The sequence below is a fragment of the Homo sapiens genome, chromosome 5, assembly GCF_000001405.40.
Source record: "Homo sapiens chromosome 5, GRCh38.p14 Primary Assembly".
NCBI classification, from domain to species: Eukaryota; Metazoa; Chordata; class Mammalia; order Primates; family Hominidae; genus Homo; species Homo sapiens.
The window spans coordinates 37,957,805-38,201,597 of NC_000005.10; the positions used below are offsets into that span (position 1 = coordinate 37,957,805).

The 243,793-nt window shown below is 40.6% G+C and overlaps 3 long non-coding RNA genes and 1 pseudogene across 3 annotated transcripts, besides 2 other annotated features; 3 read left to right on the forward strand and 1 right to left on the reverse strand.

Moving 5' to 3' along the window:
* The first annotated feature begins 67,892 nt into the window (after nt 1–67,892).
* LINC02107 (long intergenic non-protein coding RNA 2107) lies at nt 67,893–226,128 on the forward strand. Its single transcript, NR_147009.1, has 3 exons — nt 67,893–67,955; nt 71,083–71,252; nt 225,900–226,128. It is a non-coding gene; the product is annotated as a long intergenic non-protein coding RNA 2107 (long non-coding RNA).
* Nucleotides 81,666–82,167: an enhancer, noted in NCBI's record as "NANOG hESC enhancer chr5:38039572-38040073 (GRCh37/hg19 assembly coordinates)". NCBI's record gives its function as "activates a minimal SCP1, AML or CMV promoter by ChIP-STARR-seq in primed H9 embryonic stem cells {active_cell/tissue: H9 hESC(primed)}" and the evidence as "EXISTENCE:reporter gene assay evidence [ECO:0000049][PMID:30033119]".
* LOC105374730 (uncharacterized) lies at nt 118,456–126,544 on the reverse strand. The gene is made up of 3 exons (XR_925927.3): nt 126,386–126,544; nt 121,719–121,919; nt 118,456–118,558 (listed from the first exon to the last, which is right to left on the reverse strand). It is a non-coding gene; the product is annotated as an uncharacterized LOC105374730 (long non-coding RNA).
* Nucleotides 190,263–190,557: a silencer, noted in NCBI's record as "tiled region #2046; K562 Repressive non-DNase unmatched - State 24:Quies". NCBI's record gives its function as "represses a minimal TATA promoter and a strong SV40 promoter by Sharpr-MPRA in K562 cells {active_cell/tissue: K562}" and the evidence as "EXISTENCE:reporter gene assay evidence [ECO:0000049][PMID:27701403]".
* Nucleotides 190,676–195,911, forward strand: LINC02119 (long intergenic non-protein coding RNA 2119). The gene is made up of 2 exons (NR_134272.1): nt 190,676–190,797; nt 193,461–195,911. It is a non-coding gene; the product is annotated as a long intergenic non-protein coding RNA 2119 (long non-coding RNA).
* Nucleotides 239,813–240,341, forward strand: PRDX4P2 (peroxiredoxin 4 pseudogene 2; annotated as a pseudogene).

Here is a 243,793-nt window from a genome sequence, read left to right on the forward strand (position 1 = left end):
AGAATTAGTAAGCAAGGACATTCATTATAACTATATTCCACATGTTCAAAAAATAAAGTAGAGACATGGAAGATATTAAAAAGAGAAAAAAGTTCACATCAAGCTTCTGGAGGTGAAAGCTATAATGTCAAAGGTGAAAAATATGTTACATGAGATTAATGGTAAATTAGACATTGCAGAAGAAAAGATTAGTGAATTTGAAGACATAGCAATAGAAACTACCAAAAATGAAACACACAGAGAAAAAAGAATTTTAAAAAATATGCAGAGGATCAGTGAGCTATGGGACAACTTGGAGGCCTCATATATATGTAATTGGAGTATTATTAGAGGAGAAAAGAGAGAAGAACAAAAAATATTTGAAGAAATAATGGCTGAAAAATTTCCATATTTGATACAAACTATAAACCCACATGTATTAGTTTCCTTTTGTTGCTATACCAAAAAATGTAGTGGCTTAAAACAACACAAATTTATTATTGTATAGTTCTGGAGTTCAGAAGTCTGATACGGTTCTTACAAGCTAAAGTCAATATGTAAGTTCAGCATAGCTACATTCCTTTTACAGGCTCTAGAGGAGAATCTGTCCTTTGCCTGTCCTAGCCTTTCAAGGCTGCGTGCAGTCCTTGGCTTGTGTCTGCATTGCTCTAATTTCTTTTCCCACTGTCACATGTCCTTTTCAGACTCTGACCTTTTGCCACCCTCTTACAAGGACCCTTGTGATTACACTGGGTTCACTATATAAGGCTGGATACTCTTCTCATCTCAAGATCCTTAACCTAATCACACCCACAAAACTCCCTTTTGTGATGTATAGTAATGTGTTCTTAGATATTATGGGTTGAAATGTGTCTCACAAAAAGATATGTTGAAGCCCTAACCTGTGGCCCTTGTGAATGTAACCTTATTTGGAAATAGGTTCTTTGCAGATATAACTAACATAAATTAAGATGAGGCCAACCTGGAGTAAAGTGAGTCCTTAATCCAAAATGACTGGTGTCCTTATGAGAGAGAAGGGAAACATAAAGAGAGGAGAATACCATGTGAAATCACAGACACAGATGGGAAAATGGCAGTGTGGCAGAAGTTGGAGTTACGCTGCCAAAAGTCAAGGAATACCAAGGGCCACCAGAAGCTGGATGAGGCAAAGAAGGATCATACCCTAGAGGTTTCAGTGGGAGCCTAGCCCCACCAGCACCCTTGATGTTGGTAGTTCTAGCCTCCAGAACTACGAGAGAATAAATTTGAAAAAAAATACACAAAGGCACATCAGAATTGTCAAAAATCATTGATAAAGAGAAAAATCATAAAAGCAGCCAGAGAAAAGAGGCTTAAATACAGAGGAACAAAGAAGAATAACAGCTGATTTCTAGTCAGAAACAATGCAAGTGAGAAGACAGTGGAACATTTTTAAAGTACTGAGAAAAAAGCTGTCAACCTTGAATTCTATACCTAGTAAAAATGCCCTTTGAAGATTGTTGGGAATAGGCCTCCAAAATCTGGCCATAAACTGGCCCCAAAACTGGCCATAAACAAAATCTCTGCAGCACTGTGACATGTTTGTGATGGCTGTGAGGCCCACACTGGAAAGTTGTGGGTTTACCAGAATGAGGGCAAGGAACACCTGGCCCACCCAGGGCAGAAAAACCACTTAAAGGTATTCTTAAACCACAAACAATAGCATGAGCAATCTGTGTCTTAAAGACATACTCCTGCTGCAGATAACTAGCCAAACCCATCCCTTTATTTAGGCTCATCCCTTTGTTTCCCATAAGGAATACTTTTAGTTAATCTATAATCTATAGAAACAATGCTTATCACTGGCTTACTGTCAGTAAATATGTGGGTAAATCTCTGTTCGAGGCTCTCAGCTCTGAAGGTTCTGAGACCCCTGATTTCCCACTCCATACCTCTATATTTCTGTGTGTGTGTCTTTAATTCCTCTAGCGCCACTGGGTTAGGGTCTCCCTGACCGAGCTGGTCTCGGCAGAAAATAAAAACAAATAGGCATCTTCAGACAGAAGCTGAAAGCATTCATTACCAGCAGAACTTCACAACAAGAAATGTTAAAGTCCTTCAGACAGAGAGAAAGTGATACCAGATGGATCTACACCAAGGAATGAAGAGCACCAATGGTAATTACATGAATATATATGGAAGAATTTATCCTTTATTGTTAATCTTTTCAAAAGAAAATTGACTGTGAAAAATAATAATGCCATTACACGTAAAATATGTAAAGGTAACGTGACAGCAGTAGCTCAAAGGCCAAAAGTGAAACATGGAAATATGTCATTGTTAAGGTTCTTATACAATACTTAAGATGGTATAATATCACTTGAAGGTAGATTATGATAAAGAAGTATACTATATCCTAAAGCAACCACTAAAATAATAAACCAAAGATTTATAGCTAAAAAATCCAATGAAGAAGATCAAATGGAATCATGAAAAATAATTAATCCAAGATGATGGCTGTATAATAGTTGCATAGGAGAATGATCTTAGAAGATATTGCTGGAGTGTTTGAGATTGAAACTTAAGGGTACATGAAACTTACTCTCAGAGAGTTAAGGAAAATATATATGTAAAGAGAGCTCACAAATTACAAAACAAATCAAGCAAAATGTGGATAGTAAGTCAATCTGAGTAAAGGATATATGGGTGTTTTTTGTCCATTCTGGCAAGTTTTCTGTAAGTTTGAAATTCTTAAAAAGAAATCACCCATTCTGGGCAAAGAGCTTGGAGAAGGATTTCTCAAAAGATGATACAAATAGCCAACGAGCATATGAAAAGATGCTCAACATTGTTAATCATCAGAGAAATAAGCCATAGTGAGATATTGTCTCACACCGAATATGACTACTATCAAAAAAACCAGAAACTAACAAGCGTTGGTGAGGATATGGAGAAATTGGAACACTTGTGCCTTGTTTGTGGGATTGTAAAATGGTGCAACTACTATGGAAAATGGTATAGAGGTTCCTCAAAAAATTAAAAATGTAATTACCATATGATCCATCAATTCCACTTCTGGGAATATATTCAAAAGAGTTGACAGTAGAGTCTTGAAGAGATATTTGCACAGCCATGTTTATAGCAACATTATTCACAATAGCCAAGAGATGAAGAAACCTAAATAGCCATTGATAAATGAATAGATAAACAGAATGTGGCATACACATATATTAGAATATTATTCAGCCTTAAAAAGGAAGGAAATCCTGTCACATGCTGCAACATGGATGAACCTTTAGGACATTGTGCCAAGTGAAATAAGCCAGTCATAAAAGGACAAATATTGTATGATTCTACTTATATGAGGCACTAAAATCATCAAATTATAAAAACAGAAGGTAAAATCATGGTCACCAGGGTCAGAAACAAAAGGGAGATTGTTGTTTAATGGGTTTAGAATTTCACATTTGCAAGATGAAGTTCTGGAGATCTATTTCACAACAATATAAATATACTTAAGAATACTGAGCTGTACACTTAAAAATGTTTAAGATGGTGAATTTTATGTGTTTTTTACCACAATAAAAATTTTTAAATAAAAAAGAAATGAACCTAAGTCAGAGAAAGAAGAGTTAGTAGATAGACTGTGGTATATCCTTACAATAAAATACTACTCATCAATAAGCAGGAATAACAATTGATACGTGCAACAACATGGATAAATTTCAAAACAATCATGCTGAGTGAAAGACCAGAAAAATAGTGTATATACTGTATTATTTAATTTATATAAAATTCTAGGAAGTACAAATTATTCAACAGTGACACAAATTAAATCAATGGTTACCTAGAAATTGACAGAGTGAGGCAGGGAGGGGTGGGAGGGAGGAACTGTAAAAGGATGTAAGGAAACTTGTAGGATTATTGAATATGTTAACTCTCTTGGTTGTGCTGAGGATTTCACAGGTGTAAACATATGTCAAAACTTATCAAGTCATATACTTTAAATAGGTACAGTTTGTTATATTTCAATTATACCTTTATAAAACTGTTCAAAAAAACCTTTTACCATTAGTCTACTTGAAATATAACTTCTCTTTCTGTTCTAAACAATGAGCAAAATTTCTAATGAGGGAACTGCTGATAGTGTTGTAAATTATTATAATCCTGTAGAAAGGAATATGGCAATATGTATCAAGATCTCTGAAAATGTTTATATGCTTTGCCCCAGAATCTCATTTTTGGTAATCTGGCCTAAAGAAATTATTGAGAAGACAAAACAAGTATTATAGGTAGCCTTACAACCTCTCCCTCTCACCCCAAATCCCTAGAAATTGGGAAAATACTGTGTTTAAAATCATGTTGGAAAACAATAAAGGAGTCTCAGTTGGCCAAAAATTTGATGAATTTCAGAAAGCTGGAAAATAGTTGGGATCAGATTGAAGAAGGAAATCACAACCCAATACTCATACAGGACAGAACATCTACAAAAGTGGGCAGGGCTCTAAGGATGCTTCTAGTTCAGAGATCTGTGGCTCCCAGAGGTCTGGCAAGAAGTCCCCTGGAGCAACTGACTGAGTGATTAGTTGGTGTTCTGCAGTAGAAGAATCTAGGTTCACTGACCATCTGCACCCTCCCTCTCCTCTATTTCTTTCTTGCCCAGCAATCAGCAACCAATGTGTCTGCTTTTAGGCAGGAACAGTCAGTGAGCAGAGGCTAGATGGGGCCTTTGGTGGCTGTGACACCAGGTGAAACAATGAGCCCAACATCAGGAGACTGACTGAATGCCTGCTTTGAGGAATAGCACATTCTGTTCCTCACCCAAATCACAGTAGACAGGCTAGGGGTCACACTGCCCCGAACAGCATGTCCTGCTGTCTCCAAGTAGGCTGAAGCCATACAGAGGTTGAAATGAAAGGAATGGAAAAATATATAAAAGGAAAATGCTAACCAAAATAGAATAAATTTGGCAATACTATTATCAGACAAAAGGAAATTCAAGGCAGATATTATTAAGAAGGCCAAAGAAAAATGTTTCAGGGTGATAGAAGGTTATGCCAATCAAACGAGCCTTCATTACTCTGACAACATAGCTTCTAAATATAGACAGCAAAACCAAATAGAAAATATAAGGATAAATGGGTCACTCCACTATCACAATGAACTTTAACATACATGTTTTAAAAATTAATAAATCAAGTAGGCTAAAGATAAATACAGATGTGTGGGATTTGAATACACAATGGATAAATTTGACATACATACATAGTCAACAAACAGCATCCATTTTTTTTTCAAAAGCACATTAAACATTCAGAAAACAATCGATCATATATTATAAAATGTTAACAAATTAAAAAAAAAGAAATCATGTAGGCAACATTCACTGCTCATGATTAATTAAAATTAGAAATAAGAAAAACAGCAAAAACAAAACAAAAGTCAACTATACTCTTCGAAATTAAAAAAAAATCACTTTTTTGTAATACTTGTGTTAAAGAGGAAATAAAAAACAATTTAGAAAGCACACCATGGTAGAACCAATGATATGACCAGGACAGTACTTGTAGAAATATTTATTATCATAATTATATTTATTAGGAAAAACAAGGAAGACAAAAAATAAATGAACTAATCTTTGAAATCAAGACACTGGAATACATCCGAGAAAAATAAACTAAAAGAATGTGGGGTGATGGAATTAATAAAGATAAAAGCAAGAATTAATAATGCAGAAATTTAAAAATAAGTAACAGTGGAATTACTCTGTAAAACCAAGAGCTGTTTTTTTTTTTTTTTTGCAAAGGCCTTTGCATTCTGGTTTGTATTCCAGGCCTTTCCCTCTGTGTCCATCCTTCCTCCTTCCAACCCCACCCCATCAACCTCAGTTACTAATGCTGAAACCCAGTGGACATCCTTTACATCTCTGCTCAGAGTCCCTGCCTCTTGTACTTAACATATTTCATATACTTGTAGCAGGTGGCATTTATTGGTTTATTCTATTAAACGCTACACATGCCACGTTAGGAAATGTGAATACAGCCTGTGGAACTGTACACACTAGAGATTGTGTACAAATCTCAGCAATCTGGACCCTTTCTGAACCTACTGTCAAAAATCCAGTACTTATAAACACAGAGGAATTCCATGGACTTTCCCATTTCTTTTTTTTTTTTTTTTGGGACGGAGTCTTGCTCTGTCACCCAGGCTGGAGTGCAGTGGCATGATCTCAGCTCACTGCAGCCTCCACCTCTCAGGTTCAAGCGATTCTCCTGCCTCAGCCTCCTGAGTAGCTGGGACTACAGACATGTGCCACCACACCTGGATAATTTTTTGTATTTTTAATAGAGGCGGGGTTTTATCGTGTTAGCCAAGATGGTCTCGATCTCCTGACTTCATGATCTGCCAGCCTCAGCCTCCCAAAGTTCCCCATTTCTTTTGTGGGGGAGGCCCGAAGGAGGAATGTGCATTGCTTCAGTCTGAGAAGCCCTGCCAGTGTGGCCATACTTACTGAGGTGAGGTGGGCACTCTTGCTTTTATTTTTTTCCTAGGTATGTTGTGTTTCACCTCCACTTTTTGCTCTACAAAACAATAGGCCCTAGGAACATTTGCAAAGGTCACTGTTGCATATGTGGTCACATTCCCAGCCCTTCTAGTACCAGTGAAGTACCTAGTACTTCCCACTTTGATCCCACTGATGTAGGATGGAACCTTAAATTCTAACCACTTTCTCCCCCATCTGAATTAATAGTCTCATGACCTTGTATCTCCAAGGTTCTGGTAACTAATTAGCTAAAATGATTTTAATGTAGAATTCCTGGGTCTTAAAGGAGCCTGAAAAATAATCAATTTCACTGTCCTCAACTACTTTAAATCTTTGCACTAAATTTAAACAGGGACCTTTCTCACCTCCATCTTTGGAACAGTCCTACTAGTCAGGAGGCTTTTGTATAATTTTATTTTTTGTAGTGTTTGTGAATAAAACAATGGGATGTAGGAATGCTCCTAACCTGATACCGAAGTGCTTTTCTCAGGAGGTCTGTTCTCCTGGGGGGAAATCACTGATACCCAGTGCAGTATTGGGGATTGTATTTTAGTATGTAATAGAAGCACAAATGCAGTGGCTTAACCAAATAAGGCTTCACTAAAAGGCTAGGTAATAAGCAGTCTGGAGGCAGAGAAGTTGGGGGAACAACTAACCTTCCCCTTCTAACTACAGCCTGCTACTGAGAACTACCAAAAAGGACATAATAGTTGTGTGTGCAAAATGGTTTAGGCCAACTTACAATGCCTTTGATAAATATTTGTTTAATAAATACATGTTTCCAATCTTTGGAAATCAGCACTATGGTTACAGATGATCTCTTAGACCTCAGTAGGCCACTATACTGCGGATACTCTGGGAACATTTTACTATGTGGTTGGGCGTGATCTGGATACCAGATTCTCATCCTGAGTAACTTTATGTAACAGAGAATTGCTTAGAGCAGGTGTTTTACTTTAGATTCCCCTGTGAAGCAACTCTGAGACAAGGACTTGGGTGTCATTAGTTTATTTGGGAGGTGATCCCAAGAGGATAGGGAGTGGGAAGAGACAAAGAAGGGAGAAATGCAAATAAAAGGAACATTCATTAATGGTGCATTACCACTTATGCAGTTAGTCTTCTTGCAGGCTTTCTGAGAGTTTGGGTGGAACACACCAAGGATTGAGTTTTTCCACCAAGGAATAAGAACACCAAGGTATTCATTCACCAGCCTCCATGCCTCACTGGTTGTGAAAGCCAAGTGTGCTCCTGAGTCCAGAGAAAAACCTTACACCGAGAGAAATGCAGGGGCTTGAGGAAGGAAGGCTTGGGCCTGTCTGGGAACTGTCCAATGAAGCTTCAAATGACCTTCAAATGGGCTGAAGGAATACAGGCAGGGCCTGACCCACAGCGAGAAAGACTTGTCTGCTTGCAGTAGCAGAGCCTTTCCAAGATCATAGCAAGCCCAAGGGCTCCCCTCTTGGCAGGGCTGTACTGGAGGGAATGAGGAGGAGCTTGGCACCCCACTCCACCCTGCTCCGTGGTAACCAGCCTGTACTGAGATGGGTGGGAATTGGACCCTAATGTGGGGGAGACTGAAGGGAAATAGTAGTGAACCTCTTGGCTAGTTCATTCCCATTCCTTTCTGATTATGCTCCCAGTGGATTTGGGAGAGAATGTCTGCCTGTTGGGTCCTCACCACCACCACTTGCGCTTTGCAGTAAAGAGCAATTCAAGTGTGGTCTCAGAAATCTCCTGACTCTCACATGTTCTTTGAAACAGGGACGCCTGTGGCTTCACTAAATCCCAAGTGCTGCCACTGTAACTCCTTCCTCACACCTTGTGTCAGCCACAGTGAAGAGTGTCAAACTTTATGGACAGCAGTGATGCAGTCCACGTGTTCAGCCTTTCCTCTCTTCAAGGAAAACCTGCTAGCTTTTTATCTTAGCCTGCAATGGCCCCAGGCTATGGAAGGGCAAGACACCATCTTCAAAAAATACAAAATAGAAGAAATACCTTGGCAAACCCAGAAAGCTTTAGCAGTTAGCTGAGTCAATTTATTTAAATGAATATCAGCTTCTCCATCATGAGGAAGAACTGAAAATTAAATCAGCCTAATAATAACCGTTTGTTTCTCCCTCTGCACATACTGGTTGGCAAAACTTCCGTCTGCTTCCAACCAGGACATTTTATTCATTTCTGGTTGCATTCTTGTCATCCCAGTTCAATATGGATTTTTTTTTGTCCTGGAGCTAATTAGTTGCAGCTGATATTTACTCAGCATCAAACTTTTTGGAGATAAATACAAGTTGAATAGCCAGTTGGTGGGATGGAGTCTATTTTTTTTCTGTGTAAGTTTGTGCCATCTTTACTCTCTTCTCTTTTACATTTTTCTGCAGAGGCTGATAAAGAAAAGAAAACTCAAATCTTACAAAAATCTATCAGCATAAAAGGACAAGAGCTTTACAAGATAGATAAGAGAAAAAAATCATTTGCCAAACCTCGGGGCAGGTTCTGAGGGAGAATGTACAACTTTATTTTGATGGCAGGAATATATTTGCTGGATGAAAAAAAAAATCCTGCCTTGGCATCATGGGTACTGTTTGTAGCCTACAACTTGAGGTTTTTGCACTGGGGACTGAAAAAGTTATCAGTGTTAATAAAAAGAAGTTTTCCTGAGAATGGCTTTGGTGCACTGTGTGCAAGCATGTACTAGTCCTAGTGTTTGGTTAAAAAGAGACTATAATATGGAATGCATTACACAGAAGAGCCAAAAATAACATCTGTCTCACAAAGAAGGGGAACGATCTCATTTCATATCTCTTCTTATTTGACAGCCTCTTTTTTCTTCACTGGAAAATTATAGTTTTGTATAGTTTACAGAAATAACATTTAAACATTGCATGTGATTTTAGACTCAAATGGGATCTACTTAATACAACACACAAGCAATTAGAGAACTTCATTGTAATCACTTCTGAAACCCCAGAAGGTTCACATCTACAGGCTGAGATGCTGCCTTCCCAGCCTCTCCCATTTCAGAAGCTTAATAAAGGAAATCACCGCTGCCCACATTATATATACAGATCATCTTTACCTAGCAGTGCAGAGGTTTTTGAACTTTATGCTGCTACTGGTTGGGTGGATTTCTTGTTTCTCGAATAAAAATTATATTCACCAGGGATTCAAGTTTGGTGGACACAGAGGTTAAGCACATTTGGCAGCTTATCCCACAGATCTTTTTAGAGAAGAAAGAATGATTAGAAAGAAATTCCAGTTTTCTGTTTCTAATTTTAGGTAACAGAGGAGTTACCTGTTTCAGCTGTAAGCTAAGCCCACCTACTTACTTTCTTTTTTAATGCTTCCAAGTATATAAACTCTTCTTCAGGTCCAAATGTGCATATGTAAAGGCAGCTATTTTTGCAAATGTCTCCTGATAGCGTGGGTATTTTCATTAGGATTTGTCTTGCTCTTGGATCCTATTCTGTGCTTCAGCTGTTTTGATCAAATGGGCCTCCATATTTCAGAAGGAGCTGGTGCTCCCTAGTATTATGACTGCTTGATAAACTACCAACCTTCAGTTATTATAATCATTATTGTTTGATTGGGGATCAAAGTCTTTGATTTCAGTGTCCACATCCATTGGTTGAATCATCTCTTGAATGCCAAGAAAGAGTCTATTTGAAAAAGTAACAAATCTATTGCTTAAGTAATTCTGATGGTCTACAGTGGACAATTTTGAGTTTAGAGATGGTAGTGGTCTGGTGGTGTTGATGATGGTGTTGAAGTTGGTGGTAGAAGTGTTGATGATGGTGTGGATATAGGTGGCAATGACAGTGGTAGTCATGGGGATGGTAGTGATAGTTGAAAGGCTGGTGGTAGAAAAGGTGGTGATGGGGTGGTGAGACTAATTTTCCAGGCTCAGTTTTTAGAGGGAGTTACATGTAAGAGGCACTGAAGGCCTGCTATTAGTGGTGATGGTCAAAATCTTACTATTTAAAGTGTTGCCCACAGACCAGTGGCATTGGCCACCACCCAAGATTTGGTTAGAAATATAAAAGCTCAGGCTCCATCTCTGACCAACTGAATAAGAATATGTATTTTAACAACATTCTCAGGTGATTTGTATGCACATTAAAGTTCCCAAAGCACTGGTCTAAAGGAGAAATAGCCACAAACTTACCTGTCACCTTTGTGGCCCCATATTCCTGCCCTGACTCCTCCCATGAGGGAATCTCAGCCCTTACCTGTATATAAGATAAAAGAGGTCAGTTTTTAGTTGACCGGTGATGGTTATGTGGTCTAAACTCCAGGGTCTAGACTCAGCTTTAAGTATGGATCCAACAGAAAGCTGTTCATGCCCTGAGACTTAAGATTTCCCAAGTAAAATAAACATATCTTTTCTAAAGATTGCCATCATGACTGAAGCTCTCATTGGCTTCACTTTTTAAAAGAAGCATAGCTTTTTAACAGGAATAAGACATTTAGGTGTCACACTGAGGCACTGATTGTTATCTGATTAATAAATTGGCATACAGTGAATCTTGAGACTGCGACATATGGGCTCTTTAGGGAAGTCTGCAAAGGGCTTGCTGATCTTACCTGATATACAGTGGCAACCTATGGCACCATGCACACACACACACACACACACACATGCACGCATGCAAGCACATCCACCCAGAATAAGCACATTAGCAGAAATTTCGGGATAGTTAGTGGTTTGTGTATAAATTGTGTGAGGGTAGCCAAAGTTGATTTCACACATATATTATGGTTATGTGTTGCTATATATCAAACTACCACAGGACTTGGTGACTTAAAACAACAATCACTTATTTTTACTCATAAGTCTATTGTCTGGGTTGAGCTTGGTGAGGAAAGCTTGTCTCTGCTCATCATATAGTGTCAGCTAGGTTGGCCCAACTGAGACTGGAGAATATGCTTCCAAAATTGCTCTCTGACATGGCTGGCAGGTTGGTGCTTGGCTGGGGCTGTTCACGGTCCTTGGTTCCTCTCCAAATGGGCCCTTTGACTTGGGCTTCCTCAGAGCATGGTGGGTGAGTTCCCAGAGCAGATGTTCTAAGAGGCCTGGGTAGAATGGTAAAGCTTCTGAGGATCTAGCTTCTGAAGTCCCAGATGTCACTTCTTTGTGATTAACCTTCTTCTGGGTAGCTGTCCTTTTATCCCAGTGGCTGGCACATTTTTTGGACAGCACTAGTGTGTTAATAGCTAAGGAATCTTCTCATAGCTGCATGAGAATTTTTAACCTGGACTTCATCTATTTGCCCAGGTACTGTAAAATGAGAAAAAAAAAATCCTGCACAAATAATGAATATGTAGGTTAAGCTGTGGAGTGCTCTAAAAATTACATTGGACTGTGTGGAATAGGTTAGTCTGGAGGTCAAGAGGAGAGAAAGGTCAATACGGTCTCTGGCTCAGGTTGAGCTTACAAAGATCAGAACCCTGACAGATCAAACTACACTTGCTCTCACAAGAAAACTGCATATGAAAATGTGAGCAATATTAGAGGTGAAGTTGCAGTTCCTCATGTCTGGGAATATTCCCCAAATAACACTTTCATTAGGGCTTTCCACAACATGAAAATCTATAATGTCTTCCTATTCCCATGTCTGGCTTTCAAAGCTCCCCATAAATAGATCTCATGATCTCTGTCCCACCGTATTTCCCAAAATTTTTCAACATTTTTGGCCTAAGCCAACTCCATTCTCTTCAAGATCTTGATTTATCAGAACTCCATCCACCATTCTTCCTTGTCTTGCTTGGCTATGCTGTTCTCCCAACAACAACAACAACAGCAAACTCTCTTTGACTTGTCCACCTAATCAGATCACATTTCCTCAAGGTTTAGCTTCCATTTTCCTCCTTCCACAAAGCCTTTTCTGGCCATTCTAGCTGTTAAGGAGCAATTTGTTCTCTGAACTCTGATAGTCCTACAATCAGTGCAAAGAACACTCCCAACCTTCTTCAACTTTCCATTTCCCCCACTTGGGGAAGGGTTCCCTTTTTCCCTACCACCCCTTCTCAGTATTGAATTTTCTTCTTGGTCTTTTCTATGTTAGTCCTAATCCAAACATCATAACAAGAAACACCATTCACATGCAGGTATTCAATGATGTGAAAGGTATATAGCATTTTCTTTCTCAGGAATGTTTGCCTTATAACTAGTGACTATATTCTTATTTCAACTAAGTCAAACCAACATATATTTATTGAGTACCTATTATGTGCAAGGCAGCAAGGAGGGCTATAGAAATGTGAAATCAGCAGTAGACATGACTTGTCCCCAAGGAACTTACATTTTAGCTGAATAGAAGAACCTAATATTTGAATGCCCTGTGTTCAAAATCAACAGTTTAGTTTTAAACTTGTATTTTGTTGCTGCATGGAGCTTCACCAGATCTCATGTCTTTTCTTCTTGAGGGCACACAGCTAGACTAACTTTCCCTACCTCTTTTGCTCCGTGGAGCAACAAAATACAAGTTTAAAACTAAACTATTGATTTTCAACAGAAGGCTTCTCATGAAGCATGGTAGACTCACCACCAGGAAAAAACATAAGGGGCAGCTGGAAGGTTATTCTTCTGCCACCAGCCTTGACCTTTCAAGGTGCTTAGTTCTGCTTGTGTAGTGGGAATGTTTGCAAGATCTCAGGGAAGCTGTGACTGAGAGATGTTTAGGGTGGAAGTGGCAGTGGTGGTGAAGGGGGAAAACTGGTAAAACTTCTAACTCATTATGCTTGCAGATGCAATCAGGTGACTGAGGACATTATAAAGGAGCTGTGAGGACATGGCAGATGTCATTGTACTTCATTTTATTTAAATAGCCAGGTTTCTTTACCATGATCATATACTTTCTTTTGACACAATGCTGCTGGTGTTTGGAGGAAACAACAATTCTGATTTTCAGAGAATGACAATCTGGATTGAGCCATGCTTAGAAACTGCTAGCAGGCATTTCTTCCCTTCTGTTCAGTAGAGGGCAACAGAATATATGGTGATAGGTCAGGAACTGAGGCAAGAAAAATAGTAGCACAGAGAATGGAAATAAGGGAAAACAGATTTACAGAAAATAGAAGAGAATTAATAAGCAGGGAGGCATGTGGCATACATTTAAATGAGACAGTTTCCTAGCTTTTAAGACAAATTCTACCAACTTTTTATATATACAAGGAGACCACACAGTGTTTGTTATAAAATTCAACTAGAATGTATTTCTGGAGATCCCCACTTCCTCCTGTTCCAACCCTCTCCAAGAAACAAAAAGGAAGCCAAATTTGGGGGCTGGTAGGTAACATGACTACAGAAGAATACCACTAACTGAACATGGAACTGGAACTGTGACATTTAATTCTAGGCCAGGCTGGCTGCCAAGTCCCACAGAAAGCAAATGCACACCCAATATTTTAGCCACAAGTTAACACTGAAACAGCCCATTAGTGATTTGTAAATCAGTATTTCTACTGGTATGGTTACTATCTCATCTGGAGCTAGGTAGAGGCAATTTTAAGGGGGTTTGAATCAGTAGTTAACTGCTGATTCATTCATTCATTCATTCATTCATTCATTCCTCCAGTCACAGTCTTTTCTTTGTGCTAGAGCTGCATTCTGTATACATTATTCTTACAGTATTTATCACATTATATTGTTAGCTTCACCAGATCTCGTTTCTTTTCTTCTTGAGGGCACACAGCTAGACTAACTTTCCCTACCTCTTTTGCTAGAGTTCTGTCAAAAGGAATATGAGTGGATGTAGTGTATCCCACATACAGCCTGGCCCATAAGAAAACCTCTCACATAAAACTATATATGCACTTTTCTTCCAGCTGGCTGGAATGGATATAATGCCTGATGAAATTTTTTAATTTTCTTTTTTTATAATGTCTTTATTTAGTTTTGGTATTAAGGTTAGGCTGGTCTCATAAAATGAGGTGGGAAGTATTCCCTTCCCCTCTATTTTCTAAAAGAGTTTGTGTGAGACTGGAATTATTTATTCCATAAATATCTGATAGAATTCACCAGTGAAACCCTCTGGGCCTGGAGTTTTGTTTGTGAGAAGGGCTTAAATAACAGATTTAATTTACTTAATAGCTACAAGGCTATTCAAAATTTTTACTTCATTTTGTGTTTTTTGATGTTTGTAGAATCTGTGGTAATAATCCTTCTTCCGTCCCTGATACTGGTTGTGTTCTTAATGTAACTTTGGAAACCAAGTGCAGAAGATGTTGAAGCCACAAGACACAATGAACCTAGGTCCTTGGATAACCTTTTGGCAAAAACCTACCAACTGATCAGAAACACCTGCATCATTTTGTTACATACACTAGAAATCAACATTAATTACATTAAGTCACTGAGATCTGATGGGGGTTGGTTTGTTATAGCAGCCAGCATAACCTGACTTATTGCAGATCGTCATTATTGCTTTATGTGTTTATATTCCCCACTGGTGAGGGCTCTTGGAGGGCAAGGGGCCTGATAATCCTGCTCTTGGTTTTTGTTTCAGTGCTTAGCACAATACTTGGTGAATATTAGGTTCTCAATAAATGTTACTTGAATATAAATTAATGACTAAAATGTTTCCTATATATTTGGAGTTAGAAGTTTTATTTTCCTGGAATGGGTGACTCAACTCCAGTGGAAAGCTCTGAACACTCAGTATTGAATTACTTAATCTTTTTCTTTCTCCATTTCCTTTCCCTGCTTTTCTCCTCCCTTCTCACTACTTTCTTTGTTTTTCCTTTATTCAGAACTACATCTCTGCATTATTGTCAAATACCTTTTACTAAGGTAAAATCTCTTCAATTCAGATCCCACTGAAAAGGAATTCAGGATAATAGACATGAGCTGGGCTTATGTTTGCTTTTGCTTTCTTATCAAAACATACAGACAAAAATGTCAAACAACCAAACTATAACCATGACACTCAGAACTCTATGTAAATGCTGTATAAAAATGGATCCCAGGGAGAGACATTGAGATTATTTGAAAGAATAAACTTTTAAAGGACTCTTCCAGTGACATCAGTTTAATCTTGTTGCATATAAACAATAGACTAATTACAAATTACATTTAAAGTAGGTATCAGGTCCATATTTTGCTACACCTTAGTATATATTCCTATAAAATTATTCCTTAAATAGTATTTTCTAATTCAGACAGTCACTGAATTGGATCAGTCCTCTTAAACAACAAGATAGCATTGGTGAGGGGCTCCCTGCACTAAGTGGGATGTTAACAAAAGTGGTGTAAATCATGCACTCTGGATTCAGTCTTTTGCCACCATTGCTTCTTTGCCATAACCTAAAAAACATGACCAGCCTAGCTGCTAAAAGACTGTTCTGAAAGACCCATAGAAAAGATTCAGGTTCTTTGAGGCCATCCAAGAAGAGTCAGCCTCCAGCCACCCTGCCAGCTGACCCCAGACACAAAAGTGAGCCAAGACATGGTGGAGTTGAGCATGGCCCACATCAGCAGAACTACCCAGCTGACCCACAGACTAATGAGAAATAGTAAATTGTTGTTGTTTTAAGCCACTATGCTTTGGGATGTTTTGTTACATAGCAATAGCTAAGTGATACAACTTCAATTGTAACAATAACTTTCACTACTTGTGATTCTCCATTTGAGTGCGCATTCAAGATTTTCAGCATAGTGGTTTAGGTTCTAGGCTCTGGAGCCAAACTACCTGAGATTCAAATCCCAGTTTTGAGCTCACTTAACTTAATAATAGTGCTTGGCAACTAGGAAGCACTGTAAGCACGTTAAATAAAATGCTATGTTGCCAGTTCTGTGGCAAGCGTATACACAAGTGATCTCTCTCTAGCCCTTCAATAACTCAGTGAAGTAGATCGTATGACCCGTATTATTTAGTAGATATGAATACCAAGGCTCAGAGAAGCTAAATAACTTGCATAATATCACAGTTAGTAAGTGACAGAGCCAAGTTTATGAATCCAGAGCTGACCATATTTATAATCACTCTATTACACGGCCATAGCATCTTTGCCATTTTGGTCTTCTTTTGGAAATTTGGTCCCAAGTTGAGCTTTTGCCTCAAGTAAAATTTTAAAAAGTAAATTCAGAAATATAAATAATATTAGCAGGGGAGGAGAGGATGTAATGGAGAAAAAAAATGTGGGCTGCATCAAGTCCTAGGTATCTCCTGTTACCTGCTAAAGGTACTTTGACATAAAAATCCTGTGTATATGCATCAGTTTGGTCAGGAGAAATGAAGATAAAGGGAAACCGTAATGGCTAAATCTCATTTATTTGATACAGTAAACATGTTATTAAATCAGACTTATTATTGGGTATGAGGTTAAAGTTGGGGAATAAACCTAACTGAACTTACAACATTTGTTATGGATTTATTTTTCAAACAAATGCAGTTTTATTAGGTAAAGAATATTTCCATGGCAAAAATTGTTGTTTGTAAATCCTACTGAGCAAATATAAGATAATAACTTATATTTAGCCTTTACCTCTTCCTTTTCCCCTGCTAAAGCATATGGAATTATAATGTAATACATTGCTTAAACACAGCCTCTAGATTTTTTCATTGTTAAGTTCCTTGGAAAGACAACAATGATAGAATGAATCCTAAATTCTGAATTCTAGGATCTGTTTTACTGAGATTTTACAATTCCTTCATTAATCCAGATTTTCCCATCCAACTGTTGATCATTGTCACCAACAAGCAACAAAATGAACATGTTAAGCTTGCCGCTTTCTTATACACATGCTAACGAGTCATTAAAAAGCCCCAAAACCCACTGAAGTCAATTCTTTGGGAGCAGACTTTGGAAAAAGTGGCCTGCATAACATGCCTCTACACTTTGGATTCTGTTCTGGATGTTCTTTTCAAAGTGTTCAGTTTCTGTTTTCTTTTACTCTATCCAGTAAAGGAGAACCAAACTGCCATTTAACAGTTCATGCCTGGAACCAATCTTAAATGACCCAGGTTTTTCTGTTTTTTATCATGTACATCAGAATCATATTGTGCCTCCACCAAACGTTTGAGAGTTGTAATCCACTGCAGGAGCACAAGACCAGTAACTTCATGTGTACAGTGACAAACGTCTCTGCTAAGATTGATGGACAGCCTTCTATGTTGGGAGCTTCCTTGCTGAGAATCAGCTGTTGTTGCATGCACCCAAAGCCTCATCCTTGGGGATAGGCTAGTGGCCAAGTCCAGACTCATGGACAAATAATTATTATCATAGTAAAGTAACTTCAAAGATAGAGTGGAATTCTGTGGCTGTGAGATCACGGTAGATCTGAGTGCAACTTTTGCAGCATTTCATTAGTTTTCTCCTGGAATAGTCCAGGAAGTGGCATGCATGAGGCTTTCTGGCTCACAGATTTGCTATGCTTCTGGCTGAAAAAAATATTGAAATCTTAAGAAATATGTTTATTGTGCCCATATCTTAAGAAGCTTTTACTTGATCTTGGCAGGGCAAGCCGCTGTTTGAACAATTGAAAACATCTTTTTTAACTGTTTCCGGAAAGCATTTGCAAACACCCTGAAGTAAGGTTACATACTTACAGTTCAGCTCTAAGCCTCAATTAAGGCTGTTGTTGTATAGCGTTTGCTGCCTTTAACAGCCTGACACCATAATAATATTATACAGTATCCTGAGATAATGAGAAGAATGCCTAACATCTGCTTATACTCAGAGAACAAAGCAGAAATGGAAGGATGCGTCCAGCAACATTTGCAAAGCATTGCCTCTGCTTGCTGGAGATACAGGGTGGATTTTCCCAAGGATTATTTTTCTGCCATCCAAGGACAATGGCATAATGTTCAGAAAAAGCTTAACATAGGCCACTTGGGCTGGGGGCTCAGCAAGACTGACGTCATGAAGGGAACCATTTCTGAACTCCTCCAGAATAGTTAAAGATTATATTTTTTAGTTAGTTTATTAAAATAAGAGGAGCTTATTTTAAGACAGTGGAGAATACTCACTTGGATCTTTGTTCCAGTCTTCCCTAACCTCTAATGCTGTCCTCTGCAACCAAGTGATGGGGAATGATGGTGTTATGCCCTTCTGATACTTTCAGCAACAGTCTCACTTGGAAAGAAGTTTAAGGTGGACTTACTTTTTGCCATGCTCTGCTCTCCTGGGGTCATACATTTTAGGAACAAGGGTCATCATTCCCATTATTCCTTAAGTAGGAACTTGAGATATAGTGACGATAAATAACCTGCAAATGGAAACACAGCAGGTAGGAGAAGGAGCAGCAGAAATGAAACTCAATGTGTATGCTTCCTGGCTTGTTAGGCAATTCTGTGTTCCTGTCGGTTTAACAACGCTATAGGAAAAAAACACGATTGGCTTATCCAACTGAGAAAGAGGGAACAGTAATTGACTGTAGTGGACACTCATTGGTTGACTTTACAGTACTTTCTAGTTTTACCCTTTCTCTTTCCTAACAGAACTCTGAATTTCCTTCCCTGCAACTTACTAGGTCTTGTCCTGATCTGGATACTTCTGGAAGCAAATCTGACACATGGATTCAAGTAAAAGTAGTTTATTCGGCAGAATTACTGGTGGGGATTAGGGAAGCGAGATAAGGAGAGGAGAAAGTCAGTAAAGAGTGCGTGCTATGGCCTGAATATTTGTGTACTTCCAAAATCCATACATCAAAATCCTAACTCCCGAGGGGTTGGTGTTAAGAGGTAGGCCTTTGGGAGGTGACTAGGTCATGATGGTGGAGTCCTAACAAATGGGGTTAGTGCCCTTATAAAAGAGGCCCCAGAGAGCTCTCTTGCTCATTCCACCATGTGAGGACACAGCAAGAGGATGGCTGTCTATGAGGAAGCAGGTCCTCACCAGACACTGGATCCACCCGTGCCTTGGTCTTCTCAGACTCTAGAACTTTGAAAAATAAATTTCTATTGTTTAGAATCCACCCAGTCTTTGATATTTTGATCTAGCAGTCTGAACAGACTTAGTGTGTTAACAAACCTCCATGAGCAACTGGAACTCAGAACCCCTGGGGAAACTCTGGAATACTCTGTAGAACACACCTCAGAGTTATCCCAGCTGAAGAGTGAGATTGCTGAGATATTTATCTGCCTGTTAAGCATTAGTTGAGGGCTGCCTCAGAGGGTCTTGGCTCTGGAACTTCTAGCTTGTCCTGTGCATGGGCCAAACATGTTGCTTGGGTGAGCAACCCAAGCCAGGATGTGTGTGTGCAGCCAGGATGTGTGTGGGCACCAGCAGCTGCTGCTGCAGTACTTGACTCCTCCCCCATCCCAAGGGGCTGACCTTGATTGGCTTAAAGCAATCAGCTCAGTCCATCCCCTTGAACACCGCCATTGATTTGTTATTTGGGCATGTGACTCAAATCAGTCTCTATCAGGAAGGACGCTCAAATCCCAGACTTTAAGTGGTCTTGCAAAAGTCATCTCTGTCTTCCCCATTAGATATGAAGATGCATGGAGCCTTGGAAATTGCTAGTGGCCATCTTGGAAGCACATCAGAAGCACCACGTGAGCCTGCTGACTCGTAGCCAAAACTGGAGATACAGAAATGGTCCCAATCATAGAATTTGAGCTTTGTTTCCCAGGACTTTTGTAACACAGTACCCAACACTAGGTAGTTTAAAACAATAGGCATTTATTGTCTTACGGTTATGGAGGCAGGGGGTTGTCAGGACCATGCTCTCTCTGGTGGCCTAGGAGAGACCTTCCTGCCTCTTCCAGCTTCTGGTGCTTGCTGGTGATGCTTGGAGTTTCTTGGCTTGTAGATGCATCTTTCTAATCATATGCTGTCTTCTGCTGGTGTGTCTTCAAGTTGTCTTCCCTCTGTGTCTGTCTGTCTCTGTATCCATGTTTCCACTTTTTTTTTTTTTTTTAGAGACAGAGTCTTGCTCCGTCACCCAGGCTGGGGTGCAGTGGCACGATCTCGGCTCACTGCAACCTCTGCCTCCTGGGTTCAAGTGATTCTCATGCCACAGCCTCCTGAGTAGCTGGGATTACAGGCGCATGCCACCACGCCCAGCTAATTTATTTTGTATTTTACTAGAGATGGGGTTTCACCGTGTTGTCCAGGCTGGTCTCGATCTCCTGAGCTCAGCAATCTACCTGCCTCGGCCTCCCAAAATGTTAGGATTACAGACGTGAGCCACCGTGCCCGGCCTCATGCTTCCACTTTTTATAAGGACACCAATCAGATTGAATTAGGGTCCACCCTAATGACTTCATTTTACCTTGATTACCTCCATGGAGACCTCACTTCCAGAAAAGGTCACCTTATGAAGTATTAAAAGTTAGGACTTCAACAAATGTATTTTGGGGACAAAATTCAACCCATCACGAAGCCAAAACTATTTAACCATGATAGGAAAGCAAATTTTTTTGGTTTAAAGGCATTTGGGTTGAGACTTCCCATTGCCTGCAGTGACATCTTACATACCAATTCCTTGACCTTTGCTTATGAATGAAGCAAAACAGAAAAACCCAAAGCAAGTGAGGTACTTTTTTGCTGAGAGCTCCCATGGCTGGCATCATCAGAATGTGGGAGCAAGCACCAGAGTCAGCATAAGTATTGCTAAGGTACTCAGTAAAGGTTTTAAAAAGGGCCTCCTTTCATTCATTGACTCAACAAGTATTTCCTGAAATCCTCTCCTCCCCATGTGTCAGGTACTGTTCTAGGCACTGGGGATATAACACTAATCAAAAAAGACACATTGCCCTTCCCTCAGGAAACTTACATTCTGGTAGGGGAGACAGGTAACAGACAGGAGAAATCAGTGAAATGTAGAGTATATTAGATAATGCTACAGGAATAGGAAATATCAGGGAGACTTGGAATTTTAAGTAGTGTGGGCAAAGTAGGCCTCACTGGGAAGATGAAATTGCTTTCGAATGTCATCCCAAAGGAAGTGATGTAGTTATTCATGTAGGTGAGTCTTAATGGAAACATGGTATCCATTCTGGGTCTAACTGGATGCATAAAATGGGTGAAAAGCAAGAAAAGCTTATTCGTAGAGGAGAGGCTCTCTGTCTCTTCTACGGGCTTATAGGTAGCAGCTTTTATGTTTGGAAGGGAATTTGGTTTATTTTCACCTGGCCCATCTGGGCCACCTAGAAAACTCTACAAATCACTGCATCTACAGAAAACTAGTCATGGTAAAGGTTGAGTCCAATTCATAGCCAATGACAGGCTAAATGTGGCTTTAAAAGCTGAGACAATCCTTGCCAGCTGTTACGAGTATTCTCTCTGGCTTCAGAGTTTCAGTACTATGAAAATGAATGAGAAGGACCAAGTCTGTAATGTCCCCTGAGGTTAATTATTTTTAACAGCAAAATATTGACTTTCTAAAACACTCAAATATACAAGATGTGACTTGTATGAAATGTGTGAAGGCCCAAGACTGATCCTGTAAGTACCCCATGAAAATAAATTGTACTGCTTCTAGTTGTAGCCTCACAAGTTCTTAGGGATGGACAACTGATATTGCACAATGTTTAGACCTAGTTGAATATGCTATTTACAGTAAGGACTCTTCATGCTCCAAAATGATGTTGAGAAGAACAATTTGTCACTTTGCCAGTTTGCACTATGTAGCACAAATTTTTTATACAATTCCAAATTAAAACAGCAGCCATTAGTTAAGTAAAACGAACCATTTACTCCAGTGCAGTTGGTAAACATGGTTATATTCTACTACATTATTGCTGCTGGATAGTAGCTATTTGAATTGTAAGTGTAAGTTTCCTACATACATTGTGGTAGTAATGATAAATGCTCGGACACTTGAATAGGAAATTTAAAAATGTCCCCTCTGTAGGCAAAGTTAAGTTAGAGGAATTTATAATTGATGTAAGTTGTTAGGTAGGGTTTAAGTTCATACTTAAAAAAAAAGGTGAGAGAGGACCCCAAACTCAGAGGCATAAACGAGAGACAAATGTGTGTTTTTTCTTTTTTGTTTTTGTTTTTTTTTGAGACAGGGTCTCATGTCTCATTCTGTCACCAAAGCTGGAGTGCAGTGATGCCATCTTGGCTCACTGCAACCTCCACTTCCTGGGCTAAAGCCATCCTCCCACCTCAGTCTCCTGAGTAGCTGGGACTACAGGCACGTACAATACACCCAGCAAATTTTTGTATTTTTTGTAGAGACAGGGTTTTGTCATGTTGGTCAGCCTCTTCTCCAATTTCTGGGCTCAAGTGATCTGCCAGGCTTGGCTTCCCAAAGTGCTGGGATTATAGGCATGAGCCACTGTGCCCAGTGACAAAGGTGTTTCTGATGTAACAGTCTATAGACAGATGAGCAGTCCAGAGTGGAGAGGTGGCTCTGCTCTCTAAGTTTAGCCAGGAACTAGATTTCTTTTGTTTTGTGGTTCTGCCATGCCTTAGGTTGTTGTCCTTATCTCCCTTGTTGAAGCTGGCTCACCATTTTGTTTACTTTGCAGCCTTTAGGAAGGGGGAAACAGCAAGTGGAGAAGAAGCTTCCTTTTTAATGACATGACCTGGAAGTTGCAAATATGTCTTCAACTCATATCCAATTGGCGAGAGCCTAGCTGCAAGAGAAGCTGGAAACATCTCTAGCTGTGTGGCCATATTCTGGGGCTTCTGCACTTTCTTTTATGAGAAGGAATGAGATTGGAACTATAAGGCCTGATAAAATTTGGAAGTTATCATTTATTTAACAATCACCAGGTACCGAGGGCCTGCTGTTTTCCTCATAGTCTTATAGTCCAGTTGGAAAGATAGACAATTAAATAGAAATTTAAAATAAAGTGTGAAGATGTTGTATTGGGGAAACAAAGTACTGTAAGAACACAGGGCAGGAGAACCTAACCTAGTCTAGCGACAAAAGGATCTGCAAGACCTTCCTGGGGGCATTGATGCTACGCTGAGAATTCTGTGGAAGGTATTGTTTGGGTAAACAGTGGAAATTTTCAAAGGGTGGGGATCAGAGACAATGTGTTTTCTAAGAAATCTTCCAAAGACAGAAGTCATTTTACATGGCTGCTGCAAGAAATCTTACCCCAAGGCAGGAGCAAAGGGAAAGCTATGTAGAATTTATCGAGAAAGGAAGAAGGATTACTGAGCTGGAAAGAAATTTTCTTGGCACCAGTCTTATAGCAAAGTATAGAGTCATGATGAGCCCCAGATTCTGGTCATCTACAGTGATTTGAAACATGGACGTGGTTATTGTTTGGCCACAAGCACCAATAAATCGATCAAGCTTTTCAACAAGAATTAGAATATTCCTATAATTATCCATTAATCACGTCTTTTGGAAAGGTAGGAAGTGGTAGGGATCACATCTGTTTGGTTGTTTGGCAACAAAGTATTAGCTCTCCTAGTGTTTATCTGGTGTTTACTAAAAAAAATGTTGTAAGTTTGAGTCATGATGAAATCTATTTTATTTGGAGAGTTGCTTTTGAGAATGGATAGCAAATTGTCCCAGGGAAAAAACATGATCAGGAAAAAAATATCGTAAGATAATGTTTGGGTAGGAGTAGAGGAACTTACTTGAATGTTTCTTGCTAGTTTGGAACAAAACATCTAATCTTTTCCTACTTTGAAACAGGATATCTCCCTTTTGGTGTAAATATTTTATTAGGTTTTGGTTAAAGGATGGATTCTGAGCTACCACATAATTTTAATTTGACTTTTCTTTCTTTCTTTTTTTTTTTTTGAGACGGAGTCTCTCTCTGTCACCCAGGCTGGAGTGCAGTGGCGCGATCTTGGCTTGCTGCAAGCTCCGCCTCCCGGGTTCACGCCATTCTCCTGCCTCAGCCTCCTGAGTAGCTGGGACTACAGGCACCCGCCACTGCGCCCAACTAATTTTTTGTATTTTTAGTAGAGACGGGGTTTCACCGTGGTCTCGATCTCCTGACCTTTCTTAAGATTATTCATGTACAAGCACTTATTGAGTACCTGTCATGGTTAAGTGCTGCTAGGTATTGCTGGGAGTGGCAGGCCCTGGGTGTTGCTAGACACTAGGTGTTAAGGCTCTGATGTTGAAAAATGTAAGCCCGGTTCAGACAAAATAGAGACAGTGCTGGAAATTGAAGCACATTACACTTCAGCTTTACTTCTGAAATGCTGTATGTCTTTGGCTAGTTATTCATCTTTTCTCCTGTAAAATTCCTTCTGTATAATAAGAATGATCATAGTATTGTCCTTTCCCTTTTCCCGCTTCATTTCTACCCTGTGGCCAAATTCCACCATTTCCAGTTCTATCACTGTAGCTAGGATATCTTTCATATTGGACAAAACCAAGTATAAAACACCAAGAGTTTCCATTCTAAGACTGTTTTGAGAAGAATGACTCAAAGTATTTAATGGAAGGAGAGGTAGCTTCTTCATCACAGACCTTTTATAATTTTTTTTTTTTTGAGACGGAGACTTACTCTGTTGCCCAGGCTGGAGTGTGTAGTGGCGTGATCGTGGCTAACTGCAAACTTCACCTCCTGGGTTCAAGCAATTCTCCTGCCTCAGCCTCTGGAGTAGCTGGGACTACAGGCGCCCGCCATCATGCCTGGCTAATTTTTGTATTTTTGGTAGGGACAAGGTTTCACTATGTTGGCCAGGCTGGCCTTGAACTCCTGACCTCAGATGATCTACCTGCCTTGGCCTCCCAAAGTGCTGGGATTACAGGCGTGAGCCACCACACCCTGCTGGTTACTGTGTTTTTTTGTTTGTTTGTTTGTTTGAACGGAGTTTCGCTGCGTTGCCCAGGCTGGAGTGCAGTGGCGTGATCTTGGCTCACTGCAGCCTCTGCCCACTGGGTTCAAGCAATTCTCCTACCTCAGCCTCCCAAGTAGCTGGAATTACAGGTGCCCACCACCACACCCAGCTAGACCCTTCACGTTTTTACTCAAAAGATATCAACTTAGGTATCTCTTGGAGTTCAGTGTCAAACTGAGGCCATTTCCATTGTCACACACATCAGACACATACTAAGTAGAAGAATGGAATGTAGGAAGGTAATTTCTCCCAGCATCTGACAGGAGTAGTGACATGGAGTGGGTCTTAATGTTCATGATGATTATATGCTAGGCACTGTGTTGCATCTATTACCCAATTTTGTATAATGAACCACCCAACAGTCAAGCATTATTATTCCTATTATGTGGATGAGGAGGTTGAGGGCCAGAGAGTCTATGTACCAGCTGATCAAGTGCAGAGCAGGATCCAAACCCACATTTCCACATCTCCCAACTCCAATGACCATGCTGCCTCTCCTTAAAGTGTTTGTCCTCGAACCATTGAAATTCAGACACCTCATTAGCTTGGTTGGGTTAGCCCTGTTCCTTTTAGGAATTCAGGGTGGGTAAATTTAGGAATTTGGATGAGTAAACTTCTCCAAGGCTGGGGCAAAAAGAGACAGATTGAGCTGAGAAAGGAAGTTGGCTGGAATACTATTGCTTAAGCTGCCGTCTTACTGGCAAGAACAGACCACTTTTGTTTAGCAAAATGATTGGAGTTCACCACCCTGTCTTTTCTTTAGATGGGACTTAAAGACACTAATAAAACATTTTGTTTTTAAAAATTTTCTGGGGTTTTAAAAACTTGTTCCAAATTTATGTCCTGACCAGGTGTCCAGAGAACGTGTGTGATCACCTTACACAAACAGAAGTTGTTCTTGCCCTGTACCCTGTGTTGTAGTAGTCTTTCTCATTAACTGTGGGCTTCCAGAGGGCAGGGAGTGGAACTTATTCCCTGAGAAATTCCCAGAACTCAGTGCAGTACTTGGCACATGGCTCAGTAAATGTCCACGGAAATTAACTAGTATCCCAATGTTTTTTGTTCATAACGAAAGGAATCTGTTTTAAATTCAAATGGACAAATGCCAATCAAGTCATTTCCAACTGTTTCTGTTCCCGGGGTAGTAGTGTGAGTTTAGTTACGTTTTAGTTTTACCTGTAGGGCTGGCATTGTCTTTGTGCCATATCCTGCCTTCTTTAGGGGAAAGCCCTCCAGCTGTGAACACTGATTCCACAGGTACAATCCCTGGTGGTCCACCAAAGAATCTGACAAATGGGTAGTAACATTTGTAACATGTCCATTTTATCTGTGAATATAACTGTCAACTTTTTCAAGCGAGAAAGGAAATTTGGAGAGAAATTAGGGGAAGCCTGTAATAATCTTGAAATAGATTAAGTTTGGAGAGCTGTTTGGAAAATGGTTAAGTTCTCACTAGCACAGGAAGAGCAGAAAGCAGCACATGAATGAGGACAGCTGCTCTGTGGTCTGAGTGGGTCTATTTGCATTTTTACTGTTAGGGTAGCCATGGCCTTTTTACTGATGTTGGTAATGCTCTGGTGGTTAGCTTCAATGATTTTCTTTATTGTGACTTGCAGATCAATCTCCTACATGGTTGTTCCATTTAACCTGTATTCCCTAGGTTATTTCTTAAAGCAATTTATTGAACATTATCTTAAATTGAACTGCATTTACTATCCCTTGGCCCAATTACTTAAATGGTCCACATCCATTTGATTTTGATTGCCTGCTCTCTTGCCATTTGCTTTCCCTCTAATTTTACTATCAGTTGCAAAAGAGACTATTTAGTTCCACAGCCCCTTCTTTCCCAAACCACTCTATTTGAGCAGTGTAACTCATAAAGGCAGCTCTTCTAATTTGAAAAGTCCTAGTTCTTCCATATGAATATGGTTTATTTCAACAATTCAATTCTACAAAGATTTATGGAGTGCCTACTTTGTGATAGAACTTAGCTAAGAGCTATCTGCTTGCTCCATGTCCCCTTTGGAGTGAGTTTGTGAGGCAAAGGTCTCTGATCTCTGATCAGGGTGTCTCAACTCTGGATCCTGTCAGATGGTTTTTCAACACCAGTTTTGACTCCTCTGGGTTCCTTTCAACACTCCTCTCACAGTGCACAGCAAATGTCCCCCAGGTTAGTTGACTGTAATCTTTGTGTGTTCATATATTTGTTAACTTCCAATTAATAAGCAAGCCTGCTCCTCCAGGTGTTTCCCCTGTCCATAGAATGGTTTCTACACTTTGTCTAATAACGTTTGTATAATATGCATGGTCCTGGTTCGTGTCTTGAATTATTTAAAAAAATTAGCATCAATACAATTTGTCATTTCCCATTCTTAGGATTTTCTCTTTAAACTTCTGAACTCAGGCAAGATCCACCATCTTCTTACATTTCTCCTAACCCTTGTAAACCAGCACTGTGTTTTTATTGGCCTTCAAACTTGTTTAAGTAGAACTAGTGGTGAGAATGGAAATGATTTTCTCTGAGAAACCTGATTATTTATACTGCTTGAGTAAAGACATCTTTAAACAGGGCTCCCTTTTGGTCTTTTACAATTTCCACCCTGGTGTGAAAGTGACATTGTATTAAGCTTTCCCATTATTTGCTAATTCCCTTCTCCATCTTCTGAGGTCAGTGCTGCTGTCCCCATTTTCCAGGGAGCCCATGGAGAGCCCAGTTGCAGGTAGAGTTCTCTCTTGAGGTGTTCGGCTCTACCCAGTCCCAATCAGCACAGACAGGATTTGACCTGTTCTCATGAGGTGGAGGAAAGATCTAGTCTAAAGCCACTTAGTCATTCAGTGGCTGAAAACCCAGAAATTCCAGATTTGGGGATATTTGCCCTGATTACTCAACCATACCCTCTTTTGAGTGACTCTATTACTCAACCATACCCTATTTTGAGTGACAGTGATTTGATTCAACCATGACATTGAACAGCAGATTGAATTACCAGGGTGTTGAGTTTACTGAAGGGAAAGACAAAACAAGGTAGAAAAATAGTGGCAATGGAAAGAGGCAGAATTTGGTGGCAAATGGAAGGTAATGGAATTAGTCTGCTATCTGAAAGAGCTGAGAGGGTGAGGATTATTCTCATGAGCCCATGAAGTGTTTTTTTAAAAACCATGTACAATTCGAGTTCTCTGTGAAATGCTTTCTGTGTCACGGCAAAAATAAGGCCCTGTTTCTTAGCCAAAAAGAAAAACAAAGACACATTAAAAAAGAAACAAACTTGTATGTTTGAAAATATGACTTTTGGTCTTAGAAATCCTTTTCCTTTTCTTTCTTTTTGGATTTGTTCTATGGTAAATGGAAGAGCAGGGTTCGATTACCTTCCTTCTATCTCTGCTCCCTTTTCTGGTGGTGTCTGGATTCCACTAGACTCTCTTACTGGAGTGAGGATACAGCCATTTGACACATAACTGGAGGAAATATGACTTTTTTTTTTGTTTGCAGCTGTATTGTATTCCAAAAGGAAATGTGGTTCTATTAAAAGTTTGCTATAATCTTAAGTGTCTGGGCTCTGATACAACTGTGCACTCATAAAGAACGGGTCAAACAGTCTTTTGAACATTAGGTGCTAAATGGTCTCTTTCTGGAATATGCTGATTTTCTCCATTTGAGATTCAAAACTTTGTGTAAAAATTTGCTTCTCCACCAAAAGACGGCTTTTTTCTCTCTCAAGAATTAAAGAGGAATGTCTAATGTAAACACTTAGTCCAGTGTGAATAATTTTATCTTGGCTGTAAGACACTTTTGAAATAGGTTCATATGAAGGTTCAAAGTTAAGTTTGTATGTAAAATACATTTCAGAACTTCCCAACCCTCATGTCAGGTACAGTATATTTGACAATAAGAGATCAATTTTCTCTATTCACTCTGTCAACTAAATACATTTCCCCTTCATTCTATTTGTTTCAATAGAATGAGACTGGCTACTTTTGGCATTTGGCATTTGTTATAGTAGCTTGTATTTTTTCCAGATGACTTTAGTGTATATGTCAGCACAGTGTTCATAGAGCTATATTTTTTAAAGCAGAATTTAGTCTAACTCTTTTATATAGAAGAAAATAAAGCCATATGGAAAGATTTCATTTTTCAAATGTACTTTTAGAGGACAGAAATTTTAAATTCTGCTTTTGTAGAAAGCAGGTTGAGTTTGTTTCATGTCATTTTCACTGTTGATTCTGAGTTTGCACTCAGAGCATTGCACTGACTCTTGGCTTCACTTGCTCAACATGTCTCTTGCCCTTGTGTTTAGGCAGATATGAAGAGGAAGGGGGACTTGGGCAGATATTTCGGACAGCCAGGCAAAGTCAGACATTCTTGGAAACTGATGCAATCTAGGTTTCAGAAGAGATTGTAAAGCCCCAAAGACCTTTATCTGTTCCACAGTGATGCACTGGGGAGGACTCCAGCCAAACAATGGCATCTGTGGCCCCTGGTGGATTGACACTTAAAGGCCAGCTAAAGTGGGAAACACTTTCCCAAGATAGCTGGACTGCCTTCACTTGGAGATCTGACCACTTTGTAGAATTTCAAGAAAATTCTCATGGAATCATGGAATAAAGATGTCAGCCAAAAGCCCTATATATGTGTGCAACAATCTGCTGTTTGAAAAAGAAAAATCCTATGCAGTGTGGCTTGTAAACTACACTTTGCTTGAGAAAGATAATGATTATGACTAGAAATACATCCAGGTCTCTTTAAAATACCAAGCACCAAGCACCGCACTCATTTATGAATGTGTGAATGTTGATTGCAATTAACCATGATTGGGTAATATGTCTTCTCACTTCCAGCATGGGCTGGAGCAGGTTGGAGATTTTGAGAACACCTGTGATAGATGGAAGCCCCAAGGGGAAAAACAGGTTCTAATGGGAAAGGCCAGTTTTAAAAACACAGCTGAAAAAGGGGAACTTTAGGGGGTATTTTCTTTACCAGTAAGCTGCTCCTGGCTATTCCAATGAGAAGAGACCAGTGGCTTGAATACTATGGAAAAAGCTGGGTAAGCATATTCAAAATTGTGCATTTCTTAACAAAGTGATTGGCAACAAATATAGATTAAAATGAAAGATTCAATAAAAATTGAAAGCAGCTGTAAAGTTATTAAAAATCAAATGAGAAAGGACAGTATATACTTGTTTTTAGCTGTTTCATTTTTTTTTGTTCTGGATTCTTTTAATTTTGGTAATATCTAATGGCTTCTAAATAAGACTTGAGCTTTCCATCTTATTGTTGTAAATAAAATTAAAATATTTTGATATGTCATAGCGTGTCTTCCTTTGGTATTTTTAGTGTCTAATGTAGTATATTTCAAATTGCAGGTTGCAAGTGATTAGTAAGTAGAAGAATCTAACTTGGCTTGTGACCAATATTTTTTCTTAACATTTTATTGAAGTATAACATACATACAGAAAAGTGCACATGCAATTTGATGCATTTTCATGAATTGAACACATCCCTGTAACCAGCATCCAGATCAAGAAACACCACTTCCCTAGAAGCCCCCTCATGACTCCTTTAAATCACTATCTCTCCCAAAATAACTCACTGGCCTGACTTCTAACAGGATAGATTAGTTTTGGCTGCTTTTGAACTTTATATAAATAGAATCATACAGTATGAACTCCTTTGTGTCTGACATGATGCATGGGATTCATCCATATTATTGCAAACAATTGTAGCACTCCACTGTGTGAACATACCAACATTTATTTATCTATTCTACTGTTGATGAGCCTTTGGATAGTTTCCAATATTTGGCCTCATGAACATTGCTTCTGTTCATATTGCTTCCGTAAACATTCTAAAGTCCAGTGGTGGACACATGCACTTATTTCTCTTGAGTATGTACCTAAGAGTGAAATTGCTGGGTCATAGGATGTGGTATGTTCAGCTTTAGTAGATGCTGGAAAAGAATTTCCCAAAGTGATTGTATCAATTCAGAGTAAAATATGATAGAATAAATAGAAATATAATAGAATTGAATGAAATGGAAAAGAAAACGGAATGTCACACACTGTAGTGGTGACTGTTGTTTCTTCAAACCTTTGTTTCATTTATAGATACTTATGTTTGTTGATCTTAGTATGAAATATACTCCTTTTAGGAGCTTTCTTTGTGTCCAGTGTATTACACTTTTCTTCCTCTTACTCCTTCCTTTCAGTTTCCCCTGGAAAATGTCCTGGAAATGTATGGAATAAAAAATGGATGATTGGGTAATGGTTATCCAACAATGTTAAAAAAGAAAGAAAGAAAGAAAGAAATATACCCCTTTTTCTGAGTTGCCATAAAAAAAGCTTTAAAAATACTTGTCTAATCTTAAGGCTCAAGTCCAGACAATTATATTGACTGTATTGCTTTAATGAGCAAATTGTCCTCGTGTCAGTGAGTAATAGAAAAAGCATAGTCAAGAGTGGGGAAATTATAAGCTCTTTTAGGATCTGGACCAACTTTCAACATTAATAATATTTTAAAACATGCTGTGATAAGAGCTACACAAAGAAATGAAAGCATAAGGTTAAATAGTCATTTGATATTTTGAGACAGTCAGAACAGCAACCTGGATAATCTCATGCTGATATTTCCCATCCTGGGTATGGAGAATGCTTGTGGAGGGTGCCTTAAAAAGCCTTTCCTCACACTTAGCACGGTTCCAGCTCTGCTAGTTCCCCAACCAGGGAAATCAACCCCTCCTCAAGTCCAAGGCAAAGGGACAGTTCTTTCATAATAAGGAAAATGGATACATCACATACAAAACATATATGTCCAAGTTTCCTGATTGATCACCTGAAATGGTTGGGACTCAATAAAGAATGTAACAGACATCATAAGACAGGCTATAGTAGAGCTGTCTGTCTGAGATCATATCCTGGCCCTCACTACTTACTACCAATGTTTCCTGAATTCCCCTCCCTCCCCTTCTCCTGCTGTCTTTCTTTTCCTTCCTTCCTTCCTTCCTTCCTTCCTTCCCTCTCTTCCTCACTCCTTCCTTCCTTCCCCTCTTCCTTCCCCCTTGCTTCTCTCCCTCCCAAACTAACTAACTTAGTTCCTTCCTTCCTTCCTTCCCTCCCTCGTTCCTTCCTTCTTTCCTCCCTTTCTTCCCTCCCTCCCAATCTTCCTTCCTTCCTTCCTTCTTCCCTCCCTTTTCTTTTCTTTCTTTCTGTTCTGATTATAAGGGTGGCACCTATTCCATAGTATAGTTCTATCTTTTAGGCTTATAGTTCTATTAAAAGTGTAAATCGGATCATGTCATTCCCTTCCTTAATAACCTTCAATGTTCCCATTGCGCTTATGAAGACATCTTCCTGTGGCTTACAAGGCCATGTGCCTTCTGGCTCCTCCTTACCCCTCCAGGCCTGTTTACTGCCATTGCCCTTACTTTGAGCCATATTGAACTCCCTTTGGTTCTCTGAATGTGCCAGTCTCACTTTACTTTTATGGACTTACCATGGGCTGTTCCCTTTCTGTATTTCGTACGTGGCCAATTTCTGCTCATTTTTCAGGATGACATGTTCTCCAGAAGGCTTTTGCAAAGTGTGACTCATTTGCCCTCGCTCCCATGGATTCCTGTTCTTTTCTAAATATGCTGTCTTGTATTTGCTTGTTTAATTTTCTTCCCCACTGGATATAGGCTCTGAAGGAGCAAAGACAATGTCTTTTTCATTCATCTTTGAATCTTTAAAACAGTGTTCATCAAGACAATCATGAAACCCAGGAGTAGTCTCTGAAGGGCAAAATTGCAGAAGGCTTTTTATTTTCATCTTTCTACTTATCTATTGTTATCAATTTTGCTACAATGAGCATGCATTACCAGTATTATAAAATTATGAAAGTTTAAAATGAGTTAAGTATCAAAATGTAAAATAAAAAAACTCAGATAACTGTAGGAAAAGGATAAAGGGCGGCAACACATTAGTGAATCTGTTATCTGTGGCTGGTGTTTAAAGAGTGGTAGAATTCAGGGCCCCTGTCTGCCCCCATTTCCAATCCCATATTTGTTAATAGGACTTAGGGCGTGGTATTATAGGGTCCAGCCTTAAGGGCAGGTGGAATCAGAGAGGAAATGAATTTAGTTCAAGAGGAACAGGATCATTTAGAAGAGACAGATGGGACCAGCTGTGAAAGTTCTTTGGAAAACTGGGAGAAAAATAAAAGGTTTCCAAGTAGAATAAATATAAGAGCTGCAGAACCAGGAAATATGAGAAAAGGCAGGAGGAATAAGAAGCACAAAGCATATTAGAGAGAGAAAAAGGGCTAAAAGAAAGAGAAAGAAAGTAAGAAAGGAATTGGGCTTAGTAGGGGAAAATATATATCAGGAAGATATTTTAGGGGGTAGATCAGGAAGGAACAGAAAGCAGGAATGTCCACACACCCTACTCAGAGAAGCCTATCTGGCCTCCTGCTGGCAGTAGATCTGCCTCATGCAGCCCTCCAGGTGCAGTCATCATAGCCACAGGGTCCTGCAGGGGACTCTGAAAAGTCTCCTTGGGTCCCTCTTTTCTTCGGGAGGTTTTGTCTTCCTAACTTAAGTGCACTGGGCCTCTGGTGTGAGCCATTTATTTATGTTTTGAAATGTGAGTGTTCAGTGTGAACTTTCCCTCGCCTGCTGTATCTGTGTGCCTGGGACAAAAGACATGACTGAGCTGTCAGTGCTCTGAAGTATGCAGCCTGCCTGGAGGTCAGGTCACAAAGCAAAACTGCTTAAAACGTACGGGGCTCCTCTCGGGAGACAGCTCAGAGTCCATGCAGCATTTGTCAGCTGGGCTGAAGATGGAATTGAGGACAAAAAGAAACATCCAAAAGAGCACTCTATGAATGGAAGGACTCCATAACGTGTTTTAAACTGGTGTGAAGTCAGGTTTGAAGTGTGGAGGTTGGAGGGTAAGCTCTCTTTCCCCTGGAGCCTAAGTCATTCTCTGGCAGATTTTCAGAAAACGAGTTGTGGTAGGTACAAAATGGCTGCAATGAGACTCACTGGCCATGAGTCTTCCTGCTAGTTTACCCAGGTGAAGACTATAGATCAGGGTTTGAAGGTTGGTTTTAACTCAAGTACTGACTCCGACCGATTGACAGAGGCTCTCTGGGGCTCTGTTTTGAGAACGATTCTAGGCCAAAGTCCAGTAGTGATCATGTTTCCTTGGGCTTAAGAGGGGCTAGTGGTCATACTGTATCACTTATTTTCTAATCCTGCCATAGATTATACTTTTAACCATGAATAATTGCTCTTAGAAATGTATAATCTTGGCCATTGTCTAGTGAGTCCATCTAATAAAACTGATCTTGAAGTTGAAAGGGCTAAGGCAGGAGGTAGTTAAATAGCCTCCATGATGCCTGGGGAAGAACTTAGCCTTCATGAGATCAGGAAATTCAATATGTGGAACAACATGGGCTGAAGGATGGGAACTTGCTTTACGTTGCGGACTTGAATTTATTTATGAGGCCACAGAGATTATTATTGAAGTTGGTTGTTAAATTTGTAAACAATTATAGAAAGTAGGGTTAGGCAGAGCTAGTTTGGCCCCTTGGCTTCAAGAACTCATCTTTTTTGGCTCTGGCATGGATTTCAGAGAACTTTTCACTTTTTGGTGTTGTTCTTTCATTGGAATAATTCACACACAGTGTTACATTCTCCAGTTCAGAATTCGAGTGTGATGTTTGATGACCCGTTGTGGAAACTATTCATTTTGCAGATCCACATGTTCAGATGATAAATATGGAGGGCTATTCAATCTCTGTCTTTGGGAAACTGTTATGATCTTGTAGAAATTGCACTGGTTTCAGAGTGAGATAGTTCTAGCCTCAAGTTTGGGCTCTGCCACACTAGGACATCTTTGACAAGTTATTTAACCTCATAGTTTTAGATCTATTTTAAACCTATAAAATGAGGATAATAATGACTTCTCATGCAATTGTGAATGTTATCTGTTGGGGTTCTTAGCTGCAGATAACAGAATTTGCTTTAGCTAATTTAAGCAGAAAGAGATACATGCTCATAGATCATTGGAAATGCAGAAAGAATGGTCTCTAGGCTTGGCTTCCAAAATTTACACTGCAGAACTGGCCTGCTAGGCAAGTTGCTGCCACAGCGGGCCCCATAGCAGGTTGCCTCTGCCCTGATGAGAAACTGATAAATCAAAAGCTGTCTTTGCTGTTGCCAGTCCTGGAAGAGCCCAATGCCTCCATCTTCATGCTTATCAAAACATTTGGACTCACCTGAGTGGCCTCCACTTCTTATTGGGCACTTCCTTCCTTCTCCCACCCTCAGTCCTGATATGCTCCTCTTCAAAAAGTTATGGTCAGTTCTACGAAGATGACCTCCAGATGCCTTGCACCTGGTCCTTTTTTCTTTTACTGCTACTTTGCTTTCCTCCTGCTCCTACTCATTACAATTTTTTAACCTTAAAGACACAACTCAAGTTTTACTGTTCCAAGCTTCATAGAATTAAGTTATCTCTCTCTCCTTTACATTTTAAAATAATAAATTGTCTGATTACCTTTATTTCTTCTGGTATTGTCTTTGCCTATTATCTTAAAATTTTATTCTGTGGTTTTTAAATGTGTTTTTGATCTGCTCTCCTCAACTAAACTGTAAGTTTCTTGATAGTAAGGATATACATAAAATTTGGTGGTCTCTATGGTACTTAGCACATGGTATGTACTCAACAAATATTGGTTGCTAACAAGCCAACTGGAAGGTTAGCTGTTAGCATACTTGGAGCTGGCTCCATTTGGAACTGTAGTGGATGCTGTGATGAGCTATCCAGGTTTCCCTTTGGGATTTATTCCTCCAGCTATTTGATCTCAAGTTGGGACAACTCTGAAAGGATCAACCCAGATTCAGAGGCCCCTCTGGGGTTGGCTAAGGTGTTTGCTGAGACTGCATCAGCTCAACTTCTTCTTCTCAATCCTGCTTCTGTTTCTTTCCTTCATCAGGTGCTAATCTCAACAGCACTTCCTAGTAAACTTTCTTCATGCTAATCTAAGGGTGCTTTCTTGGGAATTCAACCTGCAACAGGAACCTTGTGATAAGATAAAAAGCAATGAATAATTTTAAGGTTATGAACTTGGTTAGATATGTTTGGGAAAATTAAAAGAAGCAGTTCCAGTTCTAGCAAGGTTTTTTTACGCCTTGTATTTAAAATCAGAGCCATGTAATTATTATTATCATTTGCAAATGAGGATCCTAAACCAAATTAATGATTAAAGTGTGTCTTTGCATGCAGGTAGGATTTATCACCTTATTCAGAGAGTGATGTGTGAATCCACAAATAGATCTGTGTTAATATGTATATCTTATTTATTATATGCAGAAACCTTATCTAAAAGAATTGGTGATTTGTCTTGCATGATGGAAAACTGAATAAATCATAATGTTAATAAAAGACTATTACCTGAGTTTTCCAAATGAGCATAAAAACAAATGAGTTGAACTAAAAATAAAAATAGAACAAATTTGTTTAAAAGTTGAATTTTTGAAGACTTATTACCAATTTAATATATAAATTGCTTTATTAATTTATTGTTTTACAGTGAGGATTATGCATTTTGGAAGATATTAACTGTTATTTTGTAACAATTCTATTTACAAATGAGACTACATTTATTATGGAATTTGTAATTATACTACATGTATAACATGGCTGTCTTTCCTCTTCTCCTCCCCTAAATCAGTCATATAGTTAAAAGCAATTCTAGATTTCATCCAGTGAGTCTATGTCTCTTAGTTTACATACAAGGATAAAAGAGATGAAAAATCATGTCTAGAGTCAAGATCCATCTATTAGCCAAGGCAGGCACCTAATCCAGGATCTTCTAATTCCTCTCATTGTGTGTGGTAGTCTCTTCCCTGCTGGGGATTATCTATGTAAATCATCTCTCACTCAGTGCTGAAGGATGGTTTTTCTTACTCACTTTTTTTTTTTTACACTATGCTAAACAATTTGGAGCATTCACAGATCAGAGCATCTGAATTCCATAAAAATTACAAAAATCCAAGCAAGTTTAATTCGGTCAAGAGATTGATTTTTTTGGTTTCCCTGGTGCCCAGCAGGTGAGTGGACAGAAATATTTACTTCTCAAATTACGATTCTACCTACTATGATGGCACATGGCTGCTTGATAGGAACACATATGTAGAAGATGAGGGCGGGGGCATATTCTTCTCTACCTTAAAGATAATTAAGTCCAACTCAAAGGCTCAAGAATGAAGGGAAGTCTACTTCCCATAAATCAGCTTTATACGTCATCCTTCCTTGCCTACAGAAATACCAGAACCTTAGGCTTATTCCTCTCACTTGAGGTTGGGAAAATGTTGATTGGCCTTGGGCTTGTGGGGCTGTGTTTCTATATTTATTTACAAACTTGGAATCATTCTTAGACTTCCAGTAGGACAGAAGTAAAGTATGTCTATCAAGTTAGCCTGGACCGAAGACTGAGCCAGTGTTAAGCACTGTGAGTGGTGATTTAGCTTTTACTTGGCTAATTTGCTTCTCTTAGATAACCAAATGATCATACAAAGCAGAGTAAATGTTTTGGCTATATTTGGTTGCCTTTATGAATCAAATCTACCAGGACAGAAGGAACTTGTTCTGCTACTTCTAGAAAGGTGAGGGCTCGCCAGAGCTGTTTTCCTACAATCTGTGTACCACAACGAAAACAAACAAAATGAATAAACCTGATCTATAACCATGAAAAGAAAAGGAAAAAAATGGAAGTAACGTATGTGAAATCCATTGTAAGAATAAATCTGATATTCGGCTTCAATGGAGTTTAAGGTATCAGTACCTAAATTTCTTTGTCGGGGTTATAACACAATTTGGAAAAGTAGTTTTCCAGCTCTCTGTGACTTCCTCAACCCCAAACAGATAATGCTTAAAATTGTTATGCATTAGATGATAGAAGTTTGGTTTCCAGATCCTGATCCTCTAGCAATAACTACCTTATTAAGCACAATTATTTCTTTTAGGTGAAATAAAATGTCAGCTTGAAATTGTGCAGTTGCAACCTGTCTTGGGAAGAGCTCATTCCCTAGTTCTCACACAGTGATGTTTATAGTTCTTCTCATTTCCCAACAGTTATTGATTACTGGCAGATAGCTTCTTCCTGACATGCCAGCCAGAGTATATATGTGTCTACGTATTCTTTCTGCCAGATGCAGTCTTCAAAGTTCTAATTTTTACCACTAATAGTCCATTATATTCAAGGATTATCAATATACATGGTGGGGTTTTGTGCTTATACTTATAAACCTCAATGTTGTACAAATTCCTTTTTTCTGAGGCCAGTTCTATATTAGTACCACTACTATTACTACAATGGCCATTCATTGAATGTTAGCCATTGGCTAGACTCTGTGATAGAGGCTTTGCACATACCATATTTAATCCTTTCTGTACCAATGCAAGTTAGGTATATTATACCCATTTTGTATATGAACAAATTGAGGCTAAGAGAAGTGAAATAACTTACCTGGGGTCCTGCAGCTGGTTTCTAACAGACTTGGGATTCAAAGCCAGTTCTGTCTGGGTTCAAAGCTCCTGATTTTTCTTTTTTTTTTCACTAGGGAAATATGTTCATGTGATGCAAATAATTTGGAGATGAATTAACCTGCCCATTTTCCATATAATAGCTTAATACAGAAACATCCTACTTTTTTCCCTTTATTATAAATGCGAAGTCACCCCGTTTGTCCGTAGAACCTAACATGGTAGTCGTAATGCTTAAATTGCAAGCCGTCTATGGTAGTGATACAGAGTGCCTGGGTTTGAATCCCCTCTCAGCCACTTAGGAGTCATGTGGCCCAGGTAAGTCATTCATCTTGGTCCCACAGGGAGCTCTGCAGCAGAAATCCCATGTTAGATTTGTCCTGCCAAGAAGCAAGGGGTTTGGGCATTCATGCTCTCTCCTGACTCAGTCACTGGCTAACAGTCAGGAGATGGGGTGGAGAAGAGAGGATGCAAACACCTGGCACTTTCAGCTCTCTGCACATGTGGCAGAGTGATGCACTTGTGTTAGCCACAAAAGCACCAAGACACTGAGGAAGGCGGGTCACACTGAACTGGTAAACCAGGTCTGAGGGTTCTGGCCAGAGTCTAGGCAGAGTTCTTGCAGTGCGGGAACCATTTCACTCTTCATCTACTGCACTGCACACATGTCCTGTGCTGTTGGGATGGCTGTTCTGTGCCCAGTTCCTGCCATGCTTCAGGGCACCTGGGATCCCTTTCTCCCTGCCTCCTTTTTCTCCTCTTGAAGCCCGGTGCTGGGACACTGAGTATTGAAAGAGGGGTATGGTAAAGTCCCTGCCATTTGTAGGGCTCACCATCTTGTGAAGATACAATTGTACACAATTAGCTAAAATAATTCCTAAAGACAATGAAATTGGGGCCATAAAGAAGTAAAAACTCTGTGCTATGGGAGCACAACAGAAGTAGAGGATTCAGCTGAGGGCTGTAAGGAAAGGCTTCCTGGAAGTGGTGGCATGTCTGCTAAGCCTTGAAGGATAAATATCACCGAGATTTTGAGACGAGAAAGAAAAGGGGAGGGCATTGCAGATTGAAGGAACAGCATGAGCAAATACTGTAAAGCGTGCAGTTTGCTCAGGGGCTAATGGATGTTCCATTGGTTAGCTGGGATACCTTGGAGGGACACAGGAGAAGCAGGGCCTTGGCACTATGGTGGCTTTTCCATCAGGACGGTTCTGCCCATAGTGGCCAGGTTCAGCAGCATGGTGCTGTTAATGCTGTGGCTTTGTCTCCTCACCCCAAATGTGTATTTTGGTAAAGTGTCCTCCTGAATGACTGTATGTAACAGGAGGTTCAAATGAAAGTTTCTATTGAGGCCCAGCGACAATGGAAATAACATTCTAAACTGAAGCATAACACCATGATTTACAAAACAGGTAGTAAAAAAACTTAGACCCCTTAGTCCTTCACCTATATTGAGTGTGTAAAAGGATTGAGGAGAGGAAAACCTAGGAGGATTTGTGCGGAGCATTTTGGGGAGAGTAGATTCCAACCCAAAGGTGCTCCCCCTGGAGGAGTTCTTCCTCATTGACTTCAAGCGAAGAGAGAGGGGCTTCCAGGACACTACTTTGGAGCTGTGTGTCTCTTGAGCTTAGGGGATGCAGTCAATACTCATGTCTGACTTCACCTGGAAAGTCCAAAAGGTGAGAGGTGGACTGGCTAGTTGCTCTGAGCTGAGGCATGAAGGGGAGACGGCCATGGGGGCGGGCTTATCGGGCACTTCGAGGGCTGTCAGGTGGATGACTGGTGTTGCAGCAAGAGATAGATGGCACTGGGTATCCTTATCTGGCAGGGCCTCATAGAAAGACCCCTGCAGAGGGAAGCTGGAGGTACAGTGGGAGTTCTCAGGGCTGAAGAGGGAACAGGCTGCCAGCTGGAAGAGAAAGGCATTCTTCTGGTAGCAGATCTGTAGTTTGTAGAGCATCTCCAAAGAACCCAGAAGAGTGCCCATGACACAGGTGTCTTTCTTAGACATCTACTCGGCCCATAGAGTGACAACGCTGAAGTATCACAATAATATCCATGAAGTAGGAATGTACCTGCTCTACTTCCTTTACTTCTGCAGGAGTTCTAATTCAGAGGGCTTGGGATGCACATTTAGCAAGCTAAGAAAGGAAGAAGAAAAGTACTGGGCTATGCAAGAGGGAAGAAATTGTCTTTAGTCCATGTCCTAACCTTAGGTTTCTTGACTATAGCAGGTCCTAGCTTGGTAAGGTAGGGGTAAAGGGTAGAGGGAAGAAGTCTTAACTTTGTAGCAAGACAGAAGTTCACATGGGATTGGACATTGAAAATAATCGATTGAAACCAGGCACGGTGGCTCACACCTGTAATCCCAGCACTTTGGGAGGCTGAGACGGGAGGATTGCTTGAGGTCAGGAGTTTGAGACCAGCCTGGCCAATATGGTGAAACCCCATCTCTACTAAAAATACAAAAATTAGCCAGGCATGATGGTGCATGCCTGTAATTCCAGCTACTTGGGAGGCTGAGGCATGAGAATTGTTTGAACCTGGAAGCGAAGGCTGCAGCAAGCCAAGATCGAGCCACTGCACTCCAGCCTGGGTGACAGAGTGAGACTCTGTTTCACAAAAAAAGAAAAAAAAGAAGATAATGGATTGAGTGCATTCATATTTTCTAAAGGTAATCATAAGGTCATGGGACTGCCCAAATTTTCATCCAGGAGTATCTACCAATTAAACCCCATTGAGCAAATTGTTTTATGGCTAAATACCATGAGTTATGCTTGTTTAATGTAATGGTTACATTACTAATTAGTCTTAAAATTGTTTCCATGGGAAAAACTCATCCAGTTTCCCAAAGATGGAATACAGCACATGGACACTCCCTCATCTGCCCATGTTAGGTAATACCATGATGGTTACATGTATGCCAGACAATGAGTTAATGATTTTGATTTAAGAACCAAGTAAGTGACTTCCAGACTCTTAGGATCTCCCCTAATGTAAAGTGAAATGAGATACTGTTTTCAGTGGTCTGCTTAAAGTGACACCAGCATCAGATCTGTGGAATCTTGCCCCTAAGGTCCAGACCCTCACCTTTTTGTCTTCATGGCAAGCCACAGACCCTCAGTTGGGTTCCATAACAGAGACATGATTTTTTCCCCCAGTGGGGTTTTGCTGGCCCTCTAAGACTTCAATAAAAGGAAACCCAGATGCTAATGCTCAGGGAGTGACTGCATTGGCTGAGCTCTTCAGAGAACTATGTGCTAAGCATTTCTCAAAGAACCTGCATATTCAGTTCTGCATAAGTTTTGTGGAACAAGTTTTCTTTTAAACTGGGGTTGACAAACTTCCGTACATGGGCCAAATCCAGCCATCTGTGTTTTTCTGTGGCCTGTGAGCTAGTAATGGTTTATTAAAATTTTAAATGTTTAGGGGAAAAATCAAAAAAAAGAATAATACTCTGTGACATGTGAAAACTATATGAAATTCACATTTCAGAGTCCATGAATAAAGTTTTATTGGAACACAGCCACACTTATTCGTTTATATCTTGTCTGTGGCTACAATGAGAGTTAAATACTGGCGACAGAGACCAAATGGCCTGCAAAGTATAAACTGTTTACTCTCTGGCTGTTTATGGAAAAAGGTTTGCCAATTCCTGATCTAAACTATTATACTACCTTCTATTTATGACTTTATTTTGATCCAAGAAGGTTCTCTTTTCCATATATTCACCATTTTACTATGAACTCATACATTATATAGTGATGGGGTTGCTGGTTTAGAAAATGAATCTTCCCCTGCTAGTTGATTTCAGTGTAATGTAATGGGCAAAGCATTCGACAGAGTTAGGACACCTGGGGTTTAGGCTTGGTTCTGTCATTAGCTAAGAGACCCTAGGCAAGTCATTTCATCTTTTTGGGCTTTGAGAAATGAACTATTTCACAGGTTTTCAACCTGTGCTTGGAGGAGTCCTAGTTTACCGTTAAGTCCTTTCAGGATCAAATGGACAGAGGGCTCCCACCACCCCACTATTGATCTTCAACCAGAGTCCCCCCAGTTATGTGGATTTTACATATTGGGCATTTGCATAAGATTTTAAAGGATACAAAGAATTGACAGCTAAGAATTTTTTGAAAAGCCACAAAAACAGATCAGACCCAAGGTCCCTCATAGTCCCATGAGACGAAAAGGAAGGAAGAGCTTTTGGGATATGATACTACTCAGAGGTTTAAGCCATGGGCAGGAGATGCTGACCTTCAAATTCTAAATTCAGCTTGTTGGCATATTATGTAATAGTCCACCTGTTTTGCTTTTCCCATCTGGATAACAGAAGTAGTACATAACTGGTTTCTCTAAAACATATGGTAGTTATAGCAATATACACTATTTGAAAAAGAAATGGTGGCCTAGCTAGCTTATTTCAGTTTTCGCCTTACTGAAAACTCACAGATGTAGATTCGGCCAAGAAAGCTGAAAGGTAAGGAGCATCTTATTTATTTTATGTTAACCCTGGGGATTGACAGGGCTAAAAACAATTTGAAATCTGTGTTGATTTTATATGCTCGAGTGTAGACCATTATGGTTTTGACTGGTGAAGTTCATTAGAAAGCCTAAAAAGGGTAAATATAATAAGCCATCATTTTCCTTACTCCCTAATGTAGACAAGACTGGATATTTTTAGATGCATTATCTTTGAGTTGATAAACATTTTCAGTTATTATCTTAAGAAGGCAAGTTTAACGGAATTTTCAGCCCACATTCCGTGTTTTATGCCCATTTGCAAATGACCATTCACCCGCCCACTTGAAATGATTAATGATAGAAGGCAAGCAAATTGCTTAAGATACAGATTTGATTTATTTTTTACTAAATATTGCCTAATGGCTGGTACACTGGGGAATGATGCTGAAAGTTTTTCTTCAGTCAAATTTTGGAAGTACAAGTGAGCGAAAAGAGGTAAAGAGATGTTCAAAAGAACAATAGGAGAGTCCATTAAATTTTATTTAGATAGCCACACTCAATTTATTCAATAAAAGTTTATTGACCACCACCATCTCTCACGCACAGTGGAGGGTATGACAATGAATTAGACGGAGACCTGCTTTCAGGGCACCTACTATCTGGAGAGGAGGTCAGAGGCAAAGAGGAGATCCTCTCTACTTAACTCAGACAATCGACCAACTATTAGTGATTTGAAGCCCATCTGGTGGAACTGGACTTAACTAAATGGAACTTAACTTAATGGAAACATTGCATGAGATGGTAATTCTTTCCCATCTTTTCTAATTTTCTTCCCCAATTTCTAGTTTTGACAGCTTGATTTATGTTTCAAATCTTCAGATAGTAGATTTGAAGAGGCTCTATAGGCTTACAATCCCATCCGTTCAGCATGAGGTTTGGAACAGTGTCTGCAATGTAACATTTGGGAATAGAATTGTGGAAGTTCTGAATCCAAATCTTCTAACTCTGAGCTTTTACTGTGAGGGTTCCCAGGGAAAGCCTGGAATCCTACCCTTTGTCTGCAGTTGAGGCTGAACTGCTGGCTCTGCCCCCAATCACTCTGTCACTCTTGGCCAATCACTTAAGTTCCTTCTCAGGTTTGTGGAGGGGGTTGGGGGTAGTGCTTTTTCTATCCACTCTTCCTCACAGCAATGTTGTGGTAATTCCCTGGCAGGTAGCTCTTAACCACTTGACTTTCAATGGACACTTCCATGAAGCAGGTGATCAAGATCGAAAAGGCATGGTGGAATGAAGTATCCCAAGATTTACAGTCACAATGGGGTGGCTGGAGGGATGTAGGGTGTATTTCAAAGCCTGTTCAATCTCCTGAGTTGGGAACTTTGAAAGGAACTTGGACTTCGAAGGGTTCGAATTTGTTAGTTCTTGGCCAAGCACAACTTTCCATTCCTAAGAAAGACGTCTATAAAAAGGCCATTTGGACTTCAAAGAGATGATATTTTGATGCATTAAGTGTACATATGAATCAGAAACATGTGGATTAAATTTCCCACTCAAACACGTGGCCTTGAAAATTTCAGGGGAAAATGTTTGGCAAAGTGTGCCTGGGATTTGACTAAAGATGGAGCTTTTTTATGTTTGGGAAGTTTTATCTTCTTCCACATGCCGCCCTGTGACGTGACTGACATAGTCCTAATGTAAACCCAGAGGGTGGCAGGGAAAAAATGGCCTCTGACAAATACATATTGAGTTTACTAAAGGGATGGAGGATATAGACCTTCATTAAAAGGGTCACTGAAGTTTACAAAAACCCCAAACCCAATCAAATAATGTTTTCCTGGAATAAGGGCATGGGAAAGCAAGACACCAATTACACTGGCGGCAAGTGCTGTGGGACAGTTGACTCTGTTTTAATGACTAGTGTCCTGCCCTTTCAGTCTAAGGCCACCATCAATATTAGTGGGACCTTTGCTAGACACCCCTTAAAGAGCTCAAGAGGAAAACCAGCCCTTCTGAGCTTGGCTACCTTATCAGCTTGGCACTGGTTTCTGCACAAACTTTGGTTGTAGTGTTTATCTAGAGTTCACTATAGGATTCACTATCTAAAGTTCACTATCTATAGCATGCCTCCCTGGGTTCCTCTAGAAGAGACTGTGCGTGCAAGAGAGGCTAGAACACTGCACCAATCAGTGTTAGTGGAGCTCTCCAAAGTGAATGAATGATCACCTTCCATTCAAATACAAAAGGGTCCCCCATCTGTCCTTGAGATCAGTATGGAGCCCAAATCATTGCTTGGTTGAAGATTAGGCACAACATTTTTTCTTTCTTTTTGTTCTACAATAATGTATTTTTTCCTCTGAATATAACTAATTCTTGCTAATTGTGGAAAACTTGAAAAAACACAGGACTATATAAAAATCATGATACTCCAATAACTCAGGCACTATTAACATGGATATTTTTTCATGCCATTAAATATTTTTCGAAACATGACTTTTAACAGCGCTTTCCAATTCCACGATGCAGCTGTCTCAGAATCTATTCAACCAATCTCCTATTGTCAATGTTTAGTTTGTTTCCTTTATTTTTTTGTTATGATAATGTGGCGATAAACATTCCTGAATATAAATCTGTGTTCCCATCTCTGATTATTTCCTTAAGGTAGATTCCTGGCAGGAAGATTTCTGATTTAGCATGAGTGAACGTTTTTATACATTATGCCAAGTAGGGTTCCAGGAAGGTTGCATTAATTTATACTCCCACCTGCAGAGTACTTCAGGGTCTCATCCATTCTTTGAAGCCATTACTGTGTTAGGGGGCACTGTCTTTATTCATGAACAGCCTCACAGATGGGGATATTTGTAAATCTTTGCCCTGCCGAGCCCTCCAGTAAGCACGGCAGTGACCATGGATACTACCCACTGAGTCATGGAGGAGGTGAGAGGCTTGAAGAGCATTTAGAAGGACCATGGTGGCTTTAGGACATATTGGCTAAGTTTTTCTTCTCCCCTAGCCCATCAGAGGTCAGATTATCCCCTCTCTGAGTTGTCTAAGAACATGCATGGCTGCTTCCCTGGGGGCTTCCTCGGTTGCGGGCATGATGGAGGCTCTCTTCTAAGTGTATTATAGGGTTTATCTCCCAAAGACAAGAGAATCATACCCTTAACTTCCCAATCCAAAGGGCCCAAATGAGAGCTAAGATCTGGGACAATTAGGCAGGATATAACCCAAAGCCAAGATGTTGTTCTCCGCATTGGCCAGGGAGGATTACCCACTCACTGATTACCAGTTTAGACCTGACCAAACTGTGTTATCTCACCAATTTTTCCTGGCTGCAAAAACCAGTGGGTCTTAGCATCAGGGGATTGGCACTCCATAGGTATTATCCTGTCTCCCCAATTAAGTGGGGGCTGCCTTCGGGGATCTGTGATCCCAGCCCAGCGGCTCTCTCCCTATACCATTTAGGCTCCTGTGTCATCTTCTCTCTTCTCTTATCGCTACTGTATGTTAGGAATGCCAATTAGCACTAATATTAGGTTAAGTAACATGTACTTTGGGAAAGTAAATTTTCTGTTAAGCAAACCAACAACAAGTTTCAAAGTCAAACACACAGATTTCACAGTCATTTTGTTGAATTATCCAGGACCAAAATAATAATAATAATAATAAATCCACTCTCTTTGTTAATTTAGTACTTACAGTGTAATAGGAGAGTCTGTGGAAACATAAAAACAATATTTTTAAAACATTTTAAAAACTAAAAATGAAACAAAAGAAAAAAGAAACACTAAGTAAGACATTTTCATTTACTTTAGGCCACATAGCATCCTGACAGGCATAATTAATGATATAATTTCCTGAGTGTCCATAGGACCTGTTTAAAAAAAAAAAATAACACATATAACAAAAAACCAAACAGGTAATTAAAGTGCTTCCCATTTTTAATGAATAGACCCTTCAGAAACCTGGCAGGCAGCATCCGGGCCCCACCTCCCACTCTTTATTAACTGACATGTCAAAGAAAAAAGCCATATCATTTTTATGTTCCCATAGCGCAGAAACTAATTTTGGGTATTTTAGGCCAGGGAGATTTATAGATCAGCATCAGAAACTTCTCTTGGGTTCCTGAGAGAGTAGTAACATTCCAGAGTAGGATGGATTTAGTAGCCGCCCTGTTTAAAATACGGGGTCCTGTCAAGCCTATGGGTATCCCTGAGTAACCTTCTATTACGGCCCAGCTGTTCCTTAAAAGAAGTCATGGAAAATGTCAGGGCACTGTGGCAGGTCTCCCCTCCTTTGTGGGATCACCTTGAGGAGTGAAGTTTGAGCAGCAATTCTGCAGGAGGGTTTCTGAGGCTCACAGGAACATTGCCTGCCAAATGCTATTGAAGATGGCCCTTGAGGTTGAACATTTAGTAGAAAGGAAGAGAAAGAGGACCTGGAAATCAGCCTTTTCAGGGAGACTTGGGAAGGAGGAAGTTGATGTTTCAGAGCACAAGTGAAAAGATGATATAAGGTTAAATCAAGAATTCATTTGTTTAAATTTTTGGTGTTAAGAACAAATATTTGTTGTTCATTTATTGGCCAAGGAGAAATAAAGGTATAATTGTCATTTGGCTGGGTTAACTACTTTTTGATAGCCACAGAAGGAAGCTTTTTTATTTTATTTTTCCATTAGTTATTGGGGTACAGGTGGTATTTGGTTACATGAGTAAGTTCTTTAGTGGTGATTTATGAGATCCTGGTGCCCCCATCACCTGAGCAGTATATACTGCACTATATCTGTAGCCTTTTATCCCTTGCCCCATTGTATCATTCTTTTGCCTTTGTATCCTCATAGCTTAGCTCCCACATATCAGTGAGAACATAGGGTGTTTAGTTTTCCATTCCTGAGTTACTTCACTTAGAGTAATAGTCTCTAATCTCATCTAGGTCACTGGAAGTGCTGTTAATTCATTCCTTTTTATGGCTGAGTAGTATTCCATTTTATATATATATATATATATATATCACAGTTTCTTTATCCTTTTATTGATTGATGGGCATTTGGATTGGTTCCATGATTTTGCAATTGTGAATTGTGCTGCTATAAACAGCATGTGCAAGTATCTTTTTCGAATAATGACTTCTTTTCCTCTGGGTAGATACCTAGCAGTGGGATTGCTGGATCAAATGGTAGTTCTATTTTTAGTTCTTTAAGGAATCCCCACACTGTTTTCCATAGTGGCTGTACTAGTTTACATTCCCACCAGCAGTGTAGAAGTGTTCCCTGTTCGCTGCATCCATGGCAACATCTACGGTCTTTTGATGCTTTGATTGTGGCCATTCTTGCAGGAGTAAGGTTAGTATCGCATTGTGGTTAAAACGAAGTTTTTAAAACCTTATATCCACCTGCACCATTTCCTCTTTATTCTGAGGAAGGTGATAACAACATATTTGTTCCATGAGGTCCTTAAGCTGTACAACTAGATCTTTAAGGAATACTTCATAGAGTAGGTTGCTTTAGAATCTGAGAGGCTTGCATCTGAATTCTTCTAAACTGTGTGACTTGGGTCAAGTTTAAACCTCTCTGGGCCTGAACCCTAAGCTGAAAGTGAGGATAAGCACATTGACTATATAACATTGGTTCAGACCAGGCGTGGTGGCTCATGCCTGTAATCCCAGCACTTCGGGAGACCGAGGTGGGCAGATCATGAGGTCAAGAGATCGAGACCATCCTGGCCAACATGGTGAAACCCCATCTCTACTAAAAATACAAAAATTAGCTGGGCATGGTAGTGCGCGCCTGTAGTCCCATCTACCCGGGAGGCTGAGGCAGGAGAATCGCTTGAACCTGGGAGGCAGAGGTTGCAGTGAGCCGAGATTGTGCCGCTGTACTCCAAACGAGTGACAGAGTAAGACTCCGTCTGAAAAAAACAAAAAACAAACAACAACAACTACAACAACAACAATTGGTTCAAGGATTCAATGCAAGAATGCATGTAAAGTTTCTAGCAGTGTCTCACACATGATAAGCCATCAATAAATGGGAGCCTTTAGGAAGATTCTTGGAGAAGCACCAGGAACAATGGAAATGGATGACTAACTGGATGGACTACAAGAAGGGTGAAAGCAAGGATGTGGAAACTGCCACTATTGGCTCTACAAAGAGATGTGATGGAAGTCTGGTCATCTCTTAGAAAGCACCGTGAGAACAAGTACTGTGCCTTGTTTTGCTTACCACATTTCCAGTGCCTGGAACATTGTGGTACATAGGGTGTGACTATTTGGTGAACGAGTAAATGAATGAATGAACACTAAGTCCAAGTTCACATCCCGGTTTGTGTTAGTGCGTTCTCATGCTGCTAATAAGGACATACCCAAGACTAAGTAGTTTATAAAAGAAAGAGGTTTAACTGACTCACAGTTCAGCATGGCTAGGGAGGCCTCAGGAAACTTACAATCATGGTGAAAGAGGGAAGCAAACACGTCCTTCTTCTCATGGTGGCAGCAAGAAGTGCAGAGCGAAGTTGGGGAAAAGCCCTTTATAAAACTGTCAGATCTTGTGAGAACTCACTCACGACCACAAGAAGAGCATGGAGGTAACCGCCCCCATGATTCAATTACCTCCCACTAGGGCTCTCCCATGACACATGGGGATTATGGGAACTACAATTCAAGATGAGATTTGGGTGGGGACACAGCCAAACCATATCACTGTTCTCCATGGAGATTTGTCTAATCCATTCTGATTCCTCTCTTTGTGTGTGTATGTTGGGTGTGTGTGTGTGTTGGGGGTGTGTGGGTGTAGGTGTGTACAGTTTGCTATCTACAGATAGTAGAGGCAGGAGTTATGACTTACACTTCTCTGGAGTCTTTCCCTGCCCTCCTCTCACCACTTCTGACATTTCAAACAAACGCCATCCTTAGACACACATTAGTGACTAAACACATACACATTAAATTGGAATTGAAAACAGTGCAGTGCCTTCGTGGAGCAGAGTAAGCAGATGGAGTTATAGATTTGTGGAAATTCACCCTGTCCACAGTTGGGCTGAATTTTCTGTGCTCCCCTAATCATTTCAGGAGTCTCAGGGCTTGGCAGAGACTGGCTTGTCCTTTTCTGTAGAATGTCTGCACCAACTTAAGCACGGTTGTCATGTGTTTAAAGTTCCCTTGTTGCCTTCCATGAGACATATATTCTCCCCAGTTTAACTTTGGTTGAAGCAGTTTACAAATCTCTGCCAACAGAGAAAATCCTTGAGCTTTCCCCACTTTTTGAATGGGCAACCTGAAGATAAATTCAGTTGTTTCTCCAGACTTTGTTTTCAAAGTTGAACAGGTATCAGAAATATGACTCCAGCCTGATCATATTTCATGGCCACCACAAGTGGCTGCTAAGAGATTTCGCTTAAGTCTGCAGCTGGGGCTAGTTGGGTGCTTGCCAAGAATAAGGGCATGATATATTTGTGTGGTGTATATGAAAGTCTGTTTTTATAGGTATAATATTCATATATATTGCTTTGGGATTAAGGGAAGGGTGTAAATACCTTGTGGGTTTATTCTCCTTTCTGTCTACTTGGCCTTCAGCTGGGTCCTAGAGATGACATATCCCCAGAAAAAGCCAGAACTTGATAGTGATGCCTTCAAAGAGGGAAATTCTGATGCCATATATAAGGCTAGGTTAGGTATTAGGCAGCGTGATATTAAGATTTGTCAATGCACAGTTAAATCAGAAATAACCATCAATGTTCCTACATTTTTGTTGGGAGCTTCAGGTACTATTTTCACTCCTGTCATCACTCATCATATGGCCTAATGCCTTAGTCTGGGTATCTCCACTAAGGAAATGGCTCATGGAAGATTTCCAACAGCACTCCCTCCCCTTCTTATTTAACAAAATTTCTATAAAGAAGATAGAATTTCAGGAACTGTTTGAAAAAGAAAAAGAGAGGCCTTTGTGACTTAAGTTTTCTATCTAACTCCATTTCCCAATTCTTTAACACAAATTTGCATCCACCTTTAAAGCGCCTGACATGGTATCTAGCTCAGTACGTTGCATATAGAGAGCACTCATTAAATATTTTTGAGCCTGCCTAGGTTTAAAATATCTTCTATTGCAAGAGTTTGTACTTTGTGTGTGTGTCTGTGCGTGCGTGCGATGGAGTCTCATTCTGTCGCCCAGGCTGGAGTGTAGTGGCACGAACTTAGCTCACTGCAACCTCCGCCTCCTGGGTTCAAGCAATTTTTCTGCCTCAGCATTTGGAGTAGCTGGGACTATAGGCACCCGCCACCATGCCTGACTAATTTTTGTATTTTTGTAGAGACTGCTTTTTCCCTGTTGGCCAGGCTGGTCTCAAACCCCTGATCTTAGGTGATCCACCTGCTTCGGCCTCCCAAAGTGCTGGGACTACATGTGTGAGCCACTGTGCTTGGCCAGAATTTGTACTTTTCAGAGAACAGAGGTTAGAGGACAGTGGAGGGAGACCGAGTGTATGTATGTGTGTGTGTTTCTGTGTGTGACTTAGGCGCTGAGAAAACTGTGTGGCTACAGGGGACAATAATAACCATGGTGCCCTGAGCTCTTACTGTGTGACAGGCACTGTCCCATGCATGGGCTTTGCCAGCATTATCAAATCTACTGCTCAAAAGTTTACAATGGCCGCAAGGTAGGCGCTGTTTTGCAGATGAGGAATTGATATTTTAAAAGGTGAGGCGACTTGTTCAAGGTCAAACAGCTAATAAGTGGCAAAGTTGGGATTAGAACTCAGGTTTCTCCTGCCTCTGGAGCTGGAGTTCTTTGTAACATTACTCTTCTTGGAGTCCCTGAGAGGTTAACACACAAACAACAACAGCTCTGAGGACTTGGGACCTTTCTCAGCTGTGGAAATGTTCAATGAACACCAGCTCCTTGAAAGCCTGAGTGAAACATGACTGTGGGCTGGACTCAGAGGTTCAGGCTTTGTTAGTGGAGTGAACTTGTGAACTCCATCAGAGCTGGCCAGCGTGCTGCTCCTCAGGAGGTTGGGAATGACTTATGAAGAGGTCTGTGAGCCCAAAAGATGTGGTTTTTCTGGTGCTGCTCTCCTGACCCATCTGCAGGGACCAGTCCCATATCAGATTCTCAGACCTGGCCTAGGGGCCTCCCCGCTGTAAGCCTGGGCTTTCTGGATATACCCTTGTCTGTGGATCTGCCTCCTCCTAAAGCTGCTCTAATTCCTTGTTGATGGAGTGGCTGTTTACTATTGAACACTCTGTTGGCAGGATGCCTCCTGAGTGTTTTGGAAAGAGGTATCTCATCTGTTGTGGATGAAGGGCTATTTGCCCAACAATGTCTGTTCTCTTTCTCATCCTCTTTCAGTTTCCCCTCACAATGTCTACAGAGCATCTTGATCTGCTTTTGAGGACTGGGTCTGTAACCCTTGGACTACTAATTTAGCTACCTCTGGCCCTAATCATCTTAGAAATGAACCTGGGATCTGGATATTCAGCCTAGGGGCAGGAAGCCAGTTTAAATACCTCAAAGAATAACCAATCAAGTGATTAAAGAAACACTTTGCAAACTGAGATCGATATCCTAAGCTCAACCCTCACTTAAAGTCGTAACACCAATATAATCAATTTCAGGAGGCATTAGCTTGCTCCATCAAGGAGAATCAAGCCATGTTATCTTCATGTGGGCTGCATACATGATGCATAATAGGAATTTAAGTGAGTGAAATCTCAAAGAGAAGAGGAATTCCATGAATAGCTCATCAGTCAAAGATGACAATAAAATGTCTACCTGCTTAATGGAATGGGTCACTTGCTGCTTCCAGGAAGCTGGTTAATTCAATTTGTCAGGCCAGGCAGACGCTAGGGACCCAGGCTCCTCTCTAGAACTCATAAGGAACTATATTGCATTCTGATGCCTTTAGTTTCTCACTTCCTTTCAGCAGCATGTACAACAGGATCCATTGGCCCCAAAAGTGGTATTAGGAGGAGGCTCCTCTGAACTGGCAAAGAATAAACTTAGTGCTGAAGAAATTTGGCTAAACTATGACCTCACATGTAGTCACCTTCCTACCATCCTGGAACTCCTTGCTTGCTGCTAGGAGACCTTTGAGATGTCCCTGTATGGTGAAGCCACCAAGGAGTGATATCTGACTCTGACTCTGATGGTTACTTTCTTTTTTTTCTTTTTTTCTTCTTTTTTTTTTGAGATGGAGTCTCGCTGTGTTGCCAGGCTGGAGTGCAGTGGCGTGATCTTGGCTCACTGCAAGATGGTTACTTTCTTATGTAGAATTAAGATTCATTTTGCCCCAAATTGAAACACATTTTCTTTTTGCGTACCTAACTTCCTTACTAAGTCTTCCTTGATTGTGGAAGAAAAGGTAGTAAATTTCCCATGATCCTACCCATTCTCAACAATAAAACACTCCCCTTGCTCTTCATGAATACATTATCCCACAATAATATTTACTTAGATATTTGCCTCTGCAGGATGTTTAGTTTGGGTGAATATTGCTCAGAGACATTTAGAAGATGCAGAAATAAAAAATCAGGCAATGACTTGGTTTGGCATGTAGATGTAAGAAATGTAGTATAAGCATGGTGCTTTTTAGAGGGCAGACATGTGCAGGCATAGCCTGACTTTCTGACCCAAAAAAGTAAAAGTTCAGGACAGCAGGATGACTTTTGGGAATGCTCAGATTATTTGAGAGCATTTGTGTTTCGTGAACGACCTAGTTATTATTCTTGAGGCTGCACAGCTACAGGCAATGGTCTCCAAAAGGTAGCTCTGAGTGCTTACAACAAGCAGGGTTATTTAAGAACTTTCCTGGGGCCCTGGGGCACTATTGAATATCAATAGCCAGTTCCAGGTTGGGAGTGAGAGCAGTGTACAGTTACAGGAATGAGTGCCGACATTTTTCATGCCTGGCCTGCCATCCTAGCAAGCTGCTTGGGTAAACAACATCTAAATTTTACAGGCTTTGAACATGTGGCACTCCACTTATACAGCAGGACATTTGAATTGATTGGTAATTTTGAATAAGCAAGATTTCTTGTTGAGTTCACTAGAATTTCTTTGTCATATGTTTTAGATTTTCAAAGCAGTGAACCAGGAGGCTTAGAGCTTCCAGTATTAGTGGAACCAGATCTGAACAATGCCAAAGACCAAGATCTTAGAAAATTAAATAATCTTTGCAACATGGGTAATGCTTATCACTTCAGAAGGCAGAAGGCTTGATGGAGGACTTTTGCGCAAAGTTAATTGAATCCAGCTGCTGCCCTCCTCAGTTTGGATTGGACATGATCTTGGTAGTGGTTTCATTTCTTACCATTTTGCTGCAAGTTTTTTTTGTTTGTTTGTTTGTTTTTAGAAAATACCGTGTTGCTTTTATCTTGTTCCTATCCTCATGCTCTCCATTGCAAGTGAAAGGAAAGAAGGAAGGAAGGAAGGAAGAAAGGAAAGAAAGAATCTCCAATCCTTTCTAGATTAGCGATAATGGGACCCCTGTAGGTTTGACTTTATTTAGAGTTGGCATTACTTCAAACTAGAAGGCAAATCCCAAGGTCTGGAGATCAGGTCAATGGAAATGTGGAGGACTTAGAATTTTCCCACAGTAAATGAAATGAGCAATCAGCTTAGACAACTCCCAAAGGCACTGTAGAATATGTGTTGTACAAGTGAATCTATACATCTTTGCACACAAAACGCATCCTAGGCTGCCCTGTTGAGTGCTGTTCCCAACCTCTCCTTTCCTTACACAAACTTAATTTACCCAGCGATTCCAGTTCCCTCCTCCTCTGGATTCAAGTCATGCTTCTGTAATCTGTGCAGTTTAGAACTCATGCCATCCCTGCATTGTTTTACCCATGTCTCTCTTCTTCATCAGGATCAGAAACTCGTCTCTGGGGCTAGTTGTCTGGAATGAGACGGGCACCATATTTTAGCCTACTTTTCTAAATCCCACAGAATCAAACACACTGCTGGGCACATAATTATGTACAATAAATCCTTACTGATTAATTTAATCACTATAGTATATAGTGGAAAGGAACTAGAACCAAAAGAGCCAAGAGTTCTGGTCCTCATGCTTCAGTTTTCTCACCAATAGGCTGAGGGAGATGGATAAGATTCAGTGGTTTTCAAACTTTTTTTTTTAACCTTGGAATTTTTTTTCAAGAGAAGTCTTATTTTATCTAAAGCACCGGTAGGCAAGCATTTATTTTAAATGTTCTCTTTTGAAAGTTTACATTTATCCTGGTAACCGATTAGTCAATCAGTGTGTGTAAAGAGGCTTTCTTTATAAACAAAACATTGGAAATCAGAGGTTATGGTGGCAGCTGGTGTCTTACATCAGCCTCAGCACCTGATGTGTTTGGTTTAGGTTATACAATCCTAAGAAAACCCAGATTCACACAGAGGCTATTTGCAAATAAAGTTTTTCTTTTTTAAACAGGTCATCCTGTTATTTAAAGAAACCCACCAGTTAAACCTTTCCAGACATTACAAGAAGGATGGGAGGACATTTTCAATTAACGTTTTAATTGCTGTTGGCTTCTAACACCAGACAATATTTATTATCTCATGAACATCAGATGAAAAAGTATCCATGTTTTATTATGTGAAAACGATAAGATGTTTTTAACACGTCCCACTGTGTCTGCTTATTTCTTGTTAAACAGCTGATAAAAACACTGCGGCGAGACACACACTTAGGACATGCCAATTAATTAATGTGAGTTTTATTAAAATATAAATATAAGCCTAAGGTGACTGGAAACTCATAGAATGGTACACTTAAGATTTGCACATTTTATTCAGTGTAAATTTAACCTAAAAAAGGAACAATATTGAACTCTAGTTTAAATATGCATATTGATGTGTTTAGGGGTGAAGTATACTGATGTTTGCAACTTTGAATATATCAAAGAAATTAAATGGACTACAGCGTGGATAGAGCTGGGTAGTTGGACAGATATATGGTAAAGCAATATAGGAAAATGTTCTTGCTCACTGTACAATTCTTTCAACTTTTCTGTTTGACAATTTTTATGATAAAATATTGAGGAAAATGTAACTCAAAAGACAAATCTTTATCTGAAGTGTATTTCAAACATATGTCATCTTACATGATTTTAATTTTGCATCCAACATGGAAGTCTTCCTGGTAAATGGAATTTCTCAAAACCGGGATGATTTTAAGCCATTCTTGAGAGTGACAACCAGCCAACTGGTTCTAATGATGGCAGTGGGAGAGATTTCATATCACTGATGTGATATCAGCCAAGAGAAAAAGCTGTAAGTTTTGTTTTGTGATGCCTGGCGCTTCAGGCTGTGTGACTGCCAGCACAAAAATCACAACCTGTGAGCAGGCAGAGAATTCTACACTATTGCAGTTATTTCTGGTCCAGCTTGGGAAACGGCACTCAGAGCAGGCAGGATCTCCCCGGACCATGAACCTGATTCCTCCTCTGTTTATTTCCTAGAGAATGACTTACCTCGTCCTCATCACCATAAGGGAATTCGTGAGGCTTTGCATTGCTGGAAACTAACACTCCAGTGAAGAGACACTGGGTGGAACCTCAGGCACCTGGGAGAGTGGAGGTTGAAGCAGCTTTTCTGAGTCCCACTTCCAAGCAGGATTAGCCCAGTGTCTACTTGATGAAGCTTCCTATTCCTCAGCATCACAGAGAATATTTCAGATGCTGAGGAAGGACACCAGAATGTATGTGCAGTCTCCAAATTTGTCTCCTTGCACCTTCCTTCTCCTTTCCCCTCAATCTACCCAATTTACACATCTAGTTTAATCATCTAAAATATCACTTTTGCTCTTTTCCCCCTTAAAACTGTTCTCTTCCAAATGCTTTAGTGGCTTGCCATTACTTACAGGATAATGTATTATTAATATCTTTAATCTCTCACTCAAGGTCCTAATGAATATGGCTCTAATCTGTGTTTTTAGATTTAGTTTTCTCAACTCTTTAGAAACTTCTTCTGCTGCCGCTAGATTGGCACCCCACTGCCCCCCTCCACTCCTCTCACTTCCTACATATACTGTAAAAATTCTATTCTATATGAGAGGTTTGCATGCTTTGCTCCCTTCCACCTCATCCATCCAAATCCTGTCAGCTGAGGTCATTCTTTTTCCCTCCGAGTTTCTGTATCAGTTAGGATGCTTTGGACTGCAAGTAACAGAACACAAGAAGCCAAGTATCAACCATTGGTTTTTAAGCTGTAGCATGCATTAAAATACGAGGAGGGCTTGTGAAACCACAAATTGCTGCTCCCAACTCCCCAATTTTCTGATTAGGCAGCACAGGGGTAAAGCCGAAAAATTTGTATTTCGAACAAGTTCCTAGGTAAGGCTAATGCTGTTGGTCAGGGGGAACACACTTTATGAACCACTGGCTTACACAATGGGAAATTTATTGTCTCACTCAACAAGACATCTAGAACGGTGGTTCTCAAACTCGGCTGCACAACATAACCACCTGGAAGTATTTTTAAAATCCTGATGATCACACCTCATCACTTACCAATGAAATGAGATCCTCTAGGGGTGAGATCCATGCATCCATATTTTAAAAAACACTCCAGGTGTTTACAGTATGCAACCAAGTTTTGAGTCCACTGGTCTAGAGGCATGGAGGTTGCAGTTCTAGTTACTTCATTGGTCCAGCAGTGTCATCATGGACCCATTTCCTTCCATCTTTCTTTTCTGCCTTCCTCTGGGTATTAGCCCTTGTTGACTTTTTCTTTCTCCATCACACATTGCTTGCACCTGTTCAAACCTTCCTCCTTTAAAAACAGCATCCAAAGCTTGGAAAAGGAAAAAGCACATACACCTTCCTTTCGTCTTTTTAAACCTATAGAAAATGTTCCTGGAAGCCTCCCGACACCTCCACATATCTGTGACCTGAACTGAATCACATGACCGACCCTAGGCCAATCACTGAGAAGGGAATGAAATGTTGACTTAGACCATCGATTCCCAGAATTAGCAGTACATTACAATCACCCAGAGAAGTTTGAAAACGATTGGATTTTGGATTTTATGTCTGACCCACTAAATCAGAGTCTAGAGATGGGGCCCAGTTATGGAAGTTTTAAACTACCCTCCAGGTGATTATAATGTGCAGGCAGAATTTAGAACCGGAGGCGGAGCTTGCAGTGAGCCGAGATCGCTCCACTGTATTCCAGCCCGGGTGACAGAGCAAGACTCTGTCTCAAAAAAAAAAAAAAAAAAAAAAGAACAATCAAGATTCATCCCTGGCCGGGTGTGATGGCTCACGCCTGGTAATCCCAGCACTATGGGAGGCCCAGGCAGGCAGATCACTTGAGGTCAGAGTTTGAGACCAGCATGGCCAACATGGCAAAACCCCGTCTTTACTAAAAATACAAAAATTAGCTAGATGTGGTGGCACACGCCTATAATCCCAGCTACTCAGGAGGCTGAGGCACGATAATTGCTTGAATCTGGGAGGTGAAGATTGCAGTGAGCTGAGATGGCATCATTGCACTCCAGCCTGAGTGACAGAGCGAGACTGTCTTAAAAAATAATAATTAAAAATAAATAAATTCATCCCCTAGAGCTGTGAAGCAGCTCACTCAGCCCCTTAGGAAAACGCATAGCCACTTGGTGCTTGAACAAAATCAACGTTCTCTTAGCCGGGAGAAGGGGTATTGGCTATTGGAGAGACAACTGTCACTCACGGGACATCCATATGCTGTCATGTATAGCTAATCAGCAGTGTCTGGGCTTTCACCCCCATTGAGAGCAGAACTCTGCTGCATTTCTCTATGCTCCTAACAAGTTCTTATCTTAGTGCCTTGCACAGAATAGGTATTCAGTACATATTTGTTTATTATTTATTGCTTTGTGGATCTGCCGGCAGATTCACTGGTGGACTGAAGTTACTTTGCTTGGACATTTCATTCCATTGAAGCCTGCCAGAAGGACTGCTTCATCTCCCCTATCTTTGAAGCTGGAGAGGAGACATTGAAAGCTCCTGCTCTGCTCCTCGATTAGTGTATCTGCCTCTTGACCCAGCTGTGGTTTTATGTGACAGTGAAATTCCACACTCTCGGCATGAATGCGTGGCCCGACCGGGGCCATGCCAGGAGCTGTCGTGGCATTTATGTGTGCCTGCTTTTGTCTTCAGGGTGGTGAGGGCCAAAGTTTACCCCTCAAAGCAGTTTGGCAAATCAGCACTGGGGCTCTTTTGTGCAAGTACATTCAGATGCATGATTGAAGCACTTCTTCCTCCTCTGCAGAGAACTTGACATTCCCCTATCACGGTTAGAGGAAAAGGAAACGTATTTGAAACTTGACAGGGTGAAGAAACAAGCCGTCAACTTTAAATTAAAGAGGTTGATGGGGAGAGGGGAAGGCTGGTTGTGACTTTAGAAGTACATACTCTCTTTTATTCAGCAAAATCCCATGCACAGCTCCTTATTTACAACTCCTACAGCAGGGAATGCTGAGGAGGGCCCGGCCTGGCGGAGGCTTAATGGGCACGTTAACCTGCAAACTGTTTCATGTTGGGCTGAAGAGAAAGGCGGCTCTAGGAGCAAGACCTGTGAGATAGACATTTGGAAATTTTTATTTCAGGATGGGGGAGATGCTGTTTGATAATTAATCATTCCCTTCCCTGTCATAAAGTCTGCAATAAAGACTTTATATTCTGTTACACAAAACCCTACTCACAAGGAATGTTGCTCCTACTCATTTCTTCCCTTTCCAATCTCATAATTAGCCTGGCCACCCCCAATTAATGACTTGGTTCTAGGTAACCCAAGCCATATGTGAAGAGCTTCCTTGCATATGCTTACTTGTGTGGCTGTCTCTGCCTAACAGACATTGGTATCAAATTCACCTTCTGACATGCAAAAAATGACCATTTCTTTCCTATCATTTTGCCCTGATTTGAAAATCCTCATGTCACTACCATCTTGTAGGGGAGAGATTTTACAAGCCTTTTATTTCAGGGACAAAACTCTTTTCTTTTGGGAAGCAGGTGAACCCCCATTGATAAACTTTAGAGGCCCCTGGCTAGCAGTGAACTGAATGGTGTTGATTTCAGTTTGTTTTCCATCTCATTTTTTGGAGAGCTTTACAAAGCCAATAGCATAGCTTTATGGGGCCGGAGCAGGAGCTAACGTTTTCTCTGCCAATGCCGTTTCCTATAAATCTTGCAAAGCCCCTTGCCACACTGTTTACAAAGATGCAGCATCAGAGCGCCAGAGCAAGGCTCGGATTTCTTTCCTGAAACTTCATTAAGTTGTAAGAAAAGCTCAGTGCAATTTTCATCCTTCTCCCATGAAGAGTTATTGTAAAAAGTGAAAACTACCACATGTGGCTAAGGAAAGGAGTAGTGGAGAGTGTGTGTGTTCCTGAGCCCGACACAAGTGCCTTTAATTTGCCAAGTGACAGTCATCCAAGCTCCCAAATAAATGGAATATTTCAGCCCCAATTCTCATCATTTCTTCCCTAAAAAATTCTATTCAAGTGTAAAACGAATATAAATCTTTCTCGACGATTAAAAAACGACAACAAACAGCTTCAGTTTTTCTTCCCCCAGCAAATGTTCCACTGGCACCTACGAAGAGGTGGGGACAGTCTCCAGAATGGAGAATTTTCTGGTTCTTGGCCATACCTGTCTGGTGGATGGGGTGGCAAAGAGGGGAGACTTGTGTTACTACTCCATTACTTCTTGGGAGGCAAAAGGAAGAGGAAGCGGCCAAGTGACTCTTCCATCCCCGAGCCAAACAGCTTCCCTGCCTGCCTGTCCAATTCCTCAGGCTTTAAGGGATGGAGGAGGTGGTTAAAATAGTACCTTGAAAATTTAAGGAACTCTTAGGGGATTTGCAAGCACTTCAATCCTTGTGTTCTCTTAGAGATGGGAGTAGAAGAGACCTTCCTGGTGAGTCTCTTAGTGTGGGGCAGGGAGCAGCAGGGACAGACAGTGGAGGTGAGTCTACATTGAGTGAAGCTGGAGTAGTTTCTGGAATCTTGAGCGAGTGTCTAGGAGCCTTGACAGGCAGCAGGCTGGTTGATGTGGCTGTGGGAGACAAGGCTGAGGCCTGATTCCAGCACTCCCTGACGCTGCAGGTGGTGGTTGGATACCTTCCTTAGTCAACTTCTATCCTCACCTCTGATCTGGAAAATAGGGATGACACCATCAAACTACTCAGGATTTCCACCACTAATGACTACCTAGGACTTGCAATAGGAAACGTTGACTGTTTTGACCATTTGTAAGCCTGACTTCCCAGATCTGGGGGCTCGCCCAAATGTCTCCATTTACTAAGCTTTTTGCAGGCCCTTCCAGGCCTTAGGGTCTAAAGCCTGACAATGCTCTGACAAGACTTTCTGCAGGCTTGGCTAGTTCTTGTGGGACTATGAACACACAAAGTGAAGGCCAATTGTATATGTGCAGTTTTGCTCCTTATAGAGAAGCCTGAGTTATTAACTAGGAAAGAAATGGAAGAAATGTCTTAATTTTTTAGAAACTTGGCTTTTTCCCTGGTTGTTTCTTCCCTTTGGGTGTCAGTTGTCTTTTGGCTTTGTCAACCAAAAGAAAAGATTCAATGTGTTAATTTGAAAAAATCTTTAATAAGAAAAAAAGACAATTTTTATACATCGTTATTTGCCTGTGAGTCAGATATTGTCTCTTGGCTGACTGCAATATTTACTGTTTCTACAGCAAATGTCCTGCTGCCTTGTGTGATTTTGTTAGCAACCGACTTCAAATCTATTTGAGCATATTCTTTGCTGCTCTTTAACCATTGTCCTAAGAACCAAGCCCTCTATTTGTCATTTGCATTTTTTTTTTTGAGATGGAGTTTCGCTTTTGTTGCCCAGGCTGGAGTGCAATGGGGCTGTTTCAGCTCACTGCAACCTCCACTTCCTGAGTTCAAGTGATTCTCCTGCCTCAGCCTCCCTAGTAGCTGGGATTACAGGCACGCACCCCTACGTCTGGTTAATTTTTGTATTTTCAGTAGAGACAGGGTTTCAGCATGTTGGCCAGGCTGGCCACAAACTCCTGACCTCAGGTGATCTGCCCGCCTCAGCTTCCCAAAGTGCTGGGATTACAGGCGTGAGCCACGGTGCCTGGCCAGTCATTTGCATTTTGGAGCACATTCTCTGTGAATATGGGCTCCCTTCCTCTTTCGCTCTCAATTTCTGCTGGTCCTGCCTCACTTGACCTGTTGGGCAGAAACCAACCTCATAAAGGAAATCAACAGCAGACATTTAATACAACCTTCTTATGATGCTTGGAGCAGGATTAACATCTCCTGCATAGATGACTGAAGAGTGATTTTGCAAAACTGTGCTTTGTGTAGCTGCTGTTTGAACGCACATGGCTTCCCATGAAGTGAGGGACACATGCACCAAGATGGGCTCCTGCTGCATTTCTGGATGTGTCCTCTCTAATGCTCAGTCTACTCCTAGCAGTGTGACCTTTGCTGCCTCTGCCATTCCACCCCCAGCTCGGTTGGGGGAGCTAGATGAGGGTTCAGAATAAGAAAATGTCTCATTGTGGCATCTTCCTATCTTGTGTCTCTCCAAATAACAGGGTGCTAAAAATGTGGCAGTTCCCAGAAGTCAGAGTGTGGGAATGATGCTAACGGTGGAAATGCTCTGAGATTCCTTGATTTCTCTCATTTTATCCAACCCCTGCCTCCCTACTCCCATCCATCCCCACATCCTGGTATAGCAAGGCTGAATTACAACATGGCAAGACACGTCCTTCTGGGACTGTTTACAAGGCTGCACTACTAGGAGGATATTCAACATAGATCTAACCCAAGTGAGTACTCATTTTAATGAGTAATTTTACAGAGGAGGGAATGGGCTCTTAAGGGGTTAAATGGCTTGTCCAGGGTAGACACTGTCAGTTGTAGGCAGGACTGCGCCCATTTGACTCCCAGGCTTGTGTTCTTTTTTACAAAAAGTGTTCTTTTATCCTACCTCCTAACAAGTTAGGCTCTGTGCAACAGTTACCATGAGGCAAATTCAATTCCACTTGAGGGAAGTCCATTTTGTTTGGGTATCAGCAAAACTCGCAATATTAAGAAAAGCCTAGAAATGTAAGTCTGCATTAATTTAAAATGTTAAGCACTTTGGAAGGCCGAGGCAGGCAGATCACTTGAGGTCAGGAGTTGGAGACCAGCCTGGCCAACATGGAGAAACCCTGTCTCTACTAAAAATTCAAAAATTAGCTGGGTGTGGTGGTGCACACCTGTAATCCCAGCTCTCAGGAGGCTGAGGCAGGAGAATCGCTTGAGCCTGGGAGGCAGAAGTTGCAGTGAGCCTAGATGGTGTCACTGCACTCCAGCCTGGGCGGCAGAGCAAGACTCTGTCCCAAAAATAAATAAATAAATAGTAAATAAAATGTTAAGCAACACTGACACTTCTGAGGAGCTCTGTGGTGCTCTTTGTGTTCATTACCATGTCTGTAAGCCTTGTATTTGAGTGGGATGGTTGTTTCATGCCTGAAGGGTGGTGTAACTTTGTGCGTCTATACTTCTAAAAAGAATGTACTGAGAGTTTAAAGCCTTTCTGGGATAAAGTTGAAGCCTTTATACCCAATGCATTATTTTCTTTCAGATACTATGGCCAATGATGCCCATTCACCCTTTGTTTCTCCCTCCCTCATTCCTTCCTTCCCTCCCTCCCTCTCTTCCTTCCTTCCTTCCTTCTTCCTTCCTTCCCTCCTTCCTTCCTTCCCTCCTTCCTTCCTTCCTTCTTTCCTACCTTTTTTATTTTCCTTCTTCCTTTCTATTCTCCTTCCCCTTCCTTCTCCTCTATCTCTTCTACTTCTTATCTTTCCTTTCTTTGATAAAAGAATGGTTGAGAGTGAATTGTCAAGACAAAGCCATAGAGTATGATTCAATCAATGCTAACCACCCTCAAATAAAACGCTATTTACTAATCTCCTAGATTAAATGAACAAAGAAACAAACAAAAAAACCCAACCTTGGAAAAAGAAGGTATGTAGCAAAGATATAAATAGGCATCTACCTAAGATTATAACATTCTGACTTCTTAAAGGCATTCTTATGAAGAAAACATGAGCTTGGATGACATGATGATGAAGTAGACAAGATTTATATCTACTTTATTCCTACATCCCCTCAATTTTGAGTCCAGATCTGAGACTCCCATGGGTATAAAAATGTGCAGGGGAGTAATCTAGCTTCCCAAAATTCAAAAAACACAATAGCCAATCTAGCATGACATCTTTCCTAACTTTCCTTAAGAGTCTAGACATGGTCTCATAGGAGTGACACCAGTTGTTATAGGCCAGAGGGCAAAACCCCATTTGGATTTTATTGCTAAGATGCCTCAGGACAGAATTTGTTCTGGTCAGGCTGAAATAAGAAAAGGAATTAATATTAAGGAGTTGGAAGTGTGAAACTGAGCTCGCGTCTAAGGAACACAAATACATTCCAGAGAGACTGAAAGATGCTAATTTTCTCATGAAATGTGGCGTGGGACCTATCCCCTTTTCAGCTAGGTTTATCATATAGAAGTAGGTGTGTGGCGGGGGTTGGGGGGGTGTATGTGTTGTCTTTTCTAGAAACCTCTTTCTTGTTTTTTTGAGGTTAATTAAAACCATATTTGATAATATGAAAATAGCTCTAACCATGATGGTTTTCATCAATTCAGGGCCTTTCAAGTATTCTCCTGGCATTCTGAGACTAAAGGTGTCATGATCACCCTAAGCCATTTGGAAATTGTCATGGCAAATTGTGCAGTAAGTACTTCCTTGTGAATTTATGAATCTCATCAGATTTCGGAATGTGCTGATCTCAGAGGTGAGGGCAGGGATCCGAGCCTGACTGCTTCACTGCTCATCCGTGGCTTCCTTTTATCTTCCTTTCCAGTGCAGAGCTCCAAAGAGTTTTTCAAAGCCCATTAGACTGCCCGATGACATTCTTAACAGAAGAAGGAACAGTGTTTGTTTAGTTGAATTAGGGGAAGTCTCCTGTGGCCAGTGAAGTTTTATTGAGCCATTTCTAGAAGAACTAAAAAAATCAAGTGGGCTTCTTTGTTTTGTGCTTTATTGTTTATTTACATTTGCTTGAAAAGGTAATCTGCACAGGTTTGATGTCAGCTGGGAAGTGGGACACCATTCGTAAGACAGACAGGAGGACTCTGGGGGAGAAAATATTTGGATAGACAGACCACTTGGTTGAAATGGAAAGAGGGAGTCAGAGAATTTCATTATGTCAGTAATGGGCTTTAGTGGCACTTTCTGAGTGTATAATGTGTTGGGTAGTGAAGGTTTGCTGGGGGGTCGAAGAAGCAATTGCCAGCAAAAGCAAGATGTGCCAGATGGAAAAAAAAAAAAAACATAGGGAGAAGATTAGTTAGCTTTATCAATAAGGAAAAGTTGGGATAGAACAAAAGCACAATAGCACTGTATCACATAGCCAAAATTATCATAGAGGTATAGATGTGTGTGTGCACATGTGTGTGTGTGGGTGAGTGCATGTATGCATGTGTGCAAATGCGTATTCACTATATATGTGTGTGTGTGTGTGTGTGTTGAACCTAACTTACTGAATACTTGCCATGCACCGGGCACTGTTCTGGAGTGGTTCAAATCTCATGACTCTTTGTCCTCCGAGTGGCACTTTGCTTTAGGTAAACATGTTTGAGCCTCAGGTGCAGGATTTCCCTTGCTTGCCTTCAGGGGAATTTAAAGAAATAATAAAGCAGAAAGTCTACAACTCTACCTGGTATGGGATTTAATGAAACTACTCTCATCGATCTCATTTTATAGAAACACAGAGAAGTTAAGTTTGTCCAAAGTCACATGGTTAGTAAGTGGAATTGGTAGGATTTGCCCCAGAAAGTGCGGGGCCAGAACAGTGCTGCTTTGCTGCCATAGTAGCACTTTCCCTCTCTACAGGCACTCCTTAGTTTTCTCTGTTTGTCAATATGCCAAAAGTGCACGTAAAATGATGTTCGTGGAAGTATAATTTATATAGCACATTATTGGAAAATACCTGAATGTTCCACTAGAGGGAATTGGTTAAATACATTTTGGTATGTTCGTGTGAGAGGGCACTATACAGCTGTTAAAAATAATATTCTCAAAGAATATATGTGACTACTAGGCTTAACTAGGTTATGTTACATGGAAAAAGCAGGCAGCAAATCTGTATGTATAATTTGATGCTAATTTTGTTTTTTAAAACTACTGTGAAGGGAAAAATGGAGACAATCTAACTGTATATGAGAAGAATGAGTAATAAACTGTGGCTTAGTCATTCAATGGAATACTACATCTAGTTCAACTGAATGAAAATAATCTCCATGGATCAACTTGGGTAAGTCTTAAAACATAATGCTGACTGAAAAAAGCAAGGTACAAAAGAATACATATGGCATTGTATCACTTATGCAAAAATCTAAAATGTACAAAAGTAATATACATTTTATGAATCTAATTGCATAGTAAAGGTCAGGTGCAGTGGCTCACACCTGTAGTCCCAGAACTTTGGGGGTCCGAGGTGGGCGGATCACTTGAGGCCAGGAGTTTGAGACCAGCCTGGTCAACATGGCAAAACCCCATCTCTACTAAAAATATTAAAAAATTACCCAGGCAGGGTGGCCCACGGCTGTAAGCCCAGCTACTCAGGTGGCTGAGACAGGAGAATTGCTGGAACCCAGGAGGTGCAGGTTGCAGTGAGCCGAGATTACACCACTGCACTCCAGCCTGGGCAACAGAGTGAGACTCTCTCTCTCTCTCTCTATATATATATATATAGATAGATAGATAGATAGATAGATAGATAGATAGATAGAAACATTTTTGTACTTTTACTGTATATATATATATATGTATATATATATAACAGAATGAGACTGTCTCTGTATATATATATATATAGAAACGTTTTTGTACTTTTACTGTATATATATACAGTACTTTTTGTAATATATATACAGTATATATATTCGTATCTATATACAGTATATATATTCGTATCTATATATATACAGTATATATATTCGTATCTATATATATACAGTATATATATTTGTATCTATATATATACAGTAAAAGTACAAAAACGTTTCTATCTATATATATAGAGTAAAAGTACGGAAACATTCACAGGATCTATACACACCAGCTTTAGGATAGCACTTCTTCATTTCCTTTAGGAATGAGAAAGAATTAGATGAGTTTCAGCTGGATCCATTTTATTTCTAAAGGAGAGAACTGAGCAAATGTGGTAAAATGTTAACATTTGTTAAATCTGAGTGGCGCATCCCTAGGTTTCTTTTATACTGCTTTCTGTATGTTTGGAACATTTTATAATTAAAATTTGTCTGTGTGATATATAATAAGGGTACACACGTGGAAGAGGTTAGCGGGCATCAAAACATAAAGAGCGACTATGTTGGAAAAGTATAGTGCAAACTTATTTTCTTTAAGTTTTTCTGTATTTTTTAAATCTATATAGTAAGTGTGATATAAGAAATAAAAGCAAGACACGTCTTTTTAGGAAGCATCAATGTTGTAGGCAAAGAGTGCTGCAGTGGAATATGGAATCTGCTTCTATGTGACACTGGTTGATTCGCGTAGGCACTTTGTAGCAGTAGATACTTTGCAGCAGTTTCCTCACCTGCACGGTGGTTTTATGGGCCGAATGCTCACTAAACTGACTTATTCTTCCCGGTAACCTGCATACAGACCTCCCAGGCCCTGGCGTGAAGGTGGCACTGTGACTAGCTCTTGCCGATGGAATGGGAGGAGTCAGTTAGAAGTAAGTATGCCTGCTCTGACGTTTCTCTCTGCCTTCTGTCTGCTGTGTGGATGAAGTCTGGGGCATCCTGAAACCCTTTGTTGAGATGGGGGAGCCACAGCAGGGGAGGACCTGGATCCCCACGTATCACCACAGGTGTGACAGAGGCCCAACCAGAAACGTACCCCTTGAATTTTGTGAGAGCAAGAAGTAAACGTTTGGGCTTGTTTGTTATAGCAGGTAGACTACTCTGACCAATACAGGCTCCATCTGTCAGATCCCTTCAAGTTCTGATACTCTATGAATGCCAGAGGCCCTTGGTTTAAAGCTGTCTCTCCATTCATTTATCTCTTGATGAAGTTCACTTGTCTCAGGGACAGACTTATCTAAACCAGAAATTTGGACATGTCCAAAAGAAATAAACTGCTGTAATAACAAGTGAGTTGAAAAGATAAAGGACAGTAGCCAGAAGACCAGGGGAAAATCCAGAACTGAGTAAGTCTGGGCTGTACATGGCTTGAGACTAAGGACAAGAACTTGAACATTTTTTGATCTCTTTATAACCCCCCAGTCTTATATATTGTAATCACTTAATCAATACCTGTTGGATAAATGAATACATGTGTAGGAAGCTGCTATCAGTGATAACCACATACCTTGAAAAGCCACTGCTGCATAATTTCTAGAATTATTAACCTTTTAGTTTTGTGAAGGGGGTAAGAGCACATGATCTGGACTCGGAGGGGTCAGGCAGGCTGGGTGAGAATCCTGGCTCTGCCTCTTCCTTAGCCTTTCCAAGCCTGTTTTCTTAGGCATAAAATAGGGATAAAAATGCTATAAAGCCCATAGTCATTTTGAGGATTAAAGGAGTTAGGTAATGCAGGTGAAGCACAGGCCTGCCCCACAGTTGAGTAACTTGGATTTATGACATAAATTCACGGTGATCCTAAGTTAAATCAAGATAAGACTCTTGCTGGGCGCAGTGGCTCATGCCTGTAAACCCAGCACTTTGGGAGACTGAGACAGAAGGATTGTCTGAAGCCAGGAGTTTGAGACCATCCTGGGCAACATAGCGAGACCCTGTCTGTACAAAAAAAAATGTAAAAATTAATCAGGCATTATGGTGTGTACCTGTAATCCCAGCTACTTGGGAGGCTGAGGTGGGAGAATCACTTGAGCTCAGGAGTTTGAGGCTGCAGTGAGCTATGATTGTGCCACTGCACTCCAGCCAGGGTAACAAAGCAAGACCTCTGTCTCTAAAACAAAACAAAAACAAAAACAAAAACAAAAACAAAAACAAAAACAAAAAATATGACTCTCTACCTCTCCTTACCTAGTTCTCCCATAGGCACTATCTAAGTCAGCACAGGTGTTGGCCTTGACAAGATTAGCATTGCATTGGTAGAATGCTCCAAAATGGCCTCATTAAAGCATCATTACATCATACTTGCTGAAGTAATCAATGATTCTCATGGAACAAGAGCACAGGAGGTGAGAGAGCACTGTTTCCTAATGCAGACGGCCTTCAGGATCACTTCCTGGCTGAATGACCTAGAGAAGGGGACGCGAGTACACCCGTTTCATTTTCTCATCTCTGAAGTCGGGGGAGAACACCTGCCAGCCGTGCCGTTTATTGTGGGGGTGAAACCAGTGTTCCTGAAGCTCATGGCCTGGCACAGAAGGGTGCTCCTGGGTGTCATTTCTCCCTCTTCATGTCACCTCTTTGAAACCCAGCCCTAGTTGAAGCTCAGATGATATTTCTCTAGTTTTTATACAGAACACTGTGGTTTTGGTAAAATTCACATTTTGGGAAGCATTCCCACCACCTCCCCGTCTCCAACCTCCATTTACTTGAAGGGAAATGGAATCTATCTGGTTTTGATTCATTTACACTCCACTTGTTAGCATTGGTTTGTAAGCATCAGCCAACATCCGAGTAACTCTTGGAACCTTGTTCTAAAGGCTGCATTTTCAAGTCTAGGAAGTTTATTTTTCTTTCTTCTTTTTAAAAAAATGCTAAAAGGAAACTGGACTTCAGTACTAGTTTGAGTTTGGGTTTATTTTCTGTGTATGACTGGCTTCCAACAAATTTGGTTAAAAAATACACTTTGCCATTGCAGGTTTTACAATTTCAGCTCAATTGAATTTACTCTTGAAAAAAGTTTTCATATTCTAACCCAAGGGAAAGCTTTTGTGTTCTGTTGCTGTTTTGCTGGATCATGGAATTGTTAACTTTTCAAGATTTTTGGTTTGCCACTCAAATGAAAAAAAAAAAAAATGAAGACCTTTACTGCGTATTTGCATGGTATTGGCTTTCTGTTGACCATTTGCATGGTATTGGCTTTCTGTTGACCTTATCTTTATTTGATTTGGTAGAGGGTTTTGGTAGAAATTGGTAAGAAGTTTCATTCATGAAGACAGACTTGGGAAATTACATGTAATTATCCAAGCCTATACTCAACAAGAGGAAAAACAGAAAGAAGTTGGATGCTTCCCTTGGAGTGGAGGGTTTCTCAGAGGTTTCTACTGAGCAGGACACTCACTCTCTACCGTATCATTTTACCCACCAGGCCTGTATAATAAACACAACCTTAAGACAGTGCAGTCTACTTTCCGTCGTGTAGTAATAGGCTTCATCTGCTATTTCTAGCTAACAATTGTTCATTGTTCATGTTGCCTCAAGGTTTAGAAACCGGAACTTCTCCCTGGTTCCCAGGAAATTGAAAACAAAGAAGGAGGTAATTTCCACGTGTATAGCAGCCACTCCATTTGCTAAAGGTCTCAAGTCGGTTATCTGTGTTTTTTAGATGAGTCTGTAACAGATTTGATTTTTGTGTAAATCTCAGACAGGAGATAAAGTCTTCTCTTGAATTTCCATTTAGGTTGTTTGTTTGAGGCTCAAATGAGCTTTCTGGACAGACTTGGTAAGTATTGTTAAGTTTGACTAAAGTACCCATTTGTGATTTCATAAGGGGATCAGTAAATCTTAATCTTCTAGTCCTCTACCTTGCTACTGTCTAGAGCCAGTGCATAAAATGTCACAGTGATAATTTTTACCTCCATCTTAATTATGAACATTTTAAGCTAAGGGAGCTAAGGGAGACAGACTCATAAGTATCAAATTGGTTTTCTTTGTTCCTATACCCAGATTTTCATATGGTCAAAATACCCATGGAATATATGAGTGGCAGCAGTAAACAATCCTTGAAGTTCTTGCTTGTTTAACTTGACTGTTGGTGATGCCCAATGAGGCCCTGTCTGCTCCAAGCAAATTACATAAAAAAGATGTGAATAAAAACTCATCAAATACTAACAGAGGTGAGATCTGGGAGGAGTGGAATTACATTTATGGTCTGTTTGTTTTCTTTTTCTTACTTTTCTGAATTTTTATACAGTGAGTATATGTGTGTATGTGTGTGTGTATTTTAAGTTTTTGTTTACAAAAGAGATAAGTACATATGTTTGTTTTTTTAAAAAATCAAGCTATAAAGAAGTGTATAGAGTAAAATACATAAGTTTTTTTTATTCATCCTCTAACCACACTCTGCTTTCTAGAGATCATAATTGGTTTGTGTGTAAATTTCCAGACCTTTTCTCTGTTTTACCTGTGTAATTGTTAACATCATATTGAAAGCATGAGATTCCATACAGTACAGGTAGAAAACAGTTTCCCCTTGCTGTCTCTATAACTATAATATGCAGATTCATTCTCACACTCTTGGACAATCATGTAGAATAACAACTCTTCCAGTCCCTTCAAGTCCCACCCATCACCCCAGGCACTCTGGCTCTTGGTGCATCTAGTGGGTTCCCGCGGCTTGTGGGCAGCCGCTGACAGATGCAGGTGCTGGCTGGGGAGAGTAAAAGCTTGCCCTCCACCCAGTAGGTGTGTGTGTGTGAATGTGATCAAGAGATAGGAAGGTTATGGGTGGAGTGTTGTCAACCTCTCTACAGGTGGGGCCCTTTTCAAGACCATCCTGGCTGGCTCCCTTGCATATGGCCTAAGGGCAAGACTGATGCACTCTGGCTCCTGCTGCTGGGAGATGTGCAGTCTGCTGCACTGCAGCTCTCTCAGTACCTGGGCCTGTCTGCTGCACTGCAGCTCTCTCAGTGCCTGGGCCTCCGCACGCAATTTGCAGCCTCTTGCTAGTAGACGATCTTTGGTCTTGAATCAAGTGCCAGTCTACACTTGGCAGACTCCAGCATTCAGGGAGATCTCCTTGAAACCTCTCTTACTTAGAAAGAGGTAAAGGTGGAAACACCACCACACCCTGAAAAATCATTCCAAAGGAATTCTTTCAGCATTTTCAGTTTCAGTCCTTTTATAGCCTTGAGGCGAGTGATGGGCTAATGGTTGCAGTTGTCTCCTTTGCAAGTCCTGTCTAGGTGGTCTAGAAACTCATTTTAAAATGTGAGACCACTAATTGCCTCTTGCTTTGTTCTGGGTCTTCTGGGGCCTTAGACAAAGCTGAAAAAGAGTCTCCTTTTCACATTTTGTTATAGACCTAGGTAAATCATTGTTTTTCCATAAGTTGGAACATATTAATATTCTGTAAGTTGCTGTCTTAATTGTCAATATATCAGTCTTTTCATATCGGAAGATGTTGAACTGTCTCATTCTTTTTAATGGCAGTGTATTGGGTAGATAAACTAGTCCATTGGGTAGGTAAACCAGAGTTTATGTAACCATTTCTCTTTTGATAGGCTAATTCTAATTTTTGGCTTTTACAAGTAATGCCACTATAAATAATTTTTAAATTCACATGAGTGTGTCTGTGTGTGTGTCTGTGTGTGTGTGTGTGTGTGTGTGTATATACATGAAGTGTAGCCAAAGGTAGGTACTAGAAAAATTTTGCTAGATACTACCAAAGTGACTCCAGGAGAGTTGTATGAATTTCTGCTTTCTTCAGCAGTGCTTAAGAGTGAACATTTCCCCACACCCTCACTACATATTTTCATTGTTTTTAATCTTTGCCGTTTTAGAGGCTAACAGTGACCTTGTTATTTTATTCTATTATTTTCTTGATTACTAATAAGGTGAGATATTTTTTCTCACTTTTGTCCATTTGTATCTGTGCTCCGTGAATTGCCTATCACATATCCTTCATCCAGTTTGGGGTTCTGGGTCTTTCTCAGCACCTTGTAGTTTAAATAAGGAGAAGATGTCAAAATAATGAAGCAAAGACAGATTGTAGTGACTTGCTGAGAACCCTGGTCCCACTCCATGGGGACAAGAAATGGTGGAAGTTCTACGGCTCAGACTATATCACTTGTTCCCCTCAAAACTGTTTGCAAGTCTGAATCTGAAACATAGGCTAAGTCTTCTCTTCCTTCAAACTGACAAATATACTTTTATTAATAAAATTTTAGCCAATTCCTTGTATTTGACTGAGAGCGTGTACAAACTTATTTTGAATCTGAAGCCTAATGGGTTGTATTTATGCCTCTTTGTCTCTTCTTAATTCTACACATATTAAAAATTACTAAAGCCATATTGGATTTCAAGAAAAAAACCAAAGGAGATTTTTCAGAGCACCTAGCAGCCATGGCAACATGCCTTTACAAGGGGCATGTACTCTGTTAAAAAATATTCCACTTACAGGTAATGACAGACATTTGCCAAACAGCCCCAAGCTAACCCAAGAAAGAATGGGCAGATGGTTTGAGGTGTGTCAGGAATAGGATTTACAAAATAAGATTATGGTTATGCTGGAAAGTAACAGCAATGGTTGTAAACAAATGGAACAGACCTACTTTTTGCCACGGGGCAGAGGAAGAAAGGGGTTTTGCATTGCTGCTTGTGAACTAGTGTTGGCTCACTTAGATACACAGCTCTCTGGGATTTTATGTATGTTGTTAGGCACTTGTATAAGACACATGACTGGGCCTCCAATTGAGTTTCTTCTGATCTGAAGCAGGGAAACTTCATTCTAGTTCTAGAAGCCCCTGCTGGTGTTGGCCCTGTCTTGGTTGTGTCTGGCAAATGAATCTGCATCCTTCTCCACGTGAATTTAACTATCATACCAGTTACGAACTATCAGTTGAGAAGACACTGGAGAGAACCAGCCTGTTTATTCCTGAATGTATATTTTTGACTGTGGGAATTAGAGTTATAACAGAGGAAGGTACAGAACACCTCCCAATATGATTGATCTATTTGCTCATCAGCCCAAATCCTGGACCTTGAAGTGGTAATGAATGAGTCTGCCTCTGCCCTGAATTTAAAAATCTCAGCTCTCTCTTTTCCAATTAAATTAAGATTTAGAAAGATAGTGCTTCCTCTCTTGGGAGAATTTGGGCATTTTCCAAGGGAAAAGAGAGAGGGTTGTCAAAGGGGATTTGTTGACAATGACATGAGAAGAAGGTGATGACAAAGAAAGACTGAAGGTCTCAGACTTTGGGATGGGGTCGAAGCTCTCTCACCTGGTTAGGAACTGTCACCATGCAAGTGAAGGGTGGAATTTGGCTTTTAGAATATATTTCCATTAGCTCTGGAGTTTGACAGCTAGCTCCCAATGGCAGCAAAGCATGTGAGGCCTCCAAGTTGGCAAGGCTGATCTCTGACTAATGGGGAAAAATTACCCAATTAGAATTAGCAATCTTGCATCACTGATCAGAATCCTTACATTACCCTTCATGTGGGGGAAAAGAACGAGACCTTCAAAAGGAGTTGGACTGGTTTTAACATGGCCTGTTGGTCACTGAGACAGGAAATATTTAACATGGATTAGATGCATTTGGAATTTGTTTGACTTGTCTTGAGCCTAAGGTTTCCAGGTATTAGTGGTATTGAGCACTCATTTAGTGCTTTTATGTATTTTTTAAAAAGTGCCCTCTCATTATTTCTAGGTAGATACAATTGGCCCTGTTTGATCTTGTTTATTTGTACTGGATTTTTCAACTTAACACTTTTGGAGAAGTGGAATCTCTTGAGTCTTAAGCTAGGAAAACCAGTCTTGGATGAGTGTCCCAAAAGAGAACGGTGTTCTTATCATGAATTGATCCCAGATGGATTCTGGAATGAAAGGATTAACAATGATGTAAAAATGGCCTAAGCACGTGATAGTATACAACAGTGAGTCTTTGAAAGTAGGCTTGGCCACAGCCACGTATGTCTTCAGAGCTGGAGGTTAGATACCATTTACTTTGGACTTTGGATGGCATATGGTGGTCGGAATGATTTAAAAATGTTAAATTAGGCTGTTGTTGAAAGATGGCATAATTTGAGAACAGATGCAGCAAAACGAAACAATGAACTTGCCTTCCTCATAAATGATGTCAGAAATGAGAAGCTGAGGGCCATAGGCCAGGACAGAGGAGACTTAGCTTCTTTATCTTGTCTTCTTAGATTGTGTTGAGAAATCCTGTTCTTGAGCATGTGCTACTGTGTCTTTTGGAAGACAATAATAGCTGGGCAGAGGAAAATGTTGTGGCTTTTTGACCCCTCTCTGACCAGGACAACAAATATAATGACAATAATAAAAATACCCAGAGCACATCTTTATTTATCTCTTCATGGGAAGTTGTAAGACTGAAAGGGGCTTTTATTTAGTGGGTTCTACCAGTGGGAAGATATTCAGACAACACTGAACCCACACATTTGACTCTGGACCAGAGGCCGCATGTCTGACCCCAGGTAACTGGGGTATCCTGAGCAGACTGCAGGGTTAGATGGAATGATCTCTTCTCTATTGTCTATTGTGATCTGTATACTTACAATGAATTTTTCAAGACTCAGGCTACAAAATGCATTGGCTAAGAAATGACTAGGAACCAAGGGCAGAATGGGGGTAAAGTGAATTCCAGCAAAATGCTGTCCCTTCAATGAGTCTTACTGGAAAGACCAAGTGGCCAACTGGAACACCTCCATGGGATACAGGAAGTATGGGGCTTTGGGAAAACACACACACACACACACACAGCCTACTTTAGCACAGACCCAGCCATTTGTGAATCCAGATTTCATGGGGGAGATTCTGAGTCTGAGACCACTGGTTCATTATGCTAACCAGGCTGCACACTAGAATAATCTGGGAATATTTTGGCAAAAAAAAAAAAAAAAGACCATTTTCCCAGACCCTATCCCAGACCAATTCAATCAGAATCTCAGGATTTCAGGGCACTGATAATTTTTTTTTTTTTTTCTGAGACAGAGTCTCACTCTGTCATCCAGGCTGGAGTGCAGGGGTGTGATCTCCACTCACTGCAACCTCCACCTCCTGGGTTCAAGTGATTCTCTTGCCTCAGCCTCCCGAGTAGCTGGGATTACAGGTGCATGCCACCATGTGTGGCTGATTTTTTTGTATTTTTAGTAGAGATGGGGTTTCACCATGTTAGCCAGGCTGGTCTGGAATTCCTGACCTCAAGTGATCCACCTGCCTAGGCCTCCCAAAGTGATGAGATTATAGGTGTGAGCCACTGATTATTTTTAAAGCTCCCAAAGTGATTTTAATATGTGACCAGGAGTGAGAACCATTTTCTTGGTTAGCAGTTTGCTGAGATGGTTACAGACAGTCTCTCTTCTCTTCCAGATTCACTAGAAATTGCCATTAGACTCTAGGCTTCCTGAGGGGTGGGATCACCTTACATAGCATTTGGTTTTCCACAGCATCTAATTTTCAAGGGATAATTGTGAATGTATTTGCATCAGAAAGAGGAACCTATTCATTGCTAGTAGTTTTCCGGGCTGTCAGTCAGGGCACCGGGTTCTATCATCAGCTTTCCCATTCATTAGGTAGAGGACCTAGGGGTAGGTCCAGATAAAACACAGGATGCCCAGCAAAAATTTGAATTTTAGATAAACAATCAATAATTGTTTTGTATGCATATGTCTCATGCAATGTTTGAATATGTATTTTTATTTGCTCAATCTGGCAACCCTACCCCGGGATATCTTCTTAGTCTGAGATTATTCACTTGTAAACTAAGGAATGCAGTTGTCAGAGATTAAACAATTTCATTTGAAAGGAAAAAAACTTAAAGAAATTATAATCACTTTTAAATAAGGTAAACTTAAATTGAAGTTTGACAAATTCCTTGTTTGCACTCCATTTAGGATTTCCGAAAGCAGGTTCTTAAATGGAGTGTCTAGGTATTCATAATGGTGACCAGACAGGCATACCCTAGAGTTATTATAAAAGCACTTATTTTTCTCCATTTAATGGTGTTTGTTTAGATTTTAAGGGAGTCTTTCAGGTTATTTGCTTAACACTGAAATGTGGTCTTTTCAGTTTCTTTAGAGATTGGAGACATTTGATTTTGAAAAGCCCCTCTCTCATCAATTAGTATCTTCATTTCTAAGCATACAAGAGGGTCTCTAGTTAGCTGAAGATATGTTTTTTGTCACAAGCAAATGGAAATTTTTTTTGTCTTTCAGACCCAAACTTAAATATTATTGTGTATGTGTGTCTGCACTTGTGTGTGTGACATTTGTCCCATTTTATTGAATGCCCCCATATGCAGCAGTTCTAGAGTTCTAAGACCTTATTACAAAGTATATGCATATATACAATTGTCCAGTGCTAAGATGAAGGGAATAGAGTCTCTCTGTAAATTAGAGAATCATTAAAATTGGAATTTCCAAATGAGTTTTTCCATGTCTGAAATTTCAGGGAATGGAATGAGTCAGATGTCCAAGGAAGGTAATTAGCAGTTTACCTATTCTTTTAAAAACAGTCACACAACTTTTGTAAGACAAAGACATTCCTAGTTTCACTCCACATTTAATAACCTGGGGTTAGGAAAGCTTTCAAGGACTGTTGGGGGTATGTTTTATATGGCTACCAGAGGGAAATTTTGGGACTTTTTAGACCAAAGTGAGTTATATAACTTGGTTGCTATGGTTTGAATATGATTGTTTCTACCAAAAACCATACTGAGGCTTGGTTCCCAATGTGGCAGTGTTGGGAGGTGGTGCCTTAAAGAGGTGATTAGGTCTTTAAGATGCATTAATGTCTTTCTCTGGAGATGGAGTTAGTTGTCTTGGGAATGGATTACTTCCCTCAAGAGCACATTGTTATAAATTGAGGTTGCCACATGTGTCTTGCCCTTTTTTCCATTCACCTGGTTCCCCTTCTATTTCTCTGCTATGTTTGAGGCAGCATGAGGCCCTCATCAGAAGCCACCAGATGCAGCTGCCAAATCTTGAACTTCTCCGCTTCTAGAACTGTGGGCTAAATAAACCTCTTTTTAAAAAATAAATTACCCTATCTCAGGTCTTCTTTTAGAACAACACAAAATGAACTAAAACAATGTCAACATTAAAAATGAGAGAAATGTTAAAATATATTTTAAAAATGACTTCTATAATACCTATGAGAATCTGCCATTTTCTGTTATTTTAAGAGCCAGGCCAAAGGAAAAATAAAGGTCACTGAATCCACTGGATTGGAATGCCTTTACTGTCCTCCAGTCTCTCTTCCCTTCCATATGCAGAAACATTTAGGGAGTGTGCACTTTTTGATTACTCTCTTCTTCCCAATTAGGACGCTTAATGGACAGTGTTATATATCCCAACCTCTTCCTTGCCGTTTCCCCTCCCTGATGTTTCTTGGGACCAGATACCACAATCTGGCATAGCCTGCTCTTGTGACTGGTTAACAAACCTCTCAAAATATTCTACTCCTTGCTGTTTGTTTCTACTTTAATACCTGCACTTCTAGCAAATTCTACTTCAAAAACATTATACAATACTATGTGCTAAGCCTTATGCCAAACATTTTATATGCATGATCTCATTTAATCTTCACAACAATCCTGTGAAGTAGATATAACTGTCTTCAATTAATGGATGGGAATTCTGTAGCCTATAGAAGTTGAATACCTTCCTCAAGGCCACACAGGTCCTAAATGTCACCAGTAGAATTTGAACCCAGGGCTCTGGAGCTTTTGATCACTATGTTATACTAAGATAAACTAGGGGCGATGGCTCATGCCTGCAATATCAGTAATTTGGGAGGCTGAGGCAGGGGGATTACTTGAGGCCAGGAGTTCGAGACCAGCCTGGACAACATAGTAAGACCTTGGTTTCTACAACAGTAACAACAAAATTATCCAGATATGGTGGTGTGTGGCTGTAATACCAGCTACTTGGGAGGCTGAGGTGGGAGGATCACTCAAGCTCAGGAGTTCGAGGCTGCAGTGAGCTGTAATTGTGCCACTGCACTCCAGCCTGGGCAACAGGTGAAACCCTGTCTACAAAAAACCCAAAACAAAACAAAACAAAACAAAACAAAATCCGAACTAAGATACTAGTTCTTTAATGAAAGTGACATCATTTATTAATGACTAGTGATTATTATTTTTATGCAACATTTATCGAGTACTTACTATGTGTCAGTCACTGTGATAGGTGCTTTATCGATCATCTCATTTGTAGCAGGGTTAAGCAGAATTATAACATATTCTACAGAATTATAATGTATTGATAAGGGATGAGACTCAAAATGTAACTTTTTCAAAGTCACACAGTTGAAAAAAAGCAGACCTAGGAGCCCAGACCATAAGTATTTATCTCAGACTTTTATGGTATTCCCTCTCTAACCCTCTTCTTTGAGAGTCTTCCAGTTATTTCCAGTTACAGTGTAGAAGAATTTCAATCCAAGAGGCTGTTCTTCCACCAATGGCTTTCTGTCTGCCTTTCATCTCCTCCAGGGCTGGAGTAGAATCATTGCAGAGGTATCTGCGCATGCTGTTAAATGTGGCACTAATGCTGCCTGTCCTGAAATAAACTTGGATTGGCTATCCAAGATGGCATTAGCTACCCTTGAAATGAAACGACCTTTCCCTTGGGTTCATTGAGTGAGGCCGTTGTTATCAATGAAGACATGCTTGAGGCTGTGCTAAAGGAAGAATGCTCCACCTTCTTGGAGTCTGATGTGACCAACATGGTTCTACAAAAATATCAAGTCAAAGATTTGATCTTGAAGAGAAGGAGTCTGATCTTAGCAAAACGAAAATGGTTCAGCATGTGGCATCTAAAGATATTGTGAATCTTGTGAACTTGTTTGTTAAATGGGACATTTAGGAGCAGATGTGGTGTATGGTGATCATATGTCCTGGCTGTTGCCTGTTTTATCTCAATATAATTAACAATGGTTATTCAATTTCATCCTCAAAAGTGTCCTGGTTTGGATGATAAGCTATATGGTTCCCTGTCTAACAGAAGCAAAAAACTAAATGCTAGTTTGTTCATCCATTCATTTATTCATTCAACAAATATTTATTGAGTTTCTACCTACTCTGTACCAGACACTGCTATGAAAGTTAAACAGATGAGGTGCCTGTCTTCATTGGAGATTAAAATTTAGTAGTGGAGGTTGAAAAGTAACAAGTAAACGATGGAATAAATCGATTATTAGAAGCCGTGATAGGAATTATGATGGAAATAGCTCTGAAGGAGAAAAGAGTGGCAGAGGTGGCCCCTCTCGAGAAATCTCGACCTGGGGAATTTGGAGGATGAGGAGGAGCCAGCCATGGGATATGTGGGTGGAGTTAGACTGAAGAGCCTGCATGACAATCTGGAGTGGGATAGAGCTAGGTATGTTCCCAGGATGGAAAGGATTGAGAATCTAGATCCATTTGAGGGAGTAAGGGAAGGCTTCAAGGAGAAGGCAGAAGGAAGCTTATCCACAGACTCTTGAAAGATGACTACTGGGCAGGTATTTCACTGAGCAGGGGCAGCATGAGTGAGGTGCAGAGTGGGTGGTTGAGTAGCAGGTGTTCTAGCCGGACTGCTCTGTGTGATCCCGTGGAAAGCAGTGGGAGAACATGCTAGAAGCTGAATTGAGCTGGCTGGGGAGTTGCAATGTATAGTTTCTAGTTAGATGCTTCTAAGAAGATGGCCTGGATTCAAAGTTATGCCTATGCTGAATCTTAAATTCTGCTTCTTGGTTTTTATGTCAGTGTTCCAGTTGTTTAATTAACAAAGTAAACAATCTGCTGGTTTTGTGATAGATGAATCTTCCAGATGGAAGAAATGTCTTTGTTTCATTTTAGACTTAAGGTCAGACTTGGGCATTATGGAAGGACTTACAAGGCACAGTCTATTTTAATGACCATAATTCTAGTTTGGGCATACTTTAAGATACGAGAAAAATATTACTTGAATTGCAGGTGCTCAATTCTGACACTCCTTCTCCCTCCATCTACTCCCTTATCCCCTAGCTCTCATCTTCAAATTTCATGGGGAATCTCTGAACGAATTCAACAGGCTTTAGCAGGGCTTTAGAACTGCATTTCAGATATATCATGACTTCATGTAAAGTTAGGTTAAGGCTCAGATTTCTGAATTAAAATATGAATTTATTCCATGGGTTAAGTTGATATGTAGGAAGAATTAAGAGTGATTTGCAATTTATCTGAACTATTATAGAGCTATTGACTATTTCATTCCCTCTCTCACCACTCAGATTGGCCCTTGTTCACTAACCCTTATGATGCCTTGGTTCAATCTTCAAAAGGCATCTCTGCTTCCCACCCCACACTACACTGCACATTGGGCAAGAGGAATGTGGGCTGGATCTCAGTCTCCAGTCATCCTTCTGGCTGGGTGTCCTTGTGCAGTGAACAACCCGTACAGCAATATATAGCAGCCCTGACCATTTACTGTTGTAATTCCAAACATTTGGAAGATCTCAGCTTCTAGCAGAGGGTGGCAGTGGGCCTGAATATATTTCCCTAAGGCAATATTTCTGAAAACACACACTAACTTGAAAAAACATCGAGTAAACTTTGTTCTGCTTACAACAACTCAATTTGTGTTTTATTAGTGTGTATAGAGCCACTGGAGAAAGTCCACTTCTAAGAAAGTCTTTAGAAAACCCCAAATTTTCCATTACTATGTTTTGGTGGGTAATTCTTGACCAGTCCTCATTCTACGGAACTCACAAAATCAAAGAGCTCATCAGTATGTTAAGTGACAAAATGTTCAACTTCTTTGTAATTCCAATATAAACTCATTCAGTGATCTGTGTGATTCAATTCACATCTCCCTTGAGAGACACTTCATGCATAGCAAAGTACTCAAGGAATGTGCAACTAAAGAGCCACACATCTTATTTCTCCCTGGGCTCTCAAGTGAATGACAGATTCAGCTCCAAAAGGTGAGGAAAACTGTCACACCAATGTAGCATTCTGATTGGCTGTGCTATTTGGATCTGTAGAGACTTGCAAAACAAAAGTCAGGGTATTTTCCCTCTTAAACCGGGTTTATAAATAGTTGCCTAACGCCCTGGGCAGGGTTGTTGCATGAAAGGATTATTGCACTTTTTGTAGAGGCTCTTGGTCACTCTAATTTTGGATACATACCTTACTACATACAGGAGGCATGCAGGAATCAGCTCTCAGAAATGCCCTGGTTGATATGTCTCATAGCATAATTATAGCAAAGCGCATTTACAGCACTAATGGCTTAAATATCAGCAATATCTATAATACAGGCTGATAAGCCTTAGGTTTCTAGGCAATTCAGCCCACAGATATGTACTGATATACTGCACAGTAATTACCACTTGGGTTCAGTTGTCCTACCAGTAGAGTTAGTCAAACTCTGGATTCTCAGTGAAATTATCTAGAAGTCTTATACCTTATCTGTTAACCCAGTGTTTTTTGGACTGTGGGTTGCAACCCACTAGTAGATTATGCAGTCAATTTAATGGGTCATGGCCAGTGTTTGGGGAATCTATGATATTAAATAGAATAGAGTCAGCAGAATAACGTAGAATACTAAATATCAAAGTGGATTATTCATAATAAAGGTTAGTATTGATTGAAATTTTACTCCATATTTTATCCACTCTAAGACATACTTTTTTTTACTATAGATCTTTGAAATCAGGATATCTTATAATTATAATAGGTAGTTTTTCTTTCTCAGTCAGTGATAAAACAATGGTATATCTTGCAATCATGGCAACTTAGATTTGGTATATGAGCACATTGGGTTTTGATGTAAAATATATCTCTTTTTGTGGTCATGGTCAAAAGAGCTTGAAGAAGACAGATTTGATTCAGTCTTTCCAGGTTTCCCTCTCCGCTGGAAGTTGGGTGGTTGGTCCCTTGCTGCCTGGAATCTTTGTGCAGAGTTTCTGACCCTCAATATCACCCCATTTCCCGATGAGGAATGGCTGGGCTCCCTCAACAGGGAATTACACATTCAAAAACTGTCATCTCTCTGCAGCCTGTCTTGGATGTTGAAGATGATTCAACCAGGATGGCAATAATGTCAGAGATCTCAGGTAATGAGTTTCCCTTGTGTGACCCTCCAGTTTGCTGTTCATACCAGTGCCTCCTGGAAGGGATTTCTTGGTGATGTAGAGCTTGGTAGGTGGCAGAGAGGGATGCTTTTAGATTTTGGTTTTATGGGCACTATCTCATAAGCCTTCTTGTGGTTTTTCCCATTAGCCAGGGCTTCCTGTGGCTACTATCACCAGTGAGGTTCACAAGAATAGTGGTCATTTAAGGATCTTGATGTTTTTAATGTCTCAGTTGGCTTCTGCTTCTTTTTTAAGGCTGACCACTCAGTGGGACTCCCAGCACCCTCCACCCCCAGAAGGTAAATCACGGGTCTCTGCTGAACCCTCACACTCAGATAACTTTATATAAATATATAAGGGAAACAGGTCTGTATTACACCAGGGTATCATACTCCTACTTTTCTTCTGCTCTGTTCAGAAAAGGAAAGTTTTAACCCAAAGGAATGAGCCACTTACTGGAAATTTTAGATTCTGTGGCAATTGAGAAGAGGAGTTATATTTCCCTGCCATTTTTTGGGCCCTGTTCCTACCTTAAATCTTCTTTAAATGCTCATCTTATTAATTCCCCAAATACTACCAGCTAGCAACTTGAATGCTGCATAAAACCTTAAAAACATCTTCTGTCAGACTCAGAATTTAAATGTATTTTGTATATAAATCCTGCCTGCTTTCCTTGAGTTAAACTGTTACCCTTCCTAAGAGTAAACTCTATCCTGACTTCTAAGACCATAGAATAATTTTGCCTGGTTTTGTACTGTACATAAGTGGAATTATACAAAATGTACTCTTTTGTGTCTGGCTTCTTCTACACGCCATCACGTTTATGAGATTCAGCTATATTTTTCATGCTTTTATAAATAATTTATTCTCTTTGCTTAAGAGTATATCACAATTTATTCCTCATCTCAACTATTGAGGGTACTTGGGTAGTTTCTAGTGTTTGGCTATTACAAATAGTGTTGTTATGAACATTGTAGTACCTTCTGGGATGTATATCTAGGAGCAGAATTCATGAATCAGAGGGAACGTATATTCAGTTTTAGTACACTGTGCAAATGAACTTTTTCATTTCAGCCATTCTGGTAGGTGCATAGCAGTATTTCACATGGTTTTATCTTGTGTTTCCCTGATGCCTAATAGAGTTGAGAGCCTTTTCATATGCTCTTTTGTTATTTGGATAGCTTATTTTGTGAATTGTCTACACATCTTTTTGTTGGGTTGTCTGTAATTTTCTTATTGATTTATAAGAGTTTTTCTGAACATGAGTCCTTTATTAGATGCATGCATTGCAAGTACCATTACCATTGTATAGGATGCCTTAATGATGTCTGTTGATGAAAAGGTGTTTTTAATTTTAGTATTGTTTATCAACATTGTATAATTAATGTTTTTGTGTACTCTTGATAAAATCTTTGTCTGTTTCAAAATCATGAAAATAATCTCCTATATTTTAGCAAGTTTTTTTTTTTTAAAAGGATCCTATTCTTCTCTTCCTTCTCTTCTTTCTTTACTTTTCTTGCTTTCCATTGACTCCCCTTTTTTGGTTTCTCCCTTCCTTACTTTGTTTTTCTTTTTGGTTCCATCCAAAGAAGCAGCATAAGAAAACCTTTCATCTTTTCATTATTAAAATCACATTACTCCTCTGTTTGAAATATGTCTATGGACTTCCAAAGGTTTCTGAATAAAATTAAAATTTCTTGACTTGGGAAGCAAGGTCTCTAACGATCCCTCCCTGCCAACCTATCTCTGTAGGCTTCCCTATTTTCCGTTTTCCCTACAAACACACTGTTTATTCCAATCACATGGCAAAGCTGAACTTACTAAAGGTATCTGCTTTTATATGAATCCATGCCTCTGCATGTGCTGTTCTGTAGGCCTGGAATTCCTTTCCTCCTTTTCCATTTAACTAATTCCCATTCATCTTTCAAAACTCAGCTCAGTCAACTTTTCTCTGGCAATCTTTCAGCTCCACATATCTGAGTGAGCTGTGTTTTCATTGCTCCCAAGGCACTTTGGGTACATCTAGATTATGGCACTCCTCACACTCAACTGTAATTATTCATTTAGCTGTTCTTCTCCCCAACTAGAGTTGCAAGATGCTTGAGAGCTAAGCATGTGTCTTATTTGACTTTATGTGTCCAATGTCTACCAGGCATATAGAAGGTGTTCAACACATTGAATAAGTACATTAAGGAGCAATGCTTCCCCATTTTATGGATGAGGAAAAAGAGGCTCTGAAGTAATAAGCTCACCAAACTATATGAAGAGATGTCACTTACTGAGGATACAATGCACTAGCATTTTCTGTTATTAGGACCCCTTAATTGTGAGTTCTGTGTAAAGCTTTCCCATAGCATATTTGATTTGCTAGTAAGCTTTGCACTAGTCCTTTCTTTTATCTCTTCTTTCTGGAAGTTTATGGCTCTTTTTAAAGACAACTGACAAATGTTTAAATGCCTTGGAAACATCGTCATGTTGGTTCCCTTTCTGTACTCAATACTGGGAGAGTCTCCTAGCCATTCATCTATATTCAGGAAAGATAAATGAAATAACTTATGCCAGCATGTGATTTTCATTTTTGTTACATTTTCATATAATATTTTATGTATTTGATTATGAATATGCAATATATATATATACAATTTAAAATCAAAAGATACAGTAGGATATATAGTGAAAAGATTCTTGCTAAAAGTCTTCCTTTGACAATACCAAATGTTAGCAAAGATGTTGGGCAACTAACTGGAGCTCTCATACACAGATGAGGGGAGTGTAAATTGGTACAAACACTTGGAAAAACCGCTGGGAAATATCTACTAAAACTAAACATATCTTTACCTTATAATCTAGCGATTTCTCAGAAGTGACTACTTGTAGTTCCATCAAAAGACTTCTTCTGGGAAACCACTAGAGTACTCCTTGCGCTTTTATTCATGACATCCCCTAACTGAAAACAACTCAATGTCCTTCAACAGTAGGTATGTACACAAACTGTGGTACATTCATACAATGTAGTACCACACGGTAATAGAAAAGAACTGCCATTTGCAATAACAGGGATGAATCTCATAGATGTAACATCCAGGGAAAGAAGCCAGACTTGCAAAATTACACACTGTGTGAATCCATTTATATAAAGTAAAGAACAGAAAAAAAATCTATTGCAATCTAGGTTAAAAGGAAGGTTATCTTTGGGGTTTGGGTACTTGACTGAGTGAGAGTAGTGTGTAATCTTCTGGGGTTCTGGGAATGTTCTGCATTTTTATCAGAGTGGTGGTTACATGGGTGAATGTGTATGTAAAAATTCATTGAGCTGCTCACTTAAGACTTGAGTACTTTACCTCAATAATATACTAAATTATAAGGAAAAAAAACCTACACAAAACATTTTTTAAAGTTTCTCTCCTCTTCTTCTCCCCAGCCTCTAAGTTATTCTTCCTAGAGAAATCAATATTATCCGGTTTTTTGGTGAATCCTTCAAGGATATTTTATGCTTATTCAGGCAAATACATACATTTATACGTGCCTGAATACAAACACGTGTGTGTAGTTTTTTCCATTTATTAATACATGGTAACTTTTCATATACATCATTTTGTACCTTTCCTTCCCACCCCCCCTCCCCCAGCCCTGCCAATCTTGGAGATTTTTGTCTTAGGTACATAAACATTGTGTATTATCACATAAATCACAGCCTGACTTATTATTTACCCTGACTAAAGGAGAATGTGATAAAAATAAATTGAATGATTATAGAAGTTATAAACCAGTGAAGTCTGCTTTTTGTTCATTTTCTCAGTGTTAATGGCAGTACCACCCTGGAACTAAAATCAGAGAAAGTTTAGACTTCAAATTGATTGACAATTTAAAAAATAACCATTTCAGAAAGTTGTAATTTTTCAGTGCTAGTTAAATGATTTATACTGTCATTCTTCAAATTGAAGTATGGAGTGACATCTTTCTTTAGTAACAGGAGATTAAAAATGATTTCCACACTTCCTAAGCCCAGAGACCAGAGGTTCAAGTTCACTCTGTAGGTCCAGATGAAAGTCATGAACCCATCAAAGAAATTTCTTGAGCACGTGCTATGCTAGGCACTGCCTCATTGTGAAGAGCTTGTTTCAAGGTTTCCCTATTGGAACTGCTGGAGTTTTAGTGTGGGGAGGCTGTGTGGCCCTACACAGTGGTCTCCCGACCTCTGAAAAATATGCAAATTTCCAGACCCCATCCACAGAGATTTTGATTTTGAGAGGGTCTGAGGTGTGGTCTGGGAGTATGTATTTTTAAGGAGCACTTCCAGGTAATTATGATAGAAGTGATTTGATACAAGGACTGGCTTAGGAAGCAGGAATAACATAAATAACAGAACCAGTATAGGTTCCAGTTGGATCTACCTCTATCTGCCCTACAATGTGATTTGGAGTTCATTTCTGTCTTCATCGTCTAGGACTGCCATAACAAAGTACCATAGACTGGGTGGCTTAAACAACAGACATTTATTTCTCACAGTTCTGGAGAAGTCCCAGATCAAGGTGCCAGCCAGTTTGGTTTCTGGTGAGGCCTCTTTTCTTGGTTTGCAGATGGTCGCCTTCTCACTGTATCCTCACATGGCCTTCCTTCTGTACACATGTGGGGAAAGAGAGAGAGAGAGAGCACTCACTTCCTCTTCTTATAAGGTTACTATTCCTACTGGATTAGGGCCCCACCCTTACAGCCTTATTTGACCTTAATTACCTCCTAAAGATCCTATCTCCAAATAAGTCACACTAGGGGTTAGGGAGTCAACATATGCAGTGCAGGGGAAGACAGTTCAGTTCATAGCAGTTACTAAATCTCTCTGAAACCTTGTTTCCTCACCTGTAAAATGAGGATAATAACACTTGGGTTAGTGGGAGAAGGATTGAATGATTATACCGGCATATGAAAGGTATCTGATGTTTTTTTTCTCTTTTAAACTTCTTTTGGAGAGAAATAATGAAAGTGAGGGACGTCATGACCCCGTGGCAATGTGTTGGTCCTATTGATAGCAACCTAAAGCCAGAAGGTCTACAGAATTAAAATGACTTGTCCAAGTTTGCCTAGTAAGTGAGAAACTTAATAGGTTTACCTATTAAGTAAGAAACTGGACTGAACACTAGGCCTCAGGGCTGTGAGGCCTGTGTTATTCTACACTGTATGACTTATTTTGCTTGGAGTTGACAAGAGTGGGTGTACCGCTCAACAGGCTTAGATTTGTCTTGGGTATTTAAGAGCAATGCCGCCCCCAGACACATGCGGGCATTATGGGCTGAGTGGAACACTATGTGCCCTGTGTAAAGCTATCCTTTCTTTGGATTAGTGAGCTGGGGCGGCCTCCTTTGCTATGCACTAGTCTGGCCTCACAATATCTAGTTTCAGAAGAGCATGATTGGCCAGCACGCAGGTCAGGGAGAAAAGGTTCTGTGGGGGTCACCAATGTCCTTGGGGAGAGGGGATCGTGCCTCTCGCTGGGCAGGAGGCTCTGCACCAACTGCATTGTAAAGTGCACCAGCTCAAGCAGCTGAAATAATTTGCCCTCTCAGGGATTTGAGTTTTGAGGGGCAGTATCTTCGATTGAATGACTGTCTCCAGCTGAACTCTGAGAGGCTCCAGTTACCCCAATCATTCCAGCCTGCATAAACATTCTCTATCTAGCCGTGGGTGGCTGGGTTCATAATGCCAGGCTGGCTGGTGAGAGGGTGGAGAATGTGCTGTTTCCCAATTGATAGGATTTCAGGGGCAATGGCTGGGGCCCATCTTCCTTAAAGATCTCTCCAGTGGAGTAGCTCTATACCTGAACTCCCATTAGCAATGAATTCCTTTGTGTGCTTGAAGGCTTTGGAGTCATTATAGTTCCTCTTTTAAGACTTCAGAACCCATACTTGGGATGAAAGAAAGCCCCTCTGTGAGTCTTGGTTATTAGGAAGATGACAAGGAGGCCCATGGAGAGTGACACAGAATAGCTAAGAAATGTTATAGCTGAAAGGCAACCCACAAGGAGCTCATTGGACCCCTTGATTTACAGTCAAGGATATCAAAGGAACAAAGCTTGTCCGAGGTCACACAGCTGGTTATGGCAGAACCAAATCAGATGCCAGACTATTGGCTTCCACTTCTTTCCTATTTGTTTAGTATAAGCAATGATGAAGAAAGCAGATCGGCTACAGAAGGGCAAGCCCTGGAGCACAGGGAATGGGAAGGAGACCAAAGACAAACTCTGCCTCCCAGCTGTGCCTAAGACAGGCCCTGGTGTCAGCACTTGTGCAGGAAATCCCCTCTTATAAACAGAGGCATATTCCAAAAGTTCTTTCATATGTTTATTTCTTGAATCATGGAACTTGTTTTCTCATAGAAATAATATTTTAAATATTTTAAATGGTGAGTTAAATTTCCCAAGATCCATCCACAAAAAACCTATGTAACTGATGGAAGACACAGAAAGTAGTATCCATGGGTGTATTTCAGTGAATCTTACCCAATGCTCATCACATTTATTATTTCTATGGAGTATAATATACAGTGAGTTTTAAGTCAGGTTGGAAGAAAGGCTTCTCCTGCACAGGGCAGGGCAGCTCTCCTAGTTCAGAGTCCGGAGGATGGGAGAGGGTAGGGATTGGAAGGCTGGGTGGGAGGGCAGGCACCCTCTCTGAACCTCAGCTCTAAAATGAGAACAGGGGGAATAATTCTGCCCTGCCCACTTCATAGAGTTGTGAGGACTGAGTGAGGTACTAGGTGGCAAAATGCTTTGAAAAGAAATAAAAGTAAGAAAAGCCCTTTAAACATTAATCACTCCCTAGATGTTTTGATGGGGTGGCTATGACAGACACGTGGATGGTAGCAGTGCTATGGTATTGTGTCCAGGCCTTAGTTAGTACTAGTAGTGATAACAATAGGAGTGACAATAAACTAATATTTATAGAGAGCTTTCTAGGTGTCAGGCATGGTCCTCAATGCTTTATAATACTAATTTATCATACCCATTGTGACGATTATTGTGTCAGGTTGGCTAGACCACAGTTCTCAGATAATCGGTAAAACACTAGTCTAGATGTTCTGTGAAGGTATTTTTTAGATGAGATTAGCATTAAAATCAGTAGACTTCGAGTAAAGCAGATTACCCTCCATAGTATGCATAGGCCTCATTCAATCAGTTGACAGTCTTAAGAGAAAAAACTGAAGTCACTCGAGGAGGAAGGAAGTTGGCCTTTAGAGCCAAGCTGCAACATCAACTCTTCCCTGAGTCTCCAGTTTTCTGGTCTGCACTGCAGATTTCAAACTTGCCAACCTCAATAATTATGTGAACCAATTCCTTAAGAGCTCTCTCTCTATACACACACACACACACACACACACACACACACACACACACACACAGATGCTATTGGTTCTGTTTCTTGGGAGAACTCTGAAAAGTATACAGGGGAAGAAGCTAAAATACAGGTTGGGTAAGTAATTTTTTCAAGTAAGCAGCTATGGCAGAAAGAGACTGGTTAGTTTTTCACCAAACGGTTTGCCTTTACCCCTGTGTGCTTTGGGCATACAGCTAGACTACATTTCCCAGCCTCCCTTGCAGATAGGTGTGACTGTGTAACTGAGGGCTGGTCCCTAGGATAGTGGGTAAAAGTGATACACATACCTCCAAATCATGCTTACTCTCCCCCGTCCTGCTGACTCCAGGTCTTTGGGGGTTGACAGGGCCATGAGATGGGAGGAGCTTGAGTAACTGAATGACCTCGTGGAGCAGAGCCTGTCAGCCTCAAACACACTGTACAATGACCTGAGTGAGCAGAAAACCTGTATTATGTTTAGTCTCTGAGATTTGGAGGTTTGTGCTTTTAATTATAACACTTTCCCTGACAAATACAGTGATGCAGCTAGATTCAAATCCAGGCCACCAGCCTCCAAAGTTTGAATGCTTCATCTCTATACTGCTCAAATGTCCTTTGCATGCACTAATTAAGAGGAAATGTCTCCTTCACCTTTCCCTGCCTGCTCCTGAAAACCAAGGATACAAAGCACCCCATCTTAGAGCAGCATCGTAAACATCATATTTTAGGATGCCTGAAACTATGCTGAGGAGCATGAGCCTTGGGTATGCAGGGGAGTGGGAGAGGAGTGGGTGGAAGAGGATGAAGATGGGTCCAAGTAGGTACTCAGTGTTTCCCCATTTCCCTGGATGTGGCCTTTGTCTTCCCCAAGCAGAGGAGTCCTGGCTCTTTACTAAATAGCAAGTGTGGTCTGTTTATGCTGGAGCAGACTGTGGAAATACACAGCCCGTTCTGCCCAGTGCCAACCATTCCTCACTCAGCAGTGCTTTCCCCAAGCTAAGTTCAACAAAGGAGGAAAGTGTGGCTGCAGCTCTGGAGAAGGCTGGCGCAAAGGCAGCTTTCCACATAAAGGCTGCTATCTATAAACAAAATCAAGGTTCAGGGGAGAGGGGGCTGCTTCATTTTTCTTTTTCTGTGCATTTTGGACTGCTCAGCCGCCTTAACCTATGCCCAACACTCTGTCCAGTCCAGGGCAGAGATATGCCTGGATTTGTCTATGGTCAGAAAAGCCTAGTTGGAAGGTGACAGATGGGCTGTTGTGACCAGATTCAAAGGAGATGACCAAGTCTCTCTACCCTGCAGAACAAAGGAATTCCTGGGAGGAAGCTTTGGATGAGAAAGGGATATGTTGATATGTATATGTGTCTATCACGGCCAACGCAGAAACTCTGTCCATGTTAGCTTTTGTATTGAAAGGTGACCTTGTATGCAAAGTTAGATACAAAATTCGAAACTTGAGGCATGTGTAGTCTAGCTGAGTGTGCAGGAAGAATTTGTTTGGTTTAGGAAAACATGAAATTAAATACAGTATTACGACTATATGAAGTCAAAAGACTTTTTTGACAGATTTTTTTTTGGCTTTTAAACTGGTGTTTGTTTAACTTTAGCTTCTGTCTAGTCTATTAGTTTGAAATAAAAAAATTAAGATGCATTTTTATTTACATTGACTGGTTAATTTTTATCATATAGAACACTGACTACCTTTGTTTAAATAAAACAATGGTTGATTTCTCATGGAGTAGTTGAACTGAAGTATTTCGAGCCAGCATGTTAGAATTTTTGGGATGGGGATATGTGACTTGACAAAGCTTCCCAGGTGCTTCTGAGCTTTCCTGCTTTACCACAGCACCCCCTCAGCCACATCCACAAGAATCCCTGTTTTGTGATGAATTGATAGACATTTATTAGAGCTTGAGGCAATCAGGTTTCTTGATTGCAAGCAACAGAATCATGCTCTGGCTAACATTAGGTAAATGGAGTTTTATTTATTTATATCAGGAGTCACCAGGTTTGATGAGAGGCTGGGGGGCCAAGCTTAGGAATGAGAGGAACCAAGGACATACCATAGGCCCAGGAAGCAGGAAGTGGGAAACGCAGCAACTGTCTCTGTCTCCTAGCAGGAACAGAATGGCTAAGGTGTCCCCACCACTCTGCAGTGAAGATGACCTCCAGGTGTTCCCTGCCTGTGACAGACAGAATACTGTAGAAGGCCCAAGATTCGAGTCCCCTGGTTATTCAGTAAAACATTGATCTAGGTACTGATGTGAAAGGATTTTGCAGATGTAATTAAAGACCAAAGTCAGTTGACCTTAAGATACAGAGATGATCCGATGGGCCGGATCTAATCGCATGAGCCCTTTAAATGCAGAAGAGGAAGGCAGAAGGGAAGGAAGAGAGGTGGAGCATCTGAAGGATGCTAGATGCTCCTGCTGGCTTTGAAGATGGAGGCCGTGTGCGCAGACCAGGGAATGGTTATAAGGAGCTGAGAGTAACCCTGGACAACAGCCAACAAAAAGAGGGGGACTTCAGTCCTTAATCTGCAAGAAACTGAATTCTGCCAATAATGGGAATGAGCTTGGAAGAGGGGCCTGAGCTCAGATAAGAATGTTGCCGGCTAACATCAGGTGAGACTCTGAGCAAAGAATCCAGCTGCCACATCCCAGAATCTCACCCACACAACTAGGAGCAAACAAATGTGTGTGGTTTTAAGATACTAAGTGTGTGGTAAATTGTTATGCAGCAATGGGTAACACTGTGTCACTTGGGAGATAGAAAGTCTGGGAGACAGTGTCCCATTGAGTGAGTGCAGGCCACATATTGTCCCCTGATCTTACCTGTGGGCAGGTGCTGTGAGGATTGGTCTTTCTCTTCTTTTGTATCTGGAAAGTAGCTCTAAGAATTACCTCCTGCCACAGATATACATCAGCAGAGCTGATTTCCCAACATTAATTTGGGATTTGATTACAAAAAGGGATGGGTGCAAGGTAGCCCTGGTAAGTGTCTGCTGGAAAGATTTCCTCAGTAAATGTTCTGGTGTGTCACCTGCCCTCCCTGCCTGTGGCTGGCTCCTTGGCAAGGTGCTAACCACATTTAAGTTTCTAGCACATCCCTTCTGATTTGCAGACCTCCCTATGTAAAAATGTGGATAATGTGCTGTGTCGTAAGTTCCAGTGCTTCAAGATAGGCTTAGGCATTTTTAAGAGGGAGAGTGACACAATGAAAGGTTCTAAGTTTGGGAGTCTGGATGTGCAGATTTTAATCCTGGGTTTTCTGCTGTGTGACTTTGGGCAGTCACTGCATCTCTGTGGCTTTAAGTTGCCCTCTCTGAAAACTGAAGGGCCCAAGATTTGTGAAATCTAAGGCCTCTTCCAGCCAAAAGAACCCTGACTATCCATCCAAAAATCACTCATTCATTGAATAATTGACAGTCGAGGCCTGTGTGGTTCTGAGGATGTAGCAGTGAGCAAGGCTGACAAGGCCCCAAACTCATGCACCTGCCATTGTAGTGAGCATGACGTGACAAGGAAATAAGTTTTGAAAGGTGCTACAAGGAAAATAAAAGTCCAGAGTCAGCATTATGTAGAGGTTAGGGGAAATCTCTCTACGGAGGTAACATGTGAGTGGGACTGACGACTCAAGACTGGGTCTCCTATGAGATGATGATCGCCAAGACGTTGAGCCACTGTGGTCAGGTGTAGTCTAGGCGTGGCCTGGCCCTCTGCCTGCCTGTTTTTATATGGCCCTTGAGCTGAGAATTGGTTTTACGTTTGTAAATAGCATATTCCTCTCCCAGGGCTGCCATAAAGCACCACAAACTTTATGGCTTAAACAACAGATTTATGGCCTCGCAGTTCTGGAGGCTAAAAATCCAAAATCTGGGTGTGAGCAGGGTTGGTTTCTCTGAGGGGTAGGAGGGAGAAAGGTTTTCAGGCCTCTCTCCCGGCTTCCGCTGACCTCAGGCATTCCTGAGCTTGTTGATGATGTCATCCCTGTCTTCACATTGTCTTCCCTCTATGTGTTTCTCTCTGTTTCCAATCACCCCTTTTATAAGGACATCGATCATACTGGATTAGGGCCCACTCTAATGACCTCCTTTGAATTTGATTACCTCTGCAGACTCTATTCCCAAACAAGGCCACATTCTGAGGTACTGGGGATTATTATTAGTACATTAACATTTCTTCTCTGGGGAGGGATGCCACTGAACCCACAACAAATGGCTACATTTTAAACAGTTATGTAAGTACTCAAGCAATATCCTCGGTTTTGCCTTTGGACCCACAATGCCTCAAATATTTGCTCTCTAATGCTTTAATAAAATGTTGGTCAACCCTGATCTACATCAGTGGCTCTGAAACTTTAGGGCTCCTCTGTCACTTAGAGAGCCTTACTTCCAGGATTGGAAGAATTTGCGTCATGCTAAAGCTGCTGATCTAGATAGTGGTTCCCAAATTCCGGTCCTTGGGTGTAGCACATCCCCAAGGGAGCTTGTTAATGGTACAGATGTCTGGTGCCCTGGACTTGCTCAGAATCTCCAGGGATGAGGCCACTATTTCCGACATGCAGCCAGATGTAGGAAATATTGGTCTAGTTTAATTATTTCGGTCAGGAAGAGCAAATGATTAGATTACTCCTTTGTGATTGGATTGATTTCTTGGGCCTCACCTGTCTGTGGGCGAGATCAAGGTAATTGGGGAACCCTGTTTTTCTTGTCAAGACTTGCATTGGAGGAAAACACCCTCAAAAAATGTATGGTCTGAATTCATCCAAGGCCAGAGATCTTTGTTTAGGCTGTTCCATAATATTATGATCATTAGGTGGCTTGTCAGCAGTTCATGGGAAAAAATATTGACTACAAACTCAATGGGAGCCAACAACGAGAGACATCTGCTAAGAGACCTCAGGCCCTGTGGGCTGCCTGGAGAGCCGTTTAATATCCAGACCCCAGAAGGTCACAGTCCCTGGTAGTCTGGGCCCCACGTTCTGTGACTGCTGGCCAATTAAGCAGACTTTAAGAGAGACATTGAGAAACTGGAATATTTCCAGGATAGAGGGATGAGGACCTGGAAATGATGTTCAAGGAAGAAGGATCAAGGGAGAGCTTATAAAATGGTGGGTTTCAGGCCCTACCCAACCACATGTGTTATGTTCAACAGTCCTAATGGTCAAAACCATGCTGAATTTGAGTGCCGTTGGGCAAAGCCTTTACTCTCTCCAGTTCCACACCTTTCTACTTCTTATCTATTGCTTCTCAATATCCATAAGGGATTAGTTCCAGGACCCCTGAGGACACCAAAATCCGAGGACGCTCAACTCCCTTATATAAACTGTGTAGCATTTGTATAAAACCTACGCACATCCTCCTTTATGCTTTACAACATCTCTAGGTTACATATACAATGTAAATGCTATTAGTTATTACACTGTGTTCTTTTAATTTGCATTTTTTAAACTGTTGCATTGTTACTTTTCATTTTTATTTTTCGAATATTTTCGATCCATTTGCAGAACCTGCGGATACAGAGGGCTGACTGTCTTTGTACCAGCCCAGTTCAAAGAGATTTGTTATCTGCTTGTTCTCTGGGACTTTACAGTCTGAAACTCTCAGAAGGAATAAAGATATATAATCAGGTCACACAAGGCTAAGAAGAGAATACTGGTTATTTTTAAATATCTAAAAGCATGCACTCCTGTATTAATTGGTTACATTTTTAACCGCTAGGGTTGTTGAGTGTGAAATAATTAGAAATATATCGACTGGTCTCTGCACTCGATTCCGGACACAGAGCTCCTAAAACCCTTGTAGACAGGCATGCCAGGAGAATCTTTTGTTCTAATATTTGGTCTTTGATGCTGGTTCTTGACACAGAGCTCCTAAGACCTTTGTAGTTTCCCATGTGATGGGAGCACCTGACATAGAGCAGCTATATTCCTTGGGATTTTCTGGGTGATGGAGGCATCTTTTTTTCTAATGAGGTGACTCTTGGTGGGCTCCTGGATGGCTTCAGGATGGGCAGTGGATACCACCAGATAGACCAAGCCATGGTTAGAAGCTTGGAACCTTCAACTCCACCCCCCATCCTCTGGGGAGGGGAGAAATGGAATTAATAAATTATACCTATGTGATGAAGCCTCCATAAAAATCCCAATACTATGGAGTTCAGAGAACTTCCATTTGGTGAACACATTCATGGGCCCAGAGGGTGGTGCACCCAAACTCCATGGGGTAGAAGCTCCTGCACTCGGGATCCTTCCAGACCTCACTCTATGTGTTCCTTTATCCGGCTGTTGATTTATATCCTTTAAAACATCCTTTGGAAGAAATCAGCAATAGTAAGTAAACAGTTTTCCTGGGTTCTATGATCCGCTCTAGCAAATTATCAAACCTGAAAAAGGGATCATGGGAACTTTTGATTTGTAGCCAAACAGGAAAAAAGTTGTGGTTCCCCAGAGACTTCCTGCTTGTGACTGGTGTCTGAAGTAGGGCACAGTCTTGTAGGACTGAGCCTTTAACCTATAGGATCTGCAGTAACTCCGGATGGTATCAGAATTGAATTGAATTGAAGCTGGTGTCTGTCGGAGAATTGGTCAGTGTGGGAAAAAATCCCACACATTGGTGTCAGAAGTGAAGTATTGAGAGTGGTGGGAATATACAGGAAAATGTTTGCTTTTCCTACCTCACACTTGTAGAACATGTCTGTGGCTGGATTGGGCCTGCAGTGGCTGCTGCGTACCCAGAATGTGCCAGGGGCTGAGGCCACAGGCATAAATAAGATCACTCGGCGTGGCCCCTCTTACAATTAACATTCTTTTATGAAAAAGACATACATGACACAATTCCAAATTGTGGTAGGCATTTCGAAGGAAACAGCAATGGCTTCAGTAGAGGATAATGAGGAGCGGCTCTGTTTGGATGGTGTTGTCAGGGAAGTTGCTGGCAATGTTCAAGGTTGGGGAAGACCTGTCACATGAGGGGGAAATGTGTTAATTCTGGCTTTCTTCAAAAGATAGATAAGGAATATTGAATGGATATTTGAAAAGAAGATTTTAGTTCAGTATAAGAAAGAACTTTTCAATTTATATTCACCAGCTATGTGTTAAGGGGCTTGGTGAGATTCAAGACAGTGGAAGTGACAGAGCTAAGCACAGATTTTCAGTAGATATAGTCGTGAAGGTGGCATGAGAGGATCCTGTCATCTCCAGAGAGATCACTTGCAATTCTGAGATTCTCTGAAGTGATATGTTGATAGCAGTGTAAAACCAGAAAAATCCTATTTGGGGCCCAGATTAAAGGTAATCTCTAATGAGATTATCTTCAAACTTCAAGGGAAACCAAATGCAAACAAAAGGAAAGAAATATGCCTGTTAGACACAGAACAGAGTATGCAGAGGATGCAAACAGGACCTTGATGTGGAAAATCCCTGAGGTACCAAACCAGTGTTTAGAAAAGTGGTCAGCAGTTCCATATATCCATTGTTACAGTCATTATGGTTCTTCTGAAGGAATGGAAAAGGAAGGGATTGGGTGGTACAGTTTCTATTACCCTTTAAAAAAGCCACATATTGAACCACGTCCAGATTATGGAAAATCCAAGTAGTGATTCCGAGTTGTTGTTTGCTTGTTTGTTTGTGTTGTGGATATGAAGGGGCATCTTAGAATGAGACCTCTGAAGCCATCCAGTAAAATAGGATATGGTGGTTTCGTTAATAGAAAAAAGTCCTCTCAGGTTAAAACTTTTAGCAAAGGTGACCCTGGAGATGATTATCTGCCTCCTAATCACCTCAGCTCATGCCTCCTTCCACTGCTTCCCCTCAGGTTGTGGCCTCTCCATTAAGAACAACTACAGCAACTAATTTTTGAGAGTTGCTTATGTGCCAGGCACTAAGTGCTTCCCACATGTTATCTTCTTTGATGTTTTATAACAATCCTTTCTCCATTTTACTGATGAGAAAATTGAGTCCAGTAGAATCAGGGATTACAGCCCAAGTCAAGGAGCAACGCAGGCACAGATAGGCCTTTTTAAAAGGTTTTTTTTGTTTGTTTGTTTGGAATAGAGACAGGGTATCACTACGTTGCCCAGGCTGGTCTCAAATTCCTGGGCTCAAGTCATCCTCCTGCCTCGGCCTCCCAAAGTGCTAGGATTACAGATAGCTTAGAATGTAAGCTTGCCTGACTCTTTCCATCAAGCTGCCCCTAATTATCTTTGAGGAAGATCACTGAAAACAGTTTTCACTAGGATAAAAATGTTAAGAAATTCTGCTTAGGTTGGTTCTACCAGTCAACAAACGTACTCCATTGCTAGAAAGGGAATATCTTAGGTTGTGTAAAGATTTATCTCTGGAGGAGTCATGTTCTCTGTGTGTGTGTGTCTGTTTTTAAAGTAAAACTTTGATAGTTTGCTTAATTTTAGGTTACTTGAACTCTTCCATTGTATTGCAAAGTCATGTTTTTATAATACCATATTCTGCACGGAGAATAGAATCTACAGCTGATGGTGTATGTTTATTCATGTGGTTAAGTATGTTTGATTTTTTGATTTTTTTCCTCTTTCCTTTATTAAGGTATAATTTACATACAGCAAAATACATAGATCTAAGTATACAGTGGAATGGGTTTTGACAAATGTGTAGGTACTTCTGTGTTGCCATTAATTTCCATTAGCCAGAAAGATCCCTGGTGCCACTTTCTAGTACATTCTCTCATTCCCCCAGGAGTAACCCCTGTTCTCATTTCTATCACCATGTATCAGTTTTGCTTGTCCTTGACCTTAATGTAAATGGAATCATATAGTATGTACTCTTTCATGTCTAGCTTTTGTCTCTCAGCATTGTTGTACATATCTCTGGTTCTTTTTTATTGCTGACTAGAATTCCATTATATGAATATATCACAATTGATGTATTCATTATCCTTTTGATGGACACGTGGTTTTATAATTTTTGGCTGTTATGAATAAAACTGCTATGAACATTTGTACACAAGCCTTTTTGTAGGCATATGCTTTCGTTCCTCTGAAGTATATTCCCAGGAGGGAATTGCTGTGTTGTAAGGGAGGGTATTCTAACTTTATAAAAATCTGTTAGACTATTTTCGAAAGTGATATACCTTTCTACATTCTCATCAGTGATGTCTGGCAGTTCCAGTTGCTCCACATCCTCCTTAACACTTGATATGATCAGTCTTTAATTTCAGCCAGATCTCATCATGGTTTTAATTTATATCTGTCTTCCTGATAACCTATAATGTTAACCACCTTTTCATGAGCTTATTGGATAATCCTTTAGTCCTGAGAAAAATCTGTTCAAATCTTTTGCCCCTTTTTAATTGAGATATTTTCTAAATGTATTTATTAATTATAAAACTATGTATTCTGGAAATGAAGCTATCTATCTATCTATCTGGTTAATATTTTCTCATGGTCTGCAGCTTGTTTTTTTCACTTTCTTAGTGGTATCTTTAATGAGCAGAAGCTTTTAATTTTGATGAAAGTAAACATTATTTTTCTCTCTGTTAGTGCTTTTGGTATTCTGACTAAAAAAAATCTTTGACTATCCCAGTCATAATGATATTCTTTTGGTTTTTTTCTAGAAGCTTTAGACTTATTTTTGGCATTTAGATCTATAATCATCCCAAAATAATTTCTTGCATGCTATAATGTAGGATACTAACATCAGTTTTTTTTCTATACAGACGTACATTTGTTCCAGCACCATTTGCTGTTATAGCACTATTGGTATTTTTGCGATGAATTACACTGAATTTTGTTGAAAATCAATTGATTATATGTAAATGAGTCTATTCATGGATGCTATTTTTTTTTCATTGATCTATTTGCTTTTCCTTGTGCCAACACATTATCTTAATTGATGCAACACTACAAGTTTCAAAATCTGCAAAGAAACCTGCTAGGGGTTTGATTGATATTATGTATAATCTATAGAGTAATTTGGAAATATGAATATCTTATCAATAATGAATTCTTTAATCTTTGCATGTGGTATATTTCTCCACTTATTTAGGTCTTTTAAAATTTCTCTCAGCAATAATTTTGTAGTTTACAAGCATAGAGGACTTGCGTATATTTTTAAAATTTTATTCTTAGATGTTTGAATCATTTCGAGCTATTATAAATGACTTAAAAACTTTCTCATTTTCCAATTTATTTTTGTTGCTAGGGTACAAAAGAAGTACAATGGGGCAGGTGTGGTGGTTCACACCTGTGATTCCCATGCTTTGGGAGGCTGAGGAGGGAGGATCATTTGAGGCAGGAGTTTGAGATCAGACTGGGCAACACAACTAGATCCCATCTCTACAGAAAAATGTCCAGTTGATTTTCGTATATTGCCATCGTATCCCATGACCTGGCTAAATTCACTCAGTAATCCTGGTAGTCCCAGTAGTTTGTCGTTTCCTTTAGATTTTCAACATATATAGTTATACTGTTTGCAAAAAGCTACTATTATTTCTCCCTCATCAATCTTGATACCTTTTATTCTTGGTTTTACATAATTCTTCTTTCCTGGTATATGCATTTAAAGCTATCACTTTTCCTCTAAGTACTGCTTCAGCTATATCCCACAAATTTTGATATGTTCTGGTTTCATTATTACTCAGTACAAATTATTTTATAAATTTTGTTGTCATTTCTTCTTTGATCCAAGGCTTATTTAGAAGTATACGACTTAATTTCTAAATAATTGAGGATTTTCTAGTCATCATTTTATTTTTAATTTCTAATTGAATTCCATTTTGAAGGGAAAATATATTCTGAGAGTTTCAGTTACATATTTATTTATGGTAGTTCTTTTGCCATTAACCCATGTGTCTTTGACACTGTGTTCAATATTTTAATTCTTTTTTCCTTTTGTACTTAACTTTGGTTATTTTTTATTGAGTTCCTCATCCTTCATGTTTCTAATCCTTCTTTTGCTTCCAGTCTGTTCTCAAGTTTATTCCCTGCATTCTTTGTTTCAGAAAAATTCTTCTATTCTATAATTTCTCTTTGGGTCTTCTTTAGAGCTTCAGTTTCTCCAATAAAATTCTTCTCTGTTCACCTATTGTGTCCAACTTTATTTCTAAATTCTGTAACATATTTAAGATATTTATTTTAGAGACCTACTGACTGCAATATCCAGTCATCAGTGGGCCTGCCTCTATTGACTGTTTTCTTTTTTTGATTATGGGTCATATTTTCATTCTTCTTTACATGTCTCATCGTGTGTGTGTGTGTGTGTGTGTGTGTGTGTGTGTGACATTTTAAATGAGAGACCAATAGGGACTAGATTCTTTATTTTTGTTTTATTTTTCCTAGAGAGAACCTTCCCTTTCTTCAGTGCAAAAGCTTGGGAAAGATATTTTTATCCATATCCTATCATGGAGTTTAGCAGAGCTGAGACTGGGAGAAAAGATTAATTAATTTCAGTTTACTTCTTGCTAGTGAGATTATGAAGATTTCTCTTGGCCTTTCAGCGTAACCCCCCAACTTCTTGTTTCACATCTGTCTACAGGGCTAATCTCTTTGGTCCTTTCAAGATTAGAACTAGAAGGGTATTTGGTATAGCGCTAGTGAGTTTAATTTCACCTCTGGATTCAACTTCAGAAACGCTCTGGAATGTAAGCAGCACAAGGGTTGGGGAGCTCTCTCTACTTTCCAGCTCTGCCCCAACTGCCACTGATTCCGCAAAATTCCCACGGGGGAGAACTGTTGTTCCGAGAGATTTATTTTTGTGTTTGGGAGTCTTTCAGATTCCAGTATTTCACATTAGCCCACACCATTGTTGAAAGTTTGGCTGATTTCTCCTCATTCCAGCAAACTTTATCTCATGTCAGGGCTGCTCTTCCTCCTGCCTGTACTCAAGCAAGGCAACTTGCCCTGAGTATGAAAAGAGTTACCACTTTTTGCTCGTCTTTGAAGGGTATGCTCATTACTGGAATTCGTTTATTTAAACTTTGTGTGTGTGTCTATTGCTGTTTGATGACTTTAAAGAAATATATAATTTTTAGCTTATTGTTTTCTTTTTTTATGATGAAAATGACAATGTTTATGTCTTTCTATAGCTTAACCAGAAAGAGGACTTCCATAGTTTCTTAGAATTTTGTCTTAGATTAGCTCTGGGAGGCAAGTGTGAGGCCTCAGAGCAACATAAAATATTCACAATTCTGTCTTTAGACTTATTTACACTTAGAATGCCAGTTGCCTGAGTCATGAGCAGTATTTGGCCTTGTGGAGTATTGCGGTTGTTTTAATCCCCCCGCCCCAACAAGCAGTTACTTTTACTGCATAAGCCTATTCCATATACCCTTTTCTTTCTTCAAATCCAGTTCAAGTCATGATCATTTTTCCTTTGATCCATCTCCACTGGCACCATCCTGATCTAAACTCCCATCATTGCCAAGTAAAAGCAGTAGCTTATTCCTGACATACTGTGAGTTTCTCCATAACCCCTCTCGGCTCTATCTCATCCAGTCCCCACACTACATCCAGACTGATGGTTACAAAACTATAATTCTGATCATTTCACCCTCCTGCTTACAAACTCAGTGGCTTCTCATTGCTTATAAGGTGCAGACAAAATTCAACAATTGTGTGCTCTCCAGCCCTGTCTTGCATCTAGCTCCTGTTAACAATGGTCCGTTAGTTTTCTTTTAATCTCTACACTCTTTGCTTTCTCTTGCCGTATGGTCTTTGTACATGCAGTTACCTCTACCTGGAATATCATTTCTCCTCTTTACCTAGTTAATGCCTGTGCTATTCCTTTTCAAACCTAACCTATGCATCACTTCTTAGAGAAGACTTTCCTGATCTCCGTAGCTATTTCAGATCCTCCTATCTGGTTTTATACCATTTGTAGTCACTTGACCCAGTGATGAATTTTGTATTATTTATAAGATTATCTAATTATTGGCAATCTCTTCCATGAGACTAGAAGCTCCAATGAGAGCACAGAAAAGTCTTCGTTTTCTGGGTCATCACTTCATTCCAAATGCCTACAACAGTGACTAGCATTTAATAAAATGTATGGAATGACTTAATAAACAAATTAATGAATTTGGAAAAAGACAAATGTATTTCATTTCTTTAACCTGGGATCTAATCTTTAGATAGTTCCTGCATGCATGCATTTATTCTAACTATCTATGTATCTTTATCACCATTTATTTATTTGATTTTCTAAAATCTTTAGAAGAAGGCTCTTGGACATTAAATCTTATCTAAGGAGTTTGTCTTAAATCAGATTTAACACATAAGGCTACATACTAAGTAGGAAATTTGACTACTTTTAAACTCTGAGAGTTGAGCGTGATAAGTATGCTATTTAGTTCACCATAGCAAAGGAATATGTTTCATAGAGCAATAAAGGACTTCTCTAATTCTTTCTCTGCTGGTTGCATTGACATGTTTATTTCTCCTGACCTAGATAACTGGACTGAATGGGAATTGAACATTTGCCAATTAATTAGCAACTTAAATCACTTGTGAAAATGGCTGTAAAAAAAATCGATTCAAGCTGACATAGTTGACTTTTCAGATGTCATGTAAACCTAAGTGGTGTTTTCTTTTTCTGTGGTGGTGTCCAAGGACTTAAGATTATTAAAGACCTTTCCCATAGAGTTCTTCTTCAAAGACTGGGTCTAGTTATCTAAGTTATTCTTAAATTATCTCCAGGTTTCCAATTCTATTTCTCATCAGTCTCTTGATCCAGTGTGCAATTACTGGCAATGAAAATGGTAGAATTGTAAAAGAAGCATCTCTCCTTCAAAAGTTAAGAAGATTGAATTTTACGCTCACATGGGATCAATTTTAATATTTTGGTTCCTAATAATTCTTTGGCACAACATCTCAAATGCTACTGGCACCCCCTAGACGACTCAGGGTTGAGAGACTCACAAGTGTCTCGATCAGTGGCCTTGTCCTAGCACTTTAAATCTCAGGGATAGCACACGTGGCCACACCTTCTCACCATAGGTTTGAGATCCTCTGCTGACCCCTCTTCTTATTCATGGTAGAGGTATTGCTTGAGCAAAAGCAAGAAGACATAATTATACTGTCTGCTGACAGGAAGGAAGAGTCAGCTACACCCTGCCATATCTTCCTCTTCTTCTTCTTCTTCTTTTTTTTAAGAACAAGTAAGTAAGTTCAAGAAAGACCAGACTGTATCCTTAATACTTAATTTTCTTGGCATCTTAATATGATTAACTGGAATTGAGCCAATCTGGAATGGCTTAAAATGTCAAGAAATGCCTGTTTGTGGTTTGTATAAGTGTGTGTGTGTGCACATGAATCCATGTGACATATGTTGTAAAAGAGAATAATTACTCTGTGCTAGAACATGTTTCCAAAGAACACAGGTCTTAAGAAAATGGAATTATTTTTCTGATGGTCTACTAATTCCTAAGCATTTCCCCTCCTTTTAACATCTCTCTCTTCTACATTTGTGTAAACATTTGTGTTCTAGAACATGTTTCTTGTTCAAGAAACCATGAACAAAAATTTTAATACTATTTTATTAATTATATTCTTAAGGAATATTATTAGTGAGGTTTTTATTCACTGCATATGAAATCCTGAGCCCTGCATAGACAGAAAGACAATATAATTTCTTAATATTCACTAGTTCAGCAATTTCTTGAGCACCTAATATGTTCAAGGTATTATATTAGGTGCTATTAATTATCCATTAACATGGAGAAAAAAATTATAATTTTTGTTGAAAAATACCACTGGCCTCCTTTTTTCTGGGTCCCTCATGTCTTGATTACTTAGGTTAGGCCCCTCAATGAAGGAGAGATTTTTGTGCCTTATGATATTCCAAAGGTAATAATTAAAATAAAGTGTCAACAGTTATTTGGGATTATGTTCACTGTAGTAAGTGCTATATATATATATATATATATATATATAATGTAATCCTCACGGCAGCATTATGAGGACATAGCTATTATTATTCCCACTTTACAAATGAAGCAACTGAGGCAGAGAGATCAGGTAACTTGCCCAAGGTTCTATACCTAGTAAGTGGCTGAGCTGAGACTGGACAGGCCAAAGAACCACCAGATGATATCTCTAGAGCTTGGTGATAAGACCTAATGTGTGCAACATTGACACGAGATGCATAGGAAAGAAATGACTCCTAGTACCTTTAAGGGCAAGGAACCAAGGGATCTTATGAAGTCACAAGTTCATTCTGCTTATTCCAGAAATATTTATATGAACCCTTTAAAAAGCAGAGAGGTTAAAGTAAACAGATTGATCAATAGAAGAAAACAAAAGTTCTGGGAACAGACCAACATATAGATCTTTATTTGATACTTCACAAAGGTAATATCTCAAGAAGAGAAATGATAGGTCAATCAGGAAATAGTAGTAATACCAATGCCTAACATCTGCTATACTCTGGACAATATTTTGTTAAAATTTTTTTTTAACTTTTAAGTTCAGGGGTACATGTGCAGGTTTGTTATATAAGTAAACTTGTGTCATGAGGGTTTGTTGTACAGATTATTTTGTCACCCAGGTATTAAGCCTAGTACCCATTTGTTATTTTTCCTGATTCTCTCCCTCCTCCCACCCTCCACCCTCAAGTAGGGCCCAGTGTGCGTTGTTCCCTTCTATGTGTCCATATGTTCTCATCATTTAGCTCCCACTTATATGTGACAACACGCAGTATTCGGGTTTCTGTTACTGTGTTAGTTTACCAAGGATAATGGCTTCTAGCTCTATCCACATTCCTGCAAAGGATATGATTGCATTCTTTTTTGTGGCTGCATAGTATTTCATGGTGTGTATGTACCACAATCCAGTCTGTCATTGATGGGTATTTAGCTTGATTTCATGTCTTTGCTATTGTGAATAATGCTGCAATGGACATACCTGTGGATGTGTCTTTATAATAGAACAAGTTATATTCCTTTGAGTATATACCCAGTAATGAGATTGCTGGGTCAAATGGTATTTCCGTTTTTAGGTCTTTGAGAAATCACCACACTGTCTCCCACAATGGTTGAACTAATTTACTCTCCCACCAACAGTGTAAAAGCATTCCTTTTTCTCCATAAACTCACCAGCATCTGTTATTTTTGACTTTTAGTAATAGCCATTCTGACTGGTGTGAGGTGGTATCTCGTTGTGGTTTTGATTTGTATTTCTCTAATGACCAGTGATGTTGATCTTTTTTTCGTATGATTGTTGGCCACATGTATGTCTTCTTTTGAAAAGTGTCTGTTCATGTCCTTTGCCCACTTTTTGATGTTTTTTTTTTCCTGTAAATTTGTTTCATTCCTTATAGTGCTGAATATTAGACCTTTGTCAGATGCATAGTTTGCAAAAATTTTATCTCATTCTGTAGGTTGTCTATTCACGCTGTTGATAGTTTCTTTTGCTGTACAGAACTGCTTTAGTTTATTTAGATCTCATTTGTCAATTTTTGCTTTTGTTGTGATTGCTTTTGGCATCTTTGTCTTGAAATCTTTGCCTGTTTCTATGTGCAGGATGGTATTGCCTAGATTGTCTTCCAGGGTTTTTAGTTTTGGGTTTTATATTCAAGTCTTTAATTCATCTTGAGTTAATTTTTGTATATGGTATAAGGAAGGGGTCCAATTTCAGTCTTCTACATATGGCTAGCCAGTTATCCCAGCACCATTTTTTGAATAGGAAATACTTTCCTCATTCCTTGTTTTTGTCAGGTTTGTTGAAGATCAGATAGTTGTAGCTGTGTGGCCTTATTTCTGGGTTCTCTATTCTGTTCCATTGGTCTATGTGTCTGTTCCTGTACCACACCATGCTGTTTTGGTTACTGTAGCCAGGTAGTATACTTTGAAGTCAGGTAATTTTTTTTTGTTGTTTTTGAGAAGGAGTCTCACTCTGTTGCCAGGCTGGAGTGCAGTGGTGTGATCTTGGCTAACTGCAACCTCTGCCCCCTGGTTTCAAGTGATTCTCCTGCCTCAGCCTCCCAAGTAGCTGGGATTACTGGCACCTGCCACCCTGCCCGGCTAATTTTTGTATTTTTAGTAGAGATGGTGTTTCACCATTTTGGCCAGGCTGGTCTTGAACTCCTGACCTCATGATCCACCTGCCTTGGCCTCCCAAAGTACTGGGATTACAGGTGTCAGCCACCATGCCCAGCCGAAGTCAGGTAATTTTTTTTGTATGTGTGTATTAACAAAGCTGTGATGCCTCCAGCTTTGTTCTTTTTGCCTACGATTGTCTTGCCTATTCAGGCTTTTTGTTGTTATTGTTCCATAAGAACTTTAAAATAGTTTTTTTCTAGTTCTGTGAAGAATGTCAATGGTAGTTTAATAGGAATAGCACTGAATCTATAAATTGCTTTAGGCTGTATAGCTATTTTAATGATATTGATTCTTCCTATCCATGAGCATGGAATGTTTTTCCATTTGTGTCATCTCCGATTTCTTTGAGCAGTGTTTTGTAATTCACCTTGTAGAGATCTTCACCTTCCTGGTTAGCTGTATTCCTAGGTATTTTATTCTTTTTGTGGCTTTTTGTGGCAATTGTGAATGGTATTGCGTTCCTGATTTGGCTCTTGGCTTGACTGTTGTTGGTATATAAGAAGATTAGTGATTTTTGCACATCGACTTTGTATTCTGAGACTTTGCTGAAGTTGTTTATCAGCTTAAGAAGTTTTTGGGCTGAGAATATAGGGTTTTCTAGATACAGGATCATGTCATCTGCAAACAGGGATAGTTTGACCTCTTCTCTTCCTGTGTGGATGTCCTTTATTTCTTTCTCCTGCATCCTTATCTTGTGCCAGTTTTCAAGGAGAATGCTTTATTCTTTATGTATTTTAACACATTTCACCCTCAAAGCCACCCTACAGGGTAGGTACCCCTTATTTTCATCCCTATTTTTTTAGATGAGACATGAAAAAGAGGCCTAACTTTCAAAGGTAAAAATCAACGAGTTCTGGCTCCAGAGCGAGGGATCTTAGTTACCAGGATATATGAAATCTATATTAGACATCTTACTTGGCCATTTAGTAAAAGGTAAAGTTATAGCCTAACCTCGTATCTTATTTTAAAATTCTAGATAACTCAAGGGTTTAAAAATAAAATATGAAACAATAAATATACTAAAAGAAAACTATTGAAATTGAAATAATTGAGATGGGAAGGTTATTTCTAAAAAGAGCATTTAAGATAGCAATCCAAAAAGAAATACTTTATAATTTTGATAAAATTTAGAATATCTCTATAGAAAAACAACAACTAAAGGACAAATGAAAGCAAATGGAAAATGACAAATGAGAAAAAAAATGATGACACATGACAAACAAAATTTTACTATCTTTAATATGTGAAAATGTACAGTCAATTAAGAAATGAGCCAGGGATAGAAATGGATGACTATATAGTAATAGATTTAAAAGTTAAATATCAGTTGGGTATGGTGGCTCAGGCTTGTAATCCCAGCACTTTGGGAGACTGAGGTGCATGGATTATTTGAGCCCAAGAGTTCAAGATCAGCTGGGCAATATGGCTAAACTCTGTCTCTACTAAAAAATGCAAAAATTAGCTGGATGCGGTGATGTGCACATGTAGTCCCAGCTACTCCAGAGGCTGAGGTGGGAGGATTGCATGAGCCCAGGAGGTGGAGGTTGCAGTGAGTCGAGATCATGCCACTGCACTCCAGCCTGGGCGATAGACTGAGACCCTGTCTCAAAAAAGAAAAAAAAAATATCAGTGGATAATTGATGTGAGAATAATTTTACCTTTACTAGTGCTCAAAAAGATATATATTTAAACAATGAGAAATTATTTTTGCCCATTGAACTGGTGAATTACCTTATTTATTGGTGTGATAGGTTATGAGAAACTGACATTACTGTATACTGCTGCTTGAAGTATAACTTCTTACAAGGGCAATTTGGCAAGATGTGTAAAAACCTTAAATTGTGTATTTTTTCAGCTCAGCAAGTCAATTTTTAGGAATTTATTCTAGGATCATCTTACATATAAGAATGTATGTACAATTGTGCCAGTTGAAGTATTGTTTCTAATAGTGGAATGGTGCAAACAACCAAAAAAACAGTAAAAATGAGATAGTTAAATAAATGAATCAAAAGATATTTGCACTGAAATCTATGCATCAAAATTTGGATATGCTCAATGTGTCATTTCATAGTCATATTTTCTTTAACAATGATAAACATGGTTCCATGTTATGGTGAACATCTATTTTTGGACAACCGCATCTTGGCAATGACATCTTACAGCTCCTTTGGGAAATCACCACTTCTTCATATGGTTTAGGTGGAATTGACATTTACCCACCTCCAGTGACAGAAGCTGTTTGATTTAGGCAAATAATCCTGTAATATCCTCCTGGCCACAGTGATAGGTACAGAGGTGGACACATCATGTGAGAATCCTCCTATCAGGGTGTACTTCATGACTTGCTGGGAACTGCTGGGACAAAGATTATCTTGCTTGTTTTATGAATGTTAATGTGGGAGCAGTTGGTTTCAAAACCATTGGCAGACATATTCATAAGAAGAGAGCCTGAGAATGAAGCTAATGGTGCTAAGTGGTAGTGCTGGAAAACAATGAGAGAGAAACCTCTTTACACCGTTGAGCCCTCATAAAGCCTTGTCTGAAGCAAATATTCTGTACCATCTCAGACTCTTCAGTATATGAACCAATAAATGCTCTTCTCCTTCCCACTTTTCAAAGGCCAATTTCGGTAGGGATGTCTGTTTCATGCAATTGAAAGCATCCTAACAGATACACATTTCTCTGTCTTGACATGTAATACATATACATTGGGAACACGCTGATTCAATTCTGGCTAAAAAGCAAATGGTTTAGGATTAAAACTGAAGATTAAAGTTCAGCATTCTGCCGAAGCAGAGGCTATAGCCAGAGATTACAATCATTGAAAGAACTGCTGGAGTATATGAATAAATCTGAAATTCTATGCAAGTGTTTATTATTATGGTTTCATTGTTAATATTTAATAGTCACATTTTAAAATGTTGTCATTATAACATTGGAACAAAACAGTAGTTTCTCAGAGCTGTCAACTGCTAGACAGCTTTTGCAGCCACTCTTCTGCACATCTCAATACTAAAGAGAGGGTCACTTTCAACTGGCACATTTAATAATGTCACCAACCATTTGTGCACAAGAGACTATGATTCAGAAAAAGGTTTCAACAGTGTGTTTTCTAAAAGGAACTTCATACTTAAGATTCATAGCTCTAGCAAATCTCAAAATTCCTTTATCTTTGACTGCCAAAAATGAGTGGTAGCTATAGCAATAATTTCAATGAGCTTTTCGTTTAAAATGATAGCTTCTATAAAGAATTGTCTTTGTAGAGAGTTCTTATGAAGTCTGTAATTTTGAAATTATATTAGTTAAAACAAATTGTGTAACATGTGCCCATTTTTATCTAACAATTCAGTCTATGATTTATACTCTTTATATTTCTCATTACTTCCGGATAAAAGATGGTTTATTAGGAATGTAATCATCCATAATTTGGTAAATTTTTTCTCTTGTGAGATTTTAAGATAGTAAAGTTTACATGATAATTTTAATTTACCCTCAAAAAGGGTAAAAAATTCCCCAAAAAGAATTTTTTCTTAAAAACTCATGGTTAAAGAGAATTAAATAACTAAATATGAGTTTTATATTATTATTTAACTTTTTTATAAGTCCATTTTGGTTCAAAAAGATATCATGATCTTCCAAAGTTATCTAGTTAATTCATTCTCTATTAATATTTGCATTAATTCATTATTAATATAGTATTAATAATTAATGCTGGTAAATGATTCCCTTTTTATTTAACCTTTTGAAAGCTTAAAACTTTTTAGTACATAAAATTAATAACTTTGGTAATCATTTAAAATTATTGTAGCATTTTATTCTCATATATACTTGGAATATTTCTACTAAAACTGTTAGAATTTAAATATAAAAAGCACATAAAGAGATTTTCACTTCAGATTACATCTAAATGCTTATGTATATTTTTGGATGAGTATTCAGATTATGTCTTGTTCACATTACTGACATTATTGCTGGTTGGATGTGATGGTGATCTGTTCCAGCAGCACAATCAATGGACGAGTTCAAGGTTGCCAGATGGCGAGGAAGTTGGCATTCAGCTATTCAGCTCTTATGCTTGCCAAGGCCAAGGCCAGAGATGAAACCAAAGAGCAGATTTTGGACAAACACAGAGGCCAAGGCCCAAAGTCTGTGTGTCACATATGTATCATTCTTAGTAGCTAAATCTTATGACTGGAGCAGCAGTTACTTAACCAATCTCCCAGAGAAAAGTGTCTGAAAACACATGCCCTGGCGTGACTCACCTCCAGGTGGTGAAATTACAGATAATTTTCCTCATTGCTTATCAGTATTTTCCATGTTTTTCTATAATAAACATGCATTACTTGGGTAATGAAGAAAAAACAGGAAAGTTTAAATCGTCTATAATTTACGATGAATAACAACAGCAACAACAAAAAGCAAATTTACAAAAACATCACATTAAAAAATAAAAATCCTCAGAGAGGTACACTGGGCAATCCCCTTTGGTGAAACATTGCCAGGCCTTATGCGAGTCAGGAAGTTTTCCCCAAGATGTATCCTCAATTCCTCTTGCCGTTAGTTAAGCCCTTTCATCAAAGGAGAAGGGACAGCTGCTAATCCTAGTCTAAATCTACCTCCAGGTCAGTGTTTACTTCCTTCCCTCTGTCTTCTCATTTTTAGGCCAAACTTTCCTTGTAGTGTCCATTCACCACACCCTCATTCTGAACAATTATAGAATTAAGAGGAAAGGCCCAAATTTCTCCTTCAAGAATGTGCCCCTGTGCTGTGTGATTGCTTCAAGCCTCATTGGCAGAATAATTAAAAAAAAAAAAAAAGAAGCTTATTAGTTGGAGATAAGCCCTGAAGCCCCAATTTATAGGGAAATCCTAGAACCTAGCAAATAAATAGCACCAGAATGGTTAGTACTACTCAATCCTACTCTATACTGGAAAGCTTAGAGGTAGAAAAATCACAGGAGGAAAAAAAGACTACTACATGCACGCCCACACACACACGCACACACATGCACACACACATGCACACACATGCACACACATGCATACACACATGCACACATGCATACACACATGCACATACACACATGCACACACATGAACATACACACATGCATACACATGCACACACACGCACACACACATGCACAGACATACACACATACACACATGCACACACACATGCAATACACACACGCACACATACACACACATGCACACATACATTATTTTCCATATATATTCCTTTCCATATTCTCTGCCAAAAAATGCAGGAAAAGTCATTGCCAAATTGTGTTAGGCTGTTCATTGGAAGGAAGCACAGCCTTTCTTGGGGTGGAAGCAGACAGGGGATGAGGCTCTTGGGGTCTGGCAAATCTTTCCAGTTAAGGCAGTTAGTTATTCATGGTCTGATCCAGGCAGTGCAAGTTCAAATTCTGGCCATGTCTGTACAGTTTCAAAAACAAAGCAAAGCAAAGCGAAAATGGTGATCAACTCCTTGTTTTCCAAAATTGTTCCTAGTGAGCGTGGATCTGAGCTTTGAGTATGCAGTTGGGCTTCAGGAAAGAATTGTTGAGATGTTGCTGGATCAGTTCTGCAAGCCAGTTGCCACTAGAGGAGTCTTTGTGATAACCTCTAGGAACATACAGCTTGGAAGAAACTTAATAAATATCGTCTGTGTTTACTTGAAGTTTACCCCTTTGTTTAGTCCCTAACCGTATGGAGACAGGTGAAAGTTTGGGCAGGACATAGGAGGCTGAACATAGACATGGTGTTGCTATGTTCCTGGCTTAACTCATAAATGGATAAAATAATGAAGTGAACAACTAGTTGAATCAGTTACTCCATAACTGTGAAAGTGCATTGAATTATGACAATACATGATATTATGCTTCTGCTGATGGAGTTATGGAATGGCTGTGGATTGAAATCCAAGTTATAACTTTATTTGAAGCATTAAGGGTAAATAATTTTAATTGGAAAAATTCGGAGCACAAATACTATCCAGTGAATTTGTTCGGCATACACACTCAGTAACTTTAGACCGAGATCCTTTCCTTCTTTGAAATTAGTATTAGAAACCTTTGGGCACAATTTAAAAGAACTCAGAAACCTTCTTTCCAGTTCTTTGGTACATTGTTATTTTTCTTAATTTATGTGGGGAGTATAGAGTATATTAATTAAAAGCTGCAATTGACTAGATCTAGACCAGCTGTCAGATCTTGGGAAAAGGTCACATCCAAAGCATTCTCCTTTGCTTTAAGCTTTAGACTCAATGCAGAAGCATGCAGGAGTGGGAAGGAAGATGAATCCATTCAAATCATCGAAATTTGAGTACCATTCTGCTCAGAATGTTTTAGCCAAATGAATGCATCTGGTTGTCATTGGCCAATGGGTTTGGTCCCAAGATAGGCTATACCCAAAAATAAGGCTATGCCACCAATGGCTGTTATACCAAAACACAGTGGGATTGTGTCCAGGAACTGAGCTCCTGGTGCCCCTCAAGCCAGCTTTGAAATGGCTCTGTGGTAACTGCTGTTGTCTAGGGCCCTTAGCTTATTAATGTTACAGGGTTGAGCACAACAAAGTCTCTATGCCTTTGCCAAGAGCAAGACGGTTGCTATGGGAGAGGCAGTCTGAGGAGAGGCTCCTAGCTCCTGCAGAATCTTCCAAGGGAAGGCTGATTAGATTTGACGTACCATTGTCCTCTAGAAACCTAATAAGATGCACATTTTTTTCCAGTAAGTGAGACAACTGTAGAATCCACATTTCATAGTTGTTCAAAAGGAGATTTCACACACACGAGTGAGTAAATTCATAACTAATAGCCCTTTGGGGGGAAAATTATATTTTCAATTACCATACTCACATGGTCTTTCACTTAATCTTGGACACTGTTGTTGGAACTGGGCTAGACGCCAGTTCTCAAAATAGCATAAATTGGAAATATTTAGGCAAGCCTTGTGATATACACTAGGTGTGTTTGGTTATTGTAACACATTTTCCTTTAGTGCTTTCAAAGTATGTATGATGGATTACGGGGTTTGAGATTATTATAGTAGGTGTCACTTCCCTTATACGACATAGCTGGGCTGGAGGTCACAGGAATCGGAACTCACTACTAGCAAAATCAGGTTATATATGACTAATTTGGGGATTGTGCTCAAAAATAACAAAACCTTTAAGTGGCCTAGAACGCATAAACATTTACTTCATCTGTAAAAGGGGGAGGGTTGATCTTTAAAGTTATTTGCAGCTCTAATATTGTATAACAGATAATTTTCAGCCCGTTAATTTCAGATTGTCTGTGAAACAGGGAAACTAATGACCACTACCTTGGGCATCAACCTGAGCATTGACATGAGGATTAAATGAATTAATGTATGAAAATTACCTACGTTGGTGCCTGGCTCAGGAAGTATTAGAGGCTGCGATTACTGTTTTTATTGGTATGTATTTTGAGACTTCCTTGAAACCAACACTACAGATCCTGCACTGTGTATTCTATCTGTAGTGCTTTACGTGCAGCCTGATAGAAAGCATACATTTCTTCCAATAATGTTGCTATTGCTCAGTTATCTCTGATTTGTCTCTAAAATGAAGACAATTGCAGATAGAATTAAATCAATTGAGAAGGGGTATATGAAATACTTTGTAAATAAAACAGGACAATTCAAATACAACAAAAAGTTTTGCGTTGGCTGTTGCTAGCACAGATACCCCCACATTGAAATCTCTCCAATATTCACTTGTTATAAAATGTAGGTTTTATTATTATTCAGGTATGGTGAGGCCAGCAGATCAGGAGACAAATGCCATTGAAAAGATAATTCGTGGCCAGGTGCGGTGGCTCACACCTGTAATCCTGGCACTTTGGGAGGCTGAGGTGGGCAGATCACCTGAGGTCAGGAGTTTGAGACCAGCCTGGCTAACATGGTGAAACCCATCTCTACTAAAAGTACAAAAATTAGCTGGGCGTGGTGGTGGGTGCCTGTAATTCCAGCTACTCAGGAGGCTAAGGCAAGAGAATCGCTTGAACCCAGGAGGCAGAGGTTGCAGTGAGCCGAGATCACACCATTGCACTCCAGCCTGGGCAACAAGAGTGAGACTCCGTCTCAAAAAAAGAAAAAAGGAAAGATAGTTTGTTACAGTTCCAAGAGGAGAGGGCACACCATATCACGCAGGGCCCCATGGGGCAGATGGAACAGGGGAAAGCATGGGTCAGAGCCTCTTCCGTGTTTTTTCTGGAAGGGATGGGCAAGGCAGGGTAAGCAGACTAGGTGGGTTTAGGATTTGCTAGTTTGAATGATTTCTGTGTGCTCTGAGGTACAGGGCCTGCCACTAGCTGCCCAGTATCTGGCCTGGGGTAATTAGGGCAGAGGATAGGCTTAACCTGCCAGAGCTCAGTAAAGGAGGCAGTTGGTAGGTGTGGGCTCTGGATTGGTTGGTTTGTGTGTGAGAGATGCACTCCCAGGGGAGTCATCTGCTTTCTCCAGGAATTAGGTACCCCTGGGAGGAGTAGTCTCTCCAGGATTAGCAAGGCCCCAGATGCTGGGCACCAAGAATATAAATAATAAGAAAAGAATACAGAAAAATTTAAAATATAGTTAATATGCTATTTCATATTTATAGCTTATATATATATATAGAAATTTAATATATAATTTTTAATATTGAGATGGGATTTTGCCATGTTACCCAGGCTGGACTCGAACTCTGAGGCTCAAGTGATCCTCTCATCTTGGCCTCCCAAAGTACTGAGATTACAGGCATGGGCCACCATGCCCAGCCAGCTTCTTTAAATTTTTTTTTTTTTTTTTTGGTTTATTACCTAGAGAAGGCCAAGGGAGTTTGAGTAAGGTTGGAAACTGAGACATTTAGCTGGGGTAAAAGGCACCTGTCCTTACCAGTCCCCTGGGCTGATTTTAAGTTCCTTGTGCATAAAAAGGATGAGTATCAGAATCAGATGAAACCTTTCTTATCTAGTCACAAGAGATGCTTCCAATTAGGTTGGAGTGAAAACTGTCACATGGAGTTGGAGAGGAAACCATCCTCCTCCATCATGTCCCCTGGCCATATGGCTTGGCCCCCATTCAGCTTCAAGAGGAATTAAAAAATCAGGAGCATCTTCAAGTGGCCCCTGTGGCACAGTTGGGCTTTGGCGTTCTCAGGATGGGCAGTGGGAGCCATAAGACTTCTTCAGTGGCCTTCCAGGCAGGTGTGAAGAAGTGGGAGCCAGGGTGAATTGCAAACAAGAGAGCCACATGTGAGGAATCTCTTTGCAGACTCCCAGGGACACTTAGAGGTGTACCTGAAGCCTCTGACTATGCCTCTGAATGAGTAGACGTTTCGGCCACACTGTAGGAGATGGCATTATTTTATTTCAGGACCATTTTCACTCATTTGATAGTTACCCGATATTTGTCTATGGCCATACCACGTTGAAAGTGCCTGATTTCATCTGATAGTTAACCAATATTCACTGAACTCTTCTTATCAGTTACACAAGAAAATTCATCTTATTCATTTTACAGCCAGTTGTAGCTTTTGCCTTGAACATGTATTAGATTGACCAGTCCCCTCTTTCACCAGATCTGGTGCTATTGTCTAGATCTGCTGAGACAGACACCAAGATGGGATTAGATGTGCAAGGAAAAGCAGGAAGGAAGAAAGGCGAGAAGAGACTGTATCACAGGTCTGGCATCTGTGGAAGGAGAGAGGGAAGGAAGGAAGGGTGGATGGGATGACTCTCAGACTGCAACACTGTTCCAAGAAATGTTCAGCCAAGGAGCCCTTGCATCCTATGTCTTGCTGGAAGGAGGCTGTCTTCAGACCTCTCCATGCTCAGTCATTGGTTGGAAGCCACACTGTGGAAGTGTGGTGGATCCCAGTGGGCAGCAGCTGTGGCCATCAGTTAATTATGCTCTAGCAGCAGGAGATCTGTGTGGTACACTTTCATTTGGTAACATCTGGGATCAAAATAATTTTGGCTACTTTGAACATCAAATTTAGGTTGAACATTTGAACATTTGCTACAATTGGGAATAGTGAATAAATGCCTGGAAGAAGTCTTATGAAAGGAGTTAACTATGAGTTAATATAAATCCAGTGGGGCCACTGAGGATGGTTGAGCAGGTTGTGCACTACACAAGGGCATCTGCTAGATGGGGCTAAGGTCTATCCCCAGTTTGCTCATTAGTCTATGTGACCTGGGCAGAGCTGCTTGTGCCCAAAGAGGTTGTTTTTTCTTATTTGCACAAATGTCAGCCCCAGGAGCTGGTTGTATTGCATTTATTCAATTACGTGTACTATAGAGTGACTTGTAGAAAGAGGGGCATCTATGTCCACTTCATGGAAATCTATAAAAAAAAAACTTCTTCATTTACCCATAGGACCAAAGACCTAGTCACATCTATGAAAGAACCACCAGCCTCCACCCACTTCTTACTTCAGAGCTTTCTCCAGCCTGGTGGAACCTCTCCGCCACCCCACAGCCCCCACTCCTACCTTGGAGTCCCTCTTCTATTGGTTCCACTTAGGGCTGCCCTGGTGTGCTACCCCTTCTGCACCAAGACTTACTTATGTGTGTCTCATCCTGCACCGTCCTGCCAGCTAGCTCTCCAATAGAAAAATTGTACCAAATAGCTCCACATGGGATGAAAGACTGACATCTCCCAAGGGAAGAGTAATAGATGATATTTATCCAACTTACTTTGTGCTACTGGCTTCATTTGCAGGACAGTGGGGAAGGGGTATTTTCATCCTCATTTTTCAGGAGGAAACCAAGGCTCCAGGGGTTAAACGACTCTGCTGGGGTCACACAGTTACTGAGTGGCTGAGCCAGATTTTGAATCCAGGCCTTTTTGCTACAGATTCCTTGCTCTTCACCACTGTTCAAGATTACTTCAGCTACAGTCTTCTCACATGGCCCCCTCTGTAAATCTGAAAGTAGGGAAAGCTTCTGGAAAAGAGAAGGGATTTTGCTCAGTGCTTCTTACATTATGCCACGTAAGTCAGTGTTTCTCAAGACAGTTGTTCAAACAATATTTTTAAATCAACTTAATTGGTCATGAGCAGCATTTCAAACAATGAAAATACAATACAATGAAAAATGAAGGATCTGAAATAAGAAGTAAAAAAGACAACGCAATTGAAGAAGAAATACCAGAGGGCATTGCATGTAGAAAATGTGTTGTTTCAGGTGCTGGAGAGGATGTGGAGAAATAGGAACACTTTCACACTGTTGGTGGGACTGTAAACTAGTTCAACCATTGTGGAAGTCAGTGTGGCGATTCCTCAGGGATCTAGAACTAGAAATACCATTTGACCCAGCCATCCCATTACTGGGGATATATCCAAAGGATTATAAATCATGCTGCTATAAAGACACATGCACACGTATGTTTATAGCGGCACTATTCACAATAGCAAAGACTTGGAACCAACCTAAATGTCCAACAATAATAGACTGGATTAAGAAAATGTGGCACGTATACACCATGGAATACTATGCAGCCATAAAAAATGATGAGTTCATGTCCTTTGCAGGGACATGGATGAAACTGGAAACCATCATTCTCAGCGAACTATCGCAAGGACAAAAAACCAAACACCACATGTTCTCATTCATAGGTGGGAATTGAACAATGAGAACACATGGACACAGGAAGGGGAGCATCACACACCGGGGTCTGTTGTGGGGTGGGGGGAGGGGTGAGGGATAGTATTAGGAGATATACCTAATGTAAATGATGAGTTAATGGGTGCAGCACACCAACATGGCACATGTATACATATGTAACAAACCTGCACGTTGTGCACATGTACCCTAGAACTTAAAGTATAATAATAATAAATTTAAAAAAAAGAAAGTGTGTTGTTTCATGAAATTTTTGCTTCAGTTTAACGTATGTACATATTTATGCATATACTTACTAATGTATATGCATATGTGTATTCATTTGTATGTGAGTGAGTTTTGTAAAACTGCACAAGCAATGTACTTTCTTTTAAGATTCTGCTACTTGCTTTTTATTAAATCAGGACTTATTTTCACGTGTTTTGTGTTTTATCATTTCATGCTTCTTTTAAAAATCCTTTTTTTTCTCCTTCCTTGCCTTCTGTTGGATTAATAGAGCGTTAGCTATTCTGCCTACACCACGACCTGTTCTACAATTGGCTTCTGGTTTAGAAACTATATTGTGTTTCTTTTATTGTAACGGTTACTGAAAATTTTTTAGATATACATACATATACTGTCAGGTATCACTTGACAACAGGGATATGTTTTGAGAAATGTTTCATTAGGTAATTTTGTCACTGCACAAACATCATAGAGTGCACTCACACAACCCTAGATGGTATAGCCTACAACATACCTAGGCTATGTGGTATAGCCTGTTGCTCCTACACTACAAACCTAGCAATGTACTTTTAACTATGGGCCAAAGTCCAGTGAGTTTGTCTCACATTGACGTGGGTGCTGGATTCATTTGCTTCTTAGCTTATCTGGCCCTAGTGAAACAGAGAGCCAAGTAGAGAGCTACATTGGCCTAAGCCCACCCCAGCTGTCTGCTCCTGGCCTTTGCCCTGACTTTTAGGGAAGAAGAGACCCTGCAGTCAAAGCTGGACTCCCAGGGAATATTCTCTTCCTTCTCTGTCCTTCTCTCTCCTTTCATCACACCCTGAAGGCAGTGTAGCCACTTAGGCCAGCCTAACCAGGTCTTACCCCTGGGGAGTGGGTAGTCCATAAATTTACAGGGTATAAAAAATGTGAAATAATTTCTTTTAGAAAGGCTGTGTGACTTAAATATTAGTAGCCTTCACATGAGTTTTTCAGTAGATAGGAACAACTGAGATGCTAGTTAACAAGAAGAATTTGTTCAATTAGAACACAAGATAACATTTTCATTAAGACCAATCTGTGAGCAGTATTGTGAATTGCAAAGTGAATTTAAGAAAATGTGAGGGTAAGATCACACTCTGTCCTAACCATCAACATTCCTTAGTTATGACTCGGTCCGTAAGTTTTTTTTTTTTTTATACAGAGTCTCACTCTATTGACCAGGCTGGAGTGCAGTGGCACGATCTTGGCTTACTGCAACCTCTGCCTCCCAGGATCAAGTGATTCTCCTGCCTCAGCTTCCCCAGTAGCTGAGATTACAGGCACACACCACCATGCCCAGCTAATTTTTGTATTTTTTTTTAGTAGAGATGGGGTTTTGTCATGTTGGCCAGGCTGGTCTCAAACTCCTGATCTCAGGTGATCTGCCCGCCTTAGCCTCCCAAAGTGCTGGGATTACAGGTGTGAGCCACTGCCCCTGGCCCTTAAGATATTTAGGACTATTGCTGCTGTATTTGGTCATTGGTCGATAATCATGAAAGCTAACATTGATTAATACATGGTAACTTATCAAATGAAGACATTCTGGTAAACTCTTTGACATAGATCAATACATAGATAATCCTAACAACCCTATAAGTTAGATTTTATTATTATCTCCATTTTTTTCAGATGGAGAAATTGAGGCTCAGAGGTTAAGTAACTTGTTCATGGTCATATATTTAAGAGCCTACAGCAAGTTCTATTGGTTGGTGTGATAGATTGTGAAAATGGCCTCAGTTCTTTCTCAGCTGGATCCACACCCCCTGCAATGTGACTCTGTCACTCCTTCTATAGAGGGGAGGAGTCTATTTCCCCTCCCTTTGTGTCAGGGCTGGCCTTGTGACTTTCTATGGCTAATAGATGTGGTGGAAGTGACTGTGTGTGCTGTCTAGGCTTCAGGAGACCGTGATGTCTTCTGCTTTCCAGCCCCTGCCTCCTTCATGGGAACAAGCCTGGGCTGCTCTGCTGGAGGATGATAGGTCACATGGAGCCAAGGTGAGCCATCCCAGCTGAGGCCATTCGAGACCAGCCAGCCCCCAGCCAACCCACCAACCAACTGACTGCAGACGTATAAGCAAGCCCAGCCACAACTGGCTGAACCTGGCCCAGATCAGTAGAACTGTCCAGCCAATTCACAGATTAATGAAAAATGATCAATTGGTTTTTTGGCCACTGAGTTTTGGGGTGATATTCTGCTCCATTACAGTGGCAATAGATAACAGAGAAAGTTGCCTACCCACAGTCATTTCTTCTCTTTTCTTTGAGGCCAAGTAGGCTTCCCATGATGGAGGTTTAAATGACATACGTTCACTTTTCCATCTTTCTTTGCAATTAGGGTGATGTAGTTCTGGCAGATGTACAGGAAAGTCAGCTTTATGTGGTGGAGGGTTGGGGGGTGATGGGCCAGAGGGTCATGGTTCTGAGAAACATTTTCCTTCTGAAAAGAAAGAGCCATGAGACAGAGGACTTCCCCTTTCCTCCCTGTCTGCTTTGGATGCTATCATTAAAAATGGACACTTGAGCAATAGCAGCTGTCTTGTGACCATGAGGCAACAAGCCTATAAACAACAATTTAACACATCAGGGATGGCAGAATGAAAAGCTAAAAAGAGCCTAGCTTCCTGACATTATTCGGCTGTGGGAACAATCCTAGAACTGCCTTGCCTTCTGACTTCTTCACTATTTAAGCTACTATGTGTTGATTATTCTGAGTGACACAGTGCAGGAACCTAGTCCAACCCTAGGAGCCTAGTTTGTAATCATGATGCTGTACTCAGAAGCATTGAGCACTGTTAAGATTAAGAGAACCCTGGGCTTTAGAAGCCCAAGTGAGTGTGAATGTGGGCATTGACAAGGCTTAGCGTTAGTAAATACTGGAGTAGAGTCTGGATCCAAACCAGGGGTGGGCTGGCACAGTCCCTGGCAAGGATCCTCAGCCTCTTGGCTGGACAGCACCACTGAGGCCAGAGCACAAGCTTTCATGCGAGGAGCCAGGAGGATCACAAAGTCTTTCTAAAGAGTCAAAAGCAGCAGAGTGACAGGAGAAACCACAAACTCAGCTTTAATACTCTGCCCTGCCCTTGTCTCTGAGTCTGAACCCCAATGTCAACAGAAACCTTTCTAAATTTAAAATTTCCTTCATATTGTTTTGATCCATTAAATTGCCATATTTTGTAATGTTTTTTATCTCAAAATTTTTTGTTATGAATCAAATATCTTGAATCATACAGATCCAATGAATTATGAAAGACAGACTTTCTATACACAGAGGAGCCCATATCAGACTTGGCCCTGGGTCCCACGTTTACTGGTTGTACCATCTCTACAAAGCTAAGCTCAGGGACATTTCTGCCCCTGGCATTCTGTCTGACTTTCTCGCTATTTTCTACAGGCATACCTCGTTTATTGCACTTCATTTTATTGCACATTGCAGATACTGTGTTTCAGACAAATTGTGGCAACCCTGTGTTAAACAACTCTATTGACACCATTTTTCCAACAGCGTGTGCTCACTTTGTGCATGTCACATTTTGGTAATTCTCACAACATTTCAAACTTTTTCATTATTATCATATCTGTTATAGCGATATGTGATCAGTGATCTTCAATGTTAGTATTGTAATCGTCTTGGAGTGCCATGAACTGCACCTGTATAAGATGGTGCACTTAATTGAAACATGTTATGTGTGTTTTGACTGCTCCACCCATCAGCTGTTTTCCCATCTTTCTCCCTCTCCTTGGGCCTCCCTATTCCCTGAGGCACAACAATATTGAAATTTGGTCATTTAATAACCCTAGAATGGCCGCTAAGTGTTCAAGTGAAAGGAAAAGTCGCATGACTCTCTCTTTCAATCAAAAGCTAGAAATGATTAAGCTTATGAGAAAGGCACATCAAAAACTGAGCTGGACTGAAAGGAAGGCCTCTTGCACCAAAGAGTTAGACAAATGGTGAATGCAAAGGAAAATTTCTTGAAGGAAGTTAAAAGTGCTACTCCAGAACATATAAGTAAGAAACTGAAACAGACTTATTGCTGTTATGGAGAAAGTTCAGTAATCTAAGTAAAGGATCAAACCAGCCACAATATTCCCTTACGCCAAAGCCAAATCCAAAGCAAGCCCTCAACTCTTTTCAGTTATCTGAAGGCTGAGAGAGGGGAGGAACCTGCAGAAGAAAAGTTGGAAGCTAGCAAAGTTTAGTTCATGACGTTTAAAGAAAGAGGTCATCTCCATAAGATAAAAGCACATGATAAAACAGCAGGTTCTGATGTAGAAGCTGCAGCAAGTTATCCAGAAGACCTAGCTAAGATAATTGATGAATTATCAATTCATCAATCACTCAACAACAGATTTTCAACGTAGATGGAAGAGGCTTACATTGGAAGGAGATGCCATCTAGGACTTTCATAGCTAGAGAGAAGTCAATGCCTGACTTCAAAGCTTCAAAGGACAGGCTGACTCTCTTGTTAGAGGCTAATGAAGCAGGTGAATTAAAGTCGAAGCCAGTGCTCAATGATCATTCAAATATCCTAGGGCCCTTAAGAAGTATGCAACATCTACACTGCCTGTGCTTTATAAATGGAACAACAAAGCCTGAATGACAGCACATCTGTTAATAACATGGTTTTATTGAATATTTTAAGCCCACTGTTAAGACTCACTGCTCAGAAAAAAAAAGATTCCTTTAAAATTTTTACTGCTCATTGACAATGCACCCAGTAATCCATGAGCTCTGATGGAGATGTACAAAGAGATTCATGTTTCCATGCCTGCTAACACAGCATTCATTCTGTAGCCCATGGATCCAGGAGTCATTTTGACTTTCAAGTCTTATTATTTAAGAAATATGTTTCATAAGGCTATAGTTGTCATAGATAGTGATTCCTCTGATGGATCTGGGTAAAGTAAATTGAAAATCCTCTGGAAAAGTTTCACCATTTCTAGATGCCATTAAAACATTTGTGATTTAGATGAGGAGGTCAAATTATTAACATTAATAGGAATTTGAAGAAGTTGATTCCAACCCTCATGGATGACTTTGAGGGATTCAAGACCAGTGGCAGAAGTCACTGCAGATGTGGTGGAAATAACATAAGAACTAAAACTAGAAGTGGAGCCTGAAGATGTGACTGAATTGCTGCAATCCCATGATGAAAATTTAATGGATGAGGAGTTGCCACTTATGGATGAGTAAAGAAACAGTTTTGTGAGATGGAATCTACTCCTGGTAAAGATGCTGTGAACATGGTTGAAATGACAACAAAGGATTTAGAATATTACATCAATTCAGTTGATAAAACAGAGGCAGGGTTTGAGAGGGCTGACTCCAATTTTGAAAGAAGTTTTACTGTGGGTAAAATGCTGGCAAACAGCATTGCATTCTACGGAGAAATCTTTTGTGAAACGGAGAATCAATTGATGTGGCAAACTTCATTTTCGTCTTTCTTTTAGAAATTGCCAGAGCCACCCAGCCATCAGCAACCACCACCCTGATCAGTCAGCAGCCATGAACGCTGAGGCAAGACCCTCTACCAGCAAAAACCCTCCACCTCAGTGGCAAAAAAACCTTGCCTCTGAGGCAAGACCCTCCACCACTTGCCAAAAGCTCAGATGATTATTAGGATGTTTACAAAATAAAGTATTATAAGTCAAAGTATGTACACTTTTTTGTCATGACAGCCTACTATTACATACATCAATTTTGTTAGACATAATGCTATTGTATACTTAATAGATTAAAGTATAGGGTAAACATAACTTTTATATGCACTAGGAAATCAAAAATTTTGTGTGACTTGCTTTATCTCAATATTTGCTCAATATTTGCAATGGTCTGGAATGGGACCTGCAATATCTCAGAGGTCTACCTGTCTCTTCCCAGGTGTGGTCAGGTCTTTTGATCTAGCCTCCGTTCTTGTTTCCCTGGAATCTAATTTTTATTGACTTTCTCCTGGGAGCAATGAGTCTCTCAGCCTCCAGCTTTTCATGTGTTATAGACCCTGATCTGCCTCACACACACCTGTGTAATCCCAACTCCTTGTATCGGTCCCTCTGGCCAACCCTGTCTTTTTCCACCCACAAGTATTTCCATTGATGTACTCATTTATCCCTTTTCTTCTTATATAGCTGGAGAAAAGCTTGGGTAGATCAAGCATTGTTTTTGTGTTTAAAAAAATATAGTCCTTCCATCCCCCTTCCTTCCCACATCTGACTCCACAACTTACATAAGAACTCCAGCATGAAAGTTGGAGGGGGAAAAAATTGAGAGGATGTCCAGATGGATACAAATTTTTGGAAAACACTGAACACTCTGTGTTTATCTTCTTGCAGGGCAAAGGACTCAGAGAGACCTGTCATGCACGTTGATATCAGCACTCAGGATTAAAATCTAAACCCCTTCCTCCAAGACATTCCCCTGCCTGACAAACTGTTGTTATTTTTAAGCAGGAAAAGCTTCCTTGATCCTGAAGATAAATTCATAGCTTGTGGTTGGAAGTACTTGTAGGAACACAGTTTGTGTAGGCATTTTGAGGAAATGGCTTCCCTTTTATGTATTACCTGTGAAATGCCAACTGGACTCTTGCAGAGATAAAAATGCTCAGAGCTATCAGCTAGAATTTTACTAAAAAAGAGAAACAAAAAGGTGAGAGGAACATTAAACTGCAGACTACTGGCTTCTCAAAGGCTGTACACAATGATATTGTCCTGATTCGGGCATTGTAATTGCCCCACCAACCACAGGTATTTTCCCTTGCAATAAGAGACTCTACCTTCCTGGGCCATCTGGAGGGCATGCAAAGGACATCCGTATGGCAAGTGAGGTGAAACACACCAGACTCTTCCAATCTGCTACATACCATTTTTTTGTTTCAAAATGGAAAAAGCTATGTAGATGTAGATGCTCACCAGGAGAAGGCCAGCTTGATGTCTCCCATGGGACCTGCTTTGGTGAATTTCATGTATGGTGTTCTCAGCCTGCAGGTTCAGATACCCATAATCAGTTCCCCCGAGAGATGTGGCTTTCAGAGGTGGACTCAGGTTAGGCAAGTTCATATGACTGACATGTAAAACTGGTCACTAGTTAACATATTTACAATGAAAAATAATTGTCATGGTGACCGGAATACTCATATCAGCAGGTCTTCCATATTATCTCCCAATAGGAAGACCTACAATACAAGGAAGCCAAGGTATGATGAGCACATCTCTAGGTCAGCACCAAACCAGCTGATTGAATGCTTGAATAGCAGGAGGCAAAGGTGGCCCATCATACCTCACTCCATTTCAGGGATGATCTTGCCAATGGGACCAGAAATCTCAAAGTCCATAGGAAAGGTGCCCTTCTCCTTGGATAGTGCTCTCTTTTGCTCTGTTTCTTAGGCTGGTTGACACTTTCCTTAGTTACATTCATATCCATAGTCAGATCACATCATCTCATCAGGTAGACCTGAGAGCCACTCTGATCATGAAGGTGGCAAAGCATGTTTCAGTTCTGATCTATTGTATAATGATTTCAAAATGTAAAATGTTAGAGACACTGATTTCTCTCCTTTTCAAGTTCTTAGGGGATACCTTGTCATACCATCAAGTACTTCTAACAGGTCATCCCCTTGTCTGGAGGTAGATGTGTGGTCCCCACTGTCCCCTGGCTCTCTGATTTTGATTATCTGTGTTTTTGTTGTATTCTTGGGTCTTTCCACAATTCTGTAGCTTCACAGAAATACCAGTGTCCCTAATATTTCAATGGCTGTTAGAGATTCTCTACACCCAGATTTAGCTAGAGAAGTTCTAAGAATTCTGCTAATTGGATCCACTGGTATTTCATTTGTATTCTTACTGTTGCTCAATAATAATTATTTTATTCAACTCTTGATGCTTCTGCATAGCCTTCTCCTCTGAAGAGTTTCCAAGCATGTTTCATTTTCCTCTAGCCCTCAAACTAGCATCTCTGCCTTTGTGTCTCAATGGAATATTAAAGGTATCTGAATATAAACTTTCATGCCCTAAAATTTTCATCATCTGCTTCCTCTTGTTTTTCTTAGAGGAAGAAGCTTCCATCCTCTTTCCAAACACCAGTCCCACACTTATGTGCCTTTGATCCCATGTTTTCTTAGTTTTTCCAAGATTTTTTCCCCTTTTCTTATTCCCCGTTTCTTACAAACAAAGGAAGTCCTCTCCATTAAAAATGTTTTTCTAACCCCATTGCCCTCTTAAGTTAGCATCCATTCTCCAGGTCCTGTCATTGAATCCTAGCATTTTGAAGTGGAGTCGACATCACCTGATTCCATGTCCTCATTGCTACTTTCTTCCTAATCCTTTTTAGTCTGTCATACCCATTGCTCTGCTAAAACTGCCCTCTTGAGGGGAGCAAGATCAAGAAAACAAATAAATGAGCTTCATAATGTGTTGAGAAGTAAATCTGTTAGATCACAAATTTATTTTTAAAAATAGGTTTTTGAAGAGAAAAGTAAGACAGAAGGTTCTGTCCCATAGATAGTAGTGAGTTAGAATACATAATTCATAAGTTCATAGTCAGTCACCTTCAACAACTGGTGTATACATTGTAATGTAGAAGAGTAAATTCCCCATTTACTACAACAAACATATTCTAGCAAAAATTATTTTTATAATAAACATAAAGTGTCCAAATATAATTTTTACAACAATCGTGTAGAGGAAGATTTGCAGTGATCATAGCTTTGTAGTCAAGGTTTACATTCCATGGGAGATAACTATAAAACATTTGTGGTTAAGAGCAAAAAAAAAAAAAAAAAAAAAATCACAGGAGAGCTTCTTGCCTTTTTCAATAAACAATTCAATTTTATGAAGACAAGATACAGAGTATGTATAGATTTAACTTAAACAGGAACTTTCCCGCACCTGCCTAATACTTATTTGTTATGCCTGGTGGTAACTGGTATGTTAAATTCTCTGACTGACTTTCTTATTTTTACAACCAAAGACAATTCTAATCCAGAACCTTGATATCTTTAAAGTGCTTTTGTCAACATTCTTTTTCTGTTCAAATTGTTCTTTCTTTATTAGTTCCTACTTCTTATCTTACACACAAACTCAGGTCTCTAACTCCTAAAAAGACAGAAAATCTTATCTCAACCGTCTTGGATTAGCATCTTACGCCTGCCTTTCCTGGTAGAAATCTTGAAGGTCAAGCTACACTGTTTACCTCTACCCAGAGGTTTCTTAGTAACCATTGTGATCCATGACGTATGGATTCAACAATGGTTTTAAATGAGGCTGAATTGAAGTTTTAGGGGCTTATAATATTTTTATTTTCCTAGAACTAAATTTCTTCAGCACCAGTCACACATCAATTAGGTACTTTGCATATGCTGTCATATTTAATAATCACAACTGTACTGAGGTGGGTACTATTGCTTTCATTTAACAGTTGAGGAAAAAAATGTTGAAGAACATTGTACGACCTGGTCACAGTCACCCACTGAGTGTGGAGCTTGGATTCAACAGTCAGGGCTCCTAGTTACAAGCAGCAGAGATTAAGGCTGGCTGATTTCGGCAGAGAATGAATTGATTATATTGTTAGTTCACAGAATCCCAGGCCAGTCTAGAGAAATAGATTAAGGCTGTATTGCTAGGTGTGATCCTCAACAAGAAGTGGATGGGTGAGGACACTTCTGGAAGCTCTGGACATTGTAAATTTTATTGCTGACACGCCAGATGGACACTGGATACCCACACCAGCACTATTCTCCTCACTGCCCCCAAAGACTTAATATTTCAGCAACTCTCCCCACCATCAGAGAGTTCTTGTGGTCCCTTGATATGAGGTCGGTGTGTCTGATTGGCAGAACGAGGGTCATGAACATGTACCCAAGCTGCAAGATTTCTTGGGAGAATGAGTTTCTGGAAGTTTCCATGTCTCTAGTCGGAGATAGGTTTTGTCTCTCTTCAAGAATCATAATGTGTTTATTTGTGTATGTGTTAGGAATTGGGGGCAGTGAGAATTCTCAAATAAGGGAAATTGGTTTCATATATTGGATGGTCAAAAAGAATAGCAAATTCCATTACCATAACTCAATGTGTCTGACCTCAAATCTTTATACCGTGAAGCCTCTTGAAAGTCACCAATAACCTCCTATTTGCAAATTTTAATGACTTTACCTTCATCCTTTTTGTTAACAGGTATAAAGATTTGACACGATTAAACATCTCTCTTGCCTTCCTTTCCTCATTCATTTGTTCATTCTTTCCTAAAAAGAAATCGACGTACTGTTTTTGCAAAACCAAAAAAGTAGAAGGAAGGAAATAATAAAGATAAGAGCAAAATTCAACAGAATAGAAAATAGGCAAACAAATAGAGAATGTCAACTGGTTCTTTAGAAAATATTAACAAAATTAATAAACCCACAGGAAGACTGATGAAAAAAACAGAGAAACACAAATGAAGTGACATCTATATACATCCTATGACATTAAGAGGATAAGAGGGATATTATAATCAACTTTATGTTAATATATTTGACAACTTAGAACAATGGACAATTTTCTTGAAAAAGACAACTTTCTAAAGTTATCACAAGAAAAACTGAAAATGTAAATGTTCCTGTATTTGTTAAATAAGTCAAATCCATAATTAGAAATCTTCCCACAAAGGAAAGCCCAGACCCAAGTGACTTCATTTGTTAATATTACCAAACACTGAAGTAAGAAATAATACAAATATTAAAATATTTTCAGAGAATAAAAGAAGAGGAAATGCTTTCTTATGCATTTTATGAGGCCAGTAAAACCGTGCTACCAAAACTCAACAAGGAAAATACACAAAAGAGAAAAATAGACCAATATCCCTCATGTTAATTTAAAAAATTTAACAATTATGAGCAAAAGCAATATCTAAAAAAGATAAAACATCATGACCAAGTAGGGTAATGCAAGTTTGGTACAGCCTTCAAAAGTCAATCAATGTAATTTAACACATTAAAAATAAAGAGTAAAAATGATGTTATATTGATAGATGCAGAAAAAGAATTTGATAAAACTCAACACTTGTTCATGGCAAAAACTCTCAGCAAACTAGGAATAGAAGAGGACTTCCCCAACTTGATGAAAGCATTTACAAAAAAAATCTAGAGCTAACCTAGGACCTGGTGGAGAATTATTAAGAATTTCCATTTAAAGCAAAAATGTTTCCTCTCATCACTTCAATTTAACATTGTACTGGAGGTTATAGCCAGCACAATAAGGCAAGAATAAGAAATATAAAGTATAATCACAAGAAGGAAGGAGTAGAATGATCTTAATTCACAGATGACACACTGATGTACATAGAAAAATCCAATGTGGGCCAGGCGCAGTGGCTCATGCCTGTAATCCCAGCACTTTGGGAGGCCGAGGTGGGCAGATCAAGAGGTCAGGAGTTTGAGCCCAGCCTGGCCAACATGGTGAAACCCTGTCTCTACTAAAAAAAAAAAAAAAAAAAAATTAGCCAGGCGTGGTGGTGGGTGCCTGTAGTCCCAGCTGCTCAGGAGGCTGAAACAGGAGAATCGCTTGAACCCGGGAGGCTGAGGTTGCAGTGAGCCAAGACCGTGCCACTGCACTCCAGCTGGGTGACAGAGTGAGACTCTGTCTCCAAAAGAAAAAAAAAAAAGAAAATCCAATGTGATCTACAAAAAATTTAAAACCACTGCAACTAAAAAGCAAATTGATGAAGTTCAAGAAATACAAAAGTCAATATATAAAAACTACTTACACCTTTGTATACTTGTAATAAATAATTGGAAATTTTTAAAAATACCGTTTATAAATACCTAGGAATACATTTAGTGAAATTTGTGCAAGACCTGTATATTGGAAATGACAGTACATTGCTGATAGAAATTTTAAAAGATAATTGGAAAGGTATATGATTGGAATCCTAATATCGGATTGAAAAGCTCAATATTGTTAAGTTGTTAATTCTCCTTAAACTGATCTATTGACTGAATGCAATTTCAATCAAAATCCCAGCAGGCATTCTGGAGAAATTGACAAGCTGATTCTAAAATGTATTTGAAAATGCAAGGACTTATAATAGTCCTTGAAAAGGAAGAACAAAATGGAAGGATTCACACTATCAATGTTCAAGACTTACTGAAAGCTATAGTAATTAAGACAGTATAGTTGGTGTAAGGGTAGACAAACTAATGAAATAGAAAAGAGAATCTGAAATAGATCTACACATATAAAGTTTATTAGTTTTTTAAACAGGGCAAATTAAAGCCAATGGGGGAAACAAAAGTCTTTTCAATAAATGATAATGGAACAACTGGACATCTATATGGAAAAAAATGAACTTTGACTCTTACTTTATATAATGCATGACAATTCAACTGTGAAAGCTAAATTTATAAAGCTTGCTAAAGAAAATGTAGGAAAAAAATATTTTTACAATCTTGTGGCAGAGAAAGATTTCACAAGACACGTAAAGCACCAATCATATAAAAATAATAATAAATAAAACTTCATAACATTAAAACTTATGTTCATCAAAAGTCATTGTTAAGAAAGTGAAAAGTGAAGCCGTAGTCTGGAAGAAAATATTTCATAAACATATAGCTGATAAAGGACTGATATCCTAGGTATAGATGAATTCCTATGAATCACATTTTAAAGACAATTGACATAAGAAATGAGGAGATACTTGAACAGGCGCCTCACAAAGAAGATATATGAATGCCTAATAACATATGAAAAGGTGCTCAACATCATTAGTCATCAGGGAAATGCCAACTCAACTATGATGAGATATAGAATGTTTAAAACTAAACAGACTGCTGTTGTGCGTGTGGAGAAATTGAAATTCTCATACATTGCTTGTGGGAGTATAAAATAATAAAACCACTTTGGAAAACTGTTTCTCACTCTTCAGTAAAGTTAAACATAGATCTATCCTGTGACCAAGTATTTCCATTCCTAACTGTATTGCCAGAAGAAAGGAATGTATCTATCTTACAAAAAGACTCATAACTCATATGAATGTTCATAACAGTTTTATTTATAAGAGTCCTAAACTGGAAACAACCCAAATGTCCATCAACACGAAAATGGAAAAGGTGTAGTATACTACTGAGCAATAAAAAAGAACTACTGACACATATCACAATATGAATAAAACACAAAAACATTATTTTGAACTAATGAAGCTAGATAAAATAGTAATAGCATATGATTTCATTTATATGAATTTTTAGAACAGGCAAAATTAATCTATGGTGATAGAGGTCAGAAAAGGGTATGGGAATATTTACTGGAAAGGGATGCCAGGACACTTTTTTAAGTGATCGAAATAGTCTTAATCTTGATCAGGTTGATGGTTACACAGGTCACAATTCATTAAGCAGTACACTAAAATTTATGAAATTTATGAATACAAATGTATCTTATTAATACCACAAATTGTGAGGGAATCTCACTGAGAAGTTAACTCTACAAATAGGAAGTCATAGAAACTGTTGGAACACAGTGGAAATGATCAATGGGCTATATATTTTCTAATGGCATTGAAGGCTCCAAGACTGAACATGAAATTGAGGAATAAATTAAAAGTTTGAAGATATTCTCCTATAGGACTAGAATGCAATCTATTCTGTATAGATTACATCAGAATCATGTATTCTGAGCATGTATTCTTCACATTCAAAAATCAAAATAGGGAAAATTCGTAAGAGCCCCATTGTAATGGTTTTTTAAACATCTGTATTAAGATATAATTGACAAAAATTGTATATATTTACAGTATACAACTTGATATTTGTAAATTTGTTTTACATTTGAAAATGTCTGGCTATTACTCAAGGTTTTGCCTAGTTCTGATCTTGTTGAGACACACTATTGTTTTTCTCAGAATCTTGGAGACATTTTTAAATTATCTTCTGGCATCAATGTTGCTGTGGGGAAGACTGCAGTGAATTTCGTATTTCCTGTCTCTACCCTTGAGGTGATTGGTTTTTATCCTGTCTAGATATCTGAGAATTACATTCTTTATCCTTGAAATTCATTATCTTAGCAGTATAAGTGGTTTCCATTATTTTTTTCATTCCAGTGGTTGTATTATTTTTTTCATTCCAGTGGTTGCATTATTTTTTTCATTCCAGTAAAATTTGCTTATATTATAGCATTTGTTGCTTTTTGTTATTCCATTTGTTGAATACTTTCAGGAACACTAATTAGGGATTTTGACTTTCAAGAACACTAATTATTGACTTTGTTCTATAAATTAATTAGCTCTTTATAACTGCATTTTTCTCTTTGTGTTTCTTTTATTATTTTTGAATTTGTACTCCCTTTCCTATATATTGGTAAGTTTAAAGGTGAGTCTAATCTGTTTGTTAAAGTCTCAAATTTAATCATAGACATATACCGATTTTTCTCCCTCCATCTGTTTTCCAAGTTTGTAACTTTCCTGTTTATTTTCTGTTATTTAATCATCTTGACTATGGGCCCTTATGTTATTAAATTTATCTTATTAATTAATTAATTAATTTTTTTTTACCATAGCTCAGGGCACTTGTGAAGAACTTCCTTCTGATTTTCAGTTGTTTTGCACCTAAGTTGGTTTATCTTTTGCATTCTAGGGCATGTGTGTGTGTGTGTGCGTGTGTGTGTGTACATGCACACACGCGCGCGCGCACACACACACACACACACGGTTGCCAGGGTGGTAATTTTTATCTTTCTCAACTGTCCTCTTGATACAGACCTATTATTTGCCCTAATGTTGTATAGGTGTCTTCTCATCTCTCTTGCTATTTGAGACCCATTTGTTTTCCTGACAAACCACAATTTTAGAGTTTGTTTTTTCATGTTCTTTCCACCTACCCTATAGTCTGAAAGAATGGCAGGGAAGGACAGAGGTTGAGGTATTGTGCAGACTTTGGTAGAGTATCAGGACTTGGCAGACATTTCTGAAGTGTTTATTAACTGCTTATTCAATGCATGAGGGCTTTCTTTAATGAGTTGAGGGATTGTATTCAAGTCCTATGGGAGAATACTCTCAAACTTTGAATCTATTCTTCAATTATCAATGCCATGAGAGAAGATATAACTCACTGTTCATTTCCACTGTCTTCCGACAGTTTCTCTGACTCCCTATTTGTAGAGTTAGCATCTCAGTAAGGTTCTCTCTCAATTTTGAGATATGAAAAAGATATCCCTGGATTTGGTTGATGACACCTGTGTGGCTCCTGGGAATGGTAGAGCTAGGAGCCTTGCCATGGTGAGCTATGCTACTCCACTGTGGAATTTGCTTTTTCATCAGCCAATACTTTTTTGGAAGTTTATGGCATGGGGTGGTGCCCTTCTCTGGTTTGGTGGCTGCTGTGGGATTTAGGGGGCATGCTTTTTCAACATCTCACTGTTGTGATTTCATGATGTATTGGGAGAAGGAGATTGTTCCCAGGTGGCTGCCTTCTGCCTGGGCAATCTTGTTCCTCTCGGCTTCCTTTAAAAGCTGTTGTCCTGCTTCTCACTTCCCTTTCTCACTGCCCTCAAGTCTCCTTTCTGGCTTCTTTGTCATTATCCACTTAATAAGGTATTTTCAAAGATCATTTTACACCCTTCTTCTCTTTCTCATTCTTTCATTTAAATTTCCATCCCATCTATTCTTTCAATATACTCTTTTATAACCTCCTAATTCACATCCATGCTCATTAGTAATGGCTAGGCAGATATTGTCCAAATTGCTATTTTATGCCCTGACCCATCTTCCATGAGCTGGTCTCATTTTTGCTGGATGTTATACTGTATGACACTTTGCTGGATGTTATACTGTATGACAATCCTAAGACAACCTTAAACTTAAAATATCCAAAAACAAGCTTATGGTGTTCTGTTTCAACCCAAAGTTTCCCCCTGTCTTCTGTATCCTCTCAGTCTTTGAGACACAGAAGCCTGGAGCCTTTTTAATTCTTTCCTTTTTTGGCCCCCTTTATCCAATGAGTTAATAAATTCTTTCAAGTAGACTTTTCCTTCTCTTTGTTTCCACTGCCATTACCCTAAAATAAATTTGTATTTTTCTCACTTGAGCTTTGTAATAGCCCTTACCTGGTCTCTCTCCTCTAATCTCTTCTTCCTCTAATCAGTGCTCCACATAGCTCCTGAGACATCTTGCTCTAAAATCTGCCGTGGGGACCTAATACCTTTTCGTGGTATTCAAGGACCTCCATAACCTGAACTCAATTTATAACTTGAGGCTTATTTTCCACTGTGCCCCACTGCATGCCCTAAATTTCAACTGCAGCCCCTTGTTAAGCATGCCCTGTTCATTCTTATGTAGAAAACCCTTTGTTGAATTCCCCTTATCCCATCTTTATCTCACCAAATTTTATCAGTTTTTCAAAATCCTGACCAAATTTTACCTCCTCCACGAACGCTTCCTAACCAACTGCTTTAGAAGTGACTGATCCCTCCCCACTCGGAACTCCTGTTTTTCCTTATTACTCGTCACATCACCTTTCAATCATTGCACACATGTGTTAGCTTGCCCCAAAGTTGTCAATTCCTTGTGGAGATGGGGGAGCAAGGTTATGGGAAGCTGTGATGCTTAAGGAAAGTTGTAATATAGTAAACTTGGACTTAGTACCATAGAGCTGAATTCAAGCTCAGTTTTAACCGCTGTGGGTGGTTGGGCAAGTCACTTACCCTCTCCGAGATTTATTTTTGTCATGTTTAAAGAGGTTATTGTAAATGTTAAATGAAATAGCATGTGTGAAAGTGCTTTATAAGTGTAGATTTATGTATACACACACGCAGGCATATATACATATGCATGCATACATAGATAGGTAAATAAAATGTAGATTAAGATATTGCTGGTTTCTTCAAAATCCCCACAGTACCATGCCTAATATAATAGTTTACACATAAAATGTTAATAAATGTTTATTTCTAGTTGCAATTATACCTACCTGCAGAACACCAACGAGATGCTAATGGGTAAGGGCAAATGTGCAGAAAGTTGATAGTTTGTGTGGTTATGCCAGCAATTTGCCAAGCTGGAGAACTACTTAACTGCATCATCTAAGATTTCATGCGTAGTGCAGAGGACCTGCCTAAATGGAGGCAAATGATTGGGCAGTTTGTTTCAGTCCTTCTAGCCCTTGATGAATAGTTTTTCACAGAACGACACATAATAGATATCATATGTAGAAGTGAAATGTTTGCTTATCAGTAGCTATTCCATATACACATTTCAGATGTGAGTTTATGTTAAATGCATTTCATGTAAACATAGACATTTATCTCCATAAATGTTTCCTTATATAGTTTTTGTTGCCATTCATTCAGTCACCACCGTTACTCTTTTCCAAACTCCCAATTTTCCAGTAGTGCTTCATCTATAATCACAGGCACCAAACTGGTATAGCTACATCAAAGTTGAATAGAGGGTAACAACAAGGACATGCGAATGAACATTAAGTAATTCCCTTAATAGTTGAAATCATCTGGGTTGGATCTTGTGCATGTTCAGATTTTCCATGACAGCTTTTTCTGTTTTTCCTCCAGAGCCACATGTCCCATGTTTAAAAAATACTGTAATTTTATGGGGTTTTAAAAAATCATTTTGCCAAAAACTATCCTTTTAAAAGGGGTCATAACAGAAGTCAAATATGTATTCTGAGACTCTGCTTGTGACATGATAGATTTAAGACTGTGTTTGCAATGCTTGACTGAATGTTCACATTCATTTTGCACCTGAATTGGGCAAAAATGTGGGTAAACTTTCTTGTCCCAGGCTGAGCCTAAGGTAAATTCCTGAATCAAATACTTTGAACAGTGCCTCCAGCAGCGCACTTGCAGGAGCCCACATGCATGGGGGATGGGGATACTTTCTAAGAAATAATTTAGTCTAAGGGGAGAATAGCACAACCTTGGCCTTGGAGAAGCCTGGTTCTTTAAGCAGTGGCAGCTATCTGCCAGTTGCTCCGTGAAATCATGTCTAAGTCCTAGGAAGAGAAGACACTGGGTGTCAAAACTCCGGGAGACACAGGGGCAAAGCCATATTGTGTGGGAAGGCAATGTTTCCACCTCACCACAGCAGAAACCCTGCCACCTCCTAAACCTCAGCACATCAGCGTCAGTGGAAATAGAAGTATCCAGTGGGAGTGGTAGCAGCACCTGTGGTGGGAGCAGCTCCAGCAGAGGCCGTGGTGCATAGGGAGGTGGTGGAGGCAGCCTAACTCAGCAGACACCAGTGTGCGCAGTGGTGGGGATGTGTCTTTGGGCTCTGGAGACAGTGGCAAGTTACCTTTATACTGCTTAGCAGTCTTGGCAGGGATGTCAACCACAGAGCCAGAGTGGTAGAAGAGAAAAAGTTGTTTAAATATATATATTCATTTGAAAAGTGTCCATGATGTATAACATGTTTGTGAAAGTTTATTCGGGGACAGAGAGAGAAAAGACCATGATGAATCTTTGAAGATGTTTACCAAACGTTTAACAATTTCTGCTTTATTCGTTCTTTTTCAAAAAGTACTTATTGAAATTATTGTCTCAAATGAGATACAACCTGAACCTCTACACGTAGTTTAGGTAATTAAATGCATCGCAAATACTGTATTGAGTGTTTTCAAAGAAAATATTAATTGCGCATGACAAGTCAAGTACATGACTTTCAATTTCTTCATGAGTAAAAACAGATTTTATTCACCAAATAGCTATTAAAGACATCTTAACTGATTGCAAATTTTAAAGAGAAGATTTTTACTGTTGTTATAGATTATCAGACTATGGGGCTGAGTATCCTACCAAGGGCAAGGAGAGGTGGCATCATTTATGATGAAAATGGAAGAAAAAGTGAAAACAAGGAGTAGAAATCTTACAAAGATGGAGACAAGACAAAGAAGAGGATTGCTGAATAGAGTTCTTAAAAACATGAATCAATTAGCCAAGCTTAGTCCTCTAAAGAGATGCTGCTTATCTGAGTTACCACAACTAGTGATAGCCTATATTCTCATGATCTGACCACCAACTGTTTGTCACTAAGGACTAGTGAAAATCCTTAACCAACTGCATTCTGCTTCACTAGACAGAGGATGTAAACTGGTAACGTGAATGAAATGTGCTGAAGGTTAGGATAGAGGGGTGCACAGGACTTGGAAAGATAAAAGGGAAGGGCACTATTCAAACTAGGAGTTCAGGGAAAGCCCTCAGAGATAAAGCTTGCATCTTACAGGAGAAGTCACGTGTACTCAGGCAAACAGAGGTAGGAAGGGTATTCTAACTAGAACTAGCAAGAGCAAAGGCACAGCAGCATGGAATCATGTGGCGAGTGTGTGCGTGTGTGCATGCATGTGTGTGCTGGGGTGAGGCAGAAGGTAGTACAATAGTGCAGCCATTACAATCAATAAGGGGCAATTAGTGTGAGAGCTCAAGATAAAGGGAGCAGAATACTGGAGTAAACTGATGCCGCTGATGCCAAAAACAGATGCTAGAAGACTAACAAAGAGGAGAAAAACTACATATTTGGTTTGACTGTATAATGTCAATTAAAGTCATGCAAGTGACCCACTATTTAATTGTATTATTTTATTTAATTTTATTTACTTAATTATTGAGATAGGGTCTCACTCTGTTGCCCAGGTTGGAGTGCAGTGGCATAATCATAGCTCACTGCAGGCTTGAACTCCTGGGCTCAAGCAATCCTCCTGCTTCAGCCTCCCAAATAGCTATGACTATAGGCATGTGCCACCATGCCCAGCTAATTTTTAAAATTGTAGAAACGGGGTCTCACTATGTGGCCCAGGCTGATCTCCTAGGCTCAAGTGATACTCCTGCCTTAGCTTCCCAAAAATGCTGGAATTATACTACTAACTTTTTTTGTCTAATTTTTGTGCTGCTCAATAAGATGTGTGTATATATAATATACATAGATACAAGTTTCATATCATATAGTCACCAGATTGATTTATTCTGTATACAATTATATATTTGTATATAATCACTTAATTTGATGCTATGTAATATATCACATATATTACATATAAAAACACATATAATCACTAAATTTGTCAAGTTAACTTTATTGTAAATTTGATTGAAATGCCACAATCAGCACCATACTTGCAGGCCAGTATTAGTTATTTTAATTAGTTAAGTGGCATTATTGCCTACTCAGGCATCAAAATTATTTTCTCAGTTTAAACACTTACATGGACTATTACACGTTATAATGCCTTTTGTCTTGCATGATTAATGTTTTCGTATTGTTTCTTTTTCGTGAGCAGAGGCAGTCTGCTAGCTGAGAAGTCAAAAGGCCTGTCTCGCACCTATGCTCTGTCCCAAGTAGCTGTGAGGCTATGCCTTTGTTTTCTCATTTCTCATAGGTAGGCTTTGGGATGAACGCTCCCTGGCTGCCCTTCAGGGGTGGCACAGTTTGTTGACAGAAGGGTGGAACCAGGACCCAGGACTCAGGACCCAGGACCCGTGGCTGGCAGCTCTGACTCTCCACTGTGTGTGATTGGGACTCAGTCCTGTCACCTGTTGAATGGGGAGAGTGATACCCAAGCAGGAGGGGGAGACCTGCTCTGCTGGTTTCATCAGGGTGTCACGAGGATTGAATGAGATCATGTGTGGACATGTTTGTTAAAAGTAAAGTACTTGGCAATATCAGGCCGGGCATGGTGGCTCACGCCTGTAATCCCAGCACTTTGGGAGGCTGAGGCGGGCTGATCACCTGAGGTCAGGAGTTCGAAACCAACCTGGCCAACATGGTGAAACCCCGTCTCTACTAAAAATACAAAAAAACTAGCCATGCATGGTAGTACCCACCTGTAACCCCAGCTACTCAGGAGGCTGAGGCACAAGAATTGCTTGAACCCAGGAGGTGGAGGTTCCAGTGAGACGAGATCACGCCGCTGTATTCCAGCCTAGGCAACAAAGTGAGACTCCATCTCAAAAAAAAAAAAAAAAAAAGAAAGAAAGAAAAAAAAGAAAGAAAGAAAGTAAAGTACTTTGCAATATCAGTGATAGTGCTGCCAGGCAATTAAGGCCTGTTACCAAAGGCCGTGGGAGTCAAGTGATTTTGCCAGAGAGTCTTACTTTTTTTAGTTCCTTCCTGTTCTTTTAGATGAATGTTTTAGGGTTAATACATTAATATGTCTGTAATATATACAACAGTAATATTTAATATAGTATTAGTCATTCTACAAACTTACCAGCATACCATAACATTCAATAGTATTTCCAGGAGGCAAAAATGTCCTTTACTGTATCAGTTGAAGTGTGGTTTACCAAAAGGAAAAAGCAAAACCATATTTGCTTTAGGTAGCAAAATGGCAGGCCTTTATTAGGGTCTTTTGTGGTAGGAGCTACCGAAATAAATAAATGAATGAATAAAGAAAACACCACTTTCAGAATAGTGGTCACCGACTTACCCTTGAACCATTTGAGTGGGGAGAAGTGAGACTGAATCAGGAAATTAAATTAAAAAGTAAATAATGGCAGGCCCTGATCCCGTCATCATTTCTCACCAGAACCAATAAGACTTTGAAAGGAGGACTCTGTGGAATTCATTTTTAAGTCTTGGGGAAACAATATGCAATTTAAATATCTGCACATAAAAATGTTGGGGGTGATTTGGGGGTTCAGGAGTTGTCAGACAGCACCGGGATCACAACCTCACTCCCCAGACCTTTACCTATTAAATGCAATTATATATGGTTGGCCCCGATGGTGACAATGCTATGATTGGCAGTTCCTGAAACTACCTATTTGAGGGAGAGTTTTCTTTTGGAAGTGGCGAACCAAGCTTGTCAGTATTTTTCAAAATTTATTTAGCTAGCAGGAGAAAATATATTGTGTTTGAGTTAGGCTATTAGTTTAGAGACTTTCACATTTAAAGCTCTCCTTTTTCAAGTAAAGGACAAGACCCAGAGAGGTGAAGGGACCTACTGGACCATCCCACCAGTCAGGAGTGGAGTGGAAAATTGAAATGCTAAGTCCAGCAGGTTGTTTCACTCTTTTCTTTCTTTCCATTTTTCTTTCCTTTCCTTTCCTCCCTCCTCCCTTCCCTTCTTTCTTTCTCATTCCACAAATATTTGGTCAGCTTCTCTGTTATAGAAGGCACTTTACTAACACTGTAGGAATACAAAGCCAAAAATAAGGCCCCCCAGGAAGCCTCCAATAGAGACAGTATGTAAGTAAACTACCCAAGGCAGGGTGAGATGAGCTCACTCCCCATGACCTGAACAACCTACTGGGGAGCCTAAAAGAAAGATCGCTGGACAATGAGACTTCATGGGATAGAAAGCTTTTGAGAAGAGCCTGAAAATGTGGCAGAATTTTGAAAAATAAATAGGGCTGGGCATGTCAGAGGCATTTGAACCAGAGCGACTCCATCTTGAATAGAGACTGGGTAAAATGAGGCTGAGACCTACTAGGGTGCATTTCCACAAGATTAGGCATTCTGAGTCACAGGGTGAGATAGAAGGTCAGCACAAGATACAGGTTACAAAGACTTTGCTTATAAAACAGCATGCAGTAAAGAAGCCAGCCAAAACCCACTAAAACCAAGATGCTGACAAGGGTCACCTCTGGTTGTCCTCACTGCTCATTATATGCTAATTATAATGCATTAGCATGCTAAAAGACACTCCCACCAGCACCCTGACAGTTTACAAATGCCATGGAAACATCAGGAAGTTACCTTATATGGTCGAAAAAGGGGAAGAACCCTCAGTTCTGGGAATTGTCCACTCCTTTCCCAGAAAAACTCATGAATAATCCACCCCTTATTTAGCATATAATCAAGAAGTAACAATAAGTATAAGCAGCTGAGAAGCTCATGTTGCTGCTCTGCCTATGGAATGGCCATTTTTTATTCCTTTACTTTCTTAATAAATTTGCTTTCACTTTACTCAGTGGACTTGCCCCGAATTCTTTCTTGTGTGAGATCCAAGAACCCTCTCTTGGGGTCTGGAATGGGACCCCTTTCTGGCAACAGATGGGAAATGATCAAAAGTGTCCAAGCGTTAAAACAATGAGTCTTTCCAGTTTGGTGGGAGAATGGCAGCATGGTGTGAGATAGCAGGCTGGGTCCTTGTTGACAAAGGATTTGTGCTGGGCTGTGGAGTGTGTGTTTCAATTGGTAGCCCCCAACAAGCCACTGAAGACTTCATCTGAGGACTGAAATGATTGCAGAGTTTGCTGATGGGAAAGGGGAGGCTGGGTGTCAGGTAAACAGGATGGAGTGTAAGCAGAGATAATGTGGGAGTGAACTGGGGCACTGGTAATGGGAATGGAACCTGAAAGGAAGAGAACAATTTTTAAATTATTATGGAGATAAAATCAACAGGACAGGCACCTTACTTAGATGAATGGGTGGAGAAAGAAGATGTAGGTTCTGGCATTAAGGATTGCAAGAGAACAGTCCCACATAGATGGATTAAAATGATGAGTGATGAATGCCCTTGGAAAATGCTGCAAGAAGAGAGTTTCTGCAGCACAAAGCAGATACCAGAGGAGTGAATAGCCGGCCACTGTATTGATTTGGTTTTCTCCAGTGAAATTCAGTGACTCTTGATGGGAAATGCAGAATAGAGACCCAAGGGGTCCCTCAGGGTCAGGAATTAGGACAAGACTGGGGAAGAGACTAGAGAGGTAGACAGCACATTATTGAAAGAATTGACTTGGACTTCAGGCTGGATAGGGTTAGGAATGAAATCTGAGAGACTAAAAGGATAAGAATAGAAGAGTAGGGAGGGACCTAGGTGAGAGAAGGGTAGGCTCAGTAGGAATCAAGGAATGAGAAAGATGGAAGATAAAGAGGTGGCATCTGTGAGGAGGACTCCAGAGGTGGGGATTTCGACAGTGGAGACGTTTTGAGTGATGATAAGAACTAATGTGGGATTGGGTTGTTGGCCTGGGCAAAGACCAAAATTATGGATGTCAAGAAACTATGAGGCTGTGAGTTGATAAGAAATTCCTCCCCCTAAAAATATTAGAAAGTGTGTGAAAGGCATGTATGGAGTGTGTGTGTGTGTGTGTGTGCATGTGTGTTTTGGGAGGAGAATTGCTGTACTTATATCTCACATTGTTATTGCTGTCTTCTTAATTCTTTACAAATTGGGCCAACTTGGAACTTACTCTTATTTTATATAACTCATGTGTTTTCTCATGACTTTCTTTTATATTTATTTGTTAATCCTGTTTCTGGGGAAACATCTACTGCAATGTGTTCTGCCAACTTATATTTTATATTTTTCTGAAATTATTCTTTGCTAGTTCTCCAAGGTTAACTTAAATACCTCACAACTGGCCTGAAATCTCCAATTTCATTTCTCTGGCTGAAACAGCAAAGAAGGAAGACAAGTAAGAGAGGCTTCACCTGGGAGGGGGTGAGGAAGAAGGCAGCAAACAGATTTTAAACTATGGTGGAGGCCATTATTTCTGTCCTCAGCATTTGTAACCTATAGCAAACCCAGGGTTGGTTGGTTTTTGTCTGATTGGTTGTGTTAAAAGACAAAATTACAAATGAATCCAAACTTACAAAAAATAAATTCAGTTTTGCAGATCTTAATTGGCTTTGTGATTCTAGAATCAGGCAGCAGTACAAGCCAAAAATGATTCCAAATACCCTGCCCCACTACATGTGTGGTGTTAAAAACCTTAGACAAATTAAATTTAAAGGACTTCAATTGAGTAAAGAATGATTTGTGAATCGGACGGCCCGCGAACCAGAATGGGTTCCGAGAGACCCTGGTACTGCCTCTCGGTCAGAGAAGATTTATGGACTGAAAAAGGAAAGTGATGTACAGAACACGGAAGTGAGGTACAGAAACCTCCAGATTGGTTACAGCTTGGCATTTGCCTTATCTGAACAGGGTTTGAACAGTTGGCTGCCTCTGATTGGCTGAAACTTGATGAATGACACAGGAATAGGTTACAGGCTGATTACACATCCAGTTAGATTACAGTTCACTGTGTACGAAGAAACCTTTAGGCCGAGCCTAAAATATGTAAGGAAGCAGCGTTAGGTTAAATTTACTTTAACTGTGGATTATATTTATCGTCAGAGAAAAGGAAATGATTTACAGAAAACTGAAGTGAGGACCAAAGATAGTTTGATCAGTTACCATTGGTTACAGCTCAGGCATCTGTCTTATTTTAACGCAGTTTGAGTGGTTGGGCCCCTGTGATTGGCTGAACCTCGGCTGCTATGATTGGCTGAGACTCAGCTTTCTGTTACAAAAGCATACTCCTAAAATTGGTTTTCAGTCAGTTTACCTATAAATTAGGTTGCAGTTTACTATGTGTGGAGAAACCTTTCGGCCAAACCTAAATGATGTATGGAGTCATCTTTAGGCCAAACTGAATTCGGTTTAACCATTGGTTGGGTTTTTTCCTCACTCACATGGTCCTGGGAGATAAGTCAGAAGGTAAATGCAAAATTTTGTCTGGACAGGAATGTGAATTAAGAGGGGAACAAGAAAAACCAAGACAGACTTTATGTTTTCCTTTGGGCCTACAATGATAAAGTTCTGTACTCAACTGCAGTTAGAGCCTTTTCTAATGTCCATGTGTGTAGAAAAAATAAGGACCGCTCTATGTCTCAAAGCCCCTTTTGAGATGGTATCAGGCCCTCTGCAGTAGTGATCCCCTCTTCCACCTTTCCAGTTTCCCAGTGAGCAAGAGTGGCGGAAACTCCAGGAAGGTAAATTAAATGAATAAACCCACTCATAAAAGAAAGTTTGCACCATTTTTTCTATCTTTGAAGCTCTATCCCATTCTAAATCCTCTGGGAAGATGTAATTGTAGGAGGGGAGTTGGAGTGACAGTTTGGTCCTACTCCCTTTTCTCTAAGCATCATCCTGGTAGAGCTAGAAGGATGAAGCTGATTTTTTGCTAGTGATCCAAAAGTAGTCCCCGTTGGGGGTGGCAAAAGCATTGCTGCAGGAGTGCTGGCCAAGTGTAGCGCTCATCTCCACCAGTGAGGCACTGCCTAAAAGCCAAGAGGCAAATTGACGACAGGTAGAAGTGGTTTCCAGTGAAAAGAACTTGGCAGGTGGAAAAAGTCAAAATCTGGGCCCTGGAACTTCCTGTTTGAAGGTTGTACTCTGGCTTTAACAACTAAAATCTTAACTGAATGCAAATAAAGAACATTAATTTTGTTTTTATTTGTTTGTTTTTTTGAGACGGAGTTTCGCTCTTGTTGCCCAGGCTGGAGTGCAATGGTGCGATCTTGGCTCATCACAACCTCCGTCTCCTGGGCTCAAGTGATTCTCCTGCCTCAGCCTCCTGAGTAACTGGGATTACAGGCATGCGCCACCACGCCCGGCTAATTTTGTATTTTTAGTAGAGACGGGGTTTCTCCATGTTGGTCAGGCTGGTCTCGAACTCCTGACCTCAGGTTATCTGCCCACCTCGGCCTCCCAAATTGCTGGGATTACAGGCGTGAGCCTGGCCAAATTTTGTTCTTTCTTTGTAACATTCTGCAATTTTTAAGGGGAGAGGAATACTGGAGAAACTAATTGCTTCTAAAACATGCAATAGAGCCATGACTTAAACTTCATTGTTTAAATTCTTTTTTTTTTTTTTTTTGAGATGGAGTCTCGCTCTGTCGCCCAGGCTGGAGTGCAGTGGCGCGATCTCGACTCACTGCAAGCTCCGCCTCCCGGGTTCACGTCATTCTCCTGCCTCAGCCTCCCGAGTAGCTGGGACTACAGGCGCCCGCTGTTTAAATTCTTTAAGACGATTTTTCCCTTACTGATTCCAAGGTTAGGTGTTTTTTTTGTTTTGTTTTGTTTTGTTTTGTTTTGTTTTGTTTGGTGTTTCATAGTAATTAAATATCTTTCTATTTATCTTTCATAAGACCATGTTTCATCACCTATAAATGGGATTTGCTCTGGTCAGATAAATTTGTATAACTTAACCTTTGAAAGGTGGAGAAATGGACATTTTTTTAAAAACAGAAAACCTGTACTGGCTGTACTTACACACACACACACATACACACACACACAAATTTTCTTTCACCTGGAGACCACCAAGATCGTACGGATGGTGAAGAGCTGGTCTGGTTTTTGTTTGGATTGGGTATTTTTTATTTTTAATATTTGTCTTCTGAGTCAGAAGTGGTTATCTCTTAAAAGAAAAATTTGATGGCTTGAAAGCTGGGTGTTTGTGCTTTCCTCTCTGAAATGTTAACATTTAAATAGCCTTCAGCGTGCTTCAAAGTTAGCACCCCACTAAGATAAATTAGTGACCTGCCCCCCACCCCACCCAACCCCCATGCACTCCTGCTATATTACCTCCCTGAGGAAGGCTGGGAGACCCCTCTGGCCTGAAATGGGTGATTCTATAGGAGACTAGGTCAATCTGGGTGGCATGAATGCTTTGCCAGGACAATGGTGGCTTTTCATGAAGATTTAGTCATCTGAAGAATGCAGCAGCCTGTCCTTGAAAGGAACCTGCTTCTGTTGATATGTTTATGTGGTTTCCGGAGGTGGGGGGTTGGGGGGGCAGGGGCAGGAGTGGGGAGTGATATGTGTATTGCCTGGAAATTTACAAGTCAGTTTGAGCCTGATTTATTGAGACTTTATGAAAAGTTAAAAAAAAGGTCACCTATCCAGTTTCCTGACAATCCTAGGTTAAAGATTGATGAAAACAGGCTTTTCTGTTTCAAACACTGACCCTGATGGCTGACTCTACTGCTATCACAACATGTTTCATGGTAGTTTTGAACATCTTTTTCTAAAATCCAAACCTCTCTCTCCCTTTGTCTTGTCTGTCTGCTAATTTAGACAAGCTGCGTCGTATATTTTTGTCATTCTGGATATTTGTCGCTTGTGTCATCTATTCCAGCAGTGGTGGCAATGGGGCCAAGTTTGGTGTCTATTAACTTGCTTTATCAGCCACCATGGGAAGTTGGGGACGTGCCTGCATTCCACCTTGCCAGTGCATGCTATGGAGGAGAAAATGTGAGTGGTTCTATGCACATCTATCCACATTGCCTGAAGTGCAATTCAACTTAGATGATCTCCCAGAAGGGTCTGCAGGGCACTATCTTTTCACATGGTGGCAACCCTTGTTTTTGCAATTCGAGAACAGAACAAATCAACCTGCCCTCTGGCCCAAACCTCCAGTGGACAACTCTCTCTACAGGAATCTGCAGGCACTACCATCCCAGGGCCTGGTATAAAGACAAAGGTTATTGGTAGTGGAGTTGAACGGAACTGGATGCAACACATTTCAGTTCAACTGATCTCTTACCCTCTCTGAGTCTCACTTTTCTTGTCTGTAAAAGTAAGATTTATCCCTATTAAATGACGGCTTTAACTTTAAATAAGATAGCAAAGTGACTCTCCTAGCATACTGCCTGGCCAAAAGTAGGTGCCAGATACATGTTAGTGAGATCAACATGTTGAACAAGAACAACTTGTAATGTATTTAAGACTTTATTTTTACTTCCCATGGTGCCTTTGAACTCTGTCCTGGGGTTGTTCTGGCAACATTCCCTTGACCCAGATGAAAAATCAGGCAAGCCCATGACTTTTATGCTTTTTCCCAGGAAAGTGTCAGCGTTGACCCCCTTGAAGTCAAATAATCTTGAATCAGAAGACAGAATGCTTACACTGGTAATAATAAATATTCTACGCTTGATCTAACAGCAAATCTCCCCTCCATCTTCAATGCCTCCCGGTGGTCCTGTGGTCACTGTGGCCTCTGCTTTCTTCTTACCCCACTCACCAATGACTTGTTCTTTCCCCCTGCCAGGGTGATGGAGATAGGATGGGGTGGGGGAAAGAGATAAGGGGCACAGGAGATCCTAATCAAATTCTTGGGGCCTGGCAGATGGCTAAGGCTTTCCCTCATGGGTGCGCCTATGGGACCCTTGGTGGCTTCCAGTGGGGCTTCTTATTCCCTCAGCAACCTGGACCCAAGTGGTGCCATCTCTATTCTAAATCACTTTGTGTCTGCCTTCACTGGTCCCGGGCAGCTGCTGGTCCACGGTGGCTGGCAGTACACTTCCAGGCTCCTTCGCATGAAGCCACCTTGCTTCCTCATGTCTCTCCACAGGCTTCCTCTCTGTCAAGGCCCACAGCTCCTCCAACAGCAGGGATGCATTGGGCTCTAGGAAGGGGGTCCAGGAAAGACCCTTAATGAGGTATTCCCCCTACCCCTTTGGAAAACAGAGAGAATTCAGAGCACAGATTTTTTTGTTTGTTTGTTTTGCAAAGATTTCCTCACAAAATTTTCTTCTCTCCATTCTCTGGTCCCTGTTTTATACTCTAGGTTCTCAGAGCCGTGTGTGTGTGTGTGTGCGTGTGTGTGTGTGTTTGGTGGTGGGGGACTCTGTCTCATATCTGCCTTGTTATCCTGATATTTATCATATTGACACCTCAGTCTAAATTGAGGCAGGAAATTTCCCCCCTCCCACATAAACACATTGGCCATAATTTACCATAAAAGAAACTTTAATTGATGACAAAGCTGTAGCAGTGTGAGACGCTAGCAACGATTAAAAGCTGGTGCCCCTAGTGTAGACAAAGCTCATGTTTAGGGCAGCTGAAAAGATACTGGTATTTGATCTTTTAAAAGAACATCAAAGTCATGATGTTGAGAAAAAATTGGCGCTTTGTTGGGTTTCTTTTGATTTATAGTCTAGTGTTGTTTTTTATGTTGAATTTCATGAGTGTTGGGGGGGAGTAACACTGCATAGAACAGCTACTATTCTTATCAGGTCCTGAGCATCTGAGAAGGTTCCAGATTTCAGGGACATAATGGGGGAGGTTCTACTCTGAGAGGGGCTTGGTTCTGGCCAGCCACACCCTTCTGTACACATCAGCCCTCTCGTGGGGTTTGCGTAGCTCGTGGGCTTTGGGCTCTGGACTCTGACTTGACTTGTGTGATCTGCCCTCTACTCTAGTGCTCACCCACCAGCCGTCAACCTGGAGAAGCCTAGGTGGGCACTACATACCCAAAAGCCTGCTTCCTTATGGAGGCCTGGGAAGGCCCTTCATGCAGCCAGCAAGCAGCATTTTCTCCCCCAGGCCCTACCCTTACACATCACTCCCTAGTTGTTTGATCACGGCCAAGCCATAAGAGGTCAAGGCTTGGAGGCACAATGTCCTGGGTTCAAGTCCTGATCCGACTGCATACTGGCTGTGTGACCTGCGGCATGCTACCCAACTTCCCTCAGCCTCCATTTTCTCATCTCTAAAATGAGAAGATTATAAAGAGCATCAGCCATGTGGAGCTGGTGTGAGAATTCAATGAGGCAAGACCTGCGAGCAGTTAGCTAATTAGCTCAGTGCTTGCCACACAGTAAACACTGACAAATAATGAGGTTTCATTAAGCTTATTATTTTGTGAAAAAGGCAGTTCCCTGGCCCCACCTCAGGAGATTCTGATTCTGGAATCTGGTGAACTAGTTTGGAAGTGTTGTCAAAGCCCTGCTCTGCCAGGTACTAATAGTGAGTACCCAGGAAGGTTACCTCCCTGAGCCTCTGTTTCCTCCTCTGTAAAACAGGTATAATAATGGTGCTGCCTCATGACATGCTCTGCGAATTCCATGAGTTACCATATTCAAAGAGCTTAAAGCAACCCCTGGCACACAGTAAGCACTCAAGAAATGCTAGCTATGACTAAGTCTGCTCATTTGGGGGCAGTTACACTCTTAGCATGTCTTATAAACTCTTAACAAAAATTTGAATTCTTTAAAAAATTATCTTCATTAGCTAGTTAATTATTAAGTAACATATAGACCACAATTCTAAATATGAGCAATCCAAAATTTCAGAATTTTAATAATAATGAAATATTAAATAACTAGATGTTAAATGAAAATAACTATAAAACAATTTAAAAATCTAAAACAGAAAGTCCTGCTACATATATTAATAGTTCTCTGACTCTAATGTTGCTTTTCTTCTCATTTAAACTCTTTCATGGCTTTCAGTTAATAAAGTCTTTTCTTCGTTCCTCTCACTTTCCTTAAATTTGTAGCACCTGTAAGTTCATCGTTAAATATTTTTTAATGTTGTCTTTTAAGATTAGCTTTCACTAGATGTTCTAATTTAAAAATCATCATTTAAAATAAAAATTGAAGCTGATGGAAATTTTTCTTAATATTTTTGGTTGCACTTGCCCACAAAAGAATCATAGAGGTTATCAAAGAGACTTCCACTTTAAAGGAACACTAAACAGGGCCTAAACAATTCAAATGCCTTGCTTCTCTTGCTCTTTATTTTGCATAATTCATAAACTCCCTGTAAACCCCAGAATTAAGTCAAATTCAATTCACAATTGTTTGATGTTTGTACTTAGAATCAATCCATAGCCTGTGTTTAAAATGCCATGATCAGTAACAACAGTGAGTTTATGGATTCAAAACATCTTTGCATACACCTTTGATTATTTCTTAGGATAAATGATTAGAAGTAGAATTGCTGGATCAAAAGCTATGCCCCTTGTGAAGGTTTTATTGCATGTCATCAAACTGTATTCCCGCAAATCTGAACCAGTTCAGACTCACACTAGCAATATGCAAGAATGGTCATTTCCCAAGTACTCTTATCAATGCTCATTAATATCATTTGCCAGTTAAATAAGTTACAATGGTATCATATTGTTTAAATATACAATTTTATGCACTTTACTAATGAGGTTGAACATTTTAAATCTATTTATTGACCATTTATATTTCTTACCTTATGACTTATATGCTCATTTTCCTTGACCATTTTTTAGGTTTTTCTCTTTTCTTAATTTATAAAGCTCTTTATATATTAAAGTATCACATCATCTCAAACATTTTGCAAAATATTTCCTAGTTTGTTCTTTATTTTTTATATCTCTTTTAATATGTTCAACAGCATTTGATATACTGTTTTTTGAATGTGTAGAAATTTAAAAACATTTTTGGAATTTAAAATTTTCCTTTGTGATTTTTCCTTTTCTTTTATGATAGGCCTTACTAACCTCAGGTTTCGATCAATATTGTTTTAAAAATATCTCTTTTAGGGGCCAGGTGCAGTGGCTCATGCCTGTAACCCCAGCACTTTGGGAGGCCGAGGCGGGCAGATCACTTGATGTCAGAAGTTTGAGACCAGCCTGGCCAACATGGTGAAACCACATCTCTACTAAAAAAATACAAAAATTAGCCAAGTGTGGTGGTGTGTGCCTGTAATCCCAGCTACTTGGGAGGCTGAGGCAGGAGAATCACTTGAGCCTGGGAGGCGGAGGTTGCAGTGAGCCGAGATAGTGCCACTACATTCCAGCCTGGGTGACAGAGCGAGACTCCATCTCAAAAAAAAAAACAAAAAACAAAAAAACAAACCAAAAAACAAAACTCTTATAGATTAGGCATTTATTTACTTTGCTTTTCCAAATAGTTGAACATTTATCCCAGTATCATGTATAAATCACACCAAGAATAGTTCTTAGTATGTAATAGGAACTCAAAACATGTTTAAAATGAATGAATAAATAATTCAGCTAACTTTCTTATGTAGGAATTTATTTGTTTCATCTGGCATTTCCTTATATTTGAGGAATCAAGAACAAGCTGAAATATTCATGTATATTGCAAAAGATCATGAACCTTGAAATAGAAACTATGGATAAATAGATATCATAAAGTCATTTCTTTATGTGGCAAGAGCCACCAGTTATCCAATGCACCATCACATATAACAAGTGCTAAGAAGAGTGAGACTATTTTGACAAATATGGACGACTCTGTTGGCTGCCCACTGCATAGCCACTCCCACTTTTTCCTTAGGAATAGAAACTCTGATTTTTATTCAGGCATGGGATAGCAACATGCTCAGTGAAGGAAGTCCCAGAACAAAAATTATAAATCATCTTCAGTCTTTTTTGGTCAGTAATTGGCTTAGAGTTGAGCATGTAACTCAGTTCTGGCTAATGAGACCTGAGAGAAAGTCCACTGGAGGCCCCTGGGAAATATCTACTCTCCTAGAAAAAGAAAGATGTGCAAAGGGAATTTCCCCTCCCGACCTTCCTCAACACACACACGCACACACGCACACATGCACACATGCACACACACATGCACACATGCACATGCACACACATGCACACATGCACACACACGCACACATGCACATGCACACACATGTTCTTCCTCCCTTTGGATAGTGACAGATGGGAATGTGATAGTTGGGGCTGTGAGCAACCATCATGCCAACACGAGGGAGGGGTCTGTGTCCTAACAGTGTCGAGTTTCTAGAATAGTCTGCTCTCTAGACTCCTTGCTATGTGGGATGATTAAACCCTATTTTAAAAAACATTTTTAGTGTCTTTTTGATTTTTAATTATGGCATCTAACACTGCTCTCTTGGGTGAGTCACTCAACCTTTCTGGGCTTTGTTTCTTTGAAATAGTGAGCTGGCTGGTTGTCATGGTCCTATCCAGGTTTAAAGCCCTGTGATTCCAACGGATGCCTAGTTGCCCTCTATAGGGTCTTTCTCATTTTTTCTAAGAAAAAATCCTTTTAAATCCTGAAATACAGAGAATGATAACATCCACGGTATACATTTCACATACATTATCTCTTGTAATCTTTATAACATCTCTGAGAACTAGGTAGACCCATTTTTCAGATAAGAAAATTGAGGCCCAAAGAGGTTAATGATACATCCAAGGTCCCTCAGGTAAGTTGGCTGAGTTGAGATTTAAACAAACTCAGCATCTCCAGGTCCAGTGCCATTCCTTCTTTTCCTGTGCCTCACAGCCGCAGGCACCATTGTCTCTGGTTGGTTTATATAGCAGCAGAGAAACCTCCAACGTGATTAATTTCCCCCTGCCATCCACGTGATCACCGATCACTCTGAGAACAACTCTATGGACAGCCGGAGAGTCCAAAAGGAATTTTTACCACCCACCATTGGATTCTTTTTTTCATAAATGAATTTACAGGGTCAGACTCTGATGTTTATATGAAAGGAGATAAAGCACACCTGTCCTTCTGGGAATCTACTTTAAGGAAAGGAGAATACATGACTTATTTTGGATAAGATATTTATAACCTACTAATCTATAAACTAAATGATGAATTACTGAAAGCTGGAGGTCTGCAGCCCCTGGCAGAATGTAGTTTGCACCCTGATCCTGCATTCTCAGGGCTGTGGAAGAGTAGAGAGATGCTTATGACACTTGGGGATGGGCTGTGTGCTCATCATGACCTGTTTCTGATGAGTAACTGCTGCAGAGACTGGAGGACATGGACCTGCTGGCTCCATCTCCAAAGCATATAGCCTGTACAGCTAGAAGGAAGGTTGGCATTATCTAGGCCCCCCCAGTTCATTTTGCACATCAGGAAATCGCTCTTATACTCTTATCCTGAGCATCTAGAACAGAATCGGGCCCATAACAGGCACCCAGTAAGTATTTTCTACATCCTGTTGTTGAGTAATAAAGTTGGGCTCTAAAGAGGTGAAGTGACTTCAGAGCAAAATAACTAATAAATGACAGAGCCCAGACTTTTGGTCTCCTCTGTCTCATCTGAAAGATTTAACTCCAGTAAAACTGGAAATATGGACTTTGTTGGGAGGTCAAAAATATACACATGGGAAAATCATTTTTTTTTCATTATGTCTCAAAATGTCTGGGATCCAATATAAATACGTCGTTTATTTAAAGAGAGGCCAACTATGTCTTCCTGATGGGTAGTGATGTGGGTAGGATGACTGGAATAGCTCTGGGAGTATTTAGTTGTGGACATAGGTCTGTCCCTTAGGGCCACTTGGAGGGCCCAAGGGAGTGCCTGGTCAACTTGTGCAATCCCTTTGCTGTGGCTGGCATGACCACAGCCACCCTTAGAAAAACACCCTTAGAGCCGCAAGGGTAGATTTCTTACCAGCACCTCAATCTGTAGACACATGCTGATGGCTTAAATACAATCCAGTGAGCCACCTTGAAGGGTAAGAAAGGTGCATACTGGAAACAGATTCTGAAGAGGTCATGTCAAAGGAGAAGAGAAAGGTTCAGCTGCTTTGACTTGGTAATGGAGAGAAGGAAAAGAGAAAGGACTCTCCTTGAAGGTAGAGACTGAATAACATTCATTGTATGGGGCACATAGCAGGCAAATGTTTGCTGAATAAATGAAAATTGCAGTTTTATATGAGTATGCATATATCACGTGCATGCATGCATGCGTGCACGCACATGTGTGTGTATCATCAATTGAGGGAGCAAATCCTACCTTCCTGGTCTCTGCTAGCTCATCATTCTTCCCATCTTTCTGGTTCTGACAGTAACTCAGGGTCTACCAAACATGGAGCCTGACATAATCAGTCCAATTGGTCCCACCCTATGTCTCTGACTGGCAGAGAAGGTGAGATCCACATATGTCACAAGATGTTTTCTGAGGGCTACTGGTGAAGAAGTTTCCTATCTCTTCTATGGATGCCACTTGAAGATATTCTCTTTCTGGTGGACAAAGCCATTGCCTTGCACAAATCCAGGTGGTGCCATTTGCTTTATGTTTAATTCAATTCAATGAATTGCATACCCTAGAGTTATGCAATATGGTGGCCCTACCAGTGGACATGGGTGAGGAAGCATGCATTTTTCAGAAGCTTCTGGCAGCTATCCTCTGGCCATAAGGGAAGCCAGCCTAGGGTTCAACACAACATGTGGATAATAGGAAATACAGGATAGAGCTGGGCATTTGGTGACGTTGATGAACCACGGGAACCAACCTTGCTGAACCTTTCTACTTCATTGCTTAAATCTGTTTGAATCAGGTTTTATATTACTTGCAACCAAAAAGTTATGAAAAGACACACACAGAGCAATGGATATCTTAGACTCGTAGCACTAGTCTCATCGGTATAGACACCCAGGTCAGACCACTTGGATCTCAGAGAGGCTATTTTGTTCTGAGTGTCCAATTTCACACCCTATTTATAGTCACCAGATAATTACTGAGTGTCTGTTTCAGCTTGGAATAGACATAAGAGTGTTCATAGACATTCAATAATTCTCTTCAACAAACTTTTGCAAAACTTCCTTTATTTCAGGCATTTTGCTAAGCACAAGGTCATAAAGTATAAATGGGAAAACTTAAATGCATTTAAAATGTGGACAAGACAAGAACCCGTCCTTTAGGAACTCACAGTTTCCTGGACCATCTGGGGTTGTTGGGGAGGTAGGAGAAAGAGGAGGCCACAAATGCCTGCTGTAATACAAAGCACAATTGTCAAATGTAAAAAGTAAGGGCAAATATGTCACCTAGGAGGGAGAAACTAGTTCCAAGTTTGGGCATCAGTAAAGTGGTCAAGAATAAGTGTGCCTCTGATTTGGACTTGAAGAATTCACAGAATTTCCATAGCTAGAAATGAGGATAAGGGCATCCCAGGTAACAAAATGTAAGCAAAGGCCAGGAGGCAGGAAATTACAGCTGAATAATCTAGCCGGGCAAATGCTGGTGTGTGGGAGTAGGGTAGTAAAGGATTAGGCTGGAAGGCAGGAAGGAGTCAGAGTGTGGCAGGCCCGGATGAGCTTTTTAAGGAGCTGGACTCTATTTAATAACCGAATATTATTGATACGAATAATAATAGCAAATAGACATGGTGCTTCGTTTGTACCAGGAATTGGTCTGAGGAGTTTCTTAACTAATTCAGTGTTTCTAACAACTTAATGGAGTAAGCACCATAATTTTTCTTCTTATGCTACAGATGAGGAAATTGAAGCACAGAGAGGCAAGTTTACTTGTCCAAGATCATTCTGCTAGAAAGTGCTGGAGGTGGGAATCAAACCCAGGCTGGCTGATTCTAAGGTCTGAGTACTCCAAGGTGCCCAAAATAGGAGTGGTGTGAATACTGATGACATGGGTTGACTGGGGAGAACAAATGGCAGACAGGCTGTCCCAGTAGCTCAGGTGAGAAACAAGGGTCGGTGAGGTCAGCCACAGAGACTGAAGGAGAGGAGATGGAGTTGAGAGAGAAATACAAAGGCAGGAGACTCCATACAAAGGTGAGAAATGAGGGCATTGACCTTGGCAGTTTGCCCTGCAGTGTTTGGAAAATGGAGCTTCCAAAAGTGTTTTTGTTTGTTTGTTTGTTTGTTTGTTTTTTGAGACAGAGTCTGGCTCTGTCGCCTAGGCTGGAGTGCAGTGGCGCGATCTCGGCTCACTGCAAGCTCTGCCTCCCGGGTTCATGCCATTCTCCTGGCTCAGCCTCCCGAGTAGCTGGGACTACGAGTAGCTGGGACTGCAGGCGCCTGCCACCACGCCCGGTTAATTTTCTGCACCTTTAGTAGAGACGGGGTTTCACCGCGTTAGCCAGGATGGTCTCGATCTCCCGACCTCGTGATCCGCCTGCCTCGGCCTCCCAAAGTGCTGGGACCAAATGGGTTTTGATGTGTTTGATGTGTTTCTCCAAGGTCACACCCAGACTCTTCCCACATTTCTCTCTGAAGCCTGACTTTTGAAAGCTAATACACTGATGAGTCCTCTTTCGTGGAATTTGATGGTAAGGATAAAGGAAATGAATTAGAAATGTCTAACTTGGATGTGGTGTGATTATAGTGACATTAATGACATGACATGGCATAGGAAGAGGCCAGGAAGAGAGGACCAGTGGGACAGTCTAGGGTATGTAGAGCTGAGAGATCTAGAGAACACACTTGTAGATGGCCAGCGGGCTTCTGGAAACACAGCCTGGAGTTGGGGAGCTAGACATGATTTTAGTTTTGGAGGAAGAGAAACTAGTTAAAGTCACATGAGGGCTGGTTCACATGTCTGAAATGACTGAATCTTTTGCACAGATAGGGAAGTCATTTTCATCAGTTTAAATCATCGAGTTAAAGCTTACCAAACTCAGTAGGCTGTAATCACAGAGATTCAATCTACAGGAACCCTAGACCAGTGGTTTGGACTCTAGCTGTATGTTAAAATCCCCAGGGGAGCTTTAAAAATGCTGATTCCAGGCTTCCCCTCTCCCTACCCATGAATTAAATTAGAATCACCTGGGCATGGGTACAATTTTAAAGCTCCTCGTGTCCCAACAGGCAATCTGACAGGCAAGCAGCACCTGGAAAATGTATCACTAGGTCATAACCTTTGTGTTAGAGAAAGAGAAAAGGAAATGGAAGAGGCATGCCAAAACCCCATCTAGAGATGCTGTGGTCTTGTGCCCATTACCTTGCCCAGGGCAAAAGAAAGAGCCAGATGTTTGGCTAAGCAGGGCAAGGCAGATTACTGGAGCTGTGTGATGTCTGAGATGGACAACAGCAAGGCTTAATGCTCAGACCCTAAACGTTGAATGGAGCCTAGTTCAATCCTTTCTTCTAAAGCCAGGAGTGGCCCCAGGACAGAGGTGGGACTGAGCCACTGGCAAGTGAGGCAGCTGTGAGAGGAGATGAGATCAAGGTGCCAGGAAACTGCTGGAACATTAGTGCTTTTTAATGAGCACATGCTGAACTTAGCTCTTCTTTGACTCTAGGAAAGTAAAGTAAACATTACAGCAAAAACAATGAATAGACAGATAAGGAGATAAAAGCGACTTTAATGTGAAGCCAGGTGGAGGCCACTACCCCAAACTATCTGATTGAACTGCATTTCATTCACTAACGGTGAACACAAGTAAAACCAGAGTCTACCTTATTCTAATTACTTAAAATAACATACGTTTTTTGCCTATAAAAGTAATGTGATGAAAATTTTGACATTGAAAAAAGGATTTAAAGAAAATAAAAATACAGACCATCCTGGCTAGCACGGTGAAACCCTGCCTCTACTAAAAATACAAAAAATTAGCCAATGGTGGCAGGCACCTGTAGTCCCAGCTACTCGGGAGGCTGAGGCAGGAGAATGGCGTGAACCCGGGAGGTGGATCTTGCAGTGAGCCGAGATCACGCCACTGCACTCCAGCCTGGGCGACAGAGCGAGACTCTGTCTCAAAAAAAAAAAAAAAAAAAGAGAGAAGAAAAATACTCAAAATCTTACTACTGCACATAACTGTTTTATGTCTCTCCATTCATTTTTAAGTGCACACATATATAATGTGTAGTTGACATTAGGCTATATTTATAATTTTATAGAATTTTATTTTTCATTTGACATTGTAGCATAAGCATTTCTCTATGTCATTAAAATGTCTTTGGAAACACAATTTTAAATGGCTTCATAATTTTTAACTTGTTTGACTGAAACATAAGATACTCAATGATTTCCCAATCCTTGAGAACTTAGAGTTTTTGCCTTTTTATATTAGAAGTGATCCTGGTATTCTTTGTGTCCAAATTTCAGATTAATTCCATAGGCCAGATTCCTAAGGTGGAAACACTGAGTCAAGGAATATGAACATTTCAAAGGTGCGCAACTCTGGCTGGTTATGCAAAAATGGAGATGACTGGAAGGAGCTAGGAGTAGCTCTTTGAGTAGGAGACAAGGTAGATAATCGCACATCAGGAAGGGGTGGCCCAAGAAGTTCTCCAGGCATTTAGTTTCCCTGTCTCCCCACTGCTGAGAGTTTGCTTGGCTGAAGTCAGATCTTGGCTCAATCAACACTTAACAGTCTCTCATACACACAAGGCCATTGGGAGGCATTGTGAGCACAGCATCTACCTCTAATTGGGTCTACTATATAAAAGTTCCTTAAGATGGAATTCCTGGGTTAAAAAAGGATGGATCTTTTAACTCTTCTTAATAGAAATGTCATATTTCTTGCCAAAAATATACCAATTTAGACTCCCACAAAGTCTGTGTATCACAATCCTATAGCTGGCATGTTTATATATACATATTATATATATACACGCACACACACAGACAGACACATATATAGTCATGCATTGCTTAATGATGGGGATATGTGCTGAGAAATGCATCATTAGGTGGTTTCATTATGCCAAAATCACAGAATCTACTTACACAAACCTAGAGAGTATAACCTACAGTATAACTGGCTATACGGTATGCCCTATTGCTCCCAGGCTACAAATCTGTACAGCATGTTACTGTATTGAATACTGTAGGCAGTTGTAACACAATGGTAAGTATTTGGGTATCTAAACATATAAAAGGTAAAGTAAAAATACAGTATACTCTTATGGGACCACTGTCGTATATGCAGTCTGTTTTTGACCAAAATGTTAAGTGGTGCATTGCTGTATGTGTGAATATATGTATATGTATATTTAATTCCTTCAAAATTTGATAGGTGAAAATCTTCATCATATTTTTTCATTTTAATTTACTTTCTTTTTTAAATTACAAGGATGTCTGAACATAATAGTGAACAAAGATTTGTATTTGCCCTTCTGTAAATGGAATCTTGGTTTCTATCACTCATGTATAGATAAGGTTCCTGGCTATGAGAATTATTCAAAAGTATCCTCTCTACTCTCTCACATTAAAACTCCTCACTAGGTTCTGCAATAGCCTTGTAGTACAGTGAAAGCATTTGTTTCCTCAAATAATGCAAATGGTTTCAGTTTATACTTCATGTGTCTCATCTGTGTGCCAAAGATTTGGATCTTATTCCAAAAGAATGTTTTAAAAAACGCAAAAGCTTCATATAAAAGCCTTAAAATTTCCCATTATTAAACAGGATTTAAAGCCTTTTGATTTGTAAAGTATTAAAATAATCCCTTTGCCTTGTGTGGGAGTTGGGGACACTGTCTTTCACTAGCTGCTGGTTGATTGGGACTTGGAGAAGAAAAATACTTTCCTCATGTCGGCAGAGAAATAAACCTATCCAAGACTAGCTATCAGAGTGCATGGCCTGAGCTGTTAACGGGCAGGTCAAGAAAGATATCAGAATTATGGGGTTTTTCATTATCATTAAATAACTCTTGATGTGCCAAGTCAGGAGGTCCTTGGTTTTATGTCTCTAATGAAAAATCATTTGAGGCTAAGCTTTCTTGGCTCCTTAGAACTTGAGAGATCATCACCTTAATCAGGAGAAAAAAATCTGTTAAAAAAAAAGAACATCACCATGAATCATGAGTGATTATTTCATTGTGACTGTGTAAGCAAAAGAAGGCATTAAGGATCCAATGAAAACAAGACTAAGATATCCTCCTTTTAGACGCTCATTCCACTTTCTCCTCCACCCTTACCATTCTGTGAGTTTACATGACCAGATGTTTCTCATTCATAGTGCTTATCACAAATGTCCTTTTTGCACAGGTTTGATAAGTCCAGAAAAGGACTCGTTTGTTGAGTCTGAGGCCTGGAAACATTTTCAGTGATTTAGTCAGTTCTTAGAATCGTGATGAGCTTGTAAAATAGCTGACCCTCTCAGGGGCATCATAGAGATAGGCACTGTTTGAATTCATGTCTGTCCCATCCCAAGGTTGGATCTTCCAGCTTTATAGGCTGGAGGAGGAAACAGGGTCAGAGGGAGAAAAGAGAGCTTCATGTGGGATTTACCTTCACTAGCCTGGCCCACCTGGGTTGCCCTGGAAGGTCTAGAGTGGGGTGAAGGCAACAAAGTAGACATTTGCAATTAATTCAAATACTTATTTTTCTCACATCACAAAAAGCTTAAAAAGAAAAGGCTCCAAGTTAAGTTTAATGGCTCAAGGATGTTGTCAAGGATGCATATTCCTTCTGTCTTTGTTCTCTGCCGTCCTCTGTTTGTGAGCTACTTTTCCCTCACGGCCATAAGATGGCTGCACGGCTCCAAAATCATGTTCTTCACTTGACAGCTTCCCAAAAAGGAAGGCAGAGAAGTGGGCAAAATACTTTCCTTCTATGATTGGCTACTTTTTAACAAGAAAAAGCCCCAAATCTTTCCCAGAAATCCCCAGTCGACTTTTATATCTCACAGGGTCACCTGACTTACAACTGGGTGACTTGACTGCCACTGGCCTCACAGGTGGCCTGTCATAATCACATTCATCCCCCAGGGCCAACCATATTGCTATCTGGACAAAACTGGGACTCAGCTAGCAAAGACAGTGAGGAGGGTGGTCCTCGTGTAGTTATAATAACACCTTCCACTAGTAAATCACTTTGCAAAGTAAACTCAGTATGTGGCATGACATCATGTTGCACAATTAAAAATGAGACAAAAAACATGTATCTAGTGGGTGGTGCTGAGATTAGGAAACGAGAAGATCTTCTGCATCAACTCGAAGCAAATACACAGATTTTTACTAACTACCTGTTATGTGTCTGGCATAGTGCTAGGCTAGTGTCACACTGAAAAGCCCTAGGAGTGTGTGATGTGACCCTTATTGCAAGGAAACCGCAGTCTGTAGGCAGGGGTTAGACAATCCCCATATCAATGAAAGAACAAAAGGAATCAGATCATTAGTAAGGCCCAAAATGTGAGGCGGAAAAAATAATGACTAGAGGAGATCAGGCTGGGGAGACATTATTGCAAATTGGAGACTGGTATGGGCTCTGAAGAAGAGGTGGGTTTCTGGTCGAGTGGGATTTAGATGAGCAGACAGGAGTAGAGAGGACATTCCAGGTAGGAGAACATTCCAGATCTGGGGGCAGGCCATGTGCAGAGGCTGAAACAAGATCAAACTTTGTTTGGGGGTGGGAGAGGCTGTCAGTGAGGAAAACTGAGTGTGGTACAGATTTGGATAGCTGCTGCTAGAGTTTGTGGAATGTTAATGGTCAAAAGTGTATCTCTGAGAGCAAAATGGCGTCTAAGGGAGTTTTACCATGTGAACTTTCCTGGAAGAACATTTTTGCTGTTTTTGGTTGCACGGTCTTGCCTGTAATGCCTACAGATAGGCATCCTTCAGGTCATTAGTGGAAAACAGTACTAATGGGGGATGGGGCTGGACTGCCTCCTTTGGGAGACAAATGACCATTTGTCCATTGAATATGTAACTTGCACAAAATCAGACATTCCCTGCAGCTCTGCCTTTACACAGTGTTGCATTCAGAGAAACAGCAATCTTGCTGCAGCCTTCCTTGGAGAGTTACATCGATCTTTATAATAGATTTTCTTAATGCATGCCTGATAACCTTTTAGACATCTTGCCCTTATCCCAAAGCTCCCCCTCACAGTAGCTGCTGAATGAAACCTCTCCCTGTCTACCCTCAAAACAATATGTTTCTATCCTGCTGACCCCCAGCCCCTTGCTCTTACACATCATAACTCCCAGAAGCCTGTACCCTCTGTGTGCAAAGATCCTCAAGAAGAAACTGGACTCAAAAAATCTACCCAGGAAAGAAGAGTTGGGGAGCCAAGATAATGGGGCTGGCTGCAGTGGGTGAGGGTGGGATGGTCACTATGAAACTCATATAGAAATCATACTGATCCCTGTTCACGTCTGGCCCAGCAATCTACAGGCTTAAAAATTACATATATATCTGCTTAAAAATTACATACATATAGATATATATGTAAAATATACATAAATCTCTATATAGATATATATGTAAAATATACATAAATATCTCTATATAGATATATATGTAAAATATACATAAATATCTCTATATAGATATATATGTAAAATATACATAAATATCTCTATATAGATATATATGTAAAATATACATAAATATCTCTATATAGATATATATGTAAAATATACATAAATATCTCTATATAGATATATGTAAAATATACATAAATATCTCTATATAGATATATATGTAAAATATACATAAATATCTCTATATAGATATATATGTAAAATATACATAAATATCTCTATATAGATATATATGTAAAATATACATAAATACCTATATATAGATATATATGTAAAATATACATAATATAAAATTTTCCATTTTGACCATTTTATGTGTCCAATTCAATGGCATGAATTACATTCACACTGCTGTGCAACCATCACCACTATTTCCAAAACATCACCCCAAACAGAAACTCTGTACCCATTAAGCAACAACTCCCAACTTCTCTCTTTCTCCAGCCCTTGGTAACTTCTAATCTACTTTCTGTCTCTCTGAATTTGCTTATTCTAGATATTTTGTGTAAGTAGAAATGTACATTATTTGTTTTTTTATGGATGGCTTCTTTCACTTAGCCTAATGATATCAAGGTTCCTCCATGTTGCAGCATGTATCAGGATTTTGTTTCTTTTTAGGACTGAATAATATTCCATTGCATGTATATAACACACTTTGTTTATCCATTCATCTGTTGATGGACAATTAGTTGGCGTCTACCTTTTGGTTATTGTAAATAATGCTCCATGAACATTGGCATATATCTGTCTGAACTCTTCTTTTCAATTATTTTAGGTCTATACTTAGGAGTGGAATTACTAGTAATTCTACATTTAACTTTTTGAGGAACTACCAGACTGTTTTCCACGTGACTGCACAATTTTACCTTCCTACTAGCAATGTACAAAGGTTTCCATTTCTCCACATCCTCACCAATACTTGTTATTTTCTGTTTTTGTCTTTTTCTGTTATAGCCATCCTAGTGGGTGTGAAGTGGCATCTCACTGTGGTTTTGACTTGCACTTTCCTAATGACTAATGATATTACATCTTTTTCATGTGCTTATTGCCATTTGCATATCTTCTTTAGAAAATGTTTAAGTCCTTTGTCCATTTTTTAATTGGGCTGTTTATCTTTTTGTTATCGAATTGCAGTTTTAATGTATTCTGGATATTAATCCCTTATCAGAGATATGATTTGCAAGTGTTTTTTTCTTTTCTATGGGTTTTTTCACTCTCAATAGTGTCCTTTGATATACAAAAGTTTCAAGTTTTAATGAAGTTCAATTGACCTATTTTTGTGGTTGTTGTCTATGCTTTAGGTGTTATATTTAAGAAGCCATCACCGAATCCAAAGTCATGAAGATATTCCCCTATGTTTCCTCTAAGAGTTTAACAGTTTCAGCTCTTAAATTCAGATCTTTGATCTATTTTGAGTTAACTTTTGCCTATGGTATGATGTAAGGTTTCAACTTCATTCTATTGCACAGAGATCATTTTCCCAGCATCAGTTGATAAAAAGACTATCCTTTTGCCTTAAATAGTATTGACACCCTAGTTGAAAATTAATTGACCATAGATGTGAGGGTTTATTTCTGGGCTGCCAGTTCTATTCCATTGGTCTGTATGTCTGTTCTTACACTGGTGCCATACTGTTTTGATTACTGTAGCTGTGTAGTTTTAAAATTGAGAATCTACAGATTTTTAGATGCAAAGAAGACCTTCTCCATTTTGAAAAGTCATACCTTCTCTACTCCTTAGAAATTGTTCCTGCATCAAGTATAGACAGCTTGTGGATTTCCCTCCCTTTTCCAACATTCTACATTCCAGCATTTCCAATATGACTCTAGTTTAGGTCATAGTTTAGCAGAGAAAGCCCTTCATTTTTAAGTTGGAAGGGGCAGAACCAATGAAAGCCTGAAATAAATACTCTGAACTCTTTCCATAGGAGCTAGGTTTTTTGTTTGTTTGTTTGTTTGTTTTCCCAGGCAGGGTCAAGGAATGGGGGATTCATACCAATCCTAAACAAGGGAGCAAATATTCATTGCAAGACATGAGTATCTATCATGTTCTAATCAGAAACATAAAAACCACATCTAATATTATCACAGAGAGAACTGAATTTAGGAAAAAATTACAAAGGGAAGGAGAAATGAAGAAGAATAAAGAAACAGAAAATATTAACCCAAAGATGAGAAAGAGCTGGAAATCTACTGCCACCCCCTAAGCCATATGGGGAAAAGAAAGAAGCAATGTTCCCAAGTATATTTGCCCATTCTCACACTGCTATGAAGAAATACCCAAGACTGAGTAATTTATAAAGGAAAGATGTTTAATTGACTCAGTCCTGCATGGCTGGGGAGGCCTCAGCAAACTTACAATCATGGCAGAAGGCAAAGGAAAAGCAGGTACCTCTTCACAGGGCAGCAGGACAGAGTGAGTGCAAGCAGGGGAAATGCCAGACACTTATAAAACCATCAGATCTTGTGAGACTCACTCATTATCACAAAAACAGCATGGAGGAAACTGCCCCGGTGATCCAATTACCTCCACTTGGTCCTGCCCTTGACACATGGGGATTATGGGGACTACAATTTAAGATGAGATTGTGGGTGGGGCACAGCCAAATCATATAATTCCACTCTTGGCCCATCCCAAATCTCATGTCCTCACATTTCAAAGCACAATCATGCCTTTCTAACAGTCCCCCAAAGTCTTAACTCATTCCAGCATTAATCCAAATGTCCAAGTCCAAAGTTTCATCTGAGACAAGGCAAGTCCCTTCCACCTAGAAGACTGTAAAATCAAAAGCAAGTTGAGAGGCCGAGGTGGTTGGATCACCTGAGGTCAGAAGTTTGAGACCAGCCTGGCCAACGTGATGAAACCCCATCTCTACTAAAAATACAAAAAGATTTGCTGGGCCTGGTGGCACACACCTGTAATCCCAGCTACTCAGGAGGCTGAGGCAGGAGAATCACTTGAACCAGGGAGGTGGAGGTTGTAGTGAGCTGAGATCGTGCCATTGCACTCCAGCCTGGGTGACAAGAATGAAACTCCGTCTCAAAAAAAAAAAAAAAAAAAAAAGTTAGACACTTCCTAGATACAATGGGAGTACAGGCATTGGGTAAATATACTCATAAATATACTCATAAATATACTCATTCTGAATAAGAAAAAATTGGCCAAAACAAAGGGGCTACAGGCCCCATGCAAATCCAAAATCCAATAGGGCAGTTATTAAACCTTGAAGTTCCAAAATGATCTCCTTCGATTCCATGTCTCACATTCAAGTCATCCTGATCCAAGAAATGGACTCCCACAGCCTTCACAGCTCTGCCCCTTGGCTTTGCAGGGTACAGCCCCCCTCCTGGCTGGTTTCACAGGCTGGTGTTGAGTGTCTGTGGCTTTTCCAGGTGCATGGTGCAAGCTGTCAGTGGATTTACCATTCTGGGGTCTGGAGAATGGTGACCCTTTTTTCACAGCTCCACTAGGCAGTATTCCCATGGGGACTCTGTATGGGGCTGCAACTCCACATTTTCCTTCTGCATTGCCCTAGCAGAGGTTCTCCTTGAGGGCTCCACTCCTTCAGCAAACTTACGCCTGGTTATCCAGGTGTTTCCATACATTCTCTGAAATCTAGGCAGAGGTTCCCAAACCTCAATTCTTGACTTCTGTGCACTTCTGTGCACCCACAGGCTCAACCACATGGAAGCCACCAAGACTTGGGGCTTGCACCCTCTAAAACAATGGCTTGAGCTATACCTTGGCCCCTTTTAGCCACTGCTGGAGCTGAAGCAGCTGGAATGCAGGGCATCATGTCCTGAGGCTGCATACAGCAGGGCCCAGCCCATTTTTCCCTGCCAGGCCTCTGGGCCTGTGATGAGAGAGGCTACTGTGAAGGTCTGTGATATGCCCTGGAGACGTTTTCCCCATTGTCTCAGTGATTAACATTCAGCTCCTCTTTACTTAAGTAAATTTCTACAGCTGACTTGAATTTCTCTAAAGAAAATGGGTTTTTCTTTTCTATTGCATCATAAGGCTACAAGTTTTTCAAACTTTTGTACTCTGCTTCCTCTTGGATGCTTTGCTGTTTAGAAATTTCTTCCACCAGATACCCTAAATCATCTCTCTCAAGTTCAAAGTTCCATAGATCTCTAGGGCAGGGGCAAAATGCTCTCAATCTCTTTGCTAAAGCATAGCAAGAGTCACCTTTGCTCCAGGCCCCAAGAAGTTCCTTATCTCCATCTGAAACCACCTCAGCCTGGACTTCATTGTCCAATCACTATCAGCATTTTGGTTTGAACCATTCTTCAAGTCTCTAGGAAGTTCCAAACTTTTCCACATCTTCCTGTCTTCTGAGCTTTCCAAATGGTTCCAACCTCTGCCTGTTACCCAGTTCTTAAGTCACTTCCACATTTTTGAGTATGTTTACAGCAGTGGCCCCACTACTTCGGTACCAATTTACTGTATTAGTCTGTTCTCACACTGCTATGAAAAAATACCCCAGACTGGGTGATTTATAAAGGAAAGAGGTTTAATTGACTCACAGTTCTGCATTGCTGGGAAGGCCTTAGGAAACTTACACTCAAGGCAGAAGGTGAAGGAGAAGCAGGCACCTTCTTTACAGTGTAGAAGGATGGAGTGAGTGCAAGCAGAGGAAATGCCAGATGCTTATAAAATGATCAGATCTTGTGAGACACACTCATTATCACGAGAACAGCATGGGGGAAACCACCCTCATGATCCAGTTACCTCCACCTGGTCCCACCCTTGACACATGGGGATTATGGGGATTACAATTCAAGATGAGATTTTGAGTGGGGAGACAGCCAAACCATCTCACCAAGTCCTAAGGATGAGGATCATTCAATGAAAGCTGGGGACCATAAGGCAGGAGCTAAAGCCCCAGGGAAGATACAGCCTCTGCAAGTATGCCACCCAGATAGAGCAGGAAGGGAAGAAATGCCCTGGCTTCTCCCCTACCTTACCTCTGGGTGAACCCATTCAAAGTCACTTGCCTGGAAGCCCCAGGAGATGCAGTCTCCTCATTTGTTATGGGAAGCAGAACAGAGAAGGATACAGAATGGATCTAAGGCAATATAGGCCCAGGAATTACATTCAATGAAAACAGGACCCACTAACACTGGCATGTGGGAATCTGATTTGGGGTGGGCTGTTAAAAATAATAAATTCAGTTATGACAACAGAAGTGCAATTACTGAGTATGAGATAAGTGAGAGGCAAATATGCAGGCTCTTTACAGGTTACCTAGCTGAAATTCATGACAAGGCTCAGTGAGGTCAATACAATTGAATAGTTTTAAAGACAGGGAGAATGAGGCTTAGCAAAGTGGCTTGTCCAAGCTTGTAACCGACGAAGTCAGAACTGGCTTCGAGGCACATCTGTCTCTCTCTCAAGTCTGTGCTCCTAACCATGAGGTCTGCTGCTTTTTAGCAAAGAAAAGCAAGAGTACAAGTTCTGTGAGACGACAGAAACGAAAGCTGACCCTGATGTGCAGTTTTTTCACCTGGCTGACTGTGGCCCTGGAGTGCCACAGAAATGTGAGTCCCTTCCAGCCAAAGTGCCATGGAGAAGATGGGAGGAAAGGGGTAAGGAAAGGGAAGAGGGGAAAAGGGAAATATGAAGAACATTCTGCCCTCTGGGTCAGCTTCCCTCTCCTTGTAGAAGTAATTTTGCCTGCTCTCCAAAATGAATGAGTACCCATGTTGAGAACTCCTGCCATTCCTTTAAGACAAGGGCCAAGTGGCTCAGATGGCAGGAGCAAGCAAGAACTGCCCTGGGAGACCCCCAGGCAGCCGGCAAGCCTGCTACTAGGCTGCAGGGGTGGAAGATTTGGGGGCTTCTGAGGTGCCCCATATGTGGTTCAACCTGTATATTTGGCTTCTCCATGCCTCCGTCCCTTTGTAATCAGTTTCCCTATGTAAAATTCTCCCTGTGATAGGCAACTTGGGGAGTTTTTAAGGAACGAGATCAGCTGATCCACCAAAGTATACCCAGGGTAAAGGGAAATGCTCTCATCTCGTGAGCAATTCAGGGACAGGTCCAGTGGGATCTGCTCCCATAACCCTTCCCCCACCTTCACCTTTCCAACTGCATTTAATACTCTCTTCCTGGTTCACTTTCCTCAGCTATATTGACCTCTTTGCTGTTCCTTGTGTTGCCGAATGCCAGGGATTCAGCTTAGGTCTGGTCGCCAATCTCTCATATGATGAGTATTGCCAGGGAAGGAAGGCTTCATTTCAGGCGACATCAGCTGGAGAGATGGGAGACAAGCCTCCAACTCACCTTTCCCAGCTCTGACTAAAGTTAGGAGCTTATATAGTGGGGAAGAAACACAGAAGCTGCAAGGAAGAGTTGCTCAGCAGGTGGCAGGTGGTCAGATGAAAGGTCTGGTATCTGATGTCTCATTGTAATCATGTGCAGGAAAATAGGAATTAAGGAGGGGGTGAGAAAGAGGAGCTGGTCAACAGGCAGCAGGTGCGTCTTATTGCCCAGGTGTGGGGATCTGAAAAGCCTCAGTTCCTGAATAGTATCTGGGAGGCCTGATGGTAGGTTTCCTGAGAAAGGAACTTAGATATGACAGGTGTAAATTTATCAAGCTTCACTTCTATGGAAGAATTGAGCTGGTTTTACTTGGACACATTAAACATTGTCCAGCCTCAGGCCCTTTGCACTTGCCACTCTGTCTGCCTGGAACACTCTTCACTCATATATCTGCATCATTCTCTTCCTTATCTCTTTTAGGTGCTCTGCTCAAAAGTCACCCATAGCAATGCGATCTTTCCTAATTATTCTATTTGAAATAAGAAACATCCTTCTCCATGATGATGTACCCCTTGCCTGCTTTTTCTCCATAGCATTTATCACCTATACCAAAGGTCCTCACACTCTATCAGGTATCAGAATCACCTCGGGTGGGAGGAGGCATGTTAAAACCCAGATTCCTGGCCCTAATCCCAGTTTCTGATTGAGTAGGTCTGGGAAGGAGCCTGAGAATTTGCATTTTCCAGAAGTTCCCAGGCGATGCTGGTCCCAGGATCACATTTGTATATATGTGTGTGTATGTGTCTATGTAAGTAATTTGTATATATATAGAGGACATCTATCTATCTATATACAAATTACTTTTATAAGCAAATAATACCTTATATCTATATAGAGGACATCTATATACTATATATACTGTATTTACACTGTAATACTTTTAAAAACTCTAGTATTGCTATAATTTTATTCTCTTTCTGCTATATACTTCATTTATTTGTAATCCTTGCTGCCCATTCTTTAATGATTCATATGGGCTTTCCATAAGACTGGCTTTCATTTTTCATATGCATTATTCTCTTTCTCTTTGTCTCTCCCAGTGTTTACATCCCTTATCTCTTTTCTTCTTGTTTTGTTATGTAGGTTTCATTACTCTTTACCTTCTTGAGTTAAATAGCTCATTTTCCACCTTTCCTGGTTTCTGTTCCATGTATTTAAAGCTCTCCATAGTCCTGGAAGCACTGCTCTGGCTCCATTCCACTAACTTTGAAATGCAATGCTTTTTTTGCCACAAAGCTCTACATATTTTAATCACTTTTCTAACTGATTTTCTCTTGAAATCAAATATTGTTCAGTGGTATCTTTATTGGTGCCTAGACATATGGAATTTTACGAAAACTACCATTTTATAGGTTTCTAATTTTATTGCACTGTGGTCAGAGAATTTAGTCTGAATGGCATGAATGCCTTGAAATGTTTTTAATCTTTTTGCAACCAAGCACATGTCCAGTTTTTGTGAAGTCCCTATGAGCTTGAAAAGAATATGAATCTCGTTTGTTGGGGATGAAGAGATGTATACATATGATTTATTGTATATAATAGCACTTATATTAATATATATTAGCCTCACTAATCATGCTGTTCCAATCTTTCACACGTGTGGTTGTTTGTTGTCTGCTTGGACCACCATTTCCTTCCCTCCGTTTATTCTCATTTTTCCTTCTGGGATGCTATTAGAAAATGTTGGCACTTCTATGTCTGTCTTCCATATCTCTTAACTCTTCTGTCATTCTTTTCCTTTCTTCCTTCTTTCTTGATGCCTACTGGGATAATTCTTCAACCTGAACATCCAGCTTGCAAATTAAGACTTGGTATCCGTTCAGCCTTCATTCACACACAGATACTTTGCTGTTCCCTGGCCCACAGTAAAGATGGAATAGGAATCAGGACAGGGAATGTGAGGGAGAGAAAATGACAAAAATACAGTTCTTTCCCAGAGGAGGCTGACCTGGGCTTCAGTTGTCCCCTTGGGCTCTCTCTAGCATAAGGTCATCATCGTCTCACTCCCCTTCCCAACCTCACCTCCCCTCAACCAACTGGTTCCCAACCAAGACTCTCACAGAGAGTTTCTTAAGATGTTTGTGTTATTTGACTGAGCACACTTGAGAGCCACTAACCTCCCCGTCTTTTCTGTAGAATCTGCAACTCAGGGTTCCATGTGGGAGTCAGCAGTCTGTGAATAGTCATTTCATATGCATTCTGACTTATCTGTGAGTCCCCGTTCCCTGTTTTTATAGCCACTGCTTGCCTTAATTTTACTCTTTACAAAATAATACAAGAAAGTACCAAGAAGTTTGGGATCATTTTATTAGCAACAAATGTCTGTCAGTATTAATTTATCCCATGTGTGAAATATGAGTGAGATAAATGCCAAACTATTAAATTCAACTTAACAGGAACAGCAAAGAATGAACTGAAATTCTTGGCTGGTAGAGTAGCCACATTTTTCTAGCAGACTTGACCTGCTGAAGTTCAGAGATCTGGAGTGAAAAACTTAACAGAGGTCGAGACAAGTACTGAATCTGGGAGGACACATTTCTCAGGATAAATTCGCCAGGATTTTAGCGAGTGGTTTCTCCATTTAGTTGCCAGACTTAGCAAATAAAAATATAGGATACCTAATTAAACTTGAAAAATAGCTTTAACTGCTGCATTTTGGTAATTTATTTTAAAAGTAGTGGAGTACAGGACATTTAGGGAGTCCCAACAAAGTGAATACACGACACAGGACAAAATTATTAAATACCGGACATATATGTATGGGTCACCTGGCAACTCAATTTCTCCATCCACTTGCCATTAGTAGACTTGCATGGGCCCTGTAGTTGCTCAAGACCATTATGAGAAAGGCCTTCCTTCCAAAGTATGATCCCCGACCATCTTGAGAGACAATAGTTAACATCAGGATCATTTGGGAAATTTCAGGACAAATATTTGCATAACAACAGGCTTGATTTAGAAGAGAGGTTCTTAACCCTGGATGTACATTAGGATCACCTGGGGACTGGGTTGCCAAATTAAATAGAGTGCTCAGTTAAACTAACATTTCAGATAAACACAAGTAACTTCTTAATGTGTGTCCCAAATATTGTATATAATATGCACAGTATTTATATGTACACTAAAAAAAAATTTTATCTGAAAATCACATTTAGCTGGGCATTCTGTATTTTCATTTGCTATGTTTGACAACCCTAGATGGGTGGGGGTGGGTTAAAACATGCCCCTGCCTGGGCCACACCCCTGATAAATTCAATCACAGACTAAGGGTGGGCCAGTTACGAATCTCTCCAGGTGATTCTGCTGGACAACCAGGGTTGACAGCACCTCCTCTGGAGTTTAGAGCTGAGCATCTGTGTTCACATGGCCCACCTGGGATTTGTTCAAGTGCAGATGCAGTGATCTGGGGTGGGGTGTGAGGTTCTGCATTTCTAACAAGTTCCCAGGTGATGCTGTCGCATAAGTCAGAGCACTTAGTTGTTTAACAAGCATTTCTGAGCTCTGAGGGTCAGAGTCAGGTGGGATGAGTGTAGAGGCCCACAGTCATTGAAGGGGTATAAGCTCCCCTCACAGTTCATGGCTGTTCGTCCGTGACAGGCGTTTGGTGCATTTTCCAGGTCTTTTCCTCACTAGCACTGCAGTGGGACCATGTGACATGAGCATTTCCTTGGCCCAGCTTGTCTCATAAGTTCCTAATGGTTTCCTCTTTGAGTAAACGATATACCTGGCTGCAAGGGGGAAACCCTATTGTGTATTTGGGTGTGTGTGTATTGTAGTGGAGGGAGGGTGATCAGAGAGCAATCCCTTCCCTTGAGGAGTTGTGCTCAGACACTGCCTGACCTAGCAGCCTCTCCTGGCCTGATGGAAGCAGGAGTTTGTTCTCTAGAAATAATCTGACCCAGAAAGCATTTTAGACCCCTTAGAGTAGCCATGATAGCCCTGCAGAAAATCATGAGATTTTTGCATTGGTGCATATGTGTGGAATGAAAGGTGTGGGATGAATGTGGATATGCACATGGCAACGGAGCCATGGAAGGAAGTCAGGCAGGGTCCACGGCACCGGGTGGGCCCACTTCAGCTTTCTTATGTTACTGAGTGAAGTTCCAGAGGTGCTTGTTCCTCCTGTGTCCCAGCTCCTACTCCCGACTGCTTCATGTCTGTTGTACACACACAAACACATGAGTGCACGCACACACATACAAACACACTTTTTCTTTCTTCGACTCTTAGAGAAGATCCAAAAGTTTAGGCCACTGTTAAGATCACTAGGAAAATGCTGGCTTGTTCCTCTGGGGTTGTCTAACCAAGGTTATGATCTTTAAAGGAATACACATGAGCCAGTCACTAGCTAATGCTGTCAAGTGTGGAGACTGAAAAGTCATTCTGAAAGCTACCAGGTACTGCCATGTGCCAGAACCGCCCTCAGAATACTCCATAGAAATAGGACAGGGCAGGTCCTTATTCCCGTCCCTCCAAGGAGGCGGGACAGATTAGTTGGAAAAGCAATGTTGCCTGCAGAATGAGAAGATCTGATCCCATTTAAGTTTTGGGATCTAATAGTGATGTGACTTTAGACAAGACACTTGAGTGGTCTGATTCTCCATTTCCTTCTAATAACTGGGCTAGTCATACTTGAAAGAGCTGCTGGGGGTTAATGAGAGAAGCTGCATGACAGCACCGAGCACAAGCCCTGGCACAAGGGAAGTGTAGATCCATGTCAGCCAGTCCTGCCTACCGGGAGAGATGCCGATTCTTTCCACTATCACTTCATGACCTTTGCCTCTCCATTTCTTATTCCCAGACATTTGCTCTGTGGCAAGAAGGCCGTAGAGAGCAGCAAAACTGCAGTTCAAAGAGAACTGCAAAGCCATGCATCAGCAGCCCAGCTCATGTTTATAAGGAATGGCATTTATAGCTGAGCATTTTCCAGGGTAGCATATTTCAATAACACAATACAAATCACACCAAAATACCAGCACACACACACACACACCCCTTTAAAAAGTATTTACTCTCAATTTTATAAGAAGTTGACGGAACTGTTGAAAGAATGTTGAAATGAAAAGCCACTTCTGAAACACCCCTTCATGCATTGAAACATTTTGGTGTGTTATTAGTATTATTCTTTTTAATCTGGAGGCTCTTGGCCACCCCCGCCTGCGTGACGGAATGAGGAAATGCTCCCATTTGAAGAGCAGGAATATCACTGGTTATCCGCTCCATGAACATTTGTTGATTCCAAATGAATCATCACCTGTGAAAATCAAGAAATGCCATTTACTGCTTAGACCCAACAGGATTGCACTCAGTGAACTAATTATTGGACAAAATGTGCCAATTGTTTCAGAGGACAGAGGTGCCCTGATTTCTTTTTTTTTTTTTTTTTTTGGTTTGTGATTTAAAAAAAAATCAGTTCAACTCCTCCTTTTTTTAACTTTTATTTTAGGTTCAGGAGTACATGTGAAGTCAACTCCTCACTTTTAAATGCTGCAAAGTGAGCAAACATTGACTAGTGTGGCCAGACATAGACAATGGTGTATTTGTGAGTAACGACCAAATTCATACAATCTACTGTAAATATATTTTCGTCTGTGTATATACATATATGTGTATATATGAGAATATTAATATAAATTACACATGTATGTATGTTAAATGCACTGCAAAAAATACATTCTCTCTCCATATTTGTATGTATGTACATATGACCACTCTCTGACCCCTAAAAATGAGGCAGTTAAAGAATATTTGATGACAAAGAGAAATATTAAAATATTAAGTTGAAAAAGTTTTGGAAACAATATCATATAGTATAATCCCATTTTGGAAAATTTATATGTATACACATATATATAAAACATGTGTAGAAAAAATGAGGATATATAACAGTATGTGACCAGTGGTTATGTCCATGCGGTGGAATTATTGGTGATTTGTTTTCTTTCTGCTTTTTTTTTTGCGTTTCTTCAATAAACATGTATTATTTTTATAGTCAGAAAAAGATCCCATGACAAATGTGAATTATTGGTGATTTGTTTTCTTTCTGCTTTTTTTTTTTTGCATTTCTTCAATAAACATGTATTATTTTTATAGTCAGAAAAAGATCCCATGACAAATGTTATTTTTAGGAAATAAAATCGAAAAAACCTGGTCTTTTCTATGGCCTCTGCTCAGTAAGCTGCCCTAGCCTTGCAGCTTTTGCAGTGAGAACTCACAGTTTCCTTGACTGGTCTGGCAAAGGCTAAAGAGAGAAACCTCCAGCAAGTTGGCAGAGCTCAAAGAGTTACCTGCACAGCACTGCCTTGTCGGAGGAAGAAGTAGGGGCCTCATAACCTTTAGGCTTTGTATTTGAGGGTAGAGGCGTCCCTGAAGCCAGGAGGTGAAGCTCCAAAGAGCCCCACTCTTGGCAGATGCCCTGTTGTTACCATGTTAAAAGTCTTAATAATTTTTTTTTTTTTTTTGAGACGGAGTTTTGCTCTTGTTGCCTAGGCTGGGGTACAATGCTGCAATCTCAGCCCACTGCAACCTGCAACTCCTGGGTTCAAGTGATTCTCCTGCCTCAGCCTCCTGAGTAGCTGGGATTACAGGCGTGTGCCACCATACGTGGCTAGTTTTCTTGTAGTTTTAGTAGAGACAGGGTTTCACCATGTTGTCCAGGCTGGTCTAGAACTCCTGACTTCAGGTGATCCACCTGCCTTGGCCAAAGTGCTGGGATTACAGGTGTAAGCCACCACGCCTGGCCAAAAGTTTTAATAATTTTTGAACAAGGAGACTTGCATTTTCATTTTTCACTGGGATCTGCAAATTATGTAGCTGGTATTGTCTGACACTCTGACCTCTCAAAGCAGAGTCAAAGAAAAACATGAAGAATAAAACAGCACTGCTTTGAATGTCTGGTCTTCAGGAACACCACCCAAGTTGAGTTAACCTGGAAAATTTTCTTTCCTCCATAGAATTTCACACCATTTCTCTTTATTAAAAACACAACGCAAACAATCTCAACAGTGCTGGAGGCTGGCACTGACATTCACTCAGCTCAGTGATGTCGTTTCTCTAGAGTGTGGCTCTGCAGGGGGACTTCTTGGCCAAGTACCCTTCTCATGGGGCCAGCTGTGGAATGCGTGCATCCCTTCTTTCAAAGATGCAGACATTTCCGAGCTGCTCTGGTGTTGGCAGTCCCTGGGAAAGGCTGTCCTATTCGCCAAGCTCTTGGCCCGAGAACATGTACCCTAAGATAATGTTTTTTGTTTTTCTAACTCAACTCCAAAAAGTACAATCAATAAAATGTACCTGCCTTGTTGGGTTGGTGCACTTCTAAAAAGGAAGAAGAAGAAGAAGAAAGAAGAAGAAGAAGAAGAAGAAGAAGAAGAAGAAGAAGAAGAAGAAGAAGAAGAAGAAGAAGAAGAAGAAGAAGAAGAAGAAGAAGAAGAAGAACAAGAAGAAGAAGAAGAAGAAGAGGAGGAGGAGGAAGAGGAGGAAGAGGAGGAAGAGGAGGAAGAAGAGGAGGAGGAGGAAGAGGAAGAGGAGTCTGCATTTCATTCTGAATGCCTTTTAAGGAAACCAAAAATTTGAAACAGGAGACAAACAGGATCATTACTGACTTTTCAAGCGTTTGAAAGAAAGAGGCAGAAAATCATTAGTAAAGTCTCCTCCATGTCTGCTGATATTTTTGGTTTGCAAAATGTTGAAAACTGTATTTTCAATGGAAAACATAAATATTTTAATAAATCGATCGTATATAAATATTTCATTTATGGAATACAATGAAAGCCTGCAGTGTGCTACACATTGCACGCGTTGCCTCCTGATGCTGGGGTGCGACTCTGTTTTAGCCATTCCCGAGGCCCTTGGGGTCCGCGTGGGCCTCCCGTGGCTGCCCTCTGCCTGCATTCCTTGCTGAGCTGCCGGCTTGTCATCTCCGCGTGGGTTAACCGAGCTCCGGCACGCTGGCCTCATCGCAGCCTGCCCTGATTAATCTTGGTCTCACTCGACCCTGTCCCAGAAATGGCTTCTCTTATTACAAAGTATCATCCTACCTCAGCTGTTGAAACCCGGTCATTTCGCACCTGCTTCGATGAATTCTGAGCGACTTGTGTTTTTGATGAGCTGCTCACTTCATAAATTCACCCCTCTCCAGTTATCAGCACTTGGTCACCGCCTGAGTATGTCCTCGCTCAGCCTTCTCAGCAGCACCAGGAAGAGGCCTCTTTGAAAGCCTCTGCTTGCATTAAGATTCCCAACTAATGACTTTAAGTCTGTCTGAAAACTTGAAATACCTAACTGACAGAGGATAAAACTTAGATCCACAACTTGACTCGACAGATACCAGTCTTTCCGTCATTGTCCCACATACCAGCAAGCGATCTGGAGCAGATAAAACGTAGAATTGAACATTTTCCTCAAATTAAAGTAAAAATATGGCTTACCTTCTCACCCTTGCATAGGCATTTGTTTGTTTGTTTTTTTCTTTCATGAAATCACTGCCTACGTTTTCTTTTCCCTCTACGGATTTTTCAACACCACTAATTGCTGGAAATACCAAAATAACAGGAGCTCCAGGGCACTTCTGGCATTTTAGGGCCAGCTCAGACCAGGAAATACTTCGAGTTTGGTTAGGGAACCTGATCGCTCAAGGTTTCCAGCCCAGATAGTTTTGGTATCCGAACCCTCACCAGCATTGCTGAGACAATGCAGCCTTCCTCCCTTTGTCTCTTGCTGAAAAATGATCCTCTCAGGTCTGATTCAAAGGGATCGGTATCAACTCTTCTCTCTAGAGGAGCTTTGGCAATCTATGTGGTTTGTGGTATCTGATTACTGGTGTGTGTTTATAGGTGGGCGTCTGAGTGTGTGTGTTCATTATGTACTGAGAGTGTTCAAGATCTTGCAAATAATAAACTCACTAGATTTACACCCACAACCCCAGTGGAGCGTTCAAAAGGCAGGCAGTCACCCAAGCCGGCTCTTCTGTGATTCACAACCCCAGCGATCAACAGTTTGAGAACTCCTTTCCTACCCCTCAGGTGTCTTTTCCAGCTCCTTCCAGAGAAAACTGGAAAGGCTCAGACTCACACCTTGGGTAGAAAATGCCAAGCCTGGGAAAAACTCAGTCCTGAGTGTCTGTCTTCCCAAGCAAGCCCCTGACAGGGACCAGCCCCAGAAGCACCTCCAGGCTTAATCTCCCCACCCTGGCTATACTCTTAGCCCTCACTCTGCGGCCTCGCCTCCCCGCCGATGGAAGGAGGTGCACACTGATTAGGTGTCATAGTCATCACTGGGATCTGCTTCCTTTGTTTCAATCCAGGCTTCCAACTCTTGACTCTGTCCATTTAGGATCCTTTGAGGACTTGCCTTTATGAGCTAAAGTGCGGTCCATCTGTGGGATTTTAGCTCAGAGTTGCCTCACTGTCTCCTCTTCCCTCTGGGGACTCAGAACCCACCCTCGGCTGCAGCTGCTGGGATGGGATTTTGATCACTTAGGTGGGATTCAGAGAAAGGAATTTGCTCCTTCTTCAACATGAGAAATAACCATCCTCCTATTGCTGCTGCCACCACTGTTGGCTCTGGGCTTTGGAGACTTTGCCCTCCTGGAAACAGCTGCCCAGCTGGCTTCTTCCCCCAACTGTGGCCCTTCCCAGAGTTCCCTCTCCAGGAGGAGCCACCTAATACCGTCCCTTGGGGTTCACCAAGTCAGAGGTGGTCAGCACCGCAGTACCTGCCTTTGCCTCCATGGCCCCAGAGGAGCTAAGCTGGGGGGACAGCACTCATGGTTCTTCCCAACCCTGCCGGGTAGAATCAGCCAGCATCTCGGTCTTCCCCTTGGCTTCTCCACCCAAGTCCCAGTGTCACATGGTGGATCTTTCATTTTCATTCACCCAAAGAGCCACAGTTCAAGTCCTCTTGTAGGGGCTCAGCTCAATATAATGAGCACAACAGGTTCACACCTTAAACTAGGCCTGGTGTGTATACCCTGACCCATTTCAAATAAGTTCAGGGTTCTTGCCTCTAGGAGAGTAGGAGAACTGCTGCCTATTCTCTACAAAATTGTTGTTTCTTCCTTGCTAGGCTGTTTCCCTAATTGGCCTCCCTTACTGCCGTAGCTGGGATATGCATGTAAGCAACCTCTGGGGCATATATCCCTGAGCTCTCCCACTCTTTTCTTCAGAAAAGGCTCAGACACATACTTCAGGCTTGACAGCAGAGATTCTCATGTGTCGCAGCACAGCACACTCACCTTGTCCCTCATTATACATGCATATTCCTTTATTCCATTCCTAGACGTTCCAATATGGTGGCTTTGACGTGGGCAGGGTGTCTCGATAATTAGCAAGCCACTCCCTCACCCAGGTGATTCTGATGCAGGTGGCTCATAGACATCATTTTGAGAAATGAGGCTTTACAGTCTTTGGATTACATCCTGGTTAAAAATAAATAATTACCAGGTAGTATTATTATCAAAATGATAAGTAGTTATGACATCCTGAGTTCCTGTGTTAATTGCCACTTTGGAGAAGTCTGAAATTCTTTTGGCTGAACTGCTATTATCTCTGCACTTGGATCTATGAATCCTGGGACTCTAGAGAGGAGACCAAACAGGTAGTAAGTGGTTAAAACCTGGCTACATGGATGAAATGAAATATTATCACATCATGCAAAAATGACAGACTATTTTTTCAAGGTATGTTTGGGGTTATCTGCCTGGAGTGTACAAAACAGGCATTTAAAATCTCCCGAAGAGAGGACATCAAAGAGATGAATGGTCATCTTCCAGATCTACTGAAACTGTGATGAAGAAGCAACTGGTCAAGACCTGCCATTTGTATTAACATCTCATGGGCGATACAGACAGTGACAAGTGTTTTTGAGGAGGTGGAGAAATTGGAGCCTTCATATATCACTGATGGGAATGTAAAACAGTGTGGGTGGCATGGAAAACAGCCTGGCAGGTCCTTAAAATGATAATCGCAGATTTACCACATAACCCAGAAATTCTACTCCGAGATGTCTACCCAAGATAGATGAAAAGGTATGTCCACACAAAGCCTTGTATGTGAATATTCATAGCAGCATTATTCATACTAGCCCTAAAGTCAAAACAACCCAAATGACCGCCAAGTGATGGATGGACAAACAAGATGTGATATACTGTACCATGGAATATTATTTGGCAATAAAAAGGAATGAAGTACTGATCTATGCTACAAGATGGAGAAACCTTGAAAACATTACGCTAATTTTAAAAGCCAATCACAAAAGACCTTCTGTTCTATGGTTCTATTTCTATGAAATGTCCAGAATAAGCAAATCTATAGAGACAGAAAGTAGATTAGTAGTTGCTTAGGGCTGTGATTGGTGGGGATGGAGAGTGATTATTAATGGTACATTTCTTTGGGGGGTGATGAAAATGTTCTAATAATAGATGATGGTGATGGCTGTGTAACTCTGAACATACTAAAAAAACATTTAATTTTATATTATACTTTAAATGGGTGAATTTTATAATGTATAAAATTACTTTAAATGAAATAAAGTAAAGCTACTTTTTTAAAAAGACACCATAGGTAGAAAAGAAATAGTCATCTCAATTGTAAGCCCAAAGTAAAAAAATCACAAGGGCAGATCCTTTAAATTGCAAGTGTCGATTTGAGGTAGAGCCGCTCCTGGGGGCAGCTCTAAAACCTTGGTGCAAGGTTTTTATTTAATGATGGTTAAAGATCCTGCCAAGCAATGCCAAGTTCACAGCTGGTCTAGGAGAGTGAGTTATCTGGTGACAGGTTTCCTGTACTGAGAGGCTCAATGTCTCTGAGTGCTTGGACCTCAGCGTCCCTGAGGGTAAGCACCCTCTGTAGCTTAAGCATACACTTTAGGGCAAAGTTTCAACAGTTCCATGCCGAGCTTAGAGACTTTCGCCTCTGACATGTTAGCTAAATCTGGCACAGGCAACAAGCCATGATCCAAAGAGGATCTTTGTGAAAACTACATTTCTTGTATAAAAACCTTTTCATTTTGAAAAATTGCTCCTTGTCCACCTGCATTTGTAACTTTATTTGGGTCAGTTGGCTGGAAAATGGATGGAATTTTTCAACATGATCATTTTACAGCTTGAAAGATAAACTTTTTTTTTTGTTCTGCTTCAAATATTCCACTTGTTGCTAAGACTCTGCCAATGAAAGTTGAGCTTCACCTTTAGAATTATTTACACTGTCTTCTATAATTCACTCTGGGTATTGTCATAACCTTAGACATGGAACCTCTAATTCAGCAACTTCATACTCGAGTTGTAACAACCTATTTTTGTTCCATCTCATGATGTTTCCCTACTCCTTTTCGAAGAACCTGAAAGAAGAGTCTAACTTCTTAGCCTCAGCCTTATTGCCAGACTGTGACTTTTGCTGACAACATTTTATTTTAATTTGATTGATTAAAAATGAAATATTATTGCTGAATGGGATGTTAGGGAGCTCATGGTTTGATACCTTCATCCTACAGATCAGGGCAAGGCTTCTTTGGAAGGTTGTGACCAAGTCACAGAGTTATTTATTTCAGATCTTGGTTTGCTCGTCTTTAAAATGGGATAGATAACATTTTCCCCTTAGTATTGCTTCATTCATAAAATTGTTATAAGGATAAAATAAGATAATCTTTGTGGGTGTGTTTTGAAAAAACTGTCTAGGGAAATAGTATTTTTAACAAACACATGCAAAGTCAATTTTATTCTGAGAAGGTTATTATCTCCTCTCAGAAAAACTGAAATCCTAAGTGAAGTCACATCTTTAGAGTGGACACATATTGACCTAGTCTGAAAAATACTGTCTGATGAGAATAGAAGAGTTAAATCATTTTTTTCATGTCCAGGAGGGAAGCTATATTTAATACACTGTGTCCACATATCTTTTAAATATTCATCACTTTGTAATTTTTAAATTAGATTAGTGTGTAAGGATTGGAGTATTGAGGGTAAAAGTTTGATTTTACCTTCAAAGTAAAGGTAAAATGATTTCCTAAATAGGAAGAAGAAGGCTTCAAGTGAAATTATGTTGCTACATCACCAATATGAGAGTTTCTTAAATCAGCCACAGGAAAGGTGTTGAGAGAAGGAGCAAGCTGATTTCAAAGAATGATACTGGAAAACTGGAAATAGATGTAGATTGCTGACGAACAGGGGAAGGTGGGAAGATTTAGATGTGCTTGGTTTTGACTTGAATTGAGACAATGTTTCTAGGATTCTGTGACATTATGGCAGCAATGACAGATTTCCAAGGCAAGGCAATCATCTAAATTGTGTCAAAGGCACCCATAACTATGTGGGGTGATGTGTCTTAGGAGCGAAATCAGGCTGAAGAACTTTAGAAATACACAAAGGGACTTCCAGATAGAAAGCACATGCAATTAAATTGAATGCAGCTAAGACCGATACATCCTTAAAAAGAAAAAGCCAGATAGATACTCCTGTCATGCTCATTGATGCTAGTTTGCCTTAGAGGACCAAGCAGGACTCAGAATGAACTGCAACTTTGCTTCCAACTAGGAGAGATAAATGCATTTGCACTGATAGATTTTCTGCAAAGTTGAGTGAGGTTTAGGACTAGACTGTTCTCTTTATATTAAAGCTCACAACTAAAAATGTTTTCTCTTCAGTTTAAGTGAAGAAAAAACTTGGAGGTGCCTACACACCCCATCCTCTGAGAATGCCTCCTCTCCTCATCCTTAGGGTGGGCTTCTGTGCCATCTTTATGGTGTAACTTCTCCCTCACAGTCAAAGCTGGTTGGACCTCTGGTGGACATCCAGCCCAGGCTGAACCAATCAAATCTTTTTGACTCAGAATGCAGAATCAGGAATCTAAGATATTGGCCAGATCTTGCTGAAGTTTTGAGCCAGACTGTAATGCACAATTGGGCCTTTGGTAGTCATATGCTTGGAGGAGCAGAGAGGCGTAATCAGGAAAGAAAAAATAGGATACAGATGTGCAGGCGAAAGCAGAAGCAAGAAGCTGTGAGCTCCTAGAGAGATGGGGAAACTGACGGGTTCTGACAGCTTTACAGTTTCTAGTCTAATTCTTTGTGAGGCGCAGTTAAACTTCCTGGCCTGAGATTCACACATTTGCTTAAGCTAGTTGTGGTGGGTATTTATTATCTTCAGCTTAACAAGCCTCAATGAAAATCTCACAGACATTGTAAAAGGGAAAATAATGGATTGTTCTTTTTTTGTTAAAATATCCTTCTTGGTAGGATAATTTTTCTTAAGTATTTTATTTTAGGAAACCTTAACTATGACACGTTTTTTTAAATGCCATTTGGATATCACTCACATTATTACACACAAATGCCACTCTAGCCAGGAAGGATACAAATTCTAGCATTGTAGCTGCTCACTAAATAGCTGTTAAATGAATGTTTCTTAGATAGATATTTACTAACTATTCCAGTACTGAGCTAAGTCACATATTAATCCTATGTTCCCAGAATTAATGATTAGTGTCCTTGGAAGATTGTTGTGCCTTTCATCAAAACACAAATGAAACATTTTTAATGGATTTGCTAGAACACGTGGCCTACATATGCCATATAGTTATATTTGTATTATTTCCATATAAGAGAGATTTATTGCCTCATAATAGCAATTAGGAGAGGAAAAGTGGTGTTGGGTCTTTGAAGACAGTTTATAGAAAGAAGCAGTGGTTGAATTTTCTACATGTGGTAAATTTAGTGGAAAATTTATTCATTTCCATTGCTGAGATGCCGTGTAGATGGCTAAATGTAAGGTTAAAATTCTTTTCCTCCATTTTAGAATTAGACCTGGAATCAAATCTTGCTCAGTGTCTGGGGAGATGAATTTAATACCTCTCTAAATTGCATGACATCATTTTCAGAAGTACCTTGAAACTGTTTGTGAACATGCTGATAAGAATGACCTCAACTGCCCAGGAGGAGGGAAGAAGTTGATCTCTATTGGAGACCTTCACATTAAGGAGTGATTCTACCTGAGGTTGATTTATAGGGGCCCTAAAGGACACTGGTGGGTTTCATTGCCCTCAGCTGACCATCCAGGCTGAGTAGTCCAGCTGGTTGATGGGATAAATGGTGGTCTTGGTTGTTCCCACATTAGCTACGCATAGCCTTTTGGCCTAGAAACTTTCTGAAAGTTAATTTGGCAAGAGATATTTCCTGAAATAGCCCATTGCAGTGGCCCATTTTGAGCCCCAAATTGATGTTGAAATAACTTATATGATTTTATAAGGATAGGTACTTTATATTATCTAAAGCCATAGGACATCTGAAGGTTTTCCTTATGCCTGGATTTATGTAAGAAATTGTTGGCTGAGTGCAGTGGCTCATGCCTGTAATCCCAGTACTTTGGGAGGCCGAGGCAGGCAGATGCCTGAGCTCGGGAATTCGAAACCAGCCTGGGCAACATGGCGAAACTCTGTCTCTATTAAAAATACAAAAAATTAGCCAGTCGTGGTGGTGGGCGCCTGTAGTCCCAGCTACTTGGGATGCTGAAGCAGGAGAATCACTTGAACTCAGGAGGCAGAGGTTGCAGTGAGCCGAGATCGCACCACTACACTCCAGCCTGGGTGACAGAGCAAGACTCCAAATCAAAAAAAAAAAGAAAAAAAGAAAAAGAAAAAAGAAATTGTTGTGTGATTTTCATGAGCAATGTTATTCCTGTTAAATAAAATTCAATGTAAGTAACATTCAAAATAAGAAGAGTGTAATGGGTTACTTTAAAGACTTGAAGGAAAATCACAGACAAAGGTAGTTCATTTTGCTTTTTTTCTAAGATGCAGAGTCGAATTTTCATTTGGTCCAGCAAATTGCCAGAGAAATAAGTCTGTATTTTGTCACTAGTCATGGCCGCAGAGATGTTTATGAAAAGCACGGACAATCTTCCTGAGCTGTATCAGGAAATGTGTTCAGCTACAAGTAACAAAAGCCCCAAACAGTGGATTACGCGAATTAGGGTTTTTATTTTTCTCACCTTTCCAAAAGTCCAGAGATCAATGGCTAATGGTTTTGCCTCAGTGGCTTACAGATACCAAGGCCAAGGTACCTGGGAAAATCTGGGAAGAGCAAAGAGGGAAATGATGCAGGCCTGCTAGGTCTGCCCTTCTGTAAGGCCCACCCACAAAACTTCTGCTCACATTTTGTGGGTCCGAACTCTGTCTGCAGAAGGTGCTGGCTTTTAGCGGGACACATTACACCTCCCAACAATGTTAAAGTCTGTGAGAAAGAGGGGCAGGTGACCAGCTGGTCTGCCCCAATATCATGGCAAACTAAAGACAAGGACAGTGTCCTCAACACCTCTGGAAATGAACATCTTGCTACGGATGGATCCATCTGAATATATCTCAAACCTGCTTAAATCTATTTATATTTTTAGCCAGTCTACATTTTTGAGGGAACAGTCAACAATGTTAGAAACAAACAAACAAACTCAAAAGTGTTTATTTTCAAGTTAGCCTTTCCCATAGAAGATAAAGAAGAGCTCAGTGGGCAGACAGTTGCTAAACATCACTGTTTGGGTGTTCCCCACTCTCTCCTAAAGAGCAACGTGGGAATTGCTAATACTTGGAGACTCCCTCCTTTCCCTACTCATCATTCCTCCATACGCATACATGTATTCAGGCCAGTCACGTAGACCAAGCTTCCATCAAGCCCCACTGTGCACCAGTGTACTGTGTGTGAGTGTGTATATATCTACATTATATATGTTATTTTCTCTATATTATGTTTTTTGCATCTTAAAAACCCTTTCTGCCTGGGGAGAGACTGCCTCTCTCTGGGCTAGCCAATTCTTAGAGACAGCAAAGGGCTCCGAGGGGAATATGTCCTTGATATGCAAGCTAAGCAATCTAGAGTCATCCTCCTCTATTTGGCCCAGCCACCCCAGGAGGCAATATAGCCTTGCTAAAGTTAAGCTCAGATATGGAATTATCTGTGTTGCAGTGGAAATGGTTAAGTTGCAACATAAATCGTTGGCTCATCTGAACTCTTGGGTGAGTTGGCTGTACTTTGGGAATGAGATGAAGTGTTTTTTTTTTTTTTAAACCAAGCCTTCACTGCTTCCACATGGAAGGCACCATATGGGTAGAAGGTGCCCAGTGCAAAGGATGAGCATTCTGGCTGATGAGTAGTTCTTCCAGAACAATATGGGGCTCCTGCCTTGTCCTGGGTGAGGCATATGACTTGTGCTACTTCTCCAGCAGCCGTGAAGAACTTCCATTCCAATATTCATATTCACATTGCAAATCTATTTGAGTTCTGCTGTGAGTCTGGGCACCATAAAAACAGGGAAGAGCAATCTGTGGTAGCAGCACCACTAGGGACAGCCTCCAGCTGTTTGTGGCATATAGGAACATTCGAGAGGGAGGACACACTCAATAAATCTTAGTAATGAGTTGAAAGTTGCCCACCTCCTTCCAAAAGTCTTTGAGTTGCATCTGCTCTACATTTCTACCTCCTTCCTCTTTCTCTATTTCCTTTCTGCCTAGAGCCTTCCATTATCCTGAGCTTTGCTATAAAATCATCAAAGGTTCATAGTTACCTAAACCTACTCTAGGCTGGGCCGATGTTCCTCTGATGTACTGTACTGTGTTCTCTGAATTGTAAAATATGTTCATGATTAACCCAAAACTAGACTGAAAGTACCTACGATTGGGGGAAAAATAAAAGGTCATTTCTTAAAAGGGTAGCTGGAGGCTGGATGGGAGAATGCTGTGACAAGGGGCTATGGGGAGGAAAACTCTCCCAAGGTGCGAAGAGCCCCTGAGGCAGGGGTCGAGAGATGGGAGGGACAGCTGGGCACGCCCTCAGTCAGAAATGCCCAAGGCGGTGTCTGAGCACTGTGCTTCCTGACGTCCCTACATGTCCCCCTAGATCCTGAGGACTAGAAGCTGCTATATATGCTGCCGGCCTCAGAAAAGAGATGCCAGGTATTGCCATTGCTATTGAAGTGCTTATGATTATGTTAGAAGTTGACTTTTGGGCTGAGACCTCTGGAGTTGTGTGTGGTAGGCATGATGGAAAGAAGGGGATGCAATCCTATCATTTCTCATAAGATCAAGAAAAGCATCTGTGTAACAGAAAGATAACGTGAGCCACATGGCTCATCTTCATTCTTCTAGTAGCCCTATTAAGAACCTAAAAAGATATGGGTGAAATAAATTTTAATAATGTAGTTATTTAACCCTATATAGCCAAAATATTATTTTAACATGTAATCAATATAAAATGTTAAGGAGATACTTTGTAAATGTTTTGGGTACAAAATCTTCAAAATCTGCTGTGTATGTTGTACTCACAGCACACTGTAATTTAGACCAGCTACATTTCAAGTGTTCAGTAGCCACACGTGGCTGGTGGCTCCTGTATTGATCAGAAGCACTCTAGGAAGATCCATTGCTTCAACATATCACGGCTGCTTTCATCCATCTTCACCCTGCCTCTCTCTCTCTGACCATTCTGTAACCTCTCCCTTCCTTCCTTCTTTCTACTTGCCCCCATTTTCCCTAACTCCTTTCCCAGTACTCCCCACTCTTTCTTTGCTCCTTTTCTTTCTTATGTCAGTGACTTTTTCACTGGATAGTAGAGCCAGAAAGAAAGGAACAAAAAGAGCTTACTTTTGTGCTAGAATAGAAGAGATACAGGAGCAAACAGTATGTAGTTCTAGCCCAAACCATACCAAATCAAGTTCCAGGAAGAAATAACATTGCTAAGTAAATTTTGTTTGGAAAGGAGGTCATTAAATTAATTTAATTCATAATAAAATAAGAAACACTAACTATTCTCTATGATTTAATGACTCTATGCACACGTGTATCAAATTTTCCAACAGTAGCCATACCAGATTTCTTTCAGTGGCATAGAATCTATTTAATTGCTTGATCTTTGTAAACTAGCATCCAAGCTCATGCAGAATGTGTGGGAAGCATTCTCAGATGCTACACTTCTCTTTGCCACCGAAAGCCTCACCGACTCATATCCCTGTTTCTCAGAAACAGGAATAAGGAGATACAGTCACACACTGCATAATGATGCTTTGCCCAGTGATGGTCCACATGTAGGACGGTGGTCTCATATGAAAAAACCAGTAGGGAACAGTGGCATGTGCCTGTAATCCCAGCTACTCAGGAGACTAACATGGGAGGATCACTTGAGCTCAGAAGTTTGAGGCTACAATGAGCCACAACTGTGCCACTGCACTCCAGCCTGGGTGACAGAGCAAAACTCTGTCTCAAAAAGAAAAAAAAAAAGAAAAAGAAAGTCTAGCACAACTATTATGCATTGTACATGTACATAATACTTAAAAATGATAATAAACAACGTTACTGACTTATACATAATTTTCATCACTATTTTAGAGTACTCCTTTTACTTATTTAAAAAAAAAACTGTAAAACAGCCTCAGGAAGGTCCTTTAGGAGGTATTCCAGAAGAAGGCATTGTTATCGTAGGAGACAACAGCTTCACGCGTGTAACTGCCTCTGAAGACCTTCCAGTGGGACAAGATGTGGAAGTGGAAGACAGTGATATTGATGATCCTGACCCTGTGTAGGCCTAGGCTAATGTTTGCATTTGTGTCTTAGTTTTTAACAAAAAAGTTTAAAAAGTAAAAAAGAATTTAATAGAAAAAAGCTTATAGAGTAAAGATATAAAGAAAGAAAATATTTTTGTACAGCTGTACAATGTATTCGTGTTTTAAGCTAAACGTTATTACAAAAGAGTCAAAAAGTTAAAAAAATTAAAAAGTTTATAAAGTAAAAAAGTTTCAGTAAGCTAAGGGTAATTTATTATTGAAGAAAGAAAAAAATTTTAAATAAATTTAGTGTAGCCTAAGTGTCCAGTGTTTATAAAGTCTACGGTTGTGTACAGTAATGTCCTAGGCCTTCACATTCACTCACCACTCACTCACTCACTCACCCAGAACATCTTCCAGGCCTGCAAGCTCCAATCACGGTAAGTGCCCTATACAAGGGTACCCGTTTTAATGTTTTATACTGTATTTTTACTGTATCTTTTCTATGTTTAGATTCAAAAATGCTTACCATTGTGTTATAATTGCCTACAATATTGAGTACAGTAACATGCTGTACAGGTTTGTAGGGTAGGAGCAATAGGCTATACCTTATATCCTAGGTGTATAGTAGGCTATACCATCTAGGTTTGTGTAAGTACACTATGATGTTCACACAAGGACAAAGTCGCCAAATGATGCATTTCAGAAGGAATGTATCCCTACCATTAAGTGACGTATGACAATAGTTTCTTTTCCCCTCTTCCCTCCTCTTTGATGTTGAAGAATGGCTTGGCAGAGCCTGGAGGTCAGTCACATAATGAAATGGTTGACTCCTAACTCTAAGATGTGGATTTCTTTGGTACAGAGAGCTGTTCTTCAAAGTCTTAAATATACAAGAATCCCAGCTTGGGCTCCCAGAGATATTAGGTGTTTTTCTCACCTCCTTATTTCCCTCTTGTTCAATAGTATTCACTATTCCATTGTGAAGTCTCCCCCAGGTCATTTTTGGTTGATTCTGGGCATCTTTCTTGATCATCCCAGCTCTTCCCACTGGTTGGGATACACTAGGAGCTTTTCCAAAATTTGATCTTGGGCTCTGCTATACCGGCATGCTGCCTCAAACAGACAGTCCCTTGACTTACCATAAGTCAATTCCATTGTCCAGCTTCTTAAATAGAAATCATTTGGTCGTTTTAATATTTTGACTGCTCATTCCTGCATTTATATATAATTATGCTTAGACTGCCTTTTTCTACCATGTGCAAATTCAACATGAAAACACTTCTCTCTTTAGCTTTAGCCTCACTGGCTATGCTGAGCCAAAGCTTTTGTTTTCTGTCTAGCTTATCCACCACCCACTTCATTTGACCTTATAAACATGTTTAAATAGATTTCTCGGATAATGACCATTCTAGCTGGCAACTTCCCGTTTAGATATTATAGCAGGCACAGTGCAAATTAGAGGGCAGAGCAAAAGCACTAAGAATCATGAGACCCTGGATAAATATAGTAGACCCGCTCAGCCTCATAGGACAAGGCTGGGTTCTTACCCCAGTTTACCCACTGACTCAGGGGGTGACTCTGGGGAAGTCCGAGTAAAACAATCATTGGTTTCATCTACTGGTGACTCAGTCATGTTGATCTCGATAAATGGGGGCAAAAGAAGGAGTCCGCTGTCACGGAGACACCTCATTTCCATCCTGGATATTTCACTGTTCCCTGGGTTGGCCTCTGAGTTCACTGGGAGGAAAACAAAGATGCCCTTTGTGCACTATTGAAGGCAGGCTGGGGCAACTGGCCGTATCAGCAATGAGAGGAATCTTTTAAAGGTTAGCAGATGGGCAAATAGGAAGAGCTGTTCAACCTGATATTAAAAGGTTGCGTTTCAAAGGTGGCTTTGTTCAATTCGGTGTTATCTTGCTTTAATATTTTCCACTGCTCTGCGATTTTGCTAATAGACCGTTCCACCAGTGATGAGAGCATTCAGTGAGAGCCTGGTGTTCTGCTCAGTACCAAGTGCAGCACTTTCACATGCTTGATGCTCAATGAATGTTGAAGGAGAGAGTGAATGGATACAGAGCTGAATGAGTAGGTATGGTTACATTGTAAATGGCCTTGCTCACATTCTTTGACAGCAGCTTTCTTTGCTGACTTGATTTTCCAAATGTCAGAATTGTCAAATCTGAGCTTCTTCAAGTTTTCTTTCTTTTCCTGATTTCTAGAGTAAGGGTTGGTTTAGTAAGCATTTTCAGTGACTCTCTGATCATCTGATGGGTCTTTTAGATTCAGCTATTTGCAGGAGATCATATTTTTGTGACCTAGAAGGGAAATTTTTTTGGATAAATTTTCATGAGTCTTTATTAAATAAACTTAGCATATCCTCCTTCCTCATTCCATAGAAATAGATCTCCATACTTTCTGAGTTGGAATAAGGAAATGAAATAATATAATATATAAAGTTGTACAGTAATTTGATGAGCAACTAGATTAATTGTTCTTCAAAATGCAGAAAATAAACCAGTATACTAAAGGAAAAATGCAACTTGCAAAATAAATTACTGTATAAAAAAACTTAAACATTCATATTTTTCCCTTTGAGGGAGAAGAGGCAACTTCAGATGGGTGAATGACATCATTGTTGACTAGTTAATAAAATCATCTTATATAATATAGTTCTTATACACTTTTTTTGTTGTCCTGAATACCTTTACGTCCTGATAAAAATTGCTTGAGGCATGAGGAACAAGTGTTCGGTACTCTTTGAAGAGATGTGGTAACTAAGCATTGGGGGTTGGCCTTGTTGCCTAAGATCACACAGTTTGCAGCTGAACTGAAACTAGAAACCGGGGATGCTGGATCAGAGTCCAGTACTCTTTAGAATATTAGAAAGAAGGAAAGTCAGCTGGGTGCGGTGGCTCGCACCTGTAATCTCAGCTCTTTGGGAGGCTGAGGCAGGCAGATCACTTGAGGTCAGGAGTTTGAGACCAGTCTGGCCAACATGGTGAAACCCCGTCTCTACTAAAAATACAAAAATTAGCCAGGAGTGCTGGCACATGCCTGTAATCCCAGCTACTTGGGAGACTGAGGCAGGAGAATTGCTTGAACCTGGGAGGGGGAGGTTGCAGTGAGCCGAGATTGGGCCATAGCATTCCAGCCTGGGCGAAGAAGCGAGACTCCATCTCAAAAAAGAAAGAAAGAAAGAAAGTCAGATGCACAAAATATGAATGGAAGAAGAGCTAATAATAATGAAATGTTTTTGGTAGGGTTTACCTCAATGAAAAGCAAAATCACCTCCACTATTTTCTCCCAATTGAATGAAATGTTCTAAGTATCAATCTAGGAGTTCCATAAAAGCAAGGACTGTGCCTCCTTCAGATCTCCTGGATCTAACCCAATTTCTCATGTAGTAGGTCCTAAACACATGCTTGATGAATGAATAGATAACTTTCCACAATGTCTTCTGTTGTTAGCTCCTTCTCTTATCCCTTAATAATCCTTTCACATATTTCCTCCCTCTGGGTGGACCATAAGTCAACTTCAAGATTAGACATGTGGCATAACATCATTGTGAATACATATTTATTGAGCACAGTGAGGAAGCAAGAGTTGAAGCAAGGGTTATATTTGTCTTCTTGGATTCCACTCCTTCATAAATAAAGAAAACACAACTAGTAGAACTTTTGGGGTTGAAGAGACTTTAGAGATCATGTAGTATATTTCCTTCAGCTGAAGTGCAAAGGTATGAAATGGCTAAGGAAGGCCTCATAAGGAGATGGGAGCAGTGCTGATATGAGATTGGCATCTCCCAAATTCCAGTCCCGTGTTTGTTCTAATGCACCACCTCTTGCCTTTCTGGTGCATGTGTATATGTGTATATATCTATATCCATATCCATATCTATAGCTATCTTGAAATGAGTTGGTCATTCTTGTCTAAATTTGAGTAACATCAAGGTCCCCGAAATTCAACAGGAAGGGTAACATATATTGCAAATGGTCTCTTTTCAATGAAATATGTTTTTGATTAGTATCTTATCAACAGTTTTCATAAGCAGTATAAGAAATGAAAATGATCACGTAGCACTAGTTGGACATTCACTTTGACTGCTTGTCAATCATTAAGTGTTCATTCACATGCCATGATGGACTGTAGGGCACCCTGTTGGATGCTGGAGGAGTAGGGATAAGAAGAAGGATGAGGCAAAATCCCTGTCTTCAAGGATCATGCAGTCAGTTTGGAAAATTAATATTTACATAAAAATGAATAACATGAGTGTCCATTAAATGGTAGAAGTGCAGGTAATAGTGCTGCCATCTCACTGCATTAGGGAGGCCTTTCTGGAGGAGGATGTATTTATGCATATAAAGGATTGGCCAAGCTAAAACAAGTGAAGGAGACTACTTTGGTGGGTCAGGGATGCAGAGAAAATGACAAAATCAAATGCCAATAATTCTAATGGTTTTCAAGATTCCTTAAAGTATTTTGGCCATCGGTTTTCAAGTATAGACTATAATTTGCACTACGTATGTACTAATCCTATTGTATTTAGGTTTTAGCGTTGACTCTCACAAAACCATAATCTGAAAGGCTCCTGTGACAGGCATTGACAGCTATATAGAACAACCTTTGGCTAAAGGATGGGCATCTCTGACCAGTAGTGTAGTGGCCACTTCTCTGCTCTTCTCACGTCCCCTCAGATCCATTGTGCCATGTTGGTGTGCCTTTCCCCTAGCTTCTCTGTGATTTTGTTTCTAGGTTCACCCTTGTGACTCTCTCAGAGGACTGCCCCATTGTCTGCAAGCCTGAAAACCAGAAGTGCCTAAGGGGTTGCATCCTCCCTGCACAGCCATTAGCCAATGACTGGCAAAGGAGAGGGAAAGCTCGGATCCATTGCCTCGTTTGGGAAAAACTCGGAGACATGATTCGCACTCTGGAGTTTTCCTGCAGGATCAGGCCTACATCCCCTTTCTGAAATTTCTCATAAACCACGGTCCCCTGCTTGGCTTTTTCCCCTTCCCTGCCCATCATCCATCTTCCTCTACTTCTCTCCTTCATTTCAGAATCTGCATCTGAGAAAACTGCCCTAAGATAAGGAATATGCTTATCTTCCAATTTGAGTTCTGTAAACAACAGCCAAGAGAGCAGGGGTGACGATACAGCTGAGCCACAATCAAGTTTCTTATTATTTTCCAGGCACAGAAGATTCCAGTCCACATCCTTTCTTCCTTTCATTCCCAAGATATAGCAATAGAAGTCTGAAGACGGTAAACTCTAATAACTGTTCCCTGAATAGAAAATAACAAGCCTTCCCCTCCATACCTAACAGTCCCCAATACAATTGGTGTTCATAATATGCAGTTTGAAGACAATGATGACCAATGACCAAAGGCATAATCTGAATCACAGCCCTATATCAGTGCTCTGGACCCACATATCCTCTTGCTTACCCAGTGATGTTTACCAGGAGGCATCTTGCCAGAAAGGAAATCAGCTGTGGGGGCTATACAGTTCCAGGAGCCAGCCCATCAAGAAGGCATTTGTGAGTTTCAGGGCGTGGGGATACAGTGGAACAAAAGTGGTGTCTGTTTGCTTGCATCATGGAAGCAGCATTGGAAGAAATCACTCCTGACCAACCGATGCCAGTTGGTGGAGCCCAGATTTTTAAAACTAGCTGATTGCCCATCAAGAAGGATGTCCAAGGGATGAACCCACCAGCCTGACTCTCTCCCTCCCTCTGTTTGATTTTTTCAGGAGTGCTACTCTGTGATAGGCTGCACTCATGTGATGATTACTGTATTGTGCATTTGCTGATTCTTATGATGTACAGACTTTCCAAAGCTCAGCTGCTTTATAATGTCCAAATTAATACCAACAGCATTTCTGGGAAGAGGAAGGGAACTACTGTGACATATGGACCAAATCTGATGATTCACATAAAACTCATCATCATTATTTTACCTCCTTTGTCCCCTTCTAGTCCTTTAAGAAATAAGAATCAATCATTGTCACATTGTCTAGTTATTTATGCTGTACTTACCCAAAAAGGTAAGTTTACATCTCATGAATTTTGACTTATTGAGAAGAAATCCAATCTCAGTCCTGGATTGAGACTGTTCTTGTTGTTAATTAATGAAAACTGAATTATAGATTGTTTTGTACAAAAAGTGTTATTGAAAGAAATGTCACACTAAAAGGTATATCAAAAGCCTTGAAAAAATTCAGATTCATTGTGTTTAGCATTAGTCTCATCCATCATTCTGGGAGAAGGCATATTCAAATCAACAAGGTTATTTTGACATAATGTACTCTTAGTGATTCTTCACAATTCCTCCAGGATGACAGATAGGACTTGGTAATCATAGCTGAAGAGGGTTCATCAATTCATAGTTAAATTAATGAATGAACAAAATATAATGTCATTCATCCATCCATTTATTCATCATCCTACTTAGTAACTCACTTTTTAACAATGCTTCCTAAAATGCTATGCACACTGTGAATTGGTTTTACAAGATTCTTTTAATCAAAGATGAAATTTATAACATAGAAACAGAAAACCAAATACTGCTTATTCTCACTTACAAGTGGGAGCTAAACACTGGGTACACACTGGCACAAAGATGGGAAAAACAGACACTGGGGACTACAGGAGAGGGTAGGAGGGGGACAAGGTTTGAAAAACTTCCTATTGGGAAGTTTACTCTCAGTAAGCTCAATACCTGGGTGATGGGTTCAATTGTACTCCAAACCTCAGCATCACACAATATACCCTTTAACAAACCTGCACATATACCCCAAGTCTAAAATAAAAGTTGAGAAAAAAGATGAAATTTAGTTCAGCCACAGTCTTACAGACAATATCGAATTAATAAAGTCTAAAGTTATGAAGTTATGAGATTTGACAGTTTTATAGTAGTTGACATCCATAGAATAGACAGTCTGGACTTTACGTGATCTATGGGACATCTAGAGGATGTCCAACAGAAGAGAGGCTGCCTTTTCTGTGTACCTCTTTTAATAAGTAAGGACAGCTTCTTAGAACCCCCCAAACAGGCTTCTTTCTGAACCAATCACTGACATGAGAAATGAAACAGCTACTTAAGATTAATGAAGATTTGCTCTCTGAGTCATGTAAAGGAGGGGCAAAGACCTGAACAAAAAGTAAAGGAAGAGAGAAATGACTGGTGGCCAATAAACCAACAGTGTCTGCTTCAGCTACGTTTCCAGGAGCCAGCTTCTTCTACAATGGTGAGAAGTGTGTTGAGGGGTCGTGAGGTGACTTTTTGCAAGGGTGGCTATTGCTTGTAAGTGAAGACACGGGGGCCATAAGGTATGATTGATGGAGGAACATTCTCACCTTCCCCAAAATACCTCACAAATGCATCTCCTGAAAAGTCCCACATTATGACTTTGGGTTACATTATTTTATCTGGAATTAAAATACCTATGAAAATGCATGTTTATAATTTTAGAGTGGGATAGCATAGTAAATAAACACTTTAGGATATTTTCTTCAGCAACTCTCTTTTAAGCGCCTAAGAGCAAGGCACTCTGCTAGGTGGGAGATGCAGGAATACCTCAAAGATAGCCCTCTATTCTGACAATCTATCAATTTGAGTGAACTCTGTGCACAAGGACCATAGTGGAAAGTGATACCATCGAGATGTGGCTGACATTGGAGTTCAAAGGTAGGAACTATAACTTCTGAATGATGTAGAGGAAGAAAGGAGAATGGTGGAGAAGGTGGTGTTAGAGTGGGCCGTGAACAACTCTAAAATGCAGATACAGAAAAAGACAATCAAGGCAAAAGGGTTCCATGGAGGTGTGGAGAAGCACAGGAAGCATGCAGGGGAAACAGAAAGATCCCCTTTACTTGGAGCAAAATGATGGCAATCCATGGCTGATAAGATGAGAAACAACTCTTAGAGGCGCTTGATGCCAGGTTAAGGAGTTCAGAATTTGTTACAGATACAGAGAGGATCCTTCAAAGGTATTAGAAAAAGAAAGTGACTTTTGATCAGAATTGTTATTAGGGAAATTGTCTGGTTTTGATGGGGGAATAAATTGAATGGAAGCAGGTAATAATAGACTTTGGCAGTGGTAAGGGCAGTTATGTATCTACTAATTATTTGCAATGACTTGGAGAGATAAAACATTTCAGGAAAAGTAGCATAGTCAGAGAAGTTTAGGTTCACACAAGTCATCTCCCTGTCTTGGGTATCCAAGAGACAATGTAAGGCCACTAGGGCTCCCAAGAAGTTTCTGGTGGGGGCAGGGGTTAGACTGAAGTCCAACAGCAATGTTTGCCATGTCGGCATTTGGCCCAGTGCAGAGATTTCTCCCAAGCACTGACAGGCTTTTTCTCATCCATGGAGACTGGGTTCCCAACCACTGTGTCTGTAGCCCCTGGTATTCCCTGAATTGGCACCAACCATTGCCTAAATGTTCCCCTTTGTTCTTAACTTCCTAAATGACTCATCAGATTCCTACTTATGTTGTCTGAGTTGTTTTATGAAACCCTAATGTGACAGATGAGACCTAATTCCCTTGGGGATTATTATTTCTCTAGGTAGTTTCCCATTATGGCAGTTTCAATTACATGTGTATTTCTGCCAACAATGCTTAGTTCTCTCTTTTGTACTTTAAAGATTCTTGATATCAGGTCCAGACTTCTGGAATTCACTTCCCCAGCTCTTTTGACTATATTTGAGTAGAAGTTCTGGCAGGGAATTTTTATGAAGCCATGCTATATATGATAGATTCTAACTGAAGAGTGAGATGTGGAAGATATTGCAAAAGCTAAGGGTTGCTACTGGCTGCAGTAATGATGGGAAACCCGATAATTCAGCCAGCCTGCTAGGTAGATCCACCTTTATTAACCTGAATTATCTATCTACCTATCTATCTATCTACCTACCTACCTACCAATGAGCATTTCACAACTATAGGGCAAAGTTGCACCAAGAAGCCATTAGCAAACGTATTTATTCAATAACACAAAGAGTCCAAAGAAATAGAGTTACTAAAGTACAATTTAAAATTTTTTATTTTTATCAGCATTCTCACCATTGTATAATCAAACAGAATTGTTTCAACCTAGTTGGCCTGTCAGGTTATCTTGATCAGCAAGGATTAATTCATTAGACCATATCCCTGTCTGTATGCAAGGAGAAATATAATTGTTAGGACATTCACGATTAGGACTGACTTTCATCTGGCATGCACTGGTAGAGCCTATCAGACAGCACCCATTCTCTTTACTGGTGGTGGTCCATGTAGTTAATAAATTGTTGGACTGTTACTCTTGCACAAATTGCTGAATTATAAATATAAAGAATTATAAAATAAGATAAAAATAGCCTGTTAAGGAAACCTAAACCCTCTGACTTTAATGCTTTCATGCTGATACATCCTGTGTCAGATATGACACCTATAGGTGATTTTACAACCACAGGTTATTAAGCACCAATGTACAGACCAAGGAGGAAAATAATGTAGTTATGAAAACTAAGTAGTATATTCAGAGGGTTCTTTGACTTACAAAACATTCGTCTCAACAAGAGTTTACAGTTCAGAAAAATCAGAAAAGTTTCAGGAACAAAATAAACATCTAGATTTTATATATTAATTTCCTACTGCTGCTGTAACAAATTACTGTAGATTTCATAGCTTAAAACAACACAAATATATTTTCTCATAGTTCTGGACGTCAGAAGTCTGAAATGGGCTTTAATGGGCTTAAATCAAGATGCTGGCAGGCTGCATTTATTCTAGAGGCTCCAGGGAAGAACCTGTTTCCTTCTATTCTCAACTTCTAGAGTTTGCCCGTATTTCCTGGCTCATGGCCCCCTTCCATATTAAAGCCAACAGTGGCCAGTCAGGTATTTCTCACAGTGCATCACTCTGACACTAATTCTCCTCTCTTTTCCACATTTAAAGGACACTTGTGATTCCATTGAGCCTATCTGGACAATCCAGGGTAATCTCTCCACTTCAAGATCCTTAACTTACATCCACAAAGTCCCTTTTGCCATGTAAGGTAACATATTCACAGGTTCCAGAAATTAGAATGTGAGTAACTTTGGGAGGTCACTGTTCTGCCCACCACAAAGTGTTTCCAAATGTCATAGTGGTCACAGTTAGTGTTTGATCTTGGACAACCTAGTCTCAGTCTCAGAAAACCTTGTTTTCTCCCTGAAGTTTGCAACTGAAAGACTGGGTTGTTCTGTCTGTGGGAATAACAGAGATGGTGGAGTTGAGATGAAAGATGGGAGTAAATATAAAAAGAAATATGGAATGATGAAAAGAGGGAAAATATGGAAGATGGAAATCAATCAAGAAATATTTATCAAATATGCTTTATGCTGAGTTCTGTAGGCAGCAAAAAATAGAGGAAAGCATGAGCCTTACTCTATGAAGCTTCAAGTCTTGGAGACAAAGCACATACACAAATAGCTAAAGTTTGTACACTTAGCCTCATTTGCTTGAAGGACTAGACTTTCTTGTGCTCTCAAGGCAAAGCACTTTGCTCATGGGCTGCAGCATGTTTTGGAATCCCTTCTGTGCTTTGCCCTGAACACTCAGGCGTGTCCCAGAGACAATCAGCAAGTCAGTTTGGCTGGAGCTGAGGGAGCATATCTTCCTTAAAACAAGATAAGGAGGGGCCCCAAATGTCTGTTAATAAGGAGCAGTTGGCACACGAATGACCTCACCAGGAATCTCTTGTTCCTCCTGCTGTACTGCCCTCTCCAGGTTTGTTGAGTTGGAGTGCTCAAGAGCTGGTCAGTACTGATGCTTGCAGCTAAGCTTCCCTTTTGAGGTTTCATTGCTACCACTTTACAATATCCAGGTTTTGTAAGTGGTCACAAGCAACAGTATTGTATCAGCTTGGAGGAAAGCTCCATTCTAAGCAGAGACCTTTGCCACATGTGTAACTTCCATGTCCATTCCTTGAGCATGGTTCCACTTGGAAACGCCTTAGTTCTAGCCCAGTTGTGTTATCTTGGAGAAACAGTTTCATTGCTCTAGTCTCATTGATTTTGTCCTTGTTCCTCTTTGATGTCAAAGTTAGGCTGGATTATTCCAGTTTGTTGTTAATGCTTCAACCAAGGCCATTAAGCAGGCCTTTTAGAGCAAGATGTGTACAAACTTCAAACCAACAGGGAAATTGTCCTAAGATGCAAATGAAATGGTCCATGGTAATAAGACATTGGATGTGGGTAGGAGGGTTCTTCCTCCCCTGCTGCCTCTCTATACTCCTAAGCACCCCTCTGTCTCCTTGGTATAGATGAATTAAGATGAAAAATTTACCTTTCAAATCTTGGTCCAGCTCAAATGTTAATGCACAATTATTTCTTATGTTTTCCTCCCAGAATTACAAAAACACAAGCTGTAATATAAGGAAACAATTAAAAGGGGAAAAAAAAGATAAATTCCAAAAGCAGTTCTCTGAAAAGTTGTACAAAATAGAAAAAGAAAAAACAGTTGTAAGCCTGATTAAAGGAAAAAAAGAGCAAAAAGGTTAGGAATGAGAATGGAGGCACAATATAGATATCAAAAAAACTTAAAGCAATTATGAGAAAATGACCCTATAGTGACAAAGTTGAAAACCTAAAGCAAATATATGGTCTGGTTTTGCTCAGAGTAGGGATAAGTAAGCTCTTACCAGACCAACCTCAAACTATAAACAAAATAAAAATATAACTATTTGAAAGAACTGGAAAGGTAGATTCTGGGGGCAGATTCTGGGTTGTCATTTAGAAGAAAGAAACCGTGTGGGGAGACTTCTCTCCCCTTTTTCTGAACACAGATTGCTTTCAAAAAGCAATCCAAAAGCAACAGCATACAGGGTTTTAAAAACAGAAAGAAACCCTCGATCTTTTTTTTTTAATAGCATGATTTACTGGATATTTATTTATTTATTTATTATACTTTAAGTTCTGGGATACATGTGCAGAACATTCAGGCTTGTTACACAGGTATACATGTGCCATGGTGGTTTGCTGCACCCATCAAGCCGTCATCTAGGTCTTAAGCCCCACATGCCTTAGGTACGTGTCTTAATGCTCTCCTTCCCCTTGCCATCCACCCCCCGATAGGCCCCAGTGTGTAATGTTCCCCTCCCTGTGTCCATGTGTTCTCACTGTTCCACTTCCACTTATGAGTGAGAACATGCAGTGTTTGGTTTTCTGTTCCTGTGTTAGCTTGCTGAGAATAATGGAGAAACCCTCAATCTTATTGGCTTATAGAGCCAGAAGACAGGGCAACCAGAGCCATGAGAAATTAAGGATGTCCTTGGAGAGAGCCAGAAAGGGAGAGCTACAAATTCTGTGTATAAACTCTGCTCAGATTTCTGGCTAACATCTGATTTATGAATGCACAGAACAGACTCTAAAAGTCCCTTCTAAAGCCAAAGGAACGGAGCTGAGATTTGAGGTGCCAGCCAAGTGATAGAGTTTACAGCTGGAATCCACCCAAGTTAATTGCCTGCTAAAACAAAAAAGTTTACAGCTTTGGGGAAAATACAACAGAATGTAGAGTATCTAGAACTTGACACTACAATGTTCAAGATACAAGCAAAATTACCTGACTTATAAAGAAACAAGCATGTGACCCATTCTTAAGAGAAAGAGGGATTTTAAGACAGCTCAGATGTTGGACTTAGCCAACAAAGGTTTAAAGCCGTGACTATAAATATGTTATGTGATATTAAGAAAAGCATATTCAAAATTAGTGAAAAGATAGGATATCTCAGCAGATAAATAGAAACCATAAAAGGGAATCAAAGCAACAGTATCTGAAATAAAACACTTATTGAAGGAAATTCAGAGCCATATGGAGATGACAGAGGAAAGAACCCATGAATTGAAAGATAGATCAATAGAAACTATCCAATCTGAAGTAAAAAGAGAAAAAATAGAGAAGAAAATGAAGAGGCTTGAGAACCTAAAGAACAATACCGAAAGATTTAACACATGTGTAACCAGAGTCTCACAGAGTGGAGAGATAATGGCTGAAAAAAATATTTGAAGAAAAACTGCCTGGAGAGTTCCTAACTTTGACAAAAGTAGAAAGTGTCCAGATTTACCCAGCTAAGCTCAAGTGGCATAAGCACAAAGAAAACTAAGCCTAGGCACATCAGCCTTCTGGAAGTTAAAGATAAAGGGAAAATCTTGAAAACGACTAGAGGAAAGTGTCACGTTATATACAAGAAAATAATGCTTTGAATGAATAATGAATGAATAAATTTTCTGCCCTCTTCTCAGAAACTTGAAGGCAAGAGCACAATGAGACAAAAATCTTTAAAGTACTGAAAGAAAAACAACCACTGCAACCAACACCAATCAAGCCAGATATCTATATCCAGTGAAATATTCTTTGAGAATGTAAGTGTAATAAAGATAATTTCAGATCAAAGAAAACAAAGGTGATTTGTCATCAACAGATCTGCTCTACAGAAATGAAGGAAAGGAGCTCATTAGACAGGAGGGAAATGATACCAGAGGCAAACCTCGATCTTTAGGAATGAATGAAAAGCATCAGAAATGGTAAATATTTGGGTAAATATAAAAAGTTGTCTTCTCCTAATTTCTTTAAAAGACATATGACTGTTTAAAGCAAAAATTACATCATTTTAACATTGTCTTGTGAGATGTATAACATAGATAGGCAAATAGATATGACAAATATATCATAAAGTACAGAGTGGGAGAAAATTGACCTATAGACAGTTGTAATGTACAATAGTAACTCTAAGGCGTTACTCTGCAGTAGCTCTGCAGACCCATGTCTATGCTGTAACCCTACATAGATCAGCTGATCTTGTATCCTGAATTAGGCTGAACTAAATTATTATTATGATTATTATTTGAGACAGAGTCTTGCTCTGTCGCCCAGGCTGGAGTGCAATGGCGTGATCTCAGCTCACTGCAACCTCCGCCTCTGGGTTCAAACAATTCTCCTGCCTCAGCCTCCTGAGTAGCTGGGATTACAGGCACGCACCACCATGCCCAGATAATTTTTGTATTTTTAGTAGAGACAAGGTTTCACCATATTGGCCATGCTGGTCTCGAACTCCTGACCTCATGAAATAGTAATAATATGCATCTTAGTCCATGGAGAAACCATTTAAAACTATAATAATGCAAACAGGTACAGCTAAAAAGTCTGCAGAGAAATTGAGATAGAATTCTAGAAAAATATAAAGTTTCCACAATAACCCAAAACAAGATGAAAACTTACATGTATAGAAAGTTTACCATGAGGATATTAGGAAAGTAATTAAAATTTTCAATTAAAATGTTACCATGACAAAACGGTTTCATAGTTGATTTCTAATGAACTTATTTTAAAATAAGAGATAATTGTAACAGTATTTACATTCTTTGTGACTTCAGAAAAAGAAGAAAATCTCCCTGTAAAGTCAGCACAGTTTCCACACAGTTGATTTCAGGGTTCAGCCATCAATCTTATGGGGCTGATTTTTAGCGGAGCTGATCTTTCTTGTGTAATCCTGTCCTTTTTGCTATTTTGAAGATTCACGTGCTCACTTCACCTCTCCCTAAAATTCCCACAACAATTAGCATTTGGAAATATGGGGATCACTAGTCTGATATCTCAGTTTTGAAAAGTTATTTATCCCTAGAATAACTGATAACTTTGTTTGTCAGGTGGAAAGGGAGGGAAGGAGGGAGGACAGAAGGAGAGAATTAATAGACCCCAATCGCCTGATATGTGCCAGCCAATTCTCAAGTGTTCTTCAACACCCCTAGGAGATCATCAATATTACTCCCCCTTTTATAGACTCTGAGAATCAGAAATGCTTTAAAAAATACAGGGGGCCGGGCACAGTGGCTCGCGCCTGTAATCCCAACACTTTGGGAGGCTGAGACGGGCGGATCACGAGGTCAAGAGATGGAGACCATTGGTCAACATGGTGAAACCCCGTCTCTACTAAAAACACAAAAATAAGCTGGGCATGGTGGCATGTACCTGTAGTCCCAGCTACTTGGGAGGCTGAGGCAGGAGAATGGCGTGAACCAGGGAGGCAGAGGTTTCATTGAGCCGAGATTGCGCCACTGCACTCCAGCCTGGGCAACAGAGCAAGACTCTGTCTCAAAGCAAAAACAAACAGGAAAAAAGCTCCCTCCTTCTGTGAGGTCGTGTAGTTAATAATGGCAGGTGTGAGATTTGGAGGTTGAGCTCTCTGATTTCAGGGCATGTTGTTTTCTGTTTCTTCCAACTGCCGGATGGATTTTTTTGAAATACTTAATGGGAAATTTTCTCTCTTTGTATTCAGTTTCTTCTAGAAACTCGAAAAGGCGCGTCTTTTTTTCAGTCCTGGTGTAGCATCTTCCCTTCTTCCAAGAGATCTGCCCTTTCCTGTTAGCATCATCATGAGAGTAACAAGCAGCTGAATTTTCTAAGAAGGGAGACTTGCTCTTCTGTAATGACCTAGAGCTTACTTCCCTCTCTGTGCCTTCCAGTCCCTTGTCTTTAATCTCATCTCTGGCTCTCACTAAGGTGGAATTTAGAGTCACTAACACCTTTGTTTTCATTCAACAACACCAACGATGAATTCGTAAGTTAACTATTTTTTGTGCCAAGTGACAGTGGGAAGCTTGGGAATGCCATGCTGTATTTCTTGGCCTCCTGGTGCTTCCATTCTAGTAGAATTAAATACTGTAACACAGGGGTTCTCAGCCCTGGCTACATGGTAGAAACACTTGGCAAAGTTTTTGTTTTTGTTTTTTGTTAATGCCTGGGCTCCTCCCAGAGGTTCTAATTTTTTGGGTCTGGGGTGAGGGCTGGGTATCAGCATTCTTTAACCTTCCCCTACCTCCCAACCCGCAAGACAATTCCAATGGGCAGCTTGGATTAGTAGCTACTGACGTAATGTGCTTCCCATCAAAGGAATTAATAAAAGGATGTTTGGGACAGTTGCTAAAGGAATATATCCTGAATGTGGAATTTCAGATATTATGGCTTTTAGATAAAGGAGATACTCTGGAGCTGAACGTCCTTCCCACCATCCCTCAAGTTCACGCCATGTAGCAGGTGAAAGCTCTGTCGATTGCTAAAGTCAACTTGGCCCCAAAGCTTTCTGGATCAAAATTCCCCATGTATCCTGCCTGTAGATTATATGGTATCATTAGTTACCATTCACTAAGTGCTACCTGAACGTTACCCTACTGAATTCTCACAGTGATCTTGTGAGGCAAGCTTTCTGAGTTTCGTTTTACAAATGAAGTCTCAGGGACGGTCAGCAGCAGCTGGAGGTCACATAGCTAGAAAGTGAGACGGCCAGTGCCAGTCATCAGCTCTTACTCATGACACTGCATCCCAGAGGCCAAGCCTGTGGTGTTGAGCAGATTAGTTTGAGAAAGAGGCCAAGAGAAATCATAATTCAGTCTCAGACCTGCTCAGCCCATAGGCTCTGCAGACCCATGTCTATGCTGTAACCCAACTTAGATCAGCTGGTCTTATATCCTGAATTAGGCTAAGCTAAATTATTATTATTATTATTATTATTATTATTATTATTATTATTATTATTGTTTGAGACAGTCTCACTCTGTTGCCCAGGCTGGAGTGCAATGGTGCAATCTCAGCTCACTGCAACCTCTGCCTCCCGGGTTCAAGCGATTCTTCTGCCTCAGCCTCCTGAGTAGCTGGGATTACAGGCCCACAGCACCACGCCCGGCTAATTTTTGTATTTTTAGTAGAGACAAGGTTTCACCATATTGGCCATGCTGGTCTCGAACTCCTGACCTCATGATCTGCCTACCTCGGCTTCCCAAAGTGCTGAGATTACAGGCGTGAGCCATCGTGCCTGGCCAGCTGAGCTAAATTACATGTAATTCCCTTTGTTCCTTCTCAGCGTTGTCACTCTTAGAACACAGCACTATCTCTATTCTTAACTATCTTTTCAAAAACAAGAGTGAAAGAAAGACTTTGTTCTTCACATCTTCCTTTCCCCCTTTTGCCTCGTCTATCAAGTCAGCCATAGGTATTTAGGGCTAGGCAAAACTGGGAAGTGACTGATACATGTTTTCATCATCATTACCCTCTCCCTTCTGTATTTTCTTCCCCTTTGTGGAATCTAGACCTTTAGCCTTCTTAACCGAAACTTTCTCAGAAAGGATAGGATAAATTCATTACACTACAGTGTGAATGACTGATAGGATTTCATGTGCCACCTTTCCCAGGGACAGGCACATTTTAACAGGGGACAAAGAGTTCAATTTGGGAGTCCGATACATGTGAATTTAAATCTCAGGCTGCCTTCTGGTTATGTAATGCTTGGCAAGTAACCTAACCTGTCTTAGCTTCAATTTCCTCATCTCTAAAAAGAGAATAATACTTCAGAGGGTTGTGATGAGGATTAAAAAGATTTGAGACTGTGCCTAACACAGTGCCTGGCACATAGTAAGTGCCTGTTAAATGTTTGCCCCCTTTTCCTCTCACCTCAATGGCAGAATTCATGCATCAGGCAGGGGTAAAAGTTCTTTGGGACATGTTGTTTCAGAAATTTCTCAACAGCACATGGCCTCCTACTTCCTCTACTCCATAGACCAGGCATTGTTGAGGAACACATTGAACTTTTCCCCAGTGAGTCACATTAACACACACATGCTCCAGGACCATGGTCGTGGGATATAGGCATTTCAGGTAGGAAGGCCATGGCTATATTTTACATCGAGGCTTCGTCTGCCCTTTCTTATAAGTCTAAAGCCTCCCCTAAAACACAGGTATGAATTCACAGATTAGCATCTAATCTCCAGTGTACTAAATGTTTGCGTACTGCCAGCATTTTGGAAGAAACAGCTACCTCTTGGTCTTTCTTTCTGCAGAAGTTGAAATGCAGTTCCTCTGAATGAAAAGCTAGAGGTTGCGTTCACTCAGAGTGTGGCTGAAATGCAAATATATTTCAGACTTTGTGCCTTTATCCCAATGCAGTAAAAAGGTGACGACTGTTATTAAAGAACAATGCAAAGCCTTTAATTACCAAGCTTTCAAGGAAGCTTTATGTACTGCTTTGACTTTCATTATCTGTCTTTGTCATCCTTGTAAAATATCCCATTAGACTTTCCACTAAGGCAGAGAAACCAGACTGACAACGGAAACTAAGTTGTTTAATTGTTATTATGTTTCAAAGTTTGAAGTACAGAAATTTTTTTTTGTAATTGTTTCAGGAAAAGAAGCTTGGATTTGAGGACTAGGTTGGGTGAGTTAAGTATTGAAATAAAGCCTGCTGCTGGATCCAAATTCTTATGATATTACAGATCCTGCCCAGTTACAGTAGGATTCTGGCTTCACCTTGACTGTGTGTACAGAGCAGGCTTGAAGCCCCAGTGGTCTTGGTTCAAAGCCTGACTAGGCCAATTACTGAATGGTAGACCTTGGCAAGTTCTGTAATCTCTCCACGTCCCAGTTGCCTCATCAGTAAAATCAGCAGAATGACAGTATCACAAAGTGTCTTTGTGAAGGTTAACAACATACTTATGTAACACACTATCACATCGACCAGAGAAGAGTCAACAAATGCTACTTCCCTTTCTCCTTTATATGCAATCAAAAGTAGTTAGTCCAGAACAGTGACATCTGATGAAATCAAAGTGGGCATCAAGGGCAATGCTGGAAGAAAATCAAAGAGAAGTCATAGTGGGAAAGTGGGAAGATACTGTCCAATGTGTGTGCGTGTGTGTGTGTGTGTGTGTGTAAGCCCCAGTCTTTGAAACTCAAAGTGTTAACTATAAAAATTCCAATACATTTGGATATGTACCTTATAATGAGGGCTGCAAACATGAGTCTCAACACCAGCACAGGCAAGGGGTGCCATTTACTTGGTGTGGCGATGTTAGTTGCCACCAAATGTCATGTTCATAGCAGAGGATTTGATGAGTTAATTCAATCCAAGTCCAGACACTAAATATCTTGCAGAACAAACAACAATGGGTCATGCATTTTTGAGACATGTTTTCTGCACCGCCCCTTTTTTTAAACTAAAGTAGTCTTTCCTGGCTCCTGAACACAAGCTGTCCTCATCTATTTCCTAAGATAATCCATTATAAATTATGACAGGTTCCCCAGATCCTGGCGGCCGGCGCAGCCCAGTGTGCTGCCCAGGTCTCACTTTTCTGTCCTGGTCATCTCCGACAAGTTCCATGCGTGACTGGTCAGGAGACGGCTAATTCCAGTCCACGCATTTTTCAGATGAGCTTCATTTTATTTTTAATTTCCCCACAAATGCACTCCAGGCGCAGATTTCGTCAGTTACAGACATAGCTCTCTAATCTGTGCCGCCCTTCCGTAGCTCATACTACCAAATGAATTAAGGTCCAGTTACATATAAAAGTGATTATGATCAGCGAAATGTCTGCCCAGAGTGGCCTCCCAAAAAAAGGGAAAGATTCGAGGCTCTGACACTCCCCTTTGGCCATCTTAGGGCCATGCACTGTACAATAAAAATGATCCCATCGACAACTTTCTAAAACATACACTGCCTTCAGATTTTACAGCTCCAGGTCCTCTGGCCCCCATGGAACAGATAAACAAATAGCTTTCCTCTGTTGGGGGAAATTATTTGTTTTCTGTCTTCATCCAACGAGATTTCTTTTAGAGAGATCTGATCTCATCCTTGTGAGAGCTTCCTATTTCACCTCTCCAGGCATCTGGCTTTCGCTTGGAGGCAGGCGACTTCTTCCAAATCCTGACATTTGAGGGGCAGGACTGTACGTCATCTTTGGGATTCTGGAAAGGCTCACGGGGCGATTCTCAGGATAGTGTCTGTGTGGACTGTATTTTCCCCTCAAATCAGGAAAGCAGCTCATGGAGTAGGCACTGCATGGAGACTCATAAAGTTAAATCAGACCAGGGAGCAAAGAAATAAAGGCCATCTTCCTCTGTTCTCAGAGTTTCTAATGTAACTCAGGGGCGAGTAAATATTCCTAAGGACACATTTAATTATCGAAAGTTATCTTCTCCATAAGTTAATGGATACAAAGAAGACCAAGAGAACAAGGAGGAATTTAATGGAAAGAGTAATAGAGACAAAGAGGCAGGGGTTTACCACCAAAGAAGTATGTGATCCCGTATACTTCTCTGCCTCTTTCTGGTGCTGGTCCCCACAAATATAAAATCTAGAATATTCTGGACTTCTATGACAAATGGCAAAAGAGTTAGGGGAGATTCGGGAAGCTTTCCTCGTTTCCACCAAGGTTTCTAGAACAATTATTACAAAGCATAACCAGTCTGGGCCCGAGGGGGACAGTGATGTAGTCCTCCCATGAGGCCTCTTACTGGGGATTTTTCCAACCTGCTGTGCAGAGCCCAAAGCTGATGAGGTCAAGTGTGCTCAGCCTTTTGATATGGTTCTCGTTGGGGTGGAACCAAGTCGACAAATGGTCCAAGAATCTCTCCTAGATGTGACCTCTGAACAGAGCCCGAGGTGGGGTGGTGAAGGCGGAGAAATGCTGCCCCACACGGCAGAAGCCAGCCAACGCCTGCTGCCCCACCACCCGCCAGGCCATGGCCCTGCTGCCCTCTGAGACAAGCCGACCTTGGTAGTCACCCAACTTGCGAATCTTTTGAGCTCTTCCTGTCGCCATGCCCCGCCCATCCCATTCCACCCTCTCCTCTTTTTTCTCCTCCCTGGCAGCCACTCTGTTTTCAGATGTTTATCCAGAGTCAGGTCCTCAGTGGCTGTGGTGAGGCCTGGGGGAGGGGAGTGCCCTAAAAGCGGGGTTCCTCTGGGCTTCTAGGGCCCATCACATGGATGCCCACGTGTGTGTGTGTGTGCGTGTGCACATGTGTGCGGGTGTATTTCACTGGTTGACCGTGGTCTGTATCTCTGGCTTGCAATGTCATTAGTCCTAGATGAGCCCATGTTGGATGCCTTTTCTGGGAACACTGGTATCATCTGTGCTCTGAATGCTCCATCTCAGTGGTCTCAATTTGATCAGGATATCCGGATTTTGTAACATCATTTTCTAACTGTTCCTCCGACCCTGATTCCATCCTTCAGAGCTCTGAGGACATGTAACTAGAAGCCACTCCAATTACGCTCCCCCTCTGTGGTGGACCCGTGTCACCTGCCGCCCTGGCATCATCACCCAGGCATGCACTGTCACACTCCCAACCGGAATGTCAGCTTGCTGTTTGAGATTCACACTGACACTCGGTCCCCAGAGGGCTCCTCCTGGAGCCAGGGCGGCCTGTGCTTGGGAACACATAAAAGCACAGGAGTCCCCTCGCTTTTTGGCAGCACTTCAAGCACTAGCCCAATGAAGAGATCTTGACAGCATACTTGTAAACTCCACAGGCCCCAAGGGCTCAAACACCACGATATTTATGCTCACGGGTGGGGAGCCAAAACAGTTGGGTTGTTATGCAGACATGGATCTCTTACCCAGACCAGCATTTCTGACACCTGTTAATTGGCATTTGAAAGAACTGAGTCGAGGCGGGTGGGGGACTCCGGAGCTGCTGCCAACCTGTACCTGAACCGCGGGGAGTCCTGCAAGGTTTTGGCCCCTCCAGCTGGTCAGAGATTCCCTGGAGAGATGAGAAAGTGAGTCCCAGGGTTGGCAGAAAGGATCATCAGAGAAGGAAGAAAATAGGAAGGCGGGTGAGAAGAAAAGTAAGAGACCAAGAGGGAAAGAAAAAACTAGACAGGGTGGGTATTTTTAGATTTGCTAGTGCAGAGCTTTGTGCCTGCAGCACAGGTCCCTGCCTCTGCAGCACCAGTTCTGCTGGCCCAGGGTGGGATATGCCCTTCTTTTCCCCTTCCCCCCTGGGGCAAGAACTCTCACCTGCCTTTGAAGGTTAGAGACCACCTCCTCCAAAGAGCCTTCTCTGAAAACCCCAGACAGCCAATCTCCTCTTCCTTCAGGAGTTCTTATTGTAACGTACAGTTTAGCGCTTCAAACCTTTTTGTGTGTGTCTTGTGTGTCTCCCTGACAATTTCCTCCACACCGCCAACTTTTAACTCCTTGGGGTCATATTAGAGAATTTTTCTGGCCCGCTGTGCCCAGCAGAGTCCTAGTTTCAAAGTAGATTCTCAGTATCCACAGCTGATGGATTGATTTTCCCCCCTCTGGATGTCTTTTTCTCTTTTGGGTTCCAGACCTCCCTGCCTCAATTTCCACTCAATCTGTCCCCACATAGCTTCAAGCTGACTAGCTGGGCTCTGTGAGTCTCCTTCTCTGCACCTGTTTCAAGGTGTGGATGGCCCAGAGTTCGACCTTATGTGAGACTAAGTTTAAATGACATAGTAAAAAGTTTCTATATTTCATTATTAGTGCTCAGAAAATATTCATCAAGTGTCTATTTATGAATTGACTTGTGTTCCAAAAGTTAGCTTGTGTTTTAGTTTGAATCCAGAAGTCTGTAGAAACAACATTATAAATGAATTCCTTCATTCATTCCTTCAACAAATACATCTTGAGCACTACTACAAGCCCTGCACTATTCTATGTGCTGGGAAATCTGCAGGGAACAAAGCACATACAAACCCTTGTCCTCAGGGAGCTTATATCCTGGTCAGGGGAGACAGACAACACACAAAGAAGCAAGTAAAATATATGACATGTCAGATGATCCTAAATGCTAAACGCCATAGAAGGGAATAAAATAGGAAAGCGGAATAAGGTGTCGGACAGGGCTGGGATTGTACAAGAGAGAACTTGGTGTGTTCTAGAACAGCAAGAAGCCAGAGTAGTTCAAGCAGAGTGAGTACTGGGGTGAGGAAAGTACTGGGTGGTTTCCCTGGCCAGCACACTGATAGTCTACTTAGCGCATTAAGAAGTCTGAACTGCAATTCTAATTCAACCATAAACATTTACTGCACGCCTATACGACGACAGGGATTAGTGCTAGGTGTTGGTACTAATTCTTTCAACTACCCTTAACCATGTTTCTATGGGAATATCCCTTCTGTGTATCAGCTAGAGAGGCAATTTGGGACATTAGAACCGTTTCCTTTTTTTTTTTCTTTTATTATTATACTTTAAGTTTTAGGGTACATGTGCACATTGTGCAGGTTAGTTACATATGTATACACGTGCCACGCTGGTGTGCTGCACCCACTAACTCGTCATCTAGCATTAGTTATATCTCCCAATGCTATCCCTCCCCCCTCCCCCCACCCCACAACAGTCCCCAGAGTGTGATGTTCCCCTTCCTGTGTCCATGTGATCTCATTGTTCAATTCCCACCTATGAGTGAGAACATGCAGTGTTTGGTTTTTTGTTCTTGCGATAGTTTACTGAGAATTATGATTTCCAATTTCATCCATGTCCCTACAAAGGACATGAACTCATCATTTTTTATGGCTGCATAGTATTCCATGGTGTATATGTGCCACATTTTCTTAATCCAGTCTATCGTTGTTGGACATTTGGGTTGGTTCCAAGTCTTTGCTATTGTGAATAATGCCGCAATAAACATACGTGTGCATGTGTCTTTATAGCAGCATGATTTATAGTCCTTTGGGTATATACCCAGTAATGGGATGGCTGGGTCAAATGGTATTTCTAGTTCTAGATCCCTGAGGAATTGCCACACTGACTTCCACAATGGTTGAACTAGTTTACACTCCCACCAACAGTGCAAAAGTGTTCCTATTTCTCCACATCCTCTCCAGCACCTGTTGTTTCCTGACTTTTTAATGATTGCCATTCTAACTGGTGTGAGATGGTATCTCATTGTGGTTTTGATTTGCATTTCTCTGATGGCCAGTGATGATGAGCATTTTTTCATGTGTTTTTTGACTGCATAAATGTCTTCTTTTGAGAAGTGTCTGTTCATGTCCTTTGCCCACTTTTTGATGGGGTTGTTTGTTTTTTTCTTAGAAATTTGTTTGAGTTCATTGTAGATTCTGGATATTAGCCCTTTGTCAGATAAGTAGGTTGCCAAAATTTTCTCCCATTTTGTAGGTTGCCTGTTCACTCTGATGGTAGTTTCTTTTGCTGTACAGAAGCTCTTTAGTTTAATTAGATCCCATTTGTCAATTTTGTCTTTTGTTTCCATTGCTTTTGGTGTTTTAGACATGAAGTCCTTGCCCATGCCTATGTCCTGAATGGTATTGCCTAGGTTTTCTTCTAGGGTTTTTATGGTTTTAGGTCTAACATTTAAGTCTTTAATCCATCTTGAATTGATTTTTGTATAAGGTGTAAGGAAGGGATCCAGTTTCAGCTTTCTACATATGGCTAGCCAGTTTTCCCAGCACCATTTATTAAATAGGGAATCCTTTCCCCATTGCTTGTTTTTCTCAGGTTTGTCAAAGATCAGATAGTTGTAGATATGTGGCGTTATTTCTGAGGGCTCTGTTCTGTTCCATTGATCTATATCTCTGTTTTGGTACCAGTACCATGCTGTTTTGGTTACTGTAGCCTTGTAGTATAGTTTGAAGTCAGGTAGCGTGATGCCTCCAGCTTTGTTCTTTTGGCTTAGGATTGACTTGGCAATACGGGCTCTTTTTTGGTTCCATATGAACTTTAAAGTAGTTTTTTCCAATTCTGTGAAGAAAGGCATTGGTAGCTTGATGTGGATGGCATTGAATCTGTAAATTACCTTGGGCAGTATGGCCATTTTCACGATATTGATTCTTCCTACCCATGAGCATGGAATGTTCTTCCATTTGTTTGTATCCTCTTTTATTTCATTGAGCAGTGGTTGGTAGTTCTCCTTGAAGAGGTTCTTCACATCCCTTGTAAGTTGGATTCCTAGGTATTTTATTCTCTTTGAAGCAATTGTGAATGGGAGTTCACTCATGATTTGGCTCTCCGTTTGTCTGTTGTTGGTGTATAAGAATGCTTGTGATTTTTGTACATTGATTTTGTATCCTGAGACTTTGCTGAAGTTGCTTATCAGCTTAAGGAGATTTTGGGCTGAGACAATGGGGTTTTCTAGATATACAATCATGTCGTCTGCGAACAGGGACAATTTGACTTCCTCTTTTCCTAATTGAATACCCTTTATTTCCTTCTCCTGCCTGATTGCCCTGGCCAGAACTTCCAACACTATGTTGAATAGGAGTGGTGAGAGAGGGCATCCCTGTCTTGTGGCAGTTTTCAAAGGGAATGCTTCCAGTTTTTGCCCATTCAGTATGATATTGGCTGTGGGTTTGTCATAGATAGCTCTTATTATTTTGAAATATGTCCCATCAATACCTAATTTCTTGAGAGTTTTTAGCATGAAGGGTTGTTGAATTTTGTCAAAGGCCTTTTCTGCATCTATTGAGATAATCATGTGGTTTTTGTCTTTGGCTCTGTTTGTATGCTGAATTACATTTATTGATTTGCATATATTGAACCAGCCTTGCATCCCAGGGATGAAGCCCACTTGATCATGGTGGATAAGCTTTTTGATGTGCTGCTGGATTTGTTTTGCCAGTATTTTATTGAGGATTTTTGCATCAATGTTCATCAAGGATATTGGTCTAAAATTCTCTTTTTTTGTTGTGTCTCTGCCTAGCTTTGGTATCAGAATGATGCTGGCCTTCTAAAATGAGTTAGGGAGGATTCCCTCTTTTTCTATTGATTGGAATAGTTTCAGAAGGAATGGTACCAGTTCCTCCTTGTACCTCTGGTAGAATTCGGCTGTGAATCCATCTGGTCTTGGACTCTTTTTTGTTGGTAAGCTATTGATTATTGCCACAATTTCAGCTCCTGTTATTGGTCTATTCAGAGATTCAACTTCTTCCTGGTTTAGTCTTGGGAGAGTGTATGTGTCGAGGAATTTATCCATTTCTTCTAGATTTTCTAGTTTATTTGCGTAGAGGTGTTTGTAGTATTCTCTGATGGTAGTTCGTATTTCTGTGGGATCAGTGGTGATATCCCCTTTATCATTTTTTATTGCGTCTATTTGATTCTTCTCTCTTTTTTTCTTTATTAGTCTTGCTAGTGGTCTATCTATTTTGTTGATCCTTTCAAAAAACCAGCTCCTGGATTCATTAATTTTTTGAAGGGTTTTTTGTGTCTCTATTTCCTTCAGTTCTGCTCTGATTTTAGTTATTTCTTGCCTTCTGCTAGCTTTTGAATGTGTTTGCTCTTGCTTTTCTAGTTCTTTTAATTGTGATGTTAGGGTGTCAATTTTGGATCTTTCCTGCTTTCTCTTGTGGGTATTTAGTGCTATAAATTTCCCTCTACACACTGCTTTGAATGTGTCCCAGAGATTCTGGTATGTGGTGTCTTTGTTCTCGTTGGTTTCAAAGAACATCTTTATTTCTGCCTTCATTTCGTTATGTATCCAGTAGTCATTCAGGAGCAGGTTGTTCAGTTTCCATGTAGTTGAGCGGTTTTGAGTGAGATTCTTAATCCTGAGTTCTAGTTTGATTGCACTGTGGTCTGAGAGATAGTTTGTTTTAATTTCTGTTCTTTTACATTTGCTGAGGAGAGCTTTACTTCCAAGTATGTGGTCAATTTTGGAATAGGTGTGGTGTGGTGCTGAAAAAAATATATATTCTGTTGATTTGGGGTGGAGAGTTCTGTAGATGTCTATTAGGTCCGCTTGGTGCAGAGCTGAGTTCAATTCCTGGGTATCCTTGTTGACTTTCTGTCTCGTTGATCTGTCTAATGTTGACAGTGGGGTGTTAAAGTCTCCCATTATTAATGTGTGGGAGTCTAAGTCTCTTTGTAGGTCACTCAGGACTTGCTTTATGAATCTGGGTGCTCCTGTATTGGGTGCATATATATTTAGGATAGTTAGCTCTTCTTGTTGAATTGATCCCTTTACCATTATGTAATGGCCTTCTTTGTCTCTTTTGATCTTTATTGGTTTAAAGTCTGTTTTATCAGAGACTAGGATTGCAATCCCTGCCTTTTTTTGTTTTCCATTTGCTTGGTAGATCTTCCTCCATCCTTTTATTTTGAGCCTATGTGTGTCTCTGCACGTGAGATGGGTTTCCTGAATACAGCACACTGATGGGTCTTGACTCTTTATCCAATTTGCCAGTCTGTGTCTTTTAATTGGAGCATTTAGTCCATTTACATTTAAAGTTAATATTGTTATGTGTGAATTTGATCCTGTCATGATGATGTTAGCTGGTTATTTTGCTCGTTAGTTGATGCAGTTTCTTCCTAGCCTCGATGGTCTTTACATTTTGGCATGATTTTGCAGCGGCTCGTACCGGTTGTTCCTTTCCATGTTTAGCACTTCCTTCAGGAACTCTTTTAGGGCAGGCCTGGTGGTGACAAAATCTCTCAGCATTTGCTTGTCTGTAAAGTATTTTATTTCTCCTTCACTTATGAAGCTTAGTTTGGCTGGATATGAAATTCTGGGTTGAAAATTCTTTTCTTTAAGAATGTTGAATATTGGCCCCCACTCTCTTCTGGCTTGTAGGGTTTCTGCCGAGAGATCCGCTGTTAGTCTGATGGGCTTCCCTTTGAGGGTAACCCGACCTTTCTCTCTGGCTGCCCTTAACATTTTTTCCTTCATTTCAACTTTGGTGAATCTGACAATTATGTGTCTTGGAGTTGCTCTTCTCGAGGAGTATCTTTGTGGTGTTCTCTGTATTTCCTGAATCTGAATGTTGGCCTGCCTTGCTAGATTGGGGAAGTTCTCCTGGATAATATCCTGCAGAGTGTTTTCCAACTTGGTTCCATTCTCCCCGTCACTTTCAGGTACACCAATCAGATGTAGATTTGGTCTTTTCACATAGTCCCATATTTCTTGGAGGCTTTGCTCATTTCTTTTTATTCTTTTTTCTCTAAACTTCCCTTCTCGCTTCATTTCATTCATTTCATCTTCCATCACTGATACCCTTTCTTCCAGTTGATTGCATTGGCTCCTGAGGCTTCTGCATTCTTCACGTAGTTCTCAAGCCTTGGTTTTCAGCTCCATCAGCTCCTTTAAGCACTTCTCTGTATTGGTTATTCTAGTTATACATTCTTCTAAATTTTTTTCAAAGTTTTCAACTTCTTTGCCTTTGGTTTGAATGTCCTCCCGTAGCACAGAGTAATTTGATCGTCTGAAGCCTTCTTCTCTCAGCTCGTCAAAGTCGTTCTCCATCCAGCTTTGTTCCGTTGCTGGTGAGGAACTGCGTTCCTTTGGAGGAGGAGAGGCGCTCTGCTTTTTAGAGTTTCCAGTTTTTCTATTCTGTTTTTTCCCCATCTTTGTGGTTTTATCTACTTTTGGTCTTTGATGATGGTGATGTACAGATGGGTTTTTGGTGTGGATGTCCTTTCTGTTTGTTAGTTTTCCTTCTAACAGATAGGACCCTCAGCTGCAGGGCTGTTGGAGTACCCTGCCGTGTGAGGTGTCAGTGTGCCCCTGCTGGGGGGTGCCTCCCAGTGAGGCTGCTCAGGGGTCAGGGGTCAGGTACCCACTTGAGGAGGCAGTCTGCCCATTCTCAGATCTCCAGCTGACTACTGGGAGAACCACTGCTCTCTTCAAAGCTGTCAGACAGAGACATTTAAGTCTGCAGAGGTTACTGCTGTCTTTTTGTTTGTCTGTGCCCTGCCCCCAGACGTGGAGCCTACAGAGGCAGGCAGGCCTCCTTGAGCTGTGGTGGGCTCCACCCAGTTCGAGCTTCCCGGCTGCTTTGTTTACCTAAGCAAGCCTGGGCAATGGTGGGCGCCCCTCCCCCAGCCTCGCTGCCACCTTGCAGTTTGATCTCAGACTGCTGTGCTAGCAATCAGCGAGACTCCGTGGGCGTAGGACCCTCCGAGCCAGGTGCGGGATATAATCTCGTGGTGCGCCGTTTTTTAAGCCCGTCGGAAAAGCGCAGTATTCGGGTGGGAGTGACCCGATTTTCCAGGTGCCGTCCGTCACCCCTTTCTTTGACTAGGAATGGGAACTCCCTGACCCCTTGCGCTTCCCGAGTGAGGCAATGCCTCACCCTGCTTCGGCTCGCGCACAGTGCGCGCACCCACTGACCTGCGCCCACTGTCTGGCACTCCCTAGTAAGATGAACCCAGTACCTCAGATGGAAATGCAGAAATCACCCGTCTTCTGCGTCGCTCACGCTGGGAGCTGTAGACCGGAGCTGTTCCTATTCGGCCATCTTGGCTCCTCCCCCGACTGATGTCCTTCTTATAGGAATGAGAACCATTTCTTGATTTAGAGCCTCAGGCATTGAATTTGCTGCTGAGTGTTGCTTTTTGGATTGCTTGGGCAAGTTGCATAACCTTCCCAGTTCTTGATTTCCTGGAGTTGATAATGACTGTTTTGCCTTTTTTGTGTGTGTGGTGTGTGTGTGTGTGTGTGTGTGTTTGTGTGTGTGTGAAAATTAAATGAGGTTAGTGTACATGAGAGAGCCTTGTAAAACATCAAACAGTCTACCGATGTGAGTTGTCATGATTTTAGGTGAATTATTCTGTCTTCTACATCGGGGAATTAAGGGACAAAGACTCAGAAATAGACATCTCTAGTGACCCCTCCATACACAGAAGTTTTGGGTAAGTTTTATGTTAGCCATCTAATCTCTTCTGAAAAGGGTAATGGGGCCAGCCACTTTCAAGATGGTGAATAACTCAGCTAAAAGTGTCAAATGGAAGAAGAAACAGGTCAATGAAGACGCCTGACTCTAGGGAAGGTTGTAGAGTAGAATTTGAGGAAACGTTTATAATTCATTTCAAAAATGACAAGCAAGAGGACAGATCCAAACAAATCATTACACAGGTAAAATCACATTTCCCCTCTGGACACTGTTCTTTTCTCTCCATTTTCCTGTATCCTTCATGGCCCGTTTTCCACAGCGTTTAAGCTGCCCAAGTAACCCAAGTCCCACCACTCTGATTCCAGCCATCCAGTTGCTCCCAAGCCTGCCGCCTTTCCTTCCCCTGCTCTTTAGAATGGAGGACTCTGTAGAGGCAGATCTTTTATTGACAGAGAACTCACTTCCTTATTAGAAGGCAGGCTGTTCATTCAGGAAAGCCCTTGTTATTAGAATGTTTTTCCTGAAAGCCACTTAAAATCTGCTTCCCTGTGCCTTCTCCTCCTAAGTCCTGGGTCACCCTCTGAGGTCCTCAGAAGCACCCTAACTCCTCTTCCAAGACACAGCTTTTCAGGTATCTGAGGTTCGGTCCCTATCCTACTGCGCAAACCCCAACACACTCAGTTTAAGATTTTTCTCCTTGGCTGAGCGCGGTGACGCATGCCTGTAATCCTAGCACTTTGGGAGGCCACAGCGGGTGGATCACCTGAGATCAGGAATTCGAGACCAGCCTGACCAATACGGTGAAACCCCATCTCTACTAAAAATACAAAAATTAGCTGGGTGTGGGGGCGGGAGCCTATAGATCCAGCTACTCGGGAGGCTGAGACAGGAGAATTGCTTGAACCCAGAAGGCAGAGGTTGCAGTGAGCTGAGATCAAGCCACTGCACTCCAACCTGGGCAACAGAGCGAGACTCTGTCCAAAAAAAAAAAAAAAAAAAAAATTAAAATTAAAAAAAATTAAATAAAAAATGATTTTCTCCTTATTCTTAGTGTTCTTCAATGTTGCTGTGAAATATTGAGGGGTTTTGTTGTCATTCTGTTTTTTTGCTGCTTTTTAATCCTGCTTCTGTACACAGTACGTGCTTTCTTTCCACTCTAAGAATTCATGACCTTCTTCAGTCATGAAGTCTTAAAAACTCTTTTTTAATTTTTATTTAATTTTTTTTTTTGAGACAGAGTCTTGCTCTGTTGCCCAGGCTGGAGTGCAGTGGCACCTTCTTGGCTCACTGCAACCTCTGCCTCCTGGGTTCAAGTGATTCTCATCTCAGCCTCCTGAGTAGCTGGGATTACAGGCGCACACCACCATATTTTTAGTAGAGATGGGGTTTCACCATGTGGGCCAGGCTGGTCTTGAACTGCTGACCTCAGGTGATCCGCCCGCCTCAGCCTCCCAAAATTCTGGGATTACAGGCATGAGCCACCATGCCCAGCCTTTTAAAATTTTTAATTTTATTTTATTTTTATGTTTTAGAGACGGAGTCCTGCTCTGTCGCCCAGGCTGGAGTGCACGGTACACTCATAGGTTACTGCATCTTTGAACTCCTGGGCCCAAGCGATCCTCCAGCCTCTGCTTCCTAAGTAGCTGGGACTATAGGCATGTGCCACCACACCTGGCTCAGTTCTTAAAAATGTTTAGCCATCTCTTCTTCAAGTATCATCAGCCTAACTTTCAGTTTTCTTAACAGCGCTTTTATCTTTCTCTCTTTATTTCTCTGAGCTGTGAAATTCATTAGAACTGTCTTTCAATTCATAATTTCTCTCTTTGATGATGACTAATGTAGTGTTTACCTAATATTGTTTTCTTTAATTCTATGTATGTATTTTAATTCCATGTATGTATTTTAATTCCATACTTCTCTTTAGAAGCTGAACTCTAGTCTGCCTCTCCTGCTCCAAGATTTGGCTTCTTGTTCTGGATTACTTTCCCTTTCTTTGTTTTCTTTCTTTCTTTTTTTCAATTTACCCAAAATAGTACTTCAGAACCTTTCTATTAAATTTCTATTGCACAGAAATCGCCATCTTAATGTACTGCTCTTCCTTTTTTCCCTTTTTTATATTTTAATTAGCATGATTACATTTTCAGAATATAGTTATGTTTTCTCAAAATGGAAGCTTAACTCTGTCTTGACTCTGTCCCTACTGTCCTTGAACTGCCCTCATGTGCCTGATCTCCTGAGCTTTCCTTAGCAGTATTGCTGTCTGTGATACCCAGAACTGAATGCAGAGGACTCTAGCAGGTGTCCTGAAGGCCAGTCTTAGGGACAGAGAGCACTGAGCAAACAGGACTTCTAACAACACATGTTCTTTTATGGAAACATCTATAAGAGGATAAAAGGCAGACACCAAAGAAGTTTCCTTGAAGCAATTAATGGGTGGGCCTAACCTGCGTAGGGGTTGAGGTCGTCTGTAAGGGCTGCAGTAAACAGCCTCTGATAAACAATACTTCTTGATCCAGGTGAGATCAGGCCAAATTCCAGGTAAGAAGCCTCCAAGGGGAAAAGAAATCATCAAAGGCCAGGCTGGGGGCCTTTGTAGAAATAGGAGAGCCATCCATGCTTTGGCATTAGAGATAAGAGTGGTTCAAAAAAGTCAAATGAAACACATCCATATGGACCTCAGGTGCTTCCTGACACCACATTAATCACCTTCCTTGTGTTTACTGTTACTCCATGATGGTCTGACTATAGGTGAGGTTGGCTGGAGAGCAATTGCAGAGAGGAAGTAAACCTCTATTTACAGACTGTAAGAGTTCTCCCTGTTTACAGCAGAGAATGCGCTTGATAGGAAAAAGTAATCATAGGTCATTATGATTATTCTTCGGTTTGTCAAAACATCCCATCTGGTAGAAGAGCATGAAGTGCCAACAATTATTAGCCTTTTTCAAAATTGTGTGTGGAGTTGTCTGCTGAAAACCGTATATGAGTTCTGAATTCCAGGCTTTAGAATCTCAGCTTTATCACCTACTAGCTGTGTGATGGTAGGGTGGTTTCTTAACTTCTCTGAGATTCAACTTTTACTAAATCATACCTATTTTATTTTAAATGAGGATGAAATTAAATATTGCATATAAAGGGCATAGATTAAGCTCAATAAACATTCATATGCCCTCTCCTTTGATCAGGTGTCATTTGACAGAGCTAGGGGTGAGGAAGAAAGGAAGAAGGTGAAAAAAATAGAAGAATTTGTTTAAAAACGGGAGGAATTGTTAAGGACTGTTGCAAAAGGAACTAAAGCCACTTTGGCCATTAGCAGTTGATGGAATCTAGTGATAAATGTCAGTTGCACCCAACAATTAGAGGTGGGTGGAACTGCATATCTTCTTCCCCCACAACCTGGCTACTTGTTGGTAACAAGGAAAGCAAGTCTCAGACCCAATTCTATCTTATTCTACCCCATTCTAACATTGACCAGCAGTCAGGTCCCCAAACAATACAAGCTGATTCTGTAATCTTAGAGTGTCCTACTCTCAGTCATTTAAGGCAATCTGATAAGTCTGGTGCATGAAAAACTTACACTAAGGCATATGCATCAAACATTCTGACAGCAGAGTCAGTGCCCACATCCTTCACCATGCATGAGGTACAAAGAATAAATGAACTCCCAGGCCTGGAGCACCTATCTGAAGGTAGTAGGTTGCTGGGCTCACCAGATTCTTATACTCCTTTCATGCCAGGACAGACGTGTCTTTACAAATTTTCTAGCCAGTCATTTAGAGTGAACACCACTTATTTCACCAACAAAAAAATGTTTTACCATTCTTTATGCTAATTAACCAACTTTCAGATACAGGCTTAGAATTGAGAGAGCTGAAGTATTTTCTATTTCTTCCTCTATGGCATACATTCCTGAATGAAGGTCTTTCAGTGTTCACTAATGTAGATTACAGTTAACTTGCATTCACATATATACATCACACAATCAACACTGAAGTATTTGAAGGGAAATTACAGGCACTATAACAAGACTGGCAGAAGACTGGAAAGGACTATATTATTTTTAAGTGAAAGCTGAAGAAAAATGGGAAATTGCAGTCACTTGTTTAGACAGGAACAGACAGTACTCCCTCAGATCTGAATGATTTCCATCTCATGGCTTGTTTATTATAATCCTGTTTTTTGGCCAGGAAATGACTTAGTTCCCACTCAAATTTGCTCATTCTACCACCATTCCCCTCAGTCTGCAAGAGACAGTTCTGATACAAAAAAATTCCCCAATAGACTTGAAGCTTCAGAGCTAGCGTAAAGACCATGAAATTATATACCTACATCTGCATGTCTTTCAAATTCTAGTTTGCTAAGTACACTTGGATAGCTAACATTCCACCTTAGGTAACACTTTTCTCAGCCTCTACTCTCCCTCTAACTTTCCCCATTAGCTTGGCAGAAAGACCTTGGGCTTCATCTGTAGGTGGATTTTGAATAAAGCATGGGGGTGTTGGGATTGGGAAGCCAGCACGCACTCTGAACCTCTCAGTATAGCCAAAGGTGATGGAGACACTAGTAGATGTAGACGTCACTCTCCCTCCATTGCATAGTCAAACACCTGCATTTAATTATTTTCATTTAGCTGCCGATTATGAAAAACCACACTAGGTTAGGAGCCAAACGCCCGGATTCAAGCTCCAGTTCTGTCATTCACAGCTGGGTGTGTTTGGCTAAATCCCCCAAGGCTTCTCAAGCCCAATTTCCTAATCTGTCAAATGGGGCTAGTGAGTCCACCCTGCCTCACAGGGTAGTCATTGGATTGAATGGCAGATCTGGCAGATTTTGCTTTGTAAATTATAAAGGGATTTATGGGTACAAAGAAACATTTGTATCAATTATGTATATACACTCAATTATTTCTTGCGAACATACTTTTTCAAGTAGATTTTAAGATTCTAGAAAGGAAGACTACAAGCTATGTACTTCGCAGTAACTAACACTGCCATGCACCTACTGGTACTTAATGTATAAGTGAAATAATGAGAATCTTTATTCTGAAAAGAAGGCAGAGACTTGGCTTAATATCATATGGTATGCCTAGGAAAAACATTCAACATCATTATTCACCAAAAAGTTATCGAAGACCTATTGCATTTAAAAGTTCTGTGTAAGGCCTTGAACATAGGATAAGTAAGATGTGCCTCTGCCTTCAGAAAATTAAGTGGAATAAACGACTAAAAGAGGTAAGAGGAAAGTCCATACTAAACACAAAGAAAAGGTTGCCAACTCACCCCATAAAGTGTTGGGGGTGGACATGAGGAGAGGAAGGAAGAGCTTCATACAGAAGGTGACACATGAACTGAGTCTTGAAAGATGAAAGAGTACTAGGTCTAAATGTTTAGCTTTCAACAAAAACTTATAGGTTGAAACCAAATCCCTATGTAATGGTAGGCATTTTGGGATGTGACTGAGTCATGGGGGTAGAGACCCCATGAATGGAATTAATGCACTTATAAAAGAGGCCCGTTTACCCTTCCCCCATGTAAGGATGCAGTGGGAAGTTGCCACCCAGTCTATGAGAAAGTGGATTCTTACCAAACCCTGCAGGCACCTTGATCTTGGACTTCCCAGCCTTCAGAACCTTGAGGAATAAATTTCTGTTATAACAGCAGCCCAAACAGACTTAGACAGAGGGCATTTAACACCAAGGCATCATGTTCTCACTCATAAGTAGGAGCTGAACAGTGTGAACACACGGACACACAGGGAGGGGAACATCACACACCGGGGCCTGTTGGGGGTGGGGGGCTGGGGGAGGGATAGCATTAGGAGAAATACCTAATGTAGATGACGGGTTGATGGGTGCAGCAAACCACCATGGCACGTGTATACCTATGTGACAAACCTCCACGTTCTGCACATGTACCCCAGAACTTAAAGTATAAAAAAAAAAAAAACACTAAGGCATCCAGAGGGCAAGGGCACTCTGTTCAAGAGGAATAATTTGAGCACAAAAGAAACAGAGTGAGGTCAAAGGGTTACCAGTCATTTGTACGGCCAATGAGTAGGGAGCAAGGCAGGGGTGTGGTCTGAAAGAGGTGAAACTAGAAAAGAAAATCTTTTCCCACTCTTAGTTTCTAAGAAAGGAGATTTTTCCTACTCACACTCCTGACTTTCCTGCCCTTTATTTTCTCCATGCTTGAGGAGGTGCAGTGGCTTCTGCCTGGCAAACTGGGAAAGAGTAGACGGGCATGTTCTGCTCAGCCCCATCCTCCTTCTTTCTCTTGGGCCGGGGAACATCTGCCACATGGAAGCCTCTGCTCCTCGGTACCCTAGTCCATATGCCTAGGACAGCAGGTGACTCTGCCTAATTTAGGGAGTCAAGTAACCAGCCCATTTGGCTCTCATTCTAAGTTGTGTTCTCCAATTTAGCCTGGATCTGTAATAAAGTTGATGTTGTGGCCCAGTTGTCACCCTTTGTTTTATTTTGCCATTCATTCAGAGCCCATGTGTATTGGGTGCCCCCCAGGTAGATCAAGGCCGGAATATGGAGAGCTTGGAATGTTCTGCCCAGGAGTCCAGAATCACGTGGCACAAAAAGTCTCTACCATGATGAGCATAAGATGAGATGCCTGCAAAAGGAAATAATACCGGCAGACTTAGTAGAAAGAGCATGGACTTGGGTTTCAGGAGAACCAGGAGCCAGTCCTAGCTCTGCCACTAACCAACTGCATGACTTTGGGCTAGTCACTTAAACTTTCCAGCCTTTTCTCCTCCCCTGTATGGTGAGTTGGGTTATCGAAATCGCTAAGGGCCGTCTCAAATTATATAAACTTTTAAAAAAAGAGGATTTCCTAACAGGAGGAAGTTTTGACACAAGGGTACATTGAACACTGGGACAGATTGTGGAATTTCTTTCCTTAAAGATGTGGAAGAAGCAGCTGGTTTAGGATCCCATGTAGATGAGCAATTTAACATGTGTGTATGTCAGGTACTCTATTATGAGCATATTGCACTATCTCATTTCATCCTCATGCAAACCCATGAAACAGACAATGTTATCATTCAAATTTTACCAAGAAAGAAACTGAGGCTCAGAGGAGTTAAATAACTTGTCCAGAGCCTACAAATAATAAGCGCCACTACTAGGTTTTAAACATGGGCAGTCTGGCACCACAGCAGCACTCACTAGCACTACACTGCACCACCTTGTGCGTAGGGGCAGATCTGGGTCCTCTCCCAAGAGCGCATCGTGATCCATGGTGTCTCTGGAGGGACCCGTTTGCAGCTTCTCAGACACGTGCAAAAGGCAGGTGCTTGGCTAGTGTGAGAAACCAAACTCTTTTGGCTCTCTCTTAGCTCTGTGCCCTACGTTTTGACATTCAGGGGTGAGAAGCATTTGTTTGGCAATTAATAATACAGTGCCTTGTGACATCTCTTGTTTTGATGTCTTTATTGTTTTCCAGTTTCTATGTGCTTATGATTTTTCTCTTTCCTTAATATTGATTGTATATTGATCATATGTCAGGCACCGTTCTACATGCTTTAAGTATGTTATTTCACTTAATACTCACAATAACACTTCAGGGTAGGTACTATTATTATTCCCAATTTACAGCTGAGAAAACTAAGGTACAGAGGGAAAGATACTATTATACTGCCTGTAGGACAATGACATTGACAGCATATACTAGACCTTCAATAAACATTTGCAAATGGATTGATTGAGTCAAGGGTCATATATTTCAAGGATTCCCTTTGCCCAGGTCCTTCCATAGTCTTCTATTTATTCTCTGCTTACCCCAGTTTTTACTATGTTTCCTTTACAGACTGTGTCTAAGATGCCAATTGAAGACTGGAACAGCCATATGAGTGTGGGGTATTCCTGGAAACCTGTTCTAGTAGGCACTGGAGAAGACACAGGAACCTCTCAATACAGAATAGACACACTTTGCACTCAGTAATAATGCACTAATTGACGAATATATTGACGGAGTGTTGGTTTGCTTCACAATCTGCTGGTAAACATATTCATTTTTGGGTGAATTTCAGGCCTTATAGGTAAAATCTGTTTTTGCTTTTTCCATTTTTTTTCAATCCTCTAATTTTTGGCTTTCTTTGCTACTTAGAAGCAGAAGTGGAAGAAACTAAAATCAGCAGAATGAGGGCTGCATGCAGGTAGACACACTTTTCTGAATGTGTGTGTGTGTGTGTGTGTGTGTGTGTGTACATACATACATAGTTCTTAGGTTGGAGAAAAATACCTTTCCCCTCTACCTCTTGGATATTGTATGAACTGTATCTCAATTCCAAAGCCACAATTCCCATTTTTCCTTTGGGATCTGACAAGAATTTCGTCTTCTGCAGTGGGAATGCATCCACTGTGGACATGCCAGTCTACCCTAGCATTACACTTTGTAAACCAACACGATCTGACTGTAGCTGGGACAACAACCTATAGTGACAATAGTGGCAACTTACACTAATTAGGACTAGAGAGATTTTCAAACTGATGTCCATTCATCCTACGCCCAGCACCTCTTGTATCCTGGCATATAAGCACCTCTTCTATTAGCAATTTAACATGTATGTATGAGCTTGTATCAAAGGACACAGGCACCTCTTGTATCCCTTGTGGACAAACTCCTTAGTTTTTAATTTAAAACATTAAGCAAGAATTAACACAATAGGCTTTTTGCCTCTTCATTGCCAATCTTCTTCAGTGAACACTCTGCTCCAAGTTGTAGTTAAAGAAATCTCAAATTCAATCTTGGGCATATTTCCTTTGGCTTCACTTGTGACACGTCTCTAAATAAATATCAGCATTTTGCAACTTTGAAAAATATCAGGAATGCACATTTCTCCATAAAACCCAGGAAATTCTAAGTATTAGAGCATGAGCCATAACTCCATGACCCTTTATGTGGAGGATTAGTGGGCATGGCCTCCCTCCAGCACATGCTTAGGTCTCTCCATATCGGGTGGTACACATGGCCATCTGGATAGAAGCAACATCGGCTTAGCAGCAACTGCTGTGAGAACTCTGAATTTCAACTCTCTGATGGGAGACTCACATTTTTAAACAGTACATTGCCCTGGAAGGTACACTCATGCCACCTGCACTGGCTGGTATGAAGGAAACATGGGTACATTGAATGCACTAAGGAAAGGTGATCCTCGCCCACACAGTCTTGTGGCACAAGTGGGAGCTATGTTAGAAATTTTTCAAGAATGCGGTTCACAGTGGTGAGATCTGGTCAGGCAATCTATGTCTTTCCTGGGATAGAGCGTAAATACAGTCCACCCATGGTAAAAATCAGAGGCAGGCAAAAAATAATGAGGAAGCCATTCACAGAAGAGGAAGCACAAATAGCTACTGAACATAAGACAAAATGAACAATCACAGTGGTTATCAGGGAAATTATAGGGAAAACTGCAATAGGTTACCATTTTATGCCAAAATGTATGAATGGGCATTACATGTCTGATACTACCAAGTGATGGTGTGGATATTGAATAACAGGAGATCTTATGCCCTGCTGGTGGGAGTACACATTGGTTCAATTACTTTAGAGAAAAATTTGGCATTATTTAGTCAAGGTGCAAATGCACATTTGCTATCCTCCTGGTAGTTTTCTATTAGAGCAAATCCCACACAAGCGCTCAGGGAGATATATACATGGATATTTGGAGAAAGATTGTTAAAACAAAACAATGAAAACAACCTGATGTTCATCAACAATGCATACCGAAACTGCGGCACCTTCATATAATTAAGTGTTACAACGGGGGTGGGGGTAAAGCGAGGGGAAATGAACAACTGCTACGTGCATCAACAAGGATGAAGCTCACAAAATGTTAGAAAAAAATCTACTTGTAGACTAATAAATACAATATTTTATTTCTAATATGAAGCTTAAAAGTAAACAAAATATATATTTCTCTTACACATGCACACATATATATAATAAAAAGCATAAATATATGTATGAGAATAAAAAATACAAAATTCAGAACAGTGAGTTCTTCTGGAACAGAGAGCACACTTGGGGAAGGATACACAGAAAGTTATCTACTGCACTGATGACTTCTATTTCTTAAGCTAGGTGGGCATTGATTGTATTCTTCTTTATATCATTTTGTATGTCTTAAATATTTTATAATACATTTTAAAATGTTATTTTGAGGCGTCAAAGAATTTCAGAGCTACAAAGACCTTAGAAATCATCTAGTTCAACAACCTCGTTTTAAACACAATGACAAATAACTAAAATCGGGAAAGAGGAGGTACAACTGATGCCACAGAAACACAAAGGATTATAAAGGCTATTATTAACACTTATATACCAGCAAATTATATAACCTAGAAACAACAGATAAATTCTTAGAAACAGGTTATATAAGGTTAAATTCTTATAACCTACCCAGACTCAATCATGACGAAGTAGAAAATCTGAACAGACCTATAATTAGTAAGGAGATTGAGTCAGTAATCAAAAATCTCCCAACAAAGAAAAGCCCAAAACAAGATGGCTTCATGGGAGAATTCTACCAAACATTCAAAGAAGAATTAACACCAATCCTTGTCAAACTCGTCCAAAATATTGAAGAAGAGGGAACACTTCCAAACTGATGTTATGAGGCCAGCATTACCCTAATACCAAAGCCAGACAAGGATACTACCAGAAAAAAAACTACAGGCCAGTATCTCTGATGGGTATTGATGTAAAAACTCACAAGAAAATACTAGAGAATGGCATACAATAGCACATTTAAAGAATTATACATTTATAATCACGTGGGATTTATCTGTGGGATGCAAGGATAGTTCAACATAAAAAATTCATAAATATAATACACCACATCAAAAGAACAGAGGACAAAAATGGCATGATTATCTCAGTTAATCCAGAAAAAACATTTCACAAAATTTAACAACTTTCATGATAAAAACATTCAACACACTAGTAATAGAAGAAAACTACTTCAACATAATAAAGTCATATATGAAAACCCCACAGCTAACATCATACTCAATGATGGATACATAGAGAACTCCTACAACTCAGTAACAAAAACCAAATAACTCAATTAAAAAAATGATCAAAGGACTTCAGCAGACATTTATCTAAAGAAAATAAACAAATGACCAACAGCATATTCACAGATGCTCAACATCACTAATCATTAGGAAAATGCAAAGCAAAACCAGAGTGAGATATTACCTCACCCCCATTAGGATGGCCACCATAAAAAAAAACAGGAAAACAAATGTTGATGAGGATGTAGAGTAATTGGAACCCTTGTTCCAATTGTAACAGGAGAAGAAACAGGCTTCAGCAGTGCAATCCTGAAGACAAAACACTGTTGGTGGGATTGTAAAATGGTGCAGCATGATGGAAAACAGTATAGAGATTACTTGAAAAATTAAAAATAGAATTGCCATATGATTCAGCAATCCCACTTCTGAGAATTTTTACAAAAGAACTGAAAACAGGATCTCGAAGAGACATTTGCACACCCATATTCATTGTAGCATTCTTCATAATTGCCAAGATGTGGAAGCAACCTAAAAGCCATCGGTAGAATGAATAGATAAAGAAAATGTGGCATATACACAAAATGGAATATCATTCAGCTTTTAAAAAGAAGGAAGTCCTAGTACATGCTACAACAAGGTTCATACCTTAAAGACATTAGGTTAAATGAAATAAGCCAATCACAAAAAAAGACAAATATTGCCTGATTCCACTTCTGTAAAGTGTCTAAAGTAATCAAACTCATAGAAACAGAAAGTCAAATGGTGGTTGCCAGAGGCTGGGGACACAGGGAACCAGGAGCTATTCAATGGGTATAGGGTTTCAGTCATGCCGAATGAACTTTCTAGAGCTCTGTTTGTTATACAACAATGTGCATGGCATATAGTTAACAATACTGTACACTAGAAAATGGTTAAGAGGGTAAGCTTATGTGTTTTCTGGCTGCAATTTAGACAAAAAACACGATGAAAGCAAGGGCCAGAGTGACGGGATGACATGCCCACCATCAGGAAGTTGGCCAAATCCAGATCATTGGCATTTTTCCTGCCTCTTGTCACCTCCTCTTGTCCTGATTTCTGTTTTATTTGTAACAGCATTTCAGAAATGTGAGATGGGCTTTAGAGATGATTGCTCTAGAAGAGAATCAATTCTTTGTTGAACCGTGATGTCTCCACTTTAAATGTTTACCTGTATCTTTGTGGTTTGCTCCTTACACTTCAACTGGCTTTTAAATTGAGTTTGTGGTTGTATTGTAAATAATTATACATTAATATTGCACTCGGCTTTTGCTGCCTTTCAAGCACAGAGCTCAAGGTCCTTCTGAGGCAGTTAAAATTCAGGATTTGCTTACCAGATGAAATGGAAGCTACATTATGGGGAGAAAAATTTGAGACCTAGAAAGGGTAAAGAACTTATCTAACATTACAATGCCATTTTTGTTTGGAGGGGAACAAGTTTCAAGTTTAAATCATTTAAAGCTTCTCCACCCTCCCCTCAGGTCACAGGACAATGATTTGCTTCACACTTTAGCTGTAGAAAGTAAAATGTAGGAAATAGAGAAGTTTTAATACCAGTGGGCCCACATTTTGCCCTTGGAAATGCCCTCCTCCCCACCAGCCTGTGTTCTACTCTGACCACATTTCCCTGGCTCTGACACCTTTCTGCATATTTTCATAACTTTGGGGTAACTGAGACTTTGAGATGAGTGGGAGCATGGGAAACAGTCCCCAGAGGAGGAATTTCTGCTTGTTGAAAATGAGAAGCGCCCGCAAATGGAACTTAACAGCAAAAGGTGTCCTGAGTCATCATTCAGTCCTCGCTGTGGCAGTCATAATTCATGATATCCTGAGCCCTTCATAGGTTCCTGAGAATAACGATGGCTGCCTCCTTAGGCACCCATTTGCCAGGCACGGGGCACAGCTGGGCAGACAGCCCCCCTCTGGGAATTGAAGCTGGGCACCTGGTCAGCTGGCCTGGTTCTGCTCAGGTTCTTGGCTGAGAAAACAGAGACTGCCAGTTCTTTATACCATCTTCCCTGATTATTTGCTTTTTTTTCCGTGAACATGTCTAAGGAGGGTTCCAGAAAATATGTAACTCTGCAACACATAGAGAGGGCAGACAGCTAGCACAGGGGGGTCTGGGCTGGAGGCTTCTCCAAGGCCCTGCTGCCTAGCCACAGACAAGTGGCCTGAGCCCCCGGAGCCCTGGGCCTCTGAGGGTTGTCCGCTGGGTGCCTGTTGAGCCCCTGGATCTGTGTGTTTGGGGCTCCCTACTGGCCGGGGACTCTCGCCTTGCATTCCTTGCCTTGATCCGCCTCTGGGCCTCCCGTCTGACCTCCGGGGCCTGGGTGTTGGCCCGGATTTATGACCCTGAGCTTCTTTTTATCTCTTCGGGAAGTAAACGTTTTGGTTGGAAAGTTTTTCAATTTCCTCCTGGCCTGGACCAAACCGCTCATATTTCCAAGGGCAAGATTCCCCTCTCCTCACAGGTTCTTGTGCCCTGAAGTGTAATTAGGAGCCTCACTCCACCTGCAGACAGGCTCCTGCAAATGCTTTGATGGTGGTGACCACGACAAAGACAGCAGGCTGCTCTATGCTTACCCAAACCTCACATTTGCGGAGTAGAGTTATTGGTTTTTTTTGTTTGTTTGTTTTTAGCAGCTGTAGACACAAGCCACTCCCCTGCAGACCTCCTCCTCTGATTCCCAAAGGAAAAGACCTTTCCAAAATGTATATGAGAGGCAGGGGCACAAGTTCTTGAAGCTGGATGACCGTTGATTGCCTTCCCCTAAGTGTGCCCTACAAGACAATTACAAACTCTCTTGAGCCACAGTCTCTCAGGAGAGGGCTAGAAACCAATACTTTTACCGAGTGTCCCAGGTCCTTCTGCTGCACCCGAAAGCTTTAGAACTGCTGCTGTAGAAACTGTGCAGCAGATGGAATGGGGCAAAGCGAATCTTAGTCCTCTTGCTTTTAATCCCCTTGAAACCCTAAGCATTGTTCTCAAGAAAAGAACATGAACCCAGGACAGTTCAGCCATGTCGCATATTGGGCCTCTCACCAATAACAGTGCTCCATGGTTTTATTTATTTTTTTGCCGAAAGTTTCCATCCAATTACACACGCATCTTTTTTTCTCCTCCACAGTGTCCCATCCTTCCAACTCCCATACTCACCCTCCCAAGCAGTTTCCCTCTTAGCCTGGTCCCCAACACGATGTCATTTGAAAGTCAGGGCATCCCTTTTATACCGTCGTGAATATCTTCCAATCTGATGGGTCCTTTTATCCTGAAACGCTTCACCCGCTTTCCACCCCAGCATAACTTCACCCACCACTGAAGTACCGCCAGCCGGCTCAGGAGGGTGAGCGGCAGCTGTTGCCCTGTTTAGGGCAGGAAGTGAAGAAGAACATGATATTCAATTAAAACTGCAGGGGGAATTCAGCGAGACAGCAGGGTCTAATGGAGACTGATGGCCTGGGAGACCAGCCGGTCTGAGTTCCATTCCCATCTCTGCCACCGGCTCACAGGGGTGACCTTGGGTCTGTCACTAAAACTTTCTGGGCCTTCGTTTCATCTGAAAAATGGTAGTGATGATACCTGCATCCTCACAGGAATAGTTACGAGGATTAGGGAGATTAGAAAAATACACAGGGCTCTTTTGATCCCTTTAAAGTCAGCAGTGAAGGATGGATGGATGCAGAAAGCGGTCTTAGGCTAAGTAGAATTGGCTGCCAACAACAGGATGTGATTTGAGGTGTAATCAAAAGTCGGCCGGTGCTGAGATAGCTCCCCTAGCAGCCTGTGAGCTGCTCTGAAATCCCACTGCTGGACTAGAGAGCCAGGCTAAAACACAAGTGTGACAAGTCGCAGCAATAACATACCATCAGCCTTTGCATGAGTTAGCTGGAGTAGGTTGCTGGTTTCCCAGGAGAAAAAAAAAATGGGCCCTGAGTGATTGAGGCCCTAGAACAGGTAACTATGACTGACGGAGAGTTTAGATAGAAAGAATGCAGGAGCTCAGAGTCAGGGGAACTGTGGTTAGGGACTTTGTGGGGAGCAGAGTGGTGTGAGGAGAGTGCCAGAGCCATGGAGAATGTTAATTACAGAAGCTGATTTTCAAAGTACTACAATAGGCCTGGCGCAGTGGCTCACACCTGTAATCCTAGCACTTTGGGAGGCTGAGGCAGGCAGATCACTTGAGGCCAGGAGTTCAAGGCCAGCCTGACCAACATGGCAAAACCCTGTCTCTACTAAAAATACAAAAATTAGCTGGGCGTGGTGGCATGCACCTGTGATCCCAGCTACTCAGGAGGCTGAGGCAGGAGAATAGCTTGAACCTGGGAGGCACAGGTCACAGTGAGCCGAGATTGTGCCATTGCATTCCAGCCTTGGTGACAGAGCAAGACCCTGTCTAAAAAAAAAAAAAAAAAAACAAAACACTACAATAAATGTTAGATCATTCGTCCCAGTAAGAGCCTTCCCTAGGCAATGTCTGATGTCTAACTTTCATGTAAGACACTGTAGACATCACTTCTTACTAACCTTTGCTCTTTATAAAACTGGCGATCCTACATTATGTGTTCATGACACCAAGAAAAAGCATTGCCCTCGTGAAAGTGCTATGATGATGATGATTGCAGCTGTGCGGGCCAGTATTATCATTTCAATTTCAGTCGGTACCCATTTGTTGAGTGTCATCACACTAGGGAGGATGGTGGGGGAGGAACAGCATGGGATTTGGCGTCCTGGGGCTTGGGTTGGATTCCCAGCTCTGTCACTTTGTTCTGGAACCTTGGATACTTAAGCTTTCAGGGATCCAGTTTCAGCTGGTAAATTGGGATAACAGACCTACCTCACATGCTTTCCAGAGGATCAGATGAGGTGATGCAGTGTGAAAAAGCCATGCTGGATGTGACAGAGGGCTACACAAAGGTGAGCTGCTGTCTAAATCAGGACAGGCTGGGGTCTGCTGCTGTAACAAACAAACAGTAACCTGACATTTCAATGGCTGCATGTCAGCCACAAGTCAGCCTAGGGGGCACTCTGCTCATCAGAGTCACACAGGGACACAGGCTCCTGGAGGAGCCCTTAGCTGCCTGCTCAGGAAAAAAATATGGTAGAGTCTGCATTGGCTCTGAAAGCTTCTGCTTACCTTTCATTAGCCACAGAAAGTCACATGGCCACATCGACTTCCAGTGAGCAGGGAAGTGCCATCCTATCATGTGTCAGAAGGAGATAGAGTTGGAATATTTATTCACAGCCTATGACCCGAACAGTTGCTACTCTACAAGGCTGGATAAGATGTGGTCCTTGTCCTCAAGACGCTTACCAGAGCTCACCTCAAGATCCCTACCCAGGGGTTTTGGAAACATCTCCAGGAAAGTGTACCCTCTTCTTTCTGCCATGGATCCCTGCCCCTGCCTGCCCACCACACGGCCAGGGCCTCATCACTTCTAGCTACCACATGAATGGCTTTGCTAAAAGCAGCTAGAACACCCACATGCTTCCCTGGCCTCTGCCACTCTTGTTGTAAAATAACCTCCAAGGCCTCTTTTTCGGAGCTTGTGCCTTCCCTTTGTCCTTCACCCAGATGTTGAGGAGAGGTGCCCAGGTGGCCAGGTTCGTGACGATCCCCCAGGCTGCAGCTAATTGCACCATGCTTGAATGCAGCTGGGAGGAACAGCTCTTTGCTTGCCTGGAGCCCTTCTTGTACCAGATGTCTGCGGACCTTCCCACCGCCCAAGCTCAGGTCTTACTGCCTTTAGGGAAAGAATGAAACAGGAAAGCTTAGCTCATTTGGTGTCTCTCACCCCAGGTTAGAACCATCTTTCTGTTCTTCTGCTGGAGCAGAGACATCTCTGTAGCTCCCTTCTCCATCACCCAGAGATTCCTGGGGTGGCCTGAGACTCACCAAAGCCTTTTTCTTCCTTCCTCTTGAGTGGTGTCCCTTCTCCTTGGACACTTTAGTTGGAGTCCTGAGAGAGAGAATGAAAGAGTTTAATGCAATACTATTAGTAATAACAATAAATATAATAGGTTACCATGTGCTAGGCTCTGTTCTGAGTGCCTTGCATATATTAACTGATTAAATGTTCACAAGAAGCCTATGAAGTAGGTATTATTAATAGTCCCACTTTAGAAATGAGGAAGAAACGCGCTCAGAGAGGTTATGTAGGTTGTTGAAGGTCACACAGCTAATACGTGGCAGAGCTGCGATTTAACCAAGACCGTGTGACTACAAAGCTCATACAGATCTGTTTTTATCATGGCAATTAGGTCTACAGTGGTTGAGAGAGATGGTTGAGGTTACAGATGGCAAGGGCGCCTTTATTCCTGGTGCTGGCAAAATGGCCTTCCCGGTGTATTAGGAGGTCGTGCCTGCCCTCTGCTGGTCGTGAATGAGCATTGCCACTCAGAGGATGTGGACGAGAACCCGCCGGCAAAGCACTTCACAGGTATTTCAAAGAGAGTAAACAGGCAAATAAACTTGCAGCTTACATGCAGCAGCGGCATATTGACTATTTCTTTCCCTCTGGTTTGGTGTGTTTTACATTTGTTTTTTTCTCCTGGAAAAAAAAAAAAGAGGAATAAAAAGCAAACAGGCAGCTCTCCACCTCTGAGAACAAGCAGAAGAAAACCACAATTATGCAACTATCAAATAACAAGTCTATGTGTTTATTGTCTCATGGAGATTGTAATGTAGTACTAGATGCCCAAAATGTCATCCTAAACAGATGTAAAGGCACATTTTTGGTCGTTCATAACTAAGTTAGGGTAAAATAGTTTCCTAAGTTAATCAGGGTATTCTTCCACTATCGAACGTTGCATGCAAAAAGATTCTTCATTTAAAAAAGTTCAGCTGTTTTGAATTATCTATGTTCAAATAGAAATTTTGTGTCCCTTTCTGATTTGCTGTAGAAAGACAAAGGTGGCCATCTCTGACTAGGCTGCAGTGCAAGTCAGCCGGAGACATAGCACATAGCACATTACAGGGACCCAAGATTTTTGGGCTTATAGTAGTGACTACTCTTAAGGGGACAATCTGGCTTCTTCGAAGGCCCCCAGCCAAGAGGACCCCTTCAGACAAGTCAGTCCTGCCCACTAAATCTTTATGGGGAGGGGAGTAGAAGGGAGAGGAAACACTGCCACGAAAATCTAATCCTGAAAACTGTCCCTGGGGATTAACCAGCTGAAGCCAAGTATTAGTTCTCACACTGCTATAAAGAACACCTGAGATTGGGTAATTTATAAAGGAAAGAGGTTTAATTGACTCAGAGTTCCACATGGTTGGGAAGGCCTCAGGAAACTTACAATCATGGCAGGAGGTGAAGGGGAAGCAAGTCACATCTTACTTGGCGGCAGGAGAGGGAGACAGAGAGAGGAAATTTACAATCATGGCTGGAGGTGAAGGGGAAGCAAGGCACGTCTTACCTGGTGGCAGGATAGGGCAAGAGAGCAAATAGGGAAGTGCTACTTTTAAACAAATCTCATGAGAACTCACTCATGATCACAAGAACACCGTGGAGGAAACCTCCCCCATGATCCAATCACCTCCTACTGGGTCCCTCCTTGGATTACAATTTGAGATGAGATTTGGGTGGGGACACAGAGCCAAACCATATCAAGCCCCTTGTAACAGGTACGTGACCTGAGGAGTCATGGCCTCTAAAGGTTGGATCTTCAGCTCCCAGACAGAGAATTGTCAGCATTCGTAGTTCTTAACTTGGATATTTAAAGTTTCCCTCTCTGAGAAGTTTGAGCAAGTTACAGGACATAGGTCACACCCACAGCAAAACTTTCATTGATCAGGGCTCTTGTGTGTATTTTTCACCCCCTGCCAACACACTCTACTTAAGTAAATGTGAAAACCTCAAGAAAACTGCTGATCAGAAGATTCAGTAAAGCGGACCTACTTTCAGGACATACCTTAGGATCTGTGCATATTCAGATATCCTGCATACCATGCTTGGACCAGGTACATTTATATCACGACCTTGGCTAACTTTTTCTCATCTATGCTCACTGCTTCAAATAATCGCCTCAACATGGGGCACTTGCAAGTCTGCTTCCTTACTGCTGCCTCTGTCCTGGGATCTGGATTGGCGTTTCCAACTGCCTGATGGGTAGCTCCATCTAGATGTCCCCCCAGGACCCGCAAGCAGCATGTCCAGATCTGACCCAAGCATCCCATCCCTGAAAGTCCCCTTGAATGCTTTATTTCTTTTAACGTCATCACAATTCTCCTTGGGATTCCAGCTCAAAGCCCCAAACTCCTCCACTTTGCCTCATGCTCTGTCCCACCAAATGGACCTGGCCAGCTGCGATTCTCTCCTACCTCTGTGCCTTCTTGACCTCCCCCTGTCCTGACTCCCTCCTGGCATGATGTCCTGGACAAGGGGGAGTTTCAGAGCCAGACATGGGTTCAAATCCCAGCTCCATTATTTATTGCATATCTGAATGTGGACTTTTTCCCTTAATTTATTCGAGCCTCATCTGTAAAATTGAAACAAATATGTACCTCGTAAAAGTAATTGTGAGATCAATCAGATAATATAGATTAAATGCCTGGTATAGGGTGAATGTTAAATATATGTTATTTTTCTACCCTCTCATTCAGGCTTCATTATTTCTCACGGGGGCTAACTTTGAGTAGCCTCCTAATTCATCCTTGCCTCTTTGCTCTCCATCACAAGCACTGATTGCATATCCACTACTTGCCAGGCACTGGGCTAGTCACCAGGAAGAGAAACATTAAACAAGTCCACAAGGCCCTGCCCCTGTGAGGCTTACAATTCAATGGAGAAAGTAACATTCTCTCCTTCCTGTGATTTATTGTCACTCTTGTACCTGATGGATCTTGCTTAAGCACAGATTACATGTCATTTTTCTACTCAAGACTGTTAGTGGCAGCCCATTTCCCATCTCATGAGATATCTTTCTTTGGCTGGCATTTAAGCCCTTCTGAATTAATAAAGTTCTCATTTGCTTTTGTAGCCCAATTTCCTTCCACTGCCCCTATGTATATCCTCCTTTCTGTCCAAGTAGAATTACTTGTCAATCCCAGTATAATGGACATTTGTCTTTTTAAAAACTACCGATCCTTGTGGGACATCTTTTCTGTTTCAGAGAAATCTCCATGAGTGAGTCTTGGTGAAAGGCAGAAACTCACAGTCCTTCTCTTTACTCGGTGGATACCAGCATGTAAGCAAATAAACCGGGCTCAGCCAGTCAAAAACTCTACTCAAGATTCTGAGTTTTGGGAAAGTGACACAGTATCAGAAGACACACGCAGAGTATTTAACTCGAGAGACTTCAGTGAAGAGAATATTTACAGAGGTATAGTCAGGGTTAGAAAAACAAACAAAAGATGGTGAAGTTCCTCTGTCCCAGGACTAGCAATGCCCTTGGGGTTCACTTATAAAGATGAATGTTGATAAATGCTTATGTACTGAAACAAAACAGAAAATTGTGGTACTTTTCTCATTTTATCTGCAACAATCTAGGGAGTCACATAAGAATGTGTTCTCAGGCCGGGTGCAGTGGCTCATGCCTGTAATCCCAGCACTTTGGAAGGCCGAGGCAGGCAGATCACTTCAGGCCGGGAGTCAAGACCAGCCTGGCTAAAATGATGAAACCTTGTCTCTACTAAAAATATAAAAACTACCCAGGTGTGGTGGCGCACCCCTGCAATCCCAGTTACTTCAGAAGCTGAGGCACGAGAATCGCTTGAGCCTGAGAGGTGGAGGCTGCAGTGAACTGAGATCTCGTCGCCACTGCACTCCAGCCTGGGCAACAGAGTAAGACTCTGTCTCAAAAAAAAAAGAATGTTTTCCCAGGTTGCCTGGCCAAAGAGGGAAGGGCATGATTTTAGCCTGGACCGGACTTACCAGTACAGGTGCACCTACCAGTGACTTTAGTTCCAGCATTTGAAAGTGATCTCAGTTGTTGGCTTGGTGAATAGATTGAAGCCACTAAGTGATATTATGAGATCAATTTCTTAACATTAAGTAGAAAAAGAAGTCAAAAAATCTTGAGAGATGGGAATGCTGGAGTGAATGTAGCCTGTTTGACCAGGACCTATCCCTCTGAGTTTCTGGAGAGGACCCAAAAAGGCCTTTGCTAAGGCCTTTGGCAATAACACTGGAGAGGAGACCTGCCATCTTTGAACAGTGCTTTCGTGGCTGTTTGGGGTAGGCTGGGTATGCTAGCAGAAGGTGCTACAGTTGAAACAGGTTCTCTGTTTCCAGTGGGGTTGGGGAGCTGGTTGGGAAGTGATGGGGGCAGAGGAGAAGCACTTATCCAGCAGAGACAATGGGGGTGTATTTACTGTGGTAGGCAGCAGAGTTGACTCGGTAATGCGAATAATTTAGCTATCAAGGATCTTTGGCAGAAGCTAAGCGATCCTGAAGGTCCATGGGTATATGAGTAATTCATCAAGTTCCTACTGGATTTGCATAGCTAAAAAGAACTCTCAGGGTGAGAGGCTGTGGATTTGCCAAAATTTGTGTAGTATAAACTCATGGCCAAGAAAGAAGAACACTAAAGCAGCCACCACCCTCTCAATCTCTGACCTCCATGAGGAAATGAGAGGCTTGAGGACTGTGGATAGCAGTGCCACTTTCACATGGGCAGATGATTAAACACTGAGAGGCATCAGTTCATACTTGACCCTACCTGCACTTCAGCAAAACCAAAATTCAAATTACTGAGGAGGAGCAGCTGTGATCAATGGAGAACTTAAAGTGCTCAATTTAAATGGGTAATGTGGAAAATGTCTATTTTTTCCTTGATTTTACATGTATGTGTCCAACTAAAATAATCAATTTTAGTGACAAAATTGAGAACTTAGACCACTAAACACTGAAGTGATCCATGCCTTGCTGATTCACAGTTTACCCATTTAGTATGAAGTCCCACCCCTCGCAAACAAAGAGGACTGGAGCCCGGGGAAAATTTCATTTCTTTCAGATTTTATCCATCAGATCTTAAAGTGCTATGGTGATGTATCTGGAGAACTCAGGCCACAGTCTTAGAGGTTTCTTCACTATTGATGAAAAAGGAATCCAAAGGTAGTTTAGAATGGATGACCCTCCTGTTAGCAGAGTAGTAAATAAAATACTGTATTGGAGTCAAGTGTCCCCGTACACTGACCAGTATGGAAAAGTCTGTCCTGTTGGAAACCTGGTGGTAAAACAAAAATCTCCTACTTTAAAGTATTTTGATAAACTAAACTGAAGAACTAAATGGGAAACTTCACTTTCAGGCCCTGATGCCTAATTTGAAAATTATCAGTAACTTCATCCCATGAGATATTAAATAAACACATAACTTCCAGATTATGTGACCATGTGTCTGATGGAAGCTAAGCCACTATGGCAGAAAGTGACGACAGATAGGGCCCTGGGCAGTACATAAAGAAGTTGGAACACCAAGGTAGGACTGCCATAATACCTCAAGGACAAGAATCGGTCCTTCCTCCTAGTTTTCCAAAGATAACTGAAGACCACTTACCATGGTAACTGAGTACCAGGGAAAGATTATTTTGACATTGACTCTAAACTAACAAATTGTTAGAGATTGGAGAAGGGGCTTATGGAGACCATGAGATTAGTGACGTTTTGCCCAAATCCACTTCAAATATGGCTTCATGAGATCCCCATCATACCTGGTTGTTTCACCAGTCCCTAGGCATATAGTTAAAATCAATATTTAACAGTTAGAAGAATCCTCACTTGTGAAGAAAGATATTTCATGGCAGGAAGGACCCAAAGAAAATGGCTGGAGGGCTCTACCAAAATATTAAAAAAAAAAAAAAAAAGAAAGAAAGCAAACGTTTCTGGGAAGTGGGGGAAGGAGGAATGTACCCATGCAGATTAGTGCTAATTGGAAGGTGCAGGCCAGGCGCGGTGGCTCACGCCTGTAATCCCAGCACTTTGGGAGTCCGAGGCAGGCGCTTCACGAGGGCAGGAGATCGAGACCATCCTGGCTGACACAGTGAAACCCCGTCTCTACTAAAAATAAAAAAATTAGCTGGGCATGGTGGCGGGCGCCTGTAGTCCCAGCTACTCGGGAGGCTGAGGCAGGAGAATGGCGAAAACCCAGGAGGCGGAGCTTACAGTGAGCTGAGATGGCACTGCTGCACTCCAGCCTGGGCGACAGAGTGAGACTCCGTCTCAAAAAAAAAAAAAAAGAAAGAAAAGAAAAAGAAAAGGAAGGTGCAGGGATGGTGACCCTTCAAAATAAGGATAGTAATATTGTTTATCTCGTAGAGCTATCGTGATGATTAAATGAGTTAATACATGCACGATGAAAATGATAATCACAAAACAAATGCTAGCTACTCCTTTTGCAATTATTATACTTGTAACTCCTATTTAACCCTGCATAGGGATATGCAGAAGACAAATGACCTTCAAGCATTATTATAGGTTATTTTAAGCATAATTAGGTGTGGTAAGATTCAGGACCTAGAGAGTAGAGGAATAATCCTCCTCCCCAAATACAAGGTCTTTTTACTTCAATTTGCTTGGGAAATTCAATGGGCTAGGGCATGTCAATATATCTCCTCCTGGGTGAAGGCACATCCCTGTACCCGACACCTCCTACCAAGAGGCAAAAAGCTAGGCACGCCTCTTTGGATTTTGAGTGGGGTGTGAGTTATATTTGCATTGTGCTGCTCTGAATCACTTTTAGCTAATTTAACTTAGTGTAAGATACCCAAACAAGAGACAGTTCTCCATCTGATCTAGCAGTACCACTCAACTTTCTGATTCAGGAGTCCAGTGGATCTTGAAGTATTTGCAGCAGTTTGAGTTTCTGTGAGGAGCCTATTGCAACCCCCAACAGGAGATCACAGCAAAGGCCCTGAGAGTCTTTGAGCAAAGCTATTCTATTTCAATCAACAACTATTTTCTTTTGAGGACTTGCTACGGAGCCTTAGTAGAAAGTGAACCCCTGACGACAAAACATCAAGTGGCCATGTAACCTGGTTGCTTATCGTGAACTAACTGTGTTATTTGATCCAACTAATCATAAAGTCAGTTGTGCCCAGCAGTGTGGGCACGAAACGTCAGGTGGCCATGTAACGTGGCTGCCTATCATCAACTGTTATTTGATCCAACTAACCACAAAGTCAGATGTACCCATCAGTGTTCCACCATCAAATGCAAGTGGTAGATATGGGACTAGGCCTGAGCAGCTTCTGAAGGCACAAGGAATTTGCAGAAGTGGGCAGCTCACACTGCCAGCTTGCTGGAATCTACATGACCCTCAGCTCACACCTCTGATGTCATGGGGAGTTTGCTAAGAACAGGCCACCACAGAAACATGAATCATTGGTTTAGAGCTGGTGCACATGATGTGCAGGTCCTGGTTATATAGAGATTGTTGTGGCTTTAAAACCCCACTTGGTGTGGCCCTGAAGGACAATAGGGAAGGAAAATCTTTCTGGGAGCAAAACTTAAGGCTGTACATAACCATGTCATTCATTTTGCCTGGAAGAAGAGAGAGCTTGAATTATGACAAACCAATTCACAAGCAGCAGTTAATAATTTGTCCAGATTGAGACTTGACATGTTGTTGGTAGGTTGGTAACAATGAGGTTGGGTATGTGTCTCCTGAATTGGGCCTGGAATGTGAGAGTACTTGTCTCCCGTGATGATGGTCACAAAAGGACTTCATGCCAAGGTGGGTCCTTCCCCCACCACCTCAATGCTTGTTTAATCAGTTCCTGAACTTGTAACTATGGCAACAGGCATGGAGGCTATGTAGGGACTCCCTGAAGGGATCAACCCTCTGTCTGTCCAGGTAGATTACACCAAGCCCTTTCTAAGATGGAGGAGCTAGTGATTGTCTTCACTGGAATATAAGATTTTCTGAATTTGCATTTGCTCCTCTTGATAGATTCTGAACAAACTTGCATCTACCAGTGTCACCATCAATGGGCATACTGAGTAACTCATGATCTTCCACATCATAATGCTTTTGACCAAAAGGAGCTTACTTCTCAGTGGAGAAAGTAAAGTAATGGCAGAGGCTCAAGGGACTCTCTAGTTGTGGTAGATTGGGTGGCTCCCCACCAATTTTAGTGTCCCTCTTTGCCTGAGGATTACACATGCACGCCCTGTTAAGCCCATGGAAGGCCATGTGACTTGCTTTGGCCAATAAAATGTAAGTGTGAGTGGAAGTAATGTGTGTCACTTTCAAGCAGCAGCTCTTGAGCCAGCATATGGTTTCCTGTCATGAGACCAACAATGCTCCAGAAAGAGGCTGCTCCATCCACCTGTGTCCCAGAGTAAAGATGTCATGAAGCAGAGGTGAACAGTCCCATGCACAGTGAATGAGAAAGAAACATCCATTGTTTATCACTGCAGCATGACTTGTCTATGCAGACTACTCATGCTCTCCTCTTTTTCTCTTTCTTTATTTTTCTCATTTCTTTCTTTCTCTTTCTTCTTTTTTCTTCTTCCTCTCTCTTTCTCTTTCTTTCTTTCCTTCCTTCCTTCCTTCCTTCCTTCCTTCCTTCTCCTTAATTTCTCTTTCTTTCCCTTGTTTCTCATTTCTACTAGCAGGTATCAGTAGACTCTATGTGCTGGTCTTTGGCAGATACAGCATGGAGCCTTCTTCCTGGTCCCAGCACTAGCCACACCATGCCCCGCCTGGCAAACTAGTGCTGTCATCCAATG